The 288,358-nt window shown below is 42.6% G+C and overlaps 2 protein-coding genes across 3 annotated transcripts; both read left to right on the forward strand.

Annotated features, from left to right (window-relative positions):
* The first annotated feature begins 47,835 nt into the window (after positions 1–47,835).
* On the forward strand, positions 47,836–211,308 carry ADGRG6 (adhesion G protein-coupled receptor G6). 2 transcript variants are annotated; one of them, XM_084827716.1, is made up of 26 exons: positions 47,836–48,347; positions 68,250–68,347; positions 116,659–117,000; positions 120,277–120,900; positions 128,411–128,479; positions 135,071–135,151; positions 147,200–147,285; positions 150,955–151,007; positions 151,102–151,161; positions 154,599–154,744; positions 157,822–157,936; positions 158,196–158,257; positions 158,911–159,118; positions 160,139–160,304; positions 167,306–167,446; positions 171,678–171,806; positions 174,292–174,337; positions 175,862–175,968; positions 186,753–186,880; positions 187,288–187,556; positions 192,704–192,818; positions 195,447–195,730; positions 200,951–201,052; positions 202,678–202,830; positions 203,829–203,880; positions 208,165–211,308. In XM_084827716.1, coding segments are annotated over exons 1-25 (3,600 nt in total). In that variant the 5' UTR covers positions 47,836–48,345; the 3' UTR covers positions 203,843–203,880; positions 208,165–211,308. The 2 variants fall into 2 exon arrangements, with proteins under 2 accessions (XP_084683842.1, XP_084683841.1); XM_084827715.1 differs by lacking the exon at positions 203,829–203,880 and having other exon boundaries at positions 48,102–48,347; positions 208,165–211,302.
* LOC146359604 (uncharacterized) lies at positions 135,285–139,001 on the forward strand. The gene is made up of 2 exons (XM_084829617.1): positions 135,285–135,303; positions 135,817–139,001. Exons 1-2 carry the CDS (start codon positions 135,285–135,287, stop codon positions 138,999–139,001), a joined length of 3,204 nt encoding a protein of 1,067 aa, XP_084685743.1.
* Positions 211,309–288,358: the final 77,050 nt, after the last annotated feature.

Below are 288,358 nucleotides of genomic sequence, written 5' to 3' on the forward strand. Positions count from 1 at the left end.
AAACAAGCTGACCTGCAACAATGGCAGCAGCCTCCATCACCACATGTGGCATGGAGGCTTTGGGCAAATCTTTGGCAACCAAAGAACCTGGTTAGATTGAAGGCTAAACTGGAAACACTTTGCCTGTTCAGCATTTTGACCACACAGCCAACAATATACAGTCAACTACAAACTCTCCAATTTTGAAGTAAGGATATGAGGTAGAAAAGAGAATCTTGACTCTGCTTATGTTTAATGAGTCTAAACTTCGGTGCATTGCTTTTACGATCTTCTGGAAGCTTTAAAGTCCATATGATGCTAACCAGTGTCTAGGGGTGTATGAAAAATACTCACCAGTCTGCTGGGGGTGTCCGCGGGGGGGGGGAGGCGATCTGTCCCTCCCCCAGAATCCTCCATGTCCGGCTCCGCTCCGCGACAAGTCCGCAGAGCCGCTGACCAGGCCCGTCCGCAGCTGGACTTGCATCTGCTGCAGGGCTGCGGACGCAAATGGCATCCGATGTAGCCAACACCATTTGCATCCCTGCGCTTTTCGGTGATAGGCTACGTAAATATTTACATAGCCTATCACCAAAAAGCGCAGGGACGCAAATGGTGTCGGCTACTCCGGACGCCATTTGCATCCGCAGTCTGGGGCAGCAGATGGATGGCATCAGACAGACCCGCTGGCAGCAGGTAGGGTCCGTCCCGGGGGGATTTGGGGGGGGGTGGCGGTGGGGTAGTCCATTCCACCACGGACTCTGAGGGGGGCAGATTCTAAAGAATCTGGCCTCACTGGAGTCCATGGCGGATTTCTCTGCCATCCCTACCAGTGTCTCATATACATATAGTTTCTACCAAACTGTTTTCTCCACTGCTTAACTCATCTGGAGTAAAAATGTTACACTTCATAACAGTAGTAGCTGGAATTAATTTATGTTTTATGAATCCAAAATAAAATTGAAGCACATATTCATATGCTCCTATAATTCAGTCACTTTTACAGTGGTGGGAGGGGGGTCTATTTCTTTGAGTCCATTCAGGAACACAGCAGGAGAATGTTACCCAAAGTCTCCTTTTGCATTTGTCTTCCACAAGAATCCTATTTTCCATTTGGACAAATTGTAATCCTTATTTCAAAATGTTTCATATTGATGTTGTTAGCTGCTTTGATACCATATGGGGAAAAGTGGGACAGAAATGGCTTAAAACAAGTGTTCTGAGAAACCTCCCTTCCCATTCCACCTTGGGGTCATTGTGTCTTACGGTGCAAGGCAGAAAAGGAGTGGAGGGCTCTCAGAACAATTGTTTTAAATCTTCCTGTTCCACTTTTCGTTGGATTGGGGGTGGGCAGGGATCCTACCTCCCCCCCCCACTACCACCACCACTGAAATTGTTGCTTCCACTATCCAGGAGGTTTCTGGGAGCTCGATTCTGCTTGCAAACAAGGTACACGTTCCCCCATGCCTTGCCTCCTGGCAAAATGGCTGCTTTTTTGCCACCACTGCAGCAGTGATAAATTCGTCAGCAGCGGCAGGGACAGGGGAGCACAAGATCACCCTAAATAAAACACAATATCTAGACTGTAGCACACTCTGTCTACATGGGTCCCCCTACCCCTCATCACCCACCTATGGGCTTCTCATTAGGATGGCCACTTCTGCATCACCAAAAAAAAGGCGGGAAATGCATTGCCAAAAAGGAGACCATTTTGCACAAAATGTGCAAATACTAATCTATATGTATAGATGCAAATATGGAAATGATTACTCTAATTTCAATTGACGTCCAATACATCTCACCATAGAAGGGAAGACTATGACCAGGGGGGTGTCTCCATGGGCGATTTGCTGCGAGCTGGCTGTATGTGGAGGTTGTTCAGGGCACATGCGGGCTGCCATCCTGCAGCCACCCCAGAGCTTTTTGTGGAAAAAAATGGATTTCCTGAGACTGCTTAAAGTCCAGTTCTTTTCCTTAGGTTCTCTGTGCTATAGTTATTGTGTGCCCCAACCCCCGCATTTACTTTGGGCATGCTAGCCCTGCCCAGGAGTGTGCCTTTCACCGTGACCCAGATGGAGGGGTGTTTCCTGTCCCTGTGTTTCCCATCCCTGTCTTTCCCAGCACAAACATCAGTGTGTCTACTCAGCAGTAACTCCCATTGTGGTCAATGAGGCTTGTTCCGAAACTGTTCCCAAAGTTACAGAGGTTCCTATGATTCAAAATAATGCATTTAGGAGCCTCAAAGCTATGTCAAAATTGCATGTCTTTGATGTTTGCTTCCTTGCTTTTGGAAGTAATTAATTCACAGCTTTGCTCCTTTGCAGCTTCAGAGGAGGGAGAAGGCTGCAGCTGTGTTTCTCTAATGTTTGCTTAGCTGTAAGTAAGGGGGAGCCTCTCACACTGGAGGATAGAGGAAGCTTCTCACATTGGTTGATCAGCCCCTGCCAGTCTGCTGACGTTCATTCAAAAAGCCCCACTCCAACCAGAAGTATATTACTGTGAAGCAACTTAGAATGATATGGTGCACTTGTTCATGAAGCCCTGCATGGACCAAAGCCAATTCTCTGAAAAATCTGGTATTCTTCCATTCATTCCTTCTCCTGTTGTCATGGAGATCCCCTGCCCCAGTTGACCCATATGCCTGCTCAGTTTGCTGTATGGTTGCTAACTGATGATTGCAACCTCAAGGCCTCTGCTGCCCTCTTCCCTTCTTATGGTTCTTTATCTTTAAACCAAACTGGGACTGGACAGTCCTTCAAGTAGACAATGCTTTCAAATAGAGGACTGTAAAGTAGGACACATGGCCAACCTTCTTCTCACTCTCAGCCAAAAACAAACACCATCCACACATTTAGGCTGCTTCCAGACAGACAGCTCATCATATTACCAATCCAAAGGAATTGTGCAGTTATTCCATCTTTCCCTCCTTAATGAATTTTCTGCAATAACAAAAATTATGGAAGACATGGTGGAAAACATGGAAGGTTTACAAATGGAATAGGTCTGGAACAAACACCACCATAACATGAATGAGGCGACTACATGCTAAAAGCTTCGTCTGGAAGCACCTTTATCCAAACGGCACAATCACACATATAAGGTGCTACCTTGTATTCAAGGCTTTCAACATCCCTGGAAGCCATGTATAAGTCCAGAACGAGAGAGTAAAATTTTGACACTGACAATCGAATGTAGCATTTTGAGAATCTGCAAGTTTCATTTTCATAAAAGGCAAGTTTCTAGTCTATATGGTTTCAACCATAACTTGGTTGAATGAGCATTGCCTGGTGAAATACCTGGAGACCAACAGCAATGCAGGACTTTGACATTTCTGTATCTTACATCGCTCCTAACACTTTACCACAACAGCAGCAGAAGAATACACTGGGTAAAATAAGTACACAAATGTGTTTAATAATAACTGTAAGCATTGACATAGCATTTTCAAATACTGAATGCACTTCACACACACACGCATACATAGTCTTTACAACAACCCTAAAAGATGTTTGCGTATTATTATTTATGCCCATACTGCAGATAGTGGAGGGCAAAGGCTAAAAGACCGTGTTTGCCCATTAGTTCATTTAGTGAATTCATGATACAGTTGAGATGTGAACCTCATAGGTCATAGAATCATCGTCACCATCATCATCACCACATATCTTGTGTTGCCTTGGTGCATCATGCCTCCCCCTCTTTTGCGCACATCACATAGAGGCTATGCAATGTGCTAAAGAGAAGGGGGAACATTTAGTTAGTTAGTTCGTTCGTTCGTTCGTTTGTTTGTTCGTTCGTTCAATCAAACCAGTGGTCTATCTGACTCGTACGATCTACATCAATGAGCCTCAGCATACAACCAGCTCATTCTCCATGGTGGTATTCTGAGAGCTACAGCAATGATCACACCAGGAACGATATCTATGTAAGTACATCACATATTTGCCTCATTTTGAACCCCATGAAAGATACAACCACTTAGGGGTGATTTTGAATAGAGACACTGCATGTGGGGGAAAAGGTTAATGAGTCCCCGCCCCCACTCTGCTTCCTTGTTTTTTCCCTTCTCAAAATCAACCCAAGGTGAAGTTGCTCTACTTTAAAAGAAAAGAAAAGAAAAGAAAAGCATTGGGGCTCCATCCCATGCATTTGTCTGGACTGTCTAGTTAGCCCTTGAGCTTTCCTTCATAAAATATATTTCAAAAGTCTACATTCTTCCTCCCAGCTGCTCTCACAAAATTGATCCAAAGCCCTGATTGCCGATTTCTTTCCACCCAAAGCTTTTTTCTTACCCTTTCTGGGCGAGGAAAACCGTTTATTTCACTTGCTTGTATATTTTGTTTCATTTGATGTCGACTTTATTCCTCTCTTTCCCTGAAGGCTGAAAGATCATTTAGATATTGTGCTTAACTGGTATGATGATAATTAAGATTTGTGGAGTTGGGGGAGGGGATGGCAGTGACTATACATACACACCACTCATCTAAGGCTTTTAAGAAGGTCGCAGTAGCCTAGCAGCATTCTAGTGGAATGGTTTCCTATTTTTAATATCCTGTGCTTTTAAAAGTAGAAATCAATATGATAAGTTGGGTGTCTGCAGTAGCTTTCCAGCTCTAATGTTGGTGAACCAGGGGCAAGAGGGAAGTTACACTGAAGAACACAAATGTTGCTGCTGATGCAGTGTAGCAGTTACCCACCCCCATAAAGTATTACACCTATAGCATTACATTGCCGTGATGTATTAATCTACAATATATTGAGGGCGGAAATGAAATGCATGGGGCAGTGCTGCTGCAACAGCGGCCTGCAGTGTCTATTATCAGAGCCACAGATGCGGTAGGCCAGTCTGTTGCTTTGCAGAAACTTGTGCAGACTGGAGGCTTAGCTGGGAATGCCTCACCTCTGCAGCATTTTGACCACACATACTGTATGGTCAAACAGTGGCACTCAATCTTTGGTATCAATCTTTTACATCAGAGGTGGGGAACTTGTGGCCCTCCAACAACTCCCATCACCCATCACCATTAGCCATGCTGGTTAGGGCTGATGGGGGGTGAAGGCCAAAACATTTGGAAGGGTACAAGTTGCCCACCCCTGTTTTACATGACTGCATGGCAGGGGCCAGGGCCAGCAACATCAAGAGCAGGCATAGTCGGGCACCTGCCAAGGGCGCACACTCCAATGGGGGCCTACTGAGAAAAGCCCCTGGCTTGTAACACTTTTCCCTCTGTGATCCTCTGAACACCCCCAAAGGAAAATCTCAAAGACCAACGTATTTCTACTTCTTCTTTATCCCTATAATCATCCAAACCCAGTCTTTGTGCCTAACTGGCTGGCAAAGGGTGAAGACAAGACCAAGCCAGGCTCGGACCTCAGGTGAGCCTCATCCTTTCCCCATCTTTGGTGAGTTGCTTTTAGGGATGGCGGAGAAATCTTCCACGGACCCCAGTGAGGCCGGATTCTTTTGAATCCAGCTTCTGGAGTCCATGGAGGATCAGAAGACTTACCTCCGCCTCCTGGAGGAATCCCCGCCAGCCGGATCCTCTTCACCGGCTGGCTCTGAAGCACCAGTGATATGGCCGCCAATGCCGTGTCGGTGGCTGGGCTGATTGACTGCAGACGCAAATGGCGTCCACTACGCTGTTTGTGGCTGTAAAGATCTTAGTTTAAGGTAAATGCAGCTGTAAATGTTTAAGATAAATGCAGACTTAGTTTTACCTTAGTTTTACCTTAGTTTAAGGTAAATGCAGCTGTAAACCGCGGAGCGGAGACAGCCGGCTAGGATTCCAAGGGGGGAGGGACAGATCACCTCCCCCCCTTGCAGACACCCCCCACCCCCAGAATGGCAGGTAAGCTGTCCACCCATCCCTAGTTGCTTTAAGGATCCTGGTAAGTTTAGTGAGCTAGTTCAGAACTGGCACTCCCGTGAAGCATGGTAAGGTGCCCACATCAGGTGGTGGAGTGGGAGAAGCAGCAAATTCTGCTACTCATCCCCCACACCTGCCAGGAGGGCCCACCATCACTGCTTTGTCACCTCCAGTGGGTGCTCTGAAGAGCCCTGCCAACCGCTCTCCTGCTGTGGTATTTGCCACAGTGAAGGAGCAACCAGCAGGGCTCTCTGGAGCAGCCACCCACCTTCCATTTCCCTTGTCACATGCCACCCCTACTTTTGCTGCCACTGCCATTTCAGCTCTATGGAGAGTTGTGCAGCTGGAAGAAGCAGCTGCAGGCTCTCACAAAAGCCCCACAGCCTCTTCTTCTGGCCATATGGCTCTGCATAGAGCTGACATGGCCACAAAGATAAGGAGAAGGGGACAGGCAATGGGGGAAGAGAGCATGATGTGGTGGCAGCAGGGGAAAGGGGTGCAATGCAGCAGGAAAAGGCATGATGAGTGGCGTAAAAGGACACAAAGTGGTAACACGTGTTCTCTCCCGTCTCAGGCAGCCAGAAAGCTTGTGCCAGGGCTGAACTAGTTTGATGTTTCATTTTACTTTGAAAGCAATTGCCTACCTCTCAAGTTCTCTCTGCTTGATTGTTTAATACTGAATTGAAAAATACAGTTGATTTGATTCTCTTGACCATGGAGTTCACCTTTCCCATTCACTGGATTGCTAACCTGGTTCTTAAAGAGATTAAACATGCATAGGATTGCACCTTCAGACAGAAAGAAATCCTAAAACTGGCAGAACCAGGGGGGAGAGGGTGTGATTTCAATTATTCTCTCTCCCCATACAAGCCCCAATGACTCTTACAAATCTGCTCTGTGAGTTGGGGGGCCCTCCACAACAATGGACCAAATTCATTTCAGCTCTGTCTACTCCATGAAGCCAGACTCACCAACTGCACTGCGCTCAGTTAACAAGCCTTGGATTGGGGTATCCTCTGAACACTTACTCATCTCAATGTGTTGAATGGGGCTTACTCCTAAGTAAGTATGCAGAGATTTGAAGCCTTACAACACAATGATCGGCAGGTCTACTCTGAAGTAAACCCCATTTGGTTCAATAAGACTTACCCCCAATTTAAGTGTGCGTATCAGATTGTGTGTGACCTTAATATGTGAACATATCATGGTGACATCTTCAAGTAAAATGGAGGGAGTAAAAGGCATATAGAAACAGAAGGGAGGGTGCCCCCCAAGACCCCCTGAATCTAACAAAGACAGGCATTCAGCCAAAGCAAAGTACTTTTAAGTTCAATTGAATTCAGGTGCAGAATGCAGGCACTCTGTAACTGAAATAAATGGAAATTGCAGTCCAATCCTAACCATGTTTCTTGAGAAGTCTGTCCCTTTGATTTTTAATGGTTTTTACCTCCTGCTTTAGAATGCTGAGGATTGCAGCCTCACAGGAATGTAACTTTGCTCCAAAAATAATCAATGCATTAAAAATTCCATCATAAAACTTCTTCCAGTCAGGTGAAACACTTGCATTTTAAATAAATAAATAAGAAAGAAAGAAAGAAAGAAAGAAAGAAAGAAAGAAAGAAATTATAACCAGGCATTTTTATAGCAGGGGTGGAGGGGTGGGGAGGAAGTTGCAGGTTTCTTGTGAACTGGCAAAGGGCAATAGTGAACCAAATGGGTTCTAAGAATAGAGTGGTATGACCTATAATAAACACAGTATTTCCAAAGGAAACTTCAGTTATTAAACAGACTGCCAGGAAGGTCAGCTGGTATGAATAAAGATGAAGGGGAGGGGGAGAGAAATTGCCACACAAATTTTCCTTCTTAATTTCTCTGAGACACACACACACGCGTAACCACTTATTCTCAGAAATCTTCACATTAGGGATTGTTGAAAATAACACTTTCCCACGGCCTCAAATAGCCTCTACAGGTTTGAAAGACATCCACAATCATTTTTTTTTGCCCCAGAATGGAAGCTCCCCTTTAAATTACTGGAGAGGGAGGAAAACAAATGACAAGCCCATGATATTCTATCAGTGATCAAAACGAAACCAAAGATGTCTTGTGGGACAGCTACGTGGGAATATAGCTTTTTGGAGTGAAGCAAAGAAAAGCACACAGTCTATACATCTGGCAAGTAACTTAATTTGGTCTAGCTCAGCCATAAAAGAATACGGATTCATGTTACAAATCAATTTGCCCTAAAGTCTACTCTCTAATAGACTAGGGAAACTCACACACTGCCAGAACCTCCCTTTCTACAAAATTGTCATTGTTAATTTGTAATAAGCAATGGCATACAGAGTTGTACAGTATTCAAAGTAGGGGGGAAAGGGGGAGGGTTAATGAAATCCACAAACCCCGCCCCTGTCTCCTCCACATTTTAGCAAAATCATCCCTCACCATAGCATTCAAGAAATAGTATCTAAAAATGCCATTACACATGCAAGAGCGCTAGGGACCCACTGCCCCCCCCCCACAATTTAAGTACTGAACATAGGTGGACCTGGGTAGACAACCTGGGCCCCATCTACATGAGCCTTTTACTCCAGGGCGGCTGCAAGTCAAGGTCCCTCAGGATAGATGATGCAGTTGTCACTTTGCAGCCATCTGTGGTTCTCTCCCGGAAACTGTGGATTTCCAAGGTTCCTTTTTGCTGCAATTTTTGGGGGTTGCTGTGGGTTTCCCTATGGTTGCGAGCCATCTGACCCTTCCCTGAACTGACTTCACATTTTGTGGTGGGTGTGTTGTAGGCATGCATAGTGCTTGCATCGTTCTGTGATGCCCCTTTACTCCCCCCATCCCTTCATAGTTGCGCAGTTACAGAGACACAGAGAGGCATTTTCATTTATTTAATCACACTTTTGCACATGCTTGCAGCTTCATATCTTCGCAACAGTTGTTTTTGGACTCAGTGCCCAAGGGCTAGGGAGGGGGGAGGTCTTGGGGAGGACCATCTCCGCCACCATCTCAGAATGATGGGTAGGTACCTACTGCTCACACTTGTGAGTGTGAACCATCGCAAGAGTCTCGGGCTGGGGAACTGACAAACAGATGGCGTGGAAATGGAGGAGCACAGAACAACCAATTTTTACCTAACAAGGGACGGAAAGACACAACAGAATCCCTAAAATGCAAAACAGCCAATGGAGTGTTACATCCCCACACTCATGGGACTGCACAGCTGCACATTTACTTATAATGGCAAAAAAGGGGGGCACTGTGAGTCTGTCAGGGAAGCCCGCAGTAAATCGTGAGTGTATCACAGGGGATGCTAGTTCGAAGCTGCATTACTGCACGGTTGCGACAGGGTGGGGGCTGAAAGTGGTGCCATGTAGATGGGGCCCTAAGTAAACAAAGCAATGCGGAGCTAGAGACCAGACTTCAGACAGGCAAAGAGCAACAGAAACATGTGACAGAGAGATCCAGGCAGAGAGTTGATGGGGAGGTGGGGGTAAGGCTTGAATAAAGAGCCAAATCATGGTCCCTCTGGAAGCCTTCTAAAAGAGTGGTTAAGAGGGCCCATCACAAAAGGTTTGGGGGCTGCCCTCCCAACCTCCTCTGTAATTTTAGCACTGCAGTCACACCGTGGTAAACCTCAGCAGCAACTTGCAACATTGCATTGGCACAACAGCCCATGACACCCACTGCAATCCCTTTACACATTGGATCAGCATGGTCGAGGATTGTATCTTGAGCTAGGAAACTAAGTGGAGAGGCTCAAGGTCTAGTAAGGGAGCAGGAAGTCCTGGGACAGGAAGTCTGTGGGTGGGGCTCTTACAGCAGCTGGCCGAAGCGGACTGGTTGAGTACACTTGTAACTGAATAAAGACCTTTAATCTAAAGACTTCCAGTGGTTTATGCTAATGAAATATGATGGCAGCAAGTCTTTAATAATCTCTGGAGTGATTTTTAGAACACGCACACATGGCACATGGCCTGAAACCTCTAGAATGCCTGGATTTTTCAGACAAGAGCCTAGCTCAAGAATAGATCTGCTGGAAGCAGAGGTTTGGGCTCTGTATAGACTTGGCCATGCCTGAAGAAGAAGAAGAAAGCAGGAAAGTGAAACTTTTATTTTACCTTACTGGGGAGCAGGGAAGAAAGATATGTGCTAGCGTAAAGCTCAGCACTGCCTAAACATTGTCAGCTCTGGTAGCAGCTTTAGAAGGCTGCTGTTCTCCCAAGTAGGGATGTACGAATCCCTTACCTGCCAGTCAGGGGGGAGTCCACGGGGGGGGAAGGCGATCCGTTTCTCCCCCCGGAATCCCCTTTGGCCGGCTCCATTCGGCAGTGATTCCACAGAGCCGCTGGCCGATTCCGAAGTGCCAGCGATATGGCCGCTATGCCGTATCGCTGGCTGAAGGGGACTACTGACTGCAGCAGCAAATGGCATCCAGGACACCATTTGTGGCCGTAAATGCCTTAGTTTAAGGTAAATGCAGCCGTGAATGGCTGCATTTACCTTAAACTAAGGCCTTTACGGCCGCAAATGGCATCCCAGACACCATTTGCGTCCGTGCTTTTCATTAACGCGATAGGCTACGCAAATAGTCCCCTTCAGCCAGCGATACGGCATGGCGGCCGTATCGCTGGCAATCCGGAGCCGGAGGATCCAGCTGAAGAGGATTCCATGTGGAGGCGGGGGTAAGTCTTCCATTCACCCATTCCGCCATGGACTCTGGGGGGCCGGATTCTAAAGAGTCCGTGGAGTCCGTGGCGGAATTCTCCACTATCCCTACACCCAAGTGCAATGAGACCATGGAGAGATATACATTCTTTACAAGAATGCAAGAGGAATGAGATGGATTAGATTTCTATGTCCTAGTATTGTGAACTTTAACAAGCACATATAATTTTGGAGATCTAGAAGATTCCCTGATCAGGGACAGAATTGTGTGTGGCATACTGGATCACCAGTTGTAAGAATACCTGCTCCAATAGCATGATCTTACCTTAGGCAAATGCTTGGATCTAACTCGGGCAGCAGAGTAAACCAGACTAAAAACCCTAGGAGTTCAAGTAACCCTTGATATACACATAGTCGGGGGGGGGGGGGATGATCAAATCAAAGCAGGAACAAGTAAATCAAAGTTCTGTACCCATTGTGAGCTGCATCTTCTGTGGCAGGCAGCATGAACGGGGAAAGGCAAAGTGCCCTGCACTTGGCCATCTGTGTGCACACTGTGATAAAGTGAAGCACTTCCACAGCGTGTGCAGAAAAAAAAGCAGGGGGAATATACTAAGACATGCACTGGAGGCTGCAGACCCCACAGACAGTGCTGAGGATATGGAACAGTGTTACAGTACACCCCATATCAAGTCCAGACTCTGGGTACATCACCAGTAAAATAAAGCTTTGCAGTACTGTTACTGGGCCAACAACCTGTGAGATTTCAGCTGGAGAGTGGGGCGTCATGCCATGTCATTCCCCAGTGCGAATTATCCTAGAAAACCGATGGAGATGTTTTCAAGGGAGATTGTCATTTTGATGGACAGCTATGGCTAGCAATTGACCCACTAATAGGCCCATTTTGCTTGCTATAGAGGAACCTTCCAGTGGCATTGTATGAGCCTACCCAAATAAAACTGGAGAGAAAAAGAAAAGGGGGATCATCATCTCAGAAAGAATCTAACATGTCCTGGATAAGCAGCACATTCATAGTAAACAAGCCATAAGGCAAACTGAGGATCTGCATAGGCTCCAAGCTATTAGATCGAGCTCTCAAAAGATGCCGTTACCCATTTCCTACAGTTCTTTAAAATTAATTTTTATTGCAAGATTTCAACAAAACCAAACCATAAAGAGGAAAAGAAAAAAGTAGCTACATAGTTTTGAATATATCAGTTTCAATACATGCACATGAAGTGTGTGTGTGTGTGTGTGTGTGTGTACACATACAACTTTCTAAGAATACTACATAAACTTCAACAAAGGCAGACCAAATATCCATATAAATATCCATTCACAAGTGGCGTCTACATATCACCCATTCAAATGTTGAAAGTGTTGTTAGGTCCTCAATCCATTGCATTATAAGAGTTGAGCCAGAGTAAGAGTGGGGATCTCTGGTTCATTAACTGACAGAGGAGTTAAACAAGGGTGTCTTTTGGCTCCACTGATTTTTAATTTGAATGATATAGTTTTAAAATTATCTGGACCAGAATGTTTTCTTCCTGCAGTTGGGTCAAAAAAAGTTTCTGTTCTCCTGTATGCTGATGATATGATTTTATATTGACAGCAGATATTCTCAACTTCCTCTGGCTCAATGTTTATGTATTTGTGATTCTCCAGAGATTGAAGATCTACCACATTACTTGCTGCCCTGCCCTTTATATGCTGAACCAAGGTCTAAATTTCTGGGTTTTATTTTGTCTTATCTGTATGGTAACACTGTTCCAGAGAAGATTTTCTATCTTTTGTCTGATACAGATCCTACCGTAACTCACAAGGTCTCTCTCTTTGCTTTGGAAGCATTGAAAATTCATGCAAAATTCATTTCTGACAATGCAGTTGACTATTTGGGGGGTGCCTTGTTTTAATTGTCTTTTAGCTGTTTTAATTGTCAGATCATAATTATTCATTTAAATGTGGAAGTAGTATATTTAAAATGAATTGAAATGAATTTTAAATAATATACTGTGGATATGTTTTAGTTTTAACCATTTTAGACTTTGACCTGATGTTGTATCTGCCCTAATAGGCTTGAGTTGTTTACTTGCTTGGTATATGGCCTATGGCCCATTACTAAATAAATGAATGATGATGTATTTTTGGCAGAAGAGGTGAGCATTTATCCTTCCAGTGTTGTAATATCAGTCTTTTCGAGGTCAAAGGGGTGCTGACAATCCATTTGAGCTAACCATGCATTAACTTCCAGGAAGCAGGTAGCAAATTTAAGAGGACATGTGCATCAGTAAATAATATTAAAGAGTTTTCCCATACAAGGTTTATCCATATAATAACCTCATTCCCCAAAGAGGCAACTATTGGGCATAGCAAAAACACATGATTAAAAAAAGCATTCGCTGGGTTACCCGTCTAGCAATTAGCCGACTTAGACAAACCTTTATTAAAGAGACATTGTGGCATCCAATAGACATGGAACAAGAGTTTTTGCTTTATAAGGCATAACCTGAGATCCATAGATGCTTCAAATACAGATGCTAAAGTGGCGATCCATTGATTAGGCAAAATGGGACAGTCAGTACCCATTCCTGCTTAAGTATTTATAAACATGGATCATGGGTCAATATAACTGATCAGCCTCAATAACTGCTTCTAATAGCAATTCTGAAGCTGTAAAAGTGGCAGAGCCAAACCTAGATTCTAACAAGTGCTGCAATTGCAAGTACTGCCATTCAGCCATAGTAGGCAAATGGCATTTGGCACACAAAGCTAAGAATGACAAAAACTTGTCATCAGCACTCACTAGTTGACCCACTGATGATATCCTTCTGATTTCTCCAGAGCCTGAATATTCATTGTTTGTGACATCAGCAGTGGCTTCTGGCATGTAAAGCTAGATGAAGAGTCAAGCAAATTGACAACATTTATTTTATTTTTTTTTACACCTTTTGGCTCTGCCTTCCCATGGGCATCTCACCAGCACCCAATGTGTTTCAGAGGAAACTCAACCAGGCACTCAAAGGAAGATGATTGCAGATGACATCCTAAGTATAGGAAAAGGGGCAAATCATATAGAGACAGAAAATAACTGTAATTACAAGCTACGGTCATTATTCCAGCAGTGCAGAGAGAGGAATATCAAATTAAACCTAGAAAACATGAAACTTAAACAGCAGCAGGTGACATACACAGGGCATGTGCTATCAGCTGAGGGACTAAGGCCAGATTCCAGCAATGTAGAGGCAATTCAGAACATGCCATCACCAGTGGATGGGACCAGGGTCCAGAGCTTCAAGGGAAAGAAAGATCTCCTGACTAAATTTTGCCCACATTTGCGAGTGGCAGCAGAGTCTCTACACCAGCTTACAAAACAGACTGTAAAGTGGGAGTCGTTAGGGCCACAGCAACAAGCATTTGAGAGATCAAAGCAATTAATCATGGATGCCCCCATCCTCAGATACTATCAGCAAGGAGAGCAGCTGATTCTACAGTGTGATGCATTTAAAAAGGGACTGGGTGCAGTTCTTTTACAGTAAAGACATTGAATGCAAGCCAAGCCCTGTCAGAGACAGAACAAGGACATACATAAATAGAAAAAGAGCTACTGGCGGTGGTGTTTGGAATAGAGCGTTTCCACCACTTTACATATGGATACCCAGTAAGTGTGATTTTGATCACAAACTGCTGGAGGCAATTATGACAAAGCCGCTCCTCAGTGCAGCTAAATTGTTTACTGGGCATGTTAATGCATCTACAGAAATAACAGGTAGAAATCAGATATTGTCCAAGGAAAGCTCTAGTGTTGACAGACACACTGAATCATGCCTATGAACCCAACTGAGGAGAAGATGTACAGGGGATCAAGACATTGAGTCAATCAACATGTTGCACTACCTCCCAATCAAAACAACCAAGCTTCAGAAAAGGCAACAGATCCGGATGCACAACTACAGGTGGGTAATTCTGGATGAGTAGCCTGCAAACAAATGCCAAGTGCCTGCAGGAGCAGAAACATATTTTCAGTTCAAGGAAGAACTCAGTATCCAAGATAGAGTTATACATTACAATCAGACAATTGCCATTCCAGCCTCTTTGCACAAGAGAGTCTTGGAAAATATTCATGCCTTGCATATGGTAGTTATCAGCTGCTTGTAACGGGCTCAAGGGTGCGTGTACTGGCATGGAATGAGCACACAGTTGAGGGCACAGAAGAAAAGATGTGGGACCTGCCACTCTTGTGATAACCATCAAGAGAAAGAGTCCTTATTGCCATATGAATTTTCCATGTGAGGATAGGAGAAGATTGATATAGACCTATTTACTTTTAAAGGAAAGCAGTACCTCATAACTGTAAATTATTATTCCATCTTCTGGGAATTTGATAGTCTGCAAGATACAGGACCCAAAGAGGTGATCTGGAAGCTCAAGGTGCATTTTTCCAGATATGGAATACCTCACACAGCCATTAGTAATAATGGGCCTCAATTCACATGTGAAGTATTCAGAGTATACTGACAACATTGGGAATTTGACCAGGTTGCCTCCTTCCCAGCATATCCGCACAGCAATGGAAAAGTAGAGTCAGCAGTTAAGAAGTTGCTGCAGAAAAGAAGCTGCTGCAAAAAACTGTCACCTCAGAGACAGACCCCTATTTGTCTGTCCTGGCCCATCAAAATACCCCATCAAAGGGATGCCAGATAAACCCAGCACAAGCCCTGATAGGATGCAGAATCAAAACTCTGCTACCAATGTACAGAGATCTGCTAATTCTGGCACTAGTAGGAAATCACAGAAAGCAGATGGCTTGCAGTCAAAGGAGACAAGTGAGGTACTAAAACTGCTCAGCCAGAGACCTCCTGGCCCTAGAGAAGGACTGTCTATTGTGTAAATACAGCCTGTGGAAAGACACAGAAAAACATGGACACCTGGAATTACGGTAAAAGCAGTGGCTCCTAGATCCTATGAGGTGACTACTCCAGAAGGAAGTGTACCATATCGTAATTGCTGACATCTTTGCTCTTACAAGCAGAAAGAAGAGTTACAGCACGATATGCTGCAGTAATTGCCAGAATTTGAAACTCCCTCAGAGACCAAATCCCAAGGACTGGAAGAGATCCAAGAGTCAGATTTAGGAAACAGTGACAAAGGGAAAGAATTAAAGTTGACCAGATAAGGCCATTTTTTAAAGAAACCAGCATACCTCAAGAACTGTGCAACTAAATAAGTCCATGATAAAGATGTGACTCTACCAAGGTCATGTGCTAGCAACCTCTATTCTTTGGTGGGAGGGGGCTGGAAGGTATTAAGGACTGTAAATATTTATTGTAAATATTTGTTATTGTTCCATGGAGTTTATTGTTAAAAAAAATAAAAAGAGACAAGATGCATCATGAGTAATGGAACTAAGAGGAGAGACTCAAGATCTAGTAAGGTAACAGGAAGTGCTGGGACAGGAAGTCTGTGAGGGGGGCTCCCACTCACTGCAGCTGGCCTAAGCAGATTGGTTGAGCACACTTATAACTGAATAAAGGCCTTTCCTCTCATCTAAAGCCTGCCAGTGATTTATGCTAATGAAACAAGGATTATTTATTTATTTATTTATTTATTTATTTATTTCATTTCTATACCGCCCAATAGCCAAAGCTCTCTGGGCAGTTCACAAAAACTAAAACTGGATTAGGAATTGTTAAGGATGGTGGCAGTGTCTGGTTGGGGCTCAAGCTTGGTGGATTACCACTAGGTTAGCCCCCAGGACTTGAGTCTACAGACTGCCACGCTTGCCTGACTCAGTGCACGCTGAGCTGGGCAAGCGCAGGGGAACCCACTACTCCGTCGAGCCACCGCTCCCCGCAAAATGGCAGCTTGGACATTTCCATGAAGGCCAATTTTATGGAAATGACAGCCATAAAGAGCCCCATTTATGCAACATTACAGGTGTACATGGTCTATTTAGATCATTATGCCTGTAATGTTGCATAAATGGGCCTCTTTATGGCCACCATTTATGTAAAGGCTTTTATGGAAACAGCCAAGCTGCCATTTTGTGCAGAATGGTGGCTCAGTGGAGGAGTGGGATGCTGCTCGGTGCTCGCTGCATGTGGTGAGCAGGGTCGAGCGGCCAGCAGGGGTCTGGTGAGTGATGCAGATGGGGGTGAGTTCATCCATTCCTAGGATTAGTCTAGACCTACTATTTTGATATTTATTCAAGAGATGAAGAGAAAATATGCAAGATCTGGATCTTTGCAACTCATCCCTAGCAAATAGCAATGCTTTACATCGGTATTATGCCCTTGAGGTTTCAGCCTAGTGCTTTTTCAAGGTTGTGTTTCAATTAATTAAAACACACAAAAAGCTTACATTTGCTTCCTCTCCCATAATGAAATGTATTGCGGTGGGCGGGGGGTGGATAGACATTGCCACCTCTTTGAAAAGTACAAATAATATAAGAAGCTTTGTCTGGCAGGATGACCCAGCCACTGTGGAACAGTGATCCTTTTTTCCCTTTTCTTTTTTTAAAGAGGAGAGCCAGAGGGATAGAAAAGCTGAAATCAGAAGACACAGAGTATCTGTATTGGAACAGGGTGGCATTGGTGGGGACAGGGGAAAGGAGGGGTCGGAAATCCTTCATTCAAACCAAAACAAAGGGGAAGATAAGAAACAGAGAATAGCATTGGGGCTCTCTTTACAGCTACTATACTGTGCCACAGACAGATATTGCAGAAAATGGGCAGTGTGTGAAGGACAGTATATTGAAATATTCAGAAATATCCCCTAATCCTGATTGTTCACATGCTGAGTTATTCAAAGAAATTTGATACACAGGCACTTGTCTTCTTGATGGAATCATGCTACATTGGGCACTTTTAAGTCCCCTTTATTTCAGCAGGGGATATTAAGTGGGGCTGTAAAGTGGGACTTAAAATCCAGCATAACTTTGGCTGGACCAATGCCCCTAATAATGTAGGTTTAGGGGATGACGAGCGCCTCGACTCAGGTCAAAGAGGGAGCTTGTGCTGTCAGCAGCACTGAAAGGACCCTCGGCTTGAGAGGACTGTTGGGGCAGCCCCTGCCCAACCTTTCCTGGTCCTACTTAAGTCCTGTGTGCCCTGAAGGAAGACAGAAATGAGGAAGCCCAGGCCTAACCTTCAATCAGCCTGTCCTGTTTTGCTGTAACATTTGTTTGCCTTAGTGTTTTGAAATTGTAATGGGTGTCTTATCAGAAGTGTGTTGTTTGTTTGTTTGTTTGTTTGTTTGTTTGTTTAATGCAGCATTCCCCAACCTGGTGCTGTCCAGGCGTATTGGAATGCAGTTCCTGTCATTCCCAGCCAGCATAGCCATCTTGGTTGGGAATTATGAGAGTTGCAGTCTGACACATCTGGAGGGCATCAAGCTGGGGAGCGCTGGTTTAATGCATTAAACAAAACAAAAAAAAAAATTCTATTGTACGTCATATACAAAGTCTCTAAGTTTTGGACCACATATGATTATTCCTAAGGGATGCATATATTCCCAGTTATTATGATATATAAAAAATACCATAGCAAATGTTTGTAACATACACTTATTTTTGCCGTTTAAATTTTCATATCTCCTTTGACCTTTGCTGTGAATCTTGAGATACCAGAAGGAGGGGGTGGGGAAACACGGAAATCTCATGAAATTAATTAAATCTCAGCACAATCTTATACATGTCTGCTCAGAAGTAACTCCCATTCAGTTCAATGGGGCTTACTCCCAGGTAAGTGGATATAGTGTTCTAACCTCAGATACTCATAAAATCACCTAGCAAAATCAAAAGAGGGGGAGGGGCTGTATACCACGTTTGAGAGCACCAGAGGGAGGGCTTTGGGGGTGGGGGGAATTGTCCCCCTCCCAGTTCTGCTGTTGGAAACAGTTCTGTCAGTGGAATGACGCCATTAGGTCCAACCCTGCGGGTTGCATCCAAAGATTCCCTTCCTCTGGAGGAAATTCCTTCCATCAGAAGGAGGCAACATTTGGATGCAACCAATTAGGAACCATCCAGCAAACTCCAGCCAGATGAGAGTGTTAAGGACAACTTTTTTCAAGTGTATAACTTTGGTTGGATTGTACCCCATGATTCCAGCACTACTGCAAGGCAATGAATGGTGCCCTTATATCAGAACCTGTACCAGGGGGCCCAATCAAAGGAGCAGCCATCGACAGTCTAGCACTCACAGTGGTCCCCTCAGTGCTGTGCAATGGCCATTACTACAGTCAGTTAGAGTTGGGGTAGGTACAAGGGGAACCCAGGAACTCTAAAGGTGAGCACAAATGAGGCAGTGTGATGTGTCCCGGTTAGAGTAGGGAGGCCAGAGTTCAAATTCTCTCTCGGCCATGAAGCTCATTGGTGACCTTGGGCCAGTCACTAATTCTCAGCCTAACCTACTTCACAGAGCTGTTATGGAGATAAAATGGGAGGAGGGAGCCATGGACACTGCCCTGAGCATCTTGGAGGAAGGGCAGAATAAAAATGTAATCCAAAAAAAGAAAGAAAGAAATACATGCCAGCCAGGTATATGAAGGATGGGGGATACCTGGCCCGCCAAGCAGAGCTGCCAACTTTGCTAGGAAGAGAATCAGAATGTACTGCAGCAGTGCAAGTATCTGTTTGTCTGATGCAAATAAAGCTGATCCATAATACTGGGTGGGAAGATCCTAAGTTCGTACTAATTATTGTTCCTTTCCTGTTTTCCTTTTCCTAGCCAAAATTTGTTGCTGAGTTCGTCTGTAATCCTATGGCACAAGCAAGCCAAGTCAAGCACTTGGAAATAAATCAATGTCAGCGGGACAGTTAAAATGCAGGCTTAACAGCCCTATCCTGGGCACATTTATTTGGAAATAAGTCCCATTAAATTCAAGGGGGCTTACTCCCAAGTAAGCGTGCAGAAGTTTTCAGTGCCAGTGTCTCCCATTGAAACAGAATACTTTCAAGTACTTAACTTTGACTAGATCATGCCTCCAAATTTCCTAAGATACTTGACTCGCTGTAAGGAGAAAAAGAAAGAATAGTTGTAGGAGGAAATATGGTAATGATACTGACTGTCCCAGTCCTGTAGGAAAATTCCCACTTCGCTTGCCAAGACCTGCTGCCTTACAGAGAACAGACATAATTAGAACAACATCAGAAATTAACACATGTAAGGCCAACAGATGCCTGCAGAGCTGAGTGTGCTGCTGAGTACTGGATGCTGACAAAAGAGCCATTTGACATTTCCACTCAAAGCACTGCCACATCAATTAGTGGTGTTCCTGTATCTGCCCTACAATGATGCAAAAAGGCTAGAAGCAAAAGACAGCCACTCCACTACCATGTGCATTCTGGCTGTAAGGAAGGATGCAGTTCAAAGGAAAAGATAATCAATCATTCTCCATACAGCAAAGTGGCAAAGAGCTTTTCTACACAAGGCTGTTAATCCACTGTATCTAATTTCGGTTTCATTGCAGGACTGAGATCTGAGCTCTACACAAAGAGCTTTTCCTTTCCTGCTTTTCCACTACATAACCTTTAGGTGCTGTGCAATAGCAGAATATTGCAATTACACAAGTAGGAAAAAAACATTTTCTTTCACTTTGAGAAATATTACTGCATTTTCCCTACTCTAAAAGAAATAATAATGGGAAAGTACTCTTAAAAAAAAAACAGAGTCCAGACATGGCCTAAACAACCCATAAACCACCATGAGTAAGAAATAATGAACACATAATAAATGCCTCATGTAGAAAAGCTCAAAGACTCTAACCACCAACACTAGCCTGATCCATTCAACAATTAGATTGGGAGGGGGGGTGTTACAGAAGTTATCCATGAGTATTACACTGGACATGTGATAAATTTGAATGCAATTGATTTTTTTCTCTTTAAGTCCGTAATATCTTGCCTTTACTAGTCCCTACCCAGCAGATCCTGCCCACTGACTCCATTCTTTTCTAAAGTGATGGCTTTGATACACAAATCTTGCAACTCTTGCACAATTGGGAATCATTGTGTTTAAATGGAGGTGGAGTGGAAGAAGGAAAAGAAGGACTGACAGTGGGGAAAGGATGGAGAATAACAGGGTCCCCTGACTAGGTCAGGAGGCCAAGACTATAATTGGCAGGAAACCCAAATTGGCAGGAAACCCGATTCGGCAGGAAACTCGAGCTGTATTCATCAGTCTTTTTGGAGGATGCACAATCTGGCACGTGTGAGAGCTGAACCACCACCATTCCAGGGATCCAAATAAAACAGCTCCAAGAGGAGAGTCAGTAGCATTATTTCCTTTCAAAACACATCATTTCAGTATAATCTGGAAGTCAAACATTAAATGGCTTTATTATCCAAGCTGAAAGCAGATGGAAATAAATACATAAACAGCAATTAAAAATAAAATTAAATCATCATAATCAAAAGCTTATTTTGGAAATAGTATCATTACGTTTATCTAACGATTCTAACTTTATAGATATTTTTCAGGTGTTTTCTAAATATACGTACATAAATTTGTAGATATCTATACTTATAAATACATCTGAAATGCATATATACGAAAATACAACTTTCTAGCAATTATGCATAAACTTCAATAAAAGCAGACCAGATATCCAAATAAGTATCCATTCAAAGTTGGCATCTATATGCCACCCAGTATTGAAAGCGTTGCAAGGTACTCAATCCATTGCATTTTAGGAGGTGAGCATTTATCCTACCAATATTCTAATATCAGTCTTTGGGCAAAAGGGCACAGAAAATCCATTTACACCGACCATTGGATAATTTCCAAGAAGCACGAAGATAATTTAAAAGAGCATGTATATCAGTGAATATTAAAGACTGTTCCAGTACAAAATTTATCCATGTAATAACCTTCTCCCCAAAAGAAGCAACTACTGGGCATTGCCAAAGCATATGTTTAAAAGATGCATTAGCTGCATTGCATTGCCAGCAATTAGCCAAATTAGAAAAACCCTCATTAAAGAGCCATTGCCTCATCCAATAGACATAAAAGTTTTTTTTCTGAATCAAATTCCTCCTAAAATCCAGAGATGTGACAGGTATAGATGCCAAAATGACGATCCATTGATTAGGCAAAATGGGACAATCCAGTTCCTATTCCATTCTTGCTTAAAGCCCTGTATATCTTGTGCTTCCAATAAAGACAGAGACTCTGATGCTGTAAAAACACTGGGCCAAATCTAGGTACCCACAAATGCTGCAATTGCATGTATTACTATTGAGCCATAGATGGACAGTCATATTTGGCACACAGGATAGAAAATGAGAAGAACTTATCATTGGCATCCACCAGTTGATCCAAGGTAAAAATCTCCTTATCAGTCCATGTCCACCATAAAAAGAATTTTCAAACCATTTTTTAGATCTGGATTGCCCCATAAAGTCCATTTGGCATGCGAAAATGGATGAAAGTGTAATTGGCATGTAATACACCATACATCTCTGGGAAGAACCCTATCTGTTCTTGTATGCCTAGAAACTAATGCCATCCATTTAGAGAGAGGAACCAGACAAAGAGTTTCCAAAACTGACTAAGGCAGAAGATCCAATGTAAACGGAAAAGAACAAAATTCCATACAAGTCAGCAGATAAGTCTGATGATATAAGGCAAGATCCAGAAAACCAAATCTACCTTCTTTAATTGGAAGTTGCATCCACCACAAAGATAATTGTGGTGGAGAGGAGCCCCCAAATTTTACAAAACGAAGCATTGATTTTCTGAAAATATTTGTCTGGTATAACAGTTCTAACTTGATCTCCTATTTTTACAACATCCCCACAACAGCATTCATGGGCAAGGAGTGGCAAGGCAACCCATAAGTCTGTTCAGAGCATGGAAGAGAGCTTTGGCTATTAGGCGGTATAGAAATGAAATGAAAATTAATTAATTAAAATCAACTTTATGTCAAATGTGCCACAAGTCATATCCTGTGTATAGGAAGGTGCCACTCTACTTCCTTGTCTTCGAATTCCTTGACTTGTTTTTTTCTCTAGCCTTTTGAAGGGAGAAAATAACAGCACTGGATGGGAAAAATAGGAGTGCAGGCTTGACTATGTCATAACTGGGCTCTCCGGGTCTTGCTCTCCTTCCCAGGGGTGCCACAAACCCACTGACGCCTGGATATAGAAGTTGGCATATAGAAGTTGCAGAGGCTATTGCAAATGTGGGTCAGACGTACTTAATACCAGTGACTGTGTTGCTTAATGGTCAATACAGGAAAGTAGCATCAATACAGAGAGCTTCTCCACACTGGGCTTTTTATCCCACACTAGGACTCTTTGCAGGATTAAGGTTGGCTCCTTCACACACACTTCCTCGGGGAGTGGGGGGGCTGCAAGTTCTATATGTTTCATTATACAGCCACTAGACGGTGCTGCTGTTATAGTGGAATTGCCTCTTTACAGAGAAAAATTCAATTCATTTTTAAAAATTACTTCATTATCTCCATTTCAAATAAAGCCATGGAAATGGTTGGAAAGGGCGGGAGAAGCACTGGAGGTTGATGATGTCATGTAAAGGACCTGCAAACTTCTGTGAGTAACCAGTCTCACTAGAAGGATAAAAGCCCCGTGTGGAGAAGCCCAGAGTTAGTGCAGTGTAGTGGTTAGAGTGTTGGACCGGGATTCAGTAGATCTGGATTCTAGTCCCCGCTTGGCTATGAAGCTCACTGGATGACTTGGGCCAGTCACTGACTCTTAGCCTAACCTACCTCACAGGGTTCTTGTGAGGATAAAATGGAGAAGAGGAGAACCTTTTGAATGCAAAGCACGTGCTCTATCCTTGAGCTACAAGGTACTTCTCCCCCACCTCGACACGCATGCATGCTTGCAAACCTTGTGATTAAAATGTCCACACTGACCAAGGATATCAAATAGTAAATAAATATATTTATTTCTCTGATGAACCAAAAGTACTATAGAAATAGAGGTAAATTCATTTGACATGTTTGTCTTTCACCAGCATTGCTAAGCTGTTCATTGCGGTTTCTTTTTCATCCCTGGAATTGCACCAGTCTCCCATCATTCCAGCTCAGACAAATGGTTAACAGTTAGCTGTTGGTCGAAACCTTGTGTTGTGGATGGTGACATTTTCTATATGGATGTTTCACACTTGCTGTCGTTTCCATGGAGAGGGGCCTTTTGTGCTGACCACTCACCCTGTGTACTGTTCTTCCTTATGCACAACAAATGGAAAAGTCATATGCTTTCCCCAGCTCCTATCTTGGAAAGAAGATGGGGGCGGGGGGAGACAGCGAGAGAGAGAGTAATAAGTTCAGACATCTATGGCACCAGAAAATGTAATATTCTCACAAACAAACCACTCAGAGAACTTGGAGATCCAGGACAAGATTTAATGTTTACTGTGCCAGTTCTCATCACCTAGAATGGGACAGCCCTGTGAAACAGGGCAAATATTACTCTTGGCTTATTCAAAGTAGCAAGTTGTCAAATTTAATACACTTATGAAATGCCCAATACATTCTATCACTTTTTAAAAACTTTAATATGTTTAAATCAGGCAGTGTTTACAGTTAAATGGGGGGGAAGTGTTTTCATTCTCCTTTTCTGCAAAATTTCTCTGGATGTTTTTGTGTTTTTCTTATTCCTTTTCCAAATTCAATCAAAATGATTAGAGGAAAAGTTAATGCTGATAAGCATGCACTGTTTTTGAAACTAAATGAACCTTTGGCCCGCATTCCTGAGAATTGTAGAAATCTCTGGAGCTACATTTCTATGGCTCCCCTTAGACAAGACACTGCAACATAAGCAGTGTGTGAAATGGAGATACCCAACCATATAAAGTGTGTTCTAAAATTCTGGAAACAAACATGATATCTTTCACTAATCCCCTTTGTACACACAGCCTGCCTAAAATGTTTTCTTCCTTCAGCACAGTCTAAGATGGAGGAAAAGGCACAGTCCAAGTATAGATTAAAGGTACCCAGAATCATACAGGCAAGAAATAACAAGCCTTGAGCAATAATCGAAGCATTGTGCCACTTTTACTGTGTCACCTGTCTATCATTTTGGACATTGGTTTCATCCATTTTCATCATGTGGGTGGGAGGACTAAATAAATATTTGAACTAATAAGTCAAGAGACAGCAACCTCAATCAATATGTTTCTCATTCTCATGACTCACGGGTGCCACACAAATTCAGTTGGCCTATGGGCTCCCTCAGGGTTCTATCTTGCTACTTAACATCTCCACAAAACCACTGGGAGAGGCTATCCAGGGATTTGGAGCTGGGTGCCATCAATATGTGGATGAGATACTCCGCTCTCTTGCTCTCTTTTTCATCTGATGCTGAAGAATCAGTGGAAGTTTTGTACAAGCAGCTGAATGTGGTAATGAAATGAATGAGGGCTAATAAACTAAGGCTTAATCCAGACAAAATAGATGTGCTGTTGGTCGGTAAGACTGATGAGCAGGAGTATGGACATGTCCAGTTGTAGATGGAGTTGCACTAACCTTGAAAGACCGGGTCTCCAGCTTGGAATTGCTTCTGGATTCTTTGCTCCAGCCTTGCTCCTGGATGCTCAGGTGGCAGCACCATTAGGGGTGTTCTTTGCACACCTGTGGCTGGGAAGCCACCTATTTCCTGTTACTGGATAAAGCAAATCTGGCCACTGTCAGTCATGCCCTGGTCACCCCCAGACTGGATTACTGTGACATGCTCTGTGTCAGGTTGCATCTGAACTGCATTTAGAAGCTTCAGCTAGTGCCACATGTGGCCGCCAGACTGATTTCCAAAGCCTGCTTTGCTGATCATTTCTCTCTTTTGTTTCATCTGCACCAGCTTCCCATTCATTCCTGGGTGCAGTTCAAAGTGCTGCTGCTTCTCTACAAAGCCCTGAGTAGTTTAGGACCAGGATATTTGAAGGCCAGTCTCCCCCCATATAATCCAACTGCCCACTGTGTTCAGTCAGCTTTTGGAACCCTTCAATGGGGCCGCCACCACCACTTTCTCAGAAGCACGATTGGTTTATTATTATTTATTTATTTATTATTGCATTTATATCCCGCCTTTTTTCCTCTTGCAAGGCACCCAAGGCGATTACATTATCCTCCTCCTCTCTATTTTATCCTCACAACAACAACCCTGTGAGGTAGGTTGGGCTGAGAGTGTGTGACTGGCTCAAAGTCACCCAGTGAGCTTCCATGGCCGAGTGGGGACTAGAACCCGGATCTCCCAGCTCCCAGTCCAACACTCTTGCCACTACACCACACTGGCTCTGGAATGTAATGAAGAATGTAAGGTTGGAATGTAAGCCAGAGCTCATCTTTAATGAGCTTCTGCCATGCATTAAAAACATGGTTATTCAGGCAGGCATTTGGGGTGGGTTAGGGTATTTTAGAAAATGTTTTTATTGTAGAATTTTATTGTTTTAAACTGTTTTATTATATGCTTGTACATCGCCCAGAGTGGCTGGGTGACCAGCCAGATGGGCGATTAATAAATTTAATAATTAAAATAAATAAATAAATAAGCCAGAGCCTTTTCCACTGTGGCATCCAAGCTGTAAATCCTCCCTCCCTAGTGAGATTTGGTTGGCTAAAGCTGCCAAGACCTTTTTATTTCACAGAGCTTTACTGCAGGTTTTATTTATTTATTATTTTATTTATTAAATGTATTAATTAAGGTTAAAGTTCCATCTCCCTGGTTTTATGCTGAATGGTTTTATCCTTGGGTTTTATTGTTTGAAATTGACTTCAATAATTTGGACCGTTTTTACTTGGTGCTATGTATTTACGGACATTTTGAGTGTATTTTATAAAGAAAAGCAGAGTATAAATGTTTAAATAAATAAAATAAGTAGGCATTCATCATTCAGCATGTCTTTATTCATATCTTTAGGAGGCTCTCGGTTGAGAGGAAAATGCACAAGGTATCAAGGATCTGCAATGCCCCTTTACAATTAATACTGGGAAATATTACTGACCCAAATACCATCCTTCCATATATGTAACGCTGTACTATAAATAATAATCCTTAATACAATTCCATTTTTAACATGAAACTGGAGTCATCAAATACACTTCTTGGTAATTTTTTTTATAAAAGATTGTGACTAAATTTAGATCTATCTGACTCCAATATCTGATCAACAGAGTGGGTTTTTTTTTTACAAGTGTCAGTGGGATGGAGCATTGCCATTCTCTGCCCACGTCCAGTGTGTGTGGTCATTTAGAAGAGACAGAATACTCACAAACCCAACCCATTCAGAATCACTGCTCTTTCATATATGTATGCCTTATTTTCAATTCTCAGGGTTATGTGGGACAACTTTTAATTTATTAATTTCTTGTAAGCTTCCCCACCATCCAGAACCCTTCCTAAAAAACTAGTGGTTATGTGGTCTCTTTTCTGCCTCCTTCTCCACTGTTTATGCTCTTAATTCACTGCTGCTGGAGGGCAAGTGTGAATTTTCAGGTATAATACATCTGTAAGCTTTTGTCAGCTGTTTCAGGGCAGTATGCAACAGTGTCATTCTGCAACTCAAATAGCGCTGGTGGAGCTCTGCTGAATTATGCTCATGCAACTGGTTGTGCAAGCCATTGTGCAACTGGTTGCACAACAGGTTGCCCAAGAGTTATGTGCAATCAGTTGCACAATGGGTTGCACAAGAGATACGCACAACAGGTTGCACAGGTGTTACATGCAACGGGTTGCATAATTGGTTGCACAACCATGCTTGCACAAATTTAACTTGAGTTAGATTCTCCTCTTGCCCATAGTTCAGAACCTACTTTCTGCTAGTGCAACATCATTTGCATGAATGGAATGACACAGTTGGATACTGCCCTTTATCTCATGTTTATGGTTTAATTGGGCTTGTATTTTCAAACAAATATTTTATTTTTGTGGACCATCCTGGAATCAAGTTTGGATGAAAATAGTATTTTGCTATTTTAAATAAATAAATAAACTAACTAACTAACTTTGCCAGACAGACAGTTGGGGTTTTGTTTTATAGTTTATTTTGTGAGGCTTAAATATTTATTTCCTGACACAGGGAGGCTTCTCTTAGCAACTGAAAACCCATGATATACATAATTACTGTGTGGACAGTTAGTTACACTACACAAAAACTGACTGCCATTTGCTATATGCAGTTGGGATAAACACGCTCCAAATGGGGTTGGACTCAGATGGTATTGCAGGTGGGCCAGATAGGGACAAGGGGCAAGTGTGCAAACGCCCCCCTGCACCAACACTGGCCAGGGATGTAGCTAAGATAGGCTATTTGAGCCCATTGCATCCCCAGCTAGCCCTCTTTTCTTCTGCCTCAGCAGCCACCCATTGTTAACATGCTTGTCACAAAGGGACAGGTTTTTTTTTTCACCTGCTCTACACTGTCTGCCTGGCAGGGTGTGACATTAGTGCTTCTAGGTGTGCCATTTTGTCATAACATCAGTGCTGCTTGGGAAAAGTAATACGGACAGGTAAGAACATAGGTGAGCACTCTGAGGCAGTTTTAAGGTTCATGGGAGACTCATGACGCTTGCCACTCAGGGCTGCGGTATCAGGGGGTGGGATTACAGAACCCCCCTGAGGCCAATCTGTGTCACCCAGCCAGAGTTGTGATGCTTAGAGGGAGTGATTCTGGATGACTCTCTCAACAGCTTGAGAGAACAGCTGAAGAGGCCTGGGCAGTGGGATAGTATGTCCTCACCTCACACTCACACCACTTCAAGGCAAGGAATGCTGTAAGGCAGCTCCTGCATTACCAATATCCTGCACTGTTGTGATCCTCATTTGTTCTGTTATGTTAAAGTTAAAGGAAGTTGTGGCCCTGATTAGCCCAACAACATGTGTCTTGTCTTGCTATTCTGGGTGCAGTCACAAAAAATGGATTCACACATATCTTTTCCATGCTGACATCCAAGTTGTTTGGTATGCTTGATGCTCTTTCCTATCACACAAATGGGCACCATTTCTAGCCACACTCGTACTGATATAACATGACTACTTTCCACTGATGGGGTGACTCTTTTATTGGAAATGATGCCTTTGGATATGCATCCTCAACTGTGGAGAGCCCCATGTATACAAAAAGCCACAGACTTCTCTGTGGCTGAAGTTACATGCAAATTCACCCTAAGGCTACATGACATCATACATCGGATAACACAAATTCTGATCAACATGTTGAGTAAACAAAATCAGAGTAGTTTGCATCTGTTAACATTTTTGTCTTTTCTCCACTTTTCTTTTGAAGATACCATAAAATATTTACTTCAGACTCAAAGGGGCATTTAGATAATCAAGTGTTTGTTTTGTTTCATCAGTACTATATAAAGGCAAAAAATTACGCAAAATAAAAACTGAAGATGATAATGAAATCCTGATTAATATCAAAGAGATATATATGATAAAACAAAAACACACAGGATCCAAACAAAGTTAAGCTGTGTGCCTTCTGGTCCATTATAAAAGCTGAGCTCAGGATGTTACAATTATTCAATCTCTGCCTTCATTTAATAAGTGGAAACAACTGTTTGCGAAACAACAGAGTAAGCTCTGGAAAAACTGGGCAGAATAATAAACTGTGCACATTCAAAGAGTTTTCATCTTTGACAATTATGGCGCCATCTTTAATTATTATTTGTGACCATCTGTCTACTCTACTTTTTCATATTAATAATTTCATATTAATAATTTAAGGTCAGTTTATAAGGTCTTTTAAAGATATTTACAAGAATAAGATAAACATGTTTCAGGTTTTTGTATGTGTTTTTTTAAAGGAACTAGAAAAGAATCTCCATTTCAACTGCTAACATGGCTTACTGTCTCATCATCTAGTAGTTTTTCAAGTTTGACCCCAAATGGTACCACATGCTCAATAAGATGTCAGATTTAATTCCATGTCTAGTTAGCCAAGCTACTTTGTAATCATTGTAAACTTTTAAAGTTGTACGAAGATCATGATGCTCTGAAATTTTTTCATAAACAATCACACGAGAATTTGTCACGAGTTCTTTTCTTTTCACATTTAAGATGTATTTGGATTCATGGAAAAGTGGAAATTCACTGACTAAGCAGTGCAGATTACTGTGAATACTTCATGCTGTTAGTATTTGTCTCACTGAATCTCTAATGAAATAGTTATTATGCTCTTGCAGGAACTTGTTTCAAGTCAGTTCAGGATGTGGATATGGAAAGTACCCAAGAAATAACACAACTTAAGGAACTCTTCACCCGACGATTGGTAAAACTGACCTTATTCTGAAACAGGAAAAGCCTGAATTTTCTATGAAAAAAGCTGTTGATTGTGTAAAATGTACTAAAGGTCCACAGAGTTTGCTCATTTTTATGAATTCAGGGGAAAATATAATAGCAACAACAAAAGAACTATGTGCATTCACGTATCTTTCCACTTCTTTGTGATTAAAATATATGAATTTGTTCAACTCAGTATATCTAGAACTATGTTCTCACAATGTGAGAGCTTGCAATGAAATCCCAGTACCTAGTATTTGGCATACAAAAAAACCTCAGTTATCTTTTTCTTTTCTTTCTAAAGAAAAGCCATTTCCCAGCTCTTAGGATGAAAAGTAATGCTTTCAGAGCTTATAGACAATTGCCTTAACTATCCAGAGATATCTCTCTCTGCATCAGTCAATCCAAAAGGAAATCAACCCTGAGTGCTCATTGGAAGGACAGATACTGAAGCTGAAGCTCAAATATTTTGGCCACCTACTGCAAAGAGAAAACTCCCTGGAAAAGACCCTGATGCTGGGAAAGATTGAAGGCAAGAGAAGAAGGGGACGGCAGAGGATGAGGTGGCTAGATAGCATCACCGATGCAATGAATATGGACTTGAGCACACTCCGGGAGAGAGTGCAGGACAGGAAGGCCTGGCATGCTATGTGTCAAGGGCTCCTTGGCGGCCTCTTTCAGTCTAATCCAGTAGCCAAGTCCAGACACAGACAAAGGGATTATTTTCAAAGCTTTATTCCTCTTTCACAACTTAACAACTCTACTGTTAGCAACTAGCTATGAGCAGCAGAGTACCTATGCTCTAAGTTGGAACAGTTGGTCCCTGTTTGGAGGAGAATCACTGGCAGACCCAGAACTTATGGGCTAGGGAGAGTCCCTCCCCTTTTCCCTTGGATCCTCTGGGCGCAACCATTGTTTGCGCGCCAACCGGGCACTACGCCTCCTTTCCGTGCCCTCCATTTGGCGCTGCTCCCTGTGTCGGCGTCGCATGTCCAGCAAGTCTTCTTCCCGCACTCTCTCACTCCCGGGACTGCTATCTATGTCAGGAATGCCGGTGGGAGGAATCTCTGCCAGCTGTTGGCCCTGGGAAGGATGAGTGCGCTCCTCTCCCAGGAGCAGCTGCTCTACCTCAGAATCAGAACTACTCTGGGATTCTATGGGCTCAGTGTCCACCCTGACACTATGGTCCTTGGGGTCACGAAGAGTTGGACACGACTGAACAACAACAATATTTAGAATGGAACTCTGTGGGATTTCAAGAAGAATCACAAAGGAACATAGGAAGCTAACCTTATATTGAGTCAGACTATTGGTCCTTCTAGCCCAGTATCGTTGACACTGACTGGCAGTGGCTCTTCAAGTTTTCAGGTAAGATTTATTTCCCCTAACCATACCTCGCCAGGGATTGAACCTGGGACCTTCTGCATACAAAGCATGTGCTCCACCCCTGAGCTATGATTTAGAATCAGTCCAAAAGTATTTTTTGGCACAATCAGTACATGTCTACTCAGAAGCAAGTCCCATTGAATTAAATGGAGCTTACAGCCAGGTAAATGGGTACAGGATTTCAGTTTTTGTTACATTTCAATCCACCAAAAAATATTTTTATCCGAGAACACGAGATAGGTGGGGGATCAGGAATATTTGGCTTTCCATTAGAGGACAGTGGAAATGATATCAAAACAATGAACATGTACATGGAAGACAAGACAGTTAAGTCTGACATTTCACCACCTTGTAGTCTATACAAATGTATTGGGTTGCAATCCTATGCCCACATTTTTGGGAGTAAGTCCCGTAAAACTCCATGGGATTAACTTCTAAGCAGATGTGTGTAGGTTGCGCTGTTAGGCTCTATGGACGTTTTAGACTGGATGCAAAATGAGGTATGCATGAGATATGCAATTAAACAAATCAAGCATATTTCTATTTCTAATAAAGCACAGTTATATTTACCACACTGACAACTTTTAATAGAACGGATACAAATCAATAAGTTGTCAATAAGTGCACTTGCTGAATGGTAAACCGAAGTTTGTTGCCATGTAAAGGGCACAATATCCTTTGTTATCTTGATCTTCTTAGAACTTATTGTATTGTATTGTATTTGTATTTTATGACACTATTGTATGCTATTATTTTGATTAGCTGACTTGAATGTCCTAGAAAAGCAGGGTATGCATTTGTAAAATAAATACATACATATGATTTATCCCTTTATATTCTGCTGCCCTCCATTCCAAGAAATATTTTAGTGGGCTCTCTTTTTATTTGCTCATTTAGATTCACTATGGCACAATATATATTTTAGAAAGTATTTCTGTTCTCTAGTAACTATGAACATTCATTAGAAGGTTTTTGGGGAGCTATTTTCTGAACAAAATCCCAAATGCTGACAGAATTAGGATGAAAGATGGTCTGCAAGAAGTCTGGAATATTTACAGTGGACCACAGTTCCAAAACAGACAAGAATGTTTTACAAGAAACTGTTCGAACTGGTACAATCCATAACAAATACAATTGATTTTTTTATAAGAAGATTTTGAAAATCTGGTGAAATTTCAAAGTTCAAAATTAAGAATTAAAGATAGCCATTTTCACATGACTATTTGAGTGAGAATGTGTTTGTTAAGGTGTAGATATAATATTGGCAAACCTTGCCAAAACTATACATTACCAGGAGTGAGAATTAAAATTATTACAAAATATGTATTCTATGTTTTTAAAAGGACAAATATTTGAAAGTGGAAGAAACCACATTTTGAAAACTGAATCTTAATGACAACTCCAAACATAGAAAGAGACCCCCAAGCATAGATATTTGGTTAGCAAATTTTGCATTCATCCATCCATTGCTTTGGAAGCTGTGAACAACTCAGTCCCTCCCATCCTCATTTGCTAGTTCAGTGGAAAAGACTCCACCAGCTGCATGGATGCTTATAACTTTGTGAACTATACTCAGTAAATTAAATTCATTAGTCTAGAAGTATGTAATGGTGTTTTGAGTGGGTTTCTACTCTCATTCAGCCTCAGATTGATAAGTGTTTCTAGCTAACAAACTGCATGTTACAAGAAATATGGAACTGCAACCAAAAATGGCAGCTCTGTGTTGAGCTCCCTGCAGTGTATACTACAGTTTATCTCATACCCTGATATCGTTACTAAGGGTTGGATCCAATGATGTTGTTACAGTAATGGGAGAGAACTGCTGGCAGAATGGATTTCCCTTCATCTCTGCAGCCCTGGAAGTAGATTTGCATCAAGGTGCTTGCAGCAATTCAACTGACTACGTGCCCTCTCGATCCCTGCCCCTCTTGGCTAATAAAAGCTAGCCAAGGTGGTATGACTGGGTGGATTCAGGGTGTGATAAATGCTTCCCTGTCGAAAGTGGTGGTCCCTGCTTCCCTTAAGGAGGCAGTAGTGTTACCACTCCTGAAAAAGCCCACTGTACACCCAACGGTATTAGACAACTACTGCCCAGTCACAAATACCCCTTCCTTAGGGAAGGTACTTGAGAGGGTTGTGGCAGAGCAACTGCAGGCGCTCTTGGAGGATACTGATGATCTAGACTGGTTCCAGTCTGGGTTTTGATCTGGTTACGGGACTGAATCAACCTTGGTCGCCCTGATAGATGACCATTATTGAGAGAGGGACAGGGGGAGTGCAACCCTGTTAATTCTCCTCAACCTCTCATCAGCTTTTGATACCATCGACCATGGTATCCTCCTGGATCGACTCCGTGGGATGGGTACTGCATGCACTGTGTTACAGTACTTCCTCTCCTACAGGGCCACTTTCAGGGAATAACATTGGGTGACTATTCCTTGGCCCCTTGGCAATTGAGCTACGGGGTGCCACAGGGTACCATCTTGTCCCCAATGTTGTTTAACATCTATATGAAGCTGCTGGGAGCGGTCATTAGGGGACTTGGAGCCATCAGTATGCTAATGACATGCAGCTCTATCTCTCTGTGACATCTGAATCAGGAGAGGCTGTGCAAGTCCTGCATCAGCACCTAGGCTCCGTAATGGGTTAGACGAGAGCCAATATGTTGAAACTGAATCCTGGCGAGACAGAAGCCCTGTGGGTGAGTGGTTCCCAGGTCTGGGAGATAGGCTCATTGCCTGTTCTGGATGGGGTTGCACTCTCTCTGAAGGATCAGGTTCATAGTCTGGGGCTACTCCTGGATCCATCATTGTCACTGGAGGCCCAAGTGGCTGCGGCAGCTCAGAGTGCCTTTTCCCAGCTTCAGCTAGTTTGCCAGCTGCAGCCTCTCCTGGACAGGGATAGCTTGGCCACGGTGGTACAGGCATTAGTAACCTCAAGACTGGATTACTGCAATGCACTCTATGTGGGGCTTCCCTCAAGGCTGGTGCAGAAGCTGGAACTAGCGCATACTGCAGCAGCTTGGCTGTTGTCAGGAGCTGAACCCCTTTCAGCATGTAACTCCTTTCCTGAGGGACCTGCAATGGCTGCCCATTTGCTACCGCACTAGGTTTAAGGTATTAGTACTAGTGAACAAAGCCCTCAACAACTTGGGACCAGGATACCTGAGAGAGCGCCTTCTTCTTTGTCAGCCTGCCCAGTCACTGAGGTCATCAGAGGGCATGTCCCTGGTGGTTCCACATGGACCCATGGCCCGGCTGGAGTCCACCAGGAAAAGAGCTTTCAGTGTGGTGGCCCCCTTCCTGTGGAATTCCCTGCTTTTGGCGTTCAGGCAGGTGCCAACTGTGTTGCTTTTGGTGCCTCCTAAAGACATTGTTATTTTGAGAGGCCTTCCTTGAATGACCAGCCATGATTTATTAAATTCAGAATGTGTTACTTTTAAAATGTTTTGTTTAACATGGTGCTTTATTCTTTTACCTTTGTTGTTCACCACTCCAAAATCTTTTGATGTGGAGCGGTATATAAATATTGTAAATAAATTAAATTAATTATGGGGAGGGCTGCAGGGAGGAGAAGAGGACAGAGAAGTCCTATCATGTGAGCTAGTTTCCCATTCTGCAAGCATTTGTTTCTGCTAGCATAATGTCATTAGCACTAGCAGAATGCCACGGACATGGTTGGATACTAACCTCTGTGCATTTCCATTTTCTACCAGTGACAGGCAAAAATATGAAGAGAGGATGGGAAAATGCAGGGCATAATACCATCAAGGAGACATAGGATAAGTTGTAAGCTGCTATTCCTGCCTCCATCAGAACCTAAATCTCCATTTTACACTTTGAAACCTGACTTTTAAATTTCAATATTCAGTCAGGATTCTAACCTGCAGCTTTCTATGTGCAAATTATAGCATTATTTCTCCTCAGCCCTGTTACTTGAGTAGTTCTGGTTCCTTCCCTTTCCTCACTTCCTGTTTTCTTGAATTGATATCCAATTAATTTACATTCAGTGAGTAGGCTAATAAAAAACAAAGTTTCACACATAGAGATATGATCAGTTTGTCTAGTTTCTGATGATTATTTTATTATTTGGTGGCCTTTCTATAGAAATACAGAACACATTTCTGTTAAAGGGGAAAAATGGCTTCTATCCAGTCACCACATTCAACTGCTTTTCCTTTTAGCCAACACAAATATTATTATTCACAAGACTCACTTCTTGAATATTTTTAAATTATGTTCTTTCCCCTGCTGAGCTTTGTTTCCATACATTTTATAAGTCTGATATGTGAAATGTGGAAAATGGCTACATACTTATAGGATGATCCCATAGCCACATGCACTGAGATCAGCAGATACTAGATCAATATATTATGGAGGGATATAAATCTGGAGGGACCATGAGTGGTCATCTGATCCACTCTCCCACACTGAGGCAGAACTTTTCCAAGCCACAAAAACCCACAGTAATAAATGCATCTACTGAAGAACTGGAGAGTCTGAAACGCATAGTAATGTTGTGGGTGAAAGGAGGGGGGAATATCAAGAGATGAGACAAAAGCAGTTGGTGTAAAACATCAGGCCACATTTATTGACAATTGGTTCAATCTGCAAAGGGAAACAAGTGGGCACTTCATTATGCCAGACAAGTCTGGCTTTGTATCAGGCGAGACGTTTGATGCCTGTGGATTGGCGTCCTTGATTGCCACCCCTCAGAACTGCCCCAATTTTAGGGACAGGAGGCCTTCCCCTGTCACCCACCCTCGGGACGCAAAACTCCAAGTGGGTGAGGAGAGTCAGCCTCAAAGGTAATCCGTACCTTCCAACTCGGGCTGCAGAACCCTGAGCTGGAAGCCTCAGGCCTTACCAATAACCTGAAACCAATAACCAGAGAGCTTCGGCTATTGGGCGGTATAGAATGAAATAAATAAATAAATAAATAAAACTAGACCTATACCCTACCAAAATTGCCCATGCAAAGCAGCGTCTTTAGAAATTTGACCAAATCAACTTGAGTGATTAAATCGGACCAAAACAACCTACATTAACTCCCATACCCCACTTACAGTGTGAGGTAGGCAAAAAGACACATAGCCAAGGCCAATCAGACTATGAGTCAAAAATTCCTACTTGGCCCCCATAAGGATGACCAGTAAAACCCACACTGCATACAGGGCAGGAGTGAGGGAGCTGCAAAATGAAGAGGAAGGAGGGAGGAGCCCCACAGCCTAACACGGCCAGTAAGCACCTCCCCTCCCTGCTGACGCCACCTCAGAACACCAATGGCGTTCTCCTCATCCTCGCTTCCCCCACAAATCTCTCCTGCAGCCAGGCAAGCCAGCTATGATCCCGTAGGCACATGCACTGAGATCAGCAGATACTAGATCAATATAGTATGGAGGGATATAAATCTGGAGGGACCATGAGTGGTCATCTGATCCAGTCTCCCACACTGAGGCAGAACTTTTCCAAGGCGCAAAACCCCGCAGTAATAACGTGCATCCAGTGAAGAACTGGAGAGTCTGAGATGCATAGTAATGATGTTATCAAAAGTTGCAATCATACGTTTTCTGAAATTGATTGAAATTTCAATCAGTTTCAGGGGATTGGAATGGCTTCATAAGACAATTGTTTATTACAGTATCATAAACTGCTAATAGGGATTTACTTTACAGGAACCAAAACTATCTACTTCTTTTGTCTTCAAGACAAAGCTCTGTGAGTCAAAAGGTTTTGTTTCTTGATTATTTTTCTTCTCTGTTAACACATGACATCTTGTTCCCATCTTTACTACAGAAAAGTAAATCATTCACTTTTTTATGTCATGTCTTGAAATCAGTTGACTGCAACTGACCTCTAATATACCTTCCTTTATCTCTCAGGGACTCATATCATAGGCTCTTACCACCATATGCTCATAACAGCAAAGCATAAGACAACAAAATATAGCATTGTACTTCAAAGGTTTTAGAGTAAGTATAGTTTTGGTTTGCATATTCTCCAAATTTGGAGATGCTCATTTAAAACATATCCAGACTTTCCGAACTTCTCAAGCCTGCTAATCTGGGCTGAAAACACAGAGCTGAGAAGAGTTTTCCTCACGAGGTTTCCAGTGCTTCGGCTAATGTACCCCTGATGGAAATATTTTGAGGTCAGCCTTGTTGCATATTTCTAGACTTCCACATCTGTTCAGAAAATGGAAAATAAGAAAAGTCAATTCAGAAAATGAACTGTATGAACCTTTCAGCGATACATCTAATGTATGATTTGAAAAATGTTGAAAGGATTCACTGGCTTTCCATCTCTTTAGAAGCTATTTTACACGGTTTGTTTCTAGAACTTAGAAACAAAGCAATGCAAACATATTTCATTTCGGAATTCTAATAGAATTCAATTAATTTTCATAAGCAACAGTGATTCATTTACATTCCAGTTCATGCATTCAGCTAGAGAGTCTCTGTAAAAGCGTGGAGGATGAGTGGCACAAGCCCCTGCCCTGAACTATGCAGATAGTCTCCAGCATATACGGTGCCTGCTGTGCGCACCCAAAACATGTGGGGCCTTATAAACTCGGCCTGCGCGTTTGCATGACACATGTCGGCTCCAGGCTTTAGAAGGCCCTTGGGCAGGGAACGCTCAATGGGCAGCCCTCCCTTACGTGGGTCTCCCTTCTCAACACCATTATCACCAGCAGCTACTGCTCCTCCTCCTTCTCATCATTGCTACACTGGCAGAAAGGTAGTGAGAAAGGTAGGCAGTGGCACAGACTCCTCCTCCTTCTAACCATCACCATTGTCTGGCCCTGAGCGAGAGGCAGATGAACAAGCAGGTTGCAACGGTGAAGAGGAGGAGCAAGTTCAGGGAGCTCTTGTCAGTGGGTCCTTGCTAGGATTGGGCCCTCGGCAAGTGCCTGACCACACTGACCCTGTGCATAACCCCCATTTTTTAGAAATAATTGTGTGAACTTGGCCTCCACTAGACTGACCAACCACATGGTGGGCCAAGTTCATACTGCAGGCCCTTTGCACGGTGAGGGAAGGAGCTGGTACAGCTTGAATTCCATGTTTTTGCTGTGCTGCCCCCAGCTGACTGTACAAATTATGGCCTTGTTAAACCTGTTATAGCCAAGTAGGAATCAAAATGAATGTAGGATGCAAACCGGTCACATTTCTTAAATGCAAATGCTATGCTACTGTTTATGCCTTTAAATGCCAGATAAAGCTGAGTGATGTCATTCTGGTTTTCTTAACAGCAGTGGGTTTCACACTTTCTACTTTCAGAGACTTCCTACATGAACCTGCCTGCTATGAATCTCTTGAGTATTGCAGAGGATTCTAGAACATGTTCTTCTAAGGCACGCGCTCAGTTCATGCAGAGTGGTGGCTACGTGTGCGTGTCACTGTTGGTACAAGAGAAAGAGCCATAACTAAGGGCGAAAGCAAAGACTGCTTTAAAAATGTAGCTAGCAGCTACGTCTTTTTTTCTTTTCTACTGTAGTGCAGGAGGGGGGGACTGACCTGGATTGGAACCCTAGTGTGGAGGATAAGGGAGGGCTTCAACTCTTCCTGTTGCTGCAGTTCAAATCCGGATGGCCCCTCCTCACGCCTGCAGTTTATATTGTCAAACAGTGATCCATTAGAGCAATTGGATCACTATTTGACAATATAAAATGTAGGCATGAGGGCCCTCAATACAGATAGAGACCACAGCGGGGGGAGGGGGGCTTAACGCCCACATATCCCTCCCACGCATGCTAGGGTCCCAACCCAGAGCAGGGGCCCTGTGCTTACACTAATAAAAAGAAAAAAACATTGTAGCTGCTAGCTACATCTTTAAAGTAATGTTTGTGTTGGATCTCATTGGAAGAGTACACACTTTGCATGCGGAAAGTATCAGGTTTAATTCCCAGAATCTCGAGGTAGGGCTCAGAAAGACTCCTGCCTGAAGCCCTAGAGAGAACTGCTACCAGTCAGTGTGGACAATCAGTATAAGACAGCTTCTTATGTGACTGTAAACTGACAATGCAACCTAGAACACATCCAACACTGCTTTGGGGCTGTAGATTTCAGGGGCATTAAGGGATTATTGATATTCTCATTAGGGATGGCAGAGAATTCCGCCACGGATCACGCCCCGAACTCCGTGGCGGAACGGCCTGCCACCCCCCCCACCCCCCGCGGATCCCCCTGGGACGAGACTCACCTGGGGTGGATCTTCCAGGCGGCGGCGGCAGCCGGTCTTCCGACCGGCAGCCACTGCCGCCATTTCCACTCTGGTAAAAAAAAAGAAAGAAAGAAAAAGAAAGACGTGATAGGCTACGTAAAGCTTTATGTAGCCTATCATGACTAGGTTTAAAAAAAACAACAACACACGACGTGATAGGCTACGTAAATCTTTACGTAGCCTATCATGGCTGGGTGGATTAAAAACAAAAACAAAAGCCACGTATGCAAATGGTGGTTTTTGCGTTCCTTATTTTTGCCCTCTTAATCTACGTAAAGATTTACATAGACTATGACGGCAAAAATAAAGGGGAATGCAAGTAGCGTAGCGGGTGCTATTTGCGCCCCTTTTTGATTCGCCATTTTAGCCTACGTAAATATTTATTTACGTAAATATTACGTAAGTGACTTTCATACATCGTTCATTCTCATCAAAGAACCTGACAAGCTTTCAATGAATCCTAGAAAACACCTGAAATGGCACCTTGAAAACTGCTTATTTATCAGAACTATCAGTCTGGCATAATAACACATGGGATGGCTTGTAGAAAGAAGAAAAGGTGACCCCATTTATTCCCTTTTCTTCCACCGTTATTTATAAGCATAGTCATAAAGAGGAAGTTAAGAGTATTTGGGAGATTCAGGCACAAGGAGTAGGGATGTACGAAAGTCACTTACCTTTTCAAAGGGTGACATTCACAGTAGGGGGGAGGCGCTCTGTCCCTTCCCCCGAAATTCTCTCCAGCTGGTTCCACTCCGTGGCGATTCCGCAGAGCTGCCTGCCAGGCCGCCCACAGCCAGACATCCAGCCGCTGGGCAGCCTGCAGGGATGCAAATGGCAGCAGCCATAGCCGCCGCCATTTGCGTCCCTGTATTTTGCCATGATAGGCTACGTAAATATTTACGTAGCCTATCATGGCAAAAGAGATGGGCGCAAACGGTGGCCACTATGCCATTTGTGCCCCTCTCTTTTGCCGTAATAGCCTATGTAAATATTTACGTAGGCTATCATGGCCAAAAAAAAAGGGAATGCAAATGGCGGCCACCGTAGCCACCGCCATTTGCGTTCGCAGTTTTGTTTTTTGCCGTGATAGGCTACGTAAATACTTACACAGCCTATCACGGCTTCCGCAGGGACGCAAATGGTGTCCCTGCATTAGCCTTGATAGGCTACGTAAGTATTTACATAGCCTATCACGGCTATAGTGAAGAAGCAAATGGCGGCTGCGGCTGCGGCCACCATTCGCAATGCAGCACGAACGGCAGCAGGTAGGTGTCCCGTTTCGCATGCCTTTCGTGGTGGTGGGGGTTTTCATTCCGCCATGGATTTCGGGGGGCTGAATGCACTGGCATTCGGCCTCACCAAGATCCGTGGCGGAATTCTCTGACATCCCTAACAAGGAGACAAGAGATGCTGTGGTGTGAACTGGGATGAAGTAAATCGGAAGCCAAAGAAAGAGTGCAAGGTTTTAATTGGGCAGCCAGCTGTACATTCAGAGCTGGACTTCTATGGGCACAAGTGAAATGACAGGTAGGGAGAATGGATTGTCCTGCAGTGAAAGCTATCTGTGGAATAAGCAGGGAGAGTCTATGAATAAGCAGTTATGGACCAACAGCACCCATACCAGAACACTGTTGAGGTGGTTGGCACTGCTATCTTTATGAAGTATGCATATAACCCCACAATGACACCATCACATGAATTTAATGTTTGCATATTGATTATTAGTGTGTTAAAGAGAGTGCATTTAAATTAGATCAACCCAGATTGTAATTATTGTGCTAACAGAGTTAACTCTATCAGAAAGTGGGGTGGTAAATTGACAGTCACACACCAGCAAACACAATAGCTCCACATATATTGGTGATGGGGCTTTGTTCAGCCAGCAGAGAAACTCGGCAGAGTTGGGCTTACTCTACATGAAGGTAAAATCCTGCAACTTTACCAGGGCTTCTGCTTCCAGATTATTTGCAGGATTACAATCGGTTCCTTTCCATGATGTGTTTTCCTCCCCCCCTCCCACTCTTTTGGGGCAAGTTCTATATGTTTCATTGTAAAGCCACTAGATGGCGCTATTGCTGTGTTAAAGCAACATTTCATCAGTACACCATAGATTTATTGTGGTTCATAGAGGGAAAATGCCGGACTTTCGTCGTCATGAAAAAAACCATGATAAAGCTTGCAAAGAGCAGGAGGTGCCCTGGAGGATGATAACGTCATGTATAGGACCCGTGAACTTCCATGATTGACCAATCACGAGTGCACAATAAACAGCCTTGGTTTCTACATTCAGGCCACCAATTGCACAAAACACTAGGGTGAGCTGAAAGTTCTTTATCTTTAACAAAGTAGTCCCGTTTACATGTTAAAACTATGATGGAAGCACCACATGATTAAGGGGAAGTGCGCCCCCTGACACTGCACAGGTTGTCCAGTCTCACCCCCAACATCACTGAGTGTGGACACTGGAGTACCTACAGCCTATGTTACACCATGTGTGTAGGCTTCCCATGCTCAGGCACGCACGCTCAACACATGAACATTGGGAGCAGAGTTCTACTTCTCCTTTATTGCATTGAACCCTGTTCATCTGATTGGCATGTGAAGGCTAGAGACTCAGCAGAACTGGTTTCCACATTCAACCTCCAATTCATTTGCACATGAATTCATTACTAGGCAGCAATATTGGAAAGCCCCAAGGGAGGAAGTCGTGGTTAAGTCCTCCAGGGGGCTTTCCATGAAACTCAAGCAGCTGGAGAGGTTGCAAGGACAGAAAGGGTGGGGGGAACAGTAAAAGAAAGAGCACACACACCCCTATGGCAACTCCTTACAGTAAACTAAGCACCGAAGCCCTGCAGCCTGAGAAATATATCTGAAATTCTCACCTCTTCCCACAATTTTCAGGTGCAGTTTCTTTTCACCTCTCCCCCCACAACAAATGGTCAAAAATAAATAGGTCAAAAAATTCTGCACAGTGCTAGTTGTCCTCACATGATTGACTGCACAATGACATTCCTATATTACTAGGAAGAAGACAGACTATTTTTAAAAAATTGCACTGAAGCTGCAGCAATCAGGACTAAAACAGTGGGCCAGTCACAGGACATGAGGGTGGTTAATAAGCCACGGTGGCTTGTTAACCACCCTGCACATGCTGGATGCATGCTGGCCCAATTTATATACTTGCCCTTTCCAGGTGCGGCTTCTTGTGTCATCTGAACCCAGTGACGGTGGCTTGTTGGAGTGGTCAACAAACCACTCAGAACCCATGGCCTGTTGTAGGGCTGTGGGCTGGTTTGTTAGCCACCACAAACCACACTTGCCGGGTTCCAACAACACAAGAAGCCACAACAGGGGGCTTGAATTGGCATCCTGGCACCTATGGGTGCTGTAAATCACCGTGGCTTAAATAAGCCATGGTGTGCTCCTGTGATCGTGCGAACCAGATCAGTGTAGTGCTGCTTCCATCTCCTGAATTCAGGATACAAGGAGGCCAAGTGAGGTCACCTGAATGTCTCTGCAGCACCCATCCAAAAAACACATGAATACCTCCCCTGAAATGAGAATAAAAAAGAAGAGCGCATTTTACATAAAATGCCCCCTCCCGTTTCAGTTCAGCAGTATAACTTCAGAGCCACAAATTCATATGAGATCACAGATCTATGAACTGCAAAAGTGGACATTTTAACTTTTCTAGTTCCTGGAAGACATGTCACAGTCTTCTGTTAATTTACTGCACAGATGTTACACTGTTTACATGAGCAGACAGGGGGGAACGGTTTTTTTAAAATCATCTGGAAAGATAAGTCTGCAATGATACACAAATACTTGGAGTAAATTCAATTCAACACAATATGACATACTTCTGAGTAAATATAGGATTGGGCTGCATATCCTGACAGCAAGGTTTTAAAATTCTCGGGCCTTAGGTAGCTATGTTACACTGTTAATCTAACTCTGCTCATATATGAAACATTTTGTATAGGCTTGGAAAATTCATTTTCAACACACAAGCCTTAGGTCACTGGTCTTCAGCGGGTTGGGAAATAGAAGTAGATCACACCCCAATCTAAGGTGAGTTGCAACAGGGGCACCACTACAATTTGTTGTTTTTGTCTTCCATTCTTTTATGAATTGTCTTTAAGAGGAGAAAGAGAAAGAAACCTAGCAAAACACTGAAAGGGGGAAAGTAGGAAATTAAGGGGAGAGAAAGATAAGGAGGAAACCAGAGAGAAAGATGGACTCTATCTATCTATCGATCAATCTATCAATCTATCTTTCTATCTATATGGATCTCATGTGGTAGATTGGGAGTAAAAGTGGGTCCCAGGTCTGAAAATTACGACTGCTGCCTTATCTAATCTACATCTATATAATATCACCTATGGCAGCAGTCATAGAATCACCATGCTTTACATAAAAAAAGAGATAAACTTACCCACCTAAGATTACACAGGAGTTATCATATGATAGCTCCTGTGTAATCTTAGTGGGGTAAGTTTATCTCTTATTTCTTTTAATGTAAAGCATGGCAATTCTATTGTTTTTTATACTTGTGAGAACTGAGAACACTCTAGTTTCAGTAATCTGGCAATTATCTCTCTCTCTTTCTCTGTCTGTCTGTCTGTCTGTCTGTCTCTCTCTCTCTCTCCCAGTAAAGATAATCAACAGCCACTGAATAGCTTAGGACTATCAAAGTGTCCTATGATCTTGCTATGAAAGAGCAGGGAAGAAATCTCTTGTACTGCTTTTTACTTTGTACATTTGCTCTTAAGAATTAAAGTATGGCTATTGCCTGGTAAGAGCAAACTAGCCTGCAGTTAAGTAAACTTGAGAAGTTACCCTTATTATGTTTGAAATTGTTTCCTGTTCTGCTGTTTGCTTGATCAGAACTAAACCAGACAGCAGGACAATGTACTAGGGAACATACAACTGACATGCATGTGTCGTTTACTGGAATATGTATAGCTATATGGCAGTGTACAATATAGTGCTTGTATGTGCAGATATGGTAGTGATAATTTTTGATTTACAATTAATTGTATATATGCTGGACATATAGTGTTCATATATCATGGAGGTTCCTTCTCAAGATTTAGGATTGGAACATTAGTCATGAAATTCTGCTAGCTCAATAGAGTATCCTATGTGATAAATGGCTTCTGCGACAGTGTGTACTATACAACTTGCCCTTGGGCCCAGGATATGATGAGTCAACATCCAGAGCAGCCTGTGACACATCTGCTTGCAGGAAGTGTGTGTGGGGCAATATCAACCTCTATGCTAAGACTCCAGCTCAATGAGGATGGATCCTGGGATAATACAGCATAGCTGTCAATCCCCAAAGTAGAGCGACTTCAATCACAAATGTATCTCTAGCCCTTTAGTGATTGTAGAACAAACTAATTAGGCTGATTCACACATGCATGTTAAGCATGCATCAACATGCAATTTTTAGGTGGGTGTTGAAGAGCCATCCATTTATGCAAACCTCCCCTGAGTACTGTAGCCTACCATCTTATGTAGATACGATGTATTCCATGTATTGGTCTTTGTTTTTATGTTTTTATGGAGCCAAATCCATGATTTCTATGATGCGGTCCATGAACATGGATGTGACCTGTCATTTGATTGTGGCTTTTTATGCTCCCTGTAAAAATAATGCAAATTCATGAGAATCTGTTTGACTTCTACTAGATCCAACCCCAGATCTGAGATGGATCTGCTTTGGGATGGTTTCCCCTCTGCATGTAGATGCAGTGATGTGGAAAGAAAGACCCCATTTAATTTCTGCTGGTTTGTTAATAGCAGAGTACATAAGAACATAAGAAAAGCCATAATGGATCAGAACAAGGGTCCATCTAGTCCAGCATTCTGTTCACAGTGTCAAATCAGCTGCCAGAGGGAAACCCACAAGTAGGACATGAGTGCAATAACATTCTCCCTTTCATATTCCCCAGCAACTGGTGTACAGAGGCATATTGCCTCTGATACTGGAGGCAACATATAGTCATCATAACTAGTAGCCTTTGTTAGCCTTATCTAATCCCCTTTTAAAGCCATTCATACTGGTGGCCATCACTAAATCTTGCGATAGCAAATTCCATGTGCTATGTGAAGGACTTCCTTTTATTTGTCCTGAATCTTCCACCAATCAGCTTCATGGGATGATCCCAGTTTCTAGTATTATGACAGAGGAAAAAAACTCAATTTTCTCCAAACCACACACAATTCTGTATATCTCTATCATGTCTCCCTTTACTTGCCTTTTTTTCCTAAGCGAAACAGTCCCAGACGTTGTAACCTTTCCTCAAAGGGGAGTTGCTCCAGCCTCCTTGATCATTTTGTTTTCCTTTTTCTGCACTTTTTCCAGCTCTACAATATCCTTTTTGAGATGCTGTGACTGGAACTGTATACAGTATTCCATGTGTGATCGCACCATAGATTTGTATAAAACCAGTGTGATATTGGCAGTTTTATTTTTGATTCCTTTCCTAATTATGCCCAACATGGAATCAGTGGTGCAGCTAGGCAATTTTAGAACCTGGTCTTATGTGTGTGAAGAGCCTCATGTGGCGCAGAGTGGTAGGTGGCAGTATTGCAACCGAAACTCTCCCCACGACCTGAGTTCGATCCCAGCGGAAGCTGGGTCTCAGGTAGCCGGCTCAGGTCGACTCAGCCCTCCATCCTTCTGAGGTCAGTAAAATGAGTACCCAGCTTGCTGGGGGAAAGGTAGTCACGACTGGGGAAGGCGATCGCAAACCACCCCGCTATAGTCTGCCATGAAAACGCCAGCGAAAGCGGCGTCCCTCTAGGGGTCAGCAATGACCCGACGCTTGCACAGGAGGAACCTTTCCTAATGTGTGTGTGTGTGTGGGTGGGTGGGGGGAGTTAGATGGCCATGTGTATTACTTCAGTTGTGAAGCATACAACCAACGTTTTTCTCACTCACACACACACACACACCCAGCCCCACCCTCCACCTGCCATTCCAGGCTTTGAAATTGCTCCTACATTCCTGATATGTTAGATCAATACTAAAACTCTTTGCCAGCCCTAGTTAAAGGCATCCTGAGCATGCATGGTTTTGCATTTTAAACACACTAAATCAAAGTACCATCATGACCGCAGGAATAACATGGAGTTTGCTTCTGCTGCCCTGCCACTCTGTGGGTGGTCATTTGGGGGCCCTTCTGGCTGTGGGCCCTGGACTTTGGCCCAAAGGCCTTGCCCTAGCTGCACCACTGCATGGAGTTTGCCTTTTCGACAGCAGCCTCACACTGGGTTGACACTTTCATCAATCTCTGCAGCACAACCCCAAGACCTCTTTTTTGGTCTGTCACCACTCAGATTCTCAGATTCTCCCTGCATATATGTGAAGTTGGGATTTCTTTTCCCCCACGTGCATCACCTTACACTTACTTACACTGAATCCCAAATTCCATTTTAATGCCCATTCCCCAGTTTGGAGAGATACTTTTGGAGCTCCTCACAACAATCCCTTTTTTGTTTTAATCGCCCTAAATAATTCAGTGTCATCAAACTTGGCCACCTCACTGCTCACTCCTAATTTCAGATCATTTATGAACAAGTTAAAAAGTATTGATCCCAATGCAGATTCCTGTGGGACCCCACGGTTTGGATTACTCCATTGGGAGAATTCACCATTTAGTCCTATTTTCCATTATGTAACCAGCTACTGATCCAGAAGAAAACATCTCCTCTCATTCCAGAACTGCTGAGCTTGCTCAGGAGTCTTTGGTGAGGGACTTTGTCAAAAGCTTTTTGGAAGTCCAAGCATACAGTGCCTGAAGGGACTGTGGCCACTGTTTCCAATTGGTTTGGCAACAACACTCATATTTCATACTAGGTTGGGCACCACTCAGGATTAAGTCCAGGTTCACTTCTCCTCTAGTCGGTTCCATAATCAACTGTTTTAGGGCACAGTCGTTTAGCGCATCAGGAATTTAACCTCTTTGCTCTGACTGGAACACGCATCTATCCAGTGAAGAAATGCGGAGTACCCAGAGTTGCAATAACCTTTGCTTGTGTCACTTTAATCCAAAGAATGTGTGCGGCCCGTGCGTGTGCGTGGGAAACCTTGTAGCACACGCAGCAAGGGCTACAGTGGCCGTTATCTTGGGGCACTTATTCAACAAGACCCTCGAAACAGGATGCTATATATTTTAACCAAGCTTTTGAAGTCAGGGTAGAACTGGCAGAAACTTCAAACACCGCCCCCCCCCCCCGTGTTTCAGCTTGTGGGTGTGAAAAGGGGATTCTAGTGTACTTTGATGCGCGTGAGAGCGGAAGAGGCTCGTCGGCATTAGTGTGCGTGCGTGCGGGGGTGCACGCGGGGGGGGGGTGTGTGCACGTGAAGCTGTGTGGCGCTCACGTTTCCAAAAGTTTGGCTTTCCTCCGTCCGCCGGCGCTCCAGGGTGGGGCTGCGCGTCGTAGCCCGGCCTCTCGAGGCGAGGCGAGAGGCGGCCAGCAGCCGCAGCCAGCCCGGGTCTCACACAGGCTCCGCGGAGGCGGTGTGGAGCCACCTGAAAGCCCGCGCAGGTCTCTCCCCTCCCGCTCGGGACGTGCCCGGCTGGGCGGGAACGAAGCGCAAAGCAGCTAAGACGCCTTTCCGCGGCGCTGTGTGGCTTCGTCGCCCTCAGCGAGGCGCCGCCGCCGCCGCCGCCTCACGAGTTGGGCTGAAGTTTTGAAAAGCGCCTCTTCTTCTTTTTTGGAACAATTGAGACACGCCGCTTCCCTCCTCCCTTTCGAGCCTGACCGTCAAGTGCGCAAGTGGCTCCTCAGCGTCCCCAGCTTCGCGTGTGGAAGGGGTGGAAAACCCTGCGGGGGGATGGTCCAGCGCTCGTGAGCTTTTCCTCAAGCCCGTGAGCTGGAAAAGGACGCAGAGGGAGACGAGGGAGAAGAGGAGCAGCGCCAGCCAGCCAGCCGGAGAGGATGGTGGCTCGGACCAAGTAATGCCAACATGTAAGTTAATCTTCTCAGTGCCTATTTCTGTATTGGATGGGAACACGCCATGCTCCCCCCCCCCGCCCGCCCGCCCGCCGCCTCTCCGCCCCACTCTCTTTTTGTCTTCTTACAGCCTTGCTAATGTCTCTCTGATGCTTTGCCAGCCCTTGGGAACCAAATAAACCGGTTTAGCTTTCGTCTAGTTTCCTTACACGACATATTCAGGCCAGACTTCTGAGAGCACCCCCGCCACCCTCTTTCCTTAGTCAGTGATGGTGACTCTTTTCTGGGCAGAAGGGTAGGCAGGGCCGGAAGAGTGGGGGACGCCTGTTTCCCCAAGAGCAGGTACGAAACTTCCCACTCGTCCCAAATGTCAAAATGCAGGATCTTGTTTTTTAAAAGAGGGCAGTGACGGAGCAAATGATGGCATTTTTGTTGCTCATGGGTCTTTGAATGGTAGCAGGGTGTTTTGTTTTTTAAACAGCCATAAATTCACCTTTAGATTAATAATAACGTTTCTATCACTGATAATTACTTGGGTTTATTATACCCCGGGGCTTTGTAGAGAAAGACCATAGGAACTGTTGAAACACGTTTGTGTCTGGTTTTTTTTTTTTAGGATTTGATCTATAATTTTACACTCAGTACAGCGAACGCACATCTCTGTAGAAGCATAGCTTAAATCCAAAGTAGCTCCTTTACAAATCTGTTACTGAGAATTCACTCCCACTTTCACTCAAATAGAGTGAAAGCGGGAGTGAATTCTCAGTAACAGATTTGTAAGGGAACTATTTCTAGCCAGAAAGGTGCTTTGCCAAAAAAAGAAAGGAAAAAAGAGGGAGGTTCACAGAACAGAGGTATTCAACTCCTTGCACTTTCATCCTTTCCCTCTGTCTGCTAGGTTGTCAGATTCTTTTTTTTTTTTTTTTCCTGGAGAGAAATTGTCACAGCAATCACACTTTGAAGATTATATATTAGTTAACGCTCCCAGTGGTCAGACTTGCCCATTCGTATAGTACTTATTACATTCAAGCACAGCAGCCAAACAAGTTCATCTCCTTTGCTGGTAGGCTAATGTTTGCTAAGTCTATCTACGCTTGCACTTTAATATGGAAACGAGCAGTTATAGGCAGAGTAGATTTTTAGGGATTCTGTTTCGAGCAAGAAGGTGTGAAGAATAATGAATGCCAATTTCAGTAAAATATTTTTCCTATTTTGCCTCAGATCCCTAAGATACCTGTCTTACAGGCAGTAAACGTCAGAAAATATTTAAGGCTATCATCTTGAGCATATTGCCCTGTGAGTAATTGACTACATGCTAGCGGCAGTATTCTGCCCTCTTTTGGGTGGAAATCTAAGCAGATGAAGAGATGGAAATATTCACTTTCAATGAATATAGATGAAACTTTACTTATTAATATTTTTATGCCACCCTTCATCATATCAGATTTCAGGCAGTGAAATTAATGATTCTGATTCATTTACAAAGGAAGAGAGCACTGTGGCTATATTTCTTTTATTACTTATCTGATACTATCCTGCCACTTTGGCAGCTCAAAGCTAAATCTTGGTTGCTGGGAAATAATGTAATTTTAAAGCTGTAGTGTTAATTCGCCATTGCGGAGAGCTACAATGATACAAACCGTGGTACTATAATGATGCTCATTAATAGTATTACAGTACTACAAAATGAAGAGGAATGTGTGGGTAGGATATAATGGAACATGGGATATGGGATATGAATGGGGTTTATAGTGGTGTTGATAAGGGGGCACTTGGAAGAGGAGGTGAGGTACTGGGCGGGAAGGTTAACTTAGGAAGTTTCTGTCATGAATCTTTGTTTTCATTCTTTATTTTTTTTTTAAATGTAAGATTATTTTTTCTCTCTCTCCTGGGGTTTTATTTCAAAATTCTGCACCACCCTCAGTTTCTGGGCTAGGGTAAGAAGAAAAAAACCTAAGGCTGCAATCCTATGCACACTTACTGGAGACCAAGCTTCACTGAATTGAGTGGCATTTACTTCTGATTAAACATGCATGGTATAAGTATTACATTACAAGCAAACCATCAGTCCACTGAATGGTGGTCCAATACACAATGTATTTCTTTGAGCGTTTATTTATTTATTAAACTTCTATACCTCTCAACACCCGAAGTTCCCTGGCAAGCTCTCTGGCAATCCCAAATGTGGGATATGGTAGTTCAGTGCAGGATTGTTATGACGGTAAAACTAAGTAAGACTGTATTGAAGTGGCCATTGAGCCCTTGGGATAAATTGGAAAGACTGATAAGGTAAATAAGATTGGAAGATAAATTGGAAATCTGTTGCAAACAACATGGGCTGCAAACATTTACATTATATTTAATTTCCTTCTAGATAATTAATGTGATAAAACTAATGACTCTTTGGATTAAATTATTCATTTTATAATTTAAATTTTCTTTAATATTTAGCTTTAATTTAATTAGCAGTTCAAATCTTTATGATCATATCCTTGTGTAAACATTTGATTTCATTTGTTGCTGAACTGTCCCAAAGTAGCCTGGAAACAGAGAGGTCATCCTTTAAAAAATGTCCAAGTCAGCAGTTTCTTCTAGATTTATTGTACAATATCAGCAAATGTTAGCCTGCAAGAACAACCCATATTTGCATGACCTCTTGTGAACTTACATGTAGGTGGAATTTCCCTTTAATGCAGAAGTTCACAAAGTCTAGCTCTGGTTGGTAGTCCTGCAGGGCCATGATAATATAAATAGAACCAAGGAAATTTTCGCTCATTCTATTTATTACTCTTTCCAAAATCAGGCTTTGTGATGTGTAGCTTTAGAGGGCTATATTGCATTTTCTGAGGCAATCTATCATGTAGATGTCAGGCCCCTAACAGGGACTTCCTGCCACCTTGCACCAGCTTGCATCAGCTTCTTGGAATTGAGGGTTAAAAGGCAACACTGCCCTGCCCTGGTGCTGGGCTGCTGTCTGGTGGGTTTGCCAGCAAAAGGGGACAGTTGGGGGAGGGGGTGAGCATCATCCCACTTGTTGGAGGTAGTGGAGGCGGGAAGTGATTGCCTGTTTGTTTTTATATCTGCCTACCTGTTTTAGTTTGATCCGAGGTGTGATTATTGCCTGCTGGTGGAGAGGTGTGTTTCAAAAAGGGGCAGGGAGGTGGAGGGAAATGGAGCAGCCATTGTAACAGTAGTGGCAGAGGGGGATATGTTGGGGGAGGTAGTTGTGTCCTTGTGGGGAAGGAGAGTGCAACAGAGTGTTAGTTGCTCCCTAATTGCTCCTATTTCAGGCATCCTGATTGGCTTTGGTGACCACTATGTTGAAGGTATTGCTGCTGAATGCCAAATTGGTGAATGGGAAAACAGCAGCCATCCAGGACCTGATCCTGGATGAGCCTGCTAGTCTGGTTTGTATCACAGAGACCTGGTTGGATGAGATGGGGGGGGGGTAAATCTCTCAGTTTTCCCCCCTGGATTCTCTGTGCTGCAGGAGGCAAGACATGGGGGGCAGATAGGTGGAGTTTCAGTGGTCTTATCATGATTATATCCCCGTGACCAGTAGCCCTGTACCACAGTCTTCTAGCCTTGAATGTGTGTATGTAAAGGTGGGTGTTTGGTAAGGAATAGGAATTCTGTTGGTGTAACACCCACCCTGCTGCCCAATAGTCTACCTTCCTGAGTTAGCTAGGTTTGTCCTGGGGGTCCCCTGGCTTGTTGTGCTGCTAAGGCTGCTCTGTCGCAAGTCATCAGGACTTCATGGTCTCCATGGCAACAGTGGGTCTGTCCCACTTGGTATCTCGTCCCATCCTTTCAGAACACATCTTGGATCTGGTTTACTGTGTTGGGTGGGATGACTGTGATCTGGGGGTAGAGGAACGTTCACTAGCCAGATCACTAGCTAGTGGGGTTTAGACATACTGTAAATTGATCCTCTGCAGGGATGGGGGGGACTGATGAAGATTGTTCACCCTATGAGGCTGATAGATCCAAATAGTTCTCTGACAGCTCTTGGGAATTTACCTGTCACCTCAGCAAGCAATTCTGTTGAAGCTCTGGTTGACCTCCAGAATAGAGAAATAACCCAGGAGGTTGACAAAATTGCCCTTGAGTGTCCTTTCCTACTGCAGAGCTGAACGAATTCCTGGATTTCCAGGGAGCTAGTGATAATGAAATATGGGGCAGCAGCTAGAGCAACTTCAACAGAAAACTCTGAGCAAATCTGATTGATTGTGGGATAGGGCCCATATGAAGGCCTACTTTGTGGTGGTAGTAAAAGAAAGAAGAAGAAGAAGAAGAAGCGGCGGCGGCGGTGGCGTTGTTCTCCCCCATCATGGTACCTTCTCAAAGTTGCTGTCTTGGGTGGTCAAAGCCTATTACTTTTTCTGGCCTATGAAAAGAAAAAGTAGACCACTTGATAGTCCATTGTGACCAATTTATAAAACATTTTTCAGATAAAATCACTGTTATCCATACAGACTTGGATGCCATAGTAGATACATTTCCAGTGGATGTAACTTTGGCCTCTGCTTATCCAATTCTGATGGATACTTTTCCATTTGTACAGCCCGAGTATGTGAACAGGATCCTTGGAACAGTGAGACCTATCACATCTGTGCCGGACTCTTGCCCTTCATGGTTTATAAAAGCAGCTGGGGTGACTGGAAAAATGGATAAGGATAGTGGTGAATGACAAGGTGTGACAAGGTGTGATTCTGTCTTGTCTAAAAGAGGCGGTGATGAGACCTTTGTTTTAAAAACCACTCCATTATTCCTTTCTTGGGCAAGGTGCTGGAGTGTGTGTGTTGCTACTCAGCTCCAGGGGTTTCTGGATGAGACAGATTATCTTGATCCATTTCAATCTGGCTTCAGGCCTGGTTATGGTACAGAGACTGCTTTGGTCACCTTGGTGGATCATCTACACTGGGAACTGGTGTTTCTCTTTTGGCTCTGCTGGATCTTTCAGCAGCTTTTGATACCATCAGCCATTTTATTCTTCTGAGGCGTCTCTCTGGGATGGGATTTGGAGGCACTCTCCTATGGTGGGTCTGGTCCTTCTTGGAGGGCAATTTCAGAATGTGATGCTGGAGACCCCTGTTTGATGTCCTAGTCATTGGCCTATGGTGTCAGGGTTCCATCTTGCCCCCCATGCTATTTAACTTATACATGAAACTGCTGGGAGAGGTTTTCCAGAGGTTGGGGGTTTGTTGCCTCCAGTATTTTATTTTATTTTATTTATTTTATTGCATTTATACCCCGCCTTTTTTTTCCTCTTGCAAGGAACCCAAGGCGGCTTACATTATCCACCTCCTCTCCATTTTATCCTCACAACAACAACCGAAGACACCCAACTCTATCTATCATTTTCTTCTATATCCAGATAAGCTGTTCTAGTTCTGAATCAGTGTCTGTATGATGTTGGTAGAAGACTGGATGAAGGTGAACAAATTGAAGCTTAATCCATACAAGACAGAGGTGATCCTGGTTAGTTGAAAGGCAGATCAGGGAATAGGGATTCAACCTGTGCTAGATGGGGTTATGCTCCCCTTGAATTCTTAGCTTCAAGGCTAATACACAGAATACACAGGAATACACAGTTTCGGTGTATTCCTGGATTAAGTCCAGGTTTCGGTTGCATAGGAGTGCGTTTGCATAGCTGAGGTTAGTGCACCAATATGCCCATTCCTGGAGATGTTGGATCTGGTACATCCTGTTTGGACTGCTGTAACACACTCTATGTGGGGCTGCCTTTGAATAGCAGTTGGAAATTTCAGCTGGTCCAGAATGCTGCAGCTGGACTGTTGACCGGGTCCAGTTATGCAGAGCACCTGACTCCCTTGTTACACTGGCTTCCAGTCTGTTTCTAGGCACAGTTCAAAGTGCTGGTTATGACCTATAAAGCTCTGTATGACTTGGGACCAGGCTATCTGAAAGACTGCATTCTCCCATACCAGCCTGCCTGGGTTTTAAGAATTTCCTGGGAGTCCCTTCTCTTGGTCCCACCACCATCATCAGAGGCATGCTTGGTGGGGACATGAAGGAGACCTTTTCGGTGTCTGCTCCCAGGCTCTGGAACTCCCTATTGGCTCTTTCTCCATTGTCCTTTCACTAGCAAGCAAAGACGTTTTATTTATGTAGTTTTTCAGCATGTAAGCTGGTCCGTTGCTAAAGTGGGGGTTTATTGGGTTATGTCTTGCTTATTTCTTTCACTGTTGTGTGTTAATAGTGTTTTTCATTTTTATGTTTTTAAATTCCATTTCTGTTTTAATCTTGATTGTATTATTGTTAGCCACCTTGAGTGCCCTTAATGGTGGAATGGTGGGATAGAAATTTAATATATAAATACATTAACGATAGTGCTAAACAGCCCTTGGCAATGTTTTTCTCTGTGATTTCTTTTTGCTTTTTATATTGTGGTGTACTCCAGCCTTCTACAACATGGCACCCTCCAGATATGTTGGTCTGCAATTCCCATTAACTCAAGCCTGCAATGGAGATTTTGCCTGGGGATGATGGGAGGTGTAGTCCAAGACATCCGGAGGGTGCCATATTGGGGAAGGCTGGTCTAATGCATTAAAGTAGTTGGATTATTTATTCAGTTCGGCTCACTTCATCCTTCAGTCTTAAGACTGTATTTACTTTTAACTGGACTATGAATCAGCCAATAGTAAGTCTGGGGATTTGGTATAAAGACAACTTTATTTATTTATTTATTTATTTCATTTCATTTCTATACCACCCAATAGCCGAAGCTCTGTGGGTGATTCATAAAAATCAAAACCAAAAAGTACACAGTAAAACAATACAAAAATATAAAAGCATTAAAACCACAACATAACAATACAACCAATGCAGAGATTTAAAATACAGATTTAAAACAGCAAAGCTAAAAGTCTAGAAAGCTAACATACTAAAATGCCTGGGAGAATAAAAAGGTCTTCACCTGGCACCAGAAGAATACAACATAGGTGCCAGGCGAACCTCACTAGGGAGCTCATTTCACAGCCTGGGTGCCACAGCAGAAAAGGCCCTCTTCCAAGTAGCCACCTACCTCACTTCCTTTGGCAGGGGATCATGGAGAAAGACCACTGAGGATGATCTTAAGGTCCAGGCAGGCACATATGGGAGGAAGCGATCCTTCAGATAACCTGGCCCCAAGCCATTAAGGGCTTTGAATGTTAATACCAGCACTTTGAATCAGGCCTGGAAATGGACTGGCAGCCAGTGCAGCTGGAAAAGTACCAGCATAATATGAGCTCATTGGCCAGTCCCAGTTAACACTCTTGCTGCCCTATTTTGGACTAGCTGAAGTTTCCAGACCGTTTTCAAAGGCAGCCCCACATACAACACATTGCAGCAATCTAGACAAGAGGGTATCAGAGCATGGATAACTGTAGCTAGGCTAGTCCAGATAAGGACATAGTTGGTATACCAGCCTAAGCTGATAAAAAGTGCTCCATGCCACTGAGTTCACCTGTGCCTCAAGTGACAGTTCTGGGTCCAAGCACACCCCCAAACTACAAACCTGATCCTTTATGGGGAGTGCAACCCCCTCCAGAACAGGTTGAATATCACCTAGCTGGGTAGATGAACGACCCACCCACTAACAGTACCTCCGTCTTATCTGGATTGAGTTTCAGTTTATTGGCCCTTATCCAGTCCATTACTGTGCCCAGGCACTGATTCAGAACAGTCACTGCCTCACCTGGGTTTGATGAAAAAGAGAGGTAGACGTGGGTGTCATCTGCATATTGATGGCACCTCAGCCCAAAACTCCGGATAACCTCCTCCAGCAGTTTCATGTAGATGTTAAACAGCATGGGGGATAAAATAGAGCCCTGAGGAACCCCATGGCATAATTGTCATGGCACAGAGAAGTAATCACCCAGCACCACCTTCTGGAATTGGTCATCCAGGGCCAGATGAACTGCATCCTAGAGTAATAAAGGAACTGGAAGAAGAACTCTCAGAACCGCTGTCTATTCTCTTTGAGAAATCATGGAGGACGGGTGAAGTGCCAGATGACTGGAGGAGGGCTAATGTGGTCCCTATCTTCAAAAAGGGTAAAAAGGAGGAACCTGGGAACTACAGACCAGTCAGTCTGACATCAATCCCTGGGAAAATTCTGGAGCAGATGATCAAGCAATCCATCTGCAAGCACCTTGAAAACAATGCCGTGATTACTCGTAGCCAACATGGATCTGTCAAAAACAAGTCCTGCCAGACAAATCTGATCTCATTTTTTGATCAAGTCACCTCCCTTGTAGACCGTGGGAATGCTGTAGACATCATATACCTCGACTTCAGCAAAGCTTTCGACAAAGTGCCCCATGATATCTTGATGAGCAAACTAGCTCAAAGTGGGCTAGATGAAACAATGATCCGGTGGATCCACAGTTGGCTACAGAATCGGACTCAAAGAGTGCTTATCAATGGGACCTTCTCAAACTGGGGAGAGGTAACGAGTGGGGTACCGCAGGGCTCAGTCCTGGGCCCAGTGCTCTTCAACATTTGTATTAATGACTTGGAGGAGGAGGTGCAGGGAATGCTGATCAAATTTGCAGATGACACAAAATTGGGCGGGATAGCTAATACTTTGGAAGACAGAAACAAAATTCAAAGTGATCTGGATAGACTGGAGCGCTGGGCAGAAAACAACAGAATGACATTTAATAGGGATAAATGCCAAGTTCTGCACCTCGGAAAAAGAAACCAAATGCACAGTTACAAGATGGGGGATACGTGGCTCAACAACACTACAAGCGAGAAAGATCTTGGAATTGTTGTCGATCACAAGCTGAATATGAGCCAACAATGTGATGTGGCTGCAAAAAAGGCAAATGCTCTTTTGGGCTGCATTAATAGAAGCATAGCTTCCAAATCCCGGGAAGTCCTAGTTCCCCTCTACTCAGCACTGGTTAGGCCTCATCTGGAGTACTGTGTCCTGTTCTGGGCACCACACTTGAAGAAGGATGCAGACAAACTGGAGAGGGTTCCGAGGAGGGCAACAAAGATGATCAGGGGACTGGAAACAAAGCCCTATGAAGAGAGACTGAAAGAACTGGGCATGTTTAGCCTTGAGAAGAGAAGACTGAGGGGAGATATGATAGCACTCTTCAAGTACTTGAAAGTACTTGTCACAGAGAGGAAGGCCAGGATCTCTTCTTGATCATCCCAGAGTGCAGGACAGGGAATAATGGGCTCAAGTTACAGGAAGCCAGATTCCGGCTGAACATCAGGAAAACCTTCCTGACTGTTAGAGCAATACGACAATGGAACCAATTACCTAGGGAGGTGGTGGGCTCTCCCACACTGGAGGCATTCAAGACGAGGCTGGACAGCTATCTGTCAGGGATGCTCTGACTTGGATTCCTGCACTGAGCAGGGGGTTGGACTCGATGGCCTTGTAGGCCCCTTCCAACCCTACTATTCTATGATTCTATGATCCAAGTAGGAGTGGAACCACTGCAGTGCAGTGCCTCCAACTCCCAACCCAGACAACCTATCCAGAAGGATACCATGGTCAAGGTCCAGGAGAATCAACAGGGTCGCACTCCCCCTGTCCCTCTCCTGGCAGAGGTCATCCCATAGGGTGACCAAGGCAGTTTCCATTCCAAAACCAGGTCTGAAGCCCAATTGAAATGGATCTAGATAATCCATTTCATTCAAGTGCTTGGAGCTGTCCTTCAACCACCCACTCAGGCACCTTGCCCAGGAAGGAGATGTTGGCCACTGGCCTATAATTGTTAATGTCCTTCGGGTCCAGGTTAGGCTTTTTCAGGAGTGGCCTCATACCACCTCTTTTAAAGAGGCCGGCACAAAATTATGCAACTTTCACTAAAGTAGTGATAAGTAAAAGAAGTAAAGCTAAATATTTTTCAGGAAAGAAAGTTTGCCCCAATATTGGAACAATAACTTAGATGGAAAAGTATTGGATTTATTTTCTTATTATTATCTAGTTTATTATCTAACATCTTCTGGAGCTTTTTCTTGATTTTGATATTGTGAGAGCATGTATGACTGGTAACCATACGGAATATAAGCAAGAGCCACCTTCTTGTAGGTCTGCATTTCTCTAAATAACACACAGTGCACATAATAATAGAAGCCCAATATTGCATTCTGTAACCATTTACATTAAACTAGGCAGAACCATGACTGACCCCAGATGCCCAAGGGCTCATCTCTAAACTTGTTGCACCCATCATACCTCTACTCTTCCAGACTGGTGGCCGTGTATCTCAGGCCTCGATGTCTGTAATGTCTTGGAAGAAAATGTCAAAAAATATATGAAATCTACTCCAATCATAAACCTTCTTGTATGAGTGAGAACGAAGTACTCACTGGATTCAAAGCAGAATTTGATAGGTCTATGAAGGATATCTTACGGCCTCAGCTATAAGCCATTGGGTCCGGAAGGTGTTCTTTTTTTGTTGTTGTTTGAACTCCCACATGTTTTTGTTTTTCTCTTTTCTCCCCAGATGTGCATGTCTGCACATGTTGTGACCAGTGATGTGGCTTTCCCAGAAAAAATTGAATTTGAAAAATTTCCAGTGCAAATTAAATCAATTTCCATAGGGTTGTTTGCATAGAAACATTTCCAATACAAATTTTCCAGTGCAAATTAGGGTCATTTGCATGGGGTCATTTGCATCAGAAAATGTTTGCAGTGGAAAATGTGCTGATGCCCTAGTGCAGAGGTGGGCAACTTGTGGCCCTCCAGATATTTTGGCCTACAACTCCCATCATCCTTAACCATTGGCTGTGCTGGCTAGAGCTGATGGGAGCTGTAGGCCAAAATATCTGCAAGGGCACAAGTTGCCCACCTCTGCCCTAGCAATCTAATTTAGCTTGTTTATTTTACTTGTATTTATTAAACAAAGCTAAAAAAATAAGTACCCCGTATTTTTTTTGTCCCAATATACCACATGTACTTGACTTGAAATATGAGGAAATTTTTTTTAAAAAAAACTTATTGTGATTTAAATGTTGATATTATGTAGATTTTTTATTGGAATACTAGTAAAAAACATTAGAGACAATAGCATGTACTTCCTTTACATTGTTTACATTTAAGGAAAAAACAAAGGCACTGAAAACTATTGACACACTAATGTTAGCAACAAAGCACGTGACATGTGGACAACCACTCAACTATTTCAGCAGAGTTCAACTCTCTTCCGCTAAGGTTGTTGAGGCACCTTCAGTTTTGCCATGACTATTTATTAGTTACATTTCACTCAGGGACATATGTGTATTTCAGTGACGTATATGTATTCTCTCCCATTCTTGATAAGGATAATCACCTGAAAACATAAATTACAACTTTGAAACTGTCAAGCTTGCGTAATAATGTATTTGCAATTGGCATACATTCCTTTTTATTAATGAAATTATGAAATTGAAAATTTTCCATGGAAAAATAAAGCACAGGAAAATTTTCTGCCCCACATCACTGCTTGTAACTTACCAAACCAAATGCTAGCCATATATTACAGTCCAATAGGTTTAAATCCAACATTGCGCTACCAGGCATCTCCTTCTCTCCTCACCTGCAGCCTTCCATGCTGCCTGAAAATCTGCTCCGGAGGGTTTCCTAGCCCTCCAGAGCAGATTTTGATGGCATGGAGGAGGGGGGCGAAAGGGGAGGATGGGAAATTGCTTTCTCGTGGTTCCGCTGATGGAACCACTTCCATCAGTGAAATGATGCCATTGGATACAACCCATAGTATCTCAATAGCTCTCCTGCTTTTGCTGCTCACCTGGGACTAAAAAATGCATGTGAGGGCTGTCAGTATATGGTTGGTTCAGCATGATCACCAATTATGTAGTGTGGCTTGACAGGTCTGTGTATGTGCTTGTGCACGCACATGCACGCACACACTCTTTTTGCAGTCTCAGACAAGCAGCAAGACTGGAAGTCTTGCACTAGGGAATTGGAGGCTGCAGGAGCTGGTTGTGGAAAGGCAGCAGCCCTGGCATGTGCTGGAATCAGTAGCAGAAGAAGGAAAGAGCAAGTACTGATGTGTGGGAGGATGTCATAAAGATCTGTGGGCTCCCACTCCAGAAAATAAAGTTTGGCAGATCTGTTTGAGCGATGTAATGTCTCTGGCCTGTGGTAGTCAGTCTGTTCAAATTATGAGAAATTTTCAATCCATTTTACAGCACAAGTTGTCATCTGTTATTCTAACAAATATGTCTGTCCATCTTCCTTCTCCCCCACTTATAACAACATAGGGAGTTAGTATAGGGAGGAGAATAAATTGTGTGTGTGCCAGAGAGGCAGAGAAAGTGAGAGACAGAAGAGACAAGAAGTAGTGGGACTGCTTTTATTAGCTTTTGGTGTTTTTTTGCCTCTGTATCTGGAATAGTTCCAGATGCAAACTGAGTTTTAAACATCTATTAAACAACAGTGTAAAGCAAATATAACTTGAAAGTTAGGTACTAGATTACGTAAGGGAATTGACTGAGGACAACCCAGTCTCTTATCTTCAATAGCTATAAAATAGGGTTCAGTTCTTTTATTTGATTATCTGTATATGTTTTCTTCCAAACTTGATAAGGCATATATTCTAAACACCTAAGAATACAGACAAATCAGAATAATGTATAGTCTTTCTCATTTCTTTTTCAAGGTGGGCAAAAATCTCTTAAGATGAACTTGACTGAATATGGAACCTTAGATCTCTTTCTGATATTCATGATGATGCAGTCTGTATTTGTCCCGTTCTGTGGTTACCTAAGCTAATGTCATCTGACAGGGTCAGATCTGAGCAAGGGGATTGAGTCTAAGTCAAACAGGACAAGGCAGATGAGGTTGAGACAGGTAGGTAAGTGCATCAGGCACAGCAAGCTGGGTAAAGGCAGACGCCCTCTTGTATAAAGGGCAGCTACCATAGGATCACAGATAAGTCAAAGTGAGCTTTGCTGGCTGGAGTTCTGTGCTACTAGAAATATAGGAGTATGTTGTCTCAGCAGTCATCTAGAGCCAACTGAAGCCTTATGTGGGTAGCTACAATATGTGGCATTGTTAGCTCCACCCACTCTGGAGGAGCTGGCTGGACTCACCTGATTCTATAGTCTCATACTTCTGCGAGACTGGGGAGACTGAGGTTCTGCTGGGCATTTCTTCTCTGACTCAGGATGATGGCAAAGCTGTGTCTTCTAGGCAAGGGGCCCTGAATACAAGACTGAATGTCATTTCCCTGGAAGACCATTGTGATCACCGTCTTCATCAGAGTATTCTCCTGCATACTGAAAAGTCTGAGTGTTGGGAAACATGACAGTATTTTTCCAGTTCAGCTTAGCTCAGAATTGTGTTTGTTGTTTATTCGGTCAGTCACTTCCGACTCTTCGTGACTTCATGGACCAGCCCACAACAGAGCTTCCTGTCAGCTGTCGCCAGCCCCAGCTCCCCCAAGGTTGAGTCCGTCACCTCCAGAATATCATCCATCCATCTTGCCCTTGGTTGGCCCCTCTTCCTTTTGCCTTCCATTTTCCCTAGCATCAGCATCTTCTCCAGGGTATCCTGTCTTCTCATGATGTGGCCAAAGTAGTTCAGTTTTGCCTTTAATATCCCTCAAGTGAGCAGTGTGGCTTTATTTCCTGGAGTATGGACTGGTTTGATCTTCTTGCAGTCCAAGGCACTCTCAGAATTTTCCTCCAGCACCACAGTTCAAAAGCATCTATCTTCCTTCGCTCAGCCTTCCTTATGGTCCAGCTCTCTCAGCCATAGGTTACTACGGGGAATACCATTGCTTGAACTATGCGGAACTTTATTGTCAGTGTGATGTCTCTGCTCTAAACTATTTTATCAAGATTTGTTGTTGCTCTCCAGCTCAGAATTGTAGCTGTCGAATAATCAATGTAGTAACTAGGGATGTTGGAGAAATCCACAACAGAACCAAATGAGTTGGGATTTTCATGAATCTGAGGCTGGCTTTTCCTCTGTCAGATCGATTCAGCAGACTTGTGGACCAATTTTCTGACTTGCCTGAATTTTGCGCAAATTTTGTCATAGAAAAATACACAAAAAATTAAAAATGGTCGAAAACATGCATTTCCCCCATAGGCTAAAGTGTGAAAATGTGCATTTGAGAAGTTGTGCATTTGCTCATGTGCAAAATTGTGCAAAATGTGCATTTGCATAACAGTAAATTTGCGCAAATTCCAAAACAAAAAAAGATCTGATTCTGCCAATGCGTGGATGACAGAATGAAAGGTGCTAATCTGCGAAACACTGCGAAACACAATCCGTACATCCCTAGTAGTAACTACATGTTTTTATTTGGACAGATAAAATAGTCTGATGCAAAGAATTGAGCTCATAGTGTACCCTGTCCTTAATGCTCAAAGTTAACTACATTTCCTTACATTCTGCTCATAGAGATGCTGCAGAGTATTTCAGTATTATCTACACAGCAAGAGAACTGAGGCTAGGAGAACAAAGTCAAATTTCTGGATCTTCCCCCCCCCCCCAGCATATCCGTCCATTTATTAAGTATTTATTATGGACTTCTGGCATTCCATTTTCTGAGATTTTAGCAAGGATTTAGTTGCAGTTGCATTGAGTTGCAAGGACAATCATTTTTTTGTGTGCTAATCTGGTTATTTTAGAGTGTCTAGCTTCATCAAAGAGCTTTTTATGTTTCAGATCCCCACGTAGTGTATGATCATCTTCAGCGCTATTAAGTTTAATTTTACTGCATATCAGAAAGCTAAGTCACTTTTAAATTGATAATGTCAAACAACTTTCAATAAAGAAAAATGTGTTTCATAATTCGCTACTTATTAATCGAGAATAAGAATTAATTAGAAAACTTAACCAGTAACAAGAACTGGGCTGCAATCTTATACACACTTACCTAGGCATTTAGGGTGCTTCTATGCTGCCTCATTCATGGAATTTTACGAAGGGTCCAGACGTCGTTGTCTTTAACTTGTAACCCTCCTGTGTTTTCCAACCATTTCTTCAGTCTTTTTTCTTTCCAAACGTGCATAATTGCAGACCACATAAACATAGCCAAATTACCTGTCATCTGAGTTACAGTGTCCCTATGGTGTTGGTGTGCTATGATTGGGTATTGAGTTGCCCCATATCCTAAGCTCTGTTGTGGCTATTATTTAACTGAAAGAGGTAAGTAATATTATTGACTATGTACTGAATAAGCTTCAAGCTGCTAACCAGGTCCTAAAATAGGCGCATGGTTGAATAAAGAATCTGAGGAGTCCCACAAGAAGATATGTAAGACCCCAGATTTGTGTGCTAGAAGATTTAAATGTCCCAGTGGATATGCATGCATTAATAGAACTGAATAATTCCGTTTTACCTTGACTCCAAAATGGAGTGAATCCCTTGCACTGAGAGACCTGGAAGTTATTGCAAGTTTAATTTTGTAGGCTGATGTTACAATCATTTTGTTTGTTGGTGAAAAAACGAGAGCATCAGATTGCTATATATACTGCAAAAATGTAAAGATTGAGAGATTGTGTATGCCTGCTAGGTGTACACAAGCACTTGAACATTCCTAAAGTAGTTCATAAATGTTGAGGGGGCTCCTCTCTGCCAAGTTACCACTGAAAAGGATGCAACTTCTAATTAAAGAAGGTGGATTTGGTTTTATGGATCTTGCCTTATATCATTGGGCTTAACCAGGCCTTTCAGAGGGTGAGAGAGGCCTAGGCCACTTCCATTTTTTGATGTTCCCCATATATTAAAAAATGAAGAAATGCCAAAACAAGGCTACAGAAATTGTGGTATATTTTAAATGTTTACATTCAACAAATTAATGCTTTTAACACATGAAATACAATGCAATAATTTGTAATAAATGTTCCTTCTTTATTTAACAAATGCTTGTCTAGCTTTTTTCTGTGCAAATTCACCAATTATTCTGGAAAAAAAAGTTTTCTTGCAATGTCACAGTTTATGTTAAACATAACAAGGCCATTCAAATGATCTTGTCCCATAGTTGAACGGTAGTAATTCTTGACCTGCTTGACTCTTGACCTGCACATTGAAAAACTGGTCACCTGAAGCTATCGATGCAGGTAGACTGAGAAAAATCCTCAGTGCAACAGTGACATTAGGAAGCACACCAGCAAGTCCAAGCTGGAGTATTTCTTGAAGCAAATCCTTTGGCTTACGATTTGGCTTCTTTTTTTAGGGTTTAACCACTGCCTCTTTAAGTGCACTGGGAACTTCTCTCAGATAGGCATTAGCCACCTCTGAAGTCCAGATGGCAAGCCCAGTCCTGGCAGATTTTAAAAGCCAAGAAGGGATGGATCTGAAGAACAAGCAGCAGGTCTCAAACCACTGAGTAACTTGTCCACATCATCAGGCTGCACAAGCTGAAACCTACCCAAAACAACATAACTAGATGGAACCCTGGCCGCATCTATCTCTGATGCTTTTCACGACTGGAAAAAGCTCAGTTAGCTGCCATTCTGCAGAAGCAATGTGGCAGACAAGTAAGATTTCTTTACTGCCATCACTGCCACAGGTGGTTCCCCATCATGCTTATCACAGGATTGCCACCTGTGCTCTAGATGAAGACCTAGCTGTTTCATAGACTTCAGCTCCTCAGAATACCAAGATGCTGATATGGCTCTACAGTTAGGCCGAGGGTATTTGGGAGTGATCGTATTTATGGCCTTGGGCATTTCCCCATTCCAAGAAGAGACCAGGGCGTTGGCAGAACTGCCAACTCCCCAAGACCCCTCATGAAACCATCTGGATCCATCAGCCTCCAGATGTGGACCGTTAAAATTGGTCTACCACCCTTGCAAGGGTTAAGAGCAGCCAGTAGGTCAGACTTGATGAGATCATTAACTGACCATGACAACAGAGCTATTTTTAGCTCCCACACCTAAGCCAGTACAGAAAACGAAGTCCAGTGTATGTCTTGCCACATGTGTTGGGCTAGATATGAATTAAGATAGGTTCATGGTTGTAATAGAGACCATGAAATCCCAAGCTGCCCCAGACAAGAGAGAACCATTTGGAATAAAGATACAGAGAGAGCATGATTGGGGGTGAAGATAAAGTACCTTGCACAAAACAACCAGATGATAGAGAACAAGATCACAATAATTTGACATTTCAGTTCCTACAGTTGCATTGGTTCAAACTTTGTACTGTTTCTTCATAGTGCTTATGCATGAAATACTAATCAGATTCTATCCTAGCAGTAAGAACTGTACTCCACGAAGCTCCATCATATAGCTGTGTACATATTTCAGACAAAAGACCCCTGTGTCATAAAATAGCCTTTAAAAACCTGTGCATTTAGAACATGAGCACCCCTTGTTCTCTTATACTGTCTCTATATGCACTGGGGAAAAATGCAGCCTTAATAATAAAACACAAAAAGGATAATGATTGAAGTATTTTTGACAGATGCAAAACATCAGAATTGTAGCAAAATAATGTTACTTTAGAATTTTCAGTAAAACAGAGTATTATGCCCATTATGGTTTGAACGATAACTATGTGTCACTAGTAACCTATAGACCTAATTTTGTTTTAAATGTTCCACCACAGATGGCAATGTCCTACAATATAATTGTGCTATTCACAAGATAATTACAAGATTTATAAAAAATATATATTAATTCATAGTGCACATAGTGGCCCGGTAATGAAACACAAGTTTAAAGTTGTGGATGTCTTCCTTCAATCCTGCCAGTTTATCTCTGTGTCTGTATGTATAGCCTCATTTGGAGATAATGTCAAGTCTAAATTTGAGGCATTCCATGAATGTGAGGGCTGGGCCAAATGGCCCTCCTGTTCTCCCTCCCCCCTGGTGATAGGCCCTGGGCTTAATTGCTGACCCATATAGAATTTTGGTCTTTCCCATCTGCACTGGATCTTCTGCCTTGGTCAGTTCGGGAATCTTCTTTACTGCTTCCCGGGAACCGACCTATCCTATGGCCGTCTAGCCACTGACTAGTGGCCATAGGATTGTGCCCTAAGAAAATGTTTTTGTGGCAGGCATTGACAGATAAGTTGATTTTTACTTTGGATCAACTGGTTGGTGCTGATGATGACTTTTTGTCATTTTCTATCTCGTGTGCCAAATATGACTCTCCAACTATGTCTAAATGGCAATATTTGGAATTACAGCATTTGTTAGTATCTAGGATTGGCCCAGATGCTTTTATAGCATCAAAGTCTCCATCATTATAGGAAACACTTATCGGGGCTGGTCAGGCCCACATTCCATGCCTCATTCATGTATTTTTACACCCGCGACCCATGTCTGTAAATAATTGTTATTGTTGAATAAATACAATATACAGGGTTTTAATCAGGAATGGAATAGGAAATTGGATTCTCCCATTCTGCCTGATCAGTGGATCTATACCTGTCACCTGTGGATCTTAGGCTGCATCTGATTCAGCAAAAACTTTTGTTTCATGTCTATTGGACACCACAAAGTCTCTTTCATAAGGGTTTTTCTAATTCAGCTAATTGCTGGTGGTGCAAAGCAGCTCATGCTTCTTTTAAACATGTGTTTTGGCAATGTCTAGTAGTTGCTTCTTTTGGGGAGGAGGTTATTATATGGATAAATTTTGTACTGGAACAGTCTATAATATTTGCTGATGTACATGTTCTTTTAAATTGTCTACCTGCTTCTTGGAAATTAATGAATGGTCAGTGTGAATGGATTCTCCATGCCCTTTTGCCAGCCAAAAGACTTATATTACAGTATTGGAAGGATAAACACTCACTCCTATAATGCAACACTTCCAGTGTTTAAATGGGTGGTGTATAGATGCCACCCTCAAATTCATACTTATGTGGATATGTAGTTTGCTTTTGTTGAAGCTTATGTATAATTGCATAATTTACATAAATTTACATAAGTTGTATTTTCTTATATATGCATTTCATATGTATTCATTGCTATAGATATATCCCAATTCATGTATTTAAAAGTAGCTCACAAGATTGTGATCTTCACTGTGGTTTACAGAAAAAGGTTATGGAAAGTTTTGGAAGTAGTTTGACAAACCATGTTTCTGTAATAATGTATTAATAAGAATAATATAATGAATTGATAATAATATAAAATTCCAAAACGATATCAGGGTTTAGGTTTCAGAGTCACATTCTGCTGTGACTGAATTTAGGAATAAAAATGGTCAGCATGTTTAAACTGAGTCTGATAGACCTAGATTCAGACTCCTTCTACCAGAGAGCTAGTTCAGTTTTTGTCTCTCTAACTTGTCTCTTTTCAGTGGAGCAATATATCCTATTGACCCTTTGAATCTATTTTATTTATTTTAAAATATAGCACCTTGCTATTCTCACCAAGTGAATGCAAGGTGGCTTACAAACACAACCTCATAATAACAAAAGCCGTCACATTTCAACAACATATCATAAAGCAGACCATAAAGAGAACGGTGTTAAAATGACAAGCCAGCAGAACTTTCAGTCAAATGTCTTCTTAAACAAGCATGGTTTCACCAAATGTCTGAAAGAACATAGTCCTGAGGCCTGCCAGATATACCTGCCAAGCATTCCACAGTGTGGGAGCCGGTACAGAAAAGGCTGTGCTCCTAGTAACCTGAAGAAGCGTCTCACCCTGTTATCAGCCTGCCCATGTCTTAAGATCTGCAGGAGATGCTCTTCTCTAATTAACGTTAATACATCATGTGACAACAAGGGAGAGAACCTCTGCGGTGGTGTCCCAATTGTGAAACACCGTCCATTTAGAGACACATCAGGCACCAACATTGCAGTCCTTCTGGTACCAAGTTAAAACTGTTCATTTGCTCAAGCGTTCCTTTGAAGGAAGATCATATTTGTTAATGGCTGCATTTGTAATACTAATATTAGATTGCACTGAAAACACTACATGGTTGGAAAGCATATCTTAAATCCTCTCAAACTTTTAATGTCTTGTTCCATAGGATGTCTTATGAGAGCCAAGTGTGGTGCTGTCAATGGAAATGGAAACTGAATTTGCTGTTCCTATTTGTTCTCTATCTTATATGTGTACAGTATTCAGGTAAGAAAGATTTTTTTTCTTACAGTCTGCTGAGAACTCTAGTAAAACCTGATGAAATGAGTTGTAGAAGAAGATAACAGTGTTGATTTTACCTAGATCGTGCAGATGAAATTTGGAATTTATTGTACTGACAGTGATAAGGAATCGAATTGAGTATGATGTTACCTGAATACTGTTGTATTAGTACCCACCTTGTCATATATATAGCTACATACTGGTGTTCCTATAGAATTCATAATCCAATAATAAGCATAATTTGTACATTTTTACTTAAACAGTTACCAGAAAAGCATTGCACTTACCCAATTCTTATCCATGAACCTGCCATCCTGACAATCGAGTTGCGTTATATGACTACAAGTCATTGGCAGTGCAGATCTGTATGAAATCTGTTGTTCTGAATGTTTCATAATGGTTCACCCTCTGTTCTGGAGGGTAGCCTCCCCCCACAAGGCCATTTGTGTAAGCACCAGTGCTGCAGTGCAGTTCAGTTTTTAAAAAGTGACACTGACAAAACTTTCCCCTTCCACTCTAAAGCTTTCTTGCTGAGGTGAAATTCCAAATCTGTTGTAAATTTTACTTCTTTTTACCTTTAAAATGTAGTGGAATTTGCAAATTTCAGTTCCAGTACCTCCCTAAGAGGGTGTGAGGAATTGTAGATAACATAATGCTGGAGAGGTAGACAGGTAATGGAAAAAGGAAGGGTTATACACTACTCTCTAACTAGGTAAAATGTAGCACTATAGCATTTCACATCTGAAAGGATTGTGCTAAAATTGCAATGAAGTTCCAAGCAACTCTCTAAAAAAAGGCTATTGTGGAAAAAATGGGTATCATCTAATTTAAAAGAGGGAGGTGTGCAAATAGTTTGGGAGAATTGTTTCCTGAATTCTTAAGAATAAATGAATGAACAAATGGTGTCAGTAGAGGGTTAGTGTGGACACATTCATATTTAAAAAAGAAAACATTAGAAGTTCCAGTGGAGACAATAAAATAAACTTCAGTGCATATCCCATTTTGGAACAGGGTGTGATGTTGATTTAAATCCTATAGTATATAGGATCCACCCACCATCCTAGGCAATTTGTAGTATATTAGGAGCAGAGAGCAGTCACACTGCAGAAAGTCCCTGTAGACCAAAAGCTCCGAATAATTCAAGAACGTAGCCCAAAGGTACACTGCTGAAGCTTAAATGAAATCTCTTCCACACACAAGTATCACTGGAGCCTGACCTGCAGAAGAATTCCTTCCCAACTCAACTCTTGAGTCTTTAAAAAGAAAATTTGTGCATGGAGAAGTTTGGTGTTGTGGGGAGAACAGAAGTTCAGATCACCTGGCAATCCCTGATATCAGTGGGTGGTTTTCCTGCTACTTACTGGTAAATTTCTCTTATATGTGTTAAAATATTTGCTTTTTGAATAAAATAATTAGGGTTTAATTTGTTTAAAATGTCAGTGGAATTAACTTTTTCATACTTAATATCAACTATGTTGATTGTAAGCAGCAGTCCAAACTGCACAACAGAAGAACAAATTTCCTTTGAGCACTGCAGTACTAAACAGGCTTACAAGGGAGTAAGCCCCACTGAAGACAGTTGGATTTACTTCCAAGTAAACTTTCCTAGGATTGCACTGTAAATGTGTTGATAATAATACTAGCTTACCTTCTGACTACTGTAAAGAAAATTGAATATGTGAAGCACTTTGCTTGAAATGCACTATATAAATACTAATCAATATTAGTAGTATTTGTTGTTGTTGTTCAGTCGTTCAGTCGTGTCCGACTCTTCGTGACCCCATGGACCATAGCACGCCAGGCCTTCCTGTCCTGCGCTCTCTCCCGGAGCGTGCTCAAGTTCATATTCATTAGTAGTATTTATATATTAGTAATATATAAGGATATATTCAAAATTCTGGCAAGTTCCTCAAGCTGCTACCTATCCAAGAAGTAAATTAAAAGATTAGAGTTGCTGTTTGAAGCACAGAGAAGAAATGAATTATTCTGTGTAGTCTCTACTGTTTAATTTCTTATACCATTCATGGCATGCCTTTGCCACAGATAGGATGCTGGGTTAGTTAGTCCACTAAGCGGGTTCAGTAGGGCCATTCTTGTGTTATGCCAATGTGCTACTCTTTAGGTATTATTGAAATGCTCTTCCTTGAATACAAGTCAATTGCAAAAAGGATGAAATACTGTGATCGTGAGAGTTTATTAAAAATGCTGCCTTAACAACAAAATATTCAAGGTGTCTTAGAACACAGTGTTAAAATAAAAAAGTAATAGGCAAATCAATAATAAGCAATAATAGCTGAAATGAAGCTAGAGATAAAATAACTTAAAATGAAAGGTTCATATGCCAGGAGAACTAAAATGAATCACTAAGCAGACCAAATATGGAAAAGTCTTCCTAAAGCATCAGAAAGCCATCTGAAGGGTAGACATATCTAGATAGGGAGCTTCAAAGCCTACATGTAGCCACAGAAAAGGCCCTTTCCTGGCTGCGTCCCAGCCAAATGCCCACCAGATGTTGGGAAATACAAGAAGACCTCCATCAAATATCTTTAATACAGAGTTCAAGTGCTGCCTGCTACTAAAGTGTATTCAACTTTTATCTTTATCAGGCTACAAATCTCAACAGGCATGTACTTGCTGGTATTTAAAACTATGTACCTTAGTTAAGAGCGAAAGATCTTATCACTTGAATGAGTGGTGAGTAAATAATTAGGGAATTGCTCATCTTTCATTCTTGGGCTAGGAAGGTAGAATGGTCAGAGCACAGTGCAGCAGTCACTGCAATTCCTAGTATGGTACAGAGAGGAAGGGAATGTTTATATAATATTGTTACTATTGTGAACATTCTCTCATGCCTCACTGGGGTGTGTATATTGTGTAGATGCATAAATGAGCATAATGTTTCCTTGACTCATGCATGTTTCTGAGGATGTATTTGTCTTTAAAAAAATCCTTGCTTGTTGCAAGAAGAAGAAAATAGCCAAAGGAGCGATAGAAAAACAGGTTTTGTTTTAAAAATGTTCCAACATGTTTTCAAGAGTTTTTCCTCTTTCAGTTCCTTCAAGGAAGAGTTTGTTCCTCACCAACTTTTCTGTCTATCTCCATTTTGGAAAGAAAACTATGTTTTTATAGCTCATTTAGATATTTTCCTCTTGTTTCCATCTTCCAACAAAGAAGATGTTTGCCTGTTTGTTTGTTCCTGACATGGATTATTGCAACTGTTTGGATCATTGCAAGAGAAAAATGTTGTTGATGTTTTTCATCTTAGCACTGCAATATGTGAGAGAGTATACACACTCAGAACTGCATATGCACATATGTAGGAGAAACACAAAATCTCTCCCAAAGCGTTGCATATTCATAACATATATTACTTACCAGAAAGCGCCATTCCAGTCATTTACTGTGGCTTTCTTTCCCTGTTGTTCTTCATTCACCATTCAAGATAATGCAAACCAAGAAGTTAATCATGTAATACTGTACTCACTATCCTAAAACTATTTACTGAGAAGTCTTACTGAAACCTTTATACAGTAACTATTCTGAGAGCTTTAGCATATATTTTTAGTCATCAAATGTGTCTGTTAGAGAAGAAAACAGGAGTGTGAGGGGAGAAACTTAAAAGTTCCTTTCTTTACTTTCTGACTAACTCAACTTGATGTGAAAACAGGCTACAACTGGAATAGGTTCTTTAGGAAGCCATGTCTGTATTTTAACATGATCATGTGTCAGAATGTGCATGTACATATGGGGAAGCAGAGGAATGACACTATATGCCCTAAAGCCTCATGAAATTCTACTAATGACATCATTCACTTCAAAGCAGTGATAGAATTGGTTTATTCCTTGCAGCAGTGCTTAACCAATTCAACAGTACAACATTTATTTCATGCTGTCTTTTTGGATGATGTCCATTTATTCAATACTTTAGTAGGTATTTAAAATGAATTAGTCTTTAATCTCCTGGTTCTGAAAATTGTACTGTAACGCGTATTAGTTTCTTGCACCAGCACTTGCATCTGTTCCCAGAGTGGCATAGCAGTCCTTTGTAAGAGCACTATCCTACTGCAGGGATAGAAAAGGTGGAGCTATCACCTGCCCCTTTATGCAGAAACCGATAGACCTTTGGCCAACCTAGCCCTGGCCTCAGGTTACATAAACAGCTGAAAAAAAGAGTTTCTTTCTATGTCAAGTGGTGGTTGCAGTGTAGAACACTTTGAAAACTACTTCCTTTGCAAGAGATAGCTGTAGCAGCACTGGATTTGGCTTGTGCAGCTGTAATTCGGTAGTATTCTGCCTTACATTGGCATTTGTTCAAAGTGAATTATCAGGATTGCACCTGCCCAACATGAAACGTCACAGTACTTCCGTAAATAAACCAAAAGATGATAGCATCATTCAAGAAGACTGGTTAGGGTTTTTGAAGCACTTGCTAAATGTGTGTTCTGTTAAATATAGGGAAGCGTACATCTATTTGTTCTGCAAAGTGAGTGAGGACAATTTTGTTATATATTTCTGGATCATTAGTTTATTTCTGTCCAAAGCAGAAGGATAGTCTTATTATTACTGGAGAAGTTCAGAAATTTCATCTGATAATTGGATCCCACTTTCCATGACTTGTTACAAATGCATAGCAACAGAAATAATTACTTTAACAGCTGGCTCTCGAGGCAAGGTAGAAAAAGGCTTGGATGAAAAATAGAAAATGAGACAAAGTAACGTTGTGTTGGAGTCAGGAATATCACATATATTTCTAATTAAAATGCATATTTTAACACATTGGTGGCCTTGTTCAAAACTGATAACAAGCCATTGCTGCAGCTATTCCATGGGAAACGTGTATTCCATGGCGTAACTGACATGCCTTGGCTGTATCTTGGAAATTTGCAATTTTGTGCAATGACTGAGATTCCTGTTACAGATCTCTAGGTCTCTCACAATACTACAGTTTCCAGGGCTTGCCAGGGAAGATGATGACATATAAACTGGTTTGATTTGGTGTTGTACTGTTGACATGCCCTTGATATAAGTAGCAATTCTTGTCTTTCTGATCAGAAACTTGTGAACAAATCAAATGTGTTATCTAAAAAGATAAAAAGAGAACAACAAAATGGTGGCATGACCCACAGGGATAGATAGGAAGGTGCCTTATAGGAAGCTGCCTTATACTGAGTCAGACCATTGGCCTGACTGCACAGAGTGGTGGCCACTTTCCAGGATTTCAGACGGGGGTCTTTCCCAGCCCTACCAGGATTTGCAAAGCATTTGTTCTACCACTAAGTTTTATCCCCTCCCAATTAATGGTTATTGGCCATAATTTCTAAATGGATCCTACATGTTCAGAGGCAGTATGCCACTGAATATAGGCATATGGGGCAACAGCAATAAAGTGCTATTGACTTCATGGCATTCAATAACATCTGATTGGCCAGTACATGAAACAGGACACTGTAGTAAATAGACCTTCCTGTCTGACCCAACAGGGCCCTTATGTTCTTATTTTGATTTTTTCATTTGAAGCCTTTCAGCAGTGTGTGTGGCATACTCCAGAGATGAGGGAGAAATTTGTTCAGTAAGTTTTAATGTGAATTTACCTAATTCACACTTCCCAAACTGAAACACAGTTACCCTTTTGTGGGTGAAAGGAGGTGGGAAAAATAAAGAGATGAGACACAAATTTATGGTACCCAATTCGAGCCACATTTATTGAAAATCTGCAAAGGGGAGATACCAGGATGGGCCACTAAACTATGCCATCAACTAGCTAGGCAACATAATGGGCAAAACATTCTCTGCCTGCTGAGTGGCGTCTAAGAGATCGCCACCCCTAGGACTACCCCTTTTGGTGGAGGTAGGCCTTCCCTTGTCACCCTCTCCCAGGCTGCAAAACACTGGGTGGATGAGGGGAGTTGGCCTTACAGGTAACCCTTATCCCCCTGCCGGGCCTGCAAAACCCTGAATGGAAGGCTTCAGACATCACCTGTCACCAAAACAGTACCTCAGAATGATCACCATCCCTGTTCTCAGGAGCAGTGCCCATCCCTAGCAGCCTACCTGGAATAAAATGTGACCAAATTAACCTAACCATCAAAACTCAACCAAATTCACCTAATGGACACCCCTACCCCAGCTTACAGTGTGAAGTCAGCAAAAAGACACACAGCCCCGGCCAATCGTACTATGCACCAAAAATTCCTACTCTGCCCCCCAAAGGGCAAACAGCAGAACCCATACTGCTTCCGGGGGTGGGGGGAGCCATGCTTCGAAGGGGTGGGAAGGATGGGCCTGGAGAGCTAAAGAATGCTTCTCAGACCCCTCCTCCCACCAGTGGCACCATATGAAGACCACCAACGGCCATCACCTACGTCTCTCCTTCCCCCACACCTGCAGTGCCCCCACCCCCGGCCATGCAAGCCAGATGCAGGGTAGGGCATTAGTTTTTGCAATTCTCTGAATGTTTTGATGGAGTTCTCTGATGGGAGAAAGTGGACACAAACCTGTATAGTGGTGAAAATGGCATACAAAAATGCATATGAATTTTCATACAGACTTAAAACATTTTTTCACACTGTTGGAGAAATGGGACAGAATTTAAGATGGGGAAAATGCAAACGCGACAGAAACCAAAATCAAGATGCATGTCCATTATTATTTTAATCAAAGTATGTGTAATATCTTAGTGGTTGTTCAATACTGATGCCCCACTCCTAGGCTTGGTATTTTATAAACTTCTTTTTCATGATTTCCTCTTCACAGCCAGTTCAATTTCTACTTAATTCAAGGCATTGAACTTCAAACTGTGAAGTCACAGTTCTTAAAAATGATTTATTCTAGAGAGTATGACAACATTTTTAGGTTTTATTGTACATTGAATATTTTACATTTATTGAACTACATCTTTATACTGAAAATGTAAACACATAGCATGTAGTAGCTTTATGATCTCATTTTACTCCATCTGTCTAGGATATCATGTTGTCTTCTGTTGGTCAGAAGGGGAATATCTGAGAGCAAGGACAATGCTAAGATTGTCATATTGTCCAGAAAACTGGGTCTTACTGGAATTCCAGGCTTTCCATTCAGTGTCTGTCTAATCATCAACCTAGACTATGTTAATTCAAACAAAATAAGTTTTTTGACTGTATGGTTGTGGAAAAAGCTGACATATCATAAAAAATGTTCTGCTCATAGAGAGAAAAGCCTTTGGTTTTACTGACAAGCTATGTGCAAAGGGAAGTAACAAATTCAGCAACAGTGACGGTGCCACTGGAATATGATTTCTCTTCCCTCCATCATAGTAGATGAGTCCCCCACATCTATGCCTGAATTGGCCTACGAAGGGGAAGATGCTTATATGTTATAGCAGTGGTATTGCTCATTAGCCAGAATCTTTGGAAGCCTGTATGGGACAGCAAGCATATTTATGTCATCAGGACTGGCAAGAGAAAAAAGACTTGTCATAATGATAAATAAACACAAAGAAGCAGGGGCAACACTTAAATGTAATAAATACAATAAAATGTAATAAATAAACTTGAGCCTGAGCCAAGCAAAGCACAGGCCTAATCTGGAACCTGCTTTGAATGATAGCCTACAGCTTCGGAATAGGCAAAGCAGTAATAAAGAAGAGGAGGTTATAAGGACATTCCATGTTTCTTTCAGCAAACCTCTTGGTCTGCAATGCCTAAGCTACTTTTTCCCACACATTAGATCCTTCCTTTTCAGATAGTGTCATTGTTCATTGGTCACCATAACTATGTGAGTGTCTTACAAAGAGAATTTTTAAAATAACAAATTAATTCTTTTGTAGTGTACATTTAAGTGTAAAATTACTTGTATTGATAATGGCTAATCCTACATGATGTTTAAATGATAAAGGTATAGTTTTCAGATAATCATTAAAAACAAAACAAAACACACCAGTGTGTACTGTGATGGGGAGAGGGAAATTGAAACCACATTTCCATTGACCCATCACCATTTTCCAGTGGCATCCTTCCCTCTGTCTGTACACCCACTACAGAAAGTGCTCTGTATGATATGGATTGGAAACTACAGAAGAAATATAAAAAAAGATGAATGCAGTTAACTTAATTATGAATGATGAATGATGATCACAACTTTTCAGTATTCCTGTTTTTTCTTGTCTATGAACTCAGTTCAGGATGAGTGTTCAGACCGGCTGCTGCAAAACCCCTTGAACAAAGTTGGTTTTGTTTGAATACTTGCCCTGGCTGTTCAGTGTTCCTATTCCCCTAATTAATGGTGCAATGACAAGCTCATACTATCAGGCTGAAGTCATCTTTTATCCTCAAGTGATTATTAGGTGGAGAAAAAGAGCTCATGGCTTAATTTATCACAGAGGAATTTGTGGCAAGTGACAGGATCCTTGGTGCTTGCTTTCTTATATGTAAGGGAGAGCCTCTTCTAGATCTGGGAGAAAAAAATTGTTATTGCATATCATTCTTTTGTGTCTGGTTTGAAGTTTTCAAATGCATTTTATACATGATCTTTCATAATATTCTACGCTTGTGAAGAGTTCCTGGTGTTACTGAGGAGCTCAGCCTCGCCACCATTTAAAGTATGCCTTGCACACCTTGACTGGGTTCAGACAACACGTTAAGCCACAATGGTTTATTTTTCTGAATTAACCATGATGGCTTAGTGTGTAATCTGCACACATTTTCCCCAACAATGGTGGTTTATTTAGCCTAAATAAGCCACCCTAGTAAGTCACGGTCTGCGGTGAGGTTTATTTAAACCATTGTGACTTATCATGTCGTCTGGCACTCCAGCGTGGTTTAAGCACATCACCTACAGAGTCGCCTGGCAAGAGCGGTCAAAAGTGCTGCTGCTGCTCTGCTCATCTCAGGTGATCTCTGTTTCTGAGATCTGCCTAGCAACTAATTGTACTGCCGCCCAACTACACCCTCCCTGCTTCCTTCAGAGATGCACTCTGCAAACTTTCAAAGTCTCCTTCGCCCACGTGCCTCCCCAAGACTTTCACATGCAGTAGTATCCCCACATTTCCCATGGAGAGGCATAGTCACATGCGGTTTTAGTTGTGCATTGGTTGCCTCCCCATGAGGGGAGGCTGTGTATAAATTTTCATCCCTTTCCTGCAAACTTTCAAGGGTTTAGCATTCTCACCCTCGTCACTTGCATGTGTTTGTAATCATGCAGGGTTTTGGTTGTGCATCAGGTGCCTCCCCATGAGGGGAGGCTGTGTGAAAAAATTGTCCCATTCCAGCAAACTTTCAAGGGTTTAGAGCCCCCACCCCCTTTTTGGTGCATGCAGCCAGAGATAAGGGAATGGCTTGGAAATCTGGCTTGGGAAGTGTGGCGGCGGCACAAGGGACAGTGGGATATGATTTTCACTGCAAAGGAAGCTGGGATACCACCCTACAAGGATTGTAGAAGGAGGAGGAGCTAGGAGGGGAATAAACCACATTGCGTAGCTTAATTTTCTGATCGTGTGAGGGATCACAGTAGCTTATTTTCAAAATAAGATAGTGTGAGTAGCTTATAAACCACCATGACTTAAAGTGACTCATGAACCTGCCCCTTGACTCTAATTTCTGTGGTGTCTGGGAAGGGCAGCCAAGCAACAGCTTAGGATCACAAGGATGAGGAGGTTGCAATTAATACCTGCAATTAGTATTCTAACCTAACTAAATAATTAGGAGCGACCATCACTGATATGCAAAAGTATGAGGGCTCCGGAACATGTAAATGCCTCTCTAATTAGGCATTTTCAAGCTGTCTGGGAAACATCTTGAATTGACCAATTCAGAGCCCTGAGTAAAAACTCCATACCTGAAGACTTGCTACTATTGGTAAACACATTGGCAGTCATTAACAACCAATGAGGTTAAGAACATGTACCCAGGGCCTGCAGACATAGCTCCTGTTACATCCAAAGTCATCCTAGATACCTTATTCAATTTTGGACAAGGCACATATGGCAACAGAGCTTGGGAGCCTAGACCTTCTTTTCAATTTTGCACGCATCCCCATCGTATAGAATGTTTCTGACTTATTCCCACATCTTCGAATCCAGGCAGAGACAGGCTCTTGACCTACTTTCAAAAGCCCTCTGTATGCAATCAGATCAGACCTCTAGCAAGTGCTCTTTGTCCCTTTCCCAGGAGCCCATTGGGTGGGAAAGGAGGGGACAGAGAAAAATCAGTGACAGAAACAAAGAAAAGGGGTGGCCTCACCCTATTTTGGCTCTAGCCCCACCCATCTCTGGCTTCAGTCCTCACGTAGGGATGGACGAAAGTCACTTACCTGATCCCGAAGCTTGCTTCGCGGTGGGGAGGAGGCGCTCCGTCCTCCCCCCGAAATTCTGGCCGGGGGGGAGGCGCCCCGTCCCTCCCCGCCGAAATTCTGGCCGGGGGGGAGGCGCCCCGTCCCTCCAGCCACGAAACGTCGTCTCCTGCCTGGACACAAATGGCGGGGCTGTAGGCGCCGCCGTTTGCATCCCTGCAGTCAGCAAAAAACAGGCAAAAAACAGGCAAACGTGATAGGCTACGTAAAGATTTACATATCCTATCACGGCTACATTTTAAAAAAACACTGTGATAGGCTACGTAAATGTTTACGTAGCCTATCACGGCTGACTTAAAAAAAAAAAAGTGCGTATGCAAATGGCGGCGCCCATGGGCGCCGCCATTTGCGTTCCTTATTTTGGCATGTGTAGTCTGTGTAAACATTTACGTAGACTACAGCGAAAATAAGGGCAACACTATTTGCGTTCCCCTTATTTTTGCCGTAGTCTACGTAAATGTTTACGTAGACTAAACGTGCCAAAATAAGGAATGCAAATGGTGGCGCCCATGGGCCATTTGCATACGCTCTTTTTTTTTTTTTTTTTAAAGTCAGCCGTGATAGGCTACATAAACATTTACGTAGCCTATCACGGTGTTTTTTTAAAATGTAGCCGTGATAGGCTATGTAAATCTTTACGTAGCCTATCACATTTGCCTGTTTTGGGGGGGGGGTTTACTTGGAAATGGCGGCGGTGGCAGCCGGTCGGAAGACCGGCCGCCGCCGCCGCCAAACCACCACCAGAGCCGCCACCACCAGGGACATTCGACCAAGGTAAGTCCCGTCCCGGGGGGGGCGGGGGGGGCAGACCATCTCTCCACCAATTTTGGGGGGCCGAATGCGCTGGCGTTCGGCCTCCACGAGATTTGTGGAGAAATTCTCTGACATCCCTAGCATGACCAGCATTGGGCACCTAATGGATTACTCCCTAGAGAATGAGGCCCTCCACAAAAAAGGTTCCCTACCTTTGATTTTGGCCACCTAATGCGAAGAGAAAACTTCCTGGAAAAGACCCTGATGCTGGGAAAGATTGAAGACAAAAGGAGAAGGGGACGGCAGAGGATGAGATGGCTAGATAGCATCACCGATGCAATGAATATGAATTTGAGCACACTCCAGGAGAGAGTGGAGGACAGGAAGGCCTGGCGTGCTATGGTCCATGGGGTCACAAAGAGTCGGACATACGGAAGTACGAAAGGGACTTACCTTGTCCCGCAACTTTTTTTGCGGTGGGGGGGAGGCGCTTCGCTTCTCCCCCCGAAGTTCAGGCGAGGGGGTGGAGGCGTCCCGCCTCGCCTGGCTGAAATTCAGGCCGGGGGGGAGGTGCCCCACCTCGCCCAGCTGAAATTCAGGCCGGGGGGGAGGAGCGCCCCGTCTGCCCAGCCGCGAAAGAAAAAGTTAAAAAAAAAAAAACCGTGATAGGCTACGTAACGATTAACGTAGCCTATCACGGCTAGATTTCCAAAGTCAGCCATGATAGGCTACGTTAATCATCACGTAGCCTATCACGGGTGACTTTGGGGAAAAAAACGCGTACGCAAATGGCAGCAGCCCATGGGCGCCGCCATTTGCGTTCCTTATTTTGGCACGTCTAGTCTACGTAAAGATTTACGTAGACTACGACGAAAATAAGGGAACGCTATTTGCGTTGCCCTTATTTTCGCCGTAGTCTACGTAAATCTTTACATAGACTAGACGTGCCAAAATAAGGAACACAAATGGCGGCGCCCATCGGCCACCGCCATTTGCGTACGCGCTTTTTTTTTTCCCCCAAAGTCACCCGTGATAGGCTATGTGACGATTTACGTAGCCTATCACGGCTGACTTTGGAAATCTAGCCATGATAGGCTACGTAAATCGTCACGTAGCCTATCACGGGAGTGTGTTTTTTTGTGTTTTTTTTTACTTTTTTATTTTGTAATGGTGGCAGCGGCAGCCAGTCAGGAGACCGGCCGCCGCCCCCGCCAAAATGCCGCCGAAACCCGCCGCCGAGAGGGACATTCGCTGAACGTAAGTCCCATCCCGGGGGGGGGGCGGAGGGCTGGCGGAGAATTTCCCCAACACTTTCGGGGGGCCAAATGCCTCGGCGCTCGGCCTCCCGAAGATTCGTGGAGAAATTCTCCGCCATCCCTAGTCAGACATGATTTAATGACTGAACAACAACAACCTTTGATTTAGGAGAAAGTCCACCCTCAGGTAGCCAAATCCATAAAAGTTATCCCCTTCTAAAACTCACTGTTCAGTCAGGTCAACCTGAAGTGCAGCTTGGCTGCAACTTCAAGGACGAAGCAGACTGCTCCTCCCCTTTACAATTCAGCTCTACCGTTCTTTATCCTTTTTCCTTGTGTTCCTATTCCATCTTCATTTTTGCTCTGCACTTACTTTGGTTTTGAACTTGGTTCTTTTGCACTCCCACCTTCAGACCATTTTCACAGAAAGCCTTCCACAATACTTCCACAATGCTTCATGGATCTGCAGGGATCTGCTGGTCCCATGTTCCCAAACAAGAATAATCTAAGTTACTCCTGGTGCCTAAATCCCTTGTTCTAGGAGAGATAATACTTGCATTTTGATTCCTTATCCCTCCTTTTCTCTCTCCCTCTTCTTTACAGCTTGCTGCCCCAAGTCCTGTGTCACACATATATGGAGTTGCCCCATTGTGATTAAGCCTCGTAGGTGTGCCTCAAACTCCCTAGCACACATCCAGTAATCGTATTTGGTGCATGTGTATGCCTTCTATCTCTCTTAGCACTCGGCTTGACTTTTCCTTCCAACTCCAGATCATCAGTCATATAAGCTGCTGGTCCTAGTTGACTACTATGTATCTAACCAATGTTCTATACCAAATTAGCAGTCTGATTAATTTTATTATTTACATCTTTGTTACATTTATATCCCACTTTTCCTCCAAGGAGCCCAAGTTAGTGTAATTTTATCCTCACAACAACCCTATGAGGTAGGTTAGGCTGAGAGTCAGTGACTGGCCCAAAGTGAGCCTCATGGCTGAGTGGGGACTAGAACCTGAGTCTCCCAGTCCAACATTCTACTCACTACACCACACTGGCTCTCTTTATAAGGAGATTGATTAATCAATGTATACTCTGTATAATCAGTATTCTTTGATGCAAGCCTTCGTCTGTGTCCTGTTGCTAATTTTTTGTTTATGTGTGGCCCATGACGGTAGGGTCAAGTTCCTAAAATACACGTGTCAGTTGGATACACATGCATGTATGCATGCCCATGTGAATGAGTACCCATGGTGTCAGTGGTTACAGTCCTAAGCGCGTGCACTCAAAATCACAGTTTACACCCTCCAGTCTACAATCTAAATATGTAATAGATTCATTAGGTTTGGAAACACATGGTCATATGTGTGATAATGCTACATCACTGCCTTCTACATAGAAGACAGAGCACAGAAACTGCTTTAAAATGAATCGGGGTAACTGTTTTCCCCACAATTTAATGCTTGGCTTTTTACATTGCTTTTAGTAATGTTGTTTTAATTATGATTTATTGTTATTGTTTTTTGTTGTTTATTTGATGCTGTCATTTGTGTTTTGATCTCTTTACAAAAAGGTATAAAAATACTAACTAATACTGCTACTACTTCTACTAGTAGTGATTTTGTGCAAATAACCTCAGTCTTGAAAGTGGGCTCAGTACAAATATGGATCCCCCAGGTCACACATCCTTCAAGACTCCAAGCAAGGCTTTCCAGGCACATGCTGGAAGAGCAGCCAGATATTTGTAGAACCTGTTCATGAAAAAAATTTTCCTCAAGCCTGTTATGGATTTCCACCATGAAGATTCTGTAAATCATAAATACATGGAGGGAAAAATAAGGGTATGAATTCTTAGAGGGCTATATAGTTAGAGATCGATCTTATCTTTGATTTTCCAGAAATAGCTCATGAATTCATATACAATTGCTTCCTTACCACAAATTGTTCAGTGCACTCAGCCGTTTAAGTAACAGGAAGCCAGTTTTATGCAAGAGGACCTGCAAAGACTAAGTTATGTAATAACATAACTGTCTAGGTAGGCCTGTGTTATCAGTGCAATGTAGTGAATAATGTTGGAATGTGAACTAGTGAGATTTGTGTTCAATACTTGCATAGCCTTGAGGGCCACTTAGTGACCAGGAGCAGTCACCATCTCTCAACCTCACAGGGTTATTATGAAAAGAAAATCAAATAACCTAATTTTATAATAAAATGGGATGCGATACATAAATTACCTAGGCTTTGGCTGGCTGGACACAGGATTATATAATGTATCAGGAATATATATCACTACAAATAATTTCTGGAACTGGTTGAGAAGTATTTTCACCATTTCTGAGACTAATCCAATACATACTCTGGCCTCCATCATCTACTGCCAGCTCTTTGTTGTTATGTTAGAGGAGTGCAATGCAGATAGGTGTACATTCACAGATGAAAAACTACCCTGGGTGCTACTAAGCTAAAACAGAAATAAGCAGAAGCAGGAGACAGGGGACTGCCAGTAAGTGAAGACTGCTACCATCACAGGTTGAGAATGTTCTAACTACTCAAACCAATGCCCTTATCTCAGTGGAATCTGAGGGAAGACCAAACCAGGGAACACCAAAGGATGATGCTACCTAATAATCCTGGGTTCATATAGCCAGCAGGTAATTTCTGTTCTTGCACAGAATTTGGGTATGATTTTGAGAATCTTTTGTAAGCCACTTTGGGAGCCTCTTGTGGCTATAAAGTAAGATATATGCATCATAAAGAAATAGTAAATGAAACCAGTGATGAGAGAGCACGTCTGTGGTGTTTATATTTGGATATCTGAATATCTAAGCCAGCCTTCCCCAACTTGGTGCCCTCCAGATGTTTTTGACTACAATTCCCAGCATTCATGAACATTGGCCATGCAGGCTTGGGCTGATGGAAGTCCAAAACATCTGCAGTGCACCAGGTTGGGGAAGGCCAATCTAAGACAAATATACGCTAACCCCATGCACATCTTTAACAAGGGTAGAGGTGTTAGGTCTACACTGACTATTTTAAACTGCACATAGCCCTCTTTAGGAGTCAAAAGAAAAAGTAGCATTAACCGAGGCCTGATTTCTGCACCTGGGACATCAATAAATTATTTTCAAAGTTGGATGTGCAGGGGAGGACAGCTTGTGCCCCTCCAGATGTTTTGGTCTAGAACTTCCATCAACCCAACCCAAGATAGCTAATGGTTGGGGGATTATGCCAGCTGGGATTAAGGCCAAAAAATATGGTGGGCACAAGGTGCTCAACTGTGTGTTAATGTGTCTAGTAGACATCCCAGCATGATTCTATTCCCTAGTTGCACTCATTTTGGTAATGACAGAAAACATTCAGCTGTGATAGTAGACAATGTAAAGGTTCCTTCCTTAGGGTGAAATTCTTTTCTGATTTAATTTTTGTGAACCACCCAGACAGCTTCGGCTATGGGGCGGTATAGAAATATAATAAATTAAATGAAATGATTATCCATTGAGTAGTGACAGGCCAGTGCTCAGATAACCCAAGCTTGCACCAGTAAACAAGGGGTCCCAAATGGGTACACAGAGGCTTTCTCTGTTGAGTCTTACATCTGACTCTAAAGACCTTGGCTGGCATGAAGCCAGTTTCACTAGAAGGCTAGGGATTAGGAAATATGTTTGTTTGCTGTTCTACGAATTCTGAATTAGTTGGGGCAGAAAGACAGGGATTAGGAGGCCACTAAGGGCTTCTGATCCAAAGGAAAAGGCAACTCTCTGTCTTCTGGAACACTGCTGAATCTTTGGAGCATGCAGGTGCTTTGTAGAAAAAGTTAGCAGAAACTGTCACATGCATTTCTCCATTTTATCTCATTATAACAAGGACTAAAAAACGGTTACCTTTTAAAAAAAGAAACTTTTGACTTAAAGAAACCCATGGCAGATCGAATTCTATGTTAGATGCCATAAAGTGTGAATATGTGCACAAGTGAAATAATTGCTGATATAGCATTAAGATGAATCACGTGACTTCCTTGGAAATGTCAATTCTGGAAAGAGAGAGAGACAGTGAGAGAGGATGGTGTATTTTCCCTTTTGAAAGAAATATGTATCCTAGTAAGATACTGAGCGTTGTTAAATCCAGGAAGATTTGCTAATCAGCATTTCATAGTGACAAGGAATGAAAATGGACTTTAAGTCCATTGCTAAGCAAGTGCTGCAAAATAACAAGTTTTCCATATTGACTTTAAACTTTCCTGTTTAATCACCAACTTAATTGTGAATAGCAATAACCATGTACTGATCTCTTTTGAAACAACAAAAATGGTGCTCCCTAAATCGAATTACAGGCTATTTCTTGTTTATCTTGGAGTCAAATGATGTTACAAAGTCAAATAGAAAAAAAAAAACTTTTCCCCAAACCTTTAAAGGGCTTCCGCTACAGTGTTGGTATTCAGTTTTCATGGTGTTGAAAGAGGATGTGAAAAGAAGAATTTGTGAACATTTGGCAATGTGGTGTGTCGCCATTTCTGGTTTTTCTATGGAGATTATTGTAATCTCTAAATTGTGGTTTTGGAAAGGAGAAGGTGTCTGCTTTTCATCTGAATAATCACCATGTCATATAATGACAATTAAGTGGCACTTAAGCAATGATTTAACTCCCTTTCTGCAAAAGATCTGAAAGGACAAGTCCCACTGGGGACATTGGTATCAAATGTTTTTATTAAGTTTTGCTACGGCTAAGTAAAAGCTATCCTAAATAAACTCAGATATTGTGTTGGCCATATTTTCTGCTGAGATCTGCATCTAGCATCTTCCAGTGGTTTCAGTGGGGCTGATGTTGGCTCAGAAGCTCTATTAATCAGGCCAACAATAAGAATGGACACTTGTTTTCTTTCCTTATTTGTATGACAAGTGCATTTCTCCAGCTGAATCTGGTGATGTGCAAATTTACTTTCTAGATCCTATAATCTTTCCTTCCTTCAAAGTAAGCCTTAAACCATTCTACTGGCCCCCATTCAGTAATTCTCAGTGCCAACAGCAGTAAATGGAGTCTGGTTAACCATCCATGTTGATACCTACTGATCCATGTATAATCTGGACGTTTTTAATCCAAGCTCAAAGAGGTTTTTTTTTTCTTCTTCTTGAACATCAATTATTTTGGTCCACATTGTGTTGAAAGATTTATTGTTGGTGTACAATCAAATTACTGTGGTGCGTTGGCTCCTAATGACAGAGTATTCTAACCTCAGATACATAGTGGGGAACACTTCTTATCTCAAATAATCAACTACTGCTTTTGTTAATGCCAGTTACATGAAATGCTTCATGGACATCTTGTTCCAGCAGGAAGCAAAAATATTACCAAAGAAAATAAAAGTCTTAATCCTTAAACAATTTAACTTCTTTAACAATAGGGCATGTTTCAAGGAATCTGCTTTTAAGGGATAGTATGAGGCCACGATTGTAGTTACAAACCCTGCCAAAAGTGAAAGTAAATCTTAATCTCATTCAGATTAATTATTTTATATCAGTTGTGATAATGACTGTAATATGGTCTTAATTTATAGTCATCATAAATGTGCTAACATGTACTTGATCCATTGTAGTATATTGACAGCTATTTTATCTCATACAAAATAATGCAATTGTGAATGTTTTCCTTCATTTGTTGTTGTCCTTAACCACTGCTGTTTCTCATTTTAGGAACAGTATGATTTTGAATTATTATTGCTATTATCTGGCCCCCTCAATTTACACTTATTGGGATATTAAATGTTAATAACAATTTTAAATAATCTGTTACCATTTAAAAAAAACAATTGGGATATAAGGATGTACCGTGGAAATGAAATGATGATTGGGTAGCTTTATTCCTTCATTTCATGCTATCTTTTGTTAGGAAATGTGCATAGGATGATTGTGCACTGCATAAAGAACTTGTGCAAACTAAGTGAATGGCAGGTGCCTAGAGTTTATGGATGGATGTTTGTGTGTTTTAATAAGCACCAAAATAAATAAATTATTTCCAGAATAGGATACTTTTGATGTGAAGATCTTCAACGAGATGAAAGAGCCTAGTTACAAAGCTAGGATATAGTGCCAAGCTTTTCTGCTTCCTTAACACCTTTAATTCCAGCATCTTCAAAAAGGCCGAGGTTTATAGTCCCAAACACTTCATATTTGAGACAAGAATTTCCTTTAGATCTAAGAATTCTTTCTAAGCCACTACCACGTTACAGAACAAATAAACTGGAAGTGATTCTCTAATCTGAGGAAAACTGAGGTATTGAGAATCCCTTACAAATGCAAGTTGTCAGCTTAATGCTATTACTTTACAAGAAGTAACACTTACCCTGTGCAAACATCCTGCTGTACACAAATGTGGTTTAGAATGATATTGAGTGTCTGTGGCATTCCTGAAGTTTCCATGCCAGTTCAAGGTCCTGCCAGGATTATTTACTCCTGGCATGGAAACATTCCATACAATTCAGGCAAACAATTTGAGAAGTTCTGCAAAGTGCCATACACACTGCTGATGCTATATAAATACTAAATAAATAAGTTAACAGTATGTAACTATGTCCAACAGTTTCAACAGATAATTATGCCCTTGTGGCTATAGGCCTGACATACTAGTGTAGTAAGAAATTACCAAATGTTTTCCAATGTAACTTTGATTTTGCTTGTCAAGGATATTAGAATAAAAATGCATTTGTTTTATTCCGAAGTTGTTTTTCTTCATATCATGGACCCAAGGAAAGAACCAACTACAGCATTAGACCACTGAACAATACTCAGTGCAGTATCAAAGATAAATGATTAGATAATGAGAATAACAATTTTTCTTAAGGCATTTTGCCTTACAGCAAGATTTTCCAGAATCTGATCCATCTTAGAAAGATGGATGTGATTGTGAGTTGGTGGAAGCAGTGGCTCTGCTAACCATGGACTTAGGGACCAAAGCCCGAGCCCCCACATTCTTAGTAGCATGGAGGGGCTTCACTCTTGCCTGCTGCTGATGTCTGCTGTCTGCTTCCGATTGCCTGCGTCACCTGAATCTCTGCCTTCTCAATGCTCGAAGAAAGCTCGGCTAAGTACAGTGTTGCCCACTAGGTATATTCTCTCGCAGCGTGCAGCTGCTGAGCTTTTGGCATAGTAGGAGAAGGAAGCAGAACCCAGATCCAGGCACACAACGTTCATATCCTCTGTTTATGCACCAGTGTACAAGTACAAGTGGCACAACCAGTCTCACACAGGGCCATGGAGGAGGAGCAGCGGCATAATGCCATCTTGGTGTTAGAAGTTTGGCCAATGGCAGCAGCACTTGTCATTCTCAGACCTCCCTGCAGCCTGCTATGCCTTCCCCCCCCCCATCTCCACTGACAGCTAAGTAGTGTGGTGGGTACTACACCTCTGAAGAGCAGGAGGGAGTTTGATGGAGTTGGGGAGAGACAACATAGGTGGGAGAATTATCTAAAGGCCAGTTCACCTAACAATTTTGGGTGCTTTTTTCCCAACACTTCCAGCCTTCCCTTTCCTCTATCATGATCATGTTCAAATGTTATGTTCTAATGATATTTCTCTCACCGTCTGAAAGCTTGCCTCTAGTTCTGAGTTCTAGTTCTTTTTCTTTTGAGTACCTAAGCTGAGAGAGAATGCATGAATTTAAAAGATTGCAGCATTTTCTACTATTGGTTGCCGTTCCCCCTGGCCAAATGTCATTTATAAATTTATCTATTTATTCACCTAAAGCAGCCTGTAGAAACAGTGAGTTGTTGATGGTAATTCTGTGTAAAGACTTCTCCCAACCAGAAACTTTTTTCACACAGTCTTCCAGTATTTCAGTCTTTACAATTGATCTACAATTGTAAATTGATCTTATTGTAATCAAATGGTGAGAAACCCTGCACTTATATTGAAACTTCTGAAATCTGAAAACTTCTGAAACTTCCCTAGAATATCTATTTATTACACCTGAGTATTTTAGTAATGATTTTTACTTCTATAAAATTAAATTTAAAAAGAAATGAAATCTGTTTTGCTTTTAATAGCACAGTCCTATGTATGTCTTGATTTTCAGTACAGCTTGATTAAGTTGCAGCCTAAACAATACAATTTATTGAATGTATTTAACCGTCTGTGGATCAACCTCAATGCTAGGCAGTGAACAAGTTTAAAACTACATATATTTTAATGAAAACGTTACAATAGGCAGTATCCAACCATGTCATCCTGCAAACTCAAATAGCACTACCATAACTCCATTGAGTGGAGCTCCACTGAGCACTCAGTTTCACAAACGGCCGCCCATTACAGAATGTGCAATTGCTTACACAATGGGTTGCGCAAGCGTAATGCATAACTGTGCTACTGCAGTTGCAAAAACATAAGTTTAGTTGTATTCTCTTCTTGTACGTAGTTTGGAACTTCATTTCTGCTAGCACAATGTCACTTGTGCTAACGGAATGACACTGCCCATAGAGTAAGCCTTTTCTCCCTTATGGTAACTCTAAAAAAGAAAATGACAGCTCCTATTTTTTCTTTGAAATATTCTACCATTTTAAGGTTGCAATACTAGACATGCTACTAAGACATAGCTTCCACTGAGTACAGTGGAAGTTACTTCTGAAAAAACATGTATAGGATTGCGCTGTTCTGTGTAATAGTTTTTGGAAGATAAACTTTGATAGTGTAATAATGGCATTTGTAGCTGTGCCAAGAACTTTCTGATATTATTTCCTGAAAAGTGAATGTTTTCTTAGAACAGGAAATCTTTCCATTTATAAATCAAATAAGTGTATTTGAAGAAGACTGTTATATCACGATTCATGTAGGATGTTACACCCAAGCCTAAGCCAATCTGCATGTAAACAGTCCCTCATGTATCACATCTAAACATTAATGCCATAGCCTTGTTTCTTTGTATTCCTGACGTCCTGTTAGAATTTCTAGTATGAAGACTGCATATTTTACCCATTCTGGTTTTTATACCCATCTTATTTTTAAAAAATGTAACACAATAGAAAAGTTTTTTAAATGCACCAATGTGAATTATTCACTGAAATATTATACTTCAAATTATAAATGTAGAAATGTATTACTATTAATATTTTCTGCTTCGCTGTTATGCCTGTTGCACATTGGAAAGTGCCTTATGAAAATATCCACAGGTCACCTAATACATCACTTTACCATGGTCCATGTGTTACTGTTTGATTTGGCAGGATTTCACTCTTTCAATGCTGGGAGAAACTGAAATCTCTTATAGCATTCTACAAATAAAGTAGTTCATGTTCTGTCCTGCCAGTGAACTCTGTAGCAGCTCTTCCAGGCAAAATATTCTTTCTCTCATGAATGCACATCAATTGATGATTTTTTGATGAATCTAAGGAATATAAGAAGGATAGTAAGGATGTTGTTCACTGACACCCTGATCCTAAAACTATTCGCATTGGGACCTCTTTGCTGTGATCTAGTGATGTTGGAGGCTTTCTATGTATTTCTTCTTTAGCAACTCCCCCTGCTTTTTAAAAGCAGTTGTGGGTTGGAAGGAAATGTTCAGAACATTTTTGGTACAAGAGCAGTGTATGTGAGCCTCTAGGTCACCCTTATATCTTTTTATGATTGAGGTACAACACTGTCCTATTCTGAGCTAGATAAATTGTTTTTTTTAGGCTGGAATAAGAACTAAGTATCATAAGGGGGGAAACAGTGTGGTTATGTGATGTTGCTTTCCTGAGGGGAGGGGGAACAATGGGGCATGATATGGAGCAGAAAATGGCCTGCAGAGAAGGAGGAAGCTGCTTTTTCCTACCACCAGGGAGAATAAAACCATTTTTTCTTCAAAATAAAATTTAAAAAATGTATTTTAAAAATTTAAATTGGACTTAACCCCCCCCATAAATTACCATTTTTCTTCTATTTAAAAATAACATACTTACAATTAAATCTCTTCATAAATATGCTAAACCTACACTATAGTCTCATAAAAATGAATTAGGGTGCAGTCCTATTGGATCCACCCTTGATATTTGGAAGCCTCCGAATTTGAGGGCTTACAAGTATCCAAAGCAGAACAGGAGGCACACTATGGCTCCCACTCTGCAATTTAACTAGACAGGCGTTTTCACCCAAGCTGAGGTGTCGGGGAGAGAAGGAGGCTTGGGATATGACATAAGCCATCCCCTCCCGGTCCACTGGCACGGGAAGGGATGGCTTTCCTTCCTCTCTGAGCTTACGTTTGTGATCTTGTAGAGACAGCCAGCACGGTTCTTTCCGCACCAGCTGCGAGGGGGAGGGTGTGGGGAACTCGGACTCCTGGGTCCAAGGTCAGAGCGCTGTCTCTGGCCTTGGATCCAGGAATCCGAAAAATTTTGTGGCCCCCCCAGATTTGGTCTAGGAGCCGTAGGGTTACTCTCTTAATGGCTCAGACTCACACATAATACCTGCCAATCAATCATGGGCATTCATTTCAGTTTTTCCCATCCTAAAAATGGCTCTGACCAGCCTGACTAACAGCTTTGCTTCTTGAGAATTCTGGGCTCTCAGTTCCTGTTACTCTGATTAAAGTCACAAGTGCAAAGACGCTGCGTGGATAGGATTGCTGTTGTTCTGTGCTTACGTGGTGGTGGTGGTGGAGCTGGGCCAAGCAAGTCAGAGAAGTTAAGACAGAGAGAAAATATAGTGGATGATGTAAAAAAATGATAATCAAAACAAGCAGAAAAACTGGATATATAGTTTTTAAATGTAAACACAAAGTTTCCCTTAATTAGGTTAATATTAAATAATCTCAAAATAAACATATAATCTCAATATAAACATAGTTGTAAAGTTTATCTCTAAACTGAATCAGCACCTGTACCAGATAAACTGAGTTAAAGGAGACTTTTATGTGGAAATAAAGAACCAATCTGATCACTTCTCAAATATGAATATTTACTCTAGCTACTAATCATAGGCATTTCATTTTCACCAGATGAAAATAAAATGTTCTGGTCTGCCAAATAACTATCAAACCTTGCTGTCATTCCTGGGCATTTCGTGCTTGTTTGTAGCTTTGCTTTTGTGAGAGCAATGCTGGGCCAAGACTGAGTGAAGCAGGAAGGGGCAACACTGGAAACAAAAAGAGAAGACAAAATTGTCCACTGTGTGCCTCCTGTATTCCCAATGCTTAGGCTGTAACCTTATAGCCACTTTCCTGAGAGTAAGGGCCATTGGACTCATTTCTGAGTAGAAATGCATAGGAAGGATCACACTGTTAATCCCAAACTGCCATAGATACTGGTCAAAAGAAAGACCTCATATGGGGCTATTTACAGAGATTGCCTCTATAGGTAAAAGAAAGAGAAAGAGAGAGAGAGAGATGCAAAGCCTGCTTGAAAGAATTAAAAAAAAAAAACCCTGTATAAATAATACTTTATACCAGGGATGAGCTACATGCAGCCCCCGCCACTTTGATTGCTCCCAGCATTCTTTTCTCTTTTTTTAAAGAGGAGTTGCAGTTTGCTGCTGAATTTTTTATTTTTGCAAGTTACGCTTGTCAGTTCTAAGCCTCTATAGCAGCTACAGAGGCTTAGAACATACAAATGTAGCTTCCTCTTCTTTTTTTAACTTTCCCCGGCTGGAGTGTGACACATGGCAGGTCTGGAGGGTATGGGCAGATATTGGCCCCTGGAGTGTCCAAAGTTGCCAACCTCTCTCCTGTACATTGAGAAAAAGAGATGCAAAGCCTGCTGTAAGAATGAAATAGACAGTGTACATTATACTCTATTTAGTTTAAATTAATATGGCTTAGTGGTCTGATTTGCCCCATTGTTCAGGAAATATATGGAAAAGTTTCAGTGGGAAACTTGATTTCAATCAACAATCTGGATTAACCAATCCACCTTCCCTCTGCTTAAAGTTGCATCCCCTTGACTCCGGCTTTGATTTTTTTTTTTTTTAATCAGCAGAAGGTTACCTACACCTGCATGATAGTTTGGCTTGCTGTTTTTGAATGTTTAAGTGGAATTCTAAATATGTTATAGTGATACTGACACAATCCACATTCCATTGAACTCAGTTGGATTTAACAAGCGTGTACTCCTAATCTGGCATGATGGTTGTTGACATAGCCTCTTCCATGTGTTACTTACATGAAGGAGCAAGTGTGTTGTAAAGGGCTGCAGGATTGCATCTTTAGCCCAGTGTTGTACAGGACCTCCTGCTCCTGCTCCCACTGTCTACACATTCATATAGATGTCTGAGGTGGGGGAAGCCTTAGCAGAGGCTTCCCCAGTGTCAGGAGCGCCCTAGCGCTCTTTCAGTAGACTCCAATAGCCAACTCAAGACACAGATGAAAGGATTCTTTTCAAGGCTTTAATCCTTTTACAACTTAATGACTCTTTCAGATGCTAATCACCAGTGACTAAGCAAGGAACAGCAGAGTAGCTTATGCTCCGAGTAGGCAGTTGATCCCCATTTGAAGGAGAGTCACGTGAAGACCCTGAACTTATGGGCTAGGGAGAGATCCTCCCTCTTTCCCTTGGGTCCATGGGAGGCGGCCATTGCTTGCGCGCCAAACGGGCGCTACGCCTCCTTTCCGTGCCCTCCATCACTCGTCACTCCCTGCGTCTGCGTCGAGCATCTAGCAAGCCCCGTTCCCACACTTTCTCACTGCTAGGACCACTATCTATCTCAGGAATGCCGGCAGGAGGAATCTCTGCCAGCTGCTGTGCCTGAGAGGGATGAGCTGGCTCCTCTCCCACGGATTGCTGATCCTCCTCAGAATCAGAACTGCTCTGGGGCTCTATCGGCCCAGTTTCCACCCTGACACCCAGGTGCTGGAATCCTGATCCTGCAGGTTTACAGGACTTGGAGAAAGCCCCTATACATAGACATCTATATGTAAAGGCTCCCCCCACCCTGACTTGTCCACACTAACATGAGATGGCAAGGATGGGGCTGGGAAAAGCCCCATGATGTTAAGAGTGGGGCAAAAGGCAAGAGCCTTGAAGCCCTGTTCAACACGCTTCCAAGCATAAGGGGCCATAAAAGAGAAAGGGCAGATCATTTCAGGAAAGAGAAGATGTCTGAGAGTGATGAAGCTGGGCAGAATATCCTGTTCTACTTTCACAGAGTCATTTGTTCCCCATGAATCTGGAGATACTTGTCAACTTTCATGGGGTTGTTGTTGTTGTTCAGTCGTTCAGTCATGTCCGACTCTTTGTGACCCCATGGACCATAGCACGCCAGGCCTTCCTGTCCTGCGCTTTCTCCCGGAGTGTGCTCAAGTCCATATTCACTGCATCGGTGATGCTGTCTAGCCATCTCATCCTCTGCCGTCCCCTTCTCCTTTTGCCTTCAATCTTTCCCAGCATCAGGGTCTTTTCCAGGGAGTTATCTCTTCACATTATTAGGTGGCCAAAATATTTGAGCTTCAGCTTCAGTATCTGTCCTTCCAATGAGCAGTCAGGGTTGATTTCATGGGGTAAATTCTTAGAATTTTCGGGTGGGGGTGTTGCTCACCATTCCAAAAGAGGTGGTTGATGGTTTCTCTCCCCTCCTCTTAAAACATAAAAATGCTTTGCTGCTGCTTGAAGTGGCAGCAGAGCTGCATTGGGGCATTTTGAAAGTAAAAAGGAATGCCACCGGGCTGCGCAGGCAGCTCCACCACTAGACTTAATTGTATTTAGTCAGGAGTTTCCTGTTTCTGTTCTGTTCTGTCCTTGTTTAACAGAAATAAAGTCGTTCTTGTCTAACTTCCTGACTAGTATAACCTCTTAAGTCTTCCATGACAATATACATATATGTGCTTTTGGTGTGTCTGTAAATACAATTCAGGCACCAGAAATTTAAGAAACCTTTTTAAAAAGAGACACAAGAAGCTTCCATTTCAAAGCAGACAAGGCCTTTTATGGCTGAGGGGCTGTTACAAGTTTGTGCCAGGTCTAAGGAAATGATAATTGGGCACTGGCAACAGTAGTAAATTCTGCCTGTACATTGTGTTAAAGTTCAAGATAAGGAACATTGTGCTAAATTACAAGTGTAGGCATACAGTCAGCTTTAAAACAATTTGTTCAGTTGATTTCATTAAAAAGATCTTTAAATGTTTTAAGTCACTTCCCAATTCATTTCAAGAATCTGTGTGCACTTGTCATCCTGCTTCAATAAATCTTTTCAAGCCTCTTTAAATTATGTCTCCAGAGATAACAAAATGCCATTTTCCTGTCTGTATTACTTTTAAATACATAATCATGAAAGAGATTTCCTTTTGGCTAACGTACTTGGTTTGGTTTCAGAAACTGTAAAGCAAGTCAATTGTAACACTCTGCAGTTTCAGAGGGTAATTTAAAGTGCAGCAGTAGGTCAGACATTAAAACAAGACCATTTGCAACAGTGTTTTTTCCTCTGCACCTTATGTAACTTAATTGTTTGAGATTTTTAGTAATAGGAAGTTGCACTTTTTTTAAAGCAATGCTTACTCCAACCCTAAGTCCACTTTTAATTTATTTTCTAAAATGTGTGTGTGTGTGTTTAGGGAAATTACTGCAGTGTTTCCTACTTTCGCAAGCCTGAACAAATTTCCTACATTATCATTTCATGTATTATAATAATGAATGCGGTGACTGATGTGGAAATGGAACCATCTTTCCTGGAACACTGCTTGGCAGGGGGGAAAAAAACCCTGCATGTCATAACAAGACATAAGAAAGTCAGTTTTATGGATAACAGCTCATCTCTAGATTTCTATTCACAAAGGCTATTTGGAATAAAATATATTGTGTACGCTGACCTGGAAGGTGAGAAGATATAAAATACATAGTTATAATAAAATATGAAAATATTCAATGTTTTATTATGTTAGTGATCATCATGAGCATCCTTTTGTTGAACTCGTCAGGTGGGTTAGATAGAACTAGAGAACACAGAAAGAAGGAAAAATCAAGGAAGTGGATGGAGTTTCTCCTCAGCCTTCTCATCTTTCTCTCCTGACCTGAAGTTGAAGACAGATAGACAAAGTTGAGAGCTCAGAGGCAGATTCATTGTATGCTATTTTAATCCTGGAATTTATTCACCTAGGATGGAGGTTTGACCTAGAAACTGGGCTTGAGGGCCAATTCCTTCACTGTCCAGGCCAAATCTGGATGTCTGGCACCACCATTAACAACTTGGAGAAAAATCAGATAGGAGTTTGACCGTACTGTGCAGTCTATTATTCTATGGAATAATTTTCCTGAGGGAAGTGGTGGAATCTCCTTTTCATCAAATTGTTCAGAAATAGATTGGAAAAAGTGTTCAGTTGTACAAGGGAAAATCCTACAACGGATAGATGAGGTGATTTTAATAGCTTTATTCCATCTTTGTAAAAATAAGTATTTAAAAAAATATAAAGCCTACATCCAAAACTCACCGAAGCTAGTTCAAAATAATTTATGTGTATTTTGGAACAGATTAGAAATGGATTTTGTGGATATCCAAAATATTCATGAAAAAAGGAGAGTCAAAACAAAATTCATAGTCAAGTCAGGGGTGGGGAACCTCTTTCAGTCTTAGGGTCGAATCCTATTTTGGAGAGGTTCTTGGGGGCCAGAAACAAAGGGGGCAAGGCAAAAGGCATGGGGCCCAAAAAGTTTTAAATCCTGAAAGTTTCAGCATATTTTAGCTTAAAGCTCTTCTGGCCAGTAACTAAAGAGAGGCATTTCAACTGTTTTGAATGGGGGGAAACTGCACAAAAGCTGGGAAACCACCAAATAATCAGTGTTTTGGGGAAAAGAGGGTAGGGTCAAGGGAATGGGGTGTGGCCATCCAGGGAACCCCAGAAGGCTGGATTGGGACTCCAGGAGGGCTGGATTTGACCCCTGGGCTTGCAGTTCCACGTGCCTGCCTTAAGTACAGCCCATCCTCCAGATTCCCCTCTCCTTCTCATTCATTAGACTAGTTCTGACTAGGAGCCCTGCCAGGAAGCTGTATATAACCTTGTAAATAAATCAGTTAAGATTCAACACCTGTGTTGGGACTGAATTCAGTAGTCAAGATTTAACAGAAGAAACTTATTGTTATTGAAGCCCCTATTTCATCAATGGCTCCTACATCTGTGTCTGTAGTTCCTAGATAAAAGATTTTATGATCCTGCATTTTTGCATGGGCACAGGGATGCATTCAGACTTGTCAGGCGTCCTCATGTACCAATGGCATTATGGAGTGGAAACTTTTTAATCATGACTAGATTTCACTTGACATGATTGCTAGGGTTTTTTTTCCCCCTTGGCACTGTTGATCTTATAGTAAGCTCCATTACAACATGTTGTTTGTGTAATCCACAAGAAACCTCTGTATTTCAACAGGTAATCTATGCATGATCTAGGGATTTTGTCAGAGGGATTGGGAACAAAGAACAGATTTTTGCAATAATGTGAAGGAAGAAATTACATTACCTTGCAATGAACTGAATTTATGGGGAAAAGAAGAGAAATAGATAAAGATGGGACATGAGCCAATACGTATCAGAACTTTTACTGGTATCTATTCAATGAAACATTGCTAGGTCACAAATTATTACAATGTTCTTAAGTATACTGGGCTTTAGTTATTTTATAAAAATGAAACTAAGGTCAGTACTAGCAAGTCTGTTATTTGCATAAGCTTCTTGCATGGCTGCCAATGAAAATATTCTTAAATTACACTGGGCGTAACACAGGATTTTCACACTACCCCTTCCTCTGGGGGAAATCTTTGCTTACAGTGTGACTTCTTTGCGAATTGTGGATTGAGCCAGTCAATGCGTTCTGCTTCTACTTGAATTTTCACTGGCATAAAACCAAAATACCAAGGGGAAATAGGCAGCAGGGCCCCAACCTGGCTCAGACAACATTTTTAGCATTTATATCTGGTTCATTTAGACTTTCATGGTTTAATCTGAATTTATGTAAGATATAGCTGGTTAACTATCAGGAGATTGAACAAGTATATACATACTATAATAATGGAAAACATTTGCAACTGCTTTATATATAAAGGTTTGCAGGGTATATACTTTTAAAATAACTTTGCTTTTAAGGTAAGTCTTCCTTTGGCATATTCAAGGATATTCAGAGGGCACCTCCACCTTGCCAAATCCTCCAGTGGTAGAAACAGGTGCCTGACAGGGAGGAAGAAAAGGCAGAGGGGTAAGGGGAGTCCCAAGGGAAGCAGCTGTTGTTCTGTGGAGGCAGTGGGCAGTTGGTTTCTCCCTTCAGATTCACTTCACCCTGAGAGACGCTTCCTCAGGAACAGTAGTCTGCTTGTGAATAAAGGCCTGCTCATAAGTAAGGGCCTATTCACAAGCAAGACAGCGGAAGCACTAAAGTCTCATAAAAAGCCCAAAAGAAGGGGAAAGCCAAACTGGTCAGAGACTCAGGATTCCAATGGCGGCCAAAGCTTGCCTGCTTTCCCTCACTGATTATTTATTTTCAGAAATATGATTTTATGTCTGGCCAGTATAAAAGAAAAACACCTTACTGCTTATTTGTTCTCGGGTTCTGAAAAAGCGTTCATGATATACGATGACAGGTATGTAAATTATGCAACTTCTTAATACTGTAAGAGCATACTAAAATCTGAAGTAAATGATTCACAGTAGGGTTAAAATAATATGACACAAGAAAGGAAGAAGATGGGGAAATGTAGTGAAGAAAGAAAAGGGCCCAAGGAAGATAATAGGCAGTTGAACTTCTATGTCTGTCATTATTTTTCACTGTAATTCCTAACATCACTACTCAGGGATATATTTAATATTCAATAAACAAAAAACTTTTCCACGTTTATTCAAACTCCAAAATTCCAGGAAAGTTCAGCTGTTAAGGGGCCATGTCCGTAACTGATGCTTTATATAAGCAATATGCATATCGTATGGTTTCCTGTGCTGTGGTTAGTTTTTGCTTCACCACTACCTTAGAGCTTGAGGGCTGTTAGTGGCAGAGTGGTGGACCTAAGTTCCAGATTTGCCTGTTTGCTGGAATAGACATATAATGCTAAGCCATGGTATGGGTTGTTGAATTCTAGGTTGTTGTGATGTGTGAATGCAGCCATGCTAAGTAACAAACCATGGTTTGTCAACCACGAACAGCCCAGAACAAGAACTCATGGATTGGTTGTGAACTCAGGGTGGTGTAAACCATGACAGATCAAAGGAAGTACTTCTTCACACAGCACATAGTTAAATTATGGAACTCACTACCACAAGATCTAGTGATGGCCTCCAATTTGGATGGCTTTAAAAGGAGGTTAGACAAACTCTTGGACGGGAAGGGTATCTAGGACTACTAGTCTTGATAGTTATATGCTACCTCTAGTATCAGAGGCAGTTTGACTATGTACACCAGTTGCTGAGGAACATGGGTGGGAGGGTGCTGTTTCACTCATGTCCTGCTTGGCCACTGTGTGAACAGAATGTTGGACTAGATGGACCCTTGGTCTGATCCAGCATGGCTTTTCTTATGTTCTTATGGGTTGTCATTATGTACTAACCCAGAATGTTGGGTTGTTTGTGGGTTGTTATGCCAGGCTACTGTGGCAGCAGATAAGAGCGGTTAAAAAAAAAAAAGCTTCTCTACATGCCAGTTCTACACTTCTGCAAAGGCATTTGGGATACAGGAAGGGAGTGGGTGAAGCGGGAGGAACACAACCCAGAGATTAAGAAAACAAACCACGGTTTATTCAATTGTCTGCCAGAAAAAACCCTAGCAACAAACCATGGGTTAAATGAACAGTTGGTTAGCATTGTATGCAAACCAGGCCATGGAGTCTATGCTACTGAAGCTATCATACAACCAAAGTTACCATTCCACATACCCAGCTGGCAACCAATACCGTCCATAGAATCATAGTAGGGTTGGAAGGGGCCTTTAAGACCAGTGAGTCCAACCGCCTGCTCAATGCCGGAATCCAAGTCAGAGCATCCCTGACAAGTGGCTGTCCAGCTTCATCTTGAATGCCTCTGGTGTGGCAGAGCCCACCACCTCCCTAGGTAATTGGTTCCGTTGTCGTATTGCTCTAACAGTCAGGAAGGTTTTCCTGATGTTCAGCCGGAATCTGGCTTCCTGTAACTTGAGCCCATTATTCCATGTCCTGCACTCTGGGATGATCGAGAAGCGATCCTGGCCTTCCTCTCTGTGACAACCTTTCAAGTACTTGAAGAGCGCTATCATATCTCCCCTCAGTCTTCTCTTCTGAAGGCTAAACATGCCCAGTTCTTTCACTCTCTCTTTATAAGGCTTTGTTTCCAGTCGCCTGATCATCTTTGTTGCCCTCCTCTGAACCCTCTCCAGTTTGTCTGCATCCTTCTTAAAATGTGGTGCCCAGAACTGGACACAGTACTCCAGATGAGGCCTAACCAGTGCTGAGTAGAGGGGAACTAGTACTTCCCAGGATTTAGAAGCTGTACTTTTATTAATGCAGCCCAAAAGAGCATTTGCCTTTTTTGCAGCCACATCACATTGTTGGCTCATATTCAGCTTGTGATCAACAACAACTCCAAGATCCTTCTCTCTCGTAGTGTTGGTGAGCCAAGTATCCCCCACATAGAATGAGAGAGTTGGAAGGGATCTTGAGAGCCATCTAGTCTAACCCCCTGCCATAGGGAAAGCATTTTAAAGGATCTTTCCTTTTTAGCCAATTGAGGCTGTAATATTATACCCCCTAGCCAGGTGTAAGCGACATTAAATTCAATAGATCTTCTGAGTAGACATGAATAGGATTGCACTGTAAGTTGCAGAATGTGACAGGACAAGTCCTAATGTTACACTACTGCTAGTTGGTATTGGTTGCCAGCGGGGTACTTGTAACATGGAATGGTAACCTGAGTCACATAACAGCTTGAGTTGGATAGATTCAATGTGCATTATGTGTGAACCAGGCCCATCTGTGTATTTCAGTGAACAGACAAATCTTGGACTTATCTCCACCATTCTTCTACTGCCAGCCCTCCAGCTCCAAAGTAGTGGTGAAGCTGGAACTCACTATAGAGTAGGATAGAATACCATATGCATATTGCCTAAATAACACATCTGTTAAGGGCATGTCATTTTAGAGCTTGCGTGAACATAGAAAGACTCTAACAAAACATATTTAACCGAAAGATTTATTGTCAATTGAATTTCATTACTTTTTAAGAAGGCTATCCTACAGTATTCTAATCAAGCAAACCTGAACCCTTCAAAGTCTGACATTCTATGATTCTATACTTCCATACCCTAAGGGGATAGTATTTTAAACCCCAAAATTTGAAAGCATTCAGGGATCATCTAAATACCACTTTGGTCAATGTTAAAGAATCTCTGTAAGGTAGGGTTTGGGTTAGGATTATCCACATAGTCTTAAGTGATATATTAAACCCACACCAAATGTTCAATTTGCAATAGGGATCTGTACTATAGGGAAGGGTGGTCTTTTATCCTTTTTTATTTGTAATTCAAAGTATTTTTGAAATTTCTTTTGTGGGAGGGACATATTATGTTCATTGAGAGATAAAACACTAATTTTTGTGAACCGCCCAGAGAGCTTCGGCTATTGGGCGGTATAGAAATGAAATGAATGAATGAATGAATAAATGAATGTGCAATCCTATCTGGATGCCTGTCAGTCTCCAAACTTAGGGGCTGATTGGCATCCTGTGCAGAGCAGGAGGAATGCAGAGGCGATTTTGCCCATCTAGTTGATGTGTCAGGGAGCGGAAGGGAAGGAAGCTAGGGAAGCCAGAGGATACATCATAAGCCGTCCTCCCCAGTCCCTTTCCCACCCATGGGCAGGCGCCCCTTCCCTCCCTTCCAAGGTCGCGTTTGTGACCTCGGAGAGGCAGCTGGCATGGTTCTCTCCATGCCAACTGTAAGGGAGTGGGGTGCTCAGACTCCTGGGTCCAAGGTCAGAGCGCTGTCTTGGACCTCAGCTACAGGAATCCAAATTATTCTATTGGTCCCTAGACTCTGTCTAGAGGCCATAGGATTGCTCTCTGTCTCAGGTGATTTTCATACAAATGGGAAATGGCATGAAGCATTCACAAGCACTCTATTCCTCCCTCTGGGCATTCAGAGCAACACAATCTTAAGTTAGGTAGCTTTTTATTCTCACAACAACACTGTGAAGTGGGTTAGGTTGAAACAGAGTGACTGGCCCAAGGTTGCCCAGTGAACTTCATGGGTGACTGGGGATTTGAATCAATGTCTCACACTGTGTAGTCCTTTTTCTGAACCTGCAGTGTTATTAAACAGAGTAGGGTTGGGCACCTTGAAGTCACTCAGGCTGTGATAGAAGCAAGTCTTTCCTCCAAAAATGAAAAAAGGTTCATAATTGTTGTTGTTAAATGTTTTAAAGTGGTTTTCAAAACTCAATATGGGAGTGATGAGTATTTCACCTTTGAAACAGCTCACTTGCTTTCTAAGTTGCTAAGATTGCTAGCTGATACGTACCAGCCTCCTTTGACAGCAAAATGGAATCTGCACTTTCAGAGGCAGTGTATCTCTTTCTTACCCGCCAGTGACATCAAACAGAATCAAAGTCCTTGGTATGTGTATGCATGTGTGAGTGTCTGTACATTTGTATGGCTGCTACCTAGAAAAGTGCTTGTTTTCTTTCTAGGAGCAAGCCACACTGACATCCTTAACATGCTTTAAAACTTCTGAATCAACAGCTGAACAGGTTTAGACTGAAAGCACAAGGATAGGTGCTCTACTTAAAAAAAACAGATATGCTGGATAAAAAAACAGAAGTATCCCCATACTTCTGACCCATACTAATAGGGTTCTCTCCCCTTTTTCCTCCCCACTCCCTTAAAGGGGTTCCAATCAGCTGCATAAAAGGCAGCCATTTAACAGAGAGAGCTTTTCCCATAAATGTACCTTTGCAATGCTGAAAGGCAGTACCTGTTTCATTTATGCTGCAGCAGTTAAAAGGTAAGACAGGGTGGGAAAATTCAAACAGCCTACTTCAACAGTGGAAGAAACAAAAGAGAATTGGTCCTTGTCAGTTCAAGCCAGCCCTATAACTACACCTTCTGTCCCTTACAAGAAACTCTGAAGCCCGTTCCTTTATGGGATACAAGGTAAAAGTCAAACCGCAGCACTGAGGCCTAGCAGTTTTCAAGTAAATATGAACCCAGATGAAGGAAGAGACCACTCTCAGACCAAACAGATCACTCCAGTCACCCTGGTAACCACACTCCATTCTATTCCCCCCCTCCCCATTCCTATGAATATGAGCTCATGAATGCCATAGGCTAAAATGGGGTGAAAATCACAGTTTTTTCAAACCTACAAATACCTTATACCTCTTCTGGGACACAGCACATAGTACACCTTCTCCCTTATCTAAGATGATAAACTATTTTCCAAAAGATGCTATACAGATGGATACGTTTTACTACAAAGTAAACTCCATGTAAGTCTGTCTATGAGAAGAAAAAACAGACAATACTTGTTAAGCTCCTGGGGCGCTCCCAAACTTTAAACTCCTATAAATAAGCAATTTCTTGCCCTTTCTACCTCAAAATCAGTGCGGACCATCCTCAATACCTCTCCTACACTGCCAAGTTTCAGTCTGTTCAGCTGTTTTCTCAATATAAGCCATAGAGCCCACTGCCCCTCCCCTCAATTTTTGGTTATAATGGCAGAATGTGATTCAGGTGATTCACCCTTAACATAGGGCCACTACAATGACCATATAATTTTGGATGTTTAGAACATAGAGTTTATATACTTCTCAAGTAAGCTGTCTGGAGTAAACATTTGAGGGTTCACTTCATAAGCTCGTGTTTATATATTATTGGTGGTTCCCAAAGTTTAGCATATGACAGACCCAAGGTTAACGTTTAGTTTCTTTTCCAGAAAAAAATGGAATGTGTATGTTTTCCTGCTGCAAGTAAAAAGTTGGTGTGTGGTTTTTTCTCTGACCAAGGCTTAATTTGAAAAACAAGAGGTGCTAGGGCTTCAGCCTGCTTGGAAGCCAAACCCTCTGTCCCAGACATCCTAACCTTTAATCTCAGATGTGTGTGGGATGTTCAGGCGTACACAGTGTTGCAGAAAAATGCACTCTGCATGTTTTCAGTGGCTCATCTTATTGTACTTCATTTATTTTGGGAATGGACAATTGAAGACAGACTCTGGTGCTTACTTGTGATACCTAGTTTGTATTAAACCTGCCAGGGTACCCGGTTATAAGACAAAATGGCATAATCGGATTTAGATCTTAGTAATTTTGAAAATGTTATCAGTGATTCTAAAAACAAAACATCCCAAATCATAAGAGTTGTAATCTGAAAACCAAGAACTTCTTATATGTGTGGGTTCCACTTTGAAAGCCACATCTTCTCTGGGAGAGTCTGGAATGCGGCTCTACACATTTACACTGTCTTATGTTCTGGTCTGCTAAGCACAGTTTGTTTCCACTATTATTGGGGGAAGATTTGTTGATTTTTAAATGGAACCAGAGCTGTGTCCTTTTTTTGCCTCAAGTTATTTCCATGTAAAATTTCCTCTGTCTTAAGTATTCACTTCTCACTTCCAAGTCTTTAAAAACAACATGGTATTGTAACAAATTAAACTCTGTTTTTAACCCAAAATTCTGCCAGTAGAATTTAGCTGACAATTTTTAACACCATAATTCTGTTTTTCCCCCTGTAATGGCTACACTGCTAAGAATAGTAGAAATTTTTCTCTGCAAAGCATTTATTTGGGCTAGTGCTATACACATCAGATATAAGAATTCATTGTGCTATCTGTGATGATGCCTTAATATAAAAGAGCACAACTGTTAATCTCTGAGGAGGTCTTCTCATTGATTCACTTACTGTTATGTGCACCAACCAGTTCAACCATAGGACGAGTTCTCTTCAAGACACAAAGTATCAGCAAATCAAGACATAAAGCAAGCTGATCGGACTGAAGATATAATACAGTCTTTGTCTCCTGGCATCAGTGGCCAAAACCCAATTGTTGAATAATTTGTATGAGAGCACAATCCTGCCTTTCATTGAAGTATGAAGTAGATTTCAGCAGGCTTGTGCACTATTTCCAGTCTAGAATATGAAGGCTTTACATTATTCCTGGTTATGATAGTACTTCTATGCAGATGAAATGAAGGGAAACAACCAAAAAAATAAGCTTTAGCTAAAATTTAAGTTTTAATACCTCACACAGCTTATAAAGGTACATCCAAGATAAATAAATATAACTGTGGTAGTATCTGGAGTAGGAATAGTACAAAGAGATCTTACCACATGTGGCCTCAATGGAATGTTATTTTGAATGTGCTCTTTTGCATTTATGTATTGGTATATCTATGGCAAACATAATGTTAATGGCATGAAATTATTTCATCCTTTTGTTGTCATTGAATGTAAGCATGCCCCAAAAGAATGACAATTAAACAAAAGGGTACCATAAGTTACTATTAAGGGAAAATACGTAGTTGAGGGCAGGGGAAGAAGACCCTCTACATGCATTGATAAGGTTTTTGGAAACTAGGAAACATCTAAAGTGGTGAAAAAAGTTTGTGACCCCTAATGATGGTTACGAAAATTCCATAGTTGTACCATGATAGCCATTGTGAATCAAACCCAGTCTTTTTCTAAATATCCAATAGGGTTTAGAAAATTAACACAGTTTCGTGCCTTGTGAAATAAAACAGTGTATAAATTAGGCAAACAATGAGTACTTTAGAGTCAGGGTATGTGCAAAACTAAGTGAACCCCTGGTTGTATCAGCTCAGTTAAAGGAAATAATTAGAATCAGGGGTTTAAGTAATTAGGTAGATCTTCAGGGGTGAGTTTGGGAGGCCCCACCCTATAAAAGGATCAGAGACTTTGTGAGTTTGGTCTTCACCATATAGTTGCGTGAAAACGTGCCATGGCACAATCAAAATACATCTCTGAGAACTTCAAAAATGCAGTTATTGATGCTCAACAGTCTAGAAAGGGTTACAAACCCATTTCTAATTATTTGTGGCTCTACGTCAGACAGATAGTCTACAGATGGAGAAGGATCAAGACCACAGTCACTCTACCCAGGACTAGGAGAGGTCGTCCTACCAAAACTCGTCCAAGAACAAACTGGCACATTATCCAGGAAGTCAAAAAGAACAAGGATCTGCAGGTCACTCTCGCCTTGGCTAATGTGAGTGTCTCAATAGTCAGAAAAAGCCTGAACAAGAATGGTGTTCATGGGAGCATATCCAGGAGGAAAACACTGTCTCTAAAAAGAACATTCCTGCACATCTGAAGTTCACTAATGACCACATAGATGAGCCCCAAGACTTCTGGAATGATGTTATCTGGACAGATGAGTAAAAGACAGATGGCCTCAATAAGAAACATTATGTTTGGCAAAAAACAAATACTGTGTTCAAACAGAAGAACCTCATCCCAACTGTCAAGCATGGTGGTTGGAATGTGATGGTTTGGGCCTGCTTTGCTGCCTCAGGACCTGGACAGCTTGCCATCATTGACACAACCATGAATTCTGCAGTGTGTCAGAAGATTCTGTCGTGAAGACCCCTGGACTCACCAGGTATGTTGTCTCCCGGGAGGACGAATTAGAGATGTGACTGAAAGGTTGCCTGCACTCATAAAGCCCACTGACAGGTATCCCTTTCTTCTCATCCATGTGGGAACAAATGATACCGCCAAGCGGAGCTACGAAGAAATCACGTCAGACTTTGAAGCTTTGGGAAGGAAACTCAAGAACTTTGGGGCCCAAACAGTTTTCTCATCCATCCTTCCAGTAGTTAGAAGAGGGATAGAAAGGGAACGAAAAATACTCCGGGTGAATGACTGGCTACGAAGGTGGTGCCGACGAGAGAGATTTGGATTCTGGGACCACGGGCTATACTTCCTGGAAGATGGGCTGTTGGCAAGGGACGGGTTGCACCTCATAAAGGATGGGAAGAATGTGTTTGGCCACAGCATGAAGAACTTCATCAGGAGGGCTTTAAACTGAATCCTACGGGGAAGGGAGATGTAATGTTGGGGGTAACAATGGACATGCACTGCAATGGAGAGAACAGCTCTGATAGTGCCCAATAATAGTCTTCAGACACATGTAGGAAGAAAGCCAGACTATGAAGCACATGGTCTTCGATGTCTATATACTAATGCCCAGAGTATGGGAAACAAACAGAACGAACTTGAACTCTTAATACGGGAGGGAAATTATGACTTGATAGGTATAACTGAGACTTGGTGGGATGACTCTCATGACTGGAATACAGCAATTGAAGGATATAACTTGTTCAGAAAGAACATGAGGAACAGAAAGGGAGGTAGTGTTGCACTGTATGTGAAAAATACATATCTCTGCACAGAAATACAGGAGGATGAGCTTGGTAGCCCCATCGAGAGCATCTGGATCAAAATAAAAGGAGCAAAGAATAAAAGGAACATGGTGGTCGGAGTCTACTACCGGCCACCCAACCAAGGAGAAGACGAGGATGAAACTTTTGAAAAGCAAATAGCCAATGTTTTAAGGAAGCATGACGTAGTAGTAATGGGGGACTTCAATTTCCCCGATATTTGTTGGGAGACAAATTCTGCAAAACATGGCCCCTCCAGGAAATTCCTGACTTGTATGGCAGATAACTTCCTTCTACAGAAAGTAGATGAAGGAACTAGAGGATTGGCTATCCTTGACTTGATCCTAACCAACAGAGATGACTTAGTAGATAAAGTAGCAGTTACAGGAACTCTGGGGGAAAGCGACCATGTTGCACTTGAGTTCTTGGTTCTAAGTGAAGCAAAAGCTTAGTGTAGTCAAACGCGTACCCTGGATTTTAGGAAAGCTGATTTTAATAAACTCAGAACAATGATCAGCAAGGTCCCATGGCAAGCGACACTAACGAGAAAAGGAGTCCAGTATGGGTGGGAGCTTTTAAAAAAGGAAATTCGCAAGGCACAATCACAAACAATTCCAACAAGAAGAAAAGGTGGAAGACAACAGAAGAAGCCAATGTGGCTTCACAAAAAGCTTAGGGATGACCTGAAAACAAAAAAGGACACATATAGGAAGTGGAAAGAAGGCCAAGTAACAAAGGAAGAGTACAGACAGGTAGCACAGAATTGCAGGGATGGCATCAGGAAGGCTAAAGCTGAGAACGAGCTGAGGTTAGCGAGGGATGCTAAAAACAACAAAAAGGCTTTCTTCAGCTATGTGCATAGTAAAAGGCAGAGGAAAGAAATGGTTGTTCAGCTATTAAATAAGGATGGCAAAACGATAACAGATGACAAAGAAAAGGCAGAGGTGCTCAATTCCTACTTTGGCTCAGTCTTCTCCCAAAAGAGGGTCTATGACCCCCCTGGCAAAGGCGAAGTACAGGCTGAAGGGGCAGGATTGCAGCTGGAGATCAACAGGCATATGGTCAAGGAACACCTCATTACTTTGAATGAGTCCAAATCTCCAGGGCCAGATGAACTGCATCCTACAGTCATAAAGGAACTGGCAGAAGAACTCTCAGAACCACTGTCTATTCTCTTTGAGAAATCATGGAGGACGGAGGAAGTGCCAGATGACTGGAGGAGGGCTAATGTTGTCCCTATCTTCAAAAAGGGTAAAAAGGAGGAACCTGGGAACTACAGACCAGTCAGTCTGACATCAATCCCTGGGAAAATTCTGGAGCAGATCATAAAGCAATCCATCTGGAAGCACCTTGATAACAATGCCGTGATTACTCGAAGCCAACATGGATTTGTCAAAAACAAGTCCTGCCAGACAAATCTGATCTCATTTTTTGATCAAGTCACCTCCCTTGTAGACCGTGGGAATGCTGTAGACATCATGTACCTTGACTTCAAAGCTTTTTCAAAGCTTTCGAAAAAGTGCCCCATGATATCCTGATGAGCAAACTAGCTCAGACTGGGCTAGATGAAACAACGATCCGGTGGATCCACAGTTCGCTACAGAATCGGATAAAGAGTGCTTATCAGTGGGACCTTCTCAAACTGGGGAGAGGTAACGAGTGGGGTACCGCAGGGCTCAGTCCTGGGCCCAGTGCTCTTCAACATTTTTATGAATGACTTGGAGGAGGAGGTGCAGGGAATGCTGATCAAATTTGCAGATGACACAAAATTGGGTGGGATAGCTAATACTTTGGAAGACAGAAACAAAATTCAAAGTGATCTTGATAGACTGGAGCGATGGGCAGAAAACAACAGAATGACATTTAATTGGGATAAATGCCAAGTTCTGCACCTAGGAAAAAGAAACCAAATGCACAGTTACAAGATGGGGGATACGTGGCTCAACAACACTACGAGCGAGAAAGATCTTGGAATTGTTGTCGATCACAAGCTGAATATGAGCCAACAATGTGATGTGGCTGCAAAAAAGGCAAATGCTCTTTTGGGCTGCATTATTAGAAGCATAGCTTCCAAATCCCGGGAAGTACTAGTTCCCCTCTACTCAGCACTGGTTAGGCCTCATCTGGAGTACTGTGTCCAGTTCTGGGCATCCCACTTTAAGAAGATTGCAGACAAACTGGAGAGGGTTCAGAGGAGGGCAACAAAGATGATCAGAGGACTGGAAACAAAGCCCTATGAAGAGAGACTGAAAGAACTGGGCATGTTTAGCCTTCAGAAGAGAAGACTGAGGGGAGATATGATAGCACTCTTCAAGTACTTGAAAGGTTGTCACAGAGAAGAAGGCCAGGATCTCTTCTTGATCATCCCAGAGTGCAGGACAGGGAATAATGGGCTGAAGTTACAGGAAGCCAGATTCCGGCTGAACATCAGGAAAACCTTCCTGACTGTTAGAGCAATATGACAATGGAAACAATTCCCTAGGGAGGTGGTGCTCTCCCACACTGGAGGCATTCAAGACGAGGCTGGACAGCCATCTGTCAGGGATGCTCTGACTTGGATTCCTGCATTGAGCAGGGGGTTGGACTCGATGGCCTTGTAGGCCATCTATGGCCTACACTATTCTATGATTCTATGATTCTAGGGGAGAATGTCAGGCCATCTGTCTGTGAGCTGAACCAAAAGTGGGTCATGCAACAAGACAATGATCCTAAACATACAAACAGATCTACAAAAGAATGGCTGTGGAAGAAGAAATTCCATGTTTTAGAATGGCCTAGTCAAAGTCCACACCTAAACTGCATCAGAATGTTGTGGCAGGACCTGAAGCAAGCTGCTCATGCAAGGAAGCCCTTAAATGTCACGGAGTTGAAGGAGTTCTGTAAGGAGGAATGGGCCAAAATTTCACAAAACAAATGTGAAAGACTGACCAACAGATACAGGAAACGCTTACTTGAAGTCATTGCTGCTCAAGGGGGTGCCACCAGGTACTGAATCTAAAGGTTCACACACTTTTTCACACATGGATATTGAGTGTTGAATAAGTTGTGGATAAATAAATATTGAAAAAACATCATGTTTGTGTATCATTTGTTTAATTGGGTTATCTATTGTTCTTTATATAGGATTATGGGGCTTAGATTACAATCTAATAACATTTTAGGTTGGAAATAAGTGACAATCCTAAGGAGTTCACAAACTTTTTCTCACCACTGTATTTAAACTGAAGCTGGTGGAAGTAGCTGATACTTATTTTTTTAGATAGTTGAAGAGGTTGGTGTCCACAAGGCTGTTCAGATATAATGGTGGTAAATCATGGGTTAATCAGATTTTTGTGAACCACCCAGAGAGCTTCAGCTATTGGGCAGTATAGAAATGAAAAAATAACCCACAATTTGCCACAGAGCTTACTGGGGGCATTCCTTAGCATTTTTGAATTTGGGGTTGCTCCGTAACGTCCAAACCCAGTCACTATAGGTTAATCATGGGTTAAATAACCCATGGTTAACCCAACTACTGCTAGGGAAAGTGGAAGGCAAAAGGAAGAGGGGCCGACCAAGGGCAAGATGGATGGATGATATTCTGGAGGTGACGGACTTGACCTTGGGTGAGCTGGGGGTGGCGACAGCCGACAGGAAGCTCTGGTGTGGGCTGGTCCATGAAGTCACAAAGAGTTGGAAGCGACTGACCGAATAAACAACAACAAAACCCAACGACTAGCTAGGTTAATTAATTAATTAATTAACCAACCCATGGTTTGTTGCTGTTATGTGCAAACCATGTCTACTTGTATCCTTCTTTTGCTTCTGGTAAATAAGATTTGCAGGTTTTTGTATGGTTTCAAAAACCTGTTTGACAATAGGTAACAGTGAGACAAACTATTATGGGTATACCATGAGAAACAATGCATCTCACAAACCACTTTCAGCTGCCGAGAGAGCTTCAGCTATTGGGAGGTATAAAAATGTAATAAATAAATACAAACTAAACAAACCCGCTCTTTAAAGACAATTGTATCCAATATGAAATAAAATTGCTTTTTCTGCCCCTTTTGCAAGTGATGAAGTTCAAAATTAAGTTTTCTCTATTTCTCTAAAAGCTGGGACTATCTGCAAAACTACAAGCCAATGCATGTCAGATGAGTTAGAAAACTTCCTGGAAGCCATCCTGGTTCTTGAAAACACTTGCTGTATCCTTGCCTTAACCCCTTGCCAGCTCCTTCTCAACTCTTGCAATATGGTTTGGTAATATGGAAATCCCTGGCAATTAGTGGGGGGGGGGGGAATAATGAGAGGAAATAAGTAATTAAAGCTTCCACTTCCCTTTGAGAGCAGAAACTGACTTTAGGGAATTAAGCAATTCAAAGGACATTTATAGGCTATTCATCACTAACCCCGAATCTGTGATAATCAGGAAGCAATAAAACAGACTTAACCCACAAGGATGAATCCTCTGATTAACTGCATGGAACCTTTACTGCATGGAGTTGACTTGTAAATAGACATTATAGAAAGAGCCACAGAGAAAAGTATTGCTGGATAATATAGTGCTGTATTAAGTAGTTGTGTAGAATCTCCTTTTTTTTTTTCTGCTTTCAGCTCACTGCAGAAAAGCAATGACCTAGCAGCGCTGAAGGGCTCTAGTGTGGAATCAACCAATGTGTTATTAGCATAATAAATGCACAATTGTTAATCATTTATATATTCCAGATGTTCCACTCTTAAAAGAGGCCTAAAAATAATTGTAAATGAATAAAATAACTTCCCTTGCGATCACACTTTGATTGAAAGGAGATTACATTTCCCCTGTACTGATCAAATATTTTGTGTCCCTGTGAAAATAGGCTATGTTTCCCAGAAAGCATATTCTGTTATGTCGAATGCCATTGTTTGAATCTCACTTAAAAAAAATACATATATTATATTCACAAAATACACAACACACTACCTACAAACAACTGAAGTACTAAATTATTTATTATTTCAATATAATGCATCAATTAAATAAGAAATAAGAAATATGCAAAAAAAAACCTAGTACATATATAAAATTCTCATATGTTAAATACAAAATAGGATAAAAACCACAGAACATCAAATACTACTGGAAATCACATAAATAGTTTATGAGACAATGAAACATGAATTACTAATTTCTGTACTGTAATTATTTTTTCAGTACTAGATAAATGGTTTCCACTCCTCCATAAATTTAGGGTTTTCCATTATGTGCGTCTCATGGACCCTATTGAGTATTTTCTGTGAATATTATATTTTTTTGACAAGTGACTTCCCTGCACAATTTCTGAACTTATAAAATGTTAATGTACTTGGTGGTTGTGAGCTCCCTGCCAAAAACAATGCACCTGTTAAAAATCGGTGCACTCAAAAATCAAATACTGCCCAAGCCCAGTGGGACCCACCACTTGCGTAATGGAGATTTAGCACATTGAATAGGAACTGGAAATGAATGAAAACGCTCATTTCCAGAATAGGGCAGGTCAGCAGAGCTCGCATAACAGAGCTCTGCTGACTTGTCCTGATCTGGAAACAAGTTTCTGCAGATTTCGGGGCTTGCTGTATGAAGCCCTACATCCCCATTGCACAAGCAGTGGGTCCCACTTGTGCAATGGAATTGGAGGGAGCACAGCAGCCATGTTGGATACTACCCTACATAAATACAATGCTAAAGCACACATTTAGTCCCATTTAAACTTCCCAAAAAAAGTTATGAAGAGTTTCAAAACTGGAAGCTTCTTCCTTCCCTGCTCGTTTTAAACTTTATTTATTTGGAGGCTATACAGTCCTCCTCGCCTGTGCTTGCGTGGCCATTTACCTGCATTATAAAAAGACATTAATAGTGTTGAGGCTATCTTCCCTCAGGAAGGCTAGCCATTTGTTATGTGGCAACAAGGCATTGCACCATGGGCACTAAGAATTAAATGGAAATGAATTAAATTATTCATCTTTTTTGAATAATGTAGAATGGCCATCACATTCTCTGAAATTAGAAGATTTGCACATTACACTCTCATTTTTTCTCTCCCACCAACTGTTCTAAAAATGAAGCCTAGCAGAGAAGAGGTTCGCCATGGTCCATGTGCCAGAGACACTATAACTGTTATGTTCTCTGTGACTTATATTGAAAAAGAAGTGTTTTGTTTGTCCTGTAGTCAGTCCAGGCCACATACATCATGGTGGTTTGGCTCTTTCTCCTGTTTGTCTGCAGGTGTGCCTTCCGCTGACCTTATTCATCCACTTGTTAAGAGCCCTAAATTTAGAAATGCCTCTAAGCTGTGGCTTCGGTATATATCAGCGTTTAAATCCAAAAGTTTCAAGTGGCAAGGAATTTACTTTTATTAGCTGAAGTAACCATGTAATTTATTTTCCATCTTCTCCTTTTTAACTTAAATATATTTCTCAAAATTCCACATCTGTCTTTGAAAATCATTAGGACAGACATGTAAAACCATGCCGATTTGTTTTCTCTGAAGTGTGGGATAGAAGTTCAGAAAGGCCAGATGAGTTGGATATTTACAGGAAACAAGATTTTCTTTATCTACCTTTCTGAGTGGGTGTGTCATAACTGATTGATACATGTCAACGTGCATTAGATGTATGTGTCATTACAGCAGCTTACGATGCTAGAGCAATGTTCCAATTTTATTTCATAAAGCAGGACTAGACAACTAGCTGCATACAAGCTAAATCCCCAGTCTCCAAAGCAATGTTATTTGCCCTAAGGATGGGACTGGCATGAGATGCAGGTGCTTGACTACTCAGATTGTTGCAAGGTGCCCCACTTTAATTCTGCTTGCACACCTTCCCTCCACTGTCTCCCACAAAAAAAGTTTGCCTTGGGGAAGAGAGAAGCAGTAGCTGCCAGAAAGGCTTAAAGAAGGTGGAAGAGGCCCAATGGGCTTCTTTCTCCTGTGGAGAAATGACACTGAACATCTTTCCTTGTAGGGCATGATGGGGCTGGCCTAAAGCTATGCTGTCTGACCTAGTGACAGGCCTCTCATTGACTGTAAGTGATGTTCTGACCTTTGTTTCAGCTGTGGGTAATGAGGCTTGTAGTCCCGTTCCATCACCCATGGAGAAAGAAGCCAGACACGCATTCAGACAGTGTCATTTGAGACCATAGTACCTGATGGAGAACCTTTCCCAGTATGGATCTACCCATACACTATGATCATCATCTCAGGTCCTTTTCTGAGTGCCTCCTCTTGACAGGCAGCAACAAGGGAGAGGGCCTTCTCAGGGCCTTCTCCCTGATTGTGGAACCATCTCCCCAGTGAGGCCTGTCTGGTGCCAACACTGTCATCTTTTCAGTGCCAGGATAAGACTTTCCTCTACTCTCAGACATTTGACAGCATATGATAGGGTTTTTAACAGGTCCTGGAATTTCTTACTGTTGATGGTTAAAATTGTTTTTTATACATATGTGTGTGTGTTTGTATGTTGTACGTAAATGGTTTTTTATATTATGTTACAGTATTGTATTTTTATGGCTTTCAATCTTTGTAAACTGCCCAGAGAGCTTTGTCTATGGGGCAGTATAGAAATGTAATAAATGAAATTAAATGACGGGCTGGCATTGCATCCTCAACTTGGTTTGCATGACACGACAACCCATTGTGGGTAACAAGTCACGGTGGGTTGGCGTGTCATGTGATCCTGTACCAATTCCCACAGGGTTGCTTATACATGGGCAACAAGCCACCCTAACAACCCATGGCTTGCTGTAGGGGTTGTTGAACCCATGATGGGTTTGTGTGTCATCTGAACCTGTTTGTCATCTGAAAAAATAATATTTTCCTCCGGACATTTGTGCAAATTGGGCCAAAGAATTTATTTTGGCGGCCCGGGTAATGTGTGCAAATGTCCCTGTGTCAAACGTAGCCATGGTTACTGCAAAAGGGAGCAAAAGAAGGGGTGGCTTGTAGATCTCTATGAAAAAGAAATGCTAGAGACTGGGGCACCCCAACAGTTGGGGCAATACTTTTAACACTGGGCATTGCCCTGTTAAGGGTGTGATCTGCACCCCTTTTCCCTACCTCTCAACTGTCCAAGGCTGTGAAATGAGCCTATATACAGTCTCCTCTTGTCAGTTACCTTGTATGTTTCACAGCTGAAACATAAGAGGTACCAGAGAAGGCAAGGCTTCTTTTGGACAGTCGGAGTTGCGCAACTCTAAAAATCCAAAAATGTTAAATACATTTGTGCACATTACCAGGGCTGAAAAAAATATTTTAAAAAATCGGCCCCAATTTGTGCAAATGTCTGGAAAAAAGCCAGAAAAAAGCCAGGAACTGCAACCCAAGTCATGGTTCCCATGGACAGGGGGATTTGGCAGCAGACAAGATGGGTTCTGCCACCAAGTCCCCTGGGATACCTGCTGGAGGTTGAAGGGGGAAGGAGGGCGAGAACAATCCATGATGAGCCCGATCATCTGTATGGTTTATTTCGCAGGGTAGGTTGTCATGTTGTGATAACTTGACCTTTGAATGTTTAGCTGAATGCTTGGAGAATACTTTTGAGGGTTTCCAAGCATTCAGCTTTAATGCTTCAAGAGTGCAATGCGTTTTTTAGGGTAAGCACAGGCTGCTTGTCTAATCTAGTCCATAGCAGCCCAACCATATTTTGGTCAAGGTGTGGTAAAACATTTGTCCATGTTTGTACTAATAAGAAAACAGTGTTTTCAAGTTGTGAGAAATAAGACATATTTCACACTTTAATGTTACTTCTATTTTTTTGCATTTTGTTTGTAATTCCCCACCCATGTCTTGAATGCACATATTCTATACCTTTCAGCCTCTTGCAGGTAGGTGGCATCACCCACTATGTTATGGCTCTTGGTCATTTGAGAAAAGGACTGTACAACAATTTGGTTTGGCTTCGTTTTTTACTTGGATTGCCCTACTAGCACTTCCAAATGTGAACATAAACAGGAGCACATTTTTCAGGAAAAGCTCACATGTTCCCTAACTTGCATTCACGTTTTAAAAAAATGCACTTTAAAACATGTGGATTTTTTTTTTAATCCCCACATTTTCATGGTTCAGTTTCTTGGGAGAAGTACAAATTTAGGTGCGTGCTTTCAAACAATGTTTACTGAAAATTGGGCAGAGGTACCTTCTGTAAACTCTTCCATTTACAGAAGGCAGGTCCTGAATTCAGCCCACTATTTGGTGCCTTTTATCTCTTTTTTATTTTGAATTGGTTTTTTTACTATTGAAATTTTGAAATCTTAAGTTAGTGTTACTTTAATCAGATGTTCTACTTTGTTGTATTAGTCATAGTCAGTGCAATCCTTTGCATGACTACTCAGAAGTAAGTCCCATTGAATCAATGGGAGCTATTCCCAGGTAAGTGTGTATTGAATTGCTGCCTTATATGATTGAATTCAAGCTCTTTACTTGTGATCCAGCTTTAAATTATCATTAAATTTATCCATTCTGGGTTTTGTCATTCACATGCTAGAAAAATGTGGAATTGCACATCCAAGAAGCAGGTCCTGGACCACCGTGGCTACATGTAAAGGGGGCCAAATTCTGTTAGCAAAATTTCGTTTTAAAAAAAGCATGTGTATGCTTTCTAAATTCTATTTCAAACATCTATATTAAGTCTTAAAGATCTACTTTGCTGATCATCTCTCTCTTTCTCTTTTTGTTTATTTGTTCCATAGCTCTCGGATGTTCTGACTGTCGTATGGTGCTCTCCAACCCCACCGGAATTTTTACCTCTCCCTGCTTCCCTAGTGATTATCCCAATGGTCAGGGATGCAAGTGGACCATCAGGGCTCCTTCTGGATTCATAATTCAGATAACATTTGTTGATTTTGAGATCGAAGAAGCCCCCAACTGCATTTATGATTTTTTAAGACTACAAACTGGAGACAAAGAAGTTACTCTTTGTGGTATCACTGCCAGAGGTTTATCATTTAATTCATCTGGGAATGAAATGATTGTATCTTTTAGAAGTGACTTTAGTATACAAAAGAGAGGCTTCAATGCCAGTTATACCCAAGGTAGGTATGTGTTAGACATGTCTTCCTGTCGCTTCCTATAAGACTTCTGAATGTATGTTAGAAGTGTACCTTTTGAGGTTGGGACTTAACAATACACATCTGTGCCAAGAAATAGAAGTACAATGTTGCCACATTTAGGGTGCAATCTTATCGATATTATCGATTGCACCCTCGCTGCTTGGAAGCCCCCATATTAAGATTACATGAAGCACTTTGAACAGTCTATAGTACTATATAGATGCAAGGCATGGGTGCGCAGAGTCAGCAACTGCAAGCAGCTTTACTTGCATTTTCCCCCATATGTACATTCAGTATAACGTGTGAAAAGTGCTTGTGATATAAGTGTATATGTGGCATATATACATATATGGGGCCTCTGATCTCATGTGGGTTCCCCCTACCCCCCATGCTAGTGTGCCAATCTGGGACAGGGGCCTTGTACCTTTTACTGTAGAGTAAAAATGAAAGAAAGACATAGCTGCAAGCTGTGTCTTTAAATTAATGTCCGTTTTGGCCCTCACTTATGAGTAGACATGTATAGGATTATGCTGCAAGCCACTTAATGTTGTACCCCACAACATGATAGAAGAGCTGTGTTAGCTTTCTTTTAATTGCCCTATACAAGTTTGCAAGAAAAGCTGAAATCCATCCTTTCGTACATAAAAAATTGAAACAAAAATGCAGTATTCAAATATGAAAAATGTTCAAATTTGGAAAATATGAAGAATTCTTAGTGAAGAATTTAAAATGTTAAAATTTAACAACTATAAAACAAAATTAATTACTTTTTAATACATTTTTATATCTGTATACATTTTTGACATTTCTATTTTTTGTGTCTATATGGCAGTCAGTAAAAGAAGTACCAACAGCTGGGATGTCTCAAAAAGGTTAAGACACTTACGTATTAGGCAACCAAGAGGGAAATCTGTTCTTAATACTGACACCAGCATTCTATTCTTTTCCCAGTTACTGATGCAATTTTTGTCCTTTCTCTCTTGATGAGCTGTAGTTGCAAGTCACTGTTTGCTCCAGGGGGGCACTGTTATAGAACTGAACAGAGTTCAGATTTGTAGCAAATGTACTGAATATTTTGTTCTTAGTATTTTTCTGAAACAGATGGACAGACCTTGAATAGTAAGCCTACTGGAGAAATTTAGTTGCCTTTTCTTGATATACATACAAACTTCCAACCAAACTGAGCCCATCAGTAAATGGTTCTTCCTGTTTCCAGCAGAAGCCAGCCATGTGGGTTGGCTGTTGTAGGAATCACAAAGCCACTCCCAGAGTAAGGCATTAAGCTGAAAAAGAAAACAGGATTCATTTTTTTTAAGACACAAAATCAACATTTAATTGTTTATACATGTTGAAGGCCTAAAATGTTTTTTAAAAAGAAAAATGTCCACCTGCAATATAGAGGAGAGGAAATCTGTGAGAGCCAGATGTGCATGTTAGGTGAGAAGCAAGAGCGGAGAGAAACAGAGGTCACCCTGCAACTGAAAAACCTGTACATACCTGATCCTGGAAGGAGATACTAAGTGCAATAAAGACTGTTCAGTACACCTAATCTCCTAAAATGTACAGTTACTGCATTGCCCCAAAGATATCACATTTTGATATCACTCTGAGCATCTCTACTCCAGCCTAAAATCCTGCATTTAAAACGGGGCTTTCTGCTTCCTTTTTAAATGCAGGATCACAATGGACTCCCTTTACACATGCTTTCTTTTTCCCCTCCCCTTTCCCCCTCCTTCTCCGCCTTATCTGAGTCTTCCATAAGTTTCACTAATCTAACTCCTCTTCTTGCCGCTTTTCTTCTTTACACAGAGGGAATTCAAGCGGAACACAAGTGGGGTAATTTGATAGCTCATTATCTTTGATCTATTTAAAAATGGAGCAAAGGTCATTTAGTGCAGGAGATGTCCTGGAGGTTCACGCTATCATCTAAAGAGCCCACAAGCGTCCAGGAGTGAGCAGTCTCAAAAGCAGGATAAAAGCTCTGTGTGAAGGAGCCCTCAGACAATTAAAGTGTATTATCATTTGTTGCTAGCAAAGTGTCCATCAACAGGATGGGCAAGTGGAGGGAGGTGAACTCTTCCTTGTTTCCCTCCATGCCCCATTGGAAGGGCTGTGGCTCCATGATGGAGCACATGCTTTGCATGCAGAAGGCCCTAAGTTAAGTCCCTGGCATTTCCATGTAGGGCTGGAAAACGTCGTGCCTGCCATCCTGGAGAGCTGCCACCTGTCAGTGTGGACAATGCTGGGCTAGATTACTGGGTTAAATGGACCGACAGTGTGACTCAGTATAAGGCAGCTTCCTATGTGGCCCACAGTCCATAATTTAAGCTGCCATCGCTGTGGGCAGGGTCAGAATTCATTGTTCTGCACTGGAAATACATTCCGCCACTAAGGGTAATGGGGGGGGGGGCAGGCTTGGAAAACTGGGCCTGTCCTTGCCCGTCACTGTCCCTGAAGTGGCAGCAGCTCATGTACAGATGGTAGGGTGAGTGTCTGAATGTGCGCTGCCACACCCACAATCCATCTTCAGTCACAGAGGACTGTTTCAAATCACCTACCTTCAGAACTGTCTTCAAACTGATGCATTGCAAGGTGGATTTTAGAAGATAGCCTCTTGCTTTTGAAGGGACCAGTTTCTATGTTACATGGAAACAGTTATTTTTTTAAAAGAGTTAAGTAATGATAACCAAGCAGGGTTGAAATCTATGCATGTGTACTAGGGAGTAAACTTCCATGAATATAGTGAGACTTTATAGATGAAAAAGATTTGGGCTGCCAGACTTGTGAATGTATAATGCTTGGTTGCCAGTATATTTAGGGTTGTTTTGCGAGGAAATGTGAACAGATTTATTCAACTGAAATTCAAAAGTTTGAAAACAAAGGGCTTTTATTTGGAAAATAACATGGTAGAGGCATGCTGCACAATCTGATAAATATAACTGGCATTCATTTCTTCAGTGCAATGCAGCTATGGAAAACAAGCCATTGGGAATAATACATAAGGAAATAAAAAGGTTGTTTCAAGTTCCTGGTCTACTGTATTGTTGAATACAAACAGATAACAACACCAACACAGTTTTGCAAGTGACTGATTACAATTTTGTGGAACCCAATTGCCATATTATATTTACAGTATAAGATGACCTTGTTGATGTCAGTGCTACCACCTACCTGTAATATGAGAAAATGTAGTTTATTAGTTTAATTAAAGTTGAATGATAGTCTGTTCTGAAAATACATTTTCTTTCTGTATTTTAGTTGCTGTGTCTTTGAGGAATCAAAAAGTTGTCATCCCACAGTTCCTGGATGCTAATTCTTTGACTCTAGCAAATTCCATCCAAGTACCAGAACTTAACCAATTCACATTGTGTTTTGAAGCAACAGAAAACAGCAGCAATAGCCCTGACTGGAAGGCTTTCTCCTATGGTGATTCTTCATCTACAGAATTCTTCAGCTTTGGAAAGACAAGAAGGGGCCACTTCATATTTATCTCAGACACAGAATGTATGTTAGGTGATGCACTTGACACCAGACCAAATGGAGAGTTCTTCACAGAAGCATTTGAACAGCTTTGCATTGTATGGGATAGCTTCTCAGGCACTATAGGTGTAAATGTCAAGCACATGTCTAAAACAGTATATTGTTCAGATACTTCTGGAAAGGTCATTCCTGGTAATGGGAAGTTGGTTCTGGGCTCTGATAGACATAATATAAGCCCGCTCAATGGGGATATTTACAACTTCCGGCTTTGGAATTTCACAATGAGTTCTGAAGCACTTTCCAACCTCAGCTGTGATGTGAAAGGCAACATTGTAGACTGGGAAAATGACTTTTGGAGTATCCCAACATCAGCGCTAAAAGCAGAAAACAACCTGAGTTGTGGTGAGCATCTTCTATTGAATTTTTCCTCTGTAGCATAGCTGTGAAGGTGTCACATGTCAGAAGGAAACCGTATTTATAATGAAAATCAGTTAAGCTTCCCACAGAGCAAACCCACCTTTCCTGGGCTTTTCGGCTGTCCCCATAAAATACGTATTTTGCTTCTGGGTATGTTTTTTCCTTTTGTGAATTCAGAGTTGAGTTGTGATATCTAGATTAAGTTCAAGCTTTTCAAAAGATGATTTAGCAAGGTTTGTTAAATTTTAGTGTTTATTTCACTGTACAATACAAGCTGCAATACAAGAAATAACAAGCTACAATAAAAAAATAACTTTAAGAAATAGCAATAAATATCCCCTGATCTTCTCGCTAGACTCATGACTTTAAACTAAACAAGATATAGTAAGGAAAAAGTCATATCTGAAATGAGGTGAAATAAAGGGGTGTAAGATGAAATATCTGTGTATTCAGAGGCATAGCAAAAGTTTAGGCCAGGGAGAGGTGGAGCCATGGCCAAAACATCATGACCTTATACAGCTAGGCTCTGCCTGGGGGCTGAACTATACATGAAGGAGAATTGTATGTGTCTTAAGTATGTTCACATATAAAGCAGGAGTGGGAGCCAGAAAGGAGCCCATGGGGGTAGGAAACCAAACAGACTCCTCACTCACTTTACCTCACTGTGCTCTGTAGCTTTTACGCATGTTTCCTCCAGCCTAGCTGGACACATGCCATTGCTCCACATGATTACCCCAAATTGAGATGCATGTTTATTCCAGTTTTTTCCCCAACATTATTTTTCCCAATTGTATCTTCAAACAAGCTGGCACAAGCATCCCCACCCCAGCGCCACCTTCAGTCTCAAACCATTTCTTAGTCAATAGGATAAGGAATCTGGCCCAATAGAAATAGACTGTGTTTTCTTAGTTTCCAAGTAGTACTTCAAATCTGTTGGATAGGGTTAACGCTTTACATTAAAGTAAGACTAAATTTATGCCCAGATAACATTGTCCCCTGCAAACACTACTGTGCAGGGGTGTGCAGAAAAAGAACTCGCTTTTGAGCTGTATCTGTGGCATTGCAAGATACATGTGGGCTGAAAAGAAATATAGCTACAGATTAATGAATATGAGGTATAGAACATATGCATAAGTGAGATTTTATAATTTCTATGATGTTCTTTCTTGAATCCCTTTTCAATATCTGGTAAATCCATTTTGGTATCTGATACTAGTCCAATTCTTTAGTCAATCAAATGTTTTTGTACTTCTCGGAGTATGATAACATCAAATATAGATTTACATAAAAATTAAGTTTGCTGGCTTAATTATTTCTAGCTTCTAATAGAGTATTGCTTCTTCTTTTTTTAACACTACCAATGGTTACTAAATGACTCCTGACTCAGTTGTGGGTTAAATAGAAAGCAGAGGGCGACATATGAGAATACTGATAATGGAGAAGAATGAGCAAATAAGCATCTTGGGTTCCTTGCAAGAGGAAAAAAGGCAGGATATAAATGCAATAAATAAATTAAATAAATAAATAAAATCTTAAGAACCTGTACTGAGAACATTATAGGCAATATCCAATGCTGACGCTGCGCTAGTAGAAACTAGGTACGTAACTAGGCACAAGGGGGGGGATCCAATTAAAGTTACACTTGAGCAACCTCCCCACTAATGAACTCAGTTCTGCTTGCTCAAGCTCTGCTAGTGCATCTGGGTTCTGCTTTGCACTATAGCACCTTCCACTAGTGCAATACACTCCACTTGCACAATGCATTCTGCTTGCACAAGCTCTCCTAGAGCACCTCATTGCCACTTGGACAGTCTTTGCTTGCATGTCTTGTTACTGCTTGCATAATCAATAGTTTTGGTGGAGTTGCGCAAGTGCGATTTGGTTTAGCGAAATGACACTGTTGGATACCGCCCACTATTCTCATACATTCAATAATGAACAGGACAAAAGATAGTGAATAATGGAGGCATAAAGACTGTAAAGTGACAAGACAGAATTGTTTAAGATGTCTAAAACTGACTAAAAGGAGTTATGTAAGGATTCCACAGAAACAGAAAAGCCAGCGAACAAAACACATGATAAATAAATAAAAACTTTATTTATTTATTTATTTATTTATTTACAATATTTATATACCACTCCATATCTAGAACAGATTTTGGAGCAGTGAATACAAGAGATAAACTGCCCCTCTCTGTCTAGAATTTTCTGGCTTCATCTCCTCAGAAAGGACTACTATTGCCTGTAACATTTATCCAGTTCTGTCAAAAAGCAAAACATGTTATAGCAGTTTGTTGCTTTCTAGCATAGTCTGTGGGGGAAGCACAAAACTTTGGATTTCTGAAGTGGGATTTGGAATCATTCCCAAGTTGCTTTAGGTGGCTTCCAAAGCAGTCTGAACCTAATCTGGTTATTTTCTAAATAACTGAGTCCACACTGAATCTTGTGGTTGGTGCATACCCTAATACAAATCAGTAGAATAATGAAATCAGTGTACTGCGCATTTGGATGAAATATGCAGGCATAGTTGCCACTTCTGATGCACATCCCTAATTTGTTTGGAATTTGCGAAAGCAATTGCAGTTACGAATAGTAGAATAGGATTACGAAGTTAACAGGCTTTCTTCTCAACTGGCTTCCCCATCTCTGCTATGAGGGTGTGGTACACAGTTATCAATTTACCAGTGCTAGAATATGATCAGTTTGATGAAACCGCTAAGGGGAAAATTAACTCATGCCCATTTTTCATTATTAAGAATACCGTTCTTTTGTACAAACACATGATAATAATATCTCCTCTTCCTTCTCTCTGTCCCTTTCCCTCCATTTCAGCCCAACACAAATTCTTTAAGAAAAATACTCTCATTAATACAGGCATAGTTATGATCCCATTACTACATTCAAAACTAATTGCCTCTACAAAGCCACTACATATGTTGAGCAAAAACGATAGGGGATGCACATGGGAAATTTTCTGGTCTTCTGTTGCTGGGAAAGTAATTTATTTTAAAAGCAACCTTTGGAAACAGAAGTGATAAGTCATGTGATGGATCAGAAATAAAGTATTAAAAGTATCATAATGATTATCTGGGCTGATCATTAATTTTATTGAGAAGATCACAGAAAGTCAACCAGCCTGTGACATTAATTACAAGACGATCCAACAAGCAATAAAGTGACCTTCATATTTGTATATAAACGTTGCTGCTGTTATGAGGTTATATTTTCACATACAGTTACTGATTTTTCTGGTAAATGTTTTGCTAATGGACTTATTGAGCATAAGTGTATTAACATACTGCCAAAGATAATCCTCTTGCACATGTAATGTCTTCTTCTGGTTTAATATGCCATTGGAAATTTGATTTGTAACTACTTAGATTTGCTTTCATTAGGCTTTTGTAGGCCTATTCACATGTGGATCCTATAGGGCTGACCCAAATGTAATTCAGTAGTACTTGAGTTCTCTACAAGTGCGGTAACTTGGCACTTTGCACTTCTACTTTTCAGATATCAGCTGTAATAAAATGCAACTCTCCAAGGCCATGATCCAGAGGCCTGTGGTGAGCTTCACATATTCAATGGGTGTTTTGATTTCCTCTCTCCCTCTGTGCCCAACCAGAGAATTTCAGGGGAGTTATCAAAGCTGGTCTTGCAACCCAAGACTCAGAAATGGGGGGATCAATAAGATGAACTCCAAGGTTCCATCCCTAAGGTCATTATTATAAATAAGGCCCAAACTGTACAGATGTTCAGGCCCTGTTCATAAAAGACTCATCCTGACACAAGCTCTTCTAGTGCCACCCATTTTCTTTTTCTCTTCAAATGTATTGGCAATAATAGTAGCAATGATGGGGAACTTTTACTTCCTTTTTTCCATCGGTGCATATGGGGTGAACCATGGGTTCTTTTTCTGACTTTTGTGGGGAGAGACAAGCCAGAGGTCCAGGTTTAAATGCAACACAAAACAACCTGGGGCGGAGTGTTTCCTTGGATTGTTTAGCCACTGCCACTGCCACTTGCAGGAGGAGCAAACAGGCAGCATGCACCAGCTGCCTCGTTCAGTGGAGATGTCACTTTCCCCAAGTGCAAATGGGTATTTCATTAAAAAACAGAGATAGATTTCCCAGTTATCTCCTAATAGTTTTATCAGCTAATCATTGTGGGTGCTCCAACAACCTTTGATCATTTTAATTTCCCTTAGTAGTGCGCAAACTCCCCTTGCTCAGTTGGGAATCAGTTTGGTATTTATGATTAGCAAGCAATCTGCCTAAGAAAGGAATGGCCAGTTAACAGACATAACAATACTTATAGGTTTACTTTACTATATTATTTAGTAATATAGGTTACTAAAGGAATTTTAAAGGTGACTGCCTTGCCTCTATACCCCCCACCCACACTCAAATATAAAGCATTCATTATATCTGAGTTTTCATTTATAGGTTTTTAAAACAATAATCTCAAAATTTCCTGTATGTATTTGACTAACCACTTCAACCTCCCTTCGTTTAATCCCCTCATATTTGAGAAATCCTTCTTATAAGAATGAAATGTGATTGTGTTAGGGTTTGGGGGCAATTTTCCGCTTAGTTACATGTTGATTTTGATAATGTTATGATCACTGTTTTCAAGTGGGTTGGTGGTATATAAATCTCTAATCAGATTATGGCACCATTTAGTGTTAGATCAAGGGTTCTCTTTAGTTTTATTAGCTCCATGACAAACTATTCTAAAGTAATACTATATATGTCTAGTCAGAAGTAAGTTCAGTGGGGCATACTTCTGAGTAAGTGTGTATCCAATACACTGTGAAGCACTGCAGCCTTAGTCTTTTTGTCATGGTGTAAATGTACATTTACCCAGTCAATGGGAATATAATTGAACTGACTTTAATTCTATCATTTGCTGGAATTGCACCTTGCACTTGTTTCTAATGCTTTCCCCCTACCTCTTGTTGAAAAGGTATATAAATGTCAAAAAGAAAGGAAGAAAGGATTGTAGCTGTTTTCATCCTTAATATCATCAAAAGAATTGCTAGGTTTTATGGTGAGACATTGAGTGGGTTTACAGCAAAGGATCATACTGCGGTTTATGCTAGAAAGAATATACGAACTCAGTTAATCAAAACAACAGAATTATTAGGAGGACCGTAATAAACAGTGAGAATAAGGGGAAAATACAGTCAATGTGGACCTGGTATTTATAGCACAGATCTAGAAAAGAATGTCAATAAATAATCTGTTAACTGTCAATGGGCTGATTTAGCCTAATTTATAGCATGTTGGTCAACCTTTAATTGGTAGGCTGCTACTTTCTGGTGTTAGTTTTGGGTCTCCTTACATTATTGACCTTTCTGTTTTTGATGCTGCCTTTGTGTCTCCTGCCAGTTAAAAAGTACCCTGCAAAGGATACAGAAGTGTGACTTTTGTAGCAGGCTAGAAGGAGAAGCGAGTAGAAAGGACTGTCTGTTTGATTTTGGTCGAACTGATGTTGTTTTGAAGACTAGCACTGCCAGAGTGCTTGCTTGATCCCACTGTTCAATCTGTAATGTAGTTGTAAATAAACAGATATTAGGGAACGAGAAAGAGGGAGAGAGCATGCACAAATAAGTGCACCTCCTGGTGGAGGCAGGCAATTTAAGCAAGCATCCCATTTCCAGCAGTAATCAGTCAGATACCCACAAATGGGATGAAAAGAGCAGTCCTCTCCCACTGCATGTCCCAAGTGTTTGGAATTCAAAGGTGTTCCACTTCTGAACATGGAGTTTTCACTCTTCCCGCCCTTTTTAAAGGCATTTAAACTGGTCACCATCAATAATCCTCTGATAGAGAATTCCATAAGTAACTATATGTTTTGTTTGTTTGCATATTACATTTATACACCACTTTTCTTCCAATAAGCTCAAGGTGGTGTATATGTCCTCCCATCCCACCAACCATTATATTTTTAAAACAACCATGTAAGGTAAGTTAGGCTAAGAGACAGTGACTGGCCCAAGGTCATCCAGTGAGCTTAATGGCTGAGTGGTGATTTGAACCTGGCTCTTCCCAGTCCTTATCTAACAACTCTAACTACTAGGCTATGCTAACTATTATACCACATTGGCTTTTCAGTTGTGTGAAATACTCCTTCGTTTTGTAGCATTTAAGCCTATTGTTGTTCATGTTCATTAGGTGACTCAGAGTCTATTATGGAAGAGGAAGGAAAATTTCAATCCACTACTCTCTCTATTTTTCATAATTTTATAAACTTCTATCATGTTCCACTTAGTCATCTTTTCTAAATTAGTTCGAAATTAAATGATCCCAAACACTCTGCCTTTCTTCACAGGAAGATGCTCCAACTACCTTTGATCATTTTAATTTCCCTTAGTAGTGCGCAAACTCCCCTTGCTCAGTTGGGAATCAGTTTGGTATTTATGAGTTTTCTTCAAGAAATGTCAAGGGGGGAAAAGATCCATATATGTTTTAAAAATAAATGAGACTTGAAAGTCAGAGTCAAGCAGACAGCACTTGTAAGAATATCATATAATGTCTGTTAAAAAAGAGAAAAAAACGAAGGCTTGGATCCAGAGCATCCAAGAGTACTTGTGGAATGGCCCTTTCAATTGGTGGAAGAGCTGGTGATCCAGCAGGGCCTGTCACAGTAAGTATGGGAGAGGTGATGTTTGCTGATTTCACAAGCATCCTGCACCAGCTCCCACATTGTTCTGGAAAGCCCTTCAACCTTCTGAGGAATAGGGGGGTGAAGGTAGAAGGGGGAATCAGTGGGTTGGAGGTTCCATGAATGGAACTCCACTCACAGGATCTCTGGATTCAACCCTTTACTAACCTTTCTGAAGGATTTCCATTGCTATTCCATAGCATCCATTTCATCACAACTGCCATTAAATGTGTGATGCATGAAGAGTCAGCTTTAACGAGTTTTGCTTTTTTTATTTAGATGTTTTAGATACTGAATGCCCTTGCCCCACTGTATCTACCCTCTGGAGCTACTCTCTCCCTTGCATCAGTTACCCATCACTTCATGAACCTTTGACTTTTGCCCAATTTCATGAAGGCTATGCACTACTACCCCATGTACGTTATCCTTTGGCTGTTTAAAAACAGTGAACCATCAGTATAGCTGTGTCCCTGGAGTAAGGAAATGTGCCACCTTATCCTTTTGCATAGAGATCATAAATACAATGTTAGGCTGGCAAGCTTTTGTGTTTATTTTCATGCATCTGATACTTTGAAAGTCATAAACACCTCCAGGCTAGTCTCCCACCTTTGCTGGGTTAATAGGAGAAGATGTCTGGAATACTTCAGAGGCTGCATTGATGCTTATATATTTGTGAGCCATTCTCAATAAATTAGCTTCATTAGACTAGCTGTCTGTAATTGTATTCATGTAAGTATTTTATAAACAACTTTTCTTTAGCCACCTCACTAGGTAACAGTTTCTTGATAAAAGCAAGTGTTGTTTATGGTCTGTCTTTCCTTTTTTTTAAAAGGTTCATATTTTGTTCCCATTCCTACAATTGAACCAACTAGCTGTGCACACCTAGGAAGCCTTTGTCAAGGTAAGAAACCAACACCATTCTGCAGCTTCAGAATATATTGCTGTATTTTTTTATTATTAAATCATTATACATTTTAAGACTAAGGTCTAAATGGAAAATAATCAGGGAGAAGAATGTTGTAGCCTCATCACGTGGGTGGCTATACTGTATGTACCATATGTGGAAAGAATGTAATAACTCACCCTTTCTATAGTCTTATTTTATTCTAAAACCTAGCCAGCAGAATCTATAGAAAAAGGCACTAGCTTCATTTATTCCTTCATCTCATTTCCTGCTGTTACATATTTCAAAAACATATTTTTCATTCAGGCACAGAAAGGGTTGTCTGCAGGTCAACCCTCTTCTTCTTAAGGGTGTTCTGGACTCTGGCTGTACAGTAGGAGAGTGAAAGAGAAGTGTGCAGGGAAAAGGCCGATACCCCCTTTTGATGTGATTTGGGTCCTTCATTATCTCTTGAATCATGTTTTATCATCTGTAATATATAAAAAATGCATAGATTTTTCAGTATTAGGATTAGCTCCTTTCTCAGAGGAAAGAAGAAAATCTGTGGTTATTTGCATGTCAAGTAATATATATGAATTGTACCCATATTCTGCTGGTACAAAGGTTATACTCCTTGTGGAAACTTCATTTCATCCTTGCAGGAGTGACAAATCCAATTCTTCATTTCACAAGGATTTTCATAGTTCATTATGATATAGTTCCACTAGGTGTTGGCTTGTGCAACCTCTAGAGCAGCGGTTCTCAACCTGTGGGTCGCGACCCCTTTGGGGGTCGAACAACCCTTTCACAGGGGTCGCCTTAGAACATCACTACGACAACTTGGAAGGGCTTAGCTGGGTGGATTACAGTGAGCCCGGTGGCTCCGACGGGGCGCGCTGCGCGTCTCGCCAGCGCAACGCTTACGATACGCTCAGCTCCGATGGTAAGTGGAGGAGGTGTCAGGCCAACGGCGAGCTGCTGCTCCCGAGGGGGCTTTTCTGCCCGCCCCGCTGGCTTCTCTCTCCCTCGCCACCCCGCTCCCGTCTTGCCTCGCTCTCGTCTCTTCGCTACACAAAGGCGTTGCTGTTGTGTCCTGCTGCTCCGGGGTGAGCTCGGAGGGGCGCCAGGTGCTGGACGGGACCGGCGGGGTTTCGTGGCAGGCTTCGTGGGCAGGCTCCGCAACAGGCCCAGGGCTTGCCTTCAACCATGTGAAGAGTTCCGGAGACGGGCCTATCCAGGAGGTGAGAGAGGATAGGGATGGGGATGAGGATGAGGAGGTCGGTCTTGAGCCAACCCTTCGAGGTTAACCGTCAAAAGAAGCCCAAAATCTTTGGGTAAAATCCAGCTAAAGCCCTACTTAAGGTAGACGCATGGAAATGAATGGGACTGACGTTCAAAGAATCATAGAATAGTAGGGTAGGAAGGGTCCTATAAGGCCATCGAGTCCAGCCCCAAGGTAGTCATGACGGTTTTAAGTCCCATTCATTTTAATGGGTCTACTCTAAGAAGGGCTTTTGTTGGATTTTATCCAGAGTTGCCCAATTGCCCAGCTGTGGATTTTGAAGTTATTGCCTGGCTTCCCGCCCCTGTCTTGACCTTTTACATAAAGAGAGTAATGGTGTCTCTGAGCGTGTGCAGAGTTGCAGCTGTGAGAAGATGCAGAGTGGGCCTCTTGAGCATGTGCAAAGGTCTTGGGCATGTGCAAAATGGCCCTGTTGGAAGGGAACACTGGAGAGGCAGTCAAATGGGGTGAGTGGGCTATGGGTGTCTTTAAGGCTGCAATTAAATGTGTGCTTATGTGGGAGTAAGCTTACTTGAGAGTAAGCCCCTACTGAACTGACAGCGGGGCTCACTTCCTGGGCAGGACCAAGGTATTTGGGTGCCTGAAGCAGAAAATCCAAACATAATTCTTCCTGCTACCAAATTCATGCTAACATGGGACCTGACCCACCAAGACATGCTCCTGCACAAGCCCCACTGAAAGCGCAAGTGCTTTCAGTGTGGGGCACACACAGGGGAACGCCCTGGTGGGTTGTGCGCCAGAGATCAGACCATCTGCCTCCAACTGCTGTGTGTGTTTTAGTTTATAAAGTTTTATAGTAACTTTCAGTTCTTTAAGGGAGCAATGACACAAAGCAAATGGCAAGATGTGGGGTGGGGGAGTAAGGGAGAAGGAAAAGGAAAAGACCGGGAGGAGAACATAAAGATGCAGAGGGATAAAATCATACCATCAGAGTTGGAATTAACTCTGGTCCAGGGATGGGGAACTGTTCTGGCCCCAGGGGCCGGATTGCCTCCTGGGACAACCTCTGGGGGCAGGATGATGTTGTGGTGGGCTCACTCTCTCCTGAAGCCCCACCTCCTTTCTCCAAAGCCCCCACTCCTGACATCTTTAACTGCTCAGAGATATTTTTTAAAAATATGATAAGCGATAAATAAATCTATGAAATAAATAATAAAGAAACAATCAAAGTCTCTTTTTCCATGTGTTGAGAATATGATGAGGTGCTTAGCCTTCCCCAATCTGGTGCCTTCCCAAAATGTTGCACAGCATCTCCCATCATCCCCAGCCAGCTTGGCCAACTGAACAGGCTGGGGATGCTAGGAGTTGTTGTTCAGCACATCAGGAAGGCAGCAGGTTGGGGAAAGTGGCCTAGATAGGTGAGTCTCTTTCACCACAGAGGATGTCTTTCATCCTGTCGAGATCCCTAATCAAGAGGGGAGATACCTAATCAAGGAGGAGGCTCTTGGACTTCCCGACCCAAGTGTCTTATTTTCTGACCATCTTGAATTCCACCAGCTGAGTTCATGCCTGATCTGATGGGTTATGTAAGTTGTAGATGCTGTCTGCTCCTCTCCAGTCCAATACTCCAGTCCCAATTTGGGGTTGTTATATTAAGACTGTTACCCATGCTACACCATGCTTCAAGACAAAATTTCATTTATTTGTAATTAGAAATAAATATTTCACAATATATAATTACATATTGGTTTTGTGATTAATCACTATGCTTTAACTATATTCAATTTGTAACAATGAAAATACATCCTGCATATCAGATATTTACATTATGATTCATAACAGTAGCAAAATTACAGTTATGAAGTAGCAACGAAAATAATTTTATGGTTGGGGGTCACCACAACATGAGGAACTGTATTAAAGGGTCGCTGCATTAGGAAGGTTGAGAACCACTGCTCTAGAGGAACATGCAACCACGAGTGGAACAACATCATCTCTTGTACTTTTCTGCAAATCGTATGCTGGATACAGCTCTATGTATCAAAATTCTTCTTGCCTTATGCCTCATTTTCAAGCTGAGGGTTTGTTTAGTCTCCCAGAGGCTAAGAAATAAATATCAAGCTGATTTAAAATTGTTCTGATAGCAACGTATCAGTACACTCCACTGAACAGTTAATTCATTTGTGCTGAATTCTGATTATTCAGCTTTCTTACAGCAATCTCCTATGCATGTTTACTCAGATGTAAATTTCACTGTGTTCAAAGGGGCTTACTCCCAGGTAAGTGATCATAGGTCTAAAATGCTGTAGATTGTACCAGTCTGAAACATGAACAGGAGATGGCAGAAGTCTAGAATAGTGATAGCTTGTTTTGGTAGACTTATTTTGCAGTGCTAATTTAAGTGGAAATTTCTAATCATCAAGGGTAAGGAATCAACAATATTTTATTAGGAGAGATATAGGGAGATACCATGGGTGGGGCCGCGGTGGCTTAGTGGTTAAGACGCTGAACTGCAGACCGGAAGGTCGGCAGGACAGCAGTTCGAGACCCGAGTGCTGCGTGACAGAGTGAGCTCCCGTCTTCAGTCCCAACTTCTGCCAGCCTAGCAGTTAGAAAGCAAGAAATTGCAAGTAGATAAATAGGTACCGCTTCGGCGGGAAAGGTAACAGTGTTCCGTGCACCTCAGTGTTCAGTCATGCCGGCCACATGATTATGGAAGCGTCTTTGGACAGCGCTGGCTCTTCGGCTTAGAATTGGGATGAGCACCACACCCTAGAGTCGGACACGACTGGTTGGGAACACCTTTACCTTTTACCTTTTTAGGGAGATACCATAGAGAAATGAACATTCTATTTAGCCAAGAAAAGCCAAATACATAAGAAAGCAATGTTCTGCTTCAATAGTCAAAGCACAGCAAGATTACACTGAGCTAGGAAAGGGAATGAATGCTGTCAACCTTTATTGATGGATGAAACTCGCCTATTACCTCTTGTCTTGCCTTGAAAACCATTTAGGATTTTTGAATGATCCCTTGGAATGACCAGAAAATCTCAAGGGTTTCTTTTCCCCAGGCAAGGTTTGAAAAAATTAAATGATTTTGCACAACTTCCCGTTCTGTGCACCTGCCCCCCTCAGCACCAGCCAAAAAGTTACCTTTCGAAAGGGGAGGTTGTAACAAGTTGAAAATGATTGTCCTGAGCATGCAAGATCTTCTGCACAAAAATCTATACAAACTCCATGATCCTCATGAGGAAATTACACTCTTGAGCAGCGTGCAGGTCCAGGTGCCTAGTCTAGCCCACTAGGGTCCCAATTCAGGACTCTAGGATTCCCCAGATCGTCCTGTTTTCAAGTCTACTCCAAACTCAAAGGGGCCTGGGGTTGACTTGAAATGGGACAATGCTGCAGTGAAGGGCAGTTGTGGTTCAGACCTAGTGGATTTTCTGTATTATTCATTATCCTGCTGTATTTTATGGTTTTAATTGTTGTAAACCACCCAGAGAGCTTCAGCTATTGGGCTGTATAGAAATAAATAAATAAATAAATAAATTTAATGAGCAACTTTATCCCAGCATTTTTTGGTGGGTTGTTAGTATGCATCACTTACAAATACTTGATTATAGTGTTTGTCTACCTCCCGAAAAGAAATATTCGAAAGGGATGACAAAGAACAGAAACCATTTTAAAGTATTATTAATGTGATGAAGGGTGCAGTCCTATAGCGGCTAGGCAGCCATAGGATTTTTCATTGTCTGGGAACTGACCTTGGAGCCAGTACTCTGACATCAGTTGCCAGAAAACTGCCTCCGTACCCCCTCTCCTGCCACCTCGTAGGTGGCACAGTTCGTCCCCAGCTCCTTGCTTGGAAGAGCAGCCCAGAGCAGGGGAAAAGGAGGCTTTCCTGGGTGTGAGGATGGGAGGGGACGGCAGAAGCACCGGTACAACGCTTCCTGTGCGCCATCTGGCCTCCCCCATTGCTCCGAGCTGCCCTGGCTAGACGGCCAAAATCGGCCATCTAGCCACAAAGGCAGGGTGGCCGGAGCAAAGAGGAGAAGATCCCTTCTGTGCTCCGCCCACCCTGCATTGGATAGTTGGTGTCCTCTGAATTCCAAGGTGGCCAACTATCCCCATAGGATTGCACCCTAAATATTATCTTTGAACGGTTATGTTTTTTCTGTGTTTCTATGTTTGACATCTTTGTCAACATTAAAAAGAAGGAAGTTTAAAACAGAGTAAACAATACTGCCTGTCTCAACGTTTTTGAAAAAGAAACTCATTGCAGAGAGGACTTTCCCAAATCCTTTGGGGCAGTGCATCCAGCCAAGCTCCTGTGCAGATCCCACTGCAGTGAAGCGCTTATTAGATTGAGAACTATTTTAATTGTTCACACTGTGCATAGAGAAATCCGGTGAACATTATTGTTCTGTTTTTGAGGCCATTGTCTTTTTGAATTTCTTGAATTAAACTGATCTTTAAGAATTTTACATGCCAAAACAGTTAATAGTACCATCTTAGGTTGCTTTGATGAAAATGTCTCCATGCACTCATCTTCCAAAATGACAAGCTATTGTGAATATTTCTTCGCTGTGTTGTCTCAAAACTGCATCACTTTTTACATTTTTCCTTTATGGTAACTTTTGAATCTTATGTGTGGTGTTTTTCTAAACGCCAGTGGGAATTAGACAACTGAAATCCCAAGCAACGCTTTGAAAATGTATCCTTTACAAATACATCCATTTTATGATTTTAATTCTGTTCATTACACAGAGCTTAGAGGATTTAATTAGATCCTTACATGGGTGCCCTGTGGAGGCTATTTTTATGCTGTCTGCAAACAAATGTTCTTGTTTAAAGGCCTTAAGAGAGGATGATACAGAATTTGTGTACCCACAGAAGGGCTGATATTGCAGCTGTTACTTCAGCAAATGACATTTTACAGGTGACATGGCTGGGCTTTACTTATTTATTCTGTCTGTTTACATCCTGAACCAAAACACACTTTGAGAAATTTGGCACATGTTCAAATAATGTATTTAGTTAGGACTGGAATGTAAGATTTATATCCTACCTTATTCTTTAGGTAAGTTAAGAGGAAATATTTTTATCTTGTTCATCCCTACAAAACCTCATGAGGGTAGATCCATGTTACTTCCATTTACAGGTGAGCAAATGAGGCTTGCTAAAAAAAAAATGGCTGCATTAGAATTTGAACCCAGGTGTAGCCCAAAAATGTGTGTGTATGTAACTTGTTCACCGGTTTGAGGCAGTTCCCTCTGTGTTCCTGTTTTCATGCATTATTCCCATTTTGCCCTTCATTAACATTCATGTTCCATACAAGTTCACTTCTTTCTCATCTTTGTTACCAGCCACTGTAAATTCCACCACTACATCACCCACTGTCACCACTAACATGCCTGATACTAACAGAACCGATAATCAAAACAATGGTAAGAAATTCAATGTTCCATTTTTCTTTTTTATAATGTAACTAAGACATTTTATTGTCTTTTAAGTATACTTCTAGCATTATGTAAGTCAGATGTCGTATAAAGGGGCCTGATTCTGCTTTGGTTTACCGAAATGTCAATGAAAGTGATTTGTGTCAAATTAGTGCAAATTTTGGAGAAGTGAAATCAAGTATATTTCCTATATAGGGGAAATCATCTGTTTAGACTGCTATCACAATATTGGTTTGATTGTTTTATTAATCATCAAATGTGTTTTTAAGAAATGTATGTGCTACATTGGTTTTTAATGGTTTCAAAATATGTATATAATTTATATTTTCCAACTATTCTTAAACAGGTGATGATGAGATTTACAGGGTGGTACATAACTCAGCCAATAGAATCATAGGGCCATCATTTATGTCAGTGGGAAACTGCAGATGTTCACAATGAACAGAGTAAGGATGATGTGCTCGAAGCCTCTTTTGTGTTTTTGGTCTGCACATCACAGTAAAGTCAAACCTGGTATAAGTCAATGCAGTTCCCCCTGAAATAAATGAGAATTTCTTTACTTATTCAATCTCTGAGCCGTGTCTGAGGGAGAAGAAGTTAGTTTTCATCAATATTTTTTTTCATCCATTAACTGTTTGGCTTACTGTATACAGACCTGCAGGAAATGAAAGCTCCTGCTACAGTGGTCTTCAGAGTCAAGAGAAATTCAGCTGATTCCTCTCAGCCAGTACTGCAAGGGCAGGAAGATTCCAGGATAAGAGGCGTCAAAAACATAGGAATTATTTCAACCCCAATAGTTTGGCCTGTAAAGCACAGGGTTCTCCATACCAGTAAATCTGCATCATCTGAAGATCAGAGCCCAGAGAGAAAAAATGCACCCAATTATTTCATCCGGACAACACCTGAGGTCACATCATCTGCTCCTTGGGAAACTCAAGTTACTATCTTGGGTCCTTTTTCAGAACAAGTAAACATAGACCATAATTCTTCCATGTTGCACTCAGTGTTAAATAATGTTTCAGGGCAGTCAAATGGCTTACTAAGTGAGAGTGTTAATCTAAGGGAAATACTGACTATCCCTCTTGATCATATCAGGAACATGGTACTTCCTTTTCAACAGAGTGAAAATGTTGATGAAGGACCAATACTGACTTGGGCACCAGAATTAGAAGGTCCTAAATCAGATTCTTTATTCCTTTCTCTGGTGAACAAGAATACAATTTTTGAACCTACAAAAAATCCTCAACTAATATTATCATCTAAGAGTTATACATTCTCTTCTGCATATAGAGATGCTTACAGTTTCTTACAGTCTCTGAGTGCATGGAATGAAGTTGCACCTTACGATCATGTCATTTCAGAAGAAAATCTTCTTTCTCTTTCTATCCAAACTTCTCCTAATAAAGAATTATTTCACGAAACAAGGCTGGACTTGCTAGAAAGGTCACTTGAAAATGTCTACCTGGAGCCAACTAAGCAAATTCTACAAGAGGATTCTGTTAGGAATGGCTTTCCAATTGTTGGCGAATTACAGCCTACAACATTTAATTACATCAAAGACTATAATTCAGTACATTTAAAAAAACAAGTTTTTAAACTGAGTGAAAATCCCTCTGGCTCCTTGCAAAACATGAAAGCCTGGTTTCCAGATGTTATGCCCATAATCCAGCCAACAGAAGTTCTCCTGCCAGTGGAATACAGTACAGAATTGCAAAGTTTATCAACAGTCTTACCAGAAACAAGAAGCAGAGGTACAGAAATTCTACAGACTATTTCTGTTTCATCTTTGTATCAAGGAATTTTCAATACAGCTTCTTTAAAAGGTGGCTTATTTAAATTTAGGCCTCTAACCGAACAGCTAGAACATCCAAAGGAAGAGGAGGAGGCCTCATCTCCAGAAGATGAATTCGAACTGAATACATTTATTTCTTACATCAACTTCATGTCTCCTTCTTTAATTCCATTGAAAAATATCAATTCAAAGCCAAATAAGCTTACTGGATCTGGGCATGTAGAAACCAATAAACTTGATAATCCACATACTGATATTGCTTTTTCTACTGTTGATCCTAAAAGCATTAAGTCCTGGAAGCTTGGTGTCTTAGGTCTTCCACAGCAGTATGTAAATAGTCTATTTTCATCAAGAAATTATTGGACTTTGGGGCAAGACCTGTTAGTGTCTTCTAAGGAATCTATAGAAAGTTGGTGGTCTTCATTTAGTCAGTCAGATTCTTTCCTAACAGACAAAGTGTCCTTTTTCATATCCCCCACAGAAGTAGATGATATCACAATGCAAACAACCCCTGATACTAGTTCAGTGGACTATGGAGCTATAAAAATAAACACTTCTACTTCTGTGTCAGAAAAAGATGGAGATCCATTTAGTTCAGTTGTTCCAATACTCTCATCAAGGATTTCAGAAAGTATGGAAAGAACATCACAGTTGGAAACAAAAACAGACCTTCCTTTTAATATAGATATGTCCCTAAATGATGTCTCTCCAATTCATTTTCCCTTGACTCCATTGGAAATACCTGTGATTCAGCCTTCCTTGCATTTACAGATACATACTTCTGATATATTATATCAAAGGTTCACTAAGGGTGTGGAAGATGTTGACAGTTTAGCCATGAAGCAAACGTTGGATAAAACACCACTTGGCTATTCAGTAAATTCCTTCCCTTATCATACTAAGATATTAACACCATCTTTTGAGACTTCATGTGTAGAGGGTGCTTGCACAGTTTCATCACAGCATCTAATAAATGCTGAGGGACTACCACAGAATATAAATAATGACATACAAACTAATCGGTTCCCAAGTGCATCTGATTCTGTAAAAAATAAAGAATACTCACTTGTGAACCATGTTTTTCTGGGAAAACAAAATCCACAGAGGTCGAAGCTTGTCACAGGAACTGTACCTTTGGAAATGTTGCATACTCATAGTCACAGATCCCAAAACAGAACAAGTGCACAATTTGGCAGCCACTCAGCAGCACTAAAGTTTTCAATGCCTTTGATCTCACAAAGTCTTCAAAGTAACCTCGCTCAAAATTCTCCTGGCTCAGACTATTCATGGAATGAAGAACTAAACATACAAACAATCCCACTGAATGAAAGCTATCTAACTAACAATGAACAACAATCTGCAGAAGATTCAGAAAGCAAACCTACCCCCTCTCTTCAGCTAGATTATGTAGAAATCGTTGATGGTGATGTGGATCACAGAAGTATTAATTCTAATACAGAAGCAACTGTTTCTGGAAAAGAATCAATTTGGAAGGTACATCACCATTCTAACAACCCTACAGACAGTCCTGTTAACAAAGGATTGTCCTCTTTAAATCCTAATAATATTTATGCTACTGATTGGTACATGCGGACAATTTCTCCATCTTTTGAAGGCTTCTTGGATTATGAAAAAATAGCAAACTATTCCTCCTTTTTGGAGCCAGCAAAAAAATCGGTAGTTACCGATGGGATAGTTCAGTCCTCTCCAGTTGTTGAACCCATTAACCATTTTGATGAAAATACAATAAACAGTACAGAAACAGTGACTGGAATGACATTCCATCATCATATCTTGCAAGCTCAAAGCTCAATGGAAATTTCATCTCATGAAACTCCTCTGACCAATGTGGTGTCTGAAGCAAACCAAAGTATTATGCCCAAGACAACATTGAGCCCTAGTAACAGCTCTCCCAAATCTCTTCTGTTTTGTTTTTTATGTAACTCATTCATTGACTGGGGCTGCCCGTGTGGACCTGAGACCAAGCACAGTATGTCAAAACATGAAGCTAGATGTAGAAAAAAAAATTATCGCCTCATCTGCTAGATTTTGTAGAAGTTGATTTAGAATAGCTGAGGCTAGATTAGAATTCATGCATAGCATTATAAACCTTAAAGTAATTGAACTTTTATTAGGAGTGCATTTATACCATTTTTAAAAGATTAATAATCAAAATATAGATCTTTAGTATGTGATTCTAATCACTACCATCCCATTTACTAACCACAACAACTTTGAGGAGACTACTATGACAATCAAATGCCATTCATTTATCGATTCCATCCATGGATATTATTTTTGTTTGCTCAGTCTGTGTAACTCAGCACTGACATCAATTTTATAGCTAAAGAAAATAAATACAGTTTGATCAAATGGTAGGAAATGCATATGTAAATCATTCTTCTATGAGTTCAAGAGACTGGTAAGAACTGCCCCGCCCCCATCCAGCCTCTGTCTATCAGGGTGCCGGACCCAGTATTCTGCACTATAAAGGAGAGTCTCTATATGCCTTTCTCCCCTGTTCTCCATCCTGCTGATGAATTCAGGGAAGAGAGAGAGAGACTAGGAAATCCATGAATGCTACTTTATAAATACATCTCTGTACTGAGCTCCTGCAGGTTTTTTCAGTGGTTACTTTTATTTCATTATTTATATCCAGGATTTAATTGAAACATTGGGAAGACGTTCAACAACATGAAAAGCAGAAATCAAGTCCTAGCAATTATACTTAAACACAGTTTTAAAAAACCTTAGACTGCCTATGGACATTTTACAATACATATCCTTCTAAAATAAATATCTATATACACAAATTTTCAAAGGGGAATTGTATACATTGAACCTTTTTGATTTTGTCATTTTATAGTCTCCTGAGGGTGTCAAGAAAGCTATAGTCTTCTATACTAACCTCAATTCAACATGTTTTCATTCACCATCTAGTGGGGTGCATATCAAACTCTTTAGCTCTGCTTTATAGATAGTATCTTAGAGCTAATATAATATACTAAATTTGATTTGATTTAAAATGTATTTTTGTATTTTCACCTAAATTAATTGCAATTTTTTTTCACTGAAATGGAAATGGGATTTTACTCTTATTGGTGAATGCATCACATAGGGCTCCTACTCTCCTGCCCAAAGAGTCCATACATTGTGTGACTGAACATCACCAGTGCTATTTAGTTCTGCAATGCAAACTCTCTTAATTCAATCCAGTGACAGTGATCTATAAATGGAAACAAATTTTCACAAACAGATCTGGAATAGTAGGGACACAACAACCACATTAAGGGAATCTGTCTGTGCAATTAGTCTGCACAGCTGGTTTATCTTTTTATGGGGAGGCACTGGGACTGCTCTCTTACCAACAGCTTGGCAATGGTAAGTGAAGCTTTTCATATGACAGGTCAGCTATTATATAGCTGTTATATAGCTGTTATACTGCAACAGCGGCAAGGACTCTGGATTCAACATGATGGGCCCCTTCCCCAATTCATTCCCCTCTGGCCTACCAGGTGATCTGCTATAGTGCCGTGATGGATGTCTCTTCCATACTCCTTCTTCACTGACAGCTTATCAGGGCTGCAAAAAGCTTCTGCTCTCCATCTGATTATTTTGGGAAACCACGAATGTTGTTCAAATGCGTTCCTGGTTGGAACTGAATTTGGTCCTGTCTGCAATTATTACAACTGGTGTATGAAGCTCAGTGTGCATAGAATGGGGAGAGGGAAAATAAAGTACAGATATATCATTGATGCAACTTTTGTTCATGTGTATCAGGAATGGGGAATGTGTGGCCCTCCAGATGTTGTTGGACTGCAACTCCCATGAGCCCCAGCCAGCATGGTCAGTGGTGAGGGATGATGGGAGTTGTGGTCCAGCAATATCTGAATGGCCATACATTTCCCAATATATATGATCCTTTATAGTACTGTACACTGGCTACGATCAAAGGGAACTCATAGGTTCTGCTGCAGTAACTGAATACGCCAATGTAACTAGCAGTAAAATCATGTCCTGAGGGTGCTATTTATCCTCATTGACATCCATAGCTGTTTTGTACTTAAATTCAGAGAAACTGGAAACTCACATTGTATCGCGGAATCTTGAAGTACATCTTATTTTACTTGATTTTAAGAAAGACACTGTGGTAGAGAAGAGCATTTCATTCATTCATTATTTTTCTATACCACCCCGTAGCCGAACTGGCCAAAACTCTGGGCAGTTTACAAAAAGTTTAAAAACCCCTTAAAATACATTATATAAAGTATAAAACCATTCACATAACGACATAGAACAAATAACACACCCAATAACAACATATATCTAAAACAATTTAAAACAATCAGCCAGAGACAATCAAAGAGACCTAGCATATGCTGCCAAATGCCTGAGAATCATGGAATCATAGAATATTAGGGTTGGAAGAGGGCTAGAAGACCATTGAGTCCAACCCCCTGCTCAGTGCAGGAATCCAAGTCAGAGCATTCCTGACAGCTGGCTGTCCAACCTCATCTTGAATACCTCCAGTGTGGGAGAGCCCACTACCTCCCTAGGGAATTGGTTCCATTGTCGTATTGCTCTAACAGTCAGGAAGTTTTTCCTGATGTTCAGCCGGAATCTGGCTTCCTGTAACTTGAGCCCATTATTCCATGTCCTGCATTCTGGGATGATCAAGAAGAGATCCTGGCCTTCCTGTCTGTGACAACCTTTCAAGTACTTGAAGAGCGCTATCATATCTCCCCTCAGTCTTCTCTTCTCAAGACTAAACGTGCCCAGTTCTTTCAGTCTCTCTCCATAGGACTTTGTTTCCAGTCCCCTGATCATCTTTGTTGCCCTCCCCTGAACCCTCTCCAGCTTGTCTGCATCCTTCTTAAAGAGAGGTGCCCAGAACTGGACACATTACTCAAGATGAGGCCTAACCAGTGCTGAGTAGAGGGAAACAGTACTTCCCGGGATTTGGAAGCTATGCTTCTATAATGCAGGCCAAAATAGCATTTGCCTTTTTTGCAGCCACATCACATTGTTGGCTCATATTCAGCTTGTGATCGACAACAATTCCAAGATCCTTCTCGCTTGTAGTGTTGTTTAGCCAAGTATCCCCCATCTTGTAACTGTGCATTTGGTTTCTTTTTCCCAGGTGCAGAACGTGGCATTTATCCCTATTAAATTTCATTCTTTTTTCTGCCCATCGCTCCAGTCTATCAAGATCACTTTTTGTTTCTGTCTTCCCAGATATTAGCTATCCCACCCAATTTTGTGTCATCTGCAAATTTTATCAGCATTCCCTGCTCCTCCTCCTCCTCCAAGTCATTAATACAAATGTTGAAGAGCACTGGGCCCAGGACTGAGCCCTGCGGTACCCCGCTTGTTACCTCTCCCCAGTTTGAGAAGATCCAATTGATAAGCACTCTTTGAGTCCAATTCTGTAGCCAACTGTAGATGCACCTGATAGTTGTTTCATCTAGCCCACTTTGAGCTAGTTTGCTCATCAGGATATCATGGGGCACTATGTCGAAAGCTTTGCTGAAGTCGAGGTATATGATGTCCACAGCATTCTCACAGTCCACAAGGGTGGTGACCTGATCAAAAAATGAGATCAGATTCGTCTGGCAGGATTTGTTCTTGACAAATCTATGTTGGCTTCGAGTAATCACGGCATTGTTTTCAAGGCGCTTACAGACTGATTGCTCTATAATCTGCTCCAGAATTTTCCCAGGGATTGATGTCAGACTGACTGGTCTGTAGTTCCCAGGTTCCTCCTTTTTACCCTTTTTGAAGATAGGGACAACATTAGCCCTCCTCCTGTCATCTGGCACTTCACCCATCCTCCATGATTTCTCAAAGATAATAGACAGTAGTTCTGAGAGTTCTTCTGCCAGTTCCTTTATTACTTTAGGATGCAGTTCATCTGGCCTTGGAGATTTGAACTCATTCAAAGGAATTAGGTGTTCCTTGACCATATGCCTATCAATCCCAAGCTGCAATCCTGCCTCTTCAGCCTGTACTTCGCCTTTGCCAGGGGGGTCATAGACCCTCTTTTGGGAGAGGACTGAGCCAAAGTAGGAATTTAGCAGCTCTGCCTTTTCTTTGTCATCTGTTATAATTTTGCCATCCTTATTTAATAGTTGAACCACCATTTCTTTCCTCTGTCTTTTATTATGCCGGTATCTGAAGAAAGCCTTTTTGTTGCGTTAACATCCCTCGCTAACCTCAGCTCATTCTCAGCTTTAGCCTTCTTGATGCCACCCCTGCAATTCTGTGCTACCTGCCTGTACTCTTCCTTTGTAGCTTGGCCCATCTTGGACTCCCTTTCTCATTAGAGTCGCTTGCCATGGAACCTTACTTATTATTGTTCTGAGTTTATTAAAACCAGCTTTCCTAAAATCCAGGGTATGTGTTTGACTACACTTGGCTTTTGCTTCCTTTAGAACCAAGAACTCAAGTATAACATGGTCACTTTCCCCCAGAGTTCCTGTAACTGCTACTTTATCCATTAAGTCATCTCTGTTGGTTAGGATCAAGTCAAGGATAGCCGATCCTCTAGTTCCTTCCTCTGCTTTCTGTAGGGGGAAGTTATCTGCAAAACAAGTGAGGAATTTCTTGGAGGGGCCATGTTTTACAGAATTTGTTTTGTTCATGTGTATCAGAAATGGGGAATGTGTGGCCCTCCAGATGTTGTTGGACGGCAACTCCCATGAGCCCCAGCCAGTATGGTCAGTGGTGAGGGATGATGGGAGTTGTGGTCCAGTACAAACAAGTATTGGGGAAATTGAAGTCCCTCGTTACCACTACGTTTTGCTTCCTGGAAACATAGGCTATTTGCTTTTCAAAAGTTTCATCCTCGTCTTCTCGTTGATTGGGTGGCCGGTAGTAGACTCCGACCACCATGTTCCTTTTATTCTTTGCTGCATTTATTTTAACCCAGATGCTCTTGATGGGGCTACCAAGCGCATCCTCCTGTATTTCTGTGCAGAGATATGTATTTTTAACATATAGTGCAACTCCACCTCCCTTTCTGTTCTTCCTGTTCTTTTTGAACAAGTTATATCCTTCAGTTGCTGTATTCCAGTCATGGGCGTCATCCTACCAAGTCTCAGTTACACCTATCAAGTCATAATTTCCCTCCTGTGTTAAGAGTTCAAGTTTGTTCTGTTTGTTTCCCATACTCTAGGCATTAGTATATAGACATTGAAGACTATGTGCTTCATAGTCTGGCTTTCTTCCTACATGTTTGTGAAGAGTATTATTGGGCGCTATTAGAGCTGTTCTCTCTGTTGTGGTACATGAGCCTTCGTCCATTGTTACCCCCAACTTTATGTCTCCCTGCCCCATAGGATTCAGTTTAAAGCCCTCATGATAAAGTTCTTCCAGCCTTTGTGAGGTGCAACCTGTCTCTTGCCAACAGTCCATCTTCCAGGAAGTATAGCCTGTGGTCCCAGAATCTAAATGTCTCTCGTCGGCACCACCTTCATAACCAGTCATTCACCTGGAGTTTTTTTCTTTCCCTTTCTGTCCCTCTTCTAACTACTGGAAGTATGGATGAGAAAACTATCCGGGCCCCAAAGTCCTTGAGTTTCCTTCCCAAAGTTTCAAAGTCTGACCTGATTTCTTCATAGCTCCGCTTGGCGGTATAGTTTGTTCCCACATGGATGAGAAGAAAGGGATACCTGTCAGTGGGCTTTATGAGTGCAGGCAACCCTTTAGTCACATCTCTAATCTGTCCTCCCAGGAGACAACATACCTGGCGAGTCCACGGGTCTTCGCAACATACTTGGGTTTCGACCCCACGCAGCAAGGAGTCTCCCACTACTACTACTCTTCTCTTCTTGTTGTTGTAGGCCTTGGTTTCATCACCTCTGCTTGACTGCTCACTCTCATGCAGGTTCCCCTGTAATTCTTCCTCTGTAGGCTGTTCTCCAGTGTTATCCTCAAGTACTTGGAAATGGTTCCATAGCTCCACTGCTTCCACTGGTGCAGAGTGTCTTCTAGTTCTTCTGCTCCTGTCACCCTTTTCCAAGGAGTATCACCCTTTTCAAAGGAGTCGACAGTCACCACTCCAGTCCTCTTACTTTTTCTTCCAGCAGCATGATCAACTTGCACTTGTTGCACGTGTAGGCCATGTTGTTCTCAAGCAAGAAAACAAACATTGCACACACGTTGCAGGTCACCACCACTGAAGAGTCTTGTCCTTCCATAGTCTCTTTTCCCTTTTTTGTGTCTAGCTTTCTGATTGTTCTAGAGGAGCCTGTGCTTGGTCCTGTACTCACTGGAGGTTAAAAACAGAGTCCCACTGGTATGGAAGTGTGTGTTACAAGAAAAAATAAATTTTAAAAAATGTTTTTAAAAAATGTTAGAGACCACCCCTGCCGAACTCCCCTGGCCAACTCCTGTTTGCTTTTCCTGTTTGCTCGCTCTGATCACTCGCTCTCTGGGAGCTTTCTTGCTTCTATAGTCCCTAGACCAGCTGGAGCAGCTTCCTCTGCTCTGCTCAGCTAGAAGGCAGGAAACAGACTGAAACTTCCTGCCCACACAGCTGCTGGGAGTACTCAGGCCACCCCCTTCAATTCAGTTGGAGCCCTCAGGAGCACCTGGTGAGCTCACAGCCACTCAGAAGAGAAAGGACAGCCCCCTGGGCTTACTCCAGCCCACTTACCTCTTTGCCTTTGTCTCCTTTGTCTCCTCTTCCACTGCAACTCCCCTGGCCAACTCCTGTTTGCTCTTCCTGTTTGCTCTTCTTGTTCGCTCGCTCTGGTCGCTCGCTCTCTGGGAGCTTGCTTGCTTCTATAGTCCCTAGACTAGCTGGAGCAGCTTCCTCTGCTTTGCTGTGCTCTGCTGTGCTGTGCTCAGCTAGGAGGCGGGAAACAGAGGGCAGGTTTAACCTGGCACCGAAAAGTTGACAATGTTGGCGCCAGACAGGCCTCATCAGGCTGAACCTTTACTGCATGGGCTCCTGAAAAGTAGAAGCATCATTTTTATAATAGCTGACATCAGATTTGCATCCATTATAACAATCACTATTAGTGAACATTAAGCATACTATTCACTCAAGTTCAAATAAATATTTTTAGGCTACATAATTGACAGGGTTAAATACATTCATATTAATATAATTAGCTATCAGATCAGGGCCATAATGTTAAACATAGCAATTAGAGAGGTTACCTCCATTTCATTTGTGGTATAAAGTTCCTGCATTAGCCTTATGACTGAAAGAGCCACAAATAACTGTGAATCAGTAGAAGATAGTATAAATGCCACAAGACTTTAAATATCTGTCAGCCAACCTAGTTTGGCCAAAGGCAGACTACTTTTGTCTCTGGCTTGGAAAGGAAACATACTTCTATATAGCCCCAGTATGTATTTAAGGATATTTAATTGGTGTCTGCAACAATATTAAATTGTCCTTCCATATCTGAGCCACCAACCATTTTAGCTGGCATAGTGCTGTGGAACTTTGTGGAGTAGATATATCTTGGTATCAAAGAAGTGGTTCCTGTACAGGGTAATAAAAATGGCAAAGTAGATTATCCTTTAGATTCTGATTTTGATGTTTCTACTGAAAACATCATTAGGATATTGATCAATCAAATACTGTCAAATGATGGTCAAGCTTTTTAAAAAATAGAACAATAAAAGATAATTTAATCATCAATAGATCATAATTACATAAAACTATTATTGTGAAACAATGAAGTAACTTTTTAAAAAATGATGATTAATTCTCATAAAATTTAATTATAACAAAGATAAGATTAATTAAAGGTTAGGCAAGATTTAAATGTGAATAATGCTGTGAACGGTTTTTCTCTTTGGCTATTATCGTGGAAAACCTGGTTCAGCCTACAGTTATTTTATTTTTTTTAACTCAAAAAGTGACAAATTTTTAACCAAAGAATGTTTAAAAGCAAAGTGACGGTTATTAAATAGCAAAAGTCATTTTTAAAAATTAGTTGGGCTAAGCAGGGAGCAGGCTGCGTCTTCAAGCATCATCAACATCATGGCTACATGGAATATTTGGTAATATTTGATGGTAGTCATTTGATTGGTCTATTTACTGGTGTGCCAACCCTATAGCAATTCTTTTTTACCCAAACTTCCTCTGCACCCCATGAGGATAACTGGAGCTTCGGTGACCTAATTGATAAACTTTGTATTTCACTGCACCTTCAAACAGAATTTTGCAGGTTATTATGAAATATGTGTCATAGTTCTAACACTTATAATGTTTTTGTAATGCATAGGGGGACTGTTCTACAGAATTTCCATTACTGTCTTCAATGAAAATGACGATATAGAGTCAAACGTTCAGAATAGAATTGCAGAATGGGTAAGTTAGGATGCACTGTAACCCTATCCATATACTTTATAAGTGTTCTTATTATCATTACATTTCAATTTAACAAATACACAATATTTTAAAAATTACAGGTTCAGACATGGAGACTTCTAGATTGCTTGCCCAAGCATGTGATATATGTATCTAGAACTTGAGTCCTGTTGCTTTCTATATGTGGGATATATTTCATTTTTAAAATCTGTGACTGATTAAAAGAGCGATCATATTCTTGAGATACACCTATGGGCAGGCTAGGGCCAATCCTAATCTCCCTTGAGCCAGTGCAATTCTATTATATGGAGCTGCATTTCTGCTGAATGTGTGGCAATGGGGTACTGAAACATTGAGCACAATTCCATCTCCTACACACACATATACTTTCATTTCAGTTTTGAAGTGTGAACAGAAGCCCTGTGAAGTCCTGGATTCTAGTTCCCGAAACCTCCAGATCAGATTAGGGGGTGGGATACATGGAACTGAAGTGGGAAAGGAGAATTGACAAAAATGGTTTCCACTCTTCCATTTGTAGGAGCTCTCCATTCAATGAGAGAAACTCACTGTTTGTATTGTTGAATCCAACTCATAGAGCAGGGGAGTGGGGAGGGGGCTGTGGTTCTCCAAATGTTGTACTATCCCATCAGTCCCATCCAGCATGGGATGAGCATGGATCAGAGATGATGTGGATTCTAGTCCAGCAACATCTGCAGGGCCATAGGTTCCTTGCCCTGGCTATAAAGGACTGTACATATACTTTTGGGTGAGACTGAACTAGGCCTGAATTGTGTAGACTTTACCCTCATATGCAGACATTTAAAAACAAATTCATAGGTTTGGACCACCATGTGGCCTTCTCTAATCCCCTGGCCTCCTTACTTTGATCTCTGTCACCACTGCCATCTTTTCCCACTTGCAATTATTATTTTTTTAAATGTAGTGTACAGGCATTTGGTGCTTGTAGTTGGACGCAAGAGTTTGGATCTAAGAGTGCGCCTTCTGTGACGGGGAAATCTCTCTTGCTATTGCTGACATTTATTCATATATTGCAGTTATTTATTCCTGCCTTTCAGGATACAAATCCTTCCAAAGTAACATCAAAATGCATTTTTTTAAAACCATTAAAAATAATATCCATATATAATAAGCCATCAGGATGTTTTCCATAGGATAGCTGATGGTATTTTGGTAGATGGTCCTGTTGGAGGAAGGGACAGTCCAGCTGGAACAGGAGCAGGTACCTGATATCGTCTTCACCTGCCTCCCTTGCTAAATACAGTGAGGGAACTTACAGGGGGTGTCTCCACAAGTGATTTCCTGTGGGTTGGCTGCATTTGGAGGTCATTTAGGGCACATGACATTGTGGCCATTCTGCAGCCATCCCAGAAATTTTCGCAGAAAATATGTTTTTCCCCAGAGTACTTTGAGTCCGATTGTTTTCCTTAAGTCGGGTTCCCTGTGCTTTTGTCGTTGTGTGCCCTAGCCCTCCACATTTACTTTGGGTATGCTAGCCCTGCCCAGGGGTGTGTCTTTTACTGTGACCCTGATCAAGGGGTGTTTCCCATCCCTGTGTTTCCTAGCACAAACCTATGTGTGTCTACTCAGAAATAAGTGCCATTGTGGTCAATGAGGCTTATTCCCTAAATGTGCATTCCTGAAATTACCTGGGATTCCCGTCAGTCGAAACAGCGCATTTAAGAGGATTAAAGCACTAACTAGACCCAGAGTAAATGATTCAAGCATTTAAAGGGTTAAAGGCTCACTGGAGTAACTCCCCTAAAGGCTATCTTGCTTCTCAGTGAAGCCCTATGTCCATGCTGTGTTTCTTTAATGTTTTGTTTATTGTTATTAGGAAGTTGTTAACACCAGCTTCTGTCCTTTGCAGCTTTGCAACATGGGAGCTTCAGGAGGAAGGGGGGGGTAGAAAGGGATAGTTGGAAGTAATAACGTAATAGTAGCAGAGGGGAGCCTGGACGGGTTCATGGAACAAGTTGGAGCAAAGTCAATTCTGTGACAAATCCGGGTAATCCTCCATTCACGTCTCCTTCCATTGTCGCGGAGATCCCCCCCAGGATTTGAACCCAACTGCGAATACCACATAGCAGCTCCCTGGCCTCTCAGCCACAGCAACTGATTTAAACTTAAAGTAAATCCAGAGCTGTTCCTCTATAGGTGCATGTTCTTGCACAGCCAAGTATGCACAAGATCACTTGCTATTTTTTTTTGGATTCTAGATCTTTAACTATTTATAGTTTAAATCCTATTCATTTGCTAAGTAAATTGCAATGGCTGCATTGTAAAACAGTTCCAGATTGCAGAGCATTTCCCATTGCCAAGCAAGCCCTGATGGTTGGGATTTAAGGGATTTCCTCATTGCCAAGCAAGCTGTAGTGCCTGGGATGCAAACAGTTGCTTTTATATTTGATTATTTTGCACTGATATTGTTTTGTGATTAGATGTGAGTGCCTCGAATGGGGGCAGAAAGGTGGGATTAAAATGGTATTAATAAATAAATCTCATCATGCAAATCCTTGTAAATAACTGTATGTAGGAAATCACTAGCCTGGTCACTAGTGCAGGCTGCCCAATCAGTCCTGCTGCAAGTGGGAGCAGCTAAACAAACTGGGGCACTCCATTTAACACTGGCTTCCAACTCTGGGTTGCTGGGGAAGAAGAGATAAGCCAGAGTTCCTGGTTTGCACATCACAGAAGACAACCCAGGGACAGGGTGTCCCTGGATTGTTTAACCACTCACACAACTGGGCATCACATCCACCAAAACCCATGGTTTAAAAAAAAACTAGGTTGTTGTGACATGCGAACCAGGACATTTTGCCAATACTGTGCCCAGTTTTTCTCTTCGTGCTGTGCTTGCCTGTATCCTCAGCTTCGCCAAGGCAGCTGTATTTGCAGGAAAATAGGATCTGTAAAGGTTGCACAAAGTGGGGAGATGACAAACTATTTCTATGATTACAGTATCTGGATCCATCTTGATACTCTGAAGTCTTGATATGTCTCCTGTATTTAATATTTTATGGAGAGTGTACAGATAAGACAAGGAAAATCACAGGCTCACAATGAGCCCTGCAATGGACTCTATGGTTGTCTTGCTGGATTTGCCTAGCATGGATCTCTATGCTTTACTTTTCCAGCATTTTTAAAGATGACTTTTTCCTTTTATTGCAAATATGCCATAAGATTTAAAGGGGAAGTAAGAGGGCCTTGCCTGGCCAGTCACAGGACTTGCTAGTAGTACTTCTGTCTTCTCAAATTAATTCCCATAGCTCTCAAATCTGCTCTACTTGGGAGTATAAGAAAATAAAGGAGGTGTTGGCTGCCCATTTATGAATATCATACAGGGCATCTCCTAGCCCGGTCCCCGTGCCTGTTATAGCCATGGCTATAGGATAAAATATATTACAAGTTATATACTGAACATTAGGAAATAAGAAGGGAAGCAAACATACTGTTTCAGTTGGCCAAGGAGATGATAGAACTTGTCTGAGAGGGTATTCATACAAGCTCGTACATACACGTTAAAAATTGGCACTTTTTTTCTCCTCACATTGCAGTGTAGTAAGTTGAACTGAAGGCAAAGCAAGTTGTTCATTTCTGCTGTATAATATATGTCTGTCAACACCTACATTGTTTCCTTCTTTTTTCCAGCTAAATAGCACCTTTGAGAATTGGAATTACACTGTATATGTGGTCAATATAAGGTAAGACCTTAATACGATTGAAATAAAAGATAGTTACCATCTCTTGTGGAAGACACTTTTTTCCAATGTTTATATTTATCTCTTTTCTTTGTAGTATTCAATCAAGTGTTGTGAGCAAGGGAGCAAGGGAAAAGAGAAACACAGGTCATCAAAGGTAAAATTTTAAGAGATTCTTGTGACAGCAGCTCTGAAATAATTTGGATAATATGTGGATCATAGAATCATAGAATAGTAGGGTTGGAAGGGGCCTACAATACCATCGAGTCCAACCCCCTGCTCAATGCAGGAATCCAAGTCAGAGCATCGCTGATAGATGGCTGTCCAGCTTCATCTTGAATGCCTCCAGTGTGGGAGAGCCTACCACCTCCCTAGATCTTTCCCATCCAATTGACATCTTGCACGGAGAGCAACAATTGAGTGGGAAAGACCCATGTGGTATGAGGCCGACGTAGTTATGATATTCACACACACTTGCCAGCAGTATGGAATTGCACAATGAGGATCCAGTTACTATGCCATTTGATGTGTTGCATATGAAGGGGCCAGTCGGTCTTAGACTAGGATAGAAAGCAGCTCCCACACTGCTGGCAGGAGAATACAAATTGAGTCTATAGGTTGAATCCAATGTTAGTCCTACTTAGAGTGGACACATTGAAATGAATGAAACTTGTCTAACATCTAACAGTCTAACATTGGATACAACTAATAGGATACAACCCTATATCTTTGTGTAATTTGTAAGAGTCTTGGCCAAAGTACCTTCATCCTCCACTTTCACACCATTGTTTGCTTTAGTCTTCTCCACTGGTAGCTTCAAAATAATTCTATCTGTTCATCTTATTAGTAAGGAAGTCTGTATCACTGACTGATTTATTCAAACACAGGGGTTGTGGGGAAGGTGACATGAAATATTACATCCTCAGGAAGAGCAAAGGAAAATGAAACATAGAAGTGGCTTGCTCATCTTACATCACTAAGTAATTTGCATCAAAGGGATCCAAAGTGATACTGCTCACAATGTATTAATCATATGTGCCAATGACAGATGTATGTTTGCCAGTCCCAAAGTGCATACTTTACGAGCACCTGGAGCAAGGTAAAAAGATACCTGGATAGCAATAGTGTGACAACACAATTTTTAGTAGATTATTAAGTAAATAAAAGGGCAACATTTTGTCATTCATTTCTTATTGTAACATTGTGCGTGTTTAATTTTCCCATGTCAGTAGCTCTCTGTTTCCCCAATTAAATGGTGTCCGCTGAAGAGCAGAGTTGAGTGGATGATTCAAATAATTATCATGGCTTGGGTTTAGGATTTTTTTTTTTGTCTCCACACTTTCAAATACAAATGTCATGTACCTATGTGTTGGTTTAACTCATTGATGCCATGCCCTTTTTGACATCACAGTAATGCCACACATTTCTGTTCCTGCTGCTGCTGCTTTTCCCTGAAAGATCCTACAGTTCCTAGGTGTAGCCATATGACCAAGACTGGGTCACATGGGTAAGAGACATGTCTTCCTAAGGGCTCCCCTGTTTCCCTGCGTGGGTTCTCCATTTTATTTTGCAAATAGCTTTTGACTTTGGTGTCATTTACCAGCTCAATAAACATGTGCTTGCTGCAACTGCCCTACTTGGTTATGATACTTTAGGCCAATAGTCTGTGTTTAATCCTACTACAAGGAATGACTGTTCTTACTACTGATTAACCAGCAACCCACTGAAAAATACCCATCAGTGACATTTTACAAACTATTGAAACTATCCTAAAACCGCATAGTTTAAAAATAAAACGCTACATGGAAAAGCAAAGAAATTTGACTATGGTTTTATAGTGTGAAATAAAATCACTAGGACTGTTGCCACCAATTTCGATGGGTATAGAATTGCATTCCTAGCTAGTTATCTATGCTTTGGTATTGAGTGTGATATCTCATGGATGAGTTAGATATATGAAATCCAGAGAAAAGTAGCAAATGTTCTTGTGCATACGGTTGTGCAAGAACATGCACTAGAACCTATCGGTGTGCGGGTTTATAGTTAAATCAATTAAAGACTAAAGTATGACAGGTATTGCAATGGAAATGGTTTAAAATTTTGAATTTTTACCACTCAAGCAGTAATCAAAGGTAAGATACATTTGTCTTTGGTATGGACATCCCTAAACAACTTTCTCTAATTCTGTATTATGGGATCTGGTCTCCTCAGAAACAAAACAGGGATTTGTGTTCTTCCAAGGGTGCAACATGTACATTTATGTCAGTAATCACAGAATCATATGGTTGGAAGGGGCCCACAAGAGCATCGAGTCCAACCCCCTGCTCAGTGCAGGAAGCCTGATTCCCAGGCGGTCTCCCATCCAAGTACTAACCAGGGCTGACCCTGCTTAGCTTCCGAGATCAGATGAGATCAGGCATATCCAGCCCTTTGCATTGCTGTCTCAGCTTTATACAGTTTTAGTACATAAGATTTCCAGGTGTGACAGTGCTTGTGAGATCTTAAAATATATGCTGTATATATATATATAACATATATATCCAATCTTTTATTAGATAGTGAGCTTCTTCTTATGTTGTTTTACTCTACCTGTCCCACAAGCATATCCATTATAATCAGTGAATTGCTTTATGTCTTTAGTGATCTTGTGGTATTGCTATGCATGTGTTTTTTTGTTGCCTCCATTTTTAACTTTATTTCAAAATAAAATAAAATCCCATAGAAAAAATATCACAGAATTTAACAAGTACCATCAATGGTTTCAGTAGTAATATAATATATTTTGGAAATAGATGAAATTGGATTTCTGTGTTTTGAGAAAGCGGCAGTATAAATGTTGTTTTTTAAAAAAATCTGTTGAATATATGCCATAATAACTTCACTGTTTCATTTAATAACCCTCTTTCTCATTCTGGTTAATATTAATCCTAAACTGTGGTTAATCTGGTGAATATTAATCCTACACTGTGGTTAATGCAAAGAAGCCAGCTTCATAAACTATGATTCAAAGTTGGTTTGTTTCCACTAACCATAGTTAAGATTAACCACAGTTTTTCTGGGTTTGGGCAATATAGCAAGCTGCACTTAATCTAAAAGAGAAGCAAAAACTCTGAAAATCCTCCTTGCAGCCACATGGGAGGAAGGGGTAGGAGTGAGTATACAAGTCAAATATTTGCCTACGTTTGTTCTTGTAACCTAGGCAAACCTTGTAACATGAAATGGTTTAGTGTTAACATCTGAAGCAGTCCACTGGAACACGCTACCCAATGAAGTTTCCCTAGTCCCATTGCTGCTTTCTTTTGGCAAATGAGTAAGACTTTCAGCAGGCTGTTTTAGGTGTAGTGTTGTTATTGTTTTTACTTCTGACTGTTGCTGTGCTCTGTTTCCAAAAATGACAACATTTGCAAAATGGCAAAACTATAATTTATTTGATATCCATGTTGGTAAGTCCATGGATGAAATAATGTCTTACATTATGTTTGGTGAATGGTATAAAACAGATGCTCTGATTAAGCTCTACTTCATAAACCATATTTAAGATGTCATATTGCTAGCTTATATCCTGATTCAGTAATTGGACTATTTTCTTTACAGTTTTGATGTGCGAGCGCTTTTGGTTTATAATTCTACCAACAATATAAGTTTAGAAAAACAGACCATCGAGAATAAACTCATAAGCAGCAATGCATCTATGATCAGGAGTGGTTTGAGTCTCCAAAAAGTGGATGTTCATCCAGTTGGTAAGCACAGAAGCGTCACCTTTTCTCTGTATTTTTTTTTTTTGCTTAATAAAAATTATTCTTATCCCAACATGCTTCTCTTCACAGCCTAAGAACAGAAAAACTTTGCTCTTCTTAGGCTGTGAAGAGCAATACTAAGAAGAGCGAGCTTAGATGCAGCTTAGGATTTCATGGCCTCCATGGCAACCATGGATCTATCTCAAATTAAAGCTGGCCCAATACATGTGGCAAGACAAGCATTGGACATCTTCTGTTCTGGGGTGGGAGATAGTGAACTGTAGGTGGAGGAGCCAGCAATGGCTGGACAGATTGCTATCTGATCAATTTTGGACTCCACAGGGATGGAGTACCAATTTTTATGCTCTGCCCTTGAAGACTAATGAATTCTGAGTTTCCTGAATCTCTGGGGAATTTTCCTGCAGATTTGGCTAGTGGTCCTGCCAAGTTAATCATGGGATGATTAGGGCCATTGATACTATCGCTCCTCAACCAAGCTGTAGAGTCAGTTGATCTTCTTGATACTCTAAGGAGTTGAAGACAGTGAGATGGCAAGATCAAGCATTGTAGCACAGACGGTGGAAACCTTGAGGTGAATATGACTAAACATAATGAGCCCATCTTAGGGCCTATACTGTGCATGTGATAGCAGCAAAGAAAGCCATTGTATTTGCACAATGCTGCCGACAAAGCTCTTTTGAGCGGTCAGGGGCCTGCTTCATACAGCCCTATAGATCAACCTGTGGAATCTTCAGAGGCCTATTGTGACATTTGCAGCACATTTTGCAGATAAAATCGGTCATATCTGTCCTGTATTGGACTCCATAATTTTGAGAAAATCAGAAATGGATGCAGCCAGAACACAGTTTGCTCCTGTTGTTAGGGATTCCTTTCTACTTGTACATCCTGAGGATGTTGACAAGTTGCTTGGAAGATTTCTTCCATAGCTGGGCTTTCAATATGGATTTTGGACAATGTGCAGTTGAGGTAGTTCTGGCCATTCTGAATGACCCACTGGGAAACCTCTCTCAAAGAAGTGCCTTTAGGACCCCTGGCTCTGGGAAACTATTGCCCAGTCTCAAACTTACCATTTCTTAGCAAGTTCCTAGAGCGAGTAGTATTGTATTAGCTCCAGCAGTCTTGGAGGATGCTAATTATTCAGATATGTTTCAGTCTGGCTTTTAGACTGAGTTCAGGATGGAAATCTCCTGGTAACCAAGATAGAGTTCCTGTAGAAAATCCACTGATTTGCATGGACGTGTGCAACCTGTCTTAGATATGGTTGCACTGCCCTCGAAGACTCAGATATGCAGTTTGGGGGTGCTCTTGGATTTGGTGCTCTCAAAGGAAGTACAAGTTCCATCAGTAACCAGGAGTGCTTTTTACCAGCTTTGCTTAGTTTGCCAGCTATGGCCCTAACTAGAGAAAGTAAACCTTTTATCTGTGACATACGCTCTGGTTATATCCAGGATATATTTCTGTAATATGCTTTAAGTGGGGCTGCCCTTAAAGGTCATTCAGAAATGTGAATTGGTACAGAATATGACAGCAAGAAACCTAGTAGGGGCCAACAGAATTCTGTACCAATTACACTGGCTGTTCATTTCTGGGTTCAAAGTACTGTTTTTGACCCTTAAAGTCCCTAAGTGGTTTGGGACCAGGTTATCTGAAGGAAAGCTTACACCCATACAAGCCTGCCTGGCCTTTACAATCAGCTACAAAGGCCTTGTACTCTGGCCCATCAATAAACTGTATTTGTCTGATGGATACCACAGACAGAGCCTGGAAATCCAAGTGGACCCATCTTGGAATTTTTTTTAAAGAAACAAATTAAAACATTTTTATTTCATTCTGTGTTTATTCATTGCTGCTGCTTTTATTACTTGCCCTTGATGTTTTAACTGCTTCCGCTCCAATTTAAGAAGGTGTGATGTGATTTTAATTGGATGTTATTGTTGTATTTTATGATACCTTGTACGCCTCCTTGAAGAAGCAATAATTCCCTAAAAGGTATTATATAAGTCAGGTAATAAAATAAAGAGCTGTTGATATCATAGATCAGAAACATAGAGCAAGTAAGATAATATATTTATAGGGAAATATATATTTAAAATGCTGGAACCAAAACTCTTCTTCTGTCCAAGGAAGATGAAAAAAATGTGCATTGCTGAGAGATTTTATTCAACCATATTTGCTTTTAGAACAGAGAATCAAAGAGTTAATACATAGGCACCATAGACCTATTCAGAAGGAGAGAGGGAGAGTGCACACACACAGATACTTGGGACAATTCTGACGTTTATATAATTATGAATGTACAGTGGGAGGTGGGATCATACATACCCAGTTCCAAGTTCTGTCACATCTTTTACCACAATTGTAAATAGCATGTACGTTCGTGTATGCATAGACCTTGTACATGCAATTTTTGCCCTGGATTTTGAAGGTTAAGAATTGCAGATCATTATGTTGGAATATATCCACAGGTACACATCATAAGGAGGCAACACTAGACTAGGGACAGGGTGAGAATATGCAATCCCATTAAACCACTGAACCATCAGTGAGTGTACACAGTTTGCCATCCATGTGAATAGGGTCTTCGTTAGTTCATGAATAGCTATGCACAACTGAGTTACACCATCTGTCCATCACCAGTTATTTACCTCCAAATTCTTGTATGCCAAGTAGTACAGAGAAATTTTTGAGTACTGCATAGCAAATCACCAATGCAGGAATAAGGAAATTTTAAATGAACTTTATATTTGATTTAGAGAAACCATATGGATGACATCTGTCAGACTATAAATTAGTTTTAAATACTTGAGAGAATTAGATGATTAGGCATTAAATGATTTCTGTCTCCAGTGGGAAAAGTGCAGAGCTTATATTCTGCAACACCTGTTAACACAGGTATCCATTTGTAATTACTGATTCAAGTAGCCATTTGTAGGTAAAAATGATGGTAGGAAAGCATTAATAAAGCATGATTAAAATCAGCCTAATTTAGGCAACATTTACTCAAGGAGCCAGGTTTTTTTGTTTTTGCTCTGGTTCATTGTTTTTCTTTGGTTTTGTAGAAACATGTGAGAGTCAAGAAAATCCTCTAAATTACTTCTGGAAAGATACCAGACCGACAGTGATCGACATCACACTTTGCCATGGCAGCTCCACGCAGATCGCATCAAGAAAATGGTAAGAACTCAAAGATCATGAGATGCTTACTGGTGAGAGAAGGATGAAGTATACTGTGGATACAGCGGTAGGATGAGGGAGCAGGATGAAGGAGTACAGAATCGGGGTACATGCCAGTGAGGGTTTTAAATTGCAGAATAGGGAATGCAGAACATAGAGAAAATGTAGAAGGACTGTGTGATTTCTTGTGTGAACCTTTGTACTCTTTTCTTCCAAACAGTGTTATTAAGATCATAAAGCCTGTTTTTCTTCTTCTTAGCTTTCTAAACCTGGACAATTACACATCATATTGGGGTGAACCTGACCTTAGAAACTGCACAGGCAAGTGTTTGGGTATTTGTTCCATGATCAAGATAATTTTGAAACATTGAGAGCCAGTGTAGTGTAGTGGTGAGAGTGACGGACTGGGAGCCGGGAGATCCGGGTTCTAGTCCCCACTTGGCCATGGAAGCTCACTGGGTGACTTTGGGCCAGTCACAGACTCTCAGCCCAACCTACCTCACAGGGTTGTTGTTGTGAGGATACAACAGAGAGGAGGAGGATAATGTAAGCCACCTTGGGTTCCTTGCAAGAGGAAAAAAGGCGGGCTATAAATGCAATAATAAATAAAATAAAATAAATAAATTATTATGGACTTTGGTTACTGGTCTCTCTAGAGTCTTGAAGTGCTTTGTTGAAGTTGCATGGAGTGTCTTGCTAGAGTCTAAGGCCACAATCCAACACAAAGTCTAGTGTGCTTAAGCTCATTGGTTTCAGTGGTCTTGAACACGTAATGTTCTGCTGAATGTTGGCTGAGGCTTCACTCCCACTTATTTCAGCTTAACCATATGCAACTGGCTAGCGATTCATAACCTAGATCAGGACTGATACCCAGTCCGTATTACTAGAGCCATGATTTTTAAGCTCACTTGAAAAGGAACTTTTTTTCTTGGACTTTAATCAGGATGTATTTTGTTTTATGTGTGTTCTTTCAGAAAATGCAGCTGATATAGCCAATCAGCTTCTGAATCTCACGGGAGAAGGGCAGCAGTTGACTTTAGACAAAGTCAATGATGTCATCCAGAAGCTTAAAAAAATTGTGAATGATGAGGAAATCAATGAATCTCTGGGTTCTACTGTAGTCACAATATTTTCCAATATTCTGACCAGTTCTGATAGTGTTTTAGCAGCATCATCTTCTGAGTAAGTATTTCTGGGGGGGAAAAGGGGGGGAAAATAAAGGCTTACAAGAACATTTAGCTACCTATGGACAATATGTTGTTTTCAAGAAAATAATTGTCTTTCATATATTGGCAGTGCACAAGGAGCAGAAAAATCAGTGTAATTATTTCTTTCCATTGTGGAAATAACTCTCTGAGTGAAGTGAATAAAGAACTAAAACCAAATTTGAAACATACTACCATTGGGATTCATGGTCTTGACATTAAATCGATTATTCTGATGTTAAAATAGCATTTGCCTGGGAATAGCATTTAAGAGAAGTCGAAGTAAAAGATGGACAGATATAAATATGACAGAATATTGTAGTGGTGTTGGTAACATAAGATCATAGATACAAACAGAGAAGAGCTCAAATTTAATTGCATTAAATTACTATAGCTCATTAGCTAAAATAATATCAACTAACTCAAAGAGGAAATAAAGTTGGAAGAGCAGACACCACAAGGATCCCTGAAGAGAGACACAAAGCAGCTGAAGAGGCAATAGCTTTTGAGCATGTCCATGAGTGGGTTGCTGGGGCAACAGAAGTTCCAGATGTCGCACAAGAGTCAGTAATTCTTTCTTGTGTAACCAATTATGTTATTACAAGACTTCAGTATCATTACAAATGGATAAAATTAAATTAAAAACAGACAAAACTGTGCCCCAAAACAAGCAACAACGCAGTGGATATAAGCAGCCAAATGTTCAAAATGCCTGTCACATTAGGTTGACGGGCATTTTGAAGGGGAGGAGGCACTGAGAAGGACCTTCAGTGCCATTTTCTTGGCAGAAAGGCCAGGTACAAATCAAATTAATAATAATAATGGATAGCTAGATAGGCTAGCATTCAAGTTATGTTAATATTTTGGAAAATCAGTAGTAAAACAACATTCACCTCATGTTGGATGCTTGTTTTAAATGTAAAGACAAAAAAAATCTTTAGGCTTTTATTGTACAGTAATTATTTTAATAAAATAATGATGTTCTGCTTGATTTTAGAGCTATAAAGACCATTGATGCCTTAGCACTGAAGATTCAGTTTACAGGCCCCTCCATGAGCATCTCAACACGGAATTTGGCACTTGGTATTTCATCTTTGAATTCAACTTTGTTCCGTGGCTTCTCCTTCAGTGTTGGTCCCCAGCACAATGCTTCTGACTTTCAGGTACAGGAAACACAGCTACAAATAAATATATAAACAGGCACACTTACCTTAAATTGATGTTTTTTCTAATTAGAAAAAAATGTCTAATTTTCTAATCACAATTTTTATTGTGAAATTTCAACAAAACAAAAAAAAAGGAAAAGTGTGGCTATATAAATTTGAATATATCACTTTCAATACATGCATGTGAAATGTGTGTGTGTGTGTATGTGTGTGTGTGTATACATCTATGTATGAAAATACATCTTTCTAAGAATTATACATAAACTTCAACAAAATCACACCAAATATCCAGATAAGTATCTATTCGCAGGTGGCACCACCTGTTCAAATGTTAAAAGTCTTGTAAGGTCTTCAATCCATTGCATTTGTTGTTGTTTGTTGTTCAGTCGTTCAGTCGTGTCCGACTCTTCGTGACCCCATGGACCATAGCACGCCAGGACTTCCTGTCCTGCGCTCTATCCCGGAGCGTGCTCAAGTCCATATTCATTGCATCAGTGATGCTATCTAGCCATCTCATCCTCTGCCATCCGCCCCTCCTTTTGCCTTCAGTCTTTCCCAGCATCAGGGTCTTTTCCAGAGAGTTTTCTCTTCGCATTAGGTTGCCAAAATATTTGAGCTTCAGCTTCAGTATCTGTCCTTCCAATGAGCACTCAGGGTTGATTTCTTTTAGGATGGACTGATTTGACCTCCTTGCAGTCCAGGGGACTCGTAAGAGTCTTCTCCAGCACCACAGTTCGAAAGCATCGATTCTTCGGCGCTCAGCCTTCCTTATAGTCCAGCTCTCACAGCCATACATTACTACTGGGAAAACCATAGCTTTGATTAGATGGACCTTTGTTGGCAAGGTGATGTCTCTGCTTCTTACTATGCTGTCTAGGTTTGCCATAGCTTTCCTCCCAAGGAGCAAGCGTCTTTTAATTTCATGGCTACAGTCACCGTCTGCGGTGATCTTGGAGCCCAAGAAAATAAAATCTGTCACTGCTTCCATTTCTTCCCCTTCTATATGCCAGGAAGTGATGGGGCCAGATGCCATGATCTTCATTTTTTTAATGTTGAGTTTCAAACCAGCTTTTGCACTCTCCTCTTTCACCCTCAACAAGAGGCTCTTTAGATCCTCTTCGCTTTCTGCCATTAGGGTGGTATCATCCACGCATCTGAGGTTCTTGATAATTCTCCCGGCATTCTTAATTCTGAGCTGTGATTCATCCAAGCCAGCGTTTCTCATGATGTACTCTGCATATAAGTTAAATAAGCAGGGCGACAATATGCAGCCTTGTCGTACTCCTTTCCCAATTTTGAACCAACCGGTTGTTCCATGTCCAGTTCTTACTGTTGCTTCTTGACCCTCATACAGGTTTCTCAGGAGACAGGTAAGGTGGTCTGGTACTCTTATCTCTTTAAGAATTTGCCACAGTTTGTTGTGATCCACACAATCAAAGGCTTTAGCGTAGTCAATGAAGCAGAGATAAACGTTTTTCTGGAATTCTCTTGCTTTCTCCATGATCCAGCGAAAGTTGGCGATTTGATCTCTAGTTCCTCTGCCTCTTCGAAATCCAGCTTGTACTTCCGGTAGTTCTCGGTTCGCATACTGCTGAAGCCTAGCTTGCAGGATTTTGAGCATCACCTTGCTGGCATGTGAAATGAGCGCAATTGTACGGTAGTTTGAACACTCTTTGGCATTACCCTTCTTTAGGATTGGAATGTAAAGTGACCTTTTCCAGTCTTGTGGCCACTGTTGAGTGTTCCAAATTTGTTGGCATATTGAGTGCAGCACTTTAACAGCATCATCTTTTAGGATTTTAAATAGCTCAGCTGGAATACTGTCATCTCCGCTAGCTTTGTTGTTAGTAATGCTTCCTAAGGCCCACTTGACTTCACTCTCTAGGATGTACGGCTCAGGTTCAGTGACTGCACTATCATGGCTATCAGGGACATTCAGATCTTTCAAGTATAGTTCTTCTGTGTATTCTTTCCACCTCTTCTTAATCTCATCTACATCTGTTAGGTCCCTGCCTTCTTTGTCCTTTATCATGCCCGTCTTTGCACAAAACGTTCCCTTGAGATCTCCGATTTTCTTGAAGAGATCTCTAGTCTTTCCCATTCTGTTGTTTTCCTCGATTTCTTTGCATTGTTCATTTACGAAGGCCTTCTTGTCTCTCCTTGCTATTCTCTGGAACTCTGCATTCAGTTGGATATATCTTCCCTATTCTCCCTTGCTTTTCGCTTCCCTTCTTTCCTCAGCTACTTGTAAAGCCTCATCAGACAGCCACTTGGCTTTCTTGCATTTCTTTTCTTTGGGATGGATTGAGTTGCTGCCTCCTGAACAATGTTACGGACCTCCGTCCATAGTTCCTCAGGCACTCTGTCTATCAGGTCTAATCCCTTAAATCTATTTGTCACCTCCACTCTATATTCATAAGGGATATGATTTAGGTCATACCTGAAAGGTTTAATGGTTTTCCCTACGTTCTTCAATTTAAGCTGAAATTTTGCAACAAGAAGCTCATGATCTGAGCCACAGTCAGCTCCAGGTCTTGTTTTTACTGACTGTATGGAGCTTCTCCATCTTTGGCTGCAAAGGACATAATCAATCTGATTTCGATATTAACCATCTGGTGATGTCCATGTGTAGAGTCGCCTCTTGTGCTGTTGGAAAAGAGTGTTTGCTATGATCAGCGTGTTCTCTTGGCAAAACTCTATTAGCCTTTGTCCTGCTTCATTTTGTACACCAAGGCCATGCTTGCCTGTTATCCCAGTTATTTCTTGACTTCCTACTTTAGCATTCCAATCCCCTATGATGAAGAGGACATCTTTTTTTGGTGTTAGTTCTAGAAGGTGTTGTAGGTCTTCATAGAACCGATCAACCTCAGCTTCTTCGGCATTAGTGGTTGGGGCATAGACTTGAATTACTGTGATGTTGAATGGTTTGCCTTGGATTCGTACTGAGATCATTCTATCGTTTTTGAGATTGTACCCCAGTACTGCTTTTCCCACCCTTTTATTGACTATGAGTGCTACTCCATTTCTTCTAAGGGATTCTTGCCCACAGTAGTAGATATGATGGTCCCCTGAATTAAATTCGCCCATGCTTGTCCATTTTAGTTCGCTGATTCCCAAAATGTTGATGTTCAATCTCATGTTTGACCACCTCCAGCTTACCTGGATTCATTGATCTTACATTCCAGGTTCCTAAACAATATTGTTCTTTACAGCATCAGATTTTCTTTTCACCACCAGACCCATCCACAGCTGAGTGTCCTTTCGGCTTTGGCCCAGCCGCTTCACTCTTTCTGGCGCTACTTGGAAATACCCTCTGCTCTTCCCCAGTAGTATATTGGACACCTTCCGACCTGAGGGGCTCATCTTCAGGCGTCATCTCTTTTAGCCTTGTGATACGTTCCATGGGGTTTTCTTGGCAAGAGTACTGGAGTGGGTTGCCATTTCCTTCTCCAGTGGGCCACATTTTGTCAGAACTCTTTGCCATGACCTGTCCATCTTGGGTGGCCCTGCACAGCATAGCTTATGGCTTCAATGAGTTATGCAAGCCCCTTCGCCACAACAAGGCAGTGATCCATGAAGGGGGCAGTGCATTTAGGGATGTACGAAAGTGACTTACCTTTTCGCGGATTCTGTTCATGGGGGGGGGGAGGCGTTCCATCCCTCCCCCTGGAATCCTCAATGGGGGGGAGGCAATCCGGTCCTCCCCCCCCCCCGAATCCTCGACAGCCGGCTCTGCTCCGCGGCAGCTCTGTGGAGCAGCCAGCCAGGCCAGGGCCATCCGCAGCCGGATTTCCGGCCGCGGTGGCTGCTGGGTAAAAAAAAACCAAAAAAACAGCATACGCAAATGGCGGCGGCTACGGCCGCCGCCATTTGCGTTCCTTATTTTTCGCCATCTTAGTCTACGTAAATATTTACGTAGACTATTACGGTGAAAATAAAGGGGAACGCAAATAGCGTAGTGCGCGCTATTTGCGTCCCTTTTTGATTTGCCGTTTTAGCCTACGTAAATCTTTATGTAGGCTAAAAAGGTGAATCAAAAAGGGACGCCAATAGCGCCCACTATGCTATCTGCGTTCCCCTTTATTTTCGCCATAATAGTCTACGTAAATATTTACGTAGACTAAGACGGCGAAAAATAAGGAACGCAAATGACAGTGACTGTAGCCGTCGCCATTTGCGTATGCGGTTGTTGTTGTTTTTTACCGGGATGTGATAGGCTACGTAAGTCTTTACTCAGCCTATCACGTCTCTGTAAAAAACAAAACAAAACCCCAAACGACCAGACTGCAAATGGCAGCGGCGGCAGCCGGTCGGAAGACCAGCCGCCGAAGTTGCCGGAGCCGCCGCTGCCCGGAACATCCGCCCCAGGTAAGTCTCGTCCCAGGGGGGATCCGCGGGGGGGCAGGCCGTTCCGCCACAGATTTCGGGGGGCCAAATGCACTGGCATTCGGCCTCACCAAGACCCTGTGGCGGAATTCTCTGACATCCCTAATTGCATTATAGGAGGTGAGCATTACCCTTCCAGTGTTGTAATATCAGTCTTTTAGCTGTCAAAAGGGGTTGGACAGTCCATTTGCACTGACTGCACGTTAACTTCCAGGAAGCAGGTAGATAAAAGGACATGTACATCAGTAAATTAAAGAGTGTTCCAATACAAAGCTTATACATATAATAATCTCCCCAAAAGAGACAACTATTGGGCATTGCTAAAACATATGATTAAAAGAAGCATTAACTGAGTTACACCTTCAGCAATTAGCCAACTAAGACAAACCCTCACTAAAGAGTTGTTGTGGCATCCAATATGCACGAACAAGAGTTTTTGCTGAATAAGGCGTAACCTAAGATCCATAGATGCTTCAGATACAGATGCTAAAGCGGCGATTAGGCAAAATGGGACAATCCAGTTCCTTATTCCATTCCTGCTTAAGACCCTGTGTATCATATTTATCACCTATAATAAGTATTTATAATCATGGGTCTGTATAACTGATCAGCCTCAAGAAGTGCTTCCAATAGCAAAGGAGACTCTGTAAAAGCGGAAGGGCGTAACCTAGGTTCTAACAAATGTTGCAGTTGCAAATATTGGCATTCAGCTGTAGCAGGCAAGACGTTTTTGGCATATAAAGCCAAGAATGACAAAAACTCATCATCAGCATGCGCTAGTTGGTCCAACATAAAATCCATTTATATGTCCAAGTCCACCACAAAAATATTGTCTTACTAGTTTTTAAATCTGGGTTTCCTGATAGAGTCAATTTGCATGAGAAAATGGATCAAAATGTAATTGAAGTGACATTATTTGTCACACATCTCTAACTGTGGGAGGAACCCTATCCATTTTAATGTGCCGAGAACCTAATGCCATCCATTTAGAGAGAGGATCCAGACAAGAAAATTCCTAAACTGACCAACTGGGATACCTGATTGAAGTGGAAAAGACCTACATTTAGGAGAGATCAACAGATAAGCCCAATGACCTAAAGCAAGATCCGGAAAGCCAAACCCATATTCTTTAATTGGAAGTAGAATCCTTTTTAAGGATATCTGTGGCAGGGAGGAACCAGCCCCCCCCCCCTTTACAAAACAAAGCATTGAGTTTTTGAAAATATTTTCCAGATATAGATAAAGGAATCCCACATATAACATAAACAATCCAAGTTAAGGGATTCATCATGAGTGCATTTACCTTACCCCATGAACTCGGCTTTAAAGATGCCCCTTTAAATCCTGTGAGATCTCATTAATCAACTTATTCAATTTGAGCTTGAGCATTTGAGATATGTCTCTGGGGATAAATATTCCCAAATAAGTAATAACATTTGGGCACTATCAAAATTGCCAATTAGCTAATGCACTTCGAGATAGAGTATTACTAGTCGGCAACCATTTGGTTCCTTAAAAGAATTTGCATAAGCAGAAATTCCACTGACTCCACTACGTATTTTATTTTATATTGAAATTATCAATGTAAGGCCTGTACCTTGGGCTGTACTTTGCTTGCCAAGGTTTTTGTCCTAGTCTGTGCAGCCCTGTACTACTGCTTTCAACAACAATAGAAATTGAAATATTATGAAATATAATTTTATATTTATGCTTAATAGAGAGGTGCATTTCTGAACTCCTGGAGTGCAAATCTAGATATCCATATATGTCTTAGCATGGTTTGTAGAATGGTATGCATGCAGCTAGGGCTTAGTTTTCTTAAGAGCCAGACAAAAAAAAAAAGAGAGAACCTAAGCAGCTGAAGAATCAACAGCTTGCTGAAACCAAAAGGTTTTGTTATATTCAGATCAGTCTCAACTATTAATTTTCAAATTTCAGTTCCAAAAATACAAATACTGCATAATGCAGAAGTGGTCCGCAAGGTATTATGATTCCCTACTTCTAAACCAGATTTATTATTGATGGGGAGAGCAATCCTGTTGTCCCTGGGAGAGTGGCCCAGGGAACATAGGAGTGTTCGGAGTCCCCCTCCTGAGGCTGTAGATGCTGCTATGCCCTTGGGAGGCTGACTCTGAGTTCCAAACGCCCTCCCCCACCCCTTCACAGCTGCCACAGAAAGAACTGCACTGGCTGCTTCCCAAGGTCGCAAATGTGGCAACACATTCCAGAGGGAAGGAAAAGTGGGTGTGCTGGTGGGAGGGGAGAGGAGAGGCCAGGATATGAGAAATTCTATGGCCTCTCCAGCCCAGCCCCCACCAGTGCACCTTCTCTAGCAAGGCTCAAAGGCCCATCTAGGGGAAATATATGTAAATGGAGAATAGAGAGGTGAAAATCACTTCCGTCCTCCTCCTGCCTTGCCAGCAACAGCTATGTAGGGCACTGGATACGCGGAAGTCTCCAAGATGAGAGGATTCTGCCTAATGAGGGCGCAACCATAGGATTGTGCACTAAATGATTATGGATTCATATGGCTCAGTGTGTGCTTTTGTTCAATGTGGGAAAGATATTTCATTTTTATTTTAATGTCTCTTTTCTCATTTTTTTTATTCCAGATTGATTTTGATAAAAACCAAGAAAATTCCTTGGCTTCTGTTGCTTTGCCTCCAAGCTTACTAAACAGTTTAAGCCCAGAAGATCTTGATGCTATATCCAGGGCTCAGTTTACTTTCTTCAATAAAAATGGACTCTTTCAGGTAAGCATGAACATGCACCAATCCAAGTTAATGATTTCATTTGAATGAATACAAAAGAGGCCTTTAAAACCATGAAAAGTAGTATTTTGCAATTTATCTTGTCTTATGTCAGTGAGATATTGCTGAAGTTATAGCCCTGTACAGACATGGTATGGATGGTGGGTGGGGAGAGGAGGATGACACTCGTTAATTTTAATGTCTGAGAAATGTCTGTAGGGCATTTTCAATTTAATCAGGAACTCTGCAGCTGCATGAATCGGGACTTGCATGAACAGCAGAGCCACAGGAGGTGGAAAGTATGAACAGTATCCATTTCTGACAGTCCACCAGAGCTCATCAGTTTGGGCTAGCAGGAATTATCGCTAGTGCAATGGGAAACTAGCCCTTTCTACAGCAATCCCAGAAGCTAGCCCAAACTAATGTTTCCAGAACAGGATAGGTCAGCGGAAGTCCTTTCCATGCGCTTTGCTGACCTGTTCTGTTCCAGAAACTTAGTCATTAGTCCAGAAACTTAGCTGTGGCAAGCAAGCACTAGCTTCCTGTTGTGCTAGCAAGCATTCCCCCTAGTGCAATGGCACCACTGGATACTGCCCATAGAGTTTAATTCTACATTATATAAATATGTGGTCCTGCATATATGAGCTTTCTTGAGCTCTATGATCAGCATCAGAGGCCCTGTTCTGATGCTGACCAGTATGAGCTGTTAGTTTAGTGAGCAGCAGGGACAGGACCTTCTCCATGATGGCCTCACATCTTTGGAACCTCCCTTCTAGGGAAGTCATATGGCCCTGTCACTGTTGGTTTTGAAAAGAACTTTGAAAACATGTTTATTCCACTTTGCATAGAATTAATTTGTTGAGCTAAATGATTTCATAGAATAGTAGAATAGTAGGGTTAGAAGGGGCCTACAGGGCCATCGAGTCCAAGCCATATTTTACTTTTTAATTGCATTTTATACTATTTATCATGGATTTAAAAAATATCTTTTTTGTGAACCACCTTGTGGGGGTAGGTAGAATCATTGAATCAATCAGTCAATAAATAAATGTTCCTTTTGGGGAGGGGGAACCTGCACATTAATTGCATTTATTCAATGAACATCACATCTAGTTCAGCTTGAGACCTTACAGTGAATGTGCGGACGCTGAGCAAGCACAGTCTGCTCCCTCCTGCAGCTTATTCATATAACATCTGAATAAGTCTTACATATCTATTGGGAACAATGGATACATAATAATAACATTGTTTTATATTTGGAGTAGAATTCCGATGCCTCTGAGAGTTTGTGGGACAGAGTGTTCTTAAATACTAGTTTTCTTCCAAATACAAATAAGAAGTCCTGAGTTGTAGAAAACTCTTGGCCACTGGCAAAATATCATTTTGCATTGCACAGAAACTACAGTCAAGAAAGAAACTTTGTTTTTCAATGAACAGCTTGTTTTCTATAAATCATTTCTAGTGACCTTTGTCTCCAGTGCATCCGCAAAACTCTGCAGCATTGTGCTGGCATATATTATACTTTTTATTGGAACTGTGGATAGATATTAAGCATAATCTAGCTTGGCAAATCACCATGACCCTCCACTGCCTTCTTAAAATCACCCAACAATATCTGTAGAGCCCTTAGTCTCTGCAACATTCCATTGTAATGCCAACAAAGAAGCTTATAGTGAACAGGAAAAGCAGAGGCATATAGCAGTTGGGGAAATGTTGCTATGTCATGGTGACACATAATTCATTTAGGGAACAATTCTAAGCTCCCAGGGAGGGCAGATGAGGGGCCAGTGGATGCTGTAAAAACAGGGCATTCTAGGGCCATGTCAGGGGAGAGCTTTGGATCTGCCAGATCCAAAGCCCACTTGTTCGTCCAACATGCCCAGAAGGGCCAAAAAGGTATCCCAGCTCAAGGGCTGACTTCTTTTACTTCCCATTCATGAAAATGGGAAGAAGTCCCTTAGTACTTCTTCCCTGGCCAGCACACACAAGCCAGTATTGTTTAGGGAATGGTGGTTTTTTCACCATAAGATCTCCCATAGGGTCTGTCCATTTCTCTGTCCATGGCTGGCTTCTTTAATACAATCAATATTCATTATGAATAGTTCTAGTTTATATTTGTTTTTGTTAATGATTACAAATATCAGTTAATTATTAAAATTATCTATATCCTCATAATTGATTGATCTCTCTCCTACCATGTAGCACTAAGCTAAAAGAAATGTTCTTTGCTTTTTGTTTGAATGTATTATATTATGGTGTATTCTATTTTATTGTGTTTTATTGTTTGTTTGTTTTTATTACATTTATATCCCACATTTCTTCCATCATGGAACTCAAGGTGGCTTATTGCTGACATGAAAAGGCAGATTCTCAGATTGCTAATAAATAGAATTAGACACTTGTGTAACAGGAGAAAGTTACATGTACTCCAAATTTTAATAGAATGAACTTCATTACCTCCTAATGAAGCAGATCCCATGTTTACTGACTTAATACATCATGAAATGAGCCCTGGATGCCTGCATAAGTTTTGAATGATTGCTTTCACTTCATTGACGTCATAGTATTTTAAAAGCAATTCTGTGAGGGATACTGCCTGGTCTTCTCAGCTGTACCATTTTGTCCAGTGCTGGGTTGGCTTTAGTGTTTCTCACTAGTTTCCATGCAGCCCGAAGGGTGGACTACAACGGAGAGATAAACACATGAGTAGAAGGGCGGGCTTCCCCTTTCCTGGTGCATTGTACATGGTCTAGAGTTAGTTTTACACCTAACACTAAACCAGAGAGAAAAGAGGGTGTCAGAAAGAGGAGAAAAAGGGTGGCTTTGCCCACTTTGGCTCTCACCCCACCCACTTTTGGCTCCAGCTCCACCCACCACTGGCATGTGACTCCCAACAGATTACCTCCAAGAGAATGCAGGCTTTGACAGAAGAAAGGTTCCCCACCCATATACATGAGCACTGGCGAGCCTCAAGTTCATGCACCGTTCTCTTTCTTCTTCAAGCATAGACACGAGGAAGACATTGGAAGCATTCATGTCCATTTTAAAACATCACAAAGTGATGTTTCCCAGGACAATCAAACATTGTTTTACCTGATTCAGGCCTTATCTAAATATTAAAAGCAATAGCCTCTCTCCCCCCGTTTCAGAATCTGTCACTAAGCAGTAATATTCCACAGGCCTTTGAGCTTTTGTACACAAGGTTGTTAATCCGCAGTATCTACTTTTGGTTTCATTGTAGAAATGAGATCTGAGCTCTATAAAAAGAGCTTTTCCTTTCCTGCTCTTCCACTACATAACCTCTAGGTGGCACTGTGCTGTAGTGGAATAACACAGTTACACAAGTAGGAAAATAAGTTTTCTTTTGCTTTCACACAAAAGAACTGAGAATGTGTTCCTAAAAAACAGAAGTGAAACTGGAAAATCATAATGTCATCTAAAGAACCCATAAACAACCATGAGTAAGAAATGATGAGTGTACAAGAAATGTCTCGTGTAGAAAAGCTCTTTCACACAGTAACGAGGTGAGGCTTCAGGCCTACTCAGATACTCACAAAGGTCATGCAAAGATTTAAATATTGCATAACATAAACAGTTATATGCATAGCATTTCTTTCCATCTGTACAGAAATGGAATGCCTGAATAGAGATGGAGGGAGGGAGGGAGGGAGGGAGGGAGGGAGGGAGGGATGCACAGGGATTTTCCTTGGACAGAACTTGGGAATCTTATCTCCATTATCTCTTGGGCACTCATTATGTGGTAGAAAATCTAGTAAATGTATTGTGTTACAAGTTTATTTAATGCCAAAAATAAAGATTAGCTCCTTCCCCTGGAGACAGTTTTGTTAATAAAATAAGAAAACTATTACAGTCTCGGTTTGGGAAGTGATCTAATTATGTCAAAAGTGGATATCAATCAGCATTGTTTGAGAGTTAACTCTGGTTTGCTTCAGAAAACAGTGGTTAAGAGAGAAACTTTCTGGAAATTACCGTACAAGTTGTCCTTATAACACTATATGTTGCGATAATAAGGGAAATAGCAAACATTCTGGGAGGAAAAGCAACTATTTTATGTTATAAACAGGACATTCTTATAATGGGCGATGTTAGGTGTTAATCTACTGACAACATATTTATTCTGGCAATGTGAAGAAATAAATCCATGTACCCTAGGTATTGCTGATGGTTCAGAAAAAATATTTGTGCTATAAATGTTTAAATTAATCTTCCATAGGATGCAGAAGCTCACACCAACTTAACAAGTTATGTGGTGGCATGCAGTATTGGCAATATCACTATCCATGATCTCCAGGATGCTGTGAAGATTACCATTAAGCATACAGTTAAACATGACAAAATCCAGGTAAGAGATGTAGATCTTTTGTTTATTTTTAAAAGATCAGTAATGTCACACAAAGCCAAATGAAATTAGAATGGGAAGAGGTTCAGGGGGTTCCATATGAGGCTTTTATCCTGCAGTTGCCTTGCCTCAAACATGGAATTTTATGTGCATCATCATCTTCCATTTGTAGCCCCCTGTGTTTTCCTACTGCTTCCATCTTTTGTCTTACCAGAAAAGTTCTGTTGAGGAAAAGACTGAATATGTGCACAACAGCTTTTGGTTTTAGCCCTAGGAACCCTCCATCTGGAAGCATCCTCATTCGATCTTTAGCAATTAAAATAGAAATGTGGCTTTTACAAACAGAAGTGCCTTTTCTGACACAGCTTGAATTCTAGTCCTAACACATTCCATTAGATCTTATGGATGTACAGCTTCCTTAAGAGCAGTCCCCAAAAGCAATTGCGTTTGCTACAAGTGCGCTGGTGTATGTTGAAGGAAACATGTAAAGTATAGGCAATAAACACAACATCCTTAAACAGCTGTGCTAGAGATACAAGAGCATCCCTGTGTTCACCCTAAACTGGGGCAGAGCTTTGCACATGCTGCAGGCAAACATGCACACTTTCCTTGAAGGTGCTTGAGAGGCACCCATGCTACCACCTCCTTTCTCTGCCTAAAGACAAAAGAAACTCACTAAGGAGGTAAAGGGAAAAGCAGAGATGATGGCTGCAGGAATTCCAGCCTTAAGCTGAGCTTTTTTCCTCCAGGATTGTGACTAGAACTCCCTGGGGGTCTTTTTTCTTAGTAGGAACTTCCCACTAGGATGTTGGGACTTGGAATCCCAGTCACATCTTCAGTGGCAAAAGGCACTCTGCTGATGACTGGGGAGTCTGCAACCACCAGTGCCTCTGCCTTTCCCTCTGAAAGCAAGGAAAGCTCCTTTTGCCTGAAGGTTGCTGAATATTAGTTTCTTTGCTTCCAAGAAGAGGGAGGGAGAGGCAGGGTTTCACAGGATTGGAGCGAACACAGCATATCTACTTAATGTGAACAGGTGTGATCTAAGTGATAGCATTTTGGACTTGAAGTGGGTTCACATCGGTTCAACCATGAACTCAGGCCGAAACAAGGCATTACACAGAAACACGGGAAATCCAATGCAGGGCCTAGCATTTGCAGGAGAGAGTAAATGGGTGGGAGAAAAATGGGTGGGGCATGGCATTTGCAGGGGAGAATCAGCAAGCACAAAGAGGGGATGAACTCCCTGTTCTACTCATTGATTATCCCTTGGAAGTGCTCTCTGCCTGCATTCATATTATCTCCACATATGGGTATTTGAACCAATAGTTTGCTGAAAGGTCTAATTCTGCCCTTGTCAGGTGGCCAGAGCAGCCCAGGGTCAAAAAAGATGTAATGTGATCAGGAGGTTTCCTCTGTAAGCAAATAACAGCTTCTGTAAAGGGATTTTCCTTGAGATTGACACAGGGAAGGAAAGAGTTAAATCCCCCCCCTCCATGCAGGCCCAGATTCCACTAGGAACTTTTCTACAGGAGACTGTTAATCCACTGTATCTACTTTCGGTTTTGCAGAATTGAGAGCTGAGCTCTACACAAAAAGATTTTCCTTTCCTGCTTTTCTTCTACATAACCTCTAGGTGGTATAGCGGAATAACATAATTGCACAAGTGAGGAAATGTGTTTTCTTTCACTTTCAGAAATAATACTCCATTTTCTCTGCTCTAAAATGAACCGGGAAAGTGCTCTTAAAAAATAGAAGTGAAACTGGAGGGTCACGTTGTTGTCAATTTGTAAAAAAAAATGTGAGTGAGAAATGATAGGTACACAATAAATGCCACATGTAGAAAAGCTCTAATCAGTTCCAGATGCAATTTGCATTTTTTAAAATCTGCAGGTTAAATGCAAAAGCACATTTAGGGCACAATCCTATGGAGATTCATCAGCCTCTGAATTCGGAGGATGACGACTGTTCAATGCAGGGTGGCTGGAGCATGGAGGTGATCTTTGGAGTGGGAGAGGGGAGGCCATGTGGCACATAGGAAGCTGCATACTGCAGCTTCCGCAGTCTTTTCCCCTCCCTGCCCCTGGGACCGCCCCCTTTTCCCCGTCTCTGCACTCCATTTCCAAATGTAGAGACATAGCCATCGCTGAGAGAACCACACCAGCTATGAGGGGGAGGGGGCAGGAAGCACAGTTTCTGGGCTTCAAGGTCAGAGCCCTGGTTCTAACCTCAGAGCCCAGCAAACTCAAAACGCTGTCTAGGGGACATAGGATTGTTCCCTCCATGCCTGATGTAGTTTGTCCCTCATTCTCTCATCCTCAGTCCACAGGATTGGAACCAAAAATTGAAAGACATTTGAATGGAGCATTTTAGCTCAGGATGCTTTAATAGATTTCACAAAACATATTTTAATGTAGGGATCTCAATAATGGAGATGCAATGTTTATAAAAGCTCTTTTTATTTTTTATTTTTACTTGTGTAAATATTTAGAAGGCTCCCAAACCTACCTGTGTCTTTTGGGATATGAACAAGAACAGTAAGTCTGAACTTTTTCCCTTCATTTCTGATATAGGAAGAATAGTGCAATTATTATTTCTGATCTTTGAGATCTGTTTTTAACTAATACAACTAGCAGTGTGTCAGGAATATTAGTCTGGTATCTAGACTGAGGGACTGAGAAGGAAGGTGATTGTACCCTGAAAGTGTTTAGCACACATTTCACAGTGAGCCTCTAAGGATTCTTGAACCACTCCTTGTGGCTCAAGTACAATCACAGCCTGATCCACTCAGAACAGCTGTACTGGGTTCCTGTCTTAGGATGCAGGGGTAGCAGAGAAATATTGTCTCTTTGCTGGCATAACTACTATAGAGTAGGCTTGATAATGGAAAAGACCCTGATGCTGGGAAAGTTTGAAAGCAAAAGGAGAAGGGGACGGCTAGATAGCGTCACCGATGCACTGTATATGAACTTGAGCACACTCCAGGAGAGAGCGAAGGACAGGAAGGCCTGGCGTGCTATGGTCCATGGGGTCACGAAGAGTCAGACATGACTTAACGACTGAACAACAACAAGGCTTGATAATTAGTTCTTACCTGTTAGATCACAGGGCTAGCCCTAGCAATAGGCAGAGTAATCAACTGCCTCAGACAGCAAATGCTGGGGAGTGGGACAGTGGCAGGAGCCACATTTCCCCCTGAATCCCCTAAGCTAGCCTGCACTGCAACCCCTAAATTACCCTGCTGTCCTCAGGTATGGTGGAGGATGCTCTCCTTTTGAAGTAATATTCAACTGTCAGTCCAGTAAGATTCTGTCTGGAGTGTGGGTGGTGCTGTCTTGTCCTTTGTCTCAGGCAGCAAAATATCTTGGGGCAGCTCTATTTGATTGTATTTACTGCAGTGTTCCACCGCATGCATTCTAGTCATCCTCCAAGCTGCTCCATCACCACCAGGTAAACCAAGGAACCATCAGGGAGAAGGTGCTAAGAGTGATTGTGACTACTTCCCATATCATTCTTGCATTCCATGGGGAGCCTAGAGCAGAGATGCAGTATCCAACTGGGCCATTGTACAAGTGACCCCTTCTGCCAATTCAATTGCACAAGTGGGACCTGCCACTTGTGCCATGGAGATTTCATACTTCCTATAGGAAGCCCCAAAATGAGCAGAAATGCTCATTTCTGGATCAGAACACGTCCGCAGAGCTCCCTTATGTGAGCTCCACTGATCTGCCCATTCCAGAAATGAGCATTTCCACTCATTTCCAGTTGCTACCAGAAGTGCTACAACTCCGTTCCAGAAGCAGTGGGTGTTGCTTGCAGAACAGAATCAGCAGGGGCACAGCACCCTGTTGGATACTGCCTACAATCTCCCACTTGTTTGCCTCTTCTTTTAGTTTGACTGCTCGTACTTCAAAGTGTCTATTTTTATTGTGTTATGATTGCTTTGTATTGTGTTTCTATTTTATCATTTCATTGTATATTTTTTATAATTCTTGTAAGTCACTTTCTATATTATTTTTAAAAGCATAATAATAATTTCATGTGTTCCTTGATTTCTCTAGAGGGCCAAGGTGGGTGGAATACTACAGGTTGCCTTGCACAAGCAGAGTCAAATGAGAATGAGACCATTTGCTTGTGCAATCATCTTACACATTTTGGGGTACTGATGGTAAGTGCAATCCTGTTTGTTCATGAGATTCAGTAAATGAGGACATATATGTTCAATTTGTTATCTTTCTTGAATTAATGTTATGATATTCTTTAAAATAACTGAACTGCTTCTTGAAAAATATTGAATTCTCTGAATATTTTTCATGGAACACTCCCCGCCGCCTTCCCCAAAATCTGTCTGGAGTGAATCACTCCAAACACTGGCTTTTGCCCAGCATTTTACCAATCATATCCCTACACATTGATATAGACAGTAAATGACGATGTACTTTCCTGTCTGAATTGGAAGACATATAGACAACACATCTCCATCCACAAGGTTCAGTACTGATGGGGATCTCATACACAACACATTCCACTTTCTCTGATCCTACTTTGGGCTCTGTGCACACCATTCCTAATCCAGCATTGAGAACTGCACACAGCCCTGATTATAGACACCCAGCCATGGAATGTACACACACAACACACTTTTTGTGCCTGCATATCCTGATCCAGAATGGGAATCTATAATGAGAATCCTACTTAGGCTGTGGATCCCAATTGCTGGCCTAGGAAAACTGACTATACCCACTCTAAGTTCTAATGATTTGTGACCTGTTGCCTGTCCCTTTTCTTTTCTTTTTAATTCTTGCCCCACTGAGCCACCTGTGGCAAAGGCTACCAATGGCTACTAGTCCTGTATGCTTCCTCCAGTATGCCTATGTACACCAGTTGCTGGAGGACTGGGAGAGAGGGTCGTGTTGCACTCATGTCCTGCCTGTGGGTTTTCCGTGGGCAGCTGGTTGGTCACTGTGTGAACAGAATACTGGACTAGATGTACCCTTGATCTGATCCAGCATGGCTTTTCTTATGTTCTTAGGTAAAGAAACAGGAAACATATTAAATATCAATCTTTAAAAAAAAAAATCTGATTATTTTTACAAACTGAACAGAATTTCTGAGGGTTCCTACACCCTCTTCTCAATTACTATTTCAGTCTGGCTTTCTGTTTGATATTAATGTTCTCTGGTTTGCAGTCTTCTCCAATATAGGAAGAAAATTAAGCAGGTTCAACTGATTTGATTTAACTGGTTTAAACAGATTTCTTCAAAAGAGCTATAAGTTCCAAGAGACAAAGTGTGAGAATGGATTTCCTTCTCTTCCCTGAATATGATTTATAGTACATTAGAACCACAAGGTTTAATATTTTGACTTTCACAGGCCTTGTAACATATTAGCTCTTTTCACATCTTGCTTGAATTTAAATATGAAAAATATCACAAGCCCTTCTGTTCCCTTTTCAGACTTGTTCTGTTCTACTTTCACATATTTGTGGGAAAAGGGGGGAATTCTTTAAGATAAATTCAATATGTCCTTTCTCCTGCTGTGAGTGCTTTTGTGAGGGATTCGGAACTGAAGAGAAAGTCTTTGGAATCCTGGCAGTGTTCCAGCCTGAGAATTATAATATTTTCTGGCATTCTAAATTACCAGTTTTTTTCCTCTGGAGTTCTCATTTGTATTTACATATAAAAGCTTCAGTTTAGCGAGGATTATTGACGTGCAGAAATGTATGCACTTTCTCAGTCTGCGCTTGCATATGATGCAGGTACAAAATAACATGATGCAGGGATGCATACCACCAAATGGATCCATTCACCTGTTCAGATGTTGGGTGTTTCACTGCAGGCACGCTTTCCCTCTCCTTCAACTGGCAATTAGAGCTGGCGTTACTAACATCTGTTACATAGGAAAGATCCTTACACATATAAGTTTACATGTTATTCATTACTATGGATAAAGATTGAAGCTACTACTTAGTTTATGGAGTAGAAAAACATTTAATAAGTACACAGTAGCATATATACATCTGCTTGTTGGTAGTGCAAGAGTCCTGGAATGTTAAACTGCAACAGCACTTTCTCAAAAATAATTAAGGTTTGTAGGGAAAGGTAGTTGTTTGTAGGAAAAGGTAGATGATAACATCAGACATCTTTATGTTCTGAGAACCAGGCTGTCTGTTAGCAGTCATTTGCTTGCTTTCCAAAACTAACTAGGGCTAGATGAGCACTCCAATGCTGGCTTTTCGCAACACTGAAGCACACAGCCAACAAAGAAATATTAAAAGCTCAAGTAAGGATTCTTGAATTGGCAAGACATTGTCCTGGTTTGCACATAATGACAACCCAGAGTACAGGTTCAGTATGGGTTGTCATTGAATCATGGGTTGTTGTTGAATCATGGGTTGTCATGCAAACCCTGCCCTATGGTTTAACTATGGGTTGTTAATCATGAACAAGGCAGAGTTCAAACCCAACAGCAAACCATAGGTTCTCTTCCTGGGTTGTTTGTGAGTAACAACCCAAAGTTAAAGCATAGTGCAGGGTTTGCACATAACCCACGATTCAACAGCAACCCACAATTCAACAACAATCCATAGTCAACCCATACTCTGCATTGTCATTATGTGTGAACCAAAGTGTGTGTTGGTGTGTGTGTATGGCAGGGGGGAGCCTCTAAGAGTTCCATCATATTATTAAAAGGTAGCACTGATTGAGCCCTCCAATGTTGCAATCGCACATGAAGGGACAGAGAAGATTCAGCCACTGAGGAGAGAGAGAGAGATGTAAATTGTTCTTAGAATAATGTCAGCCGTCATAAGTGGTGTCACAGGAACATTACAGTAGGTGCATGAGCGACCTTACACAGTTGCATTGCACATGGCAATTAAAAGCAGTATGTGCTAGCTGGGAGAAGAACTGTGTTTTCCCAATGAAAACGTTTAAAGGTTTGTTTGGGAGGGGAAATGCATTATTCCTGTGATGGAAGTGCTAGGTGAGAGGTGTGAGAGACATACTGCTAGATGCTAGAACCCTTGAGCTCTGAAAAAAAGTCATAAGAATATGGAATATGCTGTAGTGAGAAATGTGAATCACCTAAGAGCTAATCATATTGAATACCTAGTCTACACACTGGGCCTAGTGAATATTAACCCAAGGCTGAGGTAAAGGGGAGTCTGTAGTTGTCATTGGAGTCCAGTCCCCAAAGGGGTGGTTCTCCCTTTTTGCTCTCCATGTGATTTGAGCCACTGCTCTTATTTTCTACACACTTTAAGGGCCAACTAGACATTACACACAAACATGTATACCCTGACAACTGAGTTGGCAGTGGGAAAGCAGTTGAGGGCAAGGGGGATTTGGAGTGGAAACGCATTGGAAGAAGGGGTTGTTCAAGGATTTTCCTGCCCATTTTTCCATTCCAAATTGTCCCTCTTTCAGCCATATCCACCCCTCCACAGGGTTCCAGGCCCAATACATGTTTGGGACCCCACCAGGGAAAGTTACATTGATAGGCAAAGCTGAGAGGAGAAATTGGTTGTGTCCATCCAGCAGCAGAACAGACATCACTGGTGGAATGGATTTCTGTCATCCATTCTGTGTCCCTCCCTCCCCACCCCATCTGCTCCACAAGGTTGGGGACTCTCCAGAGCAGATTTGGGTAGATGCAAGGGGAAGGAGATGAAGGGGAAGCCCTGTCACATGAGTGGAACTCTGCTTGTGTGGCTTTGAACAGAATCCAATGTTCTTAAAAGTCTTGAAGCTATTCATATTGTAGCAGCCATATCGGGGGTCAGACTAAGTAGCCTCATGCAGCCTCATGCTTCATGTTCTTGCTGAGCTCTTTCTCCCTTGAATATATTGTTGTAAGCTGACGAGACACAGGAATTCCTTATCTTGTCAAAGGTCATACAATTGTATATCTTGTTCTCTGCTGTTCTCTTCTGTTCTCTCCTTATCATGGCTACCCTATAACCCAGTTCTTGTATTATAAACAATAGTGCTAAGAGAAGAAATGTTGAGGACTGCAACCCCACGCGGGAGGGGGAGGAGGAGCCGTTTCATATGTGTCACAATGTCTATAAAACCAATGTGCTGATGTATTTCGGGGCTTCTGGCTCTTTGGAAATGATTCCAGCCTTAAGCCCGCGCGTTAAATAAAGAATCTCTTTTTCCTTCACTCAGTGGTCTCTCTGACTCTGGGTTCTGCAACATAAATGGTGCCGTGACTCGGATGTGGCAGGCTCTGAGCCAGACAGGTGGCAGTTGCCTGCTCTTGATCGCCGCACCAGGAGGACGAGCTCGGCGCATGCCTCCCTTTCTTGGCGCCACCGACCTTTTTGTCGAGTGAATGGGAGAAAGCCTGCACCGGGATCGCCCAAACGGCAGCGAGCAGCAAGAGAACCTTGGGAAGCGGAGGAAGGAACTTGAGCCCTGCCTATATCGCAGCTGCAATTGAGTTGAAACCCACATTGGAAGCCTTCAGGAGAAAGGCAAGTATATGGGAAAAAGAGGGCCCCGCCTTTAGGGAGAAAGGCCACTGGGCAGAAAAAAAGACGGCCCCGCCTTATGAAGAAGGTCAGTGTTGGTGGTATACGTATACAAAAAGAACCTACTCCTTGCGGGTAGAAGGGGGGCCTGATCACACCCCCGAGTGGGCGCCAGTACCCAGCACCCCAGTACTCAGTAGGAAGCTGAGGAAGCTGGGGAAGCCGTTTTCCGCTCTGGTAAAAAGTGGGAAAAGTGGGTGGCAGGGACATATGGATGCAGTGGAGAGAATGATGATTGTGTGAGTGGCTACTGCGGTTTCTGAAGCATAGCGTTGACCGTCCGGGTGCCCAGGCCAGTAGCAAAGTGCGTGGTGTGAAAAATCCTCTTGTGTCGGCCAGTGAGACCCCTTACTCACTGACCAATTCCCATTCCCTAATTGTGTCTGTCTTCAATTTAGGAGGGAGGCTATGGGTGGTGGGGGAAGCAAACCTTGCACCCCCTTGAGATGTATGTCAAACAAAGAAGGAAAAAGGTTTTTTTAAAAAGATTCAGAATAGAAAGAGAAAACAGCAAAAAGCTCAAGGTCGAGCTGAGAGAAAAAAAAGAACGAGATCTGAGGCTGTTAATTAGAAAAATGTTGCAGGACAGTCTGGCTTTTAACAAAGCGTGGGAGCGTGAGAGTGTAAGGCCGAAGAAGTAGCTGTTAGCCTAGCGCGCCGAGAGAGGGGGGGCAGGAAAATTGCCCACAACGTTCTGAGTTGTGCAACATCATCACCTCGCCTAATTGAGATGAAATCCCTAAGAAATGGAAACTGAAAATGAAGACCCAGAAGATGAAGGCAAAATAGAAAATAAAGGTGAAGAATCAGCCCCCAGAGCACAGGCTAGACCCCTCTTCGAGTGAAAAGTGTGCCATAAGACTGTCCCAAAGCAGAATGAAGCGGAGAGACCACGTTGAAGATCTCTGTCAAGGTAGCCGTGTTTAGCTTTGAACTGTGTTAGAATTGCATAGAGCCTGTAGCTACTGACCATCGGCTATATGATTTCTAAAGAGTGTAACCATTAAGCTTTTGCCGTGGGATTCCCTGCAATGAAGAAATCTCACTGATTTAAGTGTCCAGTGTTACACTGCCTAAGTGTGTGTGCTAAAGAGACCGAGAAACCAGACAGCATGTTCCTGGCCAAGCCAAAATCACGCTACTACCATGCTCCTGAAAGCTGCAATAAACTGTGTAAGCTGGAAGACCCAACCTGACTGAGAAGAAAAGAAGATATTGGAGCAACTGTCTTAAAAAACAATGAGATCTGTGTAGCTGGCTGGCTGATGCTGTCAGTGATGTTACAACTTTAAATTAAGACTGTTTTCCTGTTTGAGACCCCAGCGAAGAAAGCTGACCTGAGTTATTTGTTGCCCGTGCCAAAGCAAAGAGTTATATGTTGCCCTATACCTCATCGTGTCCTGTTTTAAGCTTGGGATTTACAAATACAAACAAACTGAGAAGCTTGCCTTTGAAGTCCTGCAAATCACCCCACCGCCTCCCCGAAGATTAATGGCTGCCTGAAAAATGCAAGTATAAGGCGATGCCCATCACCCCCAGCGTCCTGAGTTTCGGCACTCAGTGTTTCAGTGCTTTCGTGTACCAGGTTAGAAGAGAAAAAAAAAAGAGTAAGTTTTTAAAATGTCTGTGAGAGAACCTGACAGAGGTAGAATAAAATTTACAGAGGAGTTGCCCAAGTTAAAGCATCATGGCTAGAGAGCTGAGCTGTGCCGCTCTGTTTAGACAGAGGCCTTGCTAAAAAGTTAAAGGCCCTTGTCTGTCAGAAGGGGTGTAGGGCCACACTTTCCCTTTTTAAACTGATGCAAAAGTGGAGATCCTTTGCTGAAAACATCGCATCTTCATTGCCCAGAGCCTTCACTGTTTGCCTCCATCATTGTCTGGGCTTTTTAGAGACACTCTGCACATGGACTAAAATTTTAAATTGTCAAAGACTTGCCATGGACAGTGCTATGAAGCTTTAGATAAACTTGAACTCTCATCGCTGTGGACCGTGTGTCTATGTTTGTAGTCAGCTCAGTGTACAGCAGGCTGAGTTTGATCTATAACTTTTAGATTTCCTTCTGCCAGAACTCATGCAGCATAGAGTTGCCGATGCAAAAATGGTGACCTAGAACTCTTTGTGTGTGTGGGTATGCCCGTCCCTTAATTTTAATGGGCCTTGAGCTTTCAGCCAGAAGAGCAGTATGATTGCTGGATCTGCCCATCATGCCTTACCATGCAAAAAGTGTTTTCCATTCATTGTGTTAAATTGCAGAAAAATTTTGTTGTGTATATTTTATGATTTCTTAGATATCATAAAGTATATGTGATATTTGCAGATTAGTGTTAGTTGCAACTAGTTAGTTCCAAATAATACTAAGTGTGGTTCCCAATGGATGACAAGGAAAGAAAGACAAAAGCAAGTAAAAAAGAAGGAATAGAGAAAGTAGAAGACAGATAGAGAGGGAGAAAAAAAAGAAGAAAGAAAAGGCAAGAGGCAAAGAAAAAAAAAACATTTGTAGAAAAGAAGCGTGGCCATAGTTGCCCCCAGGGTAAATTAAAAGCAGCTGATTGTGCCTGGAGCTTATTACCTGGGGTAAAGTAGCCACAATAATGTAATAGTTCTTTAAGATGAAAAAATGTAACTAAAAGGAGAAGAAGAGCCTATCCCAAATGTGTGTCATTGGGACTAGTGTAAAGCAGAAAGGTTTAAGTAAGTGAGTTTAACTTGAAAAAGACAAATAAAGAGACAAGGCTGGTGCATGGAGCAGAAAGTTTTATATAAAAAGTTTGAAACATGTTCTGCAATACAGGCAGATCAGCAAGAAAAAAGACAGCAAAAGAAAGAGAGAGAAATTTCTCTTCCCATACTAATGAATAAAAGTGTTATCAAGCACTTTGGGAAGCGAAGTTGTTTACGGGAAGCTGTGCCTGAGAACCAAACACTTCTAGCCTATGCTAAAAATGCTTGCTAGTGTTGTGCTGCCTCATGGGTAACATGTATGGTATAAAAACCCATTTAGCCCAATAGCTCGTGGTTCAGAGAAGCTGTCTGATCCAACCATTAAGTACGCCTGTGTGCTGTAAGTTACCCAATAAAGTCTCCTTGTAAGTAACCCCCCCCCCCCCCGCTGGAATCCCAAAACACAAGTTGGGCTAGAGCGCCTCACCCAGTATCAAACCCTGCTGTTAAAAGCCATAAAGGCAGGTATAAAGAAGTCAGTTAATATGACCAAAGTGTCTAAAGTGCTGCAAGGTGCCACCGAAGCCCCAGAGCGTACTTGGAGTGTCTTTCAGATGCCTATCGCCAGTATACCTCCCTCAACCCAGAGGCCCAAGAAGACATGGATGAAAGAAGAAAAGAAGAAGACCCGGCAGAGGCAAAAGATTCTTAAAAAAGAACCAGTGTGCCCAGTGTGGACAAGATGGACATTAGTGGCATGAATGCCCAAATAAAATAAATCAAATACACAAAGAAGAAAACCAAAGGGGCCAAAATGGGCGAAGAGGGAGACAGCTTGAGAGGGGCCGTGACATTGACTGTGAGGGGCTGTGACATTGACTTCATAATTGACACTGGAGCAGCATCAAGAGCAAGCAAACGTTAGCCTTAAACAAGAAGTCCAAACACTGAGCAAAGTTCTTCAAGCCCAGCGTCGCTTTGTCTTAAAAAAATAAGCCATTCCCATCACAGACGCTCATCCTTTCCAACCAAGAGTTAAAGTATGAGTTAAAGAGGGAAAAATAACCCTTTGACTCCCAGATGGAGAGGACTGAAAACTGGCATACTTTCCACCCCCGCAGCTATGAAAGCAGCTAGAATTAAACCCTGGATACATTGGACACGAGTCAAGAGAGCGAGAGGGGGAGAGTAAACTATGAACAAAAATCCTAAAAATCCTTTGAAAGGATTTCTTTCCTTTTCAAAAATCCTTTAAAAATCATTCTGAAAAAGCAGTAAGAAGACTCAGGCTAGACCTTACTGTGGACACACCGGGAGACTGTCCCCCTGCGTATGGTCAGACCTGCAACTGGAGAATTGAAGAAAGGGACTAGACCCTACTGCAGCTTGCCAGGTAAATAGCTGCCCGGCGTACGGTCAGATCCCAAAGAAGATCAAACATGCGTGTTGTAGTGTTAGTAGTGTTGCATTGTGTCTCCTTAATAAGGTGCAAAAAGGGGGGTCTGCCCCTAGAAAGAGAAGTTTGTCCCAGTGATTTGCTGATAATTACTGGCTTCACCTGGCTAACATCACAAGAGTAAAACATTTTTGTTTGCCAAGAGGTATACCTGCAAACAGGCTTATTAGCTCTTGCTTAATACCTGTCTGTAGACATCCTGGGAAAATTCAAAAAGATACCATGTTAAGAGTTTATGGTGTAAGTTTAACTTATTCCCAAAATGCTAATTGGGGCGTGGTTGCAAAAATCCTACCCCCTACAGAGTTCACTCTACGCACCCCCATCGTTGCTGAAACAAATGCTACGTGTGCACGAATGCTTAATTGTCAAAATTTTTTCCAGAAAATATAAAGCTATCCCTGGCCCCCTTCCACTGTAATAAAATTCAAAACATATCTTTTAATAATGTCCACATACTTTTGCCTCATGGATGGTTTTAAACATGTAGTTCCCGCACTTGGTCATTCATTCCTGCCAACTTGTCTAATAACCACCCATGTTGCCTCAGCCGCCAATTGAACTGGTGCCAATTCTTCCCCTGTAGCCCGAGAAAATCCGTCAATGGCAGCCTCGAGCACTCCAACTAACTAAAAATTGTAATAGTCATGTGCAGTTATATTTTGACTCAGAAAAATTGGCCTTAGCAATGTCACTGGTTAGAGTTCCAGGTTTAGCCTTGGCTAATGGTCTAAAGATCAACTGGTTAGCTTGCAGCTTAGCCAAAAGCATAAATGCCACCTCACGAGCATTGTCATTGTTAAATAAAGAGTTGCGTGATCTAAGAGGTGCAGTTCTAGAAAATAAAGCTGGTATAGATTACCTCTTCCTTCTTCATCATTTAAGTTGTGAGACACACCAAAAGCTCTGTTGTTTTAACTTAACTGATAATGGCACTGCTGTGGATAAACAAATCAACAAGCTGCACAATATAGTAGCTAACAAAGCAATAAGACAAAACAATTAGCTAAATTAGTTAACCCCTTGGCTTCCAGATCTTAGCTGGCTTAAAGCATTGTTCATCCTAATTCTACCAGTGTTGGTAAGTTCTGTTCTGTTATGTCTCTGCGCTCCTTGTCTTATGCGCTGTTTAACCAATCTGTTTTATGTCTCAGCTAATAAAACTGCTGCCCTCTACACTCTAATAGCCCAACAAAAGGCTAAGTAATATGTACGTCACAAAAAGCTTTGTATGGTTATCAAAAATGCTATAATTGTAATGAAATTATGCATTTAAGGGTGGAATGTAGCAGCCATATCGGGGGTCAGACTAAGTAGCCTCATGCAGTCTCATGCTTCATGTTCTTGCTGAGCTCTTTCTCCCTTGAATATATTGTTGTAAGCTGACGAGACACAGGAATTCCTTAACTTGTCAAAGGTCATACAATTGTATATCTTGTTCTCTGCTGTTCTCTCCTTATCATGGCTACCCTATAACCCAGTTCTTGTATTATAAACAATAGTGCTAAGAGAAGAAATGTTGAGGACTGCAACCCCACGCGGGAGGGGGAGGAGGAGCCGTTTCATATGTGTCACAATGTCTATAAAACCAATGTGCTGATGTATTTCGGGGCTTCTGGCTCTTTGGAAATGATTCCAGCCTTAAGCCCGCGCGTTAAATAAAGAATCTCTTTTTCCTTCACTCAGTGGTCTCTCTGACTCTGGGTTCTGCAACAATATATTGATCTCCATATTTCGGGCTCCTTCCCACATACTTTTTTTTCCTACATTGAGATTATTTCCATGTAAGAATCTGCATAATTTTTGCAAAATACTCAGTCTGAAGTTCACAAGAAATTCTACATGTGTTTCCAAACACAAAGATAATCTTCATGTAGGAAAATGTCATGTATGACAGATTTTTTGGACTTTTAAAAAAGCATGATCCTGTTCACACTATTCACAAGAGAGGAAATCCTAAATTCTAGACATCATGAGTTCTGAGGAAATGGGAAATTGCAAGTGGAAGGATTTCCCACAAAATGGTTCTTGAGGTCTACATGATAAAGTAATATAAACAACAGAGGCTTGTCTATCAATGCTGTTTCCAGCTGTTATACTACTTATGCTCTGAATTTTTTTCAGGAGTTGTAGGAAGGAAACTAGAGGTGTGACAGTAATGTGCTAAATATGTCAAGTGCAGTATTTCTAGCCAATGTTCTCTAGAGTTTTCACCTGTGTTGTGACAAGAAAAAAATAGTCAGGCTTTTAAAAAATGTATTTCCAACAGTTTATATTTTCTTTTCACTTTGTGTATAGGACCTGCCAGGGACTTCTTCACAAATAGATCCTGAAAACATCAAAGTCCTCACTTTCATAACATACATTGGTTGTGGAATATCTGCTATATTTTCAGCTGCAACTCTTCTGACATACATTGCTTTTGAGTAAGTATCATGTCATAACAAATCAAATAATTTTTAATAAAATATATTTTTTTTAGGGAAGGGGCTGTAGCTCACTAGTAGAGCACATTCTTTGCATGCAGAAGGTACCAGGTTCAGGCCATGGCAGGTAAATAAACCAGAACAGATGCCTAGAAGCAGTATGACAAAACTTTCAACCAGTTTGGAATTTGAGGACACTCAGCATTGAAGTTTCTCTTTCATACTCTCTCACACACTGGATTAAGCACACAGGCCATAAGCCTTTTTAGTGGTCATAAGTGCACACCTGTCTGTGTGTTGGTTCATGGGCTTAGCAGTTTTGAAGTCCAAAGAATGCCAAGAGTTGAATTTTATAAATTGGAACTCACGTTTAGTTGTAACATAATTTGCTGCCTATTTTCCTACAGAAAATTGCGAAGAGATTATCCCTCTAAAATCCTAATGAACTTGAGTACAGCCCTACTTTGTCTAAATTTGGTCTTCCTCCTCGATGGCTGGATTGCATCATTTGACATAGAAGGCCTCTGCATTGCTATTGCTGCCTTATTGCATTATTTCCTTCTGGCAACTTTTACTTGGATGGGCTTGGAAGCTGTTCACATGTATATAGCTCTAGTGAAAGTGTTCAATACCTACATTCGCCGATACATACTAAAATTTTGCATCATTGGCTGGGGTAAGTAATACTTCTACAGCCTATGTTTTTAAATATTTCATTATTACCTACAGTTCCTACTTAAGTCAAGGTTGGAGCTACTTAACGTAAATGTATATTTATGCTAGAATAATTATTCTACTCATCTCTTCTTTTCTCTTCCCCACCTTTTTTTTTCTTTCTCTCTCTTTCTCTTTTTTGGCTGCAATATACAACTTATAATGTTATACTATTTAAAACAAGTCCCCTGCATCTCTATGCAAATAATGTGATGTTATCTGTATAAGATCATAAGGAATAAATATCTTATGTAGTCACGTTTCCAGATAACATTTAAATAAATCTAAGTGCACTTATCTGAGATAGTTCAACTATATAATTTATTTAATACATATACATTGGAATTGATATATTTAAATCTATGTAGCCACATTTTTTCTTTCTTTCTTTCTTTCTTTCTTTCTTTTTCTTTAAATTTTATGTTTAAGTTTAAACATCTATGTAATTTAAAATAGAGAAATTGGTCATTTCATTACTTAGGATTTCTTAATCAGCTGAATTAATGGATGGAAAGAATCTAAGGGAGCAATACTATGGGAGATGCATCCCAGGGACATAGGATTTTTGGATTCCCCCTCCCAAAGCTATAGACACTCCTACGACTTTGAGAGGGGACTCTGAGATCCAATCCCTCCCCAGTCCCCTCACAGCCACCATGGAAAGCACTGCATACCCACAAAAGTGACCTCAGTTGAACACATAGAGTTCAAAATGGGAGCATTCCAGGGGAGGGGAGAGGAGAGGAGAGGGCAGGTGGGGATCTACTCTATCCTGTGGCCTCTCCAGCCCCTCCTCCACCTCCAGCACGGTATGTCCTCTAGATATTGTATTTAGACAGGTTTGGAGAAACAAAATCTATTTCCGCTGTTCCTCCCACCCTGCCAGCAGCAGTCCGGAAGTACATAGGATACTCGGAAACATCCGAGATCAGAGGCTTCCATCAAGCGGGCAGCAGTCCCATAGGATTGTGCCTTAAATTATAGTAATTTATGGAAGAATATAAAAAGGGTATTACAAGACAGTCTAATATGAACCTCTCCTGGTTTGGTAGCACTGCCTTGATAGAAATTATAGTACTAACCAAATTCTTGTTTACTTTGAAAAATGTCCAAATTTAGCTATATTATTATTATTAACATTTTTGTACCGCCCAATAGCCGGAGCTCTCTGGGCAGTTTACAAAGATTAAAAACATTAAAAATACAATATACAGAGATTAAAAGCCATTTACATAAAAAACACATGAACACACAATATGCACAAAGAAATGTATATCTACAACAACTTCACTAACAATCTCAAAAACAAACAACCATAACCATAAGACATTCCAGGATCGATTAAACATTTATCATATACTGCCAAATGCCTAGGAGAAGAGAAAGGTCTTAAAAGAGCTAGCATGCTGGCCAAAAAATACTAACCCATTTTGTATGGTCTAATAAACTGCACAGGCTGCCTATTCGCTACAAGGCCAGGTTTAAGGTATTAGTACTAGTGTACAAAGCCGTAAACAACTTGGGACCAGGATATCTGAAAGAGTGCCTCCTTCTTTATGAACCTGCCCAGTCACTGAGGTCATGGACCCATGGCCTGGTTGGAGTCCATCAGGAAAAGAGCCTTCAGTGTGGTGGCTCTTTTGGAAACATTTTGGAAACGAAAGAAGAACCCTACTTTTATGAGTGCGAAATCCTTTTATTGAATATTGGAAAAAAATTATGATTTAGAAATCCATATCTATTTTTGGTTTATTATTTCTTAATTATTCGACTAGTTTGTATATGAAATATTTTTAAGATCTCTTTATTCTTCACTGTATAAGTAAAATAATTAAATTTATTTAGAAATGTTTATATGAAGTACTAGGTTTTTTTCACTGTTCACTATTTTCTGATTAGTTTGGCAGAATAATCTGAATAATTTTGAGTAAAAGTTGTGATGTAGATAATTAGATGGTATATTATTGTATTTATACATAGATATAGTAATATATTTTTAAAAGATATATGTTGGTGCTGGAGAATACACTTACTCATACACTTTAGCACTGCACTAATTCCTTTTGACAGGACAGATTTAAATACAGCACTTTGACTTTAGGTGAAGTTTGCTATTTTGCATTTATTTATGTAATTCTGTCTTATTTTCCTAATACACGGGATTTGATAAAGGGCCAGCAGGACTTACTGCATTGATTCTTAACATGTAATTCAAGGCATTGGCAATTTCATTTATTTTCAAGCTGGCTGGAATAGCTTGATCTTTCAGCAGTTAAAGAAAAAGTGTTCTCAGCAAATAGTTAGGAGCAATTCTGGAGAGACTGCAAGGTACTTCCATCAAGGGGAGGAGGTGAGTGACCTCCCCCCGCCACCCCCATCAGCAGTCCTCCAAAAAGAACGGCCATAGAGCCAGGCACAGGATGCTGCAGGTGGAGAGAAATCAAGAATGCTCCTGCGGGTTCTTTGGATACAAGACACAGGCTTTTTTTAAAAAAAAAAAAGGATTTAAGACTTGTACAGATGTGAAGTACCATTTGCTTGTTTTATTTACCAAACTAGCCAGTGGACCCAGTTTCGTATGGATGGGAATAGCCCTTAGTTTGATACAGTGAAGGTACAAGCAAACTTAATAAGCTGTTAAGAGTTGGACACACTGTGCCTGTCCTGTCTGAGTGAAGCCATGCCTGTTGGGACACCTAGGCATGGCCCCTGCTGTGGTACACCCCTATATCCCCCTGAGGGCGAGTCTTCCCACTCCATTCCTCACAGGGTTGGTGGGGGCATATAGCTCTGTCCCTTGGCCTACTAAATAGCCCTTAGTTTGATACAGCAAACCTTTCAAGCAATGCTGTGCAGCTGTCAGAGAGATGGACATATTGTGCCCACCCCATCTGAGTGAAGCAACATGCTCTGGCATCTGTAGGCACGGCCTCTGCCAGGTGCACCTGTGTAGGCTCTTAAGGGAGGAGTTTGCCCACTCCATTCCTGATGGAGAGCTGCCCCACAGCAGAGGGGATGGAGCAGGTATATAACTGTGTCCCTCAACCTACTAATCTTCATCAGCATCTATATAGACTGCAAAGCAATGTTCTTGTTAGGGAAGTCTGCCCCTAGTGGCTGAAGATGCACTGTAGGCTTCAGCTGCATTGACACACTGGGCACTTATAAATTAATTTAAATTAACTAATGCATTTTAAAAACAAAATAACCCTGAGGCACACACCCCTAGGGTCACCTTAGTATGCATGCCAAGTTACAGGTGTCTAGGTTTCATGGTCTTGGAGCTATGGTGGTGATGGACGGACAGACACATATCCTCTTTTTGTATTGTTGTTCAGTCGTTAAGTCGTGTCTGACTCTTCGTGACCCCATCTTTTTGTATAGAGATTAATAAAAAAATACTTGAGAAGAAATTCACTTGAGGGTGGAAAGAGGAATTGCCTAAAACGGATCTCATTTAGAAAGGGAAAGTAGGTGGGCTTTCTAGGGAGAGCAAGGGATTTGGATGTCAGCACACTGGGCGTCAGTTATCTTTGCATTGGGTCATTGACATTCCATGGGCACAAGGAGTACATACCCTGCAACCTTGATTGGGGTGTGTTGGAGACATAAGCTTCACACTTCTGTAACATGGTCCTTATTCCTTTTAGTCTAATACTCTACAGTGGAAACCCTTTTATCAGTGAAGCTAAAGGAAAAAGTACCTATGCAGCCACAGAAATGAAATCATTCATAGAACATAAACATGTTGCAAATTATTTGGCTCTGAAGAGTACATCAGATATGCACATGTAAAAATGCTAGATTATTTTAATTATAACACAACGTGTACATAGTTTTTCTGTTCCATTCCTTGAATGCTATGCCTGAGTTTAAAAAAATATTTATGACAGCAGAGTTTCAGGTTGCAAGGAGGAACTGATTTTCATTATAAAACCGTGCACTGAAAAGCAATTCTGCTAAATAACTGTACAATTCATGAAACAAGGCGCCTATTCACTGTTTCTGCATCTGGAACTTTGGGCTTTGGAAAAAGCTCTAAGGGCTTGAATGCAACTGTTGTGTGCAAAATAATGCAAGGCAACACAAAGCCATAAACCAAATAGATACAGCAGAAATTTGAGGCCAAATTTCCTATAATTTTAATTATTCCCATCATTCACACCCATTACTAGATGTTTTACAAAAAGATAAAACAATTCTCTAGAATGGAGTGATAGGTAACAGTCATTGGGCTGACTCTACATACCAGAGACCCAAGGTGGGCTGGAATGTAATTTTCTATAACATTATGTAGTGGTTAAACACATCGTGGAAGCCAATAATTTCTTCTAATACCAGACGTGGGTGGTCTGGTATCTGTCAGTTTGGTAGAGAAAGGGGTCCACCCATAGACAGAGTAATGGTTTCTGCATACTCAATCCCCATTTGATATTAATATCTAAAATATGTTACATATAGTTGTTACCTTTTCTCGCTTCACAGCAGTTACTTTTTGATAGGTGTTCGCATAACTCTAGTGAATTACATATAGCAGCCCCTGCTTAGAGTTAGCATTGCAGCTACCTAGAGTAAAATATGTACGCAAGATACGTAATGGCACAACACAGTGTAAAAAAGCCCAGAGTATTCTTTTATTCCGCTCTTTCTCATGCGTTGTTAGGCTATCTTAGAAATGGGACAACAACAAACTAAGACTGATGTGTATTAATCTGCAGTACCGCCATCAGTGATGCATTAGCCTTTATTACACTTTTGCCTACCTGTAATAAACTACATATAGTAGCCACTGCTTAGAGTTACCATTACAGATGTTTAGAGTAAAACATAGCAGTTACTGTGCGGATGCATGTGAAGGTACACATCTGAACGCTGACAATCCCAGATAAATTTGGTACATGCCTGAAAGCTCAGTTACACACTGGTGAATGTTAACAATTACATACGTGTGCATATAAAGAGTTATAAAATGGTATAGCAAATGCTAGTAGTGGACTTTTTAAGCTATTGTTGCATAATGGAATTGTTCTAGGTAGACTGCTGTTCTTACTTAGCATGGCAGTTCTTGAATTCTTAACCTTCATATTGTTATGTTTTCTTTTCATACAGGCTTACCTGCCTTGGTGATAATCATTGTTCTAGCAAGTACAAACACAAATGCAAATAATATTTACAATAAAGAGCTATATGGCAAAAATGCTAAGGGGAAAGGTGGAGATGACTTGTAAGTATTTCGTCTCAAGTGGCTGTAATGCAAGGACTGCTTAAATCTCCATGTACTTCACTGTTTTCGTCCATGAGTCAGTACATAACCATTTTAAAAGTGATTTAAGGAACATTGTTGCCCTATTCAGGCATTCCTTAACTGTGTTGGGTAAACATGTGAAGAGGCGGAGTGTGCTAGCCCCGTCCCTTCCTCGTGGTTTCTGTCGCCCTCCATGCATAGAGAGGCACTGTGGCAGCCTGCTCCATCCCTTGAGGTTCTCTACACAATTTTGGATGCTGATTTTTCACCATTTCAGATCATGTAGAGAGCCTCCACGAATAGAGGAGGCTCTTGTTCTCAGAATGTTGAACTCCACACGGAGAAGGCGACAGAAAAGTGCGAAGAGGGGGCAGGGTTAGCACACTCCACCTCTTCGTGTGCTTACCCTACACCAGGGGTGCAGTACCTCTTTCATCCTGAGGACTCAATTCCATTTCGGAGAAACTCTTGGGGGCCACATTCCAGTGGTAGGCAGTGTCAAAGGCAAAGGGGCAATGCTGAAAACCTCCAAATACCAGCTTAAAGCCTTACTGCCAGTAACTGTTAGGAGAGGCATTTCAACCTTTTAGAATGGAGAAAAGATTGCACAAAGCTTGGAAACCTTTTGTGGGTTTGGGGAAAGGGGCGGGACCAGGGGAAGGGGCGTAGCCTTCTGCAGAATCCCAGAGGGCTGTATTGGGGCCCTCATAGGGCCAGATTTGGCCCCGAGGTCTGAGGTTCTGTGCTACTGCCCTACATGGTTAAGGAACACTTGAATAGGGCCACAGGCTCCAGCCCAACAGAGTGTGTACAGCAAAACCCTTAGTTTAATCGTTCTGATCAACTGTTATTGGTGAAGGCAAACGGGAAGCTGAAATAACCCTCCCCCAACACCACTTCCAAATAGCCTATTAGTGAGTTTTCAGGTGTTTTGAAAGCTGACACAAGCAGTCTCAGCTGATCAGAAAGAAGAATCACATGCTGAGAATCTGTTTACACACACAATTTCCTACTGCACTAGGGTCATGCATGTTGAAATACACAGTTATCTCTTAGCTGGACCTGGGCATATGATTAATAACACTTCAGTAATGCTGCAATATATACTGTTGGCTTGTGGTTTGTCTACTTTCTCAAAAGCAGCAGCAGTATTCCTGGAAAACTAGCTTGTAACTTTTTGCAGGAACAATTGATTAGCTTGTGTGAGAATGCCTTTCATTTTCTGTGACTCTGTTCCCTGGTTCACTTTCCTTAGGGGCTTAAATGTCTGTGAAACCTCATTGGTTCAGGTTTTCTAGATGCATGTACATGAATGCTTTACAATGTGTGTGTGTACACATATTTTATGTCTGCACCTTACATGTTTGCTGCAGAAAACACTGGCATGATGCCACTGCTGCCTACAGCCGTTGTATTGTGTAAATCTGCCCATATTGAAAGTAAACTCCATCTAAATCAAAAGGATTTCCTTTTGTTTATATGTTTTTTTATTCAGTTCGGAGCTTCATACTTGGATACAAACCTGCTTTCTTGAGCCAACTATCTGAGAGTTAGTGTGTGTAGTGGTTGGAGTGTTGGACTGGGACTCGGGAGATCCAGGTTCTAGTCCCCACTTGACCATGAAGCTCACTGGATGATTTTGGGCCAATCACTGACAGAGTTGTTGGGAGGATAAAATGGATAGTAGGAGGACCATGTAAACTGACTTGAAGGACAGCAACTTCCTACCAAAAGGGTCCTTGCAGGAGGAAAAAAGCAGAATATAAATGTAATAAATAAAATAAACTATCTGAACCTTCCACACAACTCTAAATGAAGCTTATAACAAAGAATTGCCAGACAAATATATTTACGTGGTCACTTAAGTTACTGTAACGTTAGGTTCCTGACGAGATAATTACGTAGTCCTTCATTGTTCATAAGATATTTTCAGATCAGTTGTCTAATGTCCATATCAATAAATACATATTTACACATTACATATTTAGGATGCAACATGGATGTTGTAATGGAATTCGAGGTGGCTGTGCCAGCAGAAATGTTCACAGCTGGATGCCAAGTCATCTAAACATTAAGCTTCTCTGGGCTAATTTTAAAATATCAGAATTAAAAGTGTTTGTTCCTTTACTAACATGATAAAGCAGTTTTACTGGCCAATCCAGAAAACTATCCAGACTGACAACTGCATGTTGCATGTTTATCAAGAATCAAAATATTTCAGATGCTATCAGTTTTTCTCAAACAAACTCCCAGGGTTCATTGAGGCACTGGGGGCCTATTTTCTAGCATCTGGAAGTGCAACATTCAGTAACTGACCTTCCTGAGGTTCACCTTCTGTCCAATTCATGTTATAAGTGCAGTGTATTCACTGCTTCCGGGTGACCAGGTCCCATGCTGTAGCAGTGTTCTCTGCAAACAGGCCAGAATCCACATGGAACGGGCAAATAAAAAGTTTACTTCTCAAACCACCATTACCCTGGGACCCAGCCATGAGGAAGTAGTAGCCACACCACAATGATAATGTGGGAATTGGTGCATAGTGGCAAAAATGAAATGGAACCAATTTTGTAAGACAGGAATAATTAATAATGGATGCTTTCTTTACAGCTGCTGGATTAAAGACAGTATTGTGTTTTATGTGACCTGTGTTGGCTACTTTGGAATCATGTTTCTCATGAACATTGCCATGTTTGTTGTGGTGATGATGCAAATCTGTGGGAGAAATGGAAAACGGAGCAATCGGACTATGCGGGAAGAGATACTGCGGAACCTTCGTAGTGTTATTAGCTTGACCTTCCTACTAGGCATGACATGGGGCTTTGCCTTTTTTGCCTGGGGCCCGCTATATCTCCCTTTTGTGTACCTCTTCTGTATTTTCAACTCATTGCAAGGTATGTGGCATTCCCCTCTGAAAAAACAAAATGAACAATAAGGTAAAGATGGCAAAATCCTTTATCTTGTGACACCTTGGAGCAACCTTCCCCCAATGGCCATGCTTGCTGGGGATGATGGGAGTTCTGGGCCAACACATCTAGGGGGTGCCTAGTTGGGGAAGGCTGCCTGAGAGACAAGCAGTACAATCCTATGTATGCTTACTTGGAAGTAACTCCCACTATGTTCAATGGGACTTACTCCAGGTAGCCTAACAGATATACTGTGGCATAAGACTTTGTGAAATAGAGCCCGCTTTGTCAGATGCATGAATTGTTAGCCTTTGTTTGCAGGTACATGGGTACAAAGGGGTAAAATGTAAATAGTGGGCCAAAAAGTCATAAAATACTTGAGTTACAATAGGTTTGTGACATTTCTAGGCACAGCTCAAACATACCAGATATGATCTGCCAGGCTTATGATGTAACAGTGTATGTTCCATGTTCCTTCTTTCCGAATCAAATCTCTTTTGGTGGTACATTTCATAGTTGGGTTACTCAGTATTTACAACATGCTCTAAAGGTTCTCATAGCATGTTCCTCCTGGCAGAAATAACTGTATTATTATCCTTTGCATTAGCTCCTTATTACTATTTGTTATGAGATGTAATGAGATTATACACATTACAAAATGGAGAAAATATGTTATAATGCATTATTATGTTGTAGGAAATCCCTTCGCTTCAGTTATTCTTCTTGGGCTGGGATGGGGGAAGGTGCTAAACTGATAAGTCTTACTAAGAAAATACAGCTATTTAGAACTTCACAGTGATATATATTGAGGGCACCATAATACATGAATTTTTTTATTTTGCTTTCATAATTTTTTGGCAGTTTTAGGAAACATCATTGACTATAGCAAACTCCCTCCCCTCCCCCTTTGGCTATGTTGGGGTGTTTTGTTTTCTACCACTCATGGTTTAGTTCATGGTTTAGTTAAAAAAATGCTGCAAATTGTAAACAAGTGTTTGAAGACCAGAAGTTATTGATATTTAAGATTACTTGAATGCAGAACATATTTTTACACACATTACATTATATAAAATTATTCATTCCAAGCAGATCAATTATAATAAACAATTAGAAGTTCCATTAATAAACACGTTAGACAACCAAACAAGTAATTGCCCAAAAAGGTCCCAAGTTGTCTTTCATAGTCATAGTTTGCTATGTTATGAATTTTTGTCTGTCTCTACAAATATAGCCAATAGTCTACTATAAAAAATAATAATTAGGGGATGTCTACAACAGTTAATTTTTTGCAGCTTTGTCTCCACAAAAGATGGATAGTTGCTTCTGCAGACTACACCCATTTTATGTTGTGTCCCAAGTAGCAGTTCCATTTTCAATGCCTAACCTTTCCATGGCCAGCCATTTTTTGCTGCAAAATTCCTCCCAGGAGGTTCTAAACCTATGTTTGTGGGGGGGGGGGGAAATGGATCCAGAACACGGGGAGAGGGAAACACATCTGTGGGAATTTGAAGGGAAACGTGTCTGTCAGGACATTCCCCCCCTTCTCCTATTTGTTGTCCTGACCTCCTCTATCTCAGTTACCTCTCTTTTTTCATATTCACTTATTTATCTATTTAACCAAGAAACTCCAATTTTACTACACCCCATTTCTTGTTTTTTCCCATTGAATTTGGAATACGTACCATATTTCATTTCAGTGCTGTTGTCACAGGAACACTTCTGATATATCAGATAGAGCTTGAAGCAGTCAGACAGCTTTTCATCCTAAAAAGACTGATCTGCAAATCCTATTGCATTCAAATAAACCACAGGCCAAAAATTATTCATCACAGGCTATCCAGAAGCTTGATTTTAATGGAGTTGCTTGTGGAGTGTTTATGAGAAAGGGGGATAGAATTTGGGTTCCAATCCAAAGCCCAATAGAATCATTACAGGATGTGCACTGGAAATCCAGTGGTAACTCCAAAACAAATTGAACATTTACAGCTTTTCGAAATAATCCAATACCTTTAGGAAAGAATGAGTTTCCAGTTTAACAGATGGCACTAGTAGCAGAGAATGTGAGTAAGTTAGAAGAACTAAAGCAGAGGAGAACTTGAATTCCACATTTTCTATATTTTTGAATTATGGCATTAAAATACATTAGCAAGTATCAAGAGAGGGTCTGTGGCTCAGTGGTAAAGCACATGCTTTGCATACAGAAGATCCCAAGTTCCATCCCCAGAATGTCCAGGTGGGGCTGGGAAAGTGCCTGAAACCTTGGAGAGTTACTGCCAGTCAGTGCAGACAATACTGGGCTAGATAGTCCAATGGTCTGACGCAGTATAAGGCAGCTTCTTATGTTCCTATGAGTGAATGTATGCTGTTATATTGTAACAATGTGCCAGTATATCATAGGTACTTGACTCTTAAACAATTGTCATGCATCTCTTAGAAGCCTAGCGCAATACCATATGCTGTGACATTGTGCTGATGTACTTACTAGTATGCCCAAACCAAACTAAGCACTAGCTCAGCAGAGTTGCCATGGCCTTTTCCCTAGCAAATTCCAATAGGTAAGGTACCTACTGGAAATAACTCCATTTAAATACAATTTAGTGTGTGCAGCTTGCATATTCATAAGTAATTTGAATGCTATACAAATTCTATTTAGTTTTGTGAAGTTAGGACTCAAATTATGTAAGCAATATGATCGTTATCACTGTTCTCAGTGAGTGCCAGATTACTGTAGATGAATAATTTCCCATTATTGTTTTTAAGTATGCCTATATTTTATTTTTAGCACTAGCGTGCAAAGGTAACAAATCAAATAGCATTATTCTCCCACATTATAAAATCTTGTATCCTGGTAATTTTACCTCCCCCGCTTTAGTGAAATTAAGAGCCTAGAACATTATAATTTTTGCATCTGTCCTTATGTGAGCCAAACAAAGCTGAACTGAAGCCAAGCCTGGGACCTGCCATGGCAGGAAAAACAAAAAAACATGTTAAAGAAGTAGATTAATTTATGGATATGAAAATGCAACATACGAACTTCCAAAGAGCGAGATCACACATGTTAAAACAAAATGCACATGCCTTATTCCTCCACCTTATTCTGTATGCTCAGGACTTGCCCTTCTATTGGACAGGTTCAGTACACTGTCCTAGTCAAATTTTAGGGAGAGACAGGCGAGGCTGTTAATTTGCAGCCAAGCAGTTCCCACCTAATCTGTGGGGCTTGCCACAGGCCCACAGCTTCTTCCAACTAGAGAGCTCAGTGAGTTCCAGCCCCTTGGCCACACCAGTCCTGGATGGCTTTCCTCAGGAAATATGTCACTTGGGCCAAAGCTTTACATAAGCTTATACTGATTTTACCACCTCGGATAGCATTTGGAACCCAAATTATGAAGGAAGTGAGCACCCAGAGACAGAGTTCCATAAGCAACAAATTATAAGGTCTGTAATTATAAGTCTGTTCCATAAGTAACGAATTATAAGTCTCTGTGAGCGCCATCAGACCTTGTTCCTGCTTCAGGTATGTGGCAGTGTCAGAAATGGTTCCAGTGCCTCTAAGTTGCACTTCTTCCCTGAATGGAGGCTGATCTCTGCAAATACCCCACAGTGGACCTTCATAAATTAACTTTGGCATATGCTGTAGAAGCCTGAAATGGTGCATGTGCTGGATTTTTAAAACCAATAATGTACTGAAATTGTCCACTATGTTTAACAACTATAATGTTATTTATTTATTTATTTATTACATTTATATCCCGCCATTTTTCCTCTTTCAGAAACCCAAGGCAGCATACATAATCCTTCTCCTCTCCATTTTAGCTTCACAACCAGAACCCTATGAGGTAGGCTGGGCTGAGAGTCTGTGACTGGCCTAAAGTCACCCAGTGAGCTTCCATGGCCAAGTGGGGACTAGAACCCGGATCTCCCGACTCCCAGTCCAACATTCTAGCCACTACACCACACTGGCTATAATGAGAGACATAATAATTTTAAACATTTAAAATTCAGAAAAGAAAACATTACCTCTTTGGATAGTATAATTCTCCTAAACAAAATAAACTCCGAAATAATTAATTATATGCTGCTGTTAAATGTATAGGTCAGTTGATGCAGAAACCAGGTTAGAACATAAAAATTGCCACGCCAAACCAGATTGGTGAGATGCCCCTTTTGAAAAGCCTCCAGAAGCTCATCTATAAGACAGGAAGGTGTGACCAAGTAGAGACGTGGCTGAGACCTGTACATCTGGGCTTAGAAATAAGCCTGAAAGCTACTAATAGCTCCTAACGCTTGCTTTAAACACAATGTGAACATTATAGCCCTCAAACTCCTTTCAGATTTTAATCCAAACAAGAGGATAATCCCATTCCTTGCACCCATCTGGCAAGGCCCCCACCCCCACCCCCTCTATCCACCGTCACTCCTAAACAGCCCGTCTCTCCTGCCCATTTACCTGGGTGCTGCTTCTTTTCCAGTGGTAGTGGGAACAAGTGGGAAGGAAGAAGAAGGGGCATCTGGTGTACTGCTGCACCACCACCCCAGCTGTGAGTGGCCCATTGGAAATACAGCTTTCTAAGCTGATGCAAGCGCTGTTACTCCTTCTCTTCTTTGTCCCGCTTGCCGTCACTGCTACAAGAATGGCATCAGTATCCAGGAAAACCCAGTATCCAGGGAGTGAAGGGAGGATAGTTTTTGAGGATCACTGGTGCGGGATGGAATAGAAGGGAGAGGGTTGAAGGCTGGCTGAGTTGGAGCTAATTCAGAAACCACATCGTGGAAATGAGCTGACGCGCCCCCCAGTTCTGGGGAAAATCGTCGCTTATTCTGGGCCAACCAAGTTCAAACCTAGTGGAGCTCGCCCATCACTAATGATCAGGGATAGCCCAACTTCATGACTCACACATGTTTAAAGTACTGATAGTCAATGTTTGTGCTTGTCCAGCTTTTTTTTAAATGTCACAGCAAAAAGTGGGTGTTGTACATATGGAACACAGAATGCTAAGTCAGACAAGCCTGCTCAAATATGAAAAATTCCATAGACCAGCTTTCACTTCTTTGTAGAGGCAGATATTTTAAGCCACCTACCTCAAAAATACAGCAAAGCACCAAGAAATTATTTGTAGTGTTTTATGGTAGCCAAAATCAAATGTCATTTTCTATAAAGGGCTTTCTGTATCTGAGAGTTTTAAATTCATTTTTCCCATGTTTCAGGTTTATTTATATTTATATTCCACTGTGCCATGAAAGAAAACGTACAGAAACAATGGAGACGACATCTCTGCTGTGGTAGATTCAGGCTGGCAGACAACTCAGGTAATATATACACATATATATTTATTACAATTACATTTATATCCCACATTTCTTCCATCATAGAACCCACAAGAGCTGAGATTAGACTCCCAGGTCTAATCACCACATCCAAGGTGGTCTCTCATCCAGGTACTGACCAGACCCAGAGCTGCTTAGCTTCAGCAAGGTTGCTACTTTATGTGCCCTCAGTATTGTCTGAGGCCCTGGGACCATAAAAGCGTAAGAGTGGAAACAATCAACTAATTATCCAGAGTATATGACTCATGCTCTGCAGATTATATTACTCCCCAGGAATTTTGTTTCTTTGCAAGGGGCAGGATCCAGCTGTGTCCCAGTGCCAGCACAAATGATGTTGGGCTAGTATAAATGAATGCTTGCACAACGTAACTAGTGCTTGGGAGGGCACTGGGGAAAAACAGTGATTTGATGCCAGTTACATTAGCACAATGTCATTAGTTTTAGCATTCAGTTGGATCCCACCCATTGTTTGTAATCTTTGGAGAAAAATGTTAAAAAGGTCTGAAAAGGTATTTGCTGTTATTTTGCTGTTGTTATCTTAGTACTCACTGGGTTAAATTTGGACCCTCATTTTAAAGTCTGTAGCAAAATTCCTATTGGGAGATCGTGTGGTGAAAGCAGCAGTTCCTCCCTGCTTTCAGTAGTAATCCTGTTTTCATGGCTTGTTATTTTAATTAAGCCCCAGTCTAGCAAGAACTTTGTATATAATTCCAGGAATGTATGAATCTTTCACAGTAAGCAAAATCAAAGGGATCCACTGTAGTATTACCAGGACACTCTCCATAGCTTTATGTCCTGATCGTCTTCAGAATTGCCCATGTGGCTTAGTATATGTTGTTTGTGTCTTCATTCCATGCAGGGAAGTCAATGGCTATGTTCCCAAGGCTGGAAAAGTTTAAACACTCTCAACCTGCCTGCTGTGCCCAGAATGGGAAACATTCATGTTTTCTATACTAGGACAGATGGATATTTTTCTCTGACTTGTTTTTGTGTGGTTGAATAGCTTCTTTTGCATGTTTGAATGCTGGCAAAGGAAAGAGTGTGGCTTATGAGTCAGAGGCATAAAGGATCTTATTTTTGCAAAAGATCCCCATATTCTTCAATATAGTCTTGTGTAATCGGAGCTGAAAACATAATTTGTCCATAAAGTGTCTTTTGTTTAAGTATGAAGTCTACACATATTCATCATAAACAGTGAAATTCACCCCACATTTAATTCCACAATAAGATTTGTTTATCTGTGTTTGCTTCGTGTGTTTTTTCAAACTGGTGATTTTTACCTGCCTTCAGTAAGGTCTGATCTCAGTAGTGCAGGACAGCTTTGAATAATATGTACAAATGACCATAGGGGAAATGTGAGTAAGTCATGCATCCAGTGTAACATTTGTGCAAGGCTAGATCATGATATCTGATAGCTCCACAAATCACAAGGGAGATGCATGAGTTCCTGCTTTGCATGTTAAGCAGTAATATGTACATAAGGAAGAAGTGTAAGTGACTTGGGCTTCCTCAATCCCCACTTGTGTGTAGAGCCTGAAACCACCCACATAAAATTATTTTAAATGGATACGCTATTACAGGCAGCTTCTGTTTTCATTTATTTTCAGACTGGAGTAAAACAGCAACTAATATAATTAAGAAGAGCTCAGACAATCTGGGGAAATCCTTGTCTTCCAGTTCCATTGGTTCTAATTCAACCTATCTGACTTCTAAATCAAAATCCACATCCAATACCTACCTTAAAAGGAACAGTCATTCTGGTGAGTCATTTCTGCAATGTAAAAGCACCATCGCTAAAGTGCAAGATTTCAACCTGTGATCATTTGATTTATATTGGCTTGGAGCCTATGATAATTTAACTTAAGGAAGTTCACAGAAGGAAGAGTTCCTGCACCTCTGAAAAAACCTTTCTAGAAGGTTGATCGCCCCTCCTGGACAATGTGTGATGTGGTGCGGGGGCTGCTGGAGAAAGAGCAAATTGCTCAAAATTCGACAGAGGTCCATCCAATTTTGGCCCATTCCGCCCCAGCATCCTCCCTGCAAGTGAAGTGTGCATTAAATCCTCCAGTCCTTTGTGATACTGTGTTATTTACCCTTAAGGTTTCCAAAAAGCGAGGCTTAACTCAACCTGAAACCAAACAAGATGTGATGCCATTGGCCTTTTCAGTGGAACCCTCGTAATTGCACCTTTTACTTTCTTACTTCTCGCTTTCTGTAGATGTCATTTTGTTACAAAGCACACTGGAACTCTGGCAAAGAAAGCGCTAAAGTCAGAATTACTGACATATCACCACCACATCACACTAATTGCAGGTAGACTGTTAAAAACTGTGTGTAGCATTTATGTATCACCATATGTGTCTTATCTGATGGATTATCATGAGTCAAGTCTCCTAGGCCTGGTAGTACTAAAGCATGTATTAATGCTTTCTTTAGCTAGGCTGTAGGCGATCATTTATCACTGGGCATGACACACACAACGACGTAGTTCCCTTTTATAAATCTTAGAATAATGGTGTCGTTTTATGTGCCACTTTTGAAATATGCAGTTTGTTTTTATATTCTTTCATTCCATCTGAAACTAGTTATGATCTGTTTAATTATCTTTGTGCAGCTGATCTATCCAGATTGGTATTTTAAGCTAATGTTTAACAACATTTTAAATAAATGATATACTAGGTGCATGTCTCCATAGCAGTTGTTAAACTAGTTACTGTTCCCTGGAACTGACTCAGACACTCATATGTTTATGGTATAGATAATGTCTTCTAAGAACATTTCTTCATCAGTGATGGCATGGAACATTCAAGGTAAAGCATGCATCACTTTGGTTGAATGCATGATTTCCAAAAGTTGGTGTGAAGACATTTGCATGAAGTTCCAATTGGCCCAAAGGACTTGCTAATCATACATACTGCTTCATTGTATACTATGCAGCTTCTCTGTCATTAATTCTGACTGGCTGTGATTCAGCACACAAAAATGCTTTCAATTCTATTTAGTTGTCAAATGCATGGGATGAGGTACTCAGGGTACTTTCAGGTGGTGGAAATCAACTTCAAGTCAGCTTTATATTCTATATATTCGGTCAGCATGCAGCAAGACAGTTGGTGAAGATGGTGAAGTTTGCTTGCACTTTCAGCTATGTGAATATATCCCAGCAGCTTAGTTTTCTAAAAAAAAATTGTACCATGGTTGGTACAACATCACTACATGTTTTCATTTATTTCTCAGAAGCTTCTATCTATGATTTTTTGCACAAAATACTTATTTAGTAGGTTCTCAAAACAAAGAAAAAATCACTACTAAACTGATCCACTTGATTACTAATAATTACTTGCAAAAGGAATCACTGCATTCTATGGCACCAAACATTTGTTCTAGCTATTTGAAGAAGTTTTTAATTACAAACTGAGCTAAGTATAGTTCATTTTTATTTGTGACATGCATGGATAAATAGTTGTATATAAGTTCGTTCAACATGCATTAATTATGGAATACTTTTAAATTTTCACTGTACGTGGTGACTGGGTAAAGATGACATGCCACTGCTTGTTGTGGGTTATTTAACCCACAATGAGCCATGATGCCTGCAGGTGCCAAATTACAAATGCAAGCCCTGCTAGGGGGTTGTTGTGCGAACCTAGCAAATGTGGGTAATGCGAGAGTTAAACAACCCTAAAAGAGACCATGGGTTATGTGAGGGTTGTTTAATCCTCACATAACCCATGCTAGCCGGGTCTGCATAACACAACAAGCCCTGAGCAGAGGTTGCATATTCAAAATGGTGGCCACACATGCCACAGCTCAGTGTGGGTTAAATATAACCCATATTTGGGTGTCATGTCATGTGAACAGCCCCAATATGTCACAGCTTTGATATTCCCAAGTGCAGCAGTTAAGTATCTGTTCAATATTTGCAGCAGTTAAACATATGGTGTGGTTGCAAATAGGTGCCATTTCTTAAGCTTGCTGTTTCTTTCATTAATGGAGCCCTCCATCTAAAGAGCGGCAGTCTCATATGATTGCACTGTAAATGCCATGACTAGTTTCTAATATTTTCTGTAGATTTCAAAAAGGCTCACATAGTTAAATATATTTATTGAAGAAACATACATGTTTGATATATAACAAACACAAATACTGTAAGATGCAAGAAGTCATTAACAAGCTTTTTCAAAAGCAGTAGAGAGAAAAAACATGAGCCTGAGCCTGAAAACCTTGAATGTTTGCTGAGGACAAAGGGTTGTTGGAACATATTACCGAACATATACTGAACATATTCACATGCTTTTAAAAAAATCATCATTCTGATATACTTTAGCATGCCTGTGCTTTTCTCCATGAGACTAAAAAAAAAATTATGTGCAACCTATTTTTTCTTCACTTGCAGATCAAAAGCAATTCCTATTTTAAATCTTCATTATAGCTTGGCATTATCATACATTCTTTTCAGAAACCTTCCTTTTCCTTTTGTTTATACTAGAGACCTGTTAGCCTAAGTTTCATATAGAGACTTGCTTGTTGTAGCAAACAGAAAATATGTTATTTTCAATATACTTGATTGTTTTCATAAAGGAAAGATTTAAATACTATTAGAGTAGAAACAGCAACTATTGCAGAAGCCTTATCCTTGGTCAAATAAAATTAAAATAAATAAAGTCAAATCTTATTTGCTATATGTTCATAAGTATAGTATGCTTAATTGAGGAAATGATTGCTCATTACTTGAGCTCCACCTACTGGTCATACTCAGGCCAACAAAGCTGTTTATTCTGCCTTTTCTATCTGAACCATAATAATATTGTTCTGAAGTATAAGCAGGCAGTAGGATCAAAATGATCAAGTACCAAAGTGATATTTTGAGATTCTCACTTATTTATTCAGTACATCTCAAGTCAGTTTTTCAATTTAGAATTGAGATTATGTAGATTATGAATTTAAAAAATATTTCTCTGTAAGAGCCATTGAAAGGGTGAAGAATACATATGCACTCAACTCAGAACTCCACGTTCTAGGAAACACTGTGCTGCCAAATTTGGCATTCTGTGTCAAGTTCTCCTTCCCCCTCAGTAACATGCAGTATCACTTATCCTATGTCATGGTTAAGGATGGGTGAATCAGTCTTTTTCCGGCCCATGTCACTTTCACATGTGTTCACCCATGATCCATTCTGTCCTGTGTATGCAGTAGTCCATGCATTAAAAAAACAAAAACAAATGCACACAAAAATTGCATTTAATGTTATTCTTGATTGTATTTTTTTCCTCAAAAATATGCATTTTAAATTCATTTTAATTTTTTTTATTATTTGTGAACTGTGTCAGAACATTCAGATACGCAAACACTGCTGGATAACATTGGGTTGGATCCAGTTGGGGCCCTGTGCATGCAGCCAGCCCCTGGACTGTGCAGGGCCAGCCCTGCTAACCCTGGTCCGCGCATGGCTGCAATGTAGTGCTTCCGGGGGAAACCCCGAAATAAGTAAAAATGCTGCATGTAGCACCCATTCCAGAAACCAGCATTTGTGCTTGTTTGGGGGCTTCCCCTAGGAAGTGCTAGATCACAGCTGCAGGTGGATCAGGGCCAGCGGGGCTAGGCCCGTGCAGGCCAGGGGCTGGCCAAGCACGCAAGGCCCAATTGGAGTCAACCCATTGTTCCAATCCACACCTTAGTCCAGGAGGTGCTAATCAGGTTAGTTCCTATCTGAATTTGTAATTATTAAATTCCTCAAGAATCACTAGTCATGACCTTATTAGGATTTTTATTTCCTTGTCCTTACCAGGGGCATCTAAAGACATCCAGCATAATGGGAAAAGGCAATGCCATGATGACATAGCACAGGACAAACGATACTGCATGTTATGGTAGAAAACATAATATTGGAATGTGAATTTCGGTGCCAGCCCCATATCTCCTGTATTAAGTAGCTGCATCCTCAGATATGTACCTGCAGGTGCTGTGTGCCCAGGGAGGGTTGAGTGAGTCTGACATTAATTTTATTTTATTTATTTTAATTTATTTATTACATTTCTATACCACCCAAAAGTCAAAGCCAAATGGAGGCACATAGTCTGAATGCATAAAGGAACTGCGAACATTGATTTAGCTCCCAACAATGGGGCACACTTTGATGTTCCTAGGTCAGCACATAACAGTGTAATCTAGAGAAAATTAGGTCTGCCTAAAAATGCTTGAAATGTATGCACATTGTTAATTGCCATTGTTTTTAGTGGGACAAAAGCAGATCCAGCATTTTCTGCATTGGTTTCACAGTGCACCACCACCACCCCATTTTAGCAATTGTGGGAATGTGTATTTTCAGCATGTAGAGTGAAGGGCATTGCTTCCTGAATTCTGAGTTGAGTTTGTGACACCATCATGTAGCCAAAGCTGATTGACCATGTGAAGATATTCTGAAGCCAGTTCAGAGTGATGCAGGTAACATTTCCCTCATTATGAACTGACTTTGTGATGTTGCCATTTAGCCAAATCTTAATTCTGTGGCATCATGGCATTATCACTGCATTCACAATGTGATTCCCAGTTGGCTAGAATCACAGATCCAGGAACAAGAAAAGGGGGGAAATGGTGCTGGAGGAGCAGCTTGAGGGTATGTGAACACTAGAGACCAAGCATGAAAAAGGGTAAACATTAGGAAGGGGTCCCTAAATACCCCAGTCTTTGTAATAAAAGCATTCACTGATGAATATTTAGTGCAGCATTTATAGTAATTTTGAGACCATTTATCTGGCTTTAGTAACCATATAGCAAATCAGGAACTAGATTTAGGAATCAGGAACTAGATTCCTAAATCATATAGGAACCATATAGGAATCTGGAACTAGAGTCAAACAAAGATACTGAAACATAAAGCTAGGTTTCAAGCTGTATAGGATAAACAAAATAATTAAATTTATACAACAATATTGATTATAAAGTCAGATTATTGCAAAGTTTCCTTAATAATCAGACAAAAAAGAAGGTAAGTTTAACATAACTACTGCAATGTTCACTAAGGGTTGTCTGTAGCTGGACAACTTGGCAATACACTCTTTCAAAATTGACTTCCAATTTCTTTTCCTTTTTGTTAGACAATGTTTTTCCTGACAAGCCTTCACCAAAATACATCCAAGTGGACACAGAGCAGACATCAATTATCCCAGTTCACCAGGTTATTGACAAAGTGAAAGGGTACTACAGTACTCACTCAGACAACTTCTATAGAAACATTATCATGTCAGACTCCTTGAGCCACAGCACAAAATTCTGAGTTGCTGGACATATGGAACAAGAGAATTCAACAAACTGAATGAGGATTCAGAATGATGGATTTAGTGACTGGACAAAGAAGTAAATATGACCAAAGTTTTGTGCTTTATCTTATTATATCATCATTTGTTTAGCAACTTCCTACCAAAAAGGTATCCTCCTTCCATCAACAGTTGAGAAAATACATCTAATTTTTTCTTCACTAATACACTACTCTTCCTTCATCATCAGAACAGTTGCTGTATCCCAGTGGTATATTAATTGTATATTGATCCCATCTGTAGCTTTGCAAAAATTACGAAGATCCTAAAGCCCAAAACTAAAGCTTGGGGGCTTTAGTCCTTTTAGAAGAAATCTAAAAGGACACTATCAAGATTTGGATGCAACATTCTTACAATACGTTTTTCTCTGTTATGTCTTACTTACAAGGCATATGGATATTATATATTAATCCTTCCTTCTTGCATGTTCTGTGATGGGGTTGTATCCAACTGTATCCATCTGCCAAGCGAAACAGATTCCCCCTCCCCACTTGCAGCTTCCAGTGTGCTCCTAAAACCACTCTAGAGGCTTGGAGGACCCTCTGGAAAATATGTGGTGGGGATGTTGCAGCGTGTGTTTGCACATTGGATGAAATCCTTGGAGTTTTACAGATACACACACACACACACACACAAGGCAAGGCAACCCTATTATCAGTCAGTTAATAAACCCTTGTGCCTGATAGCACAAAGCAAAACTGTGTTCAGATGAGAGGATTTAAACCTTATTTGCAAAGTCTGGGCCATATTTATAACTTTGTGGATGGCAGAAGTATCTGTCAGCTAGGTTGGTGGGAGAGCTTCTTTGTTTTAGAGGGGCTTGATGAAGAGTTTTGTGTAACATGAAAATTTGCATAGTCCTGGACCAAAAGGAAATGGTCCAATAGAGTCTGTCACCTTCCCTACTTCCTATTTTCTTATCCATTATTAATTGGACATTTCTGTGCCAGCCACAAAATACTATGTGTAAACCTTAATTGACTAATTATAATGGATGAAAATGTAACATTTCCACCTAGCTTGCCTTATCCAGGAGCTTATTCTAACATAAGGCTTACATGCATGGAAACACCAGGCTGGAACTCGAATAGGGGCTTCCCCACTGTGTCCAGCATTGAGAGCAACTCTGTGCACACACACTTGTCCATTATGTGTCCAGACTAAAGATGTGTCCTGGCTAGGGATGTCAAATGAGTTGGGATTTCTATGAATCCAAACTGCAGATTCTGCTTCAGACTGGCTTTTCCCAAGTCATACAGATTCCGCAGACTTATAGACTTTTTTTTTAATTACTTTCCAGAATTTTGCATAAATGTAGTGGTAGAAAAATACATAAAATAAAAAACTGGCCAAAAATGTGCATTTCCTTCATAGGCTAAAGCATGAAAATGCCCACTTGGGGGGATTTGTGCAGGGGGGGGGGATTTAAGCATTTTTGCATGTGCAAATTTGGGTAATTGGAAAAAAAATCATTCTGTCAATAAGCAGATGAGAGAAAGAAAGGCACCTGACAATCCTTCAAACACAGGCAAAATGGATTTTACAAAATCCACACATCCCTAGTCCTGGCTACTGGAGTAAGTGGAGAAGTCCATTGATGTGGGAGCTGTATGTGTTCATTTGCTTGCACATACAGCAGGGTGCACATTTATTCATTTTGACTATATGCATATATCGATATACAAGATTAATTGCTTGCAAGCGTGCCAGTCAAGAAATCCATGTGCACTCAGATGTATCAATCCACCAAAACAATTGAGGTATTCACACTCAAGTTTTTATTTTATTATTTTCTATAGCTCTCATACCACCATCCTCACTAACCCTACACTAAAGCATCATTCACATTCATGCTTACACACATTTACACATAGTGTTCTAAATTACAGCCTGTGGCTGCAATACACATACTTAGATGTATTGAAGACATTATGCTTAATCTTTACAAGGGAAGTATATTGCAATATTCATTGTTGTTTATATACTTTTTCACTTGGCTAAAATCCTGGGTTAAAATAAACTTCCCATATGTAACAAAGAACAGAAGCAAAACATAACACAAGGTTTGCCACTACTCAGTTCCTCTTGCAATAACCTTTCCTGTTTACTTCCTTGTTTACCTCTCCAGAGATGTACAGCACAATCTTCTGCATGTCTACTCAGAAGTAAGTCCCACTCAGTACAATGGGGCTTACTCCGAGATACATTTGTATAGCATTGCAGCCCCAGTTTTTGTCTAGCATTACCAAGTGGTCAGTCATGAATTCTATCATATTACCTGCTGCTGTTCTCCCTATGTGCTTATCTTCAATATACATTTCAAGATTCTTACAATCAATTGCAGCATTTTTCTTTTGCAGCACATGGGTTTAAGAATTAGGACTTTTTCATGTGTGTTAACCAATTAAATTGTCCAGTTACACAGAAGTCACTTGAAGTATGAACTGTTTCCTGGCAGCAATGATCCATGCCTTGGTTATATCATGGTTGGACTATTGCAATGTGCTCTATGTGGGGCTACCCTAGAAGCACATCCAGAAGCTTCAGTTGGTATGAACCTGCTCTGTTATTAAGACCAGCAGGAGAGGCCCTTTTGAAGACATTTCCACCTGCAGAGGCCCATTTGTTGGGCACACATGAAAGAACGTACTCCTGTGTTGCTCCTAAGTTCTGGAATGCACTCCCTTTCGAGTTGTGATTGGTCCCTACTCTTTCTGCATTCAGGAAGGGGGTCAAGATGCATCTTTTTAACTTGGCTTTTTAAATTGTTATGGTTTATGTTAGGGTTGTTTTTAATGTTTTACTATGTTTTTATTTGATATGGGTTTTTATTTTCTGAACTTTTTGTAAATCGTCTTGGTTGCTTTCAGAAAGGCAATATAGAAATACAATAAATAAATGAATAAATATTTTGTCCCTATTTACAATTAAATTGTCCTAAAACAGGGTTGGGCAACTTGTGGCTCTCCAGTGTTTTGGCCTACAGCGCCCATTGTCCTTCACTGTTGGCTATGCTAGTGCTGATGGGAGGCAACAACTCAAGTACTTCATCTCAGATGGGTTCTGGATCAGTCTGAATGTGAACTAAATGATTCCTCATGACGTCAAATTATGCCAGAGTCTAATGGGAGAAGACAGGGAGACGAACAATTTGTATGTAACCACTGCTAAAACATGTATATGATTATCTCCCTTTTTAATAGTTTTCAGAAAGTAGCTTTAGTGTGATATTTCCTTTAGGTAAAACATTTAAAGATCAGAGAAGGGAAAGTAAACGTTTCTGAATAATTAGAAATTAATAAAATTAAGTAGTTAAATAAGGTTTAAAAAGTAGAATTTTCCAGAGTCAATCCTATTTTGACGGTCAGGTTAATGTACAGTTTCCCTATATTTTCAGTAAATTAAGAATATCCATTGCTTTTACTACCATGTAGTAATCTTAAACTATTTCAAATATACATTTTCCAGCGCTGCTGCTTCTATCACATGTTCTTTCAGTGTATATGGTTTTCTTGTTGGCATTGCACCACCTCCCTTGTATATAATTATTTATTTTTGAGGTTGAAAATATGTCAATACAGTGTTAGCTGCATACTGGATATCCTTGTGATTATATGCATCTGTTTCACATTAGAAGAGGGAGAAAAATCATCTCAACTATAAATATATATATATATATATATATATATATATATATGAACTGTATTTTCTATGTGAAGTGTATTGTTTATAATATTGTTCAGCAATATGGGGGAAATGGTGATGTAACTTCAAAACTAGTTATTAGGGACTAGTGAGAGGGATATAGAGTCTGACCAAAGCAGAAATTCTTAAAGAAGTATTCCAGTTGTTAGTAGTCCAAATATTAAATTTTTAAATATTGTGAGTGACTTTGTTTCTTTGCAACTGAGCAGCAAAATCTTTGGTGGAATGCTGAGGAATAACCACCTGTTGATAGTTTGCATGACGTTGCTTGGCCAGAACTATGGAAACAAAGGTGCTAGGCCAAATCTAGTCTGTCGGAGAATACGTTTTGCCAGTTTTCCTGGCAGGAATAGTTCAATGTTATAGAACATAAGAAGAGCCCTGCTGGATCTGACCAAGGGTCCATCTAGTTCAGCATTCTGTTCACACAGTGGCCAACCAGCTATCGCCCGGGAACCCGCAAGCAGGACATGAGTGCAATAGCAGCCCCCCTATTAAATAAATGGTTCCTCAATGTTAACCAGTTCGGGGGGGGGGGGCAGCAAAAGGGCAAGATATGTCCTCCGCAGCAGCCGGGCAGTGATCTGTTTGGGTTTAAACAAATGCATGTAACTGTCCAGACATGCAGCCCAGGCACTGCCCCTGCCTCTTTGGTCTCTTAGGATGGTGTTTAGGGGCAGACTGGAGGAAGAACCTCTCAAGTTGTCATACTGGCCCACACTTAGGCAGTGGAGTAATGAGAGGTTATTTATTTCTTGGCAACATTTGTATGGCTGTGAGATGAGGAAAGGCACAATGATATAAACAAAACCCTGACACAATACTGTGTGCATGAAACACATTAAAGTACTAGTTTCATTTGCACTCCACTTCTCTCCAAAGGCTCAGAGCATTTTAACATTGCAGTGACCCTATGATATAGACTGGGCTGAGATAGCCACCTCCCTAAGCCCTGCCTCCCCCCATCCCCATCCAGTCAGTTCTACAGATGAGGTTTGGCCCTGATTTTCTTACATTCTATGCAACATACGCTATTGTATCGTACTGGTTTTCTGTGCAAGCACATAGGCTTCAAAGCAGAGCTCTGAGAATGCTCCAGTGAGCAAATGGAGTTCTTGCATGCCTGGGCTTTCCCATTCATTTCAATGGTGATGGAGCTTATGCAAAGTGACTCAGATATGGAGCTCTCCCCCTCCATTGAAGTGGATAGCAAAATCATGGCCTGTGCAGGAAACTCTCTGTTTGCACTGGAATTCCCACATAGGCTGTGTTTCCACGATAACAGAAGGAGATGCTAATGGAAGAATACTGGATTTTTTAAAAGGAATCTGCTTGGCTGTGAGCAGGGCTCCACAAGCAGATTCTCCGAACCAGTAAAAATTGCTTCACAGAACATACTTCCTGGCTGGGGTGGGGGGCGGGAGTGAACTTCATCTGACTTGCAGGGGCTGCTCAACCAGTTACGGAGGCTTCCCCCCCTCCCCCCCTTTCTCCTTTCCCCTGAAAGTCCAAATGCACCTGCATTTCAGGAGCAAGCCTCATTGAGCACAATGGGAGTTACTTCCGAGTAGACACACATATGCTTGTGCTGGGAAAGGGGTGGTAGAACACAAGGATAGAAACCAGCCCCCATTTTAACCCTCAGGACCTCATTGACCACAATGGGAGTTACTTCTGAGGAGACACCAATGGGTTTGTTGTGGGAAAGAGATGGAAATCAGCCCCCACTTTAATGCACAGGACCTCTGTAAGGAAGCTGAAGTAGTTACTTTCTACGGCAATGAATCGGAGCCTTGAAATCATGCTTAATCGCACTTAAGGAATTGGGCTTTAAAATGTGCCGTGTCAATTGAGGGGGTTCCCTGTAATTTCTGTGGTCATTCAGAGGGCACGCCTCATTTAGTACAGTGGGAGGAAACGCCCCTTGACCGGGGTCAGGGTGAAAGGCACACCCCTGGGCAGGGCTAGCATACCCACACTAAATGCAGCACATGGGGCGCACAGCAACTATACCAGGGAGAACCCGACTTAAGGAAAAGAACTGGACTTTAAACAGTCTCAGGAAATCTGGTTTTTCCCTGATAAGCTCCCGGGTGGCTGCTGGATGGCCACGACGTCATCTATTCCTAAGGACCGCAACACGCAGCCAACTCGGAGTAAATTGCTGGTGGAAACACCCCCATACTTAAAGAGAGAGAATGGCTGATAGTTGAAGTTTTATGTAGAGGTAAGTAGCTGTGTTTCTGGAGCCATGAGTTGGATTATTAATCGTATAGGATTTATAATCTCTTGTGTACACAGCTTAATTACGCAAGAGAAATTGAAGTGTCATTTGGTTGCATAAACACACTTAACTACAATCATACAGGAATGGATTATACTCTAAATATGGTAATGCAGTAGAATATAAGTGATTTTCCTTTGCTCCCTTCTGCAGCCTTCCTCATCAGGACAGAAAGAGGAGTAAAGATAATAGCTTTGATCTCTCCCTTGTACTTCCAGGTATAAATGACCTGACAACTCAACTGTCCTTTCCTCTGTGGTCTTCTCTGAAGCAGTCCCCAGTTATGACATGAGTTGTCACAGTGAGATGTACCTTTATTCCGCATCTGTCTTTTCCGTTTTACCAACTCTCTAGCTAGATAGGAGGCATAAGTTGGTTCCCAGGTCCTTCATTGCAATTCCTAGTATCCTATTTTATTTAAAGGTGCAGATGAAACTATTTAAAATAGTCTGCCCCCCAAAATAGGTTTTAGTCCATTCCAAATCTTACATCCATACCATCAGGAGATTGGCCCCTATTAGCTGTTTATGGTCCAAGAGTCCATTTATGTGCAACACTCTCAAGTGAATGCCCCAATCCCTCACAGTGGGATGCAAATGCAATATTGTATTGAGATGTAAAAACGGCCTTCAGATTATCCTCTACAAGCTGTGGGTGCCTAACATTGCTGTAGGGGTAGATTTTTTTTAGCATTGGTTTTACTTTTGACATTTTTTCATTATACAGTATTTCAGAATGGGCTTGTAACATTGCTACATTAGACAGCATCAAAGACTTCACTCACTCTTCTCCTGGTAGATGAATGAGTGGCCTCTAGGAAGATGCATTTCCTCTCACTTGTAGCTAGACAAAAGGGGCTGACACCAGCTTCAATCCAATGGGAAAACAGCCACCATCATTTTCAATAATTAATGGGTCCTGATCAACACATTGCTGATGCGGCTTGCTGTGCATAGTGGTGGAAGAAATTGAAATAGTCCACGTCTCCATAGGGGTGTGCTTCACAGTTTGAGAGCCTGGGGTAAAATGAAATTCTACCTCACTGAAGCAAGACAAGGATAGGGAGTGATGAATGGATGTCAGGTTTAAGAAGAAATCACTGGACTGCGACATGAAGTGATGGACAAAGCTGAGATTTGGGGCAGCTATGTGGATTTAGGAAGGAAGTATCTGATAGAAGAAAGAGGCAAAGAACTAGAATCCTGGGAGGAGTTTCCCATAGCCCAATATGGGATTGCCAGGTCTTCCGCAACACAGAGGACAGAGTCTTGGAGCTACCGAGGTGCAGGCTAGTGCTGAAAGAAAACAAGGGAGGAGTGTTTTGTAAACATTTTTGCCCACCTCCTTTTGGTGGTTTTTCACAGTCCTTTGAGAAATGGCATAATTGGATTTCCAATTACAATAGCGTAATGTTTGTGTTTTGTTGGTTGAAAACATTGTAATATTTTTATATACTCATTAATTACATTGAAAACATGTGATTAAAAATTAAAAAGAAATGGTGCAAAACTATTCTCAAGGGGATGGGTTTTGAAAGGAAGAGAGAACTCCTCTCACTGCCAAGACAACTAAGCAAATAATCACTTGCATTCTTCCAGCCGTGCTTCGTTGACTAGTTGGGGCAGGATAGGGATGCAGGTTCAAACGCATATCCACTGAAAGTAATATGATACAGGTGGACAACATCCACATTCAGATGCACACCCCAGGGAAGACGTTATCCTTCTACACCGCATCCTTTCCACTGGGATGTGCATTTACATGTGAATCTCCATCCCCATTCTACTGCACCTGGTCATGTGTAAATACACAAGACTAGAACTGGATTGGAGCAGAGGTCTTTCTGCACATTAAACTGCCAGAACAGTCTGGCAAGGCAGAGATTATCAGCCTGGTTGCTTGGACAAAGGGGATCTATCCTCCTGTTCTCCTCCCAAAGGACCGCAGCTTAAGGATTAAAATAAGTTGGCTGTTGGAATATTAGCATCTGAATGTATTGTACAGTGCTGAATATACATTCAGAAGTATGGCATTCTGGAAACAAACCACAAGGGGCGGTCAAAACCATAATCCACTATTTGCATACTTTCCAGAGTTACCTGGCTGGCCACTGTTGGAGACAGGATGCTGGGTGGACCTTTGGTCTTAAGTTGCTCTGTTCTTATAAGCCAATATTATGGCTACACCTCCAATTCTCAGCATTTCCTGTAGTAATCAAAGCCATCTCTTGTCTGAGGAGCCCTTGATTTGAAAACATGTATTCTCCCTTCTCTAAAACATCACGTGTTTCTTTCAGAATGGAACTAAATCTTGGGTTTTAACAATTCAAGAGGCTAATTTTACTTGTATTAGAAATCTATTCTTCCCCACACCCCATTCTGTTCAGAATCATGGTGTGGTGATCTTAGTCACTGGCAATATGTGAGCATTCCTGCATTGCAGTAGTTCTCAGCATGTTTCGCTCAGAATAAAAATAGGTAGCATAGTTGGCTCTCTTGCTTAGAGCTAGCCAACAGAGGGCAGTACAGGACTGTTATTTGTAAAGCACCAAAAAACAACCAAGAAAAAAATTTTTGTTTTCTTTAAGCAACTGTAGATGTTAGGAAGATTAGAATCTGCATGTCAATCTCCATTGTTATTTAATAAAGGTATACCACAGCACAAAGCAAATTTTAATTTTGCACACATATGTGGGATTTGGCAATGATCCATGTGAGTTTGGATATTGGGAACACTAAAAGAACATTCATATTAGTGTGTTTGGGGATACAGATGTAAGAACTCACAATGTAGCCTTTAGCCATAAGATGAGCCCAGCTTCACAGCTGAAATGACAGATAAGCCTACCAACATGTTAAGCGTACCAACAAACAGCTCAGCTGTCAGGTCTCGTCCAACTCCCCTCAAGATTTTCCTTGATTTTTTTTTTAAGTGCTGCATGAGTTGTCACATCCTATCACCCGTATTTATTTGTTTGTTTTAGAAGAAACTTTTTTTTAGAATGCAAAACTACTGGAGAGGGAGATTTCTCGGTGACATCAGGGTAACTGGAGTTTCTTTTTCTCCTCTTTGAAAGGCAGATTTGGCTATGTTATGTCAGTGAGTAGAAGTAATGGCACTGAGGATGACTCAACAACAACACAGCATTCTGAAAAGCACTGACAGGGAGAGCTGCCAAAAACGTTCAACAAAACCCTGTTTGCAGCCCCTGCTCATTTTTAGATCCAGGCTAGATCAGACAAAGGCCTACTAGTCCAGCAGCCTGTTTCCCAAGTGGCCAACCAGATGCCTATGGAAAGCCCACAAACAGGACATGAGGGCAAATGCTGTTGTTTCCCAGCAACTAGAATTCAGAGCATGCTGCCTCTGATCCTGGAGGTGGCACAGCCATCAAGAGCAGTAGCCATTGAGAGCCTTATCCTTCTTTTTAGTTTGCATTGAATTCCAGTTGCATGGAATTCTGTGCCTGATGGGTTATATGTTAAAGGCTAAAATGGTTTCGACTTTCATGCAACAGGTGTTTAATTAAGCTCTATCAACGTTTTAGAGGTCTGATGTCTGGACAGCAGCTTCATGGGCTCAACCCAATGTCAAGACTTCATCTATTCTCCATGCACATGTTTGTCGGTCTCACCATAATGCCACTGCATTCATTATACCACCCCTGCTGCATTTGATAGAGTCACCACCAAAGCTGACATCGTCCTACATTGCATGCATACGGGTGTGCTTAGAATCTGCCAGCTTTAAGAAAACCAGCCAGAATTGAAGGAGGATGTTAGTGCACTAATGAGAGAGCACTGGCAAAAGCAACAGACATGGGAATGCAGCAGGTGCTTTCCACGTAGACAATACTCTTTTGGAAACTGGCCACTTTCAAACAAGTGGTGATATAAGAATTAAGCACTGCATCCAATCTAAAAGCAGATAGCAAGCCAACAGTGTGTTCCTTTGAACACACATGCCACACCTAAAATTTTAATGTGAAACATTTACCTCAAAGATGTTGGACTTCCCCCTTTCCTCTGAAGCTAGAGTAGGCCACAGCTGGACAAAGGTATTTTGAATGGCTTGTGTGGGAAGACTTGGCAGACTTTCCTTTTCTTTTCATGCACATCTGGAGTTGGAAAAGTATTTTCCCTGAAGTAAAAAAAAAATGGCATGAGGTAATTTGTTAGGAGTGTTTGGGTATGGAGAATCCTATTTCAGTCTTACATTTTTATAATTCTAGTAAATCCAGCTTGTATTTGGCAAGCATAGATACATTCCTGACTGCCACTGGAATTATATCCAATCCCAAACCAAGGATATTTTTTTTAAGGTTGGAATCCTACCTGCACTAGGGATGTCAGAGAATTCTGCCATGGATCTCGGTGAGGCCGAATGCCAGGGCATTCGGCCCCCCGAAATCCGTGGCGGAACGAAGCCCCCACCCTACCCCATGAAAGGCGCGTGAAACGGAGCACTTACCTGCTGCTGTCCGTGCTGACTTGCGAATGGTGGCCGCGTCTGTGGCCGCCATTCGCTTTTTCATCATAGCCATGATAGGCTATGTAAAAAATTACGTAGCCTATCACGGCTAATGCAGGGACACCATTTGCGTCCCTGCGGAGGCCGTGATAGGCTACGTAAGTATTTACATAGCCTATCAAGGCAAGCAAAAAAAAAACAGCGGACACAAATGGCGACAGCTACGGCGGCCGCCATTTGCGTTCCCTTTTTTTTGCCATTTTAGCCTACGTAAATATTTACGTAGGCTAAAACGGCGAAAAAAGGGGAACGCAAATGGCGGCCGCCATAGCCGACGGAGGGACGGAGCGCCTCCCCCCCACCGCGAATGTCACCCTTCAAAAAGGTAAGTGACTTTCGTACATCCCTAACCTGCACTTACCTGGGAGTAATTCCCATTGAAGTCAATAGATCTTACTTCTGAGTAAGCATATATAGAATTAGTTTACTCTAATACTATTCATTTCTGCCACATGTGTGGCTCATACCAAACCTATGTCAAGCATGTATGCCTAAGAACTAAGCCAGCCCAGGAGATAGGGGCAGAACAGGTTTCCTTCCCTAAAAAGTAGTGGAATCAAGTCAACCCACTTGTATAAATCTTCCAGAGTAATCAGGAATAGGTGGCAGATATTCCTCTGAGTGAATTCATAATAGCTGAATGCTGAATGCTAAATCACCTGTTTCAGAGATATCCTCTGGGTAACAGGGTAATAATAGAGTGCATTACAAGTGTTCAAAGCAGTTCACATAGCAACCCTTAAAGCAGCACTCTAGTGGGAAACTAGATCTTTGCTTCATACATAGCATGCAACTAGGTATCTTTAATTCCAGACACAAGTTTATCTCTTTCCTCCCCAAAGCCATTGAAACAAGAATCCCCACCCCAGCCCAGCCCTGGTGACTAGGAGCTTTAGGAAAAACGTTCCCATTGGTGCCTATTTGCTAAGTGTTCTATCTATGCAGAAGGGTTAGAGTGATTTTCGTTCCAATGACACCAGGGAAGGAAGACATACTGTACACCTCTCTCAGCACACTGGTGGGAGATTTAAGTGGAACGTCTAATTTGTGTCTAAGATACACCAGTATTATAATCCCGATGTTGCAGATGGACACTAGAATGACAGCTTGGTTAAGACCTCTAGGGCGCAACCCTATCGATTACACCCTCAGTGATTGGAAGCCCCCCAAAGTAGGAAGTGTCCAATCATCCAATGCAGGGTGGGAGGAGCAGCGGAGGCAAACTTCCACCTCCTCGTCATCCCACCCTGCAGATTTCCCTAGATGGGCTTCTCAACCCACCTAGTGAGGGTGCTTCAGGGTGGGGGTGAGGTTGGGGCTCAAGCTAGTCTCCTTTTCCCCAGAATACCCCCTTTTCCCCCTCTCCGAGGTTGCTTCCAGCCTCAGAGAGACAGCAGGCACAGTTCTGTGCATCAGCTGCAAGGGGGCAGGAAGGGGGTTGGATCTCCGACTCCCCCTTCTGAGGTCATAGCACTGTCTCCTACCTCAGAAGGATTTTGCAAGCAGTCCTATGGTCCCTGGGACTCTCTCCCAGGGACCACAGGCTTGCTCTCTTACTTACTCTTACTCTCTTAGACACCAGGCCTAACTGCAGCCATCTTCTAGGGAGCCCCTAGGCTGCTCTGACCAGCTTCTTCTTGCTCTGATCGTTGTTGCTGCTAGTTTTTTTATTTCAAACTGTAATAACCTGCCTTTTCTCAGCAAGCCCAAGGCAGTGAACATCAGAAGTTGAAACACAATAATCAGTTTTTAGACAGTCTTTAAAAAAAAACCCACTATGATTTTAAATTGCTTCTAATGTGCCTTGTGCAGCGCAATCCTATGCAAGGGTACTCACCAGTGAGCCTCACTGTGTTCAGTAGGGACTACTCCCCTTAAGTGTGCATAGGATTGCAGCCCTGCAGGTTTTGCTAAAAAGCAGGTTAGAAATATTTTGATGAGAGTGTACTCATGGCTGAAGTGAGATTTGAACAAGGGACTTCCAGCTCATTCTCTTAGCTGCTAACTCTACAGTGCAATCCTATACATGTCTACTAAGAAGTAAGCCCTGTGGAGTTCAGTGAGACTTACTCTGAGGTAAACATATAGAGAATTGCAGCCCTGGGGCCGATCTACACTTACCGCCTTTTTCCGCTTCCAATGAGGTTTCACCGCCCGCCTTTCACACTACGCCGTACCCGCCTCAAATTGGACCCGGAGTTTCCGGGGTCCGTGCTCCTGCTTTCAACACCCTGTTATCCCAGTATTTCCCACTAATGTGCTCCGATTTTCCGCCTTCGCTATCGTATATGGTTGTTGTCCCCTCCCATGCACACCCATATATGGCGGTGTTTGTATTTCCCTGCTGGCCAATCAGAGCGCACCACTCCCCCAGGTTGTCTTCAGGCTATCGATCGCATCTCTTCCCGAGCAGTCGGCATCCGTGAGCAAACAGGTAGCCCCCCGCCCCCTTCTCGTGGCTTTTTTTTTTTTGAAACAAGGAGACCATCTTCGAATCTTTGAAGAATCAAAGTTTGGGGCTTGGAGGTATCACTGCAGCCTCCCCTTCTGCCAGGATCTTACGGTAAGCGCTTAAAGAACACTCTCTACCTTTCGTCTCCGCGTTGCATTCCGCCCTGTGTATTGCTGCCACTCCCCCAGGTCTTCTTCTGGTGTCGATCACATCTCTTCCTGAGCAGCCGGCGTCCATGAGCAAACAGGTAGCCACCCTGCCCCCTGCCTGTGGCTTTTTTAAAAAAAACAAGGGGAACATCTTCGAATCTTCAAAGAATCAAAGTTTGGGGCTTGGAGGTGCCGCTGCAGCCACCCCGTCTCCCAGGATCGTATGGTAAGCGCCTAAACACCACTCCCCACCTTTTGTCTCCGTGTTGCATTCCACTCTGTGTATTCCCACCCCCCTACTCTGTTCTTCCCCCTGTGGCGCCATCGCTCGACACCCACCGTGCCCTCCCCCCTTCATCTGGACACAATTCTCTTCCTCGCCGGGCTTCCCCCCCCCCCCGCCGCCGGACGTGTATCGCGGTGCGTAGAGTTGCTCCCTCTGAGGCCATGCAGATAAAGTTTTCTTGGGGAGACTTCCACACCGCAACTGTCAAGGTACACCCGTTGTTTTTTGAAAACAACGTGGGCTGAGCTTGCTGGAATGGCGTTACAGGGATTGTGCGCTGAATGGCTGATCAGGCTGCGGGGGACATCTAATGTGTCTGGGCACATGGCACCAAGGGATGGCATTTGCCCTGGCGCGTGAGTCAGGGCAGTTTCCCTCGCTTCTCCTCCCCCAGAAAAGCCTGCAAAGCCTGCCCGCTCCTCTGTCATTTTTTCCCTGCCTTGGCGCCATGCTCTGTCTCACTTTCGCAGGCCGCCATGAGAGGCTCCAGCTGGTAACGTGGGGGGGGCCCTGTGCAGAAAGTGCTCCAAATCTGGCCCATAACATGCAGCTGCCCTGTGATGCCCCGCCTGGGCTGTGACAACTATGTGGGCCAGTCCCCACTCTGATATTTACTTCCGTGTGTTCCTTTCTTAGGCTCTTATGATGCGGACTGCCGGGTGACCCTCGACGGCAGGAAGATCCCACTACCGCTGCTTGAAATCCCGACCTGTGTCGTTCTCGGAAAGATCTGCTGCATCGGGCCCCCCTTCTTTTCACCATCCACGTCAACAGACGATGGCGTCAACTAGCAAGGGAAGGGGGGAGTCGTGGAGGCACGCAGAGATAGTGGACTTGCTGGACATTTGGGGGGAGCAGAGGATCCAGGAGCAGCTTCGTAGCAGCCACAGGAACGTGGACTTCTTCTATGAGATCTCCAGGCAGATGACTGAGTGGGGCCACCACCGTAGCACCATTGAGTGCAGAGGAAAGACTACGTCCATGCGCCAGGAGGACAGGAGGGTGGTTAACCATAACTCTAGGTCAGGGAACACTACCACCTGTCCATATTACACAGAACTCCACAGCATTCCCTGGGGGGATGCCACCATTCGCCCTAAGCGCATGGCCGGAAGCTTGCAGATCGCTCGTGGCACCATGTGCGCAGAGACCCCGGAGACAGACCCTCAGGAAGGATCACCATCGGAGACATCCGAGGGATTGCAGGAAGAGGGGGATCGCCTTCCCTTGGAGGCGTGTGATGTGGGTAGGTGCTGGGTAGGGATGTCTAGGGATGGCAGAGAATTCTGCCACGGATCTTGGGGAGGCCGAATGCCAGTGCATTCGGCCCCCCGAAATCTGTGGCAGAATGGCCTGCCACCCCCCACCCCCCCGCCCGCAGATCCCCCCGGGACAAGACTTACCTGGGGCGGATTTTCCAGGTGGTGGCGGCTGCGGCGGCAGCTGCGGCGGCAGCGGCAGATGCAGCGGCTGGTCTTCCAACTGGCTGCCGCCACCACCATTTGCAGGTTGTTGGGTTGTTTTGGCTGCCGCCGCCATTTGCGTACGCCTTTTTTTTTTTAACCCAGACGTTTTAGGCTACGTAAAAACATATGTAGCCTAAAATGAATGGGTTTTGTTTTTTTTTAAAATGTGTACGCAAATGGCGGCGGTGTATTTGCGTACACGTAGCCGCCGCCATTTGCATACACGGTTTTGTTTTGTTTTTTCCCCAGAGCCCTCCGTGGCCGGAAATCCAGCTGCAGACGGCTCTGGCCTGGCTGGGCCTGGCCGGCTGCTGAGCCAGCCAAGGAGGATTCCGGAGGGGGGAGGAACGGAGCGCCTCCCCCCTGTCCAGGATTCCGAGGGGAGGGATGGAGCGCCTCCCCCCCATCCAGGATTCCGGGAGGAGGGATGGAGCGCCTCCCCCCCCGCACCATCAGCATAATCCGCAAACAGGTGATTTCCGTACTTCCCTAGGGATGTCAGAGAATTCCGCCGCGGATCTCAGTGAGGCCGAATGCCAGTGAATTCGGCCCCCTGAAATCAGTGGCGGAACGGCCTGCCACCCCCCGCCCCCCCTGCGGATCCCCCCCGGGACGAGACTTACCTGGGGCAGATGTTCCGGGCGGCGGCAGCTCTGGGTAAAAAAACAACAACAACAACCGCATACGCAAATGGCGGCAGCTACGGCCGCCGCCATTTGCATTCCTTCTTTTTGGCCGTCTTAATCTACGTAAATATTTACGTAGACTATGACGGAGAAAATCAATGGGAACGCAAATAGCATCGCGGGCGCTATTTGCATCCCCTTTTGATTCACCGTTTTAGCCTACGTAAAGATTTACGTAGGCTAAAACGGTGAATGAAAAAGGGACGCAAATAGCGCCCACTACGCTATTTGCATTCCCATTGATTTTCGCCGTCATAGTCTATGTAAATATTTACGTAGATTAAGACGGCCAAAAAGAAGGAATGCAAATGGCGGCGGCCGTAGCCGCCGCCATTTGTGTATGCAGTTGTTTTTTGTTTTTTTTCCCAGAGCGCTCTGTAGCCGGAAATCCAGCTGCGGACGGCTCTGGCCTGGCCAGGCTGGGCCTGGCTGGCTGCTCCGCAGAGCTGCTGCGGAGCACAGCCGGCCATTCGAGGATTCTGGAGGGAGGAACGGAGCGCCTCCCTTCCGGCCAGGATTCCAGGGGGAGGGACAGAACGCCTCCCCCCCATCAACATAATCAGCGAAAGGTAAGTCACTTTCGTACATCCCTAGTGCTGGGGCCCGGTTCGGTGTCTGGGGTGGTGTGCGTCGTGCATTGGCTATCCTCTGGGGGCATGGCCACATACTCGGCTCCACATGGTCCTGGGGTAGCCCCACACATGTAGCCCTGCCACCTACAACCATAGGCTGCACCATCGGCCACCCAGGACCAGACCCACCCGCATACTTGACATTACTGCCTGGTTGCAGGTTGGAGAGATGTCGGGGGGCATGTGGGGAATGGTCCAGGAACAAGAAAGAGTGGGTCTCTGGTTCCTTAAACAAGTACATGCCCAAGGACACTGTGGCCAACAGAAGGCACACTTTTCACAGGGCTGGTCAGCCTGGAGCAGGAAGGAGAGGGGCCCTCCCAGAAAGAGGACGCCTGCCACCCTGGGGGGAGTGGTGAGTTGGGGGGTGCACCCAAGCCTTTCTGTGCACCAGCCAGTCACTGTGGGAGGAGGGAGAGGTGGCCATGCTCCGTTGCTCCAGCACCTCGAGCGGTTCCCAAAGAGTTAGCAGGGGGCCCGCCCACTGCGGCAAACAGTGCTACGCTGAAGCACCTTGCCATGTGATGTGCCTAGCCAGCTCAGGTAACTTGATGGGCTGCTCCTGAACTTCCTGTAATGACTGGTTTGGGTTGCTCTGGTGTCCCCATCTTGGTGCCTCACAGCCCGACCTCAAAGCCCCCCTGTGCCGAGGGTACGAATTTCTGTGCGGATCTTGGATGACAGGCGGTTTTGAGAAAGTGGGTTTTGCTTTTGCTTAGCTGACATCCACCATGCTTTTCTAGGTGTGGGCAGAGCGCACATGCTCATAGGGGAAGCGGGAGCGCTCCAGAGGAGCTGGAGGACACAGGTAGGCTAGGGGATTAGCATACTCCCACATGTTCGGTCCCCATGAAGAAGATCTGAGAGCATGCATGCAGCGTGTGCACTGCCTGGGCCCCCTCAGACTGCCCCTTCATGGCAATTCCCCCCCTGACCGACAAGCTGGTTTGCCCATAGGGCTGAGCCCTGGCGAAGGTCTGCCGCTGGTGGTCACAAATCAGAGTGAGCAAGCCCTCCACATCCCGACCTCCCTGACACACCCTCGTGGACAACGCCATGGGCCGATTGCGGTGTTCCTTCACTGCCGGGTAGGGAGGGAAGCTAGCCATAACCATGGTAGTTGGAAGGATCTATACCTGCCTGGGTTCCAAAGCGTAGGGATTCTTCCACCTTGATCTCCGTCCAGAAATTCTACTGCAGCACCACCCGCGACACCTCTCACATACCCGTAGGGATGGCAGAGAATTCTGCCACAGATCACGGTGAGGCCGAATGCCAGTGCATTCGGCCCCCTGAACTCTGTGGCAGAACGGCCTGCCACTCCCCGCCCCCCGCGGATCCCCCCCGGGACAAGACTCACCTGGGACGGATCTTCCGGGCAGTGGTGGCTCCGGCAGCGGCAGCTGCTGCGGCGGCCGATCTTCCGACCGGCTGCCGCCGCCACCATTTCCACTCTGTAAAAAAAAAGAAAGAAAAGGAAAGAAAGACGTGATAGGCTACGTAAAGATTTACATAGCCTATCATGACTAGGTTTAAAAAAAAAAAAAAACGACGCGATAGGCTACGTAAATCTTTACATAGCCTATCATGGCTGGGTGGGTTAAAAAAAAATGCGTACGCAAATGGCAGTGGCTACAGTCGCCGCCATTTGCGTACACAGTTGTTTTTTTTTTTACCCAGAGCCCTCCGTGGCCAGAAATCCGGCTGCGGATGGCTGTGGCCTGGCCGGGCCTGGCCGGCTGCTCCGCGGAGCTGCCGCAGAGCACAGCCGGCCTCAGAGGATTCCGGGGGGGAGGAACGGAGCGCCTCCCCCCCGGCAAGGATTCCGGGGGGAGGGACGGAACGCCCCCCCCCCCACCATCAACATAATCCGCGAACAGGTAAGTGACTTTCGTACATCCCTACATACCCGGGCTTTACCTGGGGCGGGGGTGGCCGTTAGTGGGGAACAGCTGTGGGTTCGGGCGAGAAGCCTTTCACATGCAGCTCCTGGGCGTGGCTATGCCAGCCCCCAGAGGCTGTACTGCACTGCATGCTTAAACCCTTTCAACTCTCTCTAACAGAGCATCTAGTAACCAACAGGCAGGCCACATTATCCCCTGCTACGTGCCTGTCACAGATTGGAAATAGAGCCGTAGAGCAGCCAACAAGATTGCTGAACGCATCATGCATCATGCTACCAAGGAGAATGATCGTGTCCTCACAGTCATGGAAGGAGATGTGGAGGTGTTTAGGGAATATGTGAGAAGATCCGCTCTGGAGGAGGAGGCGGTGAGCAGGGATAGGAGGGCACTCATCGCCTCCATAGATGCCCATGCAGACATTCTCCGGGCCATGCTAGAAAACATGCCTGAACACTGCTCAAGGTGGGAAACTTTGCCGCCAGGGGAGGAGGGGGTGCAGCATAGACATACCCCAGATCATCCGGGACCAGCCATGATTGCACACTCAGGGACACCCTGACTCCCAAGAACGTGACAGGAGCCCAATGAGCCCAGGGGTGGCCACCAGGGGAACCTCCTTCCGGGATCACACAGAAGTTCCTTTCCCCCGAACATCAACACCAAGGCGTGTTGTGGGTACTCAGATAAGACCTGCGCGGCTGCACGAGCACCTCCGACAATTCTCCCCTTGAGACACTCCCCGGGAAAGTTCCCAGCTCTGTTCAGTAAAAGGTAAAAGGTAAAGGTGTCCCCAACCAGTCGTGTCTGACTCTAGGGTGTGGTGCTCATCTCCATTTCTAAGCCGAAGAGCCAGAGCTGTCCGAAGACACTTCCGTAGTCATGTGGCCAGCATGACTGAACACCGAGGTGCACAGAATGCTGTTACCTTTCCCGCCGAAGCAGTACCTATTTATCTACTTGCAATTTCTTGCTTTCGAACTGCTTGGTTGGCAGAAGCTGGGACTGATGACGGGAGCTCACTCCATCACGCAGCACTTGGGTCTCGAACTGCTGTCCTGCTGACCTTCTGGTCTGCAATTCAGCGTCTTAATTTTCGCATGTGATCGCCACAGCTGGTGAGCCGTGGTACTGTCTCCCAATGTTGTTTGCCCCAGGCTATGTTTCGCCCCCATGTTGTGATTATGTTTTCTTTGCTGTTCAGGGGGATGCCGGGACAGAACCTATCTGGAGCTGGCTAGAATTGTATCTTGGATGGCGGGATAGTCTGTGCACCAGAGAGAGGCCCCAGCGAGATTCGGACACCCAAAGAGAAGTCCCCCGCACCGCCGTGCAGAACCCTGCTCAAGTATCTCCTCTGTGTGCTCCCCGTCATCCCAATAGTAAAGTTCTCTAGAAACAAAACACGTCCCTCCCACAAGTTGTGTGACATGATGAAAGCAGTGTGGCACCACAAAGGCGGGTCTATGAAAAAAAATATTTAAGTGCTTGTGTTCTTTATAAGTGCTATTTACAGATGAAAAGTGCCCACCCCACCCCCACCCCCACCCCAGTGGCAACAACCCCAGCTTAACGCTCTCTCTCCAGGCGAGAAGCTGAGCATTGCCTGGAGAGAGAGGAGAGACCATATTTGGTGGGAGGCAGCCAAAGCATGACTGGCTGTTGCCAAGCAACAGATGCATCCCACTCGTGTCCCCATCTCCCCACACACTTGCTGGACAAGCCCCATCAAGCACAAAGCACACAGTGCCCACTGCGAGGGTTGTGGGACGTGCTCCCGACACACAAACACATATGTCCAAGAGGACGGCGATCACCATGAATGGGGGAGTACCTCTCAAAAACTGCGCAGACCAGACCCCCCCCCCCGACGTGAACCTTGCCTATACTGTATTCCAGTGAGTGCAGCTTCGATTCTTCAAAGATGCAAGCCCAACCTCTAACCCACTACATTAGATGGGGCTTCGATTCTTTGAAGAACCTCGCCCCCCAAATACCACATGCACCCCCCACCCGCCCCCGAGCTGCACTCACCGCATCCACGTTGCCCAGGGTCACTGTTCTCCACAATAGAGCATGCTCCAGAGTAAGGCACACCTCCACAAAGATTCCCATGACGGTGGATTTCCCCACCCCGAACTGCTCCGCTGCACTCTTGTACAAGGCATGATTGGCGAGCTTCCAAATGGCGATGGCCACCCTCTTCTCCACAGAGATTGCTCTGCACATTTGTGTCGAGCGTCTGGCCAAGAGCAGGGCCACCTCGCCAATCACCTGAAAGAAGGTGCGACGAGGCATCCTGAAGTGCTCGATTCAGTGCTCATCATTCCACACCGGCAGAACAAGCCTCTCCCACCAGTCCTGGCTGCTCAGGTGCACCCAATACCTCCGGAAAACCCTCAGCATGGGGAGAAGAGCCACATTGTGCGCCACGGTCAACGTGTTTCGAAGCATCCTCGAACACAAGTTCTGATGGCGATGGCGGTACCATTGCAGTACCCGGAGCTGACACCGCCGCTGCTGGGACAACAGCCTCTCCAGAGCAATCAGTGCCTGGAGAGTAGATATCAGGGCATTTGCGGAGAGAAACAGCAGCCTGTAGAACATTGTTAGTTCTGGACCCATGGCTCCCGCCAGAATTCGGATCCAAAACAAGATACAATGTGTCCAGAAAGAGCTACCAGGGGATCAATGGGGCGAGGTGATGCAGAAAGAGCTACCAGGGGATGTGTCCGGAAAGGACATGTGTCCAAGGGATGTATCCAGAAAGTACACGTGTCCAGCTACCAGGGGATGTGTCCAGAAAGGACACATGTGTCCAGGGGATGTGTCCAGCTATGATGTGTCCAGAAAGAGCTATCAGGGGATCAATGGGGCAAGGTGACGCAGGCACGGTGAGGTTTCCAGCGACCGGCTGCGGAAGGACACAGGGGAGGGGAGGGAGGGGAGGGAGGGGAGGCGGGTTATTGGCAGAGGTGGGAGGAGTTGCTGCTCCTCCAATCAGGGCTACCCGGCTTGGGAGCTGCGGAACTGCGAGGCGCCGGAGTGTGAACCAAGCTCCCACATTCGAGGAAGGAATGGAGTGGGGAAAATGGGTGAGTGAGGATAATCACATAATAATGCGAGTGCGTACAACCCGACATGGCCCTGACTTCAGTGCGGTGGCGGGCGCAATGTAGATCGGCCCTTAGTGTATATTGTCTGCAGATGAAGGCAATCTGATGGTTATGGCTATTGCTGTTGTATGAATGTAATTGACATATAAATGTCATTGACAAACAGAATTCCATGTGGTTTGCACATAACTGCATGCACAATTCTACCTAAAAAAATGGATCCAGGATTTGCTGTCTTTTGTGCAGAGAGAAGTTCACATCCTGGATACCTTTTAAAAAGTTAGCCGTTAAACATTCAGAAACATCATCTTGCATAACCCTTCCAGGATTTATATAATAAACTCCCTGAGCGTAGTCATAATAAACTAGCATGTCAGGGAGATGACTAATGTAGAATCCTTGTCCCTGACATACCAACTTTCTACAGTCAGAGCGTTCTTATGGGGGAATATTTAAACATCCATCCAATCCCTTCCAGAAAGACTGCATCTCACATGTTATGTCTGGACATGTGGCTTTTTAGGTCATTGGGCATGAATACATTTTGCAGTTCAATAGTCATATGTAGACATTCACTAGCTCTAGCTGAATCGTGGCTGAATAAAGTGGAGTCCCAGATGGCCAATTACTGAAATGTACAATTCCTGTATAGCACTGAATCAAAGCGAACATGTTGCATTGCAATGGCTGGTGGAGCAAATATCATTTCACAAATGTACTCATAAAACAGAAATTGGTTTTCTTTTTACTTATCTGGGAGTACAGATGAGTTCTCAGTTCCAAGAAACTATGTTAGCAACGTTAAAAATAGAATTTGCACCAGACAGCAAGGAAATTAACAGACATATTTTATATATCACGCTTAAAACTTGAATGCAAGTACACAAAGTATATAAAAGTTAAGAAGTAAAGAAGATTGTGTTATTGTTGCACTATTATGTAACTAGCAGGCAGACCCAGCTTTGTGTTGGAATGGCCCTTATTTGATGCAGGAAAGCCGTCAAGTCACACAGTTGTCAGAGTTGGACACATTGTGCCCACACCGTCTGAGTGAAGCCACACCTTCTGGCAACCCTAAGCACAATCCCTGCCATGGCATACCCGTATACCCTGTGAGGGAGAGGGATGTCCTCTCCATTCCCCTGAGGTGGGCTGCCCCACAGCAGGGGGAAGGGGGAAGCCATATACTGTAACTCTGTCACTCAGACTACTCCCCACCGCCATCTTCAAATTGTGTCAACTGCAAAGCTATGTACTAGTTTGGGAAGTCTACCATCTAGTGATTAAAGATGGTACTGCAGACTTCAAACACAGAAACACATTAAGGGCACAATCCTAAGGAGATAGGCAGCTACCTCCGACCTCGGAGGCGACTGCCTATCCAAAGCAAGGCAGAAGAGACACGGTGGGATCGTTCCCTCCACACCTCTCCTGCCTTGCTCTTTTTCGCTAGACAGCCGTTTTCAGCTGTCTAGCGGCGGGGGGGCCGACGGGGAGAGGAAGCTGCTGTACAACACATAGGAAATGTCATACGCGCAGCGCCACAATCTCCCTGTCCTGGAATGCCCCCCAGCCCCGCCCCTTTTCAGTCACTCTGCGCTGCCTCCAAGGCAGCGCAGACGACGGGGGAGGTCAGATTTAGACTGTGTCTAGTGGGCCATAGGATTGCTCCCTTAGAGTGCAATCCTATTCACATTTAGACAGGAAAAAAAGCCTACAATTCCCAGCATGCCCCAGTTGGCTATGCTGGCTGGGGCATGCTAGGAGTTGTAGGCCTTTTTTCTGTCTAAACATGCATAGGATTGCACCCTAAATTAATTTAAATTAATGCATTTTAAAAACAAAATAACCCTGAGGTACACAGCCCTCAGAACCCCTAAGTATGCATGTCAAGTTTCAAGTGTGTAGATTTCACAATCTTTGCCCACGGCACAGACACACACACACACACACACACACATGCACATCCTGTTTTATTATTATTACTATAGAATGAGTGGAGTACACTGTACTGAATAGTTATGTAGCATTATTAAAGCAGTAGATCCTTTAAACGCTTCTTATCCAAGCAGATTAAACTTTGAAATCTAAAAGCCAACAGAACATTCCCAATAATTACAACTTTCAAAGGATGTGAGAGAGAACAGCTTATTTTAGAAAACAATTCCATGATGTTTTTGCCTACTTCCAGGCAGTCATTGTGACTTCCAGGACTCTCAGCTGGCTTTAACCATTTCCCTCACTACTTAATGGAGCCCCATCCCTTTGTGCCAGCATTTCTTCCAGTCATCTGAAGGCATCCATTGTCCCTTCGGCCTTGCCATTCAGCTCTCTTGCACTTGCTCACGGTGTCTCATAAATAAGCTAACCCTGGTAATGCTGATGGTAGCGAGGGCTCAATAGATTTGGGCAGAGACTTTGTAACCCCATTTTGGATTGAGGCCTACAGGCCTATGGGAGAATTAAGGCCTCAGCTTGGGCCTAGGGAAATCCCGACTGTATGGGCCCACCAGTACCCAACATGGATTTTTGTAGTATTCACCTAACAAAAACCCAGCCCCAGTTTCTCAGAACTAGAATTCCCAAAGTTAGTTTCATCTCTTTCTAAGGTTGAAAAATTGTCTGCTCAAAAAGCAGACCATTTCATCAAAGATAGATGCACCACTGTTCCAAGGGAAACTAGGCCTGCTCTGCAACTTTGTTATCCACCTACTGTCTAGTATGCTCAGCTGTGGTAAAATAGCTCCCTTCATTTCAGAATGAAAAATTAATTTTCTTGGATTGTCAAATGAGATAATTTAAATTTGTTTTTCCCCACATTAAATAATGTGGCTGTTTCCTGGTTTCTGACCCATTGTTAGTAATTAAAGCAGAAGGGCAATGTTAAATAAAATGTAGATTTTATGTTACGATGACTTCTTTTTAAAACAATCATTTAAGTTTAAATAATCTATACATATTTTTCTTTTAATTTTGCTCTCTGGTTTACATGGTTTTGTCATATATTTTCTTGGACGATAACATTTCTACAGAACCATACTAAGCAACAACAACAAAAACACATAGAGTTGTATCCAATGTTAGTCGTACTTAGAGTAGGCCCATTGAGATGAATTGAACTTATGTTACACTAAGAGTGGATACAACCCATAGTCTGTTTCTTTTTTCATTATTGAATTTTCCCCTCTATGTATGATATCATGAACTAAATTCTAACTCTTTCACATTGTGAACCTTCACAGACAGAGGAACTTTCTAAGTATTATTTTGCTTGTTTCTTTTAACTACTACAAATGTAATGTGTACATTATGGTGGCAAATTCTCTCCACCAGAATATTATTTCAATTGTCCAGATATTAAATGAAAAAATTATCAGCATCCCCAATCAAGTGATCTTTTGCTGGCACAACATCTCTGATGCATGTACAGACTCCCACCACAAAGACATCCCTTTCGTTTCAAGGCAACTAGTCAACTTGTACATCTCCTTCACATGTGCAGATTGCTTCCTTCCATTGTAATGAATGGGGACTGTTGTGTATTCAGGAGCTCTGTATGAATATTGGAGTATGGGCAGAATTCTGGATTGGAATGCACAAGTCTTTTTCAGAAGCTAATTTCTGAGTAACAGTAGAAATTCTAATTTGATTCACACAAAGTATTCACCTGATGTTTATATGGGAAGACATTTGAAGAACTCCAGTCAAAGTCCCCAAAATATGTATTCTTCTATAGAAGGAGTCACCAAAAATGTTGTCCTTCACATGGTCAGAAACTAATCTGGACAAAACACTAAAGGAACACAGTGGAATGGAGCAAAATATGCAACTCTAACCTCCGTTTTCTCTTTGCATTTCTGGCATCCCCTGGGCAACGTGGGAAGATAGCCATTGCTCATCCAACATTTATTGCTAGGCTGTGAACATATCTGAGCTGTAGATCTGACCGGATGTATTTTCCACCTTTCCATTCAATTAAAATGTGTTGATAATTTATCCAGTGAGGGTGGGGGAGACAAGCAGTAAGTGGCTATCTTAACAGCTTGGTGTCCTCCTTCAAGTTTATGAATTTTTCCTGACTCACTTAATCCATAGTCCAAAATGTACTTTCAATTAGAGGACAAGTATGCATAATTCTGCACTGTGCTGGAAACCTTATTTTGGATTCTTCCACAAAAAGTTATTTTTTTAAAAAAAATGTTTTTCTTCCTCCCTTCTCTTTCAACAGGATTATCTGGCTTTTTTCATATCTTAAGTTTTCCTGCAGTCACTTTTGCTTAGGGAAAATAAATTGCTCCCAGATGGTATCCTCCTTAACAAGTCTGCCAACCCAAATATATGGCATGCCATTTGCTGGCAAGGTGGCTGCACTGACTCAGGCCCCTTAGATTTTCTGTCAGATCTTTTTGGCTTGTACAGAAGGGCAAAAGAAAACCTTCAGTTTGTTATATATTTATTTGAATGCTTAAATGTATGGCTGTAGGTATGTGCCACGGGAAAGTTCTTTATTTAACAAGCAGCCCAAGCAAATATTCAGATGACTGCTTTGCCTTGTATTTCAGTCCTTTATTGTGAAGGGGCTCTGTGTGATGACAGACACTTCCCATTTTTATAGCCTCTGCCAGAACTGAGCTAAACTTCTTGGGCTCATCCATGTATGTGTACATCACTTGATTACTGTGCACCTGATGATTTGAAGCCAGATATATGAACTGCTTCACTGAAAAGCATTGTGTTTGAGGAGGTGGAGGCTATTCAGACATCATTACCTAATTCGCACAGCAGGCTAAGCCGACGTTTAGCAGTGTGACATGCACAATCAGGAAAAAAAACTCATTCTTGTAAGAGAAACTATAGATTGGCATTGGCCATGTTGGCACGTCACGCTAAACCATGGTTTAACGTGATATGAATGAGCAGGTATGAGCTGCAGTGAGCTTTGGGCTCTTGTATTCCCTTGCCCTCCTTCCAAACAATCGCAGAAAGGAGGACAAAAGCTTTCACATCCATGTTTAGTTAACTGTAGTTTGTCCTCCAGGCTGATAAACATTCATTATGGTTAGTTTAAAACAACTTCAAACCATGGTATCTGAAGCTGGCTTGTTTAGACTAACCAATGTTTAATGTTAACTGCAGTTTGTCCATCTAACCAACACCGCATGCTGTGGATAACTAAAAGCAGGAGTGAACACTTCTGAACTCCTCCTCTCAGTCATGCAGGGGAGGAAAGGCCAGCGGGAAGAGTGGGGGCCCAAGGCTCGCTGCTGCCCATTCTTGCTCATGTGCATGGCACAAAGCCATGGTTTAGCACAGGGGTGGGGAATCTTTTTTAGTCCAAGGGCCAAATTGAAATTTGGAAAAGCCCTCGGGTGTCACACTCCAGTGGTGGGTGGGGCCGAAGGCAAAAGGAGTGGGGTCAAAATTACCCAACCCCCCCCCCAGCATATTGTAGCTTAAAACTCTTGCTGCCAGTAACTAAGCCTTAGGAGGGGCCTTTCAGCCTTAGGCGGGGCTTTTCAGCCTTAGGAGGGGCCTTTCAGCCTTAGGAGGGGCCTTTCAGCCTTTTAAAGTGGGGAAAAACCAGTGCTGTGCCAAACATTTCTCCCACATGTTTTTCAACCATTCTCGTTCAATTTGATAGGAAAGAAATTGCTTTCAAAAAGAAATTCAAAGGAGGAGAAATTTCGGAGAAATTCTCATGGGTTGGGCTCGGGGTTCTTGTGCTTCCCTTACTTATGAGGTAGCTGAGGAGAGTGCATGAGTGCCATCGTACAATAATCTCTGTGGCAGCCTGTGGCCTCCTCGGCTTCCCGCACTTCAGTTAAGGCCATCATGAGGGAGACATCAGGAGGCAATTCTTCCCATGGGGCTTTTCCAGTTCAGAAAGTTCAGGTGGCCTGGGAGGCTGCAGAGCAATGGAAAGATGTGTAATAGAGAGAGAAAACACACACAGCACCCCCGGCCACCTCGCAGTGATTAGGGAAGCTCAAAAATACCATCAAAATAAAATTCAAAATTCTGCCTCAGAAAAGGGGAAGCCTCACCACAGTTGATGCTGTTGCCACGTACAGAAGCAGAACAATAAAACAAAAACCATGAGTAAAAAAGAACGAAGCTGTGCTACATCCCTAGCCAATAGTGAGCCTACCTGTGAGAAACTGTTGGAGAATTTCTCCTCCCCTAGGAGAAATTTGGTGAAATTGTCCCCAATTTCTCTGCCCATAAATAGGTTGGAGAATTTTGAGAGGCCCTTTGTGCACAGTTCTAGAAGAAAATGCACGAAAGCTGGAAAACCACCAAACAAATGGTTGTTGGGGGAAAGGGTGTGTCACCTGGGGAAGCAGGTGTGGACTGTGAACCCAGGAGGGCAGTATTAGGCCCCCAGGCCTGAGTTTCCCTACCACTGGTTTAGCACAACTATAGTTTGTATTAAAAGAATGAGCCTTGGGCTCATAGACTTCCTCCTCCCCCTACCCTCCTCCATCCCCTTGTTCACTGAGATTAAGGGCCAATCTACATTGCACCTGTCGTCGCAATGAATTCGCTGTCCTGTCAGGTTAAAGGCTCTCACATTAAAACATGATTATCCACACTCACCCATTTACTCCGTTGTGGTGCTTCATTGAATACGCAAGCTCGGTTCACACTTGAGCGCTGTGGTGTTTTCCTGCTCTTAAAGATGGAGGCGAAGATTCAAATCTTCGAAGATTTGAAAATTCAAAGATTTGAAGCTTCGAATCTTTGAAGATCATGCCTGAATTAGGGAAAAAAAATCGTAGCGAAGCCACAATTCTTTGAAGATAATGCCTTAATTTTAAATAAAACAGCTGAAGCGGTGGATAAAAGGGGGTAAAACTTAGTCTCATTTGAAGGGATAGAACAACCCCCTGCTCAATGCAGGAAGCCTGATTCCCAGGCAGTCGCCCATCCATCTACTGACCAAGGGCCGACCCTGCTTAGCTTCCGAGATCAGACAAGTGTGCCCACACCCAGCCCTTTGCTTGTTGCTGAGGAAACACTGAGTGCTGGGGAAGCTATGCGATCAGTAGCCGGAAGACGACATGGGGCCGTCGAAAGCTGTGATTGGACAGGAGAGAAATACAAACACCGCCATATATGGACAGGCAGAGGAGGGAACTATGACCAGATACGGTAGTGAAGGCGGAAAATCAGAGCACATTAAGGGGAAATACTGGGATATCAGGGTATTGAAAGCGGGAGCACGGAAGCAGGAAATTCTGGTTCCAATTCAAGGCGGGTACTGCATAGTGTGAAAGACGGGTGGTGAAACCTCATTGGAAGTGAAAAAACCCATAAGTGTAGATCGGCCCTAAGTTTTGAAAAACGCAGTTGTCGAGTTCGGCAGTATGGTGGCCACAAACTAGGTTCTGACATTTCTAATCCTAGCATGCAAGCAGAGGAGACAGCCAACCAAAGATATTTCTCTTCTCTCAGGTGTTTTAGAATTTAAATTTTATGGCTGTTTTGTGTATTTTTCCTGTGCTGCTTGTTGTTTTTTGTATTGCATTTTATTGTTTTAACTTTATGTAATCTCCCAAGAGAAGTCTGGTCTTTAGGCACATTAAAAATATGATAATAAGTAAATAAGGGAGCAATCCCATCTAGATAGGTGGCCGCCTCTGAACTCGGAGACAACCGCCTATCCAAAGCAGGGCAGGAGAAGCACAGAGGTGATCGTTCCCTCTGCGCTTCTCCTGCCCTGCTTTTTCAGCTAGACAGCCGATTGTGACTGTCTAGGTGCAGGAGGATGGAGCGGGGAAGGAGGCTGCTGTACGACACATAGGATGTGTTGTACAGACAGTTACAATCTCCCCGTCCTTTCTCTGTGCCCCCAGCCATGCCCCTTTCCGGCTGCTCCCTCCTCTTGTGAGCACGGAGGACAGGGCTGTTGAGGGAGGTTGGAACTCTGAGGTCAGTCCTGGAAAACAGCATATCCTATGGCTGTATAGCCACTGTCTAGTGGCCATAGGATTCCTCCCTCCATAAAGTTGATGCAAAATCTGTGGTGTTAAATCTGTGATACATGCAATAATGTGCCTTGCCAGTGTAAATGACTAAAGAGTGAGTTTGTATGTGGGGGAAAAATTGTATATATCCCATCTTAATTTTCAGATGATGGTTACCAAGAAATAACAAAAGAAGCACACTAAAAACAGACTGTTCAGAAACAGATAAGAAACAAAAGAGAAGATAAATGATGTGAAGGCCTTCATAGATAGAAAGATCTTCACCTGAAGAGCTGGGAGGGGTGCACATTCTTGCCCTTGCGCCTGGTGAAGAGATCAAGGGCTGCTGGGAGCATGCATCCCCTGCTTGCTTTCCTCTTCCCTCCCCATTGTTTTTTTTTCCTTTTGTATCACATGTAGTAGATTACAAGCCTATGGGCAGGGACTGACTTCTAATATCTCTAGAAAGATAGGAAGCTGACTTATACTGAGTCAAACCATTTGTCCATCTAGGTCAGTATTGTCTATACTGACTGCTAGCGGCTCTCCAGGGTTTCAGGCAGGAATATGTCCTAGAACTACCTGGAGATGCCAGGGATGGAAACTGGGACCTTTTGCATGCAAAGCAGGTGCTTCAGCACCGAGCTATGGTACAGTGTTTTTTTTAGGTGGACAACCATCAACATCATAAAAGGCTCAGCACCAAGCAGGCCTCTCAGGAGAGAGAGTTCCACAAGTGAAGTTCCACCAAGGATAAGGCCCTTTCCCTGTCTGCCACCTGCCTCATTGCAGAGGGTGGGGAAAGCGGGAGAAGGTCTTTCGAAGAAGGCCTTTCTCATTCTCCCCAATGTTACGGTGTTGCCTATGTGAAATAGAATACCACTCTCCTGAGCTCCTTGAAGGAAAGGTGAGAGACCAACGTGACATAAGCGTTACTGAGGTGTTCATAGCGAACATGTGAACAGAGCCGCAGGGCTGTGTGTGCAAGGCCCAACCCCAGTGTTCCCATCCCAGAGAAAGACCTTTGCATGTTGAGTATGAAGCAAGATTCTAAGCACATTCAGGTGAACAAACTCAGACTCCTCCCCATGATTGGAAACCTGACACTTTCAGGATTGTTGATTATGGCAGAGAGGCATCTAAGCACATTCACCTGGATGTGCTGTGAATCTTACTTTGGACCTGTATCCATGATAGGTCCATTGGGGATGGGGCACAAGGCCTCACAGCCCTGTTCACATGTTCTCGATGAACACCTGCATAAGGCTGGAGCATAGGTGCCCCTTTAAAATGTCACTAGGTACTGCCCTGAGTCTACAAAGTTCAGCACATAGTGCATTTTAAAGACTAAGATGATTAAAGCTGCACCAAATGTTTACCTGTTCTGATTTTCAGTGTGAAAGATGTGCTATTGAAGTGAGAGTGAAATTTTCTCCCAAAATATCCCCTAAGGACACAACCCTATGCATGCTGCCTGGGGCATGCTGGGAGTTATAGGATCTTTTTCTGTCTAAGCATGCATAGGATTGTACTTTAAGGGCGCAATCCTATGGGAATAGGTGGCTGCCTATCCAATGCAGGGCAGGAGAAGCACGGAGGGGATCATTCCCTCTGTGCTTCTCCTGCCCTGTATTTGCAGCTAGACAGCCAGTTTTGACTTTCTAGCCATGGGAAGGTGGAGCGGGGAAGGAGGCAGCTGGACGACACATAGGATGTGTCGTACCGGCATTTCCACCTTCCCCACCCTGGAATGCCCCCTGGAATGCTGTTTTGGCCGCTCCGCACTCCTCTTCCGAGCACGGATCATGAGGCTGTTCCGTGCTGCCTCCGAGGCAGCGCGGAAGGGGGGAAAGGTCGGTTCTCCGGGAACTGGCCTTGGAGTGTGGGCTCCAAGGTCAGTTCCCAGAAACCCACATATCCTATGGCCGTCTAGTCACTGCTCCCTTAATGTACCTTCCCATATGGTTGTTCACAAATATTTCCCTCCACCACAGCTGCTTCAGTGCTATTTATTGAGGTTTAATCTCCTTCCTGGAGGGATCACAGCTATTCAGAGATAATGACATGAACCTGATGGCATCATTCACAATGCCATGTAGCCAAGCAAATTTGGAGGCTTTTTGGAGTGAAGGCAATGCTTCCTCTCTGCATTGCCCTCACTTTGAATGAACACTTTTGTCCCCTTTCAACGTAGGCCCCAAGATATAGTTCAGAGGCAGCTTGCTTCTGCCATTGATGAAAGCATTCATGGAAGTGCTCCCTTTTCTACATTTTGGCTTACAAATACTTTATAGTTTTAAAAAATGAAATAAATAAACAAAACCATAATATTCAAGGCACAAACGCACATTCTGATTCACCCTGGAAGCATATGTACAGAGCAGCAGGCCCACCCGCACGAACCACACATGCAAATGGGTGCTGCATACACAATTCCTCCCCCAATTCAGCAGCTAGCCCTGTTACAAAATCAGAAATAGGGCTGATTAGCTGTTCACTCCTTCCACAGTGCCAAACAGCTGGTTGGCATGATTGCCAATTGTTTGGGAGCATTACGTGTGGGCACAATTTGATCAAAGCCTTTACTTGTTACATGTCAGGGTAAGATAATTCTGACCCAATCCTAATTATGCCTTCCAAAAAAATGTTGTTGTTTGTAAAAGTCTGTATGTCAGCAAAAGTAAAAAAAAAATAGGGGGGGAAGGGGGTTTTGTTTTGTTTTTTTGGCAAGGATTGTCTGTGAGTAGACCAAAAACTATGCAACTCCAATAAGCTTTAAAGATCTCCATAGACTCCTCATCACTGACAGCATAAGAGTAACTAAAAATTGGAAACATTCCCAGCCTCCTTCAGTCCTTATAAATCACATCTCTGAGTTATCTTTGACATCTTTTCTTGAGGAAAGGCTGTTGGCAAAAATGAGCAGCCCTGATCTAGATCTAGCCATCTTACCCCCCAAAATGTATCCAGTACAAAAGTTCTGAAACTATTGCTCAAGGAACATGGAATATTTTTTTCAGTCAGAATCATGAATTCTATCAGCTTCTATGATTTATACTTACATATTGTCACAAGTGAGGCAGTTTGGAGAGGGGAAGGTTAATGGGGTCAGAAGGGCTGTTCAAATGAGCTCTTTAATATTCAGTGGCAAAGCATGCAAGCCACATCTGTTGTCAGGGAAAATTGCAGGGACAGGGCCCAGAAAGGCTAGGAGATAGTTGGAGAACATGAGTGATTTCCCGCCCCAGAGGGAGTCAGCAAGCTAGGTATGTGTACGAAGAAACAAAAGCAGAGAAATTGTAGGGGGGGTTGGTGTGACAGACCAAGAGAGGGGAAAGCTAGTTTTGAGCTCTGGAACCATTTTGGGGTGTCGGTGACTTTCTCTGGAGACCTGATGTGGGGCAGTAGACTTGTTGGCTGTCTGTGGGAGTGCTAGTCTCTGACTCCACCTCTGCTTAACTTCTATATATGTAAATAAACTCAAATATTACAGAAATGCTCTAAGTCTCCAGTGATCGCTTTCTCCAAAGGAAACCAAACCCAGCTAAGGACTACTCCTGGAACGTCTTTACTGCTCAGTGGAATGGAGCATGTGCAGCATTATTTTAGACAGGTGGTTCAAAGGGAAATAGAGTGAAGACCTCAGGACAGAGGGTGAGGAGCTTCTTTCAGCCTAGGAGCTGAATTCAATTTCAAAAAAGCTTTTGGGGGCCAATTTCAGGGGGTGTGGGCAAAGCGGGTGAAGCCAAAAATACCCAGTCCCCAGCATGTTGTAGCTTAAAGCTCTTACTACCAAGAAGTAACTCTTAGGCAAGAGGCATATCAACCTTTTATTGTGGGGGAAAAAACCTGCACAAAAGCTGCAAAACCACCAAATGATCAATGGTTGGGGGAAAGTGGGTAGGACCAGGGGACGGAGACGTGGCCATCTGGGAAACCCTGAAGGACTCACTTGGGAGCCCTGGAGGACCAGATCTGGCCCTGAGGTTGCCCATCCCTGCCTCATGATAATAAAAGAACCATACCCATTGGCCACTTTCAGTGTTATTACTAGCAGGTAAAAACACTTGTCTGGTTTGTCAACAACCAACCATTAATGGAAACAGATTTCTGTATACAGGTTTGCTGAGGTAGGGCTGCAACACTTAGGGCAGCGTTGCAGAACCTTTTTCATCCTGAGAGCCCAATTCCATTTTGAAGACGCTCTCAGGGGAAACATTCCAGTGGCAGGTGGAGCTGAAGGCAAAAGGGGTGAGGTGATCCCCCCAAAACATCAGCATATTCTAGCTTAAAGCCCTTACAGCCAGTAACTAGGCCTTAATAGAGGCATTTCAACCTTTTAGAATAGGACGGAAACTTCACAAAAGCCAGGAAGCCATCAAACAATAGGTAGTTGGGGGAAGGAAGTGGGGCCATAGGAAGGGAGTGGGGTATTTGGGGGAATGCCCAAGGGCTGGCTTGAGGACCAAATTTCGCCCCTGGCATGAGGTTCTGCACTCCTGACATAAGGAAAAGAGCTACTGTGTTTCAAATACAGTGCTGGCTTGAAAAAGAAGCAAGTCTTTTACGATTAAATTACTCTGTTTTACGCCAAAGGAAATAGGTTTATTGTGTGACTTTTACAATACTGTAATATGTCTCTGTGGGTGGAGTTCTGATATTTTAAATGGTTTGTTGGCTTCTTATGACTCCTACGCCCCTATCAAACATCCTGATTACCCACAACCTGGTAGCTGCCCGTATTCTAAATATACTGTATTTGGCCTTGTACTTTTTGCTTAGGTAAAGCTGTTTACAAGAATTGCAAGCTTTGCTTCCTCTCTCTTATCTATGTATATCAAAGCACTTGTTTGTGAAGATCATGGGACTCTGAAACAGAGTAGATAGCATGAGACATACCTACACATGAACGGCTGAAGGACAAACAATATGGTAGGACAAAAAATATGATATGATAGAAAAGGTAGGGAAGCATAGTGAAGAGACTGGTGTTCATTTCCCTTCAGCCACAAATGTTTATTAGGAATAGGGATGTGCCAAAAATGCTCCGAATTTCTATATTTACATTGAAATTAGCAGATTTGATGCAGCAAAATTCCTGAAAAATACCTGACTGATTCAATGCTGTTCTCTATTATTTGTTTTCCTGCCTGCAGCTGCTTCTCTGGATCTTTGCCGTAACTGTCCCAGGCCTCTTTTTTTCTCACATTCCCATTTAATCCATGTCTATGACAACCCATATGATTTTATTTACAGGGGTCATAATATTGTCTGGTCAGATGTTGCAGCATAATGTTCTCAGTGAAAATCGCATTGGTTATCACAGCCGAGCGGATTCAGTGGGAGTGAGGGCAAATGAGGCCAAGAACAGAAAGGGTGAACAAGACAATGGGAAAGCACAAGTGTTGAAAATTGCCAAAAACAGAGGCACTTTTTGACACTCAAACTGAAGCAAGCTATTTCAACTAAACTTCAGCCTGAGCTGTACACATCTTACAGTTAAAGAAAACTAATGCAACTGATCTTAATTCAGCAGCTTTCAGTTAAATTATTATATATTATTTATTGATTACAGTTATTTATATACCGCCTTTCAGGCTACAGATCCTACCAACATAAAAACCAATATAAAAATAATAACATTGCAGCAAACAATATTAACTTCTTTTTTAAAACACACTCAGGCTCCTTAGAATCACAGAATCATAGAATAGTTAGGGTTGGAAGGGGCCTACAAGACCGTTGAGTCCAACCCCCTGCTCAATGCAGGAATCCAAGTCAGAGCATCCCCGACAGATGGCTGTCCAGCCTCGTCTTGAATGCCTCCAGTGTGGGAGAGCCCACTACCTCCCTAGGGAATTGGTTCCATTGTCATATTGCTCTAACAGTCAAGAAGATTTTCCTGATGTTCAGCCGGAATCTGGCTTCCTAACTTGAGCCCATTATTCCGTGTCCTGCATTCTGGGATGATCATGAAGAGATGCTGGCCTTCCTCTCTGTGACAGCCTTTCAAGTATTTGAAGAGAGCTATCATATCTCCCCTCAGTCTTCTCTTCTCAAGGCTAAACATGCCCAGTTCTTTCAGTCTCTCTTCATAGGGCTTTGTTTCCAGTCCCCTGATCATCTTTGTTGCCCTCCTCTGAACCCTCTCCAGTTTGTCTGCATCCTTCTTAAAGAATGGTGCCCAGAACTGGACACAGTACTCCAGATGAGGCCTAACCAGCTCTGAGTAGAGGGAAACTAGTACTTCCCGGGATTTGGAAGCTATGCTTCTATTAATGCAGCCCAAAAGAGCATTTGCCTTTTTTGCAGCCACATCACATTGTTGGCTCATATTCAGCTTGTGATCGACAACAATTCCAAGATCCTTCTTGCCTGTAATGTTGTTGAGCCACGTATTCCCCATCTTGTAACTGTGCATTTGGTTTCTTTTCCCTAGGTGCAGAACTTAGCATTTATCCCTATTAAATGTCATTCTGTTGTTTTCTGCCCAGGGCTCCAATCTATCAAGATCACTTTGAATTTTGTTTCTGTCTTCCTAGGTATTAGCTATCCTGCCCAATTCTGTGTCATCTGCAAATCTGATCAGCATTCCCTGCACCGCCTCCTCCAAGTCATTAATACAAATGTTGAAGAGCGCTGGGCCCAGGACTGAGCCCTGCGGTACCCCACTCGTTACCTCTCCCCAGCTTGAGAAGGTCCCATTGATAAGCACTCTTTGAGTCCGATTCTGTAGCCAACTGTGGATCCACCGGATTGTTGTTTCATCTAGCCCACTTTGAGCTAGTTTGCTCATCAGGATATCATGGGGCACTATGTCGAAAGCTTTGCTGAAGTCGAGGTATATGATGTCTACAGCATTCCCATGGTCCACAAGAGAGATTACTTGATCAAAAAATGAGATCAGATTCGTATGGCAGGATTTGTTCTTGACAAATCCATGTTGGCTTCGAGTAATCACAGCATTGTTTTCAAGGCTCTTACAGACTGATTGCTTTATCATCTGCTCCAGGATTTTCCCAGGGATTGATGTCAGACTGACTGGTCTGTAGTTCCCAGGTTCCTCCTTTGTGCCCTTTTTGAAGATAGGGACAACATTAGCCCTCCTCCAGTCATCTGGCACTTCACCCGTCCTCCATGATTTCTCAAAGATAATAGACAGTGGTTCTGAGAGTTCTTCTGCCAGTTCCTTTATTACTCTAGGATGCAGTTACCATCATGACTAGTACCCACTGATAGACTTATCCTCTATGAATTTGTCGAATCCCTTTTTAAAGCTGTCCAAGTTGATAGCCGTAACTACATTTTGTGGCGGCAAATTCCATAGTTTAATTATGCCCTGTGGAAAGTACTTCCTTTGATCTGTCCTGAATCTCCCACCATTCAGCTTCATTGGATGGCCCTGGATTCTAGTATAATGAATTTTTCTTTCTGTCCACTGTCTCATAGAATCATAGAAGAGTAGGGTAGGAAGGGGCCTATAAGACCATCGAGTCCAACTCCCTGCTCAATGCAGGAATCATGGTCTCCACACCAGGCATAATTTTATATGCTTCTCTCATGTCCCCAAACATGTTTTCACTTGATCTCTTCCATATCAAATGATGACTTGCCTATCAGAATAGGCACTGAAACCATATTGCCATAGACCCAATGCTTTGAAGGGAGTCAGTTCACATACTAAACTGGCTGCCAACCAGTATATTCTAAAGTAATTAAGCAGAGAGAAACCTGGTGATAGACATGAGAACATAAGAGCCACGCTGGATCAGGCCAAGGGTCCATCTAGTCCAGCATTCTGTTCACACAGTAGCCAAACAGCTGTCAACCGGGAACCCACAAGCAGGGCATGAGTGCAAAACCACACTCATGTATGTGTGTGAACCAGCCCTGAGGTTGATCATGAGGTACTACTCAGTTTCACACTGAGTAAAATTCTGTTGAACTGACACATGAGGGATGGATCAGTTTGGCTCAATGTTACCTGCTGCAGAAATCTAAAATGTCACTATTTTTCTCATATTGGTTTCTACTAACCTTATTTAAAACTTTCTTAAAAACAGTACTTAAGTATACGCAGTGTTACTCATAAGGAGGAGTTAAAGGATTTACAATGCATAATCCAGTTTCTGTACCACATCCAGGTTTGCTTAAGGGCCAGATTTCCATAACATCTGCTTTATGCTGGAAGAGTATTTTTATTCTTCATAAAGTAAATCAACCAGCTGAAAGAAGATTCTTTGTTGTCCTTATGCGAAGACTCTAAGAACAATGCACAGTGCCTGCTGACAAGTTCCATGTGTTAAAGAAGACATGATTAAGGACACCACCTATCCTATCATTTGCATTCAACTGCAAATAATTCACTATCCGCTCAGCAGAGAGAATTTTTCCAAGACTTCATTAAGAAACCAGCATGTACTTTCAGGCAGGGGGGCAGAGCCCAAATCTGGCGCTCCTCCTCAGAAGACCACACCTACTTCCCCTGCCCCCCCCCGCCACTGATGTTTTGGTAGCTTCCTGGCTTTTGTGTAGTTTTCCTCCCATTCTAAAAGGTTGAAGTGCCTCTCCTAAGGCTGAGTTCCTGGCAGTAAGAGCTTGAAGCTTAAAAAATGCTGATATTTTTTGTAGTTTGGCCCTGCTTCCTTTTGCATTTGGCCCCACCTACCACTGGAACATGGCCCCACAGAGGTGCCTTGAAATGGTTAAAAAAAACCTCCCCACCTCCCCCGCTTTAGGGTATAGCGGGTCTTTTTGATATATATTCTCAGTTTAAGCTGCTCTGTAAAATGAAAACAATGAGTTGTATTCCATGGTGGCACTTCCACTCATGCAAGGCAGGACCCCCAATTTTTGCCATTCCCTTCTACCCAGAAAGCTGCTCCTGAGGGTTGTGGCACCTTCTGAGACAGAGTAGATATGGTGAGGAGGGATAAGTAGGTGGGGAGGGGAGTGAAAATCAGGTGCTGTTTCTGCTAAGGCAAAGCTGCCATTGGATACTACCCAGTATTGGATACTACCCAGCCACTGGATACTACCCAGTATTCCACGGGATGATTTGATCATGCTCTTTTCAGTTTCTAACAGAATGTGAAATCTAGACAGGAGTGAAATAGGCAGGGATCCTGGTTCCTGGAAAATCACAGTTAAAACCCCACAACCAAGAAACCCAGATGTTGAAAGTTTGCAGGTCAAAATCAAGCAACTGTAGTTTGATCTCTTTGTGTATGGATACAACTCCATTCAACATCAGCTGAAGTGCTAACGATTTATTCAAGCTACCTGTGAGAAGGCTGAAATCAAGACTAAGGCTGCAATCCTATAAGCACTTACCTGCGAGTAAGCCGCATTCCCATGTACTGTAAATGTGCCAGAATACTGGATTTCAGCATTTCAGAAACTACATCAATACAATTTAACATGTATAGAAATATTTGGTCTAAAATAATTGATGCTTTCCAACTGTGGTGCTGGAGAAGACTCTTACGAGTCCCCTGGACTGCAAGGAGGTCAAATCAGTCCATCCTAAAGGAAATCAATGCTGACTGCTCAATGGAAGGACAGATACTGAAGCTGAAGCTCAACTATTTTGGCCACCAAATGCGAAGAGAAAACTCCCTGGAAAAGACCCTGATGCTGGTAACGACTGAAGGCAAAAGGAGAAGGGGATGGCAGAGGATGAGATGGCTAGATAGCATCACCGATGCAATGAATATGGAGTTGAGCACACTCCGGGAGAGAGCGGAGGACAGGAAGGCCTGGCGTGCTATAGTCCACGGGGTCACAAAGAGTTGGACACGACTTAATGACTGAACAACAACAAATTATAATACTAATAGGAATAGTAACAGTCACTACAAGTAGTGAAGTGTAGCAGCAGTCAGATAACAGCAGATGAGAAGGAGCAAAGAGACTCATAAGGTACTGGCAGAGAAGAGTAAGTACTATGAAGAGTACAAACTGGAGTTAACAAGGAGCAAAGTTTGTAATAGAATGAGATTGCTCCCTATGGTCTCCAATATTACTATTCTTGTCCCTTCTAGTTGAGCAACTCTAACAAACATCTTCTCAGCTTTTCTCTGCAACCATAAGGGGTATAAGTTGTTGTTGTTTTTTAAAGTAAAAGCTTCTGGGAAATCTGTGGGTGGTATGGGATTCTATGATAAAAATGACATTCTGTGATCAGGAGAGAGGCCTCAGAAGCACACGAACAATGGAATCCTATGCATGTCTATTCAGAAAGCAGTCCCTTTGAGTTCAATGAGGCTTACATTCAGGTAAGTGAGTACAGGATTACAGCCTTTGTGGAGGGGCCATAGCTCAGTGTGACAGTGCACCTGCTTGGCGTGCAGAAGGTCCCTGGTGCGATCCCCGGCTTCTCCAGGTAGGGCGTGGAAAGAATCCTGCCTGAAACCCTGGAGAACCACTGCCAGTCAGCGTCGACAATACTGGGCTGGATGGATCCATGGTCTGACTCAGTATAAGGCAGCTTCCTGTGATATCCTCATAGGTGGATAACATGGTTTAATCAACTGAATTAGAACAGTATAATGTTTCAGCAAAGTTGAAAAATACTTTATGGTTCTGTAATAAATGTGACAGAAATATATTAAGAATGCACCCATGTACCAAAAACCTGTTTAACAACTGGTTGAAACTTAAAACAGTATTAAGTCCAGGTTTATCTCCATTAACAGCTATTACAGAGAATGATGAGATGACAGATGAAATGCAACTAGGCAATCTATCTTTATGGTGCAAGCATGGGCTAATAGAAATAACCACATTTATAGATAAGGGAACATTTAAATCATATTAACAAATACGGAACGAAATGCAATACTCCCAACCTTTATTTTTTCAGTATTTACAGCTTAGAAGTATAGCCTTAAGGTTACTAAGGAAATCCCAACCTCTTCAGGAAAAAACTACCTTTGAAAATTTGATGATGCATAATCAGGAAAACCTATTAAGTAAGCTTTATAAAGTTCTATTAGGTTTAGATCTTACAATTAATAATTATCAGAAAAGCTGGGAAAGAGAACTAACTTGTCTGATTCCAGTAAGTACCTGGACTTGGATCTGGAATAATATATCACAGCAGACTATTAGCACAAACCTGAAAGATTTTTTTTTAATTTATATTCCGCTGGTATTTAACACCTGTAAGTCTGAATTGCATTTATCATAAAGGTGATAACAGGTGCTAGAGATGTAAAATGCCTTACGCAGATATGGCCCATGTTTTTTTGGTTTTGCCCAATCATTAAGGACTATTGGCTAAAGATAATAGATGAAATTGAGATTATATCAGGATATAGACTACCTTTGGATCCAATAATTATTCTTTTTGGTTATGTCAAGGAAGTTGCTCTATCCGATGACATAGAGATGATATTGCATTTTTTAACAGCCGCCAGAATGCTGATATCGGCAAACTGGAAAAAACCAAAAGCCCCTACAGTTGATGACTGGATTATTAAAGTATGGGAAATAATATATATGGTTAAGTTAACTAATATAGTAAGGGTTCGAGAGGGAAGACAGCAAAATAATAGATTTATAGAAAAGTTATCATTATTTGTAATGCATTGGTGTAATAAGAATCAAGAGAATGTACAGCCTTTTGTGTTATTGGGAACTTTGTGATATTTGCTGGTTTTGTTGATTAATTTGATTATATTCTATATTGTTTGAACTGTTGATAATTTTTTTTAAAAAATGAGACTTACTTCCAAGTACACTTGCATAGGAATATAGCCTTTCAGCACAATCCTATGCCTGTTTATGATGTTCAGAGGGTCTTACCTGGGAGTAATTGTGCATAGGATTGCAGTCTTAATCTATTAATTTAAATTAAATCAGCTCTTAAATTAAAAAAAAGTAATTTACTCCAGTAAATCCTTGCCATAGTGATGCCCAGAGTGCTATGTAATTAATTATTAATTAGAACAGATTATTTATAATCTGTTCTTCTGCAGTTAAACTCAGAGCATCACCTATGATATTAGCCCTGGAGCCAATACTAAGAATGTTAGACCTACTTCTCAAGATCAAGCTAGCATGTTCAGAACTTGTTTATGATTACATGTTGAGAATTCATGTTCATGACTACATCATAAGTAGTCACATTATTGCTTCACTAGGTGTCTGCCCAGATTTAGCATCTTTTCACAGTATGCACTGCACTACATATACATCAGTGTTTAACCACTGTTCACTGAAGTACACATATTACCTGTGCAAGGGAGACATGCCCTCCAAACATGCTGCGACATGTACCAACAAGCCATATCAGTCATGCCTCTCTGGCACATGACCACTGTGTGTTCAGAATATTTGGGAATGTATATATCCCATTCACACTTTATGTGTCAACTGTGGGTAAGGATGTATGGAGAATTCAGATCAGTTTGTTTTTTACCAGAATTTACCCAATTTACACCTCTCAGAACCAAACATGTACCTGAACACCACCTATGGCTGAAGTCCTTACATTTTGTGAGCCTGTGATGCAAATTGCTCCACAAAAAACATGTCAACATTCATGCAGAGGGCACCTTGTCCAGGGAGGCTCAGGATTTCATGGCCTCCATGATGACCATGGACTGTCCCAACATGCCATCGGCCCAATGCATGTAGCAGGGCACACTCTAGACTTAGTTTTCTCAACTGGATATGGAGATGGTTGTCTGAAGGGGGGGACTTTGCTTCAGTGCCTTTGTCATGCAGGGTTTCTCCATGAGCGATTTACTCTCAGCTGGCTGCGTTTGGAGTTTGTTAGGGATACATGACATCATGGCCATCCAGCAGCCACCCCAGAGCTTATCACAGAGAAACCAGATTTGCTGAGATTGCTTAAAGTCCAATTCTTTTCCTTAAGTCGGTTCTCAGCAGTATAGTTGTTGTGTGTCCCAACCCCTGCATTTACCTGGGGTATGCTAACCCTGCCCAGGGGTGTATCTTTCACTATGACCCCAGTCAAGGGGACAAGCCTCATTGAGCACAATTCCCATTGTGCTCAATGAGGCTTGTTCCCTAAATGCACACATCAGAATTTAAAGAGATCCCCCTTAACTGAAATGGTACCATTTAAAGCACAAATTCCCTAACAGATGTAAAGCGTGATCTTGAGGCTCCGATTCTCCATTGTTTGGTTTATTGCCTTAGAAAGTAACTACTTCACGCCTTCATTATAGGGATCCTGCACTCTATCTTGTTAGAAAGGGGGCTGGTTTCCCATCCCTCTGTTCTTACCACCACCACCATCTTTCCCAGCACAAGCATATGTGTGTCTACTCGGAAGTATCCCATTGTGCTCAGTAGGCTTGTCCACAAAATGCGCACTCCAGGGAATCACTGAAATTTCCATGAATCGAAATAACGCATTTAGGAGTCTTGATGTCGAAGCTTTGATTGATCCAGCACAGCAGCTAGAACACCGTGTTCCTCCTCTACTGATGGTTTATTTAATTAAGTAAGTAATGCATGGGGGGGGGAGAAGGAGATTGTTCGGCAAGGAGAACACTCTGTTCTTTTAATCACTGTTGCTTTGAGAAAGTACTTAATGCAGGCGCAGGGAGGGAGACAGAGAGAAGGAATGATTCCATCACTGTCCAGAGCTGAGAGCAATGAAACAAAATAGGTGACGTCTTGAGTGCAGATGGAGAAGAACTCCTAGTGGGTGCGATCGAACATGGCTATGTACCTATGGTGAGGTATATTCAGGGACAGTAGGGGAGGCAAAAAAAAAAAAATCTTGCTGCCTCTATTGAATGCTCTCTCCGCCACCCAGCAGAGCTTTTCAGAGTCATCTGGGGGCTATTATATGCCGGCCCTAAGGACACTGTAGACCCGTCTGAGGCCTACTGTAATTCATTTGCTAGGCACTTCCAGAAGAGTCCTGTTACAGCAGGTGAATCTGGTGAAGTGTCCAGAGCACAACTTTGTCCAGTTTTCTTGGATGAGTTTCAGTTGGTACAGCTCAAGGACGTAGACAAGGTGCTTGGATAGGTTTGTGCAACCACTTCCGTGCTGGATCATTGCCCCTCTTGGCTTATAAAAACTGGCAGAGAAGGAACAGCTGGCTGGGCCAGGGAGGTGATAAATGCCTCCTTGCAAGAGGGAGTGGTCCTCGGGCCTCCTCAAAGAGGCAGTGGTGAGACCACTCCTGAAGAAACCCTCCCTGGACCTAAAAAGCCTTGATAATTTTAGGCCAGTGGCAAATGTTCCCTTCCTGGGTAAGGTTCTTTAGCAGGTGGTTGCCAACCAACTTCAGACACTCTTGGATGAGACTGATTATCTACAGTATGTCCCTATCTGGACAGGGATATCCTGGCTTCAGTTGTCTGTGCTCTAGTAATATCCAAGTTAGATTACTACAGTGCAGTCAACGTGGGGCTGCCTCTAAAGATGGTTCAGGAACTGCAGCTTGTGCAAAATGTGGCAGCCAGATTAATAACAGGAACAAGAAGGTCCAAACATATAACACCAATTCTGGCCTGCTTGCACTGGCTGCCTGTACGTTTCTGAGCCTGCTTCAAGGTGCTGGTTTTGACCTATAAAGCCTTACACAGCTCAGGACCACAATAACTGGTGGAACAGCTCTCCTGGCATGAACCGACTCATACACCATGCTCAGCATCCGGCCCTCCTCTGGGTGCCTCCTCCAAGGGAGGCTCACAAGGGGGCAACAAGGGAGAGGGTCTTTTCAGCGGTCCCTCCCCCAATTATGGAATGACCTCCCCGATGAGGCCTACCTGGCGCCAACATTGTTATATTTTCAGCGCCAGGTTAAAATTGCCCTCTTCTCTCAGGCATTTGGTAGCATATAGTGAGTGTTAATTAGGTCCTGGATTGTCTTGCTGATAGTTTAACAAATTGTTTTTAGGTATATGTTGTCTGTGTGTGCCATTGGTTAATATGGCTTTTATGTAATTTTTTTTTGTACTTTGTATAATGTGTTTTAATGGTTTTTATTTTTGTGAACTGCCTAGAGAGCTTCGGCTATGGGACGGTATAGAAATGTAATGAATGAATGGATGAGTGAGTGAGTGAGTGAGTGAACAAATGTGTTCAAAAAAAATTTAAAATATGCATAAAAATGTGTACATCTCAAAAATATGCACAAATTTTAATAAGAGGGGCAATGTACACATTTCAAAAATGTGCACGATTGCTGCATATATTTGGAAATATTCACACAAAAATGCACACAAATGTTTGTGCAAAAAGAAAAGAACCAGCACTCAAAATCTGATACAGGCATGGGTCGAAATGACCTTCAAGGTCAAATAGCTCAAATAGCTTGTGTTTTGCCAATTTGCACATCCCTAACTGTGGGAAAAACTAGTCAAACATCAGGACACCAGTTGCACAGATTCACTCAACATGAAGCATGAAGCCCAAAATTCTATCTGACTTGGATTTTTGTAATGAGCCTTGTTGATGACAGCAGGAGCTGTTAAGATTATGTGAAATGTGGATTGCTACAAATCTGTGATTATAGCAAGGAATGGTGTAAGGATAGCTGTGCTAGGAATGGATGAATATTGTAAGGGTTGACCTGTGGAAATGTGTTGTCATGCGGAATGCAGCAAGCACGAGAGATTGAAGGTGTGGTTGGAACCAAAGAGCTGACTGACTGTGAATTTTTAGCTCCAGGTTAAAGCCTGGAAATGTAGCCTGCCTACTTGTCCCTCAGAAGCACTGAAGTTTTCAAGTTTCTAGTCCTTTTAATAAACCTATCAAAAACCCATGTTACTTATAGGCACACACAGGGCCAATTCAGCTCTCAGCCCTAAAAGAAGTCTTCCTTGGCTATGGTTAAATCAAAGTTTTCATTAAAAGGAGTATTTATAGGGATAAAAGTCTTGCTCTACCACTGCCCATACTACACCTGTTTTGAGAATAAATGGGAGATCTGTTTCCAGTGTTGTCCATTTGGCATTTCTCGCCACCAATAAATATACCTTCTAATAAAAAAGTTACTCCGTTGCAGAATTTCATCATTAATCTTGTTCTGCTAGGGCGGCTTTTAGGATGCCAAGATTAACACTGACCTTGAAAAAGCCATTTAAAGGTATGTTGGCCTCCTGTCCGGCACACAACAGGCATTCATCCTGGGCAGCCCAGTGCTTCCCACCTTTCCCATCAAGGGAGGCTTTAAGAAAGCTATGTACAAGCTCCAGATATAGAAGCGTCAGACCAGATGCCAAGGTAGTGTTTGCAACGTTGACATCAGTGGAGCAACGCCAGTTTGCACTAATTACAGCCAGGTCTAGCACAGAATGCTAAGAGCGAAGGTTTGTTATACCGAAGCCATGTGACTTGAATTATGACATTATGCTTCCTTCAAATTGACACGGGTAGCCATTGCTCTGCGACTGTTTACATGTCCCAGTGGCAGATGGCCCCATGGGCCACAGTAAGGTCTCAGAAGAAAAGAAAAAGCAACCACCATGTAGCCAAAAAGGAACTATTGAATAATGGTCTAACTTTCAGGTACCAGACTATGACAGGTGACTTACAAAAACATACATTCAAATGTAAATGGAACTAAACTTGTTGGGATCTCCTTTTGAGAGCAGGAATTGACTGGCACCGTGTGATGTGAATGATGTTGCTCCCCAACCACCTGTCATCAAGTGTTTGGAAGTGGAGTGAAATAGAGGTGATGGTAGAGTACTTCAGTTGAAGGGTGAGATTTAAGGAAGGTGAGACGATACCAGCAGAGCACTGATCTTTGCAGTAAAATTGCACGCAAAGGGCCATTGGAGCCACGTGCTGGAAGAGGAAACGGCAAGGCCATGTTAGCATTCAGGCAAGCACCCAAACACTTTTTCTGGGCTTTGTCCCCAAACCCAGCCAAAGCCACTGGGGTCTGCCTCTCACCCTTGACCTTGACCCAGATGGCTCAAGTCCAGGATCCACATATCGACATTTTTCAAGAGCTGGCAACCATATGGGCTCTGGATTTCCTGGAACTGTACCACTTCACAATCCAGGAGCAGGATTGTCCCCAACACTTGTCCCCAACACTTGGCGGGGACAAGGCTAGAACCGCCTTCATGCAGTTACTGAGGGACAGGGCCATGCTGCTGGCCCTGAACCCCGGGCTGCATGGCTTCTCCAAACCTGCCACCTGATCTCTACCTGTTGAGTGCGGATGTCTGCAAAAAGGGAACTATAGGAGGTGGTGCAGGTTCGGACCCCTGAGGTTCTAAGGGCCCAATACAACCCCTGAACTTGTGGCGATGGCGCCTCCTCCCTCCCATTGCTCCTGGCCTGATCCTGCCTGCAGTCTCATCCAGCCAGCTGCAAAAGGAATAGCCATGGCAGCTGGCTGGGTGACCATTTAAAAATTACTCTTGAGTAGCAGCATTGGAGGACATGGCCAATGAGGACCCAAGAGTGCTGTAAAGACTGTCCCTTCACTGCCCCTGTTCCCTCATGGCCGGGTCCCCCCTCCCCCAAAGGCAACGTCTGATTGGTTCAGACTGCTGCCATTAAAATGTAAGTTGAAAACCCCAAGTTATTTCAAAATAGCATGCCGTGGAGCCTGCCCTGGTGCTATCTGGTGCTATCTTTTGCCAGCACAGGTCTGGCCAGGCAAGGAGGAGGAGGAGGCACTGCTGCTGCTGCCACCAGCACCAGTTAAATCTTAAAAAGAAAGCGGGGAGTGGCTGGTGGGGGCAGCAGCAGCATTGGCTGGTTGATGGGGGGCCGTGGGGGAGCAGTGGTAGGAGGGCAGTGACAGCTGGGTGGGGGTCGGAAAGCAACTTGCCTGGGCCCCTCAAAGCTAGCTACATCCCTGCATGTAGGTGCACTGAGGGAATCCTGCACATAGGTGTACTAGGGGATCCTAGGTGCACTGCACAAAGCTACTGTAGCTACACCCCTGCACATAGGCTTCCACAGGAGTGGAAAGCCTGAGTGATCCGATGCCCGCTCCTGGGGATGGCTACCTGTGTAGGGGTACATATACACATAGGCTTTCCCCCAGCAGACATCCATACTTAACATACCCCACCGTGGGGCGGGGGGGGCAGGGCCAGTGGCATGGCTGCACTCCCTAGTAATCAGATGAAGACCCTTTTCATTGATATGCTCATTTTCCACAGGCAGGGGGTTTTCGATGTAGAGGAACCAGAACCAGAACCACTTGCATTCTGAAGTAGTTTTGGTTCCAGGAAGGGACTGAATGTGTAAAGTGGTCCTAAGGCTACCCTAATTGTTCTAGATGTTGTTAGGGGACCTCCTGCCCTGTAGAAAAGGATTTTCTCCTTTCCTACAGGGATGCATTCCATGTATTATATCTTCCTGGGGCTGCAATATTATGCCAGTTACAGCGAGAGTTAAAAAAGGTAAAGGTGTCCCCAACCAGTCGTGTCCGACTCTAGGGTGCGGTGCTCATCCCCATTTCTAAGCCGAAGAGCCAGCGCTGTCCGAAGACGCTTCCGTGGTCATGTGGCCGGCATGACTGAACACCGAGGTGCACGGAACGCTGTTACCTTTCCCGCCGAGGCGGTACCTATTTATCTACCTGCAATTTCTTGCTTTCGAACTACTAGGTTGGCAGAAGCTGGGACTGAAGACAGGAGCTCACTCCGTCACGCAGCACTCGGGTCTCGAACTGCTGACCTGCCGACCTTCCAGTCTGCAGTTCAGCGTCTTAACCACTAAGCCACCGCGGCCCCCTACAGTGAGAGTTAGGGCCAAACTAAATGTTCTGTCTAGCATGCATGGTGGAAGGGGATTGGGGGGGATTTAAACCCTTCCCCTTCACCTGTTTTTTCCACAAAATTTCACCCACAAAATTCCACCCACAAAATTCCACCCACAAAATTCCACCCACAAAATTCCACCCACCTGGGGGGGAGGGGTTAAAAATAGAAAAATTGATTGGAGTCAATGGAACGTTTTTCCTCTCTTTATTTTAACCCCCCTGCAAGGTGTGTGGAATTTCATGACAAAGGGAAACCCTCTGGGCGGGATTTCTTTTTTTTTTTAAGAAAACTTCCCAGAGAAAACCTCCCAGACCCTATCTGAATAGAATATTTAATTTGGCCCTTAATTCGGTGTTTTGCTATGCTCTGGGGACATTTCTACCCCCTAGGCTACTTTAAAATGGTGTGGGGGTAGGGATACTCTCAACATTAATGACAATGTTATGATGGCTGAATACTGATCCTAAAAATGTCAACATGCTCTGTTGTTTCTTGGGATGCTGTTTAATGAGTTGAGAGGAGTCCAAGGGGTCTGAAACACAGCACATGTTTAGCACTTCCTTTTGCTGGTTGCTAATGCATCCCCCATCATTTCCCAATCATGAGGAGCCTCACCTCTTTCTGGGAAAGGAACGCTTTGCCATTGCTGTCTAGCAAGTTCTTTTGTTTATCATTGACATACTCAGGCTTTGGCAACCAACAATGTAACAGAGACATGTCAATGGAAACTGAACAGCAAAATGGGAATTCCAAGAGGAGCTCTGGCTCCATCATATTGTCTCTGATTTGGGTGATTTACAGTGTTACTGGAAACAGTAGACCTCTGGGATTATCACATTTCATTCCATGGATACACAGAAGGCAGATTATGCATCAAATAACAGACCCAAGGAAATGCTGGGCTTGGTCTCATACACACAGGAAAGTAATGACATAGCTTTGCCTGCAGTTGCAGCTTTGAGCTGCTCCAGACCGGCGGGATAAAGTGGTAGGATCTTGAGGTGGTAGAATAGGCTATGCCACTTTAGACTGGAACATGGAGCCCAAGAGCATCTTTCATTGAAGGTAGCACATGCAGATCCCTCTTGCCTTTGATAAATAATTGTAGTCTGGCATGATCGCTGATTTGGGCATCTGGGGTACCATACATGTGGCACACAAATCGCTCAGCATCTGAGTAACACCCGCTACATCCTAGGTTGTTTAAAACAATAATCCAGAAGGGCTTTTTTCAATGGCCATTGAAGGGAATTGTCGCAACTCGTTAAAGCATGGAAGCTTAGCAAGTTCTTCCTTACAGATTTCAAAAGCCCCATGGAAATGACATGTAATGAGCAGCATGTGTTTTTTAGGTGTTACAGCGGGGGTGGGCATCATGAGGCCCACAGACCCTCTGTCCCCCACTGCAGCCTTCATTGCCCCCCTGGTGCCCTCCAAATGGTAAAAAAACAAAACAAAACAAAATGGCAAACATAGCAGCCATTGTGAAGCTGGTGGGGGGGACCTTCTGGCATTCCATAGCTGGTCACATCACTGTTACCATATCTTTTGTAGTTAGGGAGACCTCAGGTTATGTTATCAGGTTCTGTGATTTCTGTAAGCCCTTTCTGAACACATCAAATCTCCTCAGCTTCTCAGTGATTTGGGGGGGCATTCTCTGCATCATGTGTGCATTGTGAAGGGAGATCATTAGAACATATGAATACAGCATAATCACCTTCACCTGCTAGGTTGACTAGGCCTCGGTTCACATCCCGTGAAATGCATGATCCCTCAAACTATGTCATATAGAACTTATTCCTTGCGTGTTCATTTCTGTGTGATGCCAAGGATCCCATTGTGCATCTTGCACATTTTGTTTAGCTGTTCTGTTCTGTGGTCTGTATAAACGTATGCTAGGATATTGCCCATATGTGCTATATTAGAAAATATCAGAATTTGCAACAGAGCCTTAGTGTCCTAATGTTTATTTATTTTAGCCTATTACCAATTTGTGACCAGAAGGACGGCAATAGTTCTGTATTCACAAAGGTGTTGGAAGATAAGAGATAACCAAGCAGGTCAAATAGATATATAATACCTGTGTCGTTTCTGTCTAATTATTTCACCATTACACAAGAGATCCTATTTCTTGTCCAGGCAATAGCCCACTTATTCTGGAGAAGTACCATTGTACTCTAGAGTAAATGGGCTGTAGTTCACAGCAATAAGTGGCAGTATTAAAAGGATATATATCAAATAATGATTAGCAAGAGGGAAGCATCTGTGGTTGCTAATCACCCAGATGGTTCCCTCAAAGTATTAGTATACAAAGAAGTCATCAACATTATTTATGCTAATTTAGGGTCCCTTTGCAATACAAGAACATCTAAGGCCGTCACAGAAACCATGTCAGGAGCTTCCAATTAGCTCTGATGCTTTAGAGCAGGGGCTTCCATGGGCAGAGCTGGAGTGAAGTAGGCAGAAGGAACTTCATTTTTTCATTCATATATATATATATATATATATATATGAATGAGTATTTTGGTCACTGTAGTGAGAGTGATGGTAGTTTCATGACTTCTAAAAATGGATTTAATTCCTGTTTATTCTTTTAGGGTGCAATCCTACCGGGGTAGGCGGCCGCCTCCGAACTCGGAGGCGACCGCCTATCCAATGCAGGGCAGGAGAAGTGCGGAGGGGATTGTCCCTTCTGTGCTTCAGCCATCCTGCATTTATGGCTAGACTGCCAATTTCGGCTGTCTAGCCTTGGGACCTCAAAGCACGGGAAGCGGGAGCCAGATGACACATAGAATGTGTCGTACTGGCATTTCCGATTTCCCCGCCCCGACATGCCCCCAGGAACACCCCGTTTTTGCTGCTCCACACTCCTCTTCCGAGCACAGAGCCATTCCACACTGCCTACAAGGCAGCACAGGAGGGGGTGGAGGTTGGTTCTCAGGGAACCCACCTATCCTATGTCCCTTTAGCCACTGACTAGCAGCCATAAGATTGCTCCCTTAAAGTACTTTATTGTAATTTGGGTTGTATTTCAACAGTTTTTTCTGGTAAGCCACTCAGGGACCATGAAAAAAGAGGGTGGAAGGTGCTGAGCTCCTCCAGGGATGATGAGGCAAATAGACTGCTCTTGTAGTCAAGGTTAATTGATACAGGACAGAAACAGCTGCAGCCCATTGTCTAGGCCCCAGCAACTGCCTGTACAATCTTGCTTGCTCTGCGTCTTGGGAGCAGAGGTGCTGTGGAGGGAGGAGCTGAGCTGAGTATTAATGTGTGGAGAAAGAGGCAAACAGAGTTGAGGCTGAGAATGAAGATGCTGAGGTGAGCTTCTAGTTCCTCTATCATTCCATAATATTAATGGCAGAGGAACATAGGAAGCTGCCGTATATCCATGCAGACCACTGGTCCATCTAGCCCAGTACTGTCAACTTGGACTGGCAGCAGCTCTCCAGAATTTCAGGGAGGAATTTTGGAGGAATCTGGTTGGGGGGGTAGAGCTCAACGAGCTTTCATCGGCCCAGACCCCCCAGATCCATCTTCTGCCAGCTGGCCCAACTCAGTGTGCAATGAGCCAGGCCAGCTAGCAGAATTATTTATTTGTGTGCTTTAAAAGCATTTGCACAAATCTCAGCTGTAATTGTGCAAATTTGCATAATTTGCGCAAATTGTGCCAATTTGCATAATTTACGCAAATCGTGCTAATGTGCACAATTTGCGGTGGTAATTTGCACAAATCTGTATTTGCATAAATTACAGTTAAGGACAAACACACACACACACACGCCAAGTGTTAAAAGTCCCTGGAACTCAGGGAACTGTGCAACTTGGCTCGCAAGAGCGAGTCGAATCAGGCAGACCCACAGAAGTCCAGCAAGTCCAAAAAGGGCCAGATTTCCAGGTGACTGACATCCCTAATTTCAGGCAGGAGTTTTTCCTGCCTACCTGGAGATGGTGGGGATCCAAACTGGGATCGTCTATATACTAAGCATGTGTTCTACCACTCAGCTACAGCCTCTCACTTTTTAGCACAGGAAGAAATCCCATTTGAATTTAATATTGGACCAACTTGAGCTTCCTGATCTTAAAAACACTGCTGGGAGCCTTGAAGTCTGTTCTGCAACCCCTTGAGTCCAAAAATGAAGGGCAATGTAAGAAGTGAAATAAGCTGTGGAGGCTGGTGGCTCCAATTTTGGTGGGGCCATGATTCCATTCTGGTTTTTAGTCAGAACCAGCCAGAGCTCTAAAGGAGCTATCCAAAGTGCTGAACTCTATCCCCCAAATGGATTCAGCACTTTGGATACCTCCATTAGAATTCTGGCTGGATCTGACTACAACTCAGAATGGAATCATAGCCCCACTGAAATCAGAGCCACCAGCCTCCACTGAAAATAAGTAACCTCCATAATTCCCCTCACCTTCTGATCACCTGTCAACAGTAGAATGACATGGTGCCAATGAACTCTGCAGCAAAAAAAAAAAGGATATATAAAACTGCATAGTTTTGAGTAGAGCTGCATCCTGTAACAAATTAGCTTTGTTGATTAATAATTTTTTTAAATCAACTACGAAGACATCCGTGATTAATCGGGCAATGCATTTTAATATGTTAATTATTTTAATATAAATACTTATCAAAACTGCAAACGGCAGACACCACCATATAATAAGCTTTTCCATTTCTCTCGCACATATTGCAACAGATGCACCACCTCAAAACAATTTTTTCCTTTGAAACTATTTGGTCATATGCATATTTAGGCAAATTTAACCAAGACATTATTTAATGTAATTGGTTAATGGGTTAAAACGAATTTGATTAATTGATGGAGGGAGCAATCCTATGGCCATTAGACACTGTCTAGAATGTTTGGTTTCTGGGAACCAGAAAGGCTCTGACCTCAGTTCCCAGAAAACATGCGCCCTGCCCCTTCCCCCACCCCTTGTAGCCAGCATGGTTCTCTCCGCACCAGCTGTGTCTACACTCAGAAACGACGCATGTAGATGGGGGAAGGGTAGTGGTCCCAGGGGAGGGGAGGAGAAGAGTCCATGGAAGCTGCTGTTTGCAGCTTCCTATCAGATGTCCAAGCCCCTTCCACCCCTCCCCCTCCCCGAAGCCATGCCCAGATGGGCGAAATTGCCCATCTAGGCAGAAATGCAGGGTGGCCGGAGCATGGATGAGAGGATCCCCTCCGTGCTTCATCTGCCTTGCTTTGGATACTTGGCAGCCTCTGATTTCGGAGGCTGGCGACAATCCAGGTAATACCTTAGGTTATTTTACTTGGGTGACAACCCTAATTTTGAAGGAAGGCACATTTTCATGGTTCATTTTTCTGCTGGATTTTGTACTTTTCAGGGTAGAAAACACAAGTGTTCCCATTATAAAATTGTCTGTGAAAAAGAAGACAGACCTGGCACCTATCCTCTCTCCTGCTTTTAATTTGGTCTGCATAGCTTATCAAGAATAAAACTGCTATTTTGACAGATTGAAGAAGAGACAGACCGATATAATGCTTAAAGGAAAGTAAATTAAAAATCAGTTAACTAAAATATTGACTAGCTTTACATTGAGATATATTTATTTAAAGTATAATAATATTGCATCTATTGCAAAAACATCTCTCAAGCTTGCATAATATCAGGCCTTTTTTCAGTATATAACATATGGGAAATCCACTGAGAGGTGCCATTTTTATAAACTATTTTCAATCTATGATAAATCAAGTTCTCTTTGTGAAATGCATAACATGTGGAGATGTATTTTTCCCTCATGAGAGTTCACCTAATCTCAGTATCAGATGCCTAATGTCAGGCTATTAGGACAACACATGAGGAATTTATTAAAGGCAATGATGGAGGGCAGGAATGAACAGCTAAGGGAAAATCTGCACACCTTTCTCAGCCCTGGGCCCCCAGTACAAATGGAATTAATTATCTGAAATTATGGAATGGGTCTATCTAGAATTGATTGGAAGATTATCTCCAGTTGCTACTAGACAGCCAACACTAACAACAGGATTTCCACACAACTGTTCTTTCTTTTTTGTCAGCCTTAGTGGAGGGCAACAGGCCAGGGGATTGTCCAACAAAATACCTCCACTAATGTCTCTATGATTATTCATGTGGTTACTATTTGACATGTGCTTAAGAGCTGATATTCTATTAGTGGCAATTAGAAAGCAATAATGTATCCCCAAGGACAAAACTCAGTAATGCTTCCTTGCAGGGGAAGTTATATAGGCACAGCCTACTAATCTTTGTTTTGAAGTCAATATCTTTGGGCTAAACTAAACTTTCACTAATTACATAGCATGCAGCTACATATCTAGTTTTCTTTTCTAAATTACAGATGCACACGGAGGGACAAACCCTACAGAGAACGCAGTGCGCAGAGTGTAAAGATTCCCTCCCCAGTGCAATCTGAATGAATACACAGTCCCATGGAGGTGTGAGCATGAGAAAAAGATCCCAATCAATGGTTACTTTATAATGGAGGGTTTCTAATTGATAGTTATATTAGTTGGAGCTCTTCTCGCTACCCTGATAGCCAGGTCAGCTTGGAGAGCCTTCAGGTACATACAAAATGTAAGATGAACTTTGAAGTCTTGGCCAAGAGTACAATTAAGGGTGCAATCCTATGCAGGTTTAGACAGAAAAAAAGCCCTACACCTCCCAGCATTCCCCAGCCAGCTATGTGGGACTTTTTTCTGTCTAAACCTGCATAGGATTGCACCCTAAAAGAAGTAGTGCCTTTGTAAGAGTATGCAACTAGATCTTCTATGGATGCTCTAAGATGAGGCTGCTATTGTGCCATCGCCCTGCCTCATTCACAGGATTTTACAGAGGGTCCAGACGACATTGTTTTCCATTTGTAACTCTACCATGCTTTCCAGCCACTTCCACCTTTTTTCTTTCTCAGTCTGTTAAGGAGGGAAAGATGGGATAGCTGCTAAGAGCTATTAGGAGTGCTAGGAACCTTTCGGCCAGGAACCACCCTAAGAGTAAAGACATTTTAAGTATGAAGAAGGAGTTTGAACATATTTTTGCTACATTCTGAATCGCCTTTCAGGCTTTTCCATGCAAAGGATGAATGTGGAGGAAATAGAAGTATACTGCTAGCCCTGCCTTTAATATTGCCACGCCCCACTGGTTTTAAAAAAAGTCACGTACACACATACAGCTATATGCTCTTTTTGAATGCTCTTTTCAGACGGTGCATCAGCGATAGCAGCCCCATTCCAAGTTCCACAGATTTGGAGCTCCACTCCACACATTTAGTGTATGCATGGAGATGACTTTGTGAAAAGGCTCGAGTCATTTGTTTTCAGAGCACTAGAATTTGTGTTCAAATCACTCCCATCATACTGTAAATGAAACGTCTGCCTTCACACTAAAGCCTGCTTTTATAAACCCTTCACAATGTTTGTGTTGTGGCTTGATCTGCAGAACACAGGTAAGGCACAGCTAACTTTGGTCAGAGGCAAGGAGGATGATAAATAGGGATGGCAGAGAATTCCGCCACGGATTTCAGTGAGACTGAATGCAACCCCTCGAAATCCGTAGCGGAACAGCCTGCCCCCCACCCCCCCCACCCCGTGGATTCCCCCTGGGACGAGGCTTACCTGGGGCGGATGTTCCAGACAGCGGCAGCTCTGGCGGCGGCTGGTCTTTCGACCGGCCGCCACGGCCGCCATTGCCATCTGCCCTTTGCCGTGATAGGCTATGTAAGTATTTACGTAGCCTATCACAGCAAGCCAAGAAAAAACAAAAAACACCTGCGTACGCAAATGGCGGCGGCTACGGCGGCCACCATTTGCGTTCCCTTTTTTTCCGCAGTTTTAGCCTACGTAAGCTATTAGGGTGAAAAAAAAGGGCAACACAAATAGCATAGTGGGAGCTATTTGCGTTCCTTTTTTTCCCGCCGTAATAGCTTACGTAAATATTTACGTAGGCTAAAACGGCAGGGGGGAAAGGAATGCAAATGGCGCCAACTACACCATTTGCATTGCCCTTTTTTTCACAGTAATAGCTTACGTAAATATTTATGTAGGCTAAAACTGTGAAAAAAAGTGAACGCAAATGGTGGCCGCCGTGGCTGCCACCATTTGTGTACGCGGGTTGTTGTTTTTTTCTTCCGGAAGGAAGACTGCCCAGCAGCCGGATTTCCGGCTGCGGGCAGCCCCAGCTGGCGGCTCCGTGGAATCTCCGCAGAGCGGAGCCAGCCAGAGAAGGATTTCAGGGGGAGGTGCGGAACGCCTTTTCCCCACCGCGAATCGCCTCGTCGAACACACTCACAATGTTCAGAAAGTGCCTCCCAACAAACATACCAGCAAATCAAACATCTGATGAGGCCCTTGCTCTATCACTCATCATCGCTCCCTCTTCTTCCTGCGTCTCCACCTGTGAGGTACTTTTTAGGAGCTTTTCTACGCAAGGCTGTTTATTGGCTGTTAATCCGCTATATCTCCTTTTGGTTTTGTTGCAGATCTGAGATCCGAGTACAAGAAGAAGAGGGTTTCCTTTCCTGCTTTTCCACTACATAACCTCTAGGTGGCACTGTGGTATAGTGGAATAGTGCAAATACACAAGAGGAAATTCCACTTTCTTTTGCTTTCACCATTAAATGCCACATTTTCCCTACTCTAAAAAAACTCACCAAAAGTGCTGGTTAAACACAGAGGTGAAACTGGAGGATCAGAATGTCACCTAAATAACCCATAAGCAACCATGAGTAAGGAATACTGAGCACACAATAAATACTTCACGTAGAAAAGCCCTAGCTTTCCCCAATCACACGATGAGGCAACATGTCAATATATATTCTTTTAGAAACTTCATTGGACTGCTGCTGCTGTGCCTTCACTCAAAAGTGCAGATGATCTTAAGAAGAACCCTGTAAGAACAGCAGAGTTGAACTGGGAAACTTTTGATCTGCAGTCAAATCTTCTCACTGAGCTATCGCATAAACGAACTTGTTCACCTCTCTGGGAACAGTCACAAATGTCCTGCCCACAACAATCTCTCCTCTTCATGTGGAAAAATGCTCCTGTTTTCAGGAATCACAACTGAATCCTGACAGAAATATGGGCAAGAAGCCACTTCTATACGCTCCCTTCAGAGGTCTCCCTAGTCGAGGAGAGGCAAGAGGTCTGTGTATAATACCTTTTAAGGAAGTTTACTGAAGAAGTCCTGAATGGACACCCAGATTTGGACTGGGGCCCTTTTGATCTGCATTCAAACACTCCACCACTGAGCAATGCCCCACTGCTGCAATTGCAACTAGAGGTTTCTTTCTGAGAAAAGAACATAAACTTCTTGTACACAGAGATGTCTGATGCTACACCTTGGGCCAGTGCTCAAAATTTCTAGAAGCACAAGTACTCCTGTCAGCAATACTAGAAGAAAGCTACTTTTATAAGCCACGTGCAACGTCTCTCTATTTCAGATCTGCTGGCAAAAGGAAAGCAAGCAGGGCCACCTTCGGTGTTTGTGTAAGAAGTTTACTGAAGTCAAGGGCTGTGAACAGAAGACTCCCAAACTTAAAATGGCAACCACTGGATCTGCAGTCAGCTATAACACTGAGGTATGCCCTTGTATAGAGAGGAGAGGACAGGAAGGCCTGGCGTGCTATGGTCCATGGGGTCACGAAGAGTCAGACATGACTGAACGACTTGAACAACAACATGCCCTTGTATCCATCTTAAGCTTGATGTCTCTCTCAGAGAAATGGGTGTTTGCTCTTTGCTGTTACTCCTTGGGCAAATGTTCCACAATCTTTCAAGGAACCAGGAAAAGTGATCTAAGCAGAGCGTGGTTTTATTACAACAAATTTAGTATCAAACAAACACTTAAATTGAGTCCTACTGGAATCGTCCATGGCAGTCTGACCAGGGGTAGCCTGTGAAAAGAGAGGTAGTTTGAATCCTAAATAAAAGCTAGGCCAGAACTATCACAGATTCTAGTATGCTAGAAGTGCTAGGAAAACATGGAGGGGACTTTTAAGCATGCCAGTTTCTAGGACTGGGCATACTTTTCCATGAACACTGAAGAGAACTACCTTTACTGAGACACACCTAGAGATGCACGCATTTCTGCCCTTCTTTGAGAAAAGGGCACAAACATTTTCCTCCCAGCAGCCTCTGCTACTCCTGCTTGGACTAGTGATACAGATTTCTAGTGCCTTCAGCATTCCAGACAGGAGCTCAGGCAAGAAGCTACTTTTAGAAGCCCCACCACTAACCAAGATACAAAGGAATGAAGTCTTACCGCATTTTGTTCTAGGGATACTGGAAGGAAGTCATACACCCTCTTTCTGTCTCTTGCACTTACAAGAGGAACAGTCTTTACTGGTTTTGTAAGAGGTTTAGTTAAGAGAAAACTGTTGAGGACTGGTGACTGCTTGTTCTAATACATTCCTTGGCATTGAGTTATCTTTGCCTTTCAGCTGTTGTTGAGAAAATGCAAAAACCCTTGTACTCAAGAGGCCACTGATCCCACTCATTTTGAGAAACTTTTTTTTTAAAGGTCCTATGGTCATTTTCTAGTTTCCTGCTTCCACGCCTTTTCTGGGAAAGAGCCTCAAAAAGCTTCCTTTGTAAGGTGTATGCTGAGTGTTGTATCATTGCAGCAGGGCAAGACCCAAAGTCACAGCAGAATCATTCATAAACTTGACTGGCAGCCTTGAAAAGTATTCAGTGTACTAAGCCAAGTGTTTCAAGAATATTCAGCCCCCTCATTTCTGCTATGGAGGGTTCAATATATTGCAAAATACTGCTGTCACCGCCCCCAGCTAATCTAACTCATTTCACCTCTGGAACACTGACATTATTTCCTCCTCCTCCTTTTTTTCTCCCACTGGTTTGTAAGAGCCAAAATTCAGTCCAGAGTTTTTCACACTTATTTACTGGATGGGCATAACCAGCCCAACATGTTCTTCTAAGGGCCCATTCAAGTGGCTTGTCATTGTGGTTGTTGCAAGGTCTCACGGGCTTACATATAAAGGTGATTTGTTGCTGCGGCTGCTGTTCCAGCTAGCTGAACTACTTGTACAAAGTGTTCAATAGTCCATTCATAGAGGAGACCTCACTGCCACCAACACAGCAGCTATTCGTACTCCAGACAATCCACGATAGTCAGAAAGCAGCACAGAAGTAGCTGAACTTCAGTTTGGTTCCTTTCCCTGTCCTGCATAGGTTACATCTGGTTTCAATATTTCTTGTCTTAATCTTCAACAGTGACTCTTCTTGTTTGGCCCTGGAGCTAGGCTAATCATCTGAAATCATCATGAAGACATGCAGAAGAAGAGCTTGAAAAATTCTGGGAGGGAAAAATACTTAATTTTCATGAAAGACACATCCAAAATTGGCATCATACACCACACACACACACACACACACACACACACACAATACATACATATATATGATGTAACCAATTTTGGATGTGTCTTTCATGAAAATTAAGTATTTTTCCTTCCCAGAATTTCCCTCCCAGAATGTGTGTGTGCATGTGTGTGTGTGTGTGTGTGTGTGCGCGCGCGCATATGATGCAACCTATTTTTGATATATCTTCCATATTATATAATTTCAGCTTCAGTACAGGTATTATGCTGCTGTTCTCAGATCCCTTGCTTTTGTCTGACAAATGGGTGAAACTCTCTGCCCAAAATTCCCGCCTCCACTCCACAAACCCTTGAACTCAACAATAACAGTAAAATTGCTAGGGCACAAACTAATCACAGTTAGGCATCTTTTTAGACCCTTTGATTTCACTGGGAGAGTTAATCAGTTGCTTTAATCTTTCCTGTTGGAAACAACAAGACCTAAAAGAGCTTTTAACTTTTCATGGTTCGTCCTTCAAGTTACTTCAGTGAGTGGTGTAATGCTTTCTTGTTGGATTACTCTATTTTTTTCTGATTCTTTGTCCTTGTATAAGATTTATAGTATAGGCATGCCTCTTATGAATTTGATATAGAAATTGCTGGTTTTATTTACATCTTCGTCTGCTAGAAATGGGGCCCTTGTGTCCATAGCGTTAGGGCATGGTCCAGTCAAAAAATAAGCACTACTAAGTCAAATGGTTTCATCTGGTGACATTTAAGCACATCCTTACCTCTACCATAGAAAAGTGGGGGGGGGTTGCTAGGCTAATGGGGATCCTCCCTCATCTGGAGCATGTATCATCCTCCCTCTCAGGTACATCTGTACAGTGGAAGCTGGTGGCTCTGATGTCAGTGGGGTGATGAATCCGATCCAGGTTCAGAACTGACTAAAACAGATTCATCGCCCCCAAAGACATTGGAGCCACCAGCCTTCACTGCATCTGTTATGCACATTGGGCCCCTTGTCCATGAGCAAGAAGCTGCAGGTAATTCTGAAAGGGAGCTGTTAATCCAGCAAAGATCCAGCATGGTCATGGATCCAAGCTGGATCTTCTCCCTCCTCCTGAGTAGACCCCAGGTGACAGAACTTCTGGTAGCCAAACAGGCATTCATACAGTGAGTCTGGGCATCCCACCAGCTCCACTGCTGCCTCTTGAAGGAAGGGGGCAAAGAAGGAGAATCAGGGATCAAAGCAGGGCTTGGGGTGGGGTCAGAGGAGTTACTGGGAGACCCAAGTGAGGCATCCCCCCAATGGGGTTGTTCAGGCTGCCTTTGGGCTACTGTTGGTTCCTCCTTCTCTTCAGCCAGAGAGTGGTTCTCTGTGGAGTATCAAGCTTTTTCCTCTGAAGAGGTTTCTCCAGGGCTTGGATCAGATGACATCCTGACACCCCTTCATAGGGCCATTGAATATATGGCTGGTGGGGGCATAGCTAGTGCATGCATTGGCATGGCTACACAGCATGACCCTGCAGCCCTCTCAGTATGTTTTTTCAACATGTGTATGGGGTCGAGTCAATCCCCCTAATGTTGGTGCCAAGCGGACATTCCAGAGGAGGATGCTTCAAAGGTGCGGTGCTATAGCTGAAAAGGCCCCAGTACCTAGCTTCTCTACCTCTGTTGACAGGGACCCCGGAGCAGGACCCCCATTATGATCTAACTGAAATATGTAATTTGGTTCAATGAGATCTAGGCAAAATAAAGGTATTTAAAACTATGGGTTGTATCCAATGTTAGTTTAACTTAAGCCCTATTCATTTCAGTAGGTCTACTCTAAGTAGGGGTAACATTGGATACAACCCTACAACCTACCAAAATGAAACTGAAAGTGTCACAACCACCCACAAAACAATATTATTGCCTAATGACAAAGATTACTTTGACATTAGCAGCTAAAGTGGCTTCTTATATTAATCAGTCTCACTTTTCCAGTCTACTAGTTCTTACCCAATTTGTCCTTGTACTAAGGCCCTTATTGCACCCTGGTATTTTTCTTTTAGCGTACATCTTACTACTAGAAGGAGCGTGTACATATTGTGCTTCCTACAGTAGGTGGCATAGAAGGGCTAATTTTTTTTTGATCTCTTGAGCTCTGAGTGATGGAAAGGCAAAGCCTTCCACAACTCAGCTACATGCAGAATTCCCATTTGTTCATCTTGTGCTGGGAACTTCTTTTTCACTTTAACTCTCTCGCCAAACTGTTCCCCAGGAAGAGAGTCTGAAGGCCTACAGGGATTCCCCAGTTGTGTTAGCATTTTATGCCTGTCCCTCTTGGCTACCCATTACACTGTGGCTTTGTGCAGACTGATTGTGGTCTCATCAGTCTCTTGTTGCCCACTCATTTCCGTATTTGAAATGTGTCCCGCCCAGTAGCAGCACCACTGCCACCGCTGGTCTCTTGAAGTTTGGATAGCCTCATGCAGAAAGAATGTGTTAAAGCAACAGAGACAGAGAGAGAGTCAGAGAGAGAGAGAGGCAGAGGCAGAGGCAGAGGCAGAGAGTGCATAAATTTGAATTGCCCCTTTCAGCTCTTCAGACTACACCCAATTCTTGCCTGCTTTAAAACCGCAGCATTTCTGGTTTTGCTCATTTATTGAGCGTCTCAAGTTGCCTGCTTTAATTATTTACACTATAAAAGAACTACTTCCTATAAAATAATAACAAAAGGAAATGAATTACTTAAACATTAAAAGATAATTTATAAATGAGGAAAATTCGCAGACGCTGTTGATGCCACATTACTGTACCACTTGATAGGCTAGCCCCTTATCATATGATGACAAGAGAGCCAGTGTGGTGTAGTGGCTAGAGTGCTGGACTGGGAGCCGGGAGATCCGGGTTCTCGTCCCCACTCAGCCATGGAAGCTCACTGGGCGACTTTGGGCCAGTCACAAACTCTCAGCCCAACCTACCTCACAGGGTTGTTGTTGTGAGGACAAAATGGAGAGGAGGAGGATAATGTAAGCCGCCTTGGGTTCCTTGCAAGAGGAAAAAAGGTGGGATATAAATGCAATAAATAAATAAATAAAGCTTGTTCCAAAAACTAAGTCTTACTCATTTGTTTGATTGATCCCATTTGTATCCCACCCGCCTTCCCAATTGCTTTGGATAGCATATATGGTCTAGCCCATGTTATCCTTTCAACAACCCTGGGGATTAGCTTATGTTCAGTACAGTGATTTCCCCAGGGCTCCACAAGGCTATGCTTTAAAGAAAGGGTGCAGAAACTTTTAGGCCCCAAGGGCACATGTTATGCTGGGTCAGGGGCCATATGCATGCACGCACACATATGCACACATATACACATGCACAGACATTCAAGTGATCCTGATACACATCGAGCAGTTCTTTCCTCACTGATAGCAACAGAATCCCCATTCACCCAACACAACATGCAAACAGACTGGCACTCACCTGGGGTGAGCAAGAGAGAATTCCTACAGATCTCAGCAATGTCTCCTCCCCAACCCTCAGGCCTATTCTGGTGCTGAACCAAGTACCCAGAGGGACACATCTGGGACTAACCCGCCCCCCAGCTGAGCTCCCCCATTCACCACAATCAAGTCATGGATGAGGAAAACTTTCTTATGGACTACCTGGCATTCAACAACAGCACCAAAAGGCCCAAGGGCAGACTATCAAGATAACTACAGTCCCTCTGGTTGGAGAGAAAACCAGAAGATGGGGGGGGGGATGTCCGACATCTAACCCATCTTCCTCTTGCCTGGCCTGTCAGTCCTGCAACATCATATTGCCATGTACCCATGATCACATAGTACTGTCAGTCACATGGTACTGTCACATGATCACATGATCACATGGTATTGTCACCATATCTCCATGTACCCATGATCACATGGCCTGTCAATCTCACAACACCATATCTCCATGTACCCATGATCACATTAATTGTCCCATCCCTCCCCTGATGATCCAACACTTCCCCCAGGCACATTCTGAAGTCCCTTCCCCATCAGTCAGGCACACTAAAATAAGCAATAAAAAAATCTCAGCCTCAGGAATAAGGCCACCTCAGAGTTTCCAACCAGTTATTTCCACCATGCACAGCTCTCACTTAGGCAACCAGAAAATCACAACCCTACACAGGAACCAATAATGAATGCCTCCATCTCCCTTCCTTTTTACTAGGGCAGCCCTCACCCTCGTTCCACCCCCCACAGTGGCTCCCCCTAAAAGTGGCAACAAAACTGCCAAGTATACTGTTTGGAAGTACTCAGGGGCAGAGGTGAAGGTAAAGACCTCATTCTCCCATCTGCTGTGTCTCCTTCAGACTGCATGCCTGGGTCTGCATCAATCTGGGTCTGGCAACAATCTCCTGATGTATGCCTCAGGCTGTGAGCCAGAGGCTGTGAGCCCAAGGCCAAGAGCCCTTCAGCTTTTGCCAAAGGTTCACACCTCTGCCAAGGCATCCCTTATCTGAAAGGAGATAAACAACCTCAGTGAAGAGCCCCATAAAACTCTTCCCCAAACTGGCTCAGCCTAGAGATGTGAAGGCTTGGAGAAAAAGCTGGTGGGGAGGACAGAAAAATTCAGAGGAGAGACTACTTTTTTCCAAATTTTCCAAAAATCCCTGGAAAAAAGGTTCCCCCTGCCCCACATTTCTCCATTTTCCCCACATGCACATTATTTTCTGGGGGGTTTCAAGGCCTTCACATCTCTAGCACTTCCTGGCCATTGGCATTTTCTGCTGGGGATGATGGGAGTTCAACTCCCACGATCCCAAGCTGAAGGAAATGCCACACCATAAAGACACTTCTTCACTTTTGAAAAAAGTGAGGGGAAAGAGGATGGGAAGGGGCAGTCAGTGAATTCCCACCCAAGGAGCCTCCGTGCTACCAGGGCTGGTGCCACTTACCTGCCTGCCCTCCCCAAGGTAAGCTTCTCCCTCTGGAGGGAGGCTGGCAAAATCACACAAGCAGAATTGGGGTAGAATAAGGATAGGAGTCCCAGTCAAGTGGACTGCGCTTCCCACCAGTGGAGGCTAGTGGCTCCAATTTCAATGGAGCTGTGAATCCATTCTGGGTTTCAGACAGAACGAGGCAGAACTCTAAAGGACCTATCCAAGGTGTTGAACCCTGTCCCCAGAATAGCCTCCACTCCTTCCTACCTTAATTCTTCTCACAAAAATCCAGCAAGGGCATTTGACTTTTCAAGCATCCCTACCTGATTTCTCACAACATCCCTAATTTCTGTCCATTCCTTAATTCTGGCTCGCTACCTGCCAGAGGAGACAAAACCTTCCAGTCCAGGACATTGGTAGAGCCGTGTTGTGTGGTGCCAGTACATTCCCATAGAGGAACATGTTAAGAAAGCACAGTAAGCAGTAGCAATATGGAATACATCATCATTTCACAGTCTGTTCTATAACTTCACTTCATATTGCATAAAGCTTGGCCCATAATAATGGCGTCACTTTTTTCATTGGAATGACATATTCCTAAGGGCAGAAAGGACATATAAATGAAAAAAAGGTTTGTACCACATAAGAAAAATATATCTAATCAACACTAAAGGTATACAGTGCATTTTGTCTTCTGCAATAACAGCTGTTTGGGGACTAAATATAGCACATCTGGCATAAAAAAATTTTGTGATGCTGTGTGGTGCTATAAAGTTTTACTAGACGCTTATTTGATTAGACCTGCATCATTCATTCATACCTCCACTACTTGTGAGTCTTCAACAATGTGGTCAGTTTGTATGTGGGGCCATGAAAGTTTTATTACACCCCATGCCATTGTATAGCTTTCCTAATAGTTCCTCCCCCACACACACACCTCCCCCTTGGCCACCTGCAGTTATAGAAGGATTAAATGCATGACAAATATAAAAACTGCAGTCTCCATTTTATATTATATTCAAGGCAATGCACTGGACACATTCAAAGATTTAACATTTTCTACTATGCTCCAGAGAGCAAGATGAATATAATGTGTCAACAAGATGCGCCACCTGTGCCCCAGTTCATGCTTTAAAATACGCGTGTGGAGCTTAACTATAAAACCACCCAGTATGTGGGACTTTCCAAACAACCCACAGGATGAATCTGTTTTCACAGGCTGTGTGCAACTGCCAGTCTGATGTTTTGCATCAGACTAATTGCATCTAAAATAATGTCACACCATTGTTTCGCAAAAGCTCCAGTTCACCAGAAGTATTTATTGTTGGCAACAGGCAAGTAACAAGCATGGGCAAGGAAAGGTATCATCCAGCATAATCCTTGGAGAGCTCACTGGGGGCCAATCTACATTGCACCCGCCATCGCAATGAATTAGGTGTCCTGTTGGGTTAAACGCTCTTGCATTAAAATGTGATTATCCACACTGACCCATTTTCCCCGTGGCGGTGCTTCATCGAATGCGCGAGCTCGGTTCATACTCGAGTGCTGTGCTGTTTTCCTGCTCTTAAAGACGGAGGCTCTCATTGGAGGATCAGAAACTCTTCCTGTTTCTGCTGATTCCACGCCCACCATGCTCACAACTCTCGGCAGCCCCATGTCATCTTCCGGCTATTGATCGCATATCTTCCTCAGCCCTCAATGTTTCCTCAGCAACAAGCAAAGGGCTGGATGTGCGCGCGCTTGTCTGATCTCGGAAGCTAAGCAGGGTCGGCCCCCATCAGTAGTTGGATGGGCGACCGCCTGGGAATCAGGCTTCCTGCATTGAGCAGGGGGTTGTTCTATCCCTTCAAATGAGACTAAGTTTTACCCCCTTCTATCCCCAGCTTCGGATGTGTGCCACGTAGCCTCTTCTGTGTACCTAAGCTAGCCTGCTGCGCTCAGCTGGAGTGGAAGATGCTGTCCAGGCACCAGAATGGAAAAGCTTCAATAGCCCATCCAACTGGCTTCCATGTGTGGAATGGGGAGGTGCCATCTTGTCCTCACCTTAGGCAGCAAAATGTCCTGAGCTGGCCTTGGATGTGAGTAACAAGGTGGGGGCTCCTTGTCTACTAATGCTAACAAGAAATGATGCAGTTGAAGCACTGAACAAGACCAAAGCAACATACAGAAATGGGGTTGCCACCCTTCCTGTTCTTGCAGGGCCCCTGTGCCTTTCACAGGTACATGGCAGACAGAACGATGACAGAACGAGCTTTCTTCATCACTGCACCATGGACAATGGGCACGCTGCTACTGTAGGCCTCACACAATGTCCATGAAACACTGTGAGGAACCTGCTCACCTCTGTGGATTTTGAAGTTGCCTGTGGAGGGACAGGACAGAGTTGGGGGAATGTGATTAGTAAAGGGTAGCAGCTGGAACAGAAATACCTCTAACTGGATGCTCATTGGCATTTCCACGTGCCCCTGCCCACTCCCCCACTCTCCCAGTGGTAGTCCGCCTGGAGGTCTACATTTGGGGATTCACCTGTTGGGGAAAACAATGCAGCTATTAGGACAACACTCATGCTTCCCTTCTTAATCCAAGGTGTTGCATTAGGACTCTGTCACCACCAGAGACTGTTTGTTCTGCTCCTTGTGCTCTGACTTGGACTTGGCTCTGATCTGGCAAGAAAGAATGCGGGGAAGTTACATCATCACAGTGTGATGGGAACAAGTCTGCATGGGCATAGGATTTCTCCTAAACTCTGCTCATCCCTTGCCACACACCCTCTCCATCCAACGTCTGGCCTTGCACTGGAGGTGGTCCACTGGTGATAGGTTTCCACTGACAGTGGCATCCGGCTGGTGCAAGGATGTTGCTACACTGGCACAGTTTCCCCCAGTAGTGTAAAACTGTGTTCTGCCAATGCAGAGAACTTCGGAGCAGCCTTATCACACCCAGCAGTGTGGTGTAGCGGCTAGAGTGTTGAACTGGGAGCCAGGAGATCCAGATTCTAGTCCCCACTTGGCCATGGAAGCTCACTGGGTGACTTTTGGCCAGTCACAGACTCTCAACCCAACCTACCTCACAGGGTTGTTGTTGTGAGGATAGAACAGAGAGGAGGAGGATAATGTAAGCTGCCTTGGGTTTCTTGCGAGAAGAAAAAAGGTGGGATATAAATGCAATAAATAAGTGGCTGGATGGGGAGGAATAAGCTGAAGCTGAACCCTGACAAGACCGAGGTACTTTTGGTGGGAGACAAGAGGAGGCTGGGGGATGTTGACCTGGTGTTGAATGGGTAACGGCTACCCTTGAAAGACCAGTTCTGCCCCGGGGGTCATTTTGGACTCCCAGCTGTCCATGGAGGCTCAGGTGTCAGCTGTGGGCCGGACAACTCCATCAGATATGGCTGCTGCACCCCTTCCTTCCCGACCATCTGCTCCCATTGGTAGTACATGCCCTGGTCTCCTCTCGTTTAGACTACTGTAATGCGCTCTACGTGGGGTTACCCTTGAAGACTGTTCGGAAGCTGCAGCTGGTACAGAACGCGGCGGCTCACCTGATTAAAGGCAGCCGCTGGTGAGATCACATCACTCCAGTGCTGAAGGAGTTGCACTGGTTACTAGTTGTTTTCTGGGCCAAATTCAAGGTGTTGGTTTTGACCTTTAAAACCCTATATGGTTCCGGCCCAGCCAATCTTAAGGAGCGCCTCCAGCAACACCAGACAGGCTGCTTAACAAGATCAGCCTCCGATGGCCTTCTCTCTGTCCCATCAGCCAGGACAGCTAGACTGGTGGGGACGAGGGAGAGGGCCTTTTCTGTGGTGGCCCCCACTCTGTGGAACTCCCTCCCTAGGGAACTCCGCCATGCCCCCTCTTTAATGAGCTTCTGCCGTGCATTAAAAACATGGTTGTTCAGGCCGGCATTTGGGATGGGTTAGGGTATTTTAGAAAATGTTTTTATTGTAGAATTTTATTGTTTTAAACTGTTTCATTATACGCTGTACATCGCGCAGAGTGGCTGGGTGACCAGCCAGATGGGCAATCAATAAATTTAATAAATAAATAAATAAATAAATAAATAAACAAACAAACAAACTCAAGGACAGGAGTGCCTTGCCCATGCCGTAAAAAAAAATCACCTTCTGATTATTGTGTGATCATTTGAGCTGCTTTTTTGTGGCAGTGAGTGCTTTTAGGGCCAAAAAGCAGCATCATTGCTTATATAAAATAGATTTCTATTGCTCTATCTGTTCTTAAAAGCACAAGAACAGGCCTTGCCCTTTTATTCTGGTCGACTGGAAACCCTAGAGCACGTACCGATATGCTAGTTTGAAAACCTGACTTGTGCAAAACAAGATGCACAGTTGTGAACATAGTCATTGCTTTCGTATATAACACTGACTGAGAGTTTTATCTTCTCTGTTCGCACTCCAACAGCTCTTGGTCTATTAATATGCCACTTTGCGCAAAACATATAGTCTAGCACTATAACGTGGGAAAAGGTGGTAATGAGGAGCATTTCAAAACCTCAGGTTCTTCTGTAAGGAACCGAACTAACTCTGAATAATCAAGAATGCAGTCAGAACTGCAAATTCTAAGATGGGAGAAATCAGCATAAAAATTAGAGTATACCAGGTTTTGAGTTTTTGCAATAGCTACTTTGAGCTAGCTGTTTTAGTGCCACTTTACATGTAATATATAAGGCATGGGTGATTATTACTTGCAATGATTAGCAACACATGGGTTGCATGTTACCAAGTTTGTTTCTTGCAACGATCTACACAGGGAAATCACACATGCATGTATCCTGCTGTGTACATATGCCTTGAGAAACTATGATTGCTCTGGGAATAGCTTTGGGGGATAATATCAGACATTGCACAGCAGATCATATCACTTGACCCAAAATTAATGCTTATTTTAATATATGAAGGGGGTCAACTATAGCTTCTCTCGAAAGATCTCACCCTGTTTCTCCTTACAGCAGCTAGAATGAAGGCAGACAGACACTAGAAAGCTCCTCTGGATGGTCGATTCAGAATTGGTTCACAAGGATTTGGGTTTTGGCATTGTCTGAAAAGTTAACACATCAAAGTGGAGTGGAAAGAGACGAAGCTAAGCAAGACGGCTTCTCTGAAACATGGTTTCCTTTCATTTCCTACATCAACAAAGGCATGTGGGAGGATTCATCCTCCAGCTCATTTCCGCTTTTGGAAAGATGCACTTACTGACTTATTTGGTAGATTGCAACATGATTACTATCATAAGTTTGTTCATGAAGATTATTTTATTCATATTTGTTACATGCTCATATCCATGTTTGTCTTTTTTATTTTGTCATACCGCAATACGTGTATTTTCACTTCAATAAATGTACATGGTGTGCAGAATATATGCATATGGAATAGTCATATGTGGCCATTTACACACAAGTCATCATCATCATCATCATCATCACATTTATATCCCACCATTTTCTCTCTTGCAAGGAGAGAATCTAAGGCCCATCAACATCTAAGGCCCGTCAACATCTAAGGCCCTGCTCTGGCTGCCTACTCCAAGGGAAGCTCGGAAGATGGCAACAAGGAAGAGGGCCTTCTCGGTGGTGGCCCCCAAATTATGAAATGATCTCCCCGATGAGGCCCACATGGCGCCAACATTGTTATCTTTTCGGTGCCAGGTTAAGACCTTTCTCTTCTCCCAGGCATTCGACAGTATATGTTAAGTGTTTAATTGATCCTGGAATGACGTATGGTTATGGTTGTCTGCTTTGAGATTGCTTGTTGAAGTTGTTTTAGATATATGTTCTTGTATATTGTTCTGTTCTGTTATGGAACTGGCTTTTAAAATCTGTATATTGTATTTTTAAATATTTTAATCTTTGTAAAACATGTAGAGAGCTTTGGCTATTGGGCGGTATAGAAATGTAATAAATAAATAAATAAATAAATAAGGAACCCAAGGTGGATTACATGGCCATCCTCCTCTCAATTTTACCATCACAACAACTCTGTGAGGTAGGTTTGGCTGAGAGTCAACGACTGGCCCAAAGTCACCCAGTAAACTTCTCCTACGTCCCAGTCCAACACTCTAACCACTACACCACACTGGCTCTCTGCATTTTAGTTCCCACAAAACCATTCTTATCAGAGAGAGTTCTGATGTTACACACGTTCACTAACACTGGTGTAGTTTTCTGACAAAGATCTTCTGAACACATCAGAACCAAAATACACACACTCGCAATGTTGCATTATAGTCAGGTTTACCGTGTCAGGACAGTTGACCCTGGATTCCTCACACAATTAACTTTCTTCACAGTTGCATGTAAGCCAGATCAGAAGTGCTCTGTAGGTCCTGGTTTTGTACGCATAGAGTGTAAGAAGTAGCTGAGAGGCAAAAAAAGAAAGCCTGACTTGTTTTCTCTTCCTTTGTCTCTCTTATCTTTGAGAGGCTTCACATTAGATTAGTGTTACTGAGGGGCATGTGAGCCTCTAGTCAAACAGGCCTCTCTGTACTTTCCACAGCCAAGGCCTAGAAGCAAACCTGATGGGAGTCTCCAGAACTGAGGATGGGAGTTTTGTCACAAATGAGAGGCGAAGAGCTCTAGGTGGTGAGTCTGAAGTCGGCCAGCTGACAACAACAGCAGTGACACTGAATGGCAGCTCTTTTCACCAAGGCTCACCATTTCCAGCTGCCTCGAGGCCGGAGTTTCTCAAGGGTGCTCTTTGACCTGACTTTGACAGCACACACTGGCTCCACCACGTCCTTCAATGTAAGTCTTAGTCTTTCCCATATGCAGGAGGAAAAGATGATGACACCTTTGTTGTCCAATCAGCCAGCAAACTCTTATTCTGACATAACTGAGACCCAACATGATGATAATGTATGCTGTCAGGGCACCATTCCACCTTGCATTTCTCATTCCTCCCATTAACCGCAGGCATGAATGCTGCCTGTGTTTCGTTGAGAGCCGTAGTCAATGTAGTGGGGCCCAGAACTGGCTCTGTTATCAATAAATTGTCTGCAAAAATTTCTTCTTGTCCTAAACATCAGTGCTGAATGTGTGAAGTATGAACATTGGGGCTGCCTTTAAAGACAGCTCAGAAACTTCAGTTGGTTCAAACTGTGGCTACCTGACTCTTGTCTTCTCATCACTCAGAGGATATAATGCTGATTCAGTTCTGATTTCACTGCCTACCTACTTGTTTCTGAGCTCAATTTGAAGTGCTTATCTTTGCCATTAAAGCCCCATATCAGGGGTAGGCAAAGTGGTGCCCATGGGCACCAATGCACCCCCAGACGCCTTTCTTGATGCCTGCAAAGGTGCCCTACATATTTTCTTGCCAGCAGCTGGGATTGTTGTAAAATACATTTCTGTTGGTGCTCAAAATGGTGGGTTCAAAGTGTGTTGGGACTCAGCCCCCACCTCTGCCTTGTACTCACTCTTTTGGGCAGCTGACGTGTCCTTTGCCATGCCTGCCATGGGAGCCATTTTGTGGTGGTTCCCAGGAGAGCTTTTCAGATTGAAAAATGGGAGCATAGTCCAGAAAGGTTGCTATGAAAGCCACCAGCCTACACACTATACAATGAAATTGTTTAGCAACAGAGCTATTAATAACTACTGTCAGCCCTTCTAGAACAATCTTCTGTGAATCTTGTTGTCATCTATTCACCTTCACTATATATGTCAACTATGATTGATTATTTATTTATTTATCGTATTTGTTAAAATGCCTCATAAAATAGATTTCTCTAGGTGTTGTACAATGCAATTTAAAATATAATACTAACAGAATGATAACATAACAAAAATACAGCAATTTCAAAACGAATCAGAGGGCAGTATCCAATGGTGACTATCTGCAACTGGGCCCCACTGCTGCTTCTGTTCCACAAGTGGCCAGCCCTAGTGATTCTGTTGCACTAGTGGGGCCCACCGCTTGCACAATAGAGCTTTAGCGCTTCTGGGGGCAACCCAAAATGAACGTAAATGCTCGTTTCTGGAACGGAGCAAGTCAGTGGAGATCTCATAAGGGAGTTCGACCATCCTGCCCCGTTTATGCTTTTCTCAGAGCTTGCCCCAGAAGCACTAAATCTCTGTTGCACAAGTGCTGGGCCCCACTAGTGCAATGGAATCGGTGAGGCAGGGCTGGCTGCTCACAGATGGTCACCACTGGATACTGCCCAATAAAATAAAGCACAACATAAACTGCCTAGATATAATCTGACACAGCATGATAAAATATAATATAGACACAAAAACTAAAACCACAGTCAGGTACAAGAGCTAAACCACACCACTGGGACTAAAATAGTAGATATTAATTACTACAAAATGCTGAAATTGTTAAAATGTCTGAGAGTACTGCTGCTGCCGCCGCTGCCACCACCACCAGGCCTTCCCTGTGGACTTCTGCCTGGCAGACCGCCAGTCCCTGCAGGACCAGGCCCCCAGGTACCGAGCCAGCTGTGCTGCTCCACCTGCCCCTCCCTGGAGGGGCTACATAAGCTGGCTGGCTGAGGTGGCCTGGGCGAGCCAGGGCCTGCAGGAGAAGCCACCACCACCACCACCGCCGGGGAAGAGGCATGCTTGCCGCCACTGGGCCTGCTGCCGCCGCCGCTGGGCCTGCTGCTGCCACCGCTGCCACCACCACCAGGCCTTCCCTGTGGACTTCTGCTTGGCAGACCGCCAGTCCCTGCAGGACCAGGCCCCCAGGTACCGAGCCAGCTGTGCTGCTCCACCTGCCCCTCCCTGGAGGGGCTGCATAAGCTGGCTGGCTGAGGTGGCCTGGGAGAGCCAGGGCCTGCAGGAGAAGCCGCCACCACCACCACCGGGGAAGAGGCCTGCTGCCGCCGCCGCCGCGGGGCCTGCTGCCGCCGCCGCCGCCGCCGCGGGGCCTGCCGCCGCCGCCGCGGGGCCTGCCGCCGCCGCCGCCGTGGGGCCTGCCGCCGCCGCCGCCGCGGGGCCTGCTGCCGCCGCCGCCACCGCCACCAGGCCTTCCCTGTGGACTCCTGCCTGGCATTTTTAAGGGGATTTTACTTGTTTTGTTTGTTTGTTTTATTTTGTTGGGGGGGATTTTGTGGTGTTTTTAGGGGTGGGTAGCCTGCTTGATAGGCGGGAGCGAGGGGGCATGTGTCCACCTGATGGAGGCAGTGGGGGGAGTGTTGGGGGCCAGAACATACCGAGGCTGGGCGGCAGGCGCTGGCGGAGCGCTAGGGGCAGGCCATGCCAGGTAAGGGGAACAAGGGAGAGATGTGTAGTATCTGTCCCCTGCTCCGGGCCTGTCCAGAGCCAAAGGATGGCTGGGGGAGGTGTGACCCCATCTTCTGGCCTTCGTTTGCTGCTCTGCAATGCCAGGTCTGTTACCCAGAAAACCTCCCTCATCCATGACATGATCCTGGATGAGGGTGCAGACCTGGCATGTATTACGGAGACCTGGCTGGCCGAGGCTGCTGCTCCAACCCTTGCAGCCATGTGTCCAGCTGGATTTTCGTATGCACAGCAGCCGAGGGCTGGGGATCGGGGAGGGGGAGTGGCTGTTATCTACCGAGAGTCCTTGGTCTTCACCAGACCCCCTCTCCAGGAGACCAAGGTTGCTGAGTGCATGTACTGGAGGTTGGGCCCGAAGGGCAGTCTGGAGATTCTGCTCGTGTACCGTCCACCCCGCTGCACGACTGACTCCCTGGCCGAGGTGCTTGAGGTGGTCTCTGATGTGCGTGTACAGTCCCCTAACTTACTGGTGTTGGGGGACTTCAATGTACATTCCAAGGCCATCCTCACAGGAGCACCTCGGGACTTCATGGAGACCATGGCCTCCTGGGGGCTGCACCATATTCTAACTGGGCCCACCCATGTAGCCGGTCATGCACTAGACCTTGTGTTTGTTTCTGGAGAAGCGGGGAGTGATCTGGAAGTCGGGGGTATATCCACCACCCCCTTGTCATGGTCAGATCACTATCTGGTGATGTTGGACTTCTCGGTTCCACAACCCCTCCGCAGGAGTGGAGGACCCATTAAAATGGTCCGCCCCAGGCGTCTTATGGATCCAAATGGATTCCTGAATGCGCTTGGGGATTCTCTGGGGCATGCCAACGGCCACTCGAGACCCTGGTGGGTGGCTGGAATGCCTCAATCACTGGGGCATTAGATCGGGTGGCTCCGAAACGCCCTCTCCCCCTGAACAGGGCTCGGACTGCACCATGGTTCAATCCGTGGTTACGAGCTCTGAAACATGAGGTGAGACGGCTAGAGCGCCGGTGGCGGAAGTCTCGCTCCAAAGACGATCAGACACGGGCTAGAGCTATATCTTCAGCCTATCACGTGGCGGTGAAGGCAGCAAAAAAGGAATATTATGCTGCCTCCATCGCGTCTGCAGAGTGCTGCCCCAGGAGGCTGTTCCAAGTGGTCCGGAGCCTGGTCGGTCCTGTGGCTCCGGAACCACTGGAGCATTCTAAGGCCTCCTGTGAGGCTTTGGCAAGGCACTTTGCAGATAAAATTGATCAGATTAGGTGTGTTACTCTGCACATTGTGGATACAGTTAGTGAGCAAGAGGCGGCCTGTGGCAAACCAGTTTTGTGGGATCGGTTCCAGCTTCTTTCTCCTGATGAAGTGGACAAGGTGCTTTCATCTGTAAGGCCGACCACCTGCTTACTTGTTCCTTGCCCATCTTGGCTCATTATGAGCTGCAGAGAGAGACTGGGTGAGGGGATCAAGGCGGTGGTGAACGCCTCCCTTGAGGAGGGAGTGATGCCATCAGCCCTCAAGGAGGCAGTGATAAGACCGCTCTTAAAGAAGCCCTCCTTGGATCCTCAAGTTCTGAACAACTTTCGCCCAGTCTCAAATCTGCCATTTTTGGGCAAGGTGATTGAGCGGGTGGTGGCGGTGCAGTTGAAGGCACACTTGGAAGAAACTGATTATCTAGACCCATTTCAGTCGGGCTTCAGGCCTGGGCATGGGACAGAAACGGCCTTGGTCGCCTTGGTGGATGATATGAGGAGGGCTCTGGATAGGGGTGAATGCTCCTTCCTTGTTCTCCTCGACCTCTCAGCGGCTTTTGATACTGTTGACCACGGTATCCTCCTGGACTGCCTGGAGGGGTTGGGCATTGGAGACACTGTATTGCGGTGGTTCCGGTCCTTCCTCTCCAGCAGGTACCAGAGGGTAGCACTGGGAGAGGAGGTTTCGGACCCGTGGCCACTTACTTGTGGGGTGCCACAGGGTTCCATCCTCTCCCTGATGCTATTTAACATCTATGTGAAGCCACTGGGGGCTATCATCAGGAGGTTTGGGGTGCAGTGTCATCAATATGCGGACGACATGCAGCTCTACCTCTCATTCAAATCTTCACCAAGGTTGGCCGTAGAATCCCTGTCCAAATGTCTGGAGACGGTGAGTGGCTGGATGGGGAGGAATAAGCTGAAGCTCAACCCTGACAAGACCGAGGTACTTCTGGTGGGAGACAAGAGGAGGCTGGGGGATGTTGACCTGGTGTTGAATGGGGTATGGCTACCCTTGAAAGACCAGGTCCGCAGCCTGGGGGTCATTTTGGACTCCCAGCTGTCCATGGAGGCTCAGGTGTCAGCTGTGAGCCGGACAGCGCTGTATCAACTCCATCTGATATGGCGGCTGCGCCCCTTCCTTCCCGTGGTTGTTCAGGCAGGCATTTGGGGTGGGTTAGGGTATTTTAAAAAAAAAAAATTATGGTAAAATTTTATTGTTTTAAATTGTTTTGTGGTGGGTTGTACATCGCCCAGAGTGGCTGGGTGACCAGTCAGATGGGCGATTAATAAATTTAATAAATAAATAAATAAATAAGCCTTAGCCTGGTGCTGGAAAACAAACAGCAGTGTGGGTGCTAGGTGACCTTCCTGAGGGAAAGCATTGCAGAACTGGGAGCCACCACCAAAAAGCTTTCTCTTGTCACTGCCCTCTAAGCCTCAGAATCAGGGGGCACTCAAAAAGGACTTCTGTGGATAACCGTAAGGCATGGGAAGATACATATGGGAGGAGGCATTCCACCAGATACCAAGGCCCCAAGCTGGAAGGAGCTTTATAGATCAAACCCAGTACTTTTAGTATGATCATGAGACTTGGCCCCAGGTTAGAATTCTCACAGCCATATTTTGCACTAGCTGAAGTTTCCAGACTGTCTTCAAAGGCAGCCAGTTTTCCTGGATCAGAATGTTTTCGTCTTTGTAATTATTATGTTCTTTCTAAAAGTACAAGTATTAGAGCATGTCAGAAAACATCAATCATCTCACAAGATTCAAACCAGAATGTTAATAAAGGTACCTTTACATATGCACTCTATAAGAAATTAGGAGATTTATTCCTGCCACACAACAGAAGTAACTATGCAAAATTGCCACACAAAACATTAGCTTTACCCATTTCTACGTATCTACTCTTTCATAGCATTTCTTCCTCCTAAAATTAAACATTCTTCCACCTGAGTAGAATCTTTTCAGAATGGTTTCATTTTTATATATTATTGGGAAATTTTAATAAATACCGCTACTAGGGCTTGTCAGAAAACATCAGTATTGGGAAGAGGTGTCATTTAAAGGAGAAGAGCCATCAGCAATCAGTCTTGCCCTTTTGCATGTAGAAATGCCCTTAAAGTTTCAAGAGATAAGTATGATGCCTGAAATTGAATTAAAAATTGACTTATCATCCTCAAAACATATCCTCCCTCCTCCAATCTAGATAATTACTGTGGCTTCTCCCCTTCCTCCCCATTAGTAATCAGGCACCCCACAAGTGAAATGAAGGACATTGTTTGCACATTGGATCACATCTGGACTCCTTATGGGTGGATAATTTGTTATTGTGTGTGTGCCTATGGTAAAGATACCTTTAAAAACTGAGATTGGTTTAGAAATTATGAGATGTGAAGACATAACAGACTTTGGAATGGTTTTGGTGCCTGAGCATCCATATTCTCAATTACCTGTTTGAGTCTTTGCCCTATCAAAAAAAGAAAAGGGAATCTCTCAGGTAATCTGTGGTCTATAAAAAGACTTCTGTCCATTGCATGATGCCAAGCATATGCTACCCACCTGAGAGAGAGTATGGGTGTTTTAATTTGCAGTGAGCTTATGGACTTCGGAGTTGAGCTACACAAGGAAATTCTCCATCCCTGGAATTTAGGTGATGCCAGGCCTATAAGAATGAAAGAATGGACATTTCTATAGCTCCTTTTATCCATTGATCTCCTCCTACTGCTCTTAAAATTGTTAAGAGAAATCTTTTAAAAACTGAAGTGCATGCTGCTTACAAAAATAGAAAGCGAGATATGTAGTTTGCCATAAAGAAACTTTTAAAATGATTCCTGTTCAAATCATAGAATCATATAAGACCATCGAGTCCAACCCCAATCTGATGCTAGATTCCCAGTGGAAGTACATGAGAATACATGAGAAGTGATCCATAAAAATGCAGAAGTCTGCCCAGTTTGGGAGAGGAGACATTTGGGACCATGATGGCTATGAAATACTGAATAGAAGATAATAAACATAAATGATCAAACAGCAACTATTGAATCAAATAGAGAATAGGAAATACTCACATTCTGACTGTCAAATCAGATACTGAAAATCAAATATCAGAAAAGTAGATATCAAATAGTATTGTCTATCAAATACTGAGAGATATCAAATTGGAGGTGCCAGATATCAAATACTAAGAGAGTTCCAACAACAGGGAGCACGTATAAATAATTGCTGCACTCTTGTTCCTCTTGCCAGCACACCATAGTATGGAAAGATGGAGAAAAACAAAATAGAGGGAAAGCCAGGTTAAAACAAAGAGGCATGAAAGGCAGATGAGCCAAAAACAAGGAGCAGATAACGGAGGGGGTGGGGGTGGAGAGAGAGAGAGAGAGAGAGAGAGAGAGGGATGTGACCATATACATAATATATATTCCAGTCTTGCAATGATGCATATAAACATAGAACATAGGAAGCTGCCTTATACTGAGTCAGACCATGGATCCATCCAGCCCAGTATTGTTGACACTGACTGGCAGCGGCTCTCCAGGGTTTTGAGGCAGGAATTTTCCCAGCCCTACCTGAAGATGCTGGGGATCAAACCTGGGACGTTCTGCATGCAAAGCAGGCGCCCTACTACTGAGCATCGGCCCCTCATTATGCATGATCCCACATGCTTTGCCCTTACTCTGTTTGTCTCACAACACCTTCACACTTGAAATGACCTACTACTCTTCATTCTTCCATGACTGTTAGTTTGTGCTGTCTTTTTGACAGACTGTAGGTGGAATGGCAACAGATGGATAAAAATATGGGTGGATTCCTGGGCTGAAGAAGAAAAAGGTCTGACTTTATTTTTGCTTTGGAAATGTTTCTCTCTGCCCCTTGACATCTGTGGATGCAGCCTTACTCGGCCCCTCTGTTAATCACAGGATATCCTGAAGAAAACCTGGCTGCAGTGGAAGGCTCAGGAAACATAGCGTTGCCTCCCTGCCCTCCTCCACCTTACCTCTCAAAGCAGGCCATTAATTTCTTCATTTGTGATCATGTACAGTATATCCAAGGGTGGGCATACTGCGGCCCTAGCCCTAATTTGAAAAGTCTTCTGCAAGCAGTTGGTTGAGACCCCTGGCAACAGAGATCTGCTTCTCTCCCAGCAGCCCGCTGAGTAAATAAAATGATGGATGGAGAGGGAGAGGCAAAGGAGGTGCAGAAAAAGAGGGGGGAAGGGTAGCAGATGTATATAGAGAAAAAGGGAGCCCCCCACCCCACCCCGAGAACTCTGAGGGAATGTATATCCCTACACTTGGGGAGTTGTATGCGAGTTCAGTTTCATTTGTACATACTGCCTTTCTGTATAAAAACATTCAAGGCAGCTTACAGAGAATACAGTCAATCAATTCTACCTCATTATACATACACTTGAGTGCCCCCTCAAGTTCTCTGCCTGTTCTCCTCATTACATTGGATCTAATAAAGATGATACTTCTGATACAAAGTCAGAAGACTTGGGAACACTCTTGGGTTTTTCTCTCCTTTTCAGTGTAGTAGCACTGAGGCTGAGGTATGTTGCACTAGAGATAGTCTATGCTCGTGCAACGCCATTTATGTTTGTGCTAGTGCAGCTTTGGATACTGCTCTAAGGTATCCAATGCTGGTTGCTATGCAGCCAAATCCTCTAAACTTTTCTCCTTGCATAAGATAATTCCTTAAGTTTAACATTGAAAAACATAAACATTCATTGTACATACATGACTACTAGAGCTGTGCACGGATCCCCCGATCCACTTCGAATGCCACTTTGGATCCTCTGAAGTGACCCCTATCTGCTTCAGATTGATTCAGACCCCCTCCACTCTGACTTGGATCCGAATCCGAAGCAAGATTCAGATATCCGGATTGCCCGTTTCTGGTATTTTCCCATTGACTTGCATGGGAATACACAAATGGTAATACCATCTTTTGCTTTTATGATACAGGCATGAAATTTGGGGATCTCTCCACACCCTTGGAGAGGATGCCATGTGCAAAATTTCAGATGGTTTGGCCCAGTGGTTTTCGTGCTAGGCAGAGTTAAAATCTGATGTTTTCCACAGAAACTCTCAAAGCAAAGAGCTGTAACTTCTCCCTGTTTCCACCATGCATGTAGCACCTTGGCCCCTCCCAGCCCCCCTCGAGAGCATCCTACCCACCAAAGTCCAGGCAGTTTGGACCACTGGCTTGTGTACAATGCGCTGGTGAATTTTGATTTTTTCCACAAAAACTCAGAAGGCAAGGAGCTGTAACTTCTCCCCAACTGTGCCCCTGCCAACACCCTGAAGTTGCCTCATGTTGCACTGGATTGCTTTGCCACACAGTGGAGTGTG

The sequence above is a fragment of the Heloderma suspectum genome, chromosome 1, assembly GCF_057233095.1.
Source record: "Heloderma suspectum isolate Gila_16-S chromosome 1, 16-S_ref, whole genome shotgun sequence".
Taxonomy (NCBI): domain Eukaryota; kingdom Metazoa; phylum Chordata; class Lepidosauria; order Squamata; family Helodermatidae; genus Heloderma; species Heloderma suspectum.

Excerpts from the sequence above, each read along its gene's own strand:
- ADGRG6 (XM_084827715.1), top strand. Across the intron at positions 160,305-167,305 it reads ACAATGCTTCTGACTTTCAG|ATTGATTTTGATAAAAACCA; the intron begins GTACAGGAAACA and ends TTTTTATTCCAG. Across the intron at positions 167,447-171,677 it reads ATAAAAATGGACTCTTTCAG|GATGCAGAAGCTCACACCAA; the intron begins GTAAGCATGAAC and ends AATCTTCCATAG.